Source organism: Ornithorhynchus anatinus, chromosome 20 (assembly GCF_004115215.2).
Source record: "Ornithorhynchus anatinus isolate Pmale09 chromosome 20, mOrnAna1.pri.v4, whole genome shotgun sequence".
Classification (NCBI taxonomy): domain Eukaryota; kingdom Metazoa; phylum Chordata; class Mammalia; order Monotremata; family Ornithorhynchidae; genus Ornithorhynchus; species Ornithorhynchus anatinus.
The window spans coordinates 305,382-548,068 of record NC_041747.1 but is presented as its reverse complement, the minus strand read 5'-3'; the positions used below and the strand labels follow the sequence as shown (position 1 = coordinate 548,068).

The following is a 242,687-nucleotide window of genomic DNA, read 5'->3' as shown; positions in this document are numbered from 1 at the left end:
CATGGAAAGTCTGAGGACCTGATCACTTCCCAGTGCTGGCTACCCAGTCCAAGGAACCAAGTCATCTACTTGTCTGTTCAGGAGTCAAGTCCCATGGAAGAGGTGACCATAGGGATTGTTCTGCTTGGGAAAGTTGTTGTTGTTAATGGTGTTTAAGTACTTACAATGGGTCAAGCACTGTTCTAAGTGCTGGAGTAGACAAAAGATAATCAGATTAGGCACAGTGTGCCTCACAGTTGGTTGGAATTTGGTACATCTGAAAGTACAGGCATGCTGGGTGCAGACACTTTGCCAAGTATACTGAACTTCCGTCTGTGTTGTCAGCACAGTGGAGCTGCTGAGCAAAGGAATAGCAGGCCCCCTTGGGCCTGCCCCACCAGTTGTAGGGGTGAGAAGGTAATGGACTATCCAGTGACACAATGGGGGCTCCAGAGCCACCATCCTTGTTCTGGAAACCACTTTTCCAGACCCATGAGAGGCAGCAGCGAAGGAAGAATAAAACGGTGGCTTCTTTACTTGATGGCTAAAGGGACCCGTAAGTCATTGGTGGAAGGTGAGAGGGTAGATGTGAACCTTCCCTATTTCTCCCACGGGAAGGCACACTACCCACTCTGCTGTTTCTTATTCCCCAAGTGGCCCACAGCAGCACAAAGGGCTCCTTGGACCCCCTCCTTTTCTCCTTCATTCAAGAAGTGGATCTCATCCCTCGGGTTTACGATGGATGGAGAGAGGTAGTTATGCAAGGCCACCGTGAAGCCGAGGGTGGAGTCAGTTGCCAACTCTGGGCTGAAGGGTTTGAAAACTGGACTTGACTGAAACATGATTTTTACATGGATTTTTAACAAGACCATTTCAAATAGAATGATTAAGAGCACTTTTATGTTCAGGACTTACAAAAAGGACATGGAAAAAGCATGGATCTTCTGCTTCTTAGTTCTCTTACCTAGGCAACCCAGACTTATCTAGAGTTACCCAAGTTTCAAAATGGAGGCATTACAATTTAGTTTTTAAAGGAGCTTCCATGCTTAATGAAAAGAAGCAGAGAGCTGATTTCACACAGGCTATTGTGGGATGGGGGGCAGTTGGGGGGACTCAGATGGAAAACAAGGGAAGGAAAAATATAAACAGTTTAATAAGGTCTCATGCGCCCCGACGGGGGCGGGGCACGATTGGGAGGCGTGATTGCTATGTCCAAGTAGTCGCCGATCTGGAACTTCTGTGACTGCAGTGTCATGGAATCATCCGTCCCCTTCCTGCCTGACATGGTGCTGCCGATCTCTTTCACTCTGCAGGGATGAGAAAGGCAAAGAGATCCTCGGCTTGATCTATAAAATAGTGAACAGGTTCAAGGGCCCCAGTCTAATCAGCAGTATTTGTTGAGAGCTTATCTCCAACCCTCTGGTGATATTAAGTGCTTCGCACAAAGTAAGCGCTTAATAAATATGACTGAGATGAGACAAGGGTAGGCAAGAATTCAGGGAAAGTCTCCTGGAGACATGATTTCAGAAAGGCCTCCAATCAAATCAGTCAATGGTATTTGAGTACTTAATGTGTGCAGAGCACTGTAATAAGCAATTGGGAGAGTGTAATACAACAGAGCTTTCAGGCTAGAAGGGAAAAGTGATGTGGGGCAAATATTAAATGCTTAAAAAGGGTACAGAGGCAGAGAGGAGTTGGCCTAGTTGGAGGAGACATGATTAAAGCTTTGAAGGGGGGGAGAGAGGTGGTCTGTGTAAAGGACCACCTCCCTGTGGGAGGTAGTTCCAGGACAGGGAGGACAGGGGCAAGGGGTCAGATAAATGGGATCAAGGGCCAGTAATAGGCTGGCTTTCGAGGAGTGAAGTGTGTGGGTGAAGTCAGTAAGGTAAGATAGGATGGGGTAAGCTGACCATGCTTTAAAGCCAATGGTAAGGAGTTTGAGCAACCATTGGAGGTTTTTGAGGAGTAGGGAGATAGGAGCTTATAAATTTTTCAGAAAAATGATCCAGACACTAGACTGAAGTACAGCTCTAGGTGGAGAGGATAAGGTACTCAAGAAGGTGTGGAAAGAGTGGAGAAGTTCACGTGTTACATTGTTGTAGGAAAATAATCTCACAGTGGAGTCAAGAAGTGGAGAGGGGACAGATTGGGGGCAAGAAGTTCTGGAAGAAGTTGAGGTAGTAACTGAGTCAAGGTTTCACAAGTGCCTGACTCGGGACAGTTGCAACTTGGAAGAAGAGGAGGAAAAGGGAAAACTAATAGGATGTAATGACAGACTGAATTTGAGGAGCCAAAGAGAAAGGAGTCAAGGATAATGCCACGGTTTCTGGCTTGAGAGACAAGGAGACAAGTGGTGGTGTCAACTGAAGATACAGGAAGCTGCCAAGCCTGGGAGGAAGCAGTCTTCTCTCCCTCAACTCCAGCTCTAATCCTGCAGGTCCTCTCAGGGGCCCCACCACACACACACGCGCGCGCGCACGCCTCCTCCACCTCCTCCCTGAGCATCCACTCACCCATCCACGCTGGGGTCATTTTTTGAACCCAAAACATATTTCCCATCAAATTTAAGTTACAGTACATATCTTGCCTCATCTCGTCATGCAGAACGATATCTGCAAAGACACCACAGGTCTGTGGTGCCCCCGCTGGGTGTCTTCACAGATTACTCACCGGTAGCCAGGTCTTTTGAGATCTGTAAAAACGATTGCAAAATTGAAGTGTGTGCCTTTCTTGCGTGCTTCTGGATAGACCTCTTTCACCAAACTGGTCAGTTCTTTAAGTGTTGCATCCATCCTGGTGGGGAAAAAGAGGGAAGAAACATCCATTCCACATAGAGTACAATACTAAAGGAGTCTGTCTTGCTTCTGGTGCACTCCCTCAAGCACAGAGTTCTACTCTGCCCAGGGTAGGAGATTAGCATATAGCACTGCCTGTTCATTCAATCATATATAGAACACAGTGTGCAAATAACAGTATTAAGTGCTTAATAATAATAATAATGTTGGCATTTGTTAAGTGCTTACTATGTGCAGAGCACTGTTCTAAGCACTGGGGTAGACACAGGGGAATCAGGTTGTCCCACGTGGGGCTCACAGTCTTAATCCCCATTTTACAGATGAGGTAACTGAGGCACCGAGAAGTTAAGTGACTTGCCCACAGTCACACAGCTGACAAGTGGCAGAGCTGGGATTCGAACCCATGACCTCTGACTCCAAAGCCCATGCTCTTTCCACTGACCCACGCTGCTTACTATGGGCCAAGCACCGATCTAAGTGCTGGAGTGGATGCAAGGCAATCAGGGTGGACCTAGTCCCTGTTCCACAAGACGCTCACACTCTCCATCCCCAGTTTACAGATGAGGTAACAGGCACAGAAAAGTTAAGCAACTTGCCTAAAGTCACACAGCAGACAAGGGGGGGAACAGAGATCAGAACCCATGACCACTGATTCCCAAGCCAGACCTCCTGCCATTAGCCCATGCTGCTTCCTGTACCATACTAAGCTCTTCGGAAAGTGCAGTATAACAAACCCAATCATGCCCATACAGTCAATTAGACTGTAATCCCATCATTGGGCAAGGATTGTCTCTATTTGTTGCCAAACTGTACATTCCAAGGGCTTAGTACAGTGCTCTGCACAGAGTAAGCACTCAATAAATACTATTGAATGAATGCCCACAACGAGCTCACAGTCTAAACGGGGAGACAAACAGTGTGGCTCAGAGGAAAGAGCCCGGGCTTGGTAGTCAGAGACCATAGGTTCGAATCCCAGCTCCGCCACTTGTCAGCTGTGTGACTGGGCAAGTCACTTCACTTCTCTGGGCCTCAGTTCCCTCATCTGTAAAATGGGGATGAAGATTGTGAGCCTCACGTGGGACAACCTGATTACCCTGTATCTCCCCCAGCGCTTAGAACAGTGCTCTGCACAGAGTAAGCACTTAACAAATACCAACATTATTATTAAAGTGGATACATTAGAGATCTCTACAAATGTGCGGTGGGGATGGGAGGCAGGTTGACTAAAGGAGCAAGTAGAAGGAGAGAGGGCTTGGTCAGGGAAGGCTTCTCGGAGGAGATGTTCGGCCCCGGGAAATAATAGTAATGTTGGTCTTTAAGCGCTTACTATGTGCAGAGCACTGTTCTAAGCGCTGGGGTAGCGAGAGAGTAACCAGGCTGTCCCACGTGGGGCTCACCAAATGAGGTCACAGGCACAGAGAAGTGAATAATAATGTTGACATTTGTTAAGCGCTTACTATGTGCAGAGCACTGTTCTAAGCGCTGGGGTAGAGAGAGTAACCAGGCTGTCCCACGTGGGGCTCACCAAATGAGGTCACAGGCACAGAGAAGTGAATAATAATGTTGGCATTTGTTAAGCGCTTACTATGTGCAGAGCACTGTTCTAAGCGCTGGGGTAGATACAGGGTGATCAGTTTGTCCCACGTGAGGCTCACGGTTAATCCCCATTTTAGAGATGAGGTCACTGAGGCCCAGAGAAGTGAAGTGACTTGCCCCCAGTCACACAGCTGACAAGTGGCGGAGCCGGGAATCGAACCCAAAAGAGCGAGCCGGGCAGGGGGGGGCGGGGGGGACGCTTACCAGGTGTAGATCTGCAGCTCGCTGGACGGCACGTTCCCGCGCGAAAACTCGTCCATCCGGTGGTGGCGGCCGTTGTTGGTGGTGAAAACCCGCAGCAGCAGCGGGCAGGTCTGCGGGCGGGAAAGGCGAGGCCGCTGAGGACGGACGGACGGACGGACGGGACCGGCCCCTCCCCCGCCTCCCTCCGGCCCCCCTCCCCCCCGTCGCACCTTCTCCCGATCGATGGGCTTCTCGGGCTCCTTCTTGATCTCCTCCTGGGTGACGCGCGACTCCACCGCCATCTTCCCCCTCCGGCCTCCGAGACGCTCACTGTGACCTCCGACCCCGGCGGCGGCGAGCATGAGCGCCGAGCTTCTCGCGAGGGCGAGCGCCGGGCCGGGGCGCCTGCGCGTTGAGCCGTCTGGGGGCGGGGGCGCGGACGGCCGGGAGAGAAAGCGGAGCGGGGGGGCGTGCGTGCGCGTCGGAGGCGGCGACGTCGTGGCGGCGCGCTCCCGTTGGCGGCCTGAGAGAGGTGGGCGTGTCCCCCGCGCTGGTAGAGTTCCCCTACCAGGCCCCTGAAAAGCGTTCGGCCGCTCCCTCGCCAAGTGTTTCCACTCCACCGTCCCGCCTTCCTCGTCAGGACCAACCCCTTCCCTCCGCCCTTTTCCCCCCGGAAGAAAGTTCCAATCTTGCGCCTCCCCGCCCTGTGACAGGCGCTGTGACAGTGAGCCGCCCGGGCCGGCTTTCCCCCTCACTCCCCGGCCGGCTTGGCCTCGGGCCCCGAGGGACCCACGGCAGTCGTGGGGAGATGAGGACCCTTTTAGAGGAGAGGTGGAGCAGGACCGGCCGTCGAAAGGCCCCGCTTGGAGCTCCGTCGGCCAATGGGTACAGAGGCGGCACAAGCCGAGACCTGCAAAATGAGGCAGCTCGGGAGAGGATGGTCATGGATTTGGGGAGATAACCGGGAGGCTGCCGGCGATGTCCCCACCCCGGGGCCCGATGTGGAAAGGCTTGGTCCAAGGTATCCGTCTTTAAGTACTACTTTTCCCCCCAATTCCATTCTTCAGAGAGAAGCCTTCTTCAGCCAGAGAAACAGCGTGGCTTAGTGGAAAGAGCACCGGCTTGGGAGTCAGAGTTCGTGGCTCAGTGGAAAGAGCCTGGGCTTCGGAGTCAGAAGTCATGGGTTCGACTCCCGGCTCTGCCACCTGTCAGCTGGGTGACTGTGGGCAAGTCACTTCACTTCTCTGGGCCTCAGTGACCTCATCTGGAAAATGGGGATGAAGACTGTGAGCCTCACATGGGACAACCTGATGACCCTGTATCTACCCCAGCGCTTAGAACAGTGCTCTGCACATAGTAAGCTCTTAACAAATACCAACATTATTATTATTATTAATCCCACTTTACAACTGTGTGACTCTGGGCAAGTCACTTCACTTCGCTATGCTTCAATTACCTCATCGTAAAAAACGAGGATTAAAAAATGTGAACCCCACGTGGGACAATCTGATTACCCTGTATCTACCCCAGCGCTTAGAACAGTGCTCTGCGCATAGTAAGCGCTTAACACATACCATAATTAGTATTATTATTATTCAAGGCACCTTCCCTCGGATGAATGCATCTAGCGGACCTCCAAAGAACCTCCAGGTGATCTGGATAATCGTTTTCACCCCAGCAATAATACATAATAATAATCGTGGTATTTATTAAGCGCTTACTATGGGCCGAGCACTGTTCTAAGCGCCGGGGTGGATACAGAGGTCATGGGTTCGAATCCCGGTTCTGTCACTTGTCAGCTGTGTGACTCTGGGCAAGTCACTTCACTTCTCTGTGCCTCATTTACCTCATCTGTAAAATGGGGATTAATTATGAGCCTCATGTGGGACAACCTGATTAACCCTGTACCTACCCCAGAGCTTAGAACAGTGCTCTGCACATAGTAAGCACTTAACAAATACCAACATTATTATTATTCATCCCCATTTTACAGATGAGGTCACTGAGGCACAGAGAATTTAAGCGACTTGCCCGAGGTCACACAACAGACAGGTGGCAGAGCCGGGATTAGAACCCATGTCCTCTGACTCCCAAACCCGGTCTCTTTCCACTAAGACACGCTGTTTCCCACTAAGTCTGCCTTTACCATTAGTCTTTCCCCAATTTTCTCCCAAGTTAATAGACTGTTAAAGCGGCCCTTTATTCCTTAAATCGAAGAGTTTTTGCCTCCTCCCCCTCCCCATTTGACTTTCATAACTGTGGCACTTGTTAAGCACTTAACATGTGCCAAGCACTATACTAAACGCACGATAATCAGATCAGATACATTCCCTGCTCCACGTGGGCCTCACAGTCTGTAAGGTATATAAGTGCGGGCAACCTGAACGTTACTTGTAACTGTGTTGTACTTTCCCAAGTGCTTCTTACAGCGGTTTTACACTCACTTAAATGCAGAATAGGTACCATGGCATACGTGGGAAATACAGCAAGTGATCCAGAGCCATACAGCAAGTGATCCAGAGCCATTAACTAAAGGATGAGTGGATGATTGCTCAGATAATGATATATATTAAGCTCCTCCTACTTTGTGCCAGGCACTGTACTAAGCGCCAGGGTAGATACAAACTAATCAGGTTGGGCAGAGTCAATGTCCCACCCAGAGCGCATGGTATCAATCCCCAGTTTACAGGTGAAGTAACAGCCACAGAGAAGTTATGTGACTTGCCCAAGGTCACACAGCAGACAAGTGGCAGAGCCAGGGTTAAAACCCAGGTCCTTCTGACTCCCAGGCCCATGCTCCATCCTCTAGACCCTGCTGCTTCTTGGTGCAGTGCACTCTATTAGACCCCTGGGAGGTAAAGAATCATCAGGTGTCACATTCCTGTCTGCTAGGAATTCACACACTAAAGTAAAAATATTTACAAACTAGAGTAGTAAAATTAAATAAATTGAGCAGGTAGTGCATACATGAGTGCTAAGGGGGCTGTAAATACATTCTTAAATGGTAGAGTTGGTGGAAAAGATGGTATGCCTCGAGGTCCTGGGAAATTAAGCAGGGAAAGCTTGTTTGAGGAGGTGGACTTTTAATAGGGATTTGACCGTGGGGAAAGCAGTTGTCTGTTCTTTGTGGGATGGTAAGAAATCCCCAAGATTGGGGAACAGTGAAGGGGTAGAGTCAGGAGAATCCAAAGTTAGGCTTAGGAGTGGGGCAGTGATTGTGCTGCGGAAAGCAGATAGGTGAGGTAGAGCTACTTAAAGTGAATTAGTCAAGGAGTCTCTAATTTGTTTTCAGTCACAGATCAAGAACACCAAAACAAAAGTGCCTAGATTCACCTCATTTCCAGGACAGGATTGACAACCTTTGGTTCCTCACTCACTTGTAAATCCGCTGTGCATTGATTTGCCATTTAGCTGTGAACACACTGTCCACCTTCCAGCCTCTCTAAAGACTGACTCATGCCTCTTAACCCTCCTAAAACAGTCTATACTGAAATGAAGGGCATTTTCTCACTTGTTCATTAAATTCAACAGTGTGTGAAAGTACTCGTTTTTGGGTGTTTTGCAGATTATCAAGGCATTTCAATTAGCCAATGAAACCTGTTTGCTGATCTTTCGACATTTCATTTTTAGAAATATCCATTGATGGATGAAACTGAGACTCAAGCACATGAGTTTTGAGGCAGAAAAAATTGTGAGTAGGTTGCAGAAGGTCAGGAAAAATGCTGAAATTCAGCAGTAATCCTTTGGATTGCTGAAATAGTAGTAAATGAATAGACCTTGAATTCCTTTCATCAGAAAATCTAAGCACTTATTTACAAGCTCTCAAGGTAAAGCTGAAAATGAAAATGGAGGCCTTACTGTGGCAAAAAGTTAATGAAAAAAAATGAATTTTCAAGAGAAAAAAAAATCTGACCCCAATTTTTTTTTTAACTTTGCTTTCTGACTCTCAGGCCTGTGCTCTATCAACTAGACCATGCTGGTCTTTTTTTCCAGGAGCCTGACAGTGCTTGATCCCAAAAACATAGTGAAAACCTGCAGTCGGGCAGAACTGACTGTATTATTACCAAACAGTCGCTAGCTGACAGAAAACTGCTGCAATGACCCCGGTTCAAAAGCTGTAAAGCTTTAAAAACTGACCCAGTGTAAATTGAGAATCTTAAGGGTGGGAAGGTTGCGATGAGAGGTGCCCGTATTCCCGAGCAAAGATGTTGAAATGTGCACCAATTACACCATCATTTAGCATCACTCCTATCCTTGCCTGAGTCGTTTCCTTTCTCTCCGGGTCCCGGACCCCTCTTGGTGAGGAGCCATGTGGGCATTTGGATATGTACCGTTGAAGCACCCGATATTCACCCCACCCTCAGTCCCACATCACCTTCTGACCAGAGCCGTAATTTATTGACGTTAATGTGTGCCTTCCCCTCTAGACTTTAAGCTACTGGTGGGCAGAGATCAGGTCTCCCAACTTTGTTGTACTGGACCCTCCCAAGTGCTTAATCCAGTGTTCTGCATCCCCGTGCGCTCCAAAAATAACACTGACTGAGCGAGGACCGGAGGGAGACAGGAGCGCTCACTCTTCCGGTCTGAGCTTGTTGAGCCGCCCGACTGAGTCGGAGAGCCACTGACTTCTGGTGAGATGCTCAGCTCTCCCGCCCACCTGCCTGGGCGTCAAGGAGTGGCTTGGGCTAGGGGAAGAACTGAGCCCTTGAAAACTGACATTCTAACTATGCGTTCAGATCACATGGCCAGGCCTACTATACATTCACTAGATTTTTTCCCAGTAGGCCAGTTGACTGGAAATTCCAGAAATGTAAAATAAAGGAAGAAATTCTGCCAGAACATGAACCTGGAATTCATTAGGGTGGGCTGTCATTTCTTTAAAAAATGCATCAGGGTGAGTGCTGCAGAAATTTTAGCAACTCCACAGACTAATAATGCTATTGTATAACGTGGATAATGCTTTATCAGTGGAACCATATTTTTTTTCATTCTTGGTATTGAATTACCTTGACCACATGATCATGATTTTATTTACCAAAGGAAAATCAAAAGTTCCTCATTTAGGGGGACGAATCTGTGACGCTAAGGAGAGAGTCACGATCTCCCAAGAAGTGGCCATTATTTATACCTCAGAGAACATGAAATTATTGACAGATGGAAACTGTTTTGCCCACTTCTGCTCAATTGCCAGAGCAAAGGCTTGGATGAAGGCTGTCCCCTCATAGAATATCTTTAGCAGTTGAGAGATCTCCCAGTTCTCTAGCAACATGGCAATTGTCCCCCCGATGTTGTAGGACTTTAGCTCTCTAACAGCCACCAACCTCACATTGGAGTTAGGCTAGGTGAGTGTTATCACTAAGGGTCTCCTACCCAAAATGTGTTGCTGCTGCTGGGTTGTTAAAATCAACTTGGGTCACCACTCCTTGGCCCAGATATCTCCAGGGAGTTGTATTCTTTGCCTTCTGCCCCACAGGAGGATCTTCAGCACTTAACACAGTACTTTTCACACAAGAGGAGTGCTGTAAATACAATTTCAGTTCAATTCAATAGTATTTATTGAGCGCTTACTATGTGCAGAGCACTGTACTAAGCGCTTGGAATGAACAAGTCGGCAACAGATAGAGACAGTCCCTGCCGTTTGACGGGCTTACAGTCTAATCGGGGGAGACAGACAGACAAGAACAATGGCAATAAATAGAGTCAAGGGGAAGAACATCTCGTAAAAACAGTGGCAACTAAATAGAATCAAGGCGATGTACATTTCATTAACAAAATAAATAGGGTAATGAAAATATATACAATTGATTGATTGACCCCATGAACTCCGAACAAGAAACTCAATTCTAATTGGATGTATGGCCTAGAGCCTCAGGAGTAAGGGAACCAGACTTCAATCAGTTTGATTCATCGACCCCAAACAAACCTGGTTGGGGGTCAGAAAGATGAGGTGAGCCCACCCGCTGTGAGGAGGCTATTGGCAGCTCTTCACCAGGATAGAAACTCTTCAGTGGCAAGGGAAGATGATTGCTGAATTTGGGTCCTTGCTTATGTGGTTTTTATTTTTGAGATTCATAGCACTTGGTGAATGTTCATCTTAGGCATGAGAACTGAAGATCATCACAAGTGTCTTGCAGTGTCAGCTCAGTGGTCCGCCCAGACCAGCGCCTCTGTTTTTGATGGTGATGAGAACAGATGGTGTGGGAGCACTGATCTCTCGACATCGGTCCGAGTGTCCCCCCCTCACTTTGCCTTCCAGGGTCCCGTCGCGGAACTGTCTTCCACGAATCTGCTCAATCTTCCTCAAGCCTTCAATCCCTTACATTTTCCTCACATAACCTTTGATGAACCCCTCATCTAGGGATTCATTTTTTATTTATTTATTTTTTTGCCTGCACAGCTGTGTGTGGCAATGAATTAATTCCACATTTGCCCCATTCGTGGGAGGACACACCTCCTTTTGTTGTCCGGAGCCCACCCCCTGAAAGCTTCAGTGCCTGCTCCCCTTGGGCACTTTCTCCACAGCCTTCCTGATCTCTAAACTTCAAGGAGTTTTTCTGCCTACCGGACAGCGTTCAGTCTTCTTTGTCCTCCTCCCTTTCCTCTTATTATTATGGTATTTGTTAAGAGCTTACAATACGTCAAGCACTATTCTAAGCACCGGGGTAGATGCACTCTTTGCAAACCTTTGTGCCACACACCCCTCCCTCTCCTGGTCACCTCACTTGCCCTCTGTGCCCCATCTCCAGCTCGTCCCAGTTCTCCCGGTGAGTAGGGGCCAGGAGTCCATGTGGAATGCCAGCGGTAGGTGTGTCGTGATGGGAGTATTGACCAAATGGTGCTTTTTGTTCGGTTTACTAACAACTCAAAAAGTGCCAATAATATTAAGAATATCCCTCCAAAAGCCTTCCCTGACTAAACTCTCATCTCTCCTCCCTATTGACTCCCCTAAGCACTCAGTCCCACCCACTAAGCACTTAGTTTCTCACCTCACCCCCACACTTATGTCCATATCCGTATCCTTTGTTATGCTTGGTTGTTTTCCTTGCTATAATTTATTTTAATGCCCGCTAGACTATAGACTCCTTGAGGGCAGGGGTTGTGTTTAGTATATTATACTGTATATTATACTCACCCAATGGGTTAATAGAATTCTCCACCCAAAGTCAGAGCTCAGTATATATTGACTGATTTGAGGAGTTTTAGAGCTGATTTGAGGAGTTTTAGTGGTTATGAAATTGACAGAACAATTGTTTGGGGTAGAAAGATTTGCCAGCTCAGAAAAAAACAGCCATGTTTTCTATGTTTTAAAGAAAGGGTTGGTGCGAATCATTGACATTCTTGGCAGTCAGGTCATATTCACAAGAATGTTTATTTCAATCATCAATTTACTTCAAAACACAAGCTAAAAAACGGGGAGGGGGGACGGGAGAGAGAGAGAGAGAGAAAACACACATATGAACAAACACCCAAACTTGGACAGGCATTTACTGTATGCAGAAGAAATTGCAAAATGGATAGCCAAGAAAGAAAACAATAACTTCAGTGTGCAAATTGTTTTTGCTTAAGGCAATTCTCTGACTTTCAGTTACAGAGCAAACAGGCCCGCTAAATTAAGAGACTACTGGAAAGTGAAAAACAAGGTGGTTACATGCCAGGTGAAAGCAACCACAATTGGCAGAAATTTGAACTGTTTTGTCAGGCACTATCACAGAGAAAAAAATGTTTTTCTTTATAGCGAAATAAAAAGGTTTGAAGTGAAAAGAAAAGCAACTATATCCATGAAAGGAACTCTGCTCCCCTTTTTGTAACTCATGATGCTTTTGAGGTCCCAAGGAAAGAAAGATCTTTTTTATAAGTAATGGCCCCAAGCGCCAACACCCCGGTATCTCTCCAAGGACATTTTGCCCTGCACACCGGTGAGATTCCCCGCATTTTGGTGGCTGAAGCTCTGTGACTTCAGGCTCCACTCTTCCCATGTCCTCTCCACCAGGCCTCTTGCCCACTCTGCCTGGAGCTGGCTTCCCAGCCTGGAGGCTCATGCCATCCCCCCCCCAGCCCTTCAGGGGATTTACCTGCTCTTTCTAGCTCTGAGGTAGCAACCTCTACTGTGGAAAAAGTGGGGAGGGGCAGGGAGGAGAGGGGGTCATCTGGGCAAGAGCAGAGGGGACCCTACAATTGCATTAGGGCCCGGGCTATAATCTGGCTCTGCCGGCTACCTTCCCCTTCTCCTTCCTTGCCCTCCTTGAGTGAGACGGAAGGCAGAAGTCCTGCGGGGCCTGAAACAAGAGCAGCAGCAGCACCACCTCTGGAGCTGCAGGCCTAATGCCCAGACCCAGATGGGGCAGACGGGACTTCCCCTGCTATTGGGCATGTTCTAGCTAGCTTCTTCGGTAGGAAGAAGCTGGAGGGGTTAACCTGGAAAGAGATAAATTGCGTGTAGGAGCGGCTGAGTCAGACCAAAGGCTGGCCGCCACTGGGCAGACTGGACCAGGGGGCCGCCTTCTGGGGTGAGGGTTGCCCATACCTAATGCTCTAAGAGTCATGACAGTGGATACGCCCTAAGGCATGTGATTGCCCCCTGCCCCTCCCCCCGCCTTAATTGACCTTTAAAATTCAGTTTTATCAGAAGGGATCTGACCACCAACCGGAATGCTCAGTACCCTTAGATTTCTTGAGCAGGCCTCAGTGCTGAAAAGAGGCATTCTGATCATCCTTTCCCCCCCACATACCCACTCACCTACCCTGTATTATCTTCTCCCACCCTTACGGGCCAGTGCCCAGAAAGTGAATTCTACAGCTGGTGACCCCACAGTGAAGAGCAACGGAAGGAGAACCTCTTCTGCCCCTGCCCACGATATCCAAATAAGGCACCCTGGCCCTGGCTACATGAAGCTGTATTTTGTGGCACACCCATGGAAGGCTGGAACCACCCCACTGTGCCATTCTGATACGCCTTTTTATAGGACATTACAAATGGCATAGGGGGCCCAGAGCACCCCAAGTTGCCCCCCCGGGGGCCCGGCCTGAGGCAGCCTGCTGGGGGATCAAAGCTGAGTGCATTGTTCTCAAAGCCAGTTCTTGGGTTTGACCCAGTACAGCCCACAGTGGTCTATGGTGTTTATAATGGAAAGCACAAATTCTCCTGCCACAAGAGTAGGCTGGTCTTCAGCTACGGGAGGGCTCCTGCTGGGTAGAAGAGAGCCAGGAGTCTAAAACAGGATGTAGAATAAATAACTTCTATTCTTCAGGAGGGCGGTCTTGGCAGGTCAGGGCCGAGGTCACCCTGGGAAGGGAAGCCGAGGGAACCCTCTGAAGCAGTTTCCAAGCTCTGTGATGAACGGATAATATCAGACTGCGTTCTCATGCCTTCTTCCTGAAGCTAGGAGGCGTGAGTGCGGTTTAGGAAAGGGTGGAGCTTCTGTGGTTTCTGTCCTCCAGGCTTCCTTTCTTCGATAGATTCCACCCTTTTCTCTGTCTTTTTCAGGAAACCTATAAAAATGGGCCTACTCTCTCCTGCTTCGCAGGCAGCAGAAAGCCGTGTGTGATCTTCAAGGAAACTGCCAGGGGATGGGGAAATAGTCTCCCATTTTTCAGGGGGAGCCTGCACCCCCGTGTTTCCAGGGGTATGCAGGACTGAAAGAGCTCGAGAGAAACCCTCTGTGCCTTGTCCCTGGTTCAGGGCCCAGAGCTCCTTTGGAAATAACCTCAGAGGCCGATGACATCAGCCAGAGATTGAGGGTCGGTGATTGGGGACCGGGCCAGTTAGATTCTCTAGGCCATCTTCGTCCCCTTCTTCCGCCTGCCAGGAAGAGGCATTGCTGGGCTGGCTTATTGACTCTTTCCTCTCCTGGTCCCTGCGGGACAGGACCGATCGCCAGTGTCACCCATCCCTCCTGCTGCTGTTTCTTGACGGTTCACTGGGCACTGGCCTCTCCATCAGAGTTCATCCCTCAGATCAAAACCCCAGGAACTCATAGCTCATCGCAGCCATACAGCTAGCCTCCGAGAGGATGGGCACAAGTGCCAATTGCTCTGTCTGGCTTTTGCCCGGAGGTGAGAGAAAATGATTTACAATCAGAGAAACCCATCCTACCTCCAGGCCCACCATCTCTAACCTAAGGAATATTTTCTCTGCCTTTGCTTAACCAAAGCAGCATTTCACCGGCAGCTAGGTTGTTGCTCACATTTAAAGCCTCTGTGGTGTCTAGCCCAGGCCTGTCTGTTTGTTCAGATGTCTTTTTGTCCCACACATCATTCAGGGTTTATCTGTGGCACTTGGAGCCTGGCAGGGGCTATTGCTTGTTTAGGCCGATGGCTAGGAGGAGTTCCTATTGTACCTTCTCTTCAGACTTCCTGTGCTGTTCCCTCACCACTGCCTCTCTCTGACACCTGCTGCTTCTAACAACTGCTGAGGGGAATAAATATCACCCATTGTCCCTAATCCTGTATGGAGAACTCCAAGAGAATTCAGCGCCTTAGGTGGCGGGAACACCAAAAAAAAAAATGGAAAAGAAGAAAAGCTAAATTTGGAAGTGATATTAGAAAGGAGCTAAGAATTGGGGAAAATTAGCCAGTGGGTACCAGTGAAAAGATTCAGGAGAAGCTGCTCCCAGGGCTGTGGCAAGAGCCTGGTGGGTGAAGGTGGGGATCCAGGGCTCCAGCCCAGGTGAAAAAGGCAAAATTTGAAGGCTGCTTGTGGTGGGGAGCCCCTCACTCTTTGAATGTTGGTTCATTTTACGTGTCATTCCAACAGGGTGTGGAAAGTATGGATTTTTTTCATCCCTTTGATAAAAGATAAGTGAGGATTGTGCTAATGACTTGCCCGAATCCTGAAGCATTTGCCTAAACTTTGACAAAAACAGTTTCCATTAACTTGGTAGTTTTTGTGTTCTTAATTCCCATATCTGGTGCTTGGCACATAGAAAGCAATTAACAAATGCCATTATTATTATTATTATTATTATACCTCCAAACCCTGTCTTATGAATAAGCCTGATAATGATGGTCTAGTGTCTCCCCTCGGAATGGTGGACGAGCCTTGGTCCTGAGACTAGGCCTGAGAATGTCTGCGGAGAATTGCCTCCAGTACTAGTGGCTTGCACAGAGGCCCCACTTGCACGCTCTCGTCCCTGCTGGGACACATGGTACTCAGAGCAAGAAGGCGGCAGGGGTGCAGTCCATTATAAAGGGCAGGAAATCTAACCAAAATGACTGCAGACACTGGGCCAGGCCATCTCTCTAGTTGGAGAGAGGCGAAGACACTCAAAAATACTAGGTATAGATTTAATGCTGTTGATTTCTTTGGGAAATTAATTCTATCTGGGAGCAGACAGAATTTTCATCTGTTAGGAGAGTTCCCAATGAATTTTTTTTACCTTTTATTTACCAGGGATGGACGAACTCTTCTGTGCACCTAGAAGGGACTGTTAGGATTTGTGGGAACCCTGGAGGCAAGTCTTCTTCCTAATTTAGAATAAAATGATCCCAGTCTTGTCAATGAGGTTATTGACATTCATTCATTCATTCAATCGATCGTATTTATTGAGCGCTTATTGTGTGCAGAGCACTGTACGAAGCACTTGGAATAGTACAATACAACAATAAACTGACACATTCCCTGCCCACAAGGAGCTTAACAGTCTAGATGGAAGGGATGTAGACATCAATACAAATAAATTAAATTGCAGATATGTGCTTAAGTGCTGTGGGGCTGGGAGGTGGGAAGAGCAAAGGGAATAAGTCAGGACGACATAGAAAGGAGTGGAAGATGAGGCTTAATCTGGGAGGGCCACGTGGAGGAGATGTGCCTTCAATAAATCTCTGAAAGTGGGGGCAGAGTAATTGTCAGATTTGAGGAGGGAGGGTATTCTAGGCCAGGGGCAGGATGTGGGCTAGCAGTCAGTGGTGAGATCGAGGTCACATTGAGAAGGTTAGCACGAGAAGAGCTAAGAGTGCTGGCTGGGTTGTAGAAGGAGAGAAGCAAGGTGCACTAAGGTGCACTAGAAGGGACAAGGTGGTGGAGAGCTTTAAAGTCAGTGGTGAGGGGCTTTGGTTTGATGCGGAGGACCTACGCTTTGCTTTTATCACAGAACTACCCGAAGCGGTCCATCGTTTTGAGGCAGGGGGGAAGGCGGTTTGTGTGTGTATGTGTATGTCTACACATGTGCATAGGTTTATAGGTTTATTTCTGAGGGTCCCGCACTCTGAGTTTGAGGTCTTGAGCAGCAGCCCTAAAGCCACTGCATTAAGCTGACCCTGTTTATTATTATGCCTGATGGCAATATTTCTCATTACCTAGCTGACTCTGTGAGTAGGATTAAGGCTCCCCAAGACAAACACATATTCCCAAAAGAGCTGGATTGAACAGCATCCCTTGGTTTTGCAGTTAGAGTCACTGAGAAAGGGAAGGGTTCGGCCAGACTTGTCCAGCCCCTGAATGGTGGCCAAAGGGAGAACAAGCCCCCATGGATTGAGTGGCATTGACCCAAGAACCGAGAACAGGCATCTGTCACAGTTCTTTCTTGTCATCACGTTTTCAGCATGCCAAAGTGGATCCCATCTGGGACTAGTATTCTGCAATACAGAACCTGGGCCTCTGATGTGAGATGGATGGATTTTGGGAGTGTGTTTCACCAATTATTGTAAACTCATTTTAGACAAAAGCCCCCCCAGTATTCATTGGTGGCCCTAAAAAAAATGAATTTAGGGGAAATGTCTTGCCTGTTTCTTACCAAAGAGATTCTTGGCTCATTTTACTCAGCCCAAGCTGTCCTCCGATTTGCTAGCAGTACGGTAAATTACTCCTTTCTTACAAGTGCAGCCAAATCTAAACAATGAACAGCCTAATCTGAAGAGAAGCAAAGTCTTTAAGCAAAAAGCACCACCAACAAAAGCCCATTATCTCCCCTGACCCCTTCCGAATCCTCAGAGAAGTTTGGGGGGTCTCCGGGGTCAGATTGGGTCTGGGGACAAATGGATGCTGGCTGGAATGGTTTTCCAAGCTCTGGAACCTTTTTCCTGCCACCCTCCCATCCCTGAGTTCACTGAGGGAGCCAGATTGCCTTCACCAACCTTCAGTGATTTTTGAATTCTGCCCTTGCTGGCTCAATTTGAAGCATTCCCAATGGCCCAAGCTGCGCTGAGGGCCTTCCATACGGGCTCTCCCCTGGAAATGACATCTCTCTCATTGAAGTGGAGAGAGGAAGTCACTTCATTGTTCCTTGCTGTGGGCTGTTCAGGTCTGAAGGTGACATCTGGGCTGTTTTCTCTCTCTTTATTTTCTTTCTCCCACGTAGTCATCTCCCTTAACAACTTCCTGCACCCTTCCTCTTGGTTTGCACTTGAGTGGGGCTACAAAATTGCATTTTGTCCCTCTTTGTTTTTCTTTTTCTGACCGAGTGTGGAAGCCGAATCCTGTTGGCCAACAGACCTGTATATCGAATATGGTTTCCTAGTGGAGTGGACAGAGTGAGCTGTCGAAGACTGGCTGGGGTAGCCAGAGGGGCTGGGGACCCCATCTCCCTGGAGATCTTTAAAGGCAGCATTCCAGCCCTGTCCTGGCATGAGGGGACATTATTCTCAGGGGATTTGGGTATAAGATTTTTTTTTCTCCCCAAGCATTCCAACAGCGCTTGGCATACTTGCCTTATCAAGTCATGTATCGTCCCTTTTTGCTGCACCCTGACCTCTTTCTCTGCACCAGGCCATTCTTGTGGCTCTCAGGACTGGACCATTGCTCTTGTGTATGGATGCTCCCCCTCATTTGCTAGCCCCTGTCCAGTTTTGGGTGGAGGATGATCAGACAGTAAAGGACAAGGCTGCCCACCTTGTTTGGTAAAAACGTGAAGAAGGCAGACGCTTCACCTTGTAAGCTCACTGAGTTCAAGTCCCCTGCTCTCCCTTCTCCCTCCCTCCCTTCCTCCTTCCCTCAGCCGGGAAGGAAACCAAGGGCAGATCATTTTTGCTTCAAGCCTCCCTCTCTGCATCTGGCCTGTGATCCCCACATCCATGGTCAGTGCTAGAGCTGCAGCCCTAAGAAGAGAACTGAAGCAGGGAGTAGCCGATAAGGACACTCCCATCCCAACATCCACCATCCACTCCCCAGTGCAAAACTCTACCCCAGAGTCAGAGACACACCCACCTTGGGGTGCTTGGCTTGTCCAGCTGCCTTGGTTGCTCTGTGGTTGAGGTGTGGAGTAAAGGGCAGAGGATGGTTCTCTGGGCACTGGGGTAAAGGTTTGGTTGCACCAGGGAGCGGTGCCAGGTGGGAGGTGGGTGAGGAAGGCAGATTAGAGCCCTATGTTTTGGGGTCGTTACTGCAAGTGTAAATCAGGCAGTAGAATCTCACCAATCCGTAGACCAAAAGGTATTTCTTCAGTTCCCTTTTGCTTTTCCCTACTTGTGATTCCCCTGATCTGTGCTAGTGCCCCCTGCTAGATTGTAAACTACTTGAGGCAGGGACCCTGTCTACTATCTCTAATGTGTTCTCCCAAGTAGCCAGGATAGTGCTCTGAATGGAGTAAATACTTGGTAAATACTACTGTTTGGTTGATTGATTCTGCTGGCTTCATGTGACAAAGTTTTGAGATTTCCTTGCTTGGTATCATGGATGGCAGAGAGAACAGCAGACACTTCCTTTCTTTTCTTCCTTCAAGCAAGGCCAGCTGCCTCTGGTCGTCTTTGCCAATAGTCCTCTAGAACAGGGCTCGATGAGAGGAAATTGACATCTCCCACTGAAAATCTCTAGCAGGAAAGGGAGTCTGTGTTAATAGCTCTGCAGAAGATGAGCCTGTGTTGAAATAGATAAAACTGCCTTGCCTCAGTACCTTAAACCCCTCTGCAGACCATAGCACAACGACTCCACTGATGTGAACGTTAAACAACTGCCAGGGGATTTTCAGGGTGGAGCCTCTTGCTGGCTCTGATTCTCTGTCCATCCATTCGCTATTTGAGATGATGCTTGTTAGACAGGAGAGCTGTTTCCTGGAAATGAAAGAACAAATTTTTCTGAGCCTTTCCCAGCTGGGGAGGAATCACCTGACCGTGGCTTCTCTCCCAGAGCCCTGGTGTCCAGCCAATCTCAGGGCCTCTCAGCAACAGGTCCCTTTGGGGGTGTGGACTGACCGAGCAGGAGGTGGGCTTCATCAGCTGAGTGACTGCAGGACAAAGACATCTCACCCAGTCCTTCCAGGCGGGCAGAGGGGGTGTTGCCAAGAGGGCCACTGGTGGATTCTTCTGGTGATGGGGAAAGCCCAACAAGCCCCGATTGGGCAGCGTTGAAAGTGGGAGGCCGCCCTGCTCATCCCAGTCGAATTCCACCACTGACCATCAGCTTCTGCACACTCAGCTCCTTGTGGGTCCATGTAACTCAGGCAGCCAGACCCCAGGACTGTCTGGAGACCAAACTCCCGCCCCCTCAGTGTGGCTCAGGGCCCCTCACCCAGATTCTGCTGAGCCTGATCATTTCTGGGCGAGATTTGCTTAAGTAGACCCGTGAGCACAGCTTCCCCAGCCAGGACCTATGTTCTAATTCCAGCTCTACCACTTGCCTGCTGTGTGCCTTTGGGGAAGTCATTTAACTTCTCTGGGCTTCAGTTCCCTCATCTGTAAAATGAGGATTCATTACCTGTTCTCCCTCCCCTTTAGCCTGGAAATCCTATGTGCATCAGGGGCTGTATCTGATCTGATTGCTTTGTATCCACCCTAGCATCAGGCCTGGCACATAGTAAGCACTTGACAAAGTAATATCCCAGTTATTATTATGGTCAGTCTTCCATATGGAGTACAGCTTCCAAAGCGGGGATCCATTATGCAGACTCTTGGACCCAGCGGCCCCCTGAGAAAAAACTCCACACAAAGTCCCAGTGTTCACATGGATGATTGCTCAAAGCAGGAAGGTGTAACTAGAACTCACTATCACCATAAAAAAAGTTACATTTCTGGATAAAAATAATTACCTACGAGGTGCTGGTCACAACTGATCTTTTTAACCAAGACTAGCCGTAAACCTATGTCTTTACAATAGTATAAAATATTAGGCAGTTAGTGGGTTTGCATTTGTAATGTTATGTCTTGGTTTAGATTCTCTTTGCATTGCTACCAAAGTGCTCACCTGTAAAGGCAGGCGAATGGAATTACTTCTGCCAATGCATATGCCTTTTCCAGGATTAACATGGATAATCTGATCCCTTTCCATATGTGCACAGACCTAAATAATTGTCTTTCAGCCAATCCCCAGAAATGACCGCAAAAAGGACTTGTTGCAGGCATTTCTTCTGGCTATTCTCCCTCCAACCCGCCCCCCTCTCCCCACCCCCCTCCATCAGCCACCAGCCCCATGGGCTGGACTTTGGGAGTGGGGACTTTTAACTGGCTGAAGACTGTCATATGTAGTATGAATGTAGTAGGATTTGGAGGGACTAATTCAATGTTTATTTTCTTTTCACCAGGAGACTTTTTCTGAGAAATTCCATTGCCCGATCACACTCAAGTGATTGTACTCATCGCATCAGGTATGTTATCTCATTTTACCTTTCCATGATTGTCATTCTTTTTTCTGCAGTGTCTAATTGGTGCTAATATCAATCAGTAGTATTGATTGCATGCCCATCCTGGGCTGTACACGATATTAAGCACATGTGAGAATGCTACAGAATTAGTAAATGTGATCTCTGTCCTCAACGATTTTATAATCTGGTAGTGCAAGCCGACACTAAAATAAGTTACAGATAGGAGGAAGAACCAAGGTACTTTAGAAATATACAAAAGTGATACAGAGTGGACAGGGGTGAGGGAGAGGCAGTGAGCTCTCAGTGGGACCAGGTGTTTCTGTGCAGGGCTCCCACTCCATAGGGCTAAGGGGGCCACCCCACCATTGAATTGGCCTCCTGGGCCATTAGCTTTCTGCTCCCCTCCTCCCAGCCATGGTGGGCAGGTGAGTGGCGTGCAGCTAGCCCACCCTATGGTTGGAGCCGAAACGTGGTTGGAAAAGGAGTCAAGTGGAGACTTGGCTCCACTTGGAGCCCCTTCCTATCAATCAGCGGTATTTATCAAACCCCACCCTCAGCCCCTCAACACTTATGTACATATCCATAATTTATTTATATTAATGTCTGTCTCCCCCTCTAGACTGTAAGCTCATTGTGGGCAGTGAACGTGTGTAACCAACTGTTGTATTGTACTCTCCCAAGCGCTAAGTAAAGTGTTCTTCACCCAGAAAGCTCTCATTGAATGACTGATTGATTGACCCATTTGCTGTCCAAGGTCAGAGAGACACAGAACTCTATCTTCATGGGTTACAGTGGGCAAGAGTGCGAGAGATTCTCAGTGTGCTGTTCACACCTGTGGATACACTCTCACCTCCCTTTCTCTCCTGGATACGTCTGGCCCCAAGGCTTGCCACCCAGGCCTCTGTAGCCCCCCAGGCCTCTGTAGCCCCCCAGGCAGGAGCCCCTGGAGGCCTGAGTCCAGGTCACCCTTCCGTCCAGCTCTTAGACCCTGGGCCCTCAGAGGCTCCATTTGAGTCCATAGCGTGGGAAGGGGGTGCGGGACTCAGGGAAAGGTATGGGGCCAGGGGATTGATGCGATGGGTCTCCCCTGAGGGAAACACCTGCCTGCAGGTCTCTATCTCCATGGCCCCATCTCTGTCCAACCCTTCACGTGGCAAAGGCTGTGCACCCTGAGAAGGCTATGCAAAGAAAGATGGTACAGCGGTCCATACACAGTGCCCGATTCCCACTGCCTCACTCCTGGTTCTCACGCGCTGTTCCGACTGCAACTTTCACCGGAGACCCACGTTCTGGCAAGTCAGTGGGAAGAGCCGGCATTTCCAGTGGCAGGGCGAGATCAGGAGGTAGAGTGGCACCAAGTGCCCTCCCCCATCCTGACTCGGGAACCGGCCAAGGGCACAATCCGCCCTGCCCCACACCTCCCCTGGACACCTCGCCTGACTCTCCAACCCCCTTGGCCTCCGCCTCTCAATGCCACCCAACCCTTACCCCGTGACCCCTACCCCCAAAGGCCGGTCCGTGGCGGCCCGTCCCCCTCCCCTGGCTGGCCTGCTCTGGGGGAAAGATCTGGAGGGTCAGAAAGACCCTGAAGAGGAGCCTGGGAGGGGCAGTAGTGGCCAGGGGCCCGGACAGCCAGGGTCTGGAGTGGAGGAGCCCAGGGGGGCCCAGGAGGGACTGTAGTGCCCAGAGGCCTGGACAGCCAGGGTCCAGAGTGAAGAAGCCCGGGAAAGCCCAGGAGGGGCAGGAGTGCCCAGGGCCTGGACATCCAGGATCTGGAGCCAAGGAGCCGGGGAGGGCCCAGGAGGGGCAGGAGTGCCCGGGGGCCCGGACAGCCAGGGGCTGGAGTGGAGGAGCCCGGGGGGTGCCCAGGAGGAGCAGCAGTGCCCGGGGGACCGAACATCCAGGGTCTGGAGCGGAGGAGCCCGGGAGGGCCAGGAGGGACTGTAGTGCCCGGGGGACCGGACAACCAGGGTCCAGAGCGAAGAAGCCCGGGAGTGCCAGGAGGGACTGAAGTGTCCAGTGGCCTGGACAGCCAGGGGCCAGAGTGAAGAAGCCCGGGAGGGCCCAGGAGGGGCAGGAGCGCCCAGGGGCCCGGACAGCCAGGGGCCGGAGAAGAGGAGAGTGGGAGGGCCCAAGAGGGGCAGTACTGCCCGGGGCCTGGACATCCAGGGTCTGGAGCAGAGGGGCCCGGGAGGGGCAGGAGTGCCCAGGGGCCGGACATCGAGGCTCTGGAGCGGAGGAGCCAGGGAGAGCCAGGAGGGACTGTAGTGGCCGGGGGCCCGGACGGCCAGGGCCGGGGGGGGGGGGGGGGGCGGGAGGGGGGCTGGGGGCGGGCGGTCCGGCCTGGAATGCGGACGGGAATGACGCGGGAGGCGGGGTCACGTGACGGCCTTGGAATGCCAACAATGTAGCCAATGTCCCACTCGGGGCTGCGCCTGAGGACGGCGGCCTGAGCGGCCGAGGGGATGGGGCCGCCGCCCCCGCCGCCCCCTGCCCTGCCCTGCCCTGCCCTGCCCTGCCCTGCCCTGCCCGGCCGGGCCCCCCGCCCCGGACGCCGACGCCCGACCAAACCCGCCCCACCCGGCCGAGAGGCGCCCCCCGACCCGAGACCCCGCCCTGGGAGGTGAGTGGGCGCCGCCGAGGGCCGCGGGGGCGGTGGGGACGGACACGGAGGGAAGGGAGGCGGAAAGGCTCTCCCCCTCCCCGGCCCCCCCATCGCGGGAGGAGGGTCCCGCCGGCCGGGACGAAGGGCCGAGGGCCGCGGGGGCAGGGGGCCTCTTTGTTGTCGGGGCGGCGGGGCCCGGGGCCGTGGGAAGGAAGGGGCTTTGGGACCCCGGCTCTGCCCTCCGGCCCGGCCCGTCTCCGGCTTCCGCGCGACTCCGGATAAGTTTGGGAAGCACTTTCCCAGCCGGAGGGCGGGGGCGTAACAGGCCTCCTCCTGGCCCGGCCTCGGCCCGCCCCGCTCCCTGCCAACCGGGGGGAGCGGGCGCCCCTCCCCGCCGACCCCCACCCCGAGCCCCCCCAAAGGCGTCGGGCACGAGAAGGGGCCGTTCCTCCGCGGGCCTCCGACACCTAGCCCCGGCAGGGCCCAACCAGTTAGTCGGGCGGATCCTGCCAAACTTGGAAGCCGGGCTTCTCCCAGTTGGGAACCCACGGCCCGGATTCGTCCCCGAGTCCGAAAGAAGGCGGGGCACGGTGGCACCGCGGGGTATTAGTGGCCGGGGCAGGGGACGCCCCCGGCTTGCCATGGGCCTGAGACCCTCACCACCCTCAACCCTGTCGGATGCCAAAGCGACCAGTCCACCTGCCAGGCCCGCCAGAGCCACCGGGCTCCGGGCACGCCGTTTGGGGGGGCAGGCCGGTTTTTTTTTGGAGGGGTGCGCTTTGAAATCCCCGATGAGGAGCGCCTTTGGAGCAAAAGCAGTTCGGAAAGACACGAGTACCGACCCGCAAAAGAATGCGTCCAGATACGTCGATCGAGCCCAAAAGGATTTAAATAGACGTGACAACAGCCTGAATGTTAGGGCAAGCTAGCACATTCTCTCTTCAGGCGAGGAAGTCAACACGGGGATTTGTTACCCAATGATTAAGAAAAAACAACTCTTTCTCCCTCCCACCCCACCCCGAGTCAGAGCGCCAGCAGCGCCCAAGGCAGTTTGAATGCAGATCAAAAGCCATCCAGCTTCCGCAGAGATGATTCTTCCTCCTGGGACTGTATTTGCTGTCTGAGCGCGAAGGGTGCTTTTTGTATTTAGCAAGGGGACAAAGCTAAGAACAGGTTGGTTTCCCCGGGACCGACGGTCTCCGAGATTCCAGCGGAGAAAAGGATTCCCGGCTGCACCTCTGGGAGTTAGCAAATTGGCGGATAATGGGAATCCGGGTTTGAACAAAGAAGATGAACCACTGCCCCCAAGAGCCTTATGTCAAGAGGATTCCGATCATCACTCTCTGTCACTGCTGGCAGGCCCTGCGAGCCCGGTCTCCCTGTGGATCGATGCCCCGGAGCTCTTCTTGCCTATCGAAACAAATGAGCTTCTTTGAACCCTCCCGGCTGCGTGTCCCATTAAAGGGCTGCGATTGGAACTTTGTTCGAGACGGTCCTTTCTCAGCTAAGCATAAATGAACGGCTCAGAAAGTGTGTTTTTAATTTCCAGTAATTAACATGATGCTGAGTTTCATTTGAAGAATCATTAAGTTTGGCCTCATTAAGCTGCATTTCTCCAAATAGGTCTGCTCAGTGGATACGGCAGAACGCCTTTGAAATGACATTTTAGGAGAATTCATTCGGGGGTTTGGGACCTGAAATAAATTTCAAATTATATCCAAGAGAATGTAGAGGCACAACTGTGAAGGTGAGTGTGTTCTGTCATAGGTTCTAAACCCGGCTCCGCCTCTTATCTGCTGTGTGACCTCGGGAAATTCAGTTCACTTCTCTGGACCTCAGTTTCCTCATCTGTAAAATGGGGATTGAGAGTGTGAGCTCCACATGGGACAAGGGACTGTGTCCAACTCGATTTGCTTGTATCCACCCCAGTGCTTAGAACAGTGCCTGGCACATGGTAAGCGCTTAACAAATACCATTATTATTATTATTATCGTCATCATTGAAATAGTTTGGCTATGACAAGTGTTAGAGTGGTATGAAGTTTTCACTTTCTTCCTCTGCCTACTGAGTGTCTATTGAAAACAGGATTGTGTAAGTGAAGAGAAGAACTTGAAGGCTGAAATGCCGCCTTCATTTGATGGCGTCGAATTCTCCCAAGCACCTTACAGTTTATCAGCCTCCAGCTCTTGGCTGGTGCGCTGGAGAAAGAAGGGATCCAATGGTAACCCATAAAGGGGTAGGGTGATTTTAGAACTCTTCGGCAGGCCAGACAGGTGCCATGTTTACCTTCAAGTTTATTTTAAGATATTGATGCACTGACAGATTAAATAGTACTTTCCGATTAACTTTTTCAGGAAAATATTGAGAAATTTCACTGGCTAAAATATGCCAAACCACAGGGCAGAAAAGAATTACGAGGACTTCAGCTTTTTTTTTTTTTTAAAGCCTTACATTACTCTGCAAGGAGCCCTCAGGACTGGCCAAAAAGATGGGTAGTCTAGTAATAATCTACTTGTATGGTGTTTTTAGTCAGATATTGCAGAGTTCTTTGTAAACGATACCTCTTCTTTCTCCCTCCTACTTCGACTACGATCCCCATGTGGGACAAGGACTATGTCCAACCTGATTAGCGTCTGTCTTCTCCAGCTCTTAGAATAGTGCTTGACAAATAGTAAACTTAGTAAGCACTTAACAAATACTAATTAAAAAAACTGATTCAAATGTAATTAGCACCGCAGTCTTCAAAGACTGTAAGCTTGTGGTGAACGGGGAATGTGTTTACCAACTCTGATGTATTATACTCTCTTAAGCACCTAGTTCAGTGCTCTGCGCAAAGTAAGCACTCAATGAATACCATTGATTGATTGATCAAGGCCAAGCGCTTAGTACAGTGCTCTGCACACAGTAAGCGCTCAATAAATAAGATTGAATGAATAAAGGCAGAAAGCAAGCAAAGTGGCAGTGTTTAAATATGAGAAAAGAATATACATTCTAGAACATTTTAACACTGTTGTTTAATAACGCTCTAAAGGGGACCATTAGGAGCCTATCAAGTTGATATGTGATTCTTTTTTTTTAAAGTTCATCGTTAAGTTTCATTGAAAGTCTCTGCCTCTTGTCTTAGTATTTGGAAAACCAAGTCCTCTCAAAACTTTGCACCTCTTCAGCAATTGCTGCTTCTCCAGGGTAGCTTGGTGGAAGGAACGGTACAGCACATTCTGATAGCATTTCTCAAGTGGAGGGAAAATTCATCCATCGTTGTTATTTACTGAGCACCTATGGTAAGCTGTGCACTTGGGAGAGTACTGTAAGTAGATCCCTGCCCTCAAGAAGCTTTTCGTCTAATGGGCATTGAAATAGCCAGTGTATTTACGTGGATGTATAGCCGCCTGAGTCTGAATGAGTTAGAGGCCATTAATTTTAATTAACGATGAGGGTGAGGCTCAGGCAGGCCCTCTTATCCCACGGGTAGGTCTTTAAATGTCAGCCTGAATCTGGTGAAAAAAAAAGAGAGAGACATCACTTGATGAAATCAGAGTGATGCATCAAGAAAATCTTTGGTTTTCCTTGTCTCTGGTGGGGAGGGAGCCAGGGTCTCCAGTATCCCGTCGGGGTGTGACAGTAGGCCAATTGATCAATTAGTCAATGATATCGAGCACTTACTGCATGCAGAGCATTTTACCAAGTCCCTGGGAGAGTACAGTACAGTAAAGTTGGTAGACACGATCTCTGTCCTCAAGGAGTTTACTATCTTAGAGAGAAAGCTATTTAAAATACAGATGGGGGAAGCGGCAGAGTATAAGGATCTGTCTATCAGTGCTGTGACATGGGGTTGGGGTAAATAACAAAGTACTTAAGGTGTACAGGGCCAGATGCAAAGGCGACCCAGAAGGGAAGGCAAATAGAGGAAGTGAGGGCTTAGTCGGGAAAGACCTGTTGGAGGAGATCTGATTTTAGTCAGGCGAGGAAGATGTGGAGAGTGGTGGTGTGCTGGATATGAAGGGCGAGGGAGTTGCAGGCCAGAGGGACTACGCAAGGGTTCGTCGTCTAGAGAGACGAGATCGAGGTATGGTGGGTCAGCGGGGAGAGCTGTGAGCGGACAGCCTCCCAGCAATCCTGGTTGACCTCCTGAAGCGCCCTCTGCACGAGGGATCCTGACGATCCTGAAGGGCCAACGTTCCCTTTTGTGAGCTGGGCTACGCAGCTGATCGCACCGGTGTGCCGAGAAAAAATCGGAAGCCAGCAGCTTTTCTTCAGGCCTGGTTTTGGTCCCCAGGCACAGGAGCCTGGAGAGGGCACTGTACTAAGCACTTGGGAGAGTACAGTACAACAGAGTTAGCATATTGTAAAAGCAGTGAGGATCCCTGCTTTTGAAGAACTGATGAGCATACATTAAGACTGAGCTGAGAGCCCTCCCAGGCCCCGTTTCCAAGTTCCCATGGAAATAGGGGACTTTTGGATTTCTTTGGAAGACTTACAGGGGTACTTCTGACCTTTGTGGGTGGATCGGGAAGGCTGGGTGGAGTGAATTTGAGGGGAAATTTTTGAAGGTCTGATAGGGAGATGGGGAAAGGATTTGGAAAAACTGAAGTTGAAGAGGATAATGAAAGACTGAAGTTGAAGAGGATAATGAAAGAATTTCAGTGTCATTAAATTCTCAGCCACCAAAGACAGAAACGTCATTTTAAAATAATAGTTGTGGTGTTGGTTGAGTGCTTACTATGTGTCAGACACTGTACTAAACGCTGGGGTGGTTACAGAATCAGGTTGGACACAGTCCCTGACAGGTTAGCAAGGAGCTAGGCATTGCCAGTGGAGCCCAGAGGTATGAGCTCTGAATGACTGTTGTAGTTTCCAAGCCAGAGAAATACCAACTTTTCTTTTGGTTGCTTTTTCAGCATACTCAAAACTTTGTGGTGGGGCAGCCAGAGAAATATCAACCTTGAGAATGATTCCATTTCTGGGCTGAGTGGTTCGGTGGAGTTCTTTGCTTCCGGCTTGTCCCTATACCTGCCCTTTCCTGTCTAGCTAAACTGCTACCACATTAATCCAAGCACTTATCCTATCCCGCCTTGCTTACTGCATTAGCCTCCTCACCAAACTCTGCCTCCTAGCTCTCCCCACTCCGGTCCACGTTTTCCCAATCCTCAAGATCCTTCACTGGTTGCCCATCCACCTCTGCACCAAACCATACCGTAGGCTTTAAAGCACTCAATCACCTTGCCCCCTCCTATCTTACCTCCCTGATTTCCCACTACGACCCAACCCGCACATTTCGCTCCTCAAATACAACCTATTCACTGTACCCTGATCTCACCTGTCTCGTCGCCCACCCCTCACCCACATCCTGCCTTTGGCCTGGAACGTCCTCCCTTTTTGTGTCCGACAGAGGATCACTCTCCCCACCTTAAAAGCCTTATTAAAAGCACATCTTCTCCAAGAGGCCTTCCCCGATTAAGCCTTCATTTTCTCTTCGTCCACTCCCTTCTGCGTTGCCCTTGCACTTGAATGTACAGTTATTATTATTCACCCCTCCCTCAGCCCTACAGCAGTTATGTACAGATCCATAATTTATTTATATTAAGGTGTGTCTCCCCCTCAAGACACGTTCATTGTGGGCAGGGAATGTGTATTATATTGTACTCTCTCAAGTGCTTAGGACAGTGCACTGCACACAGTAAACGCTCAATAAATGTCATTGATTAAGTGTACCCATCCTTAGTTTCGGAGATCTGGTACCACTTTCAGGGATCCCTTACTGTCAAATAAATGTTTGAGCCTTAGAAAATTAAGGAAGATCAGTCATTTAAGCAAAATGACTACAAGATTGGTTTGAGATTTTGGGCGGGGGGCGGGTGGGTTGGTATTTGTTAGGCACTTATTATATTTCAAACACAGTTCTAAGCGCTGAGGTAGATACAAGTTAATCAAGCCAGATACAGGCCTGTTCCACATAGGGTGCCCAGTTTAAGTAGGAAAGAGAACAGGTATTGAATCACCATTTTGCAGTTGAGGAAACTGAGGCACAGAGAAGTTGACTTTCCCAAAGTCACACAACAGGCAAGTAGTGGAGGGTTAGAACTCAGGGATTAGAATCCAGGTCCTCTGGCTCCCACGCCCATGCTTTATCCACTAAACCACACTGCTTCTCAATAGTTATTGTCATATTGCCAAGGTTTGCAACTTGGCCAAAGAACAGCTATCTCCAGGCTAAGTTTTGGCATGTCCAGTCTCCGCCTGAGAACGTGCCCTTTACTCTTGATGAAACCAAAGCTTTTTTGTCCTTTTTAAAGTGATTCAAATGTGAGTGCACTTTACTATTTTAAGACACCTATTTTTCACTTGGATGTGTTTTTGAAAAAAATCTAAGTTTGAAAGTAGGAGAAATGCTTGGGATATTTTTAGGAGCATTTCCCTCCAAGATTATGGGGCAAGGGACAAGTCAGGTCAGTTCGATATCCCTGCCCCCCTCCCCAGGGAGAGAGCTTTCTCCACAGGGCCAGTGCCGAGTGGTGTTTCGGAATGTGTTTAGAACATACACACTCAGCACTTCTCAGCGTGCTCACAAACCCAGGCCGGCCTGCCTGCCTGGGTGTTAAAAACTACCCTGCCACCGCTGGGGCAGGCAAGCAGCTCCTCAGGCCCCAGTTTCCGGTCATCATCTGGAAGAGTCCCCAGGGGTCTTCTGGTGGCCTGCGTGGGCCAGTGGTGAACTGAGCTCTTTGGCCATAGATCAGGTAGGGGTTGGCCTCTGATGAGGTCCCAACCCCAACGATCACTCCCTGCTATCTGGAGTACACTGTCCTTCTTCCAACTTGCCTTCCGGGTTTCTAGAGGCGATGGTTGGGGAACTGTGGTTCGTGAATTCCACTGGGGGACTGGACATCCTGTTTGGGACAGTTGGTCATCTCCCGCCGCTGGGAAAGGACACGAGGCTCCTGGTTTCTCGTGCGGCGGGGGCCGGAGTGTGGATAATGCCAAGAGGAAAATATCCACCATCAAAGTGCCGCCCGTCTGACCCACAGGCTGAGTTCGTGTGTGCACGGGGCGGCTGGGGTGTGGCAACCTCAGGTCCCACCTCCAGCCTGTTCCCGGTTTGCTGGCCGGTCAGTGAGGCAAGCGATCCCTAGGGCAGGAAGGAAGGGACGATGAGTAGGGAAGCTGAACCTCCTGTGCCGTGACCCTTTTTCTCTGGCTCTATGCTGGCTCAGAACAACGAGCCTTTGCCCTTCCTTCCCAGGTAGATTGGTCCCCCTGCATGTACAGTTCGTGTCCAAGACAACAGGGCAAGAGCACTGGGAAATCCCCCAGATAAACCTTCCTTCCCCCCCGCCCCCTCTCCTTTTTCTGTCTCACATCTAGCCAGATGAGCCGCAACCTAAAGACATGGGAATGTTTTGGTTCCCCAGCGGAGCTGTGCTGTCTGTGAAGTAAAGAACAGTTGAAAAGGAGATTGTTCCGAGAGAGCGTGTTTACCCCAAGCTGGTCCTGTTAACAATAGCTTCTTTAGAATAAAAGACTTTCAGAAGATTGTATTTATGCTGAAAGGAAACTGGCCTAACAATGAGGCCAAAGACTTTTCCTGCAACAACTTACTCTGGAAACAGCAGGCAAAGATTGCAGCACATCCGCGAAGGGTTGAAGCAGCCTCCCAAACCGGCCGGGCCTGGGGTCCCCGCCGGCTCCAGCAGTGACCCGTCCCTGGCCTCCAAAAGCTTGGGAGGGAAGGACGCTGCGAGGCAGCAGCAGCAGCAGCAGCAACAGCAGCAGCAGCAGCTGAGACCCACCGCCAAGTTTGGGCCTTACCAGAAAGCCCTGAGGGAGATCCGGTACTCCCTGCTGCCTTTCGCCAACGAATCGGGCTCGTCGGCTGCACCGGACGTGAACCGGCAGATGCTGCAGGAGCTGGTGAACGCCGGCTGCGATCAGGTGAGCGGTGGCCCGGGAGGGTGCAGGCATAAGCCTGTGGGGCGGGAGTGGGAGAGGCGACGTGCATAGTCCCGAATGGGCTTGGGGCCTGGGTTTAAAGGATTTAGCTGCAAAAAAAAGCAAGTTAGGATGGCAGGGATTAGAGTCATATCACCCCCACCTCCCCTTCACGAATCAGGTCACTCCTCTCTTGGACTGAGGCGATGTTCTGCCTGGTGTTGCAGCCCCAACATCGGCCAGAGCCCGGGCGCGGGGAGCAGACTAAGGGTGGGAGTGGGAGCCCAGGCTCTTCCTTTTGGAAAACTCTGTGACTCCTGGCCCTCAGTCAGTGCTTGGGGTGGAAGACCTGCTGGAGAAGCTCAGAGTCACATTACAGGAAGAAAAGCCAGGTAGCATCGCTGCCTCTCTCTGTCTCTGTATGCCTTCCTCCCTCCTTCCTCCCTCCCTCTCTTTGTCTGTCTCTGGGAGTCAGAGGACCTTGGTTCTAATCCTGGCTTCACCATGTACCTGCTGTGTCACTTTGGGCAAGTCACTTAACTTCTCCGTGCCTCACTTTGCTCATCTGCAAAATGGGGATTCAATACTTGTTCTCCCTCCTACTCAGAATGTGACCCCATGTCGGTCTTGATTATCTTGTATCCACTCCAATGCTTAATGCAGTGTTTGGCACATAGTATGGGTTTAACAAATGCCACAGTGATGATTATTATTATCATCACTTGCCTTCCTTAGTGTAGTTGTCATCTGCTTTAAATCCTGACATTGTTATGAGTCAGATTGGAGGAGGGCTGTGCGGTTTCACTTGGTTCCCTAGGTCTGGGCAGCAATGCCTTGTTTTGCGGACTATTTTACTGGAGCCAATAGGCAACTGTACCAGTCTTCGCTGTGGAGTGTTGTTCTGACTAAGCGCCATTCACTTTGGAGAGTTTATCTGCTTTGTAGGCCTGGATGAAATCTGTTTCTGCAATGAAGGATTGGGCAAACTGCACCGTCACAGCCATGGGAGTTTTAAATTGTGCACTTTGCCTTTTTCTTTAGTGGCCAGGGGACCCCAGCTAGTGCCGGGCTCTCACTAAAGAGAGGAAGTGTCCTTCAGGTGTTATTGGGACCATGTCTTCCAAAAACTGGAAATACTGGAAGCTCTCAGGTAACAGGAAATTGAGGGAACATTAAATTGGTCCTTTTGTGAAAGACACGTTATGAGCTTTTTAGAATGCCATTTCAACATCTTCCGACATTTGTTTGATGGCATTCTAGGACTCTCTAGAGATCTCTGCCAGTATCATTTCTTTCTTAAATTTAAGTGTCTTGCTTTTCTTTCTCTCTCTCTCTCTCTCCCCCTCTCTTCCCCCCCCCCCCCATCCTTTCCCCCTCACCCTCCTTGGCAAAAACTTTTGGGAATCTTTAATTTGAGATTGAGAAGTTGCTCGTGTCGCTCTGAAACTCGGTTATTCATATGGATTTGATTGCTGCCAATTCAGCACAAGTTGAGAGTTTTTGTCGGTCTGCAACCAGAGTGAAGTGCATGTTACAGTGACAGAAATTTAAAGGGATTTGTTGGTTGAAGAAAGACAGACTGCTTTATGTTTTCACTAAGTGGTAAAGGTTTGGAAAATGAAGGACTTAAACTCAGTGCACCCCCACTGGCCCTAAATACTGGCTCCAACTGCTGCCTTTGCATCTCATTTGTTGCAGTGACGGTGGACTGGGGTGGCCTCGAGGAATGACAGTGCCTTCCTAAATCCCTCGTTTAGCAAAGATTGTTTGGGATTGGTTGACTGGTGGTGGGAAAGAGGGGTGGGGGAGGAGTCTGGTATATTGAGCCCAGTCATCCTAGTGCGTCAGTCACCCTCCACCTCCCTTTTCTCTGTCTCATGTTCAACCGCCTCCAAGGGACTGTCCACACCCTCTTCCTCCATTTCCTCTGCCAGTTCCCTCCTCCACTGCCCCCACTAATATAAGTTTCCACGCCTTCACTCCAGTGAGACCGCCCTCATGAAAATCTCTGGAGATCTGATTCCAGCCAAACCCAATGCTGCTTTTCCATTCTAATTTTGCTCAGCCTCCCTGCTGCCTCTGATGGGGCTATCACTGCCTCTTGTCAGAACTCTCTCTGGGCCTGGGCCCGAGCCCAGTCGCTGAGAACCCAGTCTAATTGGAGTGGCTTCATAATCCCTGTAGCTCCCGGGTCCCAGCTCCCAGGAGGGGATCTGATTGCTTTCAGGTACTCAACCCTCAAAATGGAGAGCTTGAAAGAAGCAAAATAGGGCCTCCTCCAGCATGAAAGCTCACGGTTTGGAGAGGCCAGCCAGATCCCCTTATCAGACCTCAATATCCTCTTCCCCAGGAGTTTGGAAGACTCACCCCTACTTGACCAGATTTTCTCAAGATCCTCAGAGGGTCGTAGCTCCCACTGATTCTTTGTGACCGACCAGCTCAGCACAGAATTCCATTTTCAATCAACTCATCCGTCAGAAGGTTCTCAGGATGAGGACAGGCCTTCAGATTTACTATTGGCTGGACGATGCCTTAACCACGCAGATATGTTCTCAGAGGAGAGTGCCCTTTTGCTGGCTTCGTAAAGGACTGTCTATTCACCATGGAGAAGTGTCAATTAAAAGAGTTTGAAGAGAGGACAGAATGCAGGCAGTCCAACTGGATCCAACATGAATCTTTGGAAATGTCAGAATTCCTCAAGGAACTTAAAGAATGGGATCTTATTCCAAGCCCACACCTATCCTCACTACTAATAGTACTGAGAACTGTTGGGGCATCGAGGAAATATGCCCAGTTCTGCTAGAGCATAGGTTCTTGTTACCTGACTGGGTTAGACACGGTGGAAGAGATGGGAAATGTTTTTTCTGTAACAGGAATCTGTTCTGGTATGACACAACCCACATGTTGGCTCAGTAGATTTGGGTGGGAAGAACCGGTGATGGCCATCATGCGTAGTCTGCCAGCGTGCGTAGCCTGCATCGGTCGAGGCTGCTATGCTTCACCTGGAGTGCTCTGTAGCTGTTTGGGGATTTGTGCCTCTTTGTGGTTTTGCAACTTGACAGTATTTAATACAGTAAAGTAGCAAAGTCTGGCAAGGGTGTGAAGCATTCTGCTACTAGAGGACACATAACAGTAATAAAGGGACATATATTGAAAAATGTCAGTCTTTGAACCGTCTACCTCCGGAACCAACCGCTTCCACTGACATGGAGGTTACCAGAGTGTCATCTCCCCGGAACACGCGGTTCTTGGAGAGCACAGGCCCCCACGTGCAGGCAGAGTTCTCCATATATGGGGCAGGGGAGAAGCAGTCCAAGCATAAAGGTTAAGGCTGAGGACTCCTTTGGTGCGAGTGAGATGCCTTCTGTAAACCGGTCTGTTAAGGATATTTTGCCGAAATTAATAAGATCAGAGGAATGCGGGGGATACATGAGTCGCCTTTTTCCTCAATAAAGGGAAAGAGCTTCACTGTATTATTGCATTCTTACAAGTAGTGGGGTGAATTACTGGAGAGAGAGAAAATAAAGCTTCATGATGGGGCGTTTGGGAATGTCACTGACTTTCAGGAAGTTGCATCACAGTGCTGCTTGGGTGTAGCAGTTCCTGGCTTTTTCGCTCTCTTTTCTGGCACTTGGATAAAGTCCCCTTCCCCCAGCCCGTGCGCACGCAATCACACATACACACACACACCCTGTGTTGGCCGCACGGGCTGTTTGATGGGTGGAATGACTTGGCTGAAAGAAAGGCAAACCACATATCTCTGGGCAGGAAGAGAGGATGCTTGTCAAAACTGCCTTCCCCAGGGAAAGGGCCACAGTCTGGGCAGCCGCTGGTGACATTTGGGAATACAGGCATTGGGACACATATGATGTCTCGCATGTTATGCCAGGCATGCAGCACTATGTCATAACATCACATTAGCTATTTGGCTGGAGAATGCTAGTTTGCCCAAACCTAGAGTGGGTCTCCTGGGGGTGAGAAGGGGAACCCCCAGCCCTCCTCCCCTCCCCTGCACTTGCTCCAGGGCTGAAGCATCCCTTCCCAGGGCCCCTGTGTACACCGGTGCCGCTTCGGAGCCATGGATCTTGGCAGGGGGAGCTGAAGCAGAGGGAGGATGAGTGCTGAAAATAAAAATAGTGGACACAAAGATGGTAGGAATACGTCCCAGGACATGTCCTTCCCAGACAGAGGACCAACCAGCTGAAACCAGACTGCCTACACGGCATCCCCTAGCCACAGCGGGGCTGAAGGTCTTAGGTCTATAACAGGGAGTTGCACTAAAAAGGCAGGGATTAGAACATACCTTATTGGAAGCAATTGAGTATTCAAATTGGAGCTAATTTGGATAATTCTGTCCCCCTTCCCCTCCCCCACAAAAAAACGCACAAAACCCCAAATTCAGGTAATTGGGAGTTGGGGCGCTGGACCTGGAGGTGAGAATGAGTCCCTCACTCTACAGCTTTTCAGGGCTTGGAAAGTGAATTGGTGCCAACCTTGTTGAGTTGGGCAGTGCCTTAGACCCATGTGTGCTCCTTCTGCCTTCTGCCCTTCCCATGCACAATACACAATGTTAAGTGCTTAGTAGGTACCCAGCATGAGGAGGAGGAGGAGGGTGGGTGGGGAGAGTGGGCCCAACTAACATCTGTTTCAGAGATCAAAGTGGCAGTTTTTCCCAGAGGTGCCCATGCCCTACCAGTCCTCCCCCCCGCCCCCGCCCTCCGGCCCTGTGTCTCCCACACTCAGCACCCTCTCATCCACCCCCTGCTTCCGTGCTGTGGGAAGCCAGAGTCCTTGTTGTGGCCTGCCCCCAGGCTCTGCGCAGGATGCGGAGACCCTATGTGTGTGTGTATGTCTGTGTGTATGGGATGAGGACGCTGGGAGGCTGTGGGTCCGGGATGGCCTTGTTCCCTCTTGATAGATTTCAGCTCTGCTCCTCCTCCTTCAGAGAAGCTGCGTGCACACCCAGGCTAGGTGACCTTGGGTTGCCAGCTTTTCCTCACGGGCTTGATTTATCCTCAGGCCACATATGACATCGAGAACCTTTTCATTCGTGATTGAATTCTTGTTTGCTTTTTCCCCCAGGATAAAAGCAGTGAAACGGTCTACTTTGCGAACAGTAAGCACTCAATAAATACGATTGAATGAGTGAATGAATGTACATGATCTTGATCTTTGTCTTCTGCTCCCCTTCCTTTCCAGGAGATGGCGATGAGGGCGTTGAAGCAGACTGGCAGCAGGGGCATCGAGGCGGCTCTGGAGTTCATCAGCAAAATGGGTTACTTAGACCCAAGAAATGAACAGATCGTCAGAGTCATTAAGCAGACCTCCCCAGGTGAGCAAGGCTTTGTTTCACTTCCGCTGGAAAACGAGGGGCTCGGGAGCAAGTGAAGAGAGTGCCCAAGCCCCCGGGCTCGGGTCTTATTTTGCCACCCCCTCGCCACCGTGGGTGAGGGCGAGGAATGCAGGCACAGGCGGGAGGGGGGACACAATGAGGCCAGAGCAAGGCGAGCCATGCGGGTAAGGAGTTTGAAGCTTCGTTATCCAGAGTCTGAGCCTGGAAGGCTGGAACGTTCCATTGGAGCCAGGGGTCTTCATCTGGGAAATCATTCTGTGTCTCGCTGTCTCCCAGTTAGACTGTAAGGTCCTCGAGGATAAGAATCATGACTTTTCTCTCTTTGGCACTCTCCCAAGTGCCCTGTACAATGGCCTGCACCCAGTAGGAGCTCTGTAAGTACCAGTAAATGACCGTGTGATGGCCCAGAAGGTTAGTCCCACACCTCAGATAATGGGGGAAGGCCCAGAGGATTCTTGGTCTGGAAATCTGCTTGCTCTCTGAACCCTTCTGAGGGCAAGCTTTTTGCCCGGGATGCTGTCACTCAGCTCCCTGATGGCTTCAGCAGGAGCTTAGCCTATCACCGGGAGGGATTTGGACCAGAAGGAGGAAGCTGGGAAGCCTTGAGAAGGAGGCATCCGTGTGAGGTGTCAGAAGCCAGTGGGTGCAGAAAGCTGTGCTCGCCAGGAGGGCTGAGTGAGGCAGAGCAGTGGACTCCAGGAGCAGGTATGCTGAACTATAAGGTCCAGATCAGGGAGAGCATTCATTCAGTCATATTTATTGAGTGCTTGGAAAGTACAATTCAGCAATAGAGACAATCTGGGCTTAGAGTCTAGAAGCGGGGAGACAGACATCAAAACAATAAACAGGCATCAATAGAAATAGAATTGCAGATATATACATGTTAAAACAAGTAAGCAGGAATGAATATAAACTGAATTGTAGATATGTACATATATACACAAGTGCGCTGTTTAGTGCCATTGTTCTTGTCTGTCCGTCTCCCCCGATTAGACTGTAAGCCCGTCAAACGGCAGGGACTGTCTCTATCTGTTGCCGACTTGTTCATCCCAAGCGCTTAGTACAGTGCTCTGCACATAGTAAGCGCTCAATAAATACTATTGAATGAATGAATGAAAGTGCTGTGGGGAGGGTAGAGCAAAGGAAGCAAGTCAGCGTGACGCGGAGAGGAGGGGGAGCTGAGGAAAAGGAGGGTTTACACTGGGAAGGCGTCTTGGAGGAGGTGAGCCTTCAGTAGGACTTTGAAGGGGGTAAGTATGATTGGCAGATTTGAGGAGGGAGGTTGTTCCAGGCCAGAGGTAGGACGTGAGCCAGGAGTTGACGGTGGGACAGGTGAGATCGAGGTACAGTGAAAAGGTTAGCACCAGAGGAGTGGAATGTGTGGGCTGGGATGTAGAAGGAGAGAAGGGAAGTGAGGTAGGAGGGGGAAAGGTGATGGAGAGCTTTGAAGCCAATAGTGAGGAATTTGTGCTTGATATGGAGGTTGATAGGCAACCACTGGAGATTTTTGAGGAAGGGGAGTTGACATGCCCAGAACGTTTCTGTAGAAAGATAATCCGGGCAGCAGAGTGAAGTATTATTGAGCTCTGTACACCTGTCGTGGGCAGGGAATTTGTCTGTTTTTTGTTGTACTCTCCTAAGTGCTTACACAGTGCTCGACACACAGTAAGTGCTCAATAAATTTGATTGACTGACTGTGTGCAAAGCCCTCAACTAGGCATTTGAGAGAGAACAATACCGTAGAGTTGGTAGACAAGATTCCTGCCTTCCAGGAGCTTACAGTCTCAAAGGGGCTCTTTGTCACAGGGGATCATGGGTGTGTCCTTCCCACCCTCTGCCAGTGGCTCCTCAGGGTGCAGGACTGGTGGGTGACCTGAGCCCCAGATACTTCCTAGACCTTTAAGGGGACCTAAACAGGGCGTTATAGGGTGGCGGCCGCATCCTTGGGGTATTCAAGCGTGCAGCTTCAAGATTGCCAGGGGCCCTGGACCCTGGGCCCCTCTGGCACCGAGCTTCAAGTAGAAGTTCGGCTGTCCCAGACTGACGGAATGAGTGATGAAAGTGGGTGGACCTTGCGTTCTCAGGGGTCAGGTTGGAAAGGACTGGGGCCGCAGGGTTTCAGGCGGGTGGGAGATCTGGTCCCTCATCCATTCTGTCTGTCCTCTCCACAGGGAAAGGAGCCGTGCCAAATCCCGTAGCCCGCAGGCCGAGCTTCGAAGCGGCTAACGAATCTTTCCCTCCCTACCACCAACTTGGCAGTGCAGTCTACGATCGGGGTGGCTTCGGCGTGGACAGCGCGAGCCTGCTGGGCGACGGGCCCCGGCAGTACGTGGACTACCTGTTGGCGCCTCCCCAGCGGCTGCCCGGCGTCGGCCCCCACGGCGCGGCCGGCGGCCACCCGCACCAGCCCAAGGCCTACCCCGCCAGCCTGGAGCCCCCGCTGATCAACTACCCGGTGGGCGGCCACGGAGGCCAGCCCCTCCCGCTCCCGGCCCCTCACGGCTCTGGTAGCACTCACTACGGCAGGCCGCTACTAGTGGTGCCGGGAGAAACCCTGGGTTATGGCATCCAGCGCAGTCCATCCTTCCAAAGCAAGATGCCGCCCCCGCCACTGCAGGAGGGCGGCTACGGCAACCTCTCGGGCAAAGGCCCAGGGGCTCCAGGTGGACCCGGCCACGCCTTCCAGCAGGCAGCGGGCACAGGCCCGGGGGTGGGGGCAGGCGGCCTGTACGGCTCTCACCCTCACCACAAACAGACCAGCCCGTCGGCACACCCGGTGCACGTGATGGGCGGCCGGGGCCCAGCGTTCCCCAGCGACTTCGCTGAGAGCCCCCCGGCGAGCCTGCTTGCCCCATCGCGCAACAGCCTGAACCTAGATGGGTATGAGCTGGGGGGTGCGGGCGGGCCGCCGTGGCCTCCATCCACTCTGTCCCGGCGTGACTCCCTGCAAAGCCCGGGGCTGGAGGCCTCCCCGCGCCAGCATGTAGGCTTGCGGGCCGACGGCACCGGGCCCAGCAGGACCAACTCTTTCAACGGCCACCAGCCGGCATCTGTGTCCCTGCGGGCCGGGGCCCCGGGCAAGAACGACCCCACCCTCTCCTCCCCCAACACCATCACGGCCGTGACAGCGGCTCACATCCTCCACCCGGTCAAGAGCGTGAGGGTGCTGAGGCCAGAGCCACAGACGGCCGTCGGGCCCTCCCACCCCGCCTGGCTGCCGGCCCAGTCCCCCGGGGCCGAGGGGTTGGACGCGATGGAACCGCACGGCCCACCCCTGGGTGGCCCGGGCACCTACCCTATGGACGCTGACTTTGGTGCTCAGGAGCTGCGCTGGCCACCCCCTCCCTATCCCAAGCATCTGCGGCTCCCGAACAACGCCGAGCCTCTGGATGTGGACGGCCTCTGCGCTGGCGTGGAGCAGAGTCTGAGGGGGGTGCCCGGCCCGGCCGAGGACAGTTGCGACAGGGGCAGCAAGAGCGCCAAGGGGGAGAAGGCGGGGAAGGACAAGAAGCAGATCCAGACGTCACCGGTGCCCGTGCGGAAGAGCGGGCGGGACGAAGAAAAGAGGGAATCTCGGATCAAGACGTACTCGCCTTTCGCCTTCAAGTTCTACATGGAACAGCACGTCGAGAACGTCCTGAAAACCTACCAGCAGAAAGTCCATCGGAGACTGCAGCTGGAGCAAGAAATGGCCAAAGTAATTCACCGTGCCTCTGTCCGCTGGTTGTGGGTTTTCCGTGGGTGTTCCCCCTCTCCCCCCATTATCCAACCTCACTGGGATTGGGCGGCTCCTGAGGCTGTTGGGTCCCCCACAGAGCTGCCCTAATGTGGCTTATTTATATAGACCTGAATCCCCTGCTGCCCCGTTAGTATTGCTTCAGAGACCCGAGGAAAGGGTCACTTTTAATAACACCCCTTCTGGGCCCATCGCCCTCCCTCCGACCTCAGCTCTAGGAGGGATATCTGACTGGTTTCTTTCCCTGCCTCCCCGTTGCCCTGAACCACAGAGGGGAGACAGAGGGCCGCTGTTCACCCTGCCTAAACCTCTCAGGGCCATCCTGACAGACCCCCCGCAAGGATCCATTAGGTGAGGGAGCTGGCACCTAGCGAAGGCCACCTGAGGCTGAGCTGATGTCCAAAGTCTGTAGCCAGGGCCCAGGGACCAAGGGCCAGGAGGCAACTCCAGAAACTCTGGCTCTCACTGCCTGACTCAGACCCTCCCAAACCCATTGGCGCAGAGCGTTGGCCAGCCCAGTCGGCTCAGCTTGTCCAGAAACAGCTTTTGTTGATTTTTTATCAAGTCCCCTTAGAGACCAGGGTGACTTGACTCTAAAACCGGCGGTGAGGGAGGCTTCCCTGATACAGGATAGCCTGCATCTTGGTTACGGGGCTTCTGCTGGAGAGCAGCCTTGTTGAGGCCATCACTCAGTCACTCACCTCTTGGTCCTGTGACCCGCTGTTTCGCTTCAGGTAAAGTGAGCTGGGCTCCCGGGCTGGCCTCGTCCAGGAGCCGATGGCCGACAGGCGGTGTGTGGGGCAGGGCAGAGGGAGAGACGCGGGCAGTAGGGTGGACACATGTGGAGGATATGATGAGAGAGAGAGCACAGGAGAGAAAGCACGCAAATAAGCAAGCGCTGGCCTTGAGCAGTGGAGTCATTGACTTCAGGAGCACTGACCCAGAGCCTCTTGCCCTACTTCATACTCTGTGGATCCCAGGCTCACCCCAACTTGTGGGAAGTGGTCAGAGTGACACGTTTCTCGGGCAGTATCGGGGCCAAACAACCCTGGGTGTGCACACTTTAAAGGTGTCAAAAATAGGGTCTTGTGCCTCATACTGAAAGGAGAATTCTTGGCTCATAGATTGGGCACATCTATATCCATATGTGCATATAAAATAGGAAATCAGGTACATTGAGCCCTGGGGTGTTGGGCATCCTTACTGAGTATAGAACTGAAAATAATGGCTTAAATATAATACCTGTCAGCTGGTACCATTAGCAAGGACAGTGAAAATGTTCAGGAGAAAAGGAGTTTATTCAGAGGTTATGGAGTAGTTAGTCCAGGGGTTTAAAAGTAGGAAATTTAAAATACGTTTTTCTAGACTGGTGAGTGTCAGAGAACCAGTACTCTTTCCTTCTTATGTTTCCCTTTTCTCAGCTGTGGCTGGTTTTACTGTGTATTTGCAGCCTCAAGCGGTTCACACCCCTTTACCTGTGAGGCGGTGGTGGGGAGGGGAGGTGAAAGGGGAAGAGGGGTCTGTCAGAAGACTCCTCCTCCTTACGGTCCTTTAGATTTCTTGGGAAACCACAGGCCCAGCCCTCGACTCCAAGAGGGTTTTCCTTCAGAGGGTTTACCTTCTTTCTTATGTTCCTGGTCTTCAGGCCGGAGCTTCCCGGCCGAAAAGGTAGGCCTCACCTTCCTCTGCACCCTCCAGGGTTCGCGGGCATGGCCACTTGGCCCCAGTGGGGACCAGCTGACCCCGGCAGCGGCCTCCTACCCTAACCACTCCCCTGTCTGTCTCCCACCAAGGCCGGGCTCTGTGAAGCGGAACAGGAGCAGATGCGGAAGATCCTCTACCAGAAGGAGTCCAACTATAACCGGCTGAAGAGGGCTAAGATGGACAAGTCCATGTTTGTGAAGATCAAGACCCTGGGCATTGGGGCCTTCGGGGAGGTATGCCTGGCCTGCAAGGTGGACACGCACGCCCTGTACGCCATGAAGACCCTGCGCAAGAAGGACGTCCTGAACCGCAACCAGGTGGCCCATGTCAAGGCGGAGAGGGACATCCTGGCAGAGGCCGACAATGAGTGGGTCGTCAAGCTCTACTACTCCTTCCAGGACAAAGAGAGCCTGTACTTTGTGATGGATTACATCCCCGGCGGGGACATGATGAGCCTCTTGATCCGCCTGGAGGTGTTCCCCGAGCACCTGGCCCGCTTCTACATAGCCGAGCTGACCCTAGCCATCGAGAGCGTCCACAAGATGGGCTTCATCCACCGAGACATCAAGCCGGACAACATCCTGATTGATCTGGACGGGCACATCAAGCTCACCGACTTTGGACTCTGCACGGGCTTCCGGTGGACACACAACTCCAAATACTACCAGAAAGGTACCGTCCTCTCCCTGTCCATGGGGCTGGGCTGGAGCCCTATGCTGGCTGGTAACTGATTACCACCGCACCACTGTGGCCTGGCCAACAGGCCCCATCCAGGAGCCCCTGATGGAGGGGGGAGAGGCTGTGGGGGGTTTGGAAACTGTGAAACTCACTGGGCACAGGGTGCGGAGGTTTAGCCTACCCACCTCATGTCCTAGTGACGAAACCACTGGATCGGTGGAGCTCTTTCTCCATCTTCCTGAAAGTCTTCTCTGGCACTTTCCTTCCACTAAGGGATGGGAAAGGGACATGGGTCGTGATGTATTTAGAGAGTCAGAGATTTGGAGACCTCGGAGCCATCTAGGCCAGTCCCCTCCCGCTGGACAATATTGCATGCAGTCCAAAACCAAAAATGACCTCTTCCTGGGACAGGTATTCCTCACTCTTCCTGTTCTCAACCGGCAGCATGACTCGTAAATTCCACTATCATTATTATTTTGAATGTTATTAGTATTATAACTATTATTATTAATAATGATAATAATGCTAATACTAATAATAAAAACTCTGAAAGATCTCTTGCTCAGCCTAAATCTCATTTCCTTTATTTCCAACCCATTTCCTCTCCAAGACTAATTCTGTCCTTGGCCAGCCACTTTCCCATAATTACCCTTCTCCCCTTTCTTGTCAATGAACCGAGGGACGTCCCTGAAAAAGCTGAAGCCAGGGATCGGGTCGGCTTGGGATGTGAAGCCAAACCGGTGAAGGAGGCTGATCGCCGAGGCTGGTGGCCGGGCCGGGCCGGTCTGGGGCCTGACAGCGGTCTTTGTATGTTTCCCTCTGGCAGGGAGACATGCCCGGCAGGACAGCATGGAGCCCGGAGGGCTGTGGGACGACGTGTCAAATTGTAGGTGTGGAGACAGGCTGAAGACCCTGGAGCAGCGAGCCGAGAAGCAGCACCAACGGTGCCTGGCCCATTCCCTCGTGGGGACGCCCAATTACATCGCCCCCGAGGTCCTTCTGCGGAAAGGTATGGTGTGCCAATCTGGCCCTGCCTGCCCTGGGGCGGCAACATTCCAGATGGAATGGGCCCGTGTCCAGCGGCGGTGGAGTGGGAAGAGGTCAGGGAGGGAGGTTATTATTCACAGTTATTAATATGTTCTGAGCAGAATCCCGCAGTGGTCCCACTCCCTCCTAGGGCCCCCACCCCCCAACCCCAGTCTACCTGAAAGGACTTTGCGGGGAGAGGTGGGAAGCCTCTTTGTCCTATGGGTTCCTGGTATTTCTCTGCCTCCTTGGCCACCACTGGGGAGGAGGATGTTTTGGGGGAGAAGGGTTGTTTGGGGAGTGGAGGTGGATGCGGGGGCACCCATGTCGGGTGGAGGTCAGAACTCCCTAGGAGGGCAAGTGGGGCACACAGAGTCCTTCCCAACGCCAGGTGAGGTCCAGCCCACAAGTGAGTGTGTTCCGGTATTGTTTTTTGGTCTTGCACCATCTCGAACTGGCTTGCCTTCTAGGGTACACTCAGCTCTGTGACTGGTGGAGTGTTGGTGTGATTCTTTTCGAGATGTTGGTGGGGCAGCCACCCTTTCTGGCCCCCACCCCCACAGAAACCCAGCTGAAGGTGAGTGACTGCTCACCAGCGTTTCACGGGGAACAGTGGACTGGGGTGGGGTGAGGGTGGGAGGCAATGGTGGAGGGGGGAGGGGAAGAGTTATTGAGATCAGAACACTCTCCCACAGTATTTCTACTCCTTAAGCGTCCCTCTCCCTAGAAAGAAGCTGGATAATTGGGTCTAGAGTCCCCCTCCAGTCAAGCGTGGTCTAGGGAGGCTGCTTGACGAGTGGAGCCGTGAATCTGCCCCTGGGCTAGTGTTCATTTCAGCGTGCTTTTCTGAAAGGGAAAAGGCAGAGGGTAAAAAACAGGGCTAGGGCTCGTTATTTTCACAAATCAGATGGGGATAGCAGGGCCCGGGGGCCCGGTGGCTTCTGTGAGACTGACCCTTCCCTGGATTCTTGCTCAAATCATTGAGCTTCTGCTAGTGGAAGACTCCGGGCGTGTCCTGTCCGACAGGGAAGGCACTGTAGGTCTGGCCATGCCCGTGAGGGTGGGGAGTTCCCCTGACCCATCTCTGGGCCAATCCCAGAAGCAGAAATTACGATGATGGAAGTGGCAGTGCTGGCGTTTGCCTTGAGAATCGCCAACAGTGCGCCGTGTCCAGCTTGGCATGTAGTAAGTGCTCAATAGATACCCGTGGATCATCGCCTGATGGTCTGGCTCAAGGGTCGGGAATGAGGCACAGCAGGAAGATGAGCTTGGTGGGAATGGAAAGCATGAGTTGGGGTGGAGTGGGAAAGGAGTGAGGATAATGAGGGGGAAGAGAGCTGATCGAGTGCCTTAATGCCAACCGCCAGGAGTTTCTGCTGGATGCGGTGAGGAGTGAGCAACCATTGGAGGTTTTTGAGGAGTGGGGAAAGTTGCACAGAATGACGGTTTAGAGAAATGATCTGGCCAGCAGAATGAAGTACGAAATGGCCAGGGGAGAGGCTGAAGACAGAGGGACCGGCAAGGAGGCGGGGAAGGACAGGGGCACATTTGGGGAACAAACCAGTTGCCACTCCTGGATACCTCCCTTCCTGGCGAGTTGCAGCCTCACAGGAAGCAGGAGCCTCGGAGAAACTTGTTAGGAGCAGGCTCTAGTCCCGGGGAGCCCCCACCCTCCAGGGCCGCAGCTCCCCAAGTCCAAGCCCAGCCCGCCGGCCCTTGGCTGGAGACGGAGGCCTAGGCCGGCGGTCAGGGCGCCCCTGCGTATCTCACGTCCAGGTGATCAACTGGGAGAGCACCCTCCACATCCCGGCTCAGGTCCAGCTGAGCCCGGAGGCCAGCGATCTCATCGCCAAGCTGTGCTGTGCGGCGGAGGCGCGGCTGGGCGGCAACGGCGCCGACGACATCAAGGCTCACCCGTTCTTCGGCGCCATGGACTTCTCCGGGGACCTCCGCAGGCAGCCCGCGCCCTACATCCCCAAGGTGAGCCACCCGATGGACACCTCCAATTTCGACCCCGTGGATGAGGAAGGCCCCTGGGACGACGCCAGCGGCGACAGTACCCGGGCCTGGGACACGCTGGCCGCCGCCAACAGCAAGCACCCCGAGCACGCCTTCTACGAGTTCACTTTCCGGAGGTTCTTCGATGACAACGGGTACCCGTTCCGGTGCCCGAAGCCTTTGGGGGGTGAAGCTGCCCCATCTGAGGACTTGGATCCGAACCCCAGAGAAAACGCCAGAGCGGTGGGGGAACCGGCTGGGGGATGTCAGCCTGTCTATGTGTGATGGGAGAACGGTGGTGGAACCCCCGACCCCCACCCCCATCCTGGGGCCGGGGCGAGGTCATCCTGTCTGTGGGAACACGATCATGGAGCTCACGGCCCACCCCACTCTGTGGCCCTTTTAGACCCCTGAAGGCCCTGAGCCGAGCCCTCCCCAAGCTCCCTCAGGGCCCCAGTCCGTCTCGGCAAACGTGAGTCCATCGACGGAGACGCTTGAAATCCTGGCCTTCACCGAAAAACGGTCTTCCTGCCCAGCAGATTTCATTCCTCACTCCGGTCTGTGTATGAGCAGACCCCGCCCCCATCCCTCGAACACGCGACCGAAGGCCTCGCAGCCTATCATTAGACAGGTTTTTAGATAGAGTACCGTCTTGAAAGAGCACTTATATTTTGTTTCTATCAGTTTGTTTCCTACTAAATGATAGGGATTAACTCTGACAAATCATGCTGCTGTTCTCTTTCTCCATTTATATTTTATCCCAAGCACTTACTTCCCGTCTAGGAAAAGGCATGAAAACGGGAGAGCGTGTGATGGGAGGAGTCTCTGTGCAATAATGTAAAAAAGGAAGAGAGATCACCCTCTGCTCCTCGTGTTGCCAACGCCCGTGTGTTCACACTCGGGTGTGTGTATGAGACGTTTTGTTTTTTCCACTTTTCGAACTCCTGATATGACCGTAAAGCTGCTGTGGTTTTCTGTTTGCCAATTGGAGCGGAGGAGAGTGGGTGAGGAGGGGATGACGCGGGAGTGACGTGGCATCTCTGGTGTGGGAGGAATGTTATGTGAGCAGGGTTTTTCGATTTGAAATGACCATATCTTGCCCAACACAGGCTGGTCCTGTGAGTCTGTTGTGGCTGAGCGTCCATAGCTGCGGCGCTCTCCAGCGTCGCCCGGTAGGATCGTGCCGGCGACTTCCCTCTGAAGATTGTATCCCTTGTTGAGCTGTCCAACCCAACAATTGTGTGTGTATAACTGAGGACTGATTTGATGTCTCTTGATGTGATTGGATCATTTTTTGGGTCGGCTGTTTTACCACCTGCCATACTCTGAAATTGGGATGCTTCCAAGTGAGATATCGTCAGTGTGAACCAAGGAAATATTGGATCCCTTGCAATTCTGTATGGCCAGAGCAGGAGAGCAGTGGGTCTGGCCTTGCCTTACTGTCCCACACCTGCCTCTTTCCCCTCACCCCCGCCAACCTCCCCATCTCCACACACACCTAGCCTGAGGATTGGGGGGAATAGTACCCCTTTCTTCAAGGAGCCGCGTATATGACCGAGTCGGGTGTCCTGGACCGCGACTGCCTCGACCCCGGGTCACTGCCTCCGAGAGAACTCCAACGTCGACTCCAAGCTGGGTTTAAACTACGTCTTTCTTCCCACTGTAAAAGTGAGGACTATTCAAAGTGACATCCGAGCCCTAAAAATGATTAAGCCATAAATATTTGCATATAAATATAGGTGTATATATATTTAACAACATAAACACACCAAGTATTTCTTTATCCAGATTAGTGTAACTGTCCTGTTTAAAATGAGTTATAATATTTGAGTAAACTGTCCTTTGTTTTTTTTTGTTTGGGGGGGGGGTTTTGCTTTTTAAAAAAAAACCTGGCGCTTCAGGCATATTTTCCATTACGTTATTCCACGTATTATTCCTTAACGTTTGTAGCCTATCGTATCCATTGTGTGGAGCATTCGTGCCCGGCCACACCGGCAGGCTCCCCCGCCCCAGCCCAGCAGACGGTTCCTGCGAGCCTGTTTACATTTGTGTGGCGACGGCGGGAGCGAGGGCCTGAGGGTCCTCAGCCCGCTGCGGGTGAGCCGTGGCAGACAGCGGAAGGTTCAGTATTACTGCTTTTGTAGCCTGATACCATTTTTGTTATTTACATCTAGCCGACATTCTTTCATGTGGTAGGTTCTTTCTCAGGAACTCGATTTAACTGTTATTTATTGATGTATCATTGCCCCTGAAAGCTTCTACTGGCACAATTTATTATTAAAACTTTGGATCCCAAATCAGAGGCTGTAGTTTCTCTCCGCGATGCATAAATCCTCTCATCCCCTGCGGCCACCACCGGGCCCCAGCCTGGGCGGGCCGTCGTGGCCGAGTGCCGTGGGGGCACAGGTGTGGGCAGGAGAGTGGTCCACTGCCGTTCGGAAGGGTAAGATGGTCTTTCATGGATGCTCAAGGGTTCAAAGTGCACATTTCACTAAATCTTTCCCTTAATGAGGCCATTGCCATTCTCGGGATCTGCTCGAATGCTGCCAGATTCAATCAATCAAGTATATTTATTGAGCACTTATGTGCAGAGCAGTGTACTAAGCACTTGAGGAAGTACCAGAAGTTGCAAATTTCAAGGATTGCTGGCCTGGACTGGAGTTTAGGGACTGGGCCGGAGTCTGTATTCTTGATCCCCATCTCTCTCTCTTTTTGTTTTGTTTTTAAATGGCATTTCTAAAGCGCTTATTATGTGCCAGGCACTGTTCTAAGCCCTGGGGGTGGATACAAGGTAATGAGTCAGATACAGTCCCTGTCGCACATGGGATTTACAGTCTTAATCTCCATTTTATAGATGAGGCAACTGAGGTATAGAAAACTGAAGTGACTTGCCCAATGTCTCTCAGCAGACATGTGGGGGAGCTAGGATTAGAATACAGGTCCTTCTGACTTCCAGGCCCTTGCTCTATCCACTAGGCCACACTGCTTCCCCTGGCCCTTTGGGAACAGTGGAGTGAGTTGGTCGGGGATACATGTCTTTGTAGGGAGAGAGGCAGCGGGAGTCTGCTGGCCAGGTAGAGGGCTGAGTGGTGGGGTCACTACCTCCATCGCCATTGGAGGGGTTCCAGCAACAGGCCTATGGCCCCAACAGCTCCAACAACTTTCATTCATTCATTCAATAGTATTTATTGAGTGCTTACAATGTGCAGAGCACTGGATTAAGCGCTTGAAATGTACAATTTGGCAACAGATAGAGACAATCCCTGCCCATTGATGGTTTTACAGTCTAATCGGGGGAGATTACATTGTAATCAATTTGTAGCTGATGCCTCTGTCACCCTTTTCACAAAGATCAAAGCCATAAGACCTCAGCTCCCCACACCTCACGACATGACGGGACACCTCAGCCTCTCCACACAGGCCCACCCCACCCCACCAGACACACCAGTTGGGGTATAAGCAGACATTGCTCTGGCCCAACTGGTAAACCATTGTTGAGCATGATGCACAGAGTGGCTCAGTAAGGGCTGTAGTGGTGTGAGGTGGGTTGTGGTGATTTTTTTTTACTCTTTGGCAAAAAACAAGAGAAAAAGAAAAAAACAACCCACAAGAATAGCAGCAACAAAACATCTACTTGTTTCCCCGCAGCAGGAGGAGGAGTTAGGCAAATGAATAGGGAAATGGGTGTGGCCCAGTGGATAGACAGAGGGACCCGAGTTCTAGTTCCGCTCCACCACTTGTCTGCTTTGTGACCTTGGCCAAGTCGCTTCACTTCTCCGTGCCTCAATTACTCCATCTGTAAAAGGGGAATTAAGAGTGAGCCCCATGTGGGAGAGGGACTATGTCCAACCCGATTACTTTGTATCTATCCACTGCTTAAGACAACTCTTGGCGCATAGTAAGCGCTTCACCAATACCATTAAGAAGAGGGGGCTGAGGGGACATGTGAGGGGCTCTGGGGACCCGGAGATGAGCCCGAAGGGACAAGAAGCAGCGTGGCTTAGTGACAAGAGCGCAGGCTTGGGAGTCAGAGGTCGTGGGTTCTAATCCTCCTGCAGCTGTGTGACTTTGGGCAAGTCACTTCACTTCTCTGGGCCTCACTTCCCTCATCTGTAAAATGGGGATGAAGACTGTGAGCCTCACGTGGGACAACCTGCTTACCCTGTATCTACCCTAGCGCTTAGAACAGTACTTGGCACATAGTGAGCGCTTAACAAATACCACAATTATTATTATTATTACCTGGGGACGAGCCCGAGAAGAGGACATGTGAGGGGCTGAGGGGACCCGGGGATGAGCCTGCGGGGACAAGAAGCAGCGTGGCTTAGCGGCAAGAGCACGGGGTTGGGAGTCAGAGGTCGAGGGTTCTAATCCCACATCTGCCACTTGTCAGCTGTGTGACTTTGGGCAAGTCACGTCACTTCTCTGGGCCTCAGTTACCTCATCTGTAAAATGGAGATGAAGACTGTGAGCCCCACGTGGGACAACCTGATTACCGTGTATCTCCCCCAGTGCTTAGAACAGTGCTCGGCACATAGTAAGCGCTAAACAAATACCATAATTACTATTATTATTCGGGGACGAGCCCGAGAGGACATGTGAGGGGCTGAGGGGACCTGGGGATGATCCTGAGGGGACATGTGAGGGGCTGAGGGGACTCGGGGACGAGCCCAAGGGGACATGTGAGGGGCTGAGGGGACTCGGAGATGAGCTCAGGGGACAGGTGAGAGGCTGAGGGGACCGGAGGATGAGCCCGAGGGGACATAGTATGTAGTACATAGCACATAGTAAGCGCTCAATAAATACTATTGAATGAATGAATGACATGTGAAGGGCTGAGGGGACTCGGGGACGAGCTCGAGGGGACATGTGAGGGGCTGAGGGAACCGGAGGACAAGTCCGAGGGGATATGTGAGGGGCTGAGGGGACTCAGGGACGAGCCCGAGGGGACATGTGAGGGGGCTAGGGGACATGTGAGGGACTGAGGGGACTCGGAGACGAGCTTGAGGGGACAGGTGAGAGGGGCTGAAGGGACTCGGGGACGAGCCCGAAGGGACATGTGAGAGGGCTAGGGGACATGTGAGGGACTGAGGGGACTCGGGGACGAGCCCGAGGGGACAGGTGAGAGGGCTAGGGGACATGTGAGGGACTGAGGGGACTCGGAGACGAGCTCGAGGGGACATGTGAGAAGGCTGAGGGGACTCGGGGACGACTCCAGGGGACATGTGAGGGGCTGAGGGGACTCGGGGATGAGCTCGAGGGGACATGTGAGACGGCTGAGGGGACTCGGGGACGAGTCCGAGGGGATATAAGGGGGGCTGAGGGGACATGAGGGGGGCTGAGGGGACTCGGGGATGAGCTGGAGGGGCCATGTGAGGGGCTGGGGGGACTCGGGGATGAGCTGGAGGGGCTGAGGGGTCTCGGGGTTGAGCTCGAGGGGACATGAGAGGGGCTGAGGGGACTCGGGGATGAGCTGGAGGGGCCATGTGAGGGGCTGAGGGGAGCGTGTGAGGGGCGTCGGCGGCGTGACGTCCGCATGCGCGGGGCTCCGCTTCGGCTTCCTCCGGCCGAGGCAGGGGCCCCGGCGGAGGGGACGGGAGCGGAGGGGACGGGAGCGGAGGGGATCGGAGCGGAGGACAGGAGAGAGGAGAAGGGAGCCGCCCCGGCGGGGGACGGGCCGGCCGGGGCGGGGGCGACGACGACGGCGCGGGGGGGGGGGGGGGCCGGTCCGGGCGGCGATTGGGCGGCCGCGGCACCCGCTCCCACAATGCACCGCATGGCGCGTCATTGAAGAGAGACCATGATGGCGGCGGCGCTGGGGGCTCCCGAAGTCATCGCTCAGCTGGAGAACGCGGCCAAAGTTCTCATGGTGAGGACGCCGCCCCCGCCAACCCCCGCCGGCCCCGCCGCCGTCGGCCCCTCCCCGCCCCGCCGCCTCCGGGCCCTCCGCCCGACTCCGGCCTCCTCTCCGGGCCCGGGCCCGGCCTCCCTCCGCCCCCCCCCCAGGACAGCCCCGGCTCCCGACCAGGGCCCCGAGGGAGCGCGTCGGGCCGGGCCGGGCCGGGCCGGGCGGGGGTCGCCCCGTTTCCTCCCCCAAAGCCCGGCCTCGACCCGGGGTCCGGGGCTGCACCGGGTGCGGGGGGTCGCGGGGGGCAGGGCCACGTGGGCCCGGCGGCTGCGCCCCCTCCCTCATCCCCTCCCCGCCGAGCCTCTGCCCCCCGCTGCCCCCTTCCCCTCTGAAATGCGGCCACTCCCATGCATTCATTCAAACTAGTTATCGAGCGCTGACTACGTGCCGAGCGCTTGGAATGGACCCCTCGGCCACGGATGGAGACCCTCCCTGCCCCACCACGGGCTCACGGTCTAAACGGGGGAGACAGCAGAGCGGAACAGAACAAAACGACATCGTCCAGATAAATAGAATCATGGAGATGTACGGCTCATTAAGAAAATAAATAGGGTGGTAAATAATATGGACAAATATGCACAGGGCCGAGGGGAAGGGGGAAGAGCAGAGCGGGGGCTGGGGAGGAGGAGCAGAGGGAAAGGGGGCTCAGTCGGGGAAGGCCTCACTTCTGGGGGGTGGCCGCCGCCTGCAGCACGTGGGCAAGAATGGGGACCTCTTGGAGCAAGGTCATCGGAGTGGGACCTTTGTCCTACTCTGAGCATCCGGGAGCACCCCCCCCCCCCCGACGCCCCTTTATTCATTCATTATTACTATCGTGGTATTTGTTAAGCGCTCACTAGATGTCGAGCACCGTTCTGGGGTAGTAATAATAATGATGATGGCATTTGTTAAGCTCTTACTATGTGCAAAGCACTGTTCCAAACACTGGGGAGGATACAAGGTGATCAGATTGTCCACTTGGGGCTCACAGTCTTAATCCCCACTGTGCAGATGGGGTAACTGAGGCCCAGAGAAGTGAAGTGACTTGCCCAACATCACACAGCTGACAAGTGGCTGAGTTGGGATGTGAACCCATGGTATAATCAGTTTGTCCCACTTGGGGCTCGAAGTCTTAATCCCCATTTTATAGATGAGGTAACTGAGGCAGAGAGAAGTGAAGTGGTTTGCCCAAAGGCAAACAGCAGACAAGTTGAGGAGTGGGGATTAGAGCTAACGTCCTCTGACTCCCAAGCCCATGCTCTTTCCGCTAAGCCACGCTGATTCCCCTGCCAGGTGCTTGGACAGTACAGTTCAGCAATAAAGAGACACAATCCCTTAGTCTCTTAGTCCTTTAGAGACAGGCGCTTAGTGCTGTGTGCTGTGCACACAGTAAGCACTCAATAAATACGATTGAATGACTGAATCCCTGTCCACACCAGGCTTACAGTCTAGAAGGGGGGAGAGAGACATCAAAATAAGTAAACAGGCATCAATATAAATAAATAGAATTGTAGATATATATACACATCAAAAGAGATACATAAGCATTAATATAAATAAAAAGAATAATAGATATGTACATATATACACAAGTGCTGTGGGGCAGCGAGGGGGATAGAACAAAGGGGGAAGGAGTCAGGGTGACGGGGAGGGGAGGAGGAGCTGAGGAAAAGGGGGGCTTAGTCTTGAGGTCGAGAGTTGTTTCATTTCCCCAGTCCCATGGGTCCCTTGGACCCGCTGCTTCACCCAAGCCCAGCATGGGGCTGGTGTGAGGATTGCCCACTTCAGGAGGGAGGTGAAGAAGGGCCGGCTGGAAGGCGAAATCCATCCGGAAAGCTAGCCAGGAAAAGTGCTGTTGTTTAGTAAAAGTGGGCTTGGAGCTGCTGGTTTTGTAATTAGACTTTGGTCTGTAGAATTTGTGAAATTTCAGATGGGGCAAAGCATCCTGTAGCATGGAGAACTGATGCTGCAACTGTCTTGTTGCCTTATGTCTTTTTTTTCCATTTAGTTTATTTGGGTATCGATCAGAAGAGGACAATGGATAAAAAGTATTCAGTGGTAGTTATTGAGTGCTTACTGTGAGGAGAACACTGTACTAGGCGCTTGGGAGAATTCAGTATAAAAGTCGGTAGTCATGTCCCCTGCCCACAACAAGCTTACAGTCTAGGGAGGGTTAGAAGATAGCTCTGCTCAAATCATGAAAGGAGGATCAATAGATATCCCAGATTCCCATTAAATGATTAAATCCTTCAGGACCAGAATTGTAACTTCTGTGTTTTCCTAACCTCCCTGAGTTCCTTATATCGGCCTGTGCTCACAGGCATTCATTAAATACTTGTTGTTGTTCCAAGATACGCAAGCATCAACTCAAACTTCCTAAAACTATCTGAAATTGCATTAGAGCTTTCTGTTTCAGTGAGAAATTGGGATCTGAGCCTTCATGAGAAGGTACTGTTTGGAGAAATTGGTTCTGCTCCTCCAGTAGAGTGTCTCGTGAACTAATGACATACTGTGCCACGGTGATGTGCTGAGGGTAGAAACGTTAAAGTGCAGCTTCGCAGCAAATGACAATCTGTGTACCCAATGAGGCCAGGACTCTGGATACCACATTGGCCATTTCGGCCATAAACACTCAATAGCTTCACTTCACTATCCGTGGTGAATATACAGAGGACAGCTGTAGATATAGATACACATGCCCATTTCTGTAAGATCAGGGAGTGAGAAAAAGTGGTGTGTTATGAAACAAAACTCAGAGCAGCATTTTGGGAATCATTAGCTTCAACAGCATTTACTTGGGGGTGTATTAGACATACTAAAAACATCTGATTCAATCCCTGCTTATAGGAGTTTGCCATCTAAATGGGAATGATATCCGAGCACTTGGTGAACAAGAGCTATCTCCATTTTTCCCTTTTGGGAGTACCAAGAGAATGTCCTAAGCAGCCTTGCTGATAAGTTCAAAATGTTTACCAGCCCACTGCTCTCCTCTGGAGTGCACAGGCTGTAAAGTGTAGAAAGGTGGTAGCGTTCTTTTTCATCTACTTTGATAAACTAATACTTGCCTGGGTTTTTCCACCAAGGAGCTGTGGTAGAAATCTGGTTTGGATATTCTTCATTTCATGCCTTGTTGAAGGTTTGCTGAATTTCCTTCACCTTTGCAGCAGGCTTAGTTGGAAGATCATGAGACTAACTGCCAATAAAATAGTCAATTCATTTTAGGATTTCCAATTCCCACCCTATCCTACTCTACTATTTTCTCCTATCCCTAATAGATTTTAATGTCTGTTTTCTCCAGTAGATTGTAAGTTCCTTGTGGGCAGGTATCACGTTTACCCTTTCTCTTGTACTCTCCCAAGCTTAATACAGTGGTCCACACAGTAAGCGCTCAGTAAATACCATTGACTGATTGAGTATCCTAAATAGAGATAACCTCACTCATGGAAAAATGAGGTGGCCTCTCCCTTATTTCTCAGGCATAGAAATTGAACAGTAATTTAGACCAGGAGTGGGGTAAACAGATTCAACGAGGGGATCGTCAACATTTCTCCAGTAAATTCAATAGGGGTGAGGAGAGATTTGTTTGATCCTAGCATTTGATTCCTAGCATTTCCATTGTTTGGTGTAATTTCAGAAAAACTCACTTATTTTGTGAAAATGTGTGAAGTAAGCCTACTTTAAAATGTACTAATGACTAGCAGAAATTCTGTTGAAATCACGTAAGTGCCTATTTTATATTCCATTAGATGAGTGTGCATTTTCTCCAGTGGAAGGTCAACATTCGGTGTTCTGAAAGTTTTTGGCAACTGTACAGGAAGAAGGGATGGGTAAAAAAGGCAACATCAAACAGCACCAGTATAATAAGAGTTGCCTTTCACTTGCAGTTAATGTTCCAGAAGCTATTCCGAAGGAGCATCTCAGAGCATTTAAAGTGTGTCTGGTAGATAGTTGACTTACTTCCAAGTGCTTCTTTCAGTGATCTGCGCACAGGTATTGTTAACACTTGAATGGAATTACCAAGAATTCCATCATCTTTTTGGGGAATAGGATAAAATTGGCAAATAGTGAGCTGTTCATATATTTAAGTGATAGTTTCCAAACTTAACTCTTTCTAGTTCTGGATAGTGTGTTAGAAAAAGTTTCTATTCTTCTATGTCAGATATATATCCCGAATTCTCAGAATTTGAGATTTGGTAATTATTCTCGTGTCTGGTACTGACCACGGATGAACAGAGCTCTGTTTGGTGAGATGTGAGAACAGTAAGCATAACAGGATACCATGGCTATTCAGCTTGCTGGATATGAAACTAAAAGCAAGGAAGGCAAAAGAAGGGCACAGTCAAACAAAGCCTCAGACATTACTGCAATCCAGCTGAAAACTGGCAATAATAATAATTCTGGTACTTGGTAAGCACTGTACTAAGTGCTGGAGAAGATGCAAGATGATCAGGCCCCATGTGGGATTCACAGCTGAAGAAGGGAGAATAGATATTGAATCCTCATTTTACATTTGATGAAATGGAGATGCAAAGAAGTGAAGTGACTTGCTCTGGGTCACATAGCAGGTAAGTGGCAGAGCAAGGATTAGAACCCAGGTCCCCAGACTCCCAGGTCCGTGCTCTTTCCACTAGGTCACGCTGCTTCCCTACTGCCAAGGACAGACCCACAGGGTACACTGCCATCAAGAAGGGATTGGCTGTCTTTGAGACGAGGCGACAAAAGAGAAAAGAGCACCAGGTGCTACAAATAGAGTACAAGAACACCACAAGGAAAAATGATTTTGTGGGCCCAATGTGTCTGAGACTGGATTTGGCATCAGTCTTTTCAGTCCCACACACCTTCAGAGATGAACTTCACAGTCAGTGAGTTTTCTTTGAATACAAAGGACAAATGTTGGTATTGCCTAATGTTTCAGAATCTGGTGCTGGTTTGGTATTTTTTTTCCCCAATCAGTGTTGTTTATCGAGCACTGTATTAAGTGCTTGCCTTCTCCCTCCTTGTCTCTTTTTCTTTTCGGAGCTTTTGCTCAAGAGCAACTCCTTTCTTGATAGTGGTGTGCCACGCTTGTCTCTTCTCAGTGACCGACTCCCAGTTTTCAGCCGAAGTGCAGCGTTGTGTGAAGCTTCATATCAGTTTCTGCTGTCGCTCATTCTTCTTTACCTCTCCCATCCAGTGCAGCTGTGTTTAGGTGAGCAGAGCTTTAGTACTAGGAGACTCTCTGTAGGTTGAAGAACTTCACTGTTCGTGATCTTGTGTTGCCATTTGATAGTGAAAGTAGTGTGTAAAATGATGTTGATGGACCTGCTCGAGGAGCCAGATGTGCCTGTGTGGGATCTAGGCCGTAGAGCAGTAGGGAAGATCAGGCAGCACTAAAGCTCTGTCCACCTTTAGTTTGATCTGGAACCCGATACCATGCTGCCGCCACACTCTGACAGTCTCCCAAAGGAATTGCAAAATAGATCAGAAAGTGCAAATTAATGTAAAACAGAAGGTACATAAGTACTAGAGGTAGGTGTATAAATAGAAGAGGTAAAAGACTAGTTGCAAGATTGATACAACTGGAGGAGATTAATGAGGGAACACCTGGAGGAGATGAGACTGCAGGACTGCAGTTCTAATTCCCCAACATAAAGGAAAGTGATTCACAAGTGGCAAAATTGAAAAAATAAATAAGAGCACCAAAATAGTAGCCGAGAGGTGGTGGAGCCAGGTATTTTGGTATAACTTGAAATGCAAAAGTACTTCTTTTGTTTAGGTAGTAGAGTATCCCTAAGCTCTTGTGAGCATGCTGTACTAACTGGAATTTCTTTCTAGAGAAAATTAAATGATTTTTCTAACTGTCTTCAAGTGTATGAAGAATTATGATTCTTCAGTGATGATTCCCACTGTCCCAGATTGGCAGTGGGATCTGCACCACATTAATGACAGCAGTGAATAACAAGACTGTAACACGAGGATAACTTTGTTATTGAACAGTAGGATGTTCTAAAATGTGCTGAGGAAGGGAATCTTGAATTTGCTCTTGATGCCTATGAATGCACAGACATCATTCTGGGAGGAATTCAAGAATTCTCTCCCTTTGACATTTTTGGACAAATCTCTTCCTGGGAAGGGATCAAGAATGCTTTCCTTAAGGTGTGATTGTATGACAGACATATTTCTGGGCAAGGATCTGGAACTTGTGACATTAGACCTCTTTCTGGAAAGAGGTGGAGAAAGTATTGAATGGACAGGTTTCTTTCTGGGAAGAGTGCTAGAATGCTGACCTTGTGACTTTATTTAATGGGCAGGCAGTTTTCTGGGAAGAGCTTGTTTGCCTTCCCCAGGACATTAATGGTTGGCAGGTATTTTTCAGAGACGGGCTGGTGATGTTCTTCCTGGAACATTGAATGGGCAGTCATCTTTCTGGGGTGTTCTGAGTGTGTTGCTACCAGAGGCAGAGGATTGGATTAACTGATCTCTTGACTGTAAAGCCTCTAAATGATTTCACAGGCAGAGGAAGATGAGTTTGGATGCGTTGGAGAAAATGGAAGGGCTTTGTTTTTCAAGAATACTTTCCATTCATTCTTTCAATCATATTTATTGAGTGCTTACTGTGTGCAGAGGACTGTACTAGCACTCGGGAGAGTATAATATACTTCCTTTCCTAGAGTATCCAGTCCCAGTGGTAATTTAAAATTTATTAGGTCCATTCGAGGTTTTCCACACAAGTGAGGAACTGGGATGCAGTGATTGTAAACAAAAAAAAATCTCACTTCATTATTTCAGACACACACCTGCCCAGTTTTGCGCCAAAGCGGCAAAGTTGGTTTTCAGTCAATTATCCCAGTCCTCAGGGCATTGCAGCCTGACCTGACAGACTGGTGTCAAGGAGAAATAGCATTTCACTCTGGGGCCCACAACTTTCTTCCGTCACTGCTTCATCCCCTGGACAGATGAATGCCGTTGTGAGAACATTCCTCCTTCCCCCTGCAGCCTTCTAGACCAAATGCTTAATAATCATCGCTTAAAACATTGCTCGGCACATAGTAAGCGCTTAACAAATACCATCCTAATTATTATAGTTATTAGTAATTCTGGTATTTAAGTGCTTGCTATGTGCCGAGCACTGTTCTAAACGCTGGGGTAGATACATGGTAATCAGGTTATCCTTTGTGGGGCTCACGGTCTTAATCCCCATTTTACAGAAAAGGTAACTGAGCACAGAGAAGTGAAACGACTTGCCCACACAGGCAAGTGGCAGAGCCAGGATTAGAACCGCCATCCTCCAACTCCCAAGCCTGTGATCTTTCTACTGAACCACGTTGCCTCTAATGAAAACACCTGTGGAAGGAGAACCGACTAGAGAGGGAGGCATGCTAGAAAGAAGAGAAAGCCTCAATGGAGAAGCCCAGGAACAGTTTGCAAGTGAAATCACTGGGGGCCGTTTACAGAGTACATCACCCTGATTCTATTTATTGCTATTGTTTTAATGAGATGTTCATCCCCTTGATTCTGTTTATTGCTGTTGTTCTTGTCTGTCCTTCTCCCCCGATTAGACTGTAAACCCGTCAAAGGGCAGGCACTGAATCTATCTGTTACTGATTTGTATATTCCAAGCGCTTAGTACAGTGCTCTGCACATAGTAAGCGCTCAGTAAATACTATCGAATGAATGAATGAGTACAGTATACTTCGTGTACACGCATATACAGTATATGTGGGGGATTGTGATTTTTTCTGTTGTTGGCTGAACTTCTGGAGGCCCTTGGGCCCAGCCCCTGTGGAGAACTTGCAGCTTCGGACTGCAGAGGGCGCTGTGACACTGCCTTTAGTGGTCCCCGTCAATGTGGTTTAGTAGTAATTTGTCAAAAAAAGTTACCTGGAGTTATTCCAAAAGATCAAACTTTCCGAGTTGGTTTCCCGAGGACCTAGAGATTGACAGAAGAGTCCATGCTCCTTTTTGGGGAAGAAAATGTTGAGAACCGAATGTCTGAAGGGAAAGTCTAAGAATTCCCCAACAAAAGGTTTCAACACTTGTAGGGATTACTGTGTTCCACAGCTCCTCCCTCAGAAGCTTTGGTATTTTTTATCTCCAGGCTGCTTTGTGAACAAGTGTAAATGTCTGCCTTTCCCAGCTTTCATTGGGAAAGGGCAGGTGCCGATTTCCCGGAGACTGAGTTAGCTGCCGTTGGGATGGTCATTGGGCAGGGACTGTCTCTATCTGTTGCTGAATTGTACATTCCAAGCGCTTAGTACAGTGCTCTTCACGTAGTAAGCGCTCAGTAAATACTGTTGAATGAGTGAATAAATGATGGGGTGGGGGAAGCACCCAGGTGCTTTCCAGAGAAAAGCCCACCCTGGGGGTGAGTGTTCTATGGGAAATTTTCAGAGGAAATCTGACGCTTCAGATGTGAAGGGGTTTTCTCTTGCTGATGGTCAAAATAAATCAATCCTTTAATCAATAAAATACTGTAGATCGAAAGGGATTTTCTGCCCTTGTTGGTCCGAGCGAGCCATAAAAAATGAGCTCAGTAACTTGGATAGATTTGTGTGTGTGTGTGTGTGTGTGTGTGTGTGTGTGTGTGTCCTTGCTAAGGAAAATGTTGAGTCTCTTGTTTACTGGTTAAATCAATATGGGCCAGCTGTGGGGTACTGGATCCTATCAGCTCCACTCAAAAGGAATTAGAATGTTGATTTGTTTCTTTGATTTGAAGCTAAAGGATCTTGGGCTAGGAGCTCTTCCCAACAAGTTTTAGCATTCAGTGTTTTGTCAGAGTGCAATAATTCATGAAACATTGGAGTCGAAAGAGCTTGAAACTTAGTATTTGAGTGGTGGGAGATTTTTGTCAGAGCAATATATGCCCCAAGTGATGGTTATCATTAGGGCATTTATTGTGTATTTACTCTGCAAAACCCAGTTGGAAATGGGGTTAGAACCATGATAATTGGATGAGACACAGTCCCTGTGCGAGAGAACAGGGCCTTTGAACAAGGAGAGAGAATGATCAGCAACAGTAAGAACAGCTTAAGGAAGCCAGCAGGCCCAAAGAAGAACAGGAAAATCTTTGGAAGGGGCCAGTCCCTGGTCTTGCTGCACCCTGCACTGTTTGCAGCTGCCACAGCCTTAATAATAATAATAATGTTGGTATTTGTTAAGCGCTTACTATGTGCCGAGCACTGTTCTAAGCGCTGGGGTAGACATAGGGGAATCAGGTTGTCCCACGTGGGGCTCACAGTCTTAATCCCCATTTTACAGATGAGGGAACTGAGGCCCAGAGAAGTTAAGTGACTTGCCCACAGTCACACAGCCGACAAGTGGCAGAGCTGGGATTCGAACTCATGAGCCCTGACTCCAAAGCCCGTGCTCTTTCCACTGAGCCACGCTGCTTCTCATAATAATAATGATGGTATTTGTTAAGCGCTTACTATGTGCAGAGCACTGTTCTAAGCGCTGGGGTAGACACAGGGGAATCAGGTTGTCCCACGTGGGGCTCACAGACTTCATCCCCATTTTACAGATGAGGTAACTGAGGCACAGAGAAGTGAAGCGACTTGCCCACAGTCACCCAGCTGGCAAGTGGCAGAGCCGGGATTTGAACTCATGACCTCTGCCTCCAAAGCCCGGGCTCTTTCCACTGAGCCACGCTGGGTAGATAGCCACGCTGGCTAGCCTTCCCAGTAGGCTAGCAGTGGGCAAGTTGAGATTTGCTCTCTGGACGGTCAGCTGGGAGTAGGAGAAGAGTTGGGGGGAGGCCGGTCTGCTGGCAGGTGTGGTTAACTTTTCAGGCTTTTGACGCAAGGGTACTTGGGACTGCTTTTTTCTGAAGATTTTCTTTGAATCATGAAGCTAGCATAGTACTTCTGGGGCTTAGAAATTTAGAGGATGTACTTGGCCTGGGCAAAATAGAAAATGAGATGTCTTTGAGTGATGGGTCGACTAGCTTATCAATTGCTCATTAAATATACTTTTTTTTTTTTACCTTAAGGCACCACCTTCCATGGTCAATAATGAACAACGCCAGCATGCAGAGCACATATTCTTATCATTTAGGAAATCAAAATCGCCATTTGCAGTTTGCAAACACATTTTGGGTAAGCATCCATTTCTTGATTTTTTAATTTTATTTATTTTTTTTGGTGGTGGTGTTGAATTAGAAAACATTTTGCCCAGAAAACAGCAGTGCCTACTTGGGTATTCTGGTACTGTAAGTGCTATTCGAAAAAGGTCACCTGTTGAAAATATGTTTAGCTTTTAATTAAAAATACATAATCTGAAGTGGATTCATTCATTCAGTTGTATTTATTGAGCACTTACTGTAGGCAGAGCACTGTACTAAGCAGATTAAATATTTCCCTCAAAGGTAACAGACACCTAAACTGTTTTCCCATTCAGAGTCATGGTCTGCTTAGCTCTGTTTAGAAATATCTTTAGCTGGGGCCTTAAAACCAAGTCTCCAGTTTAGTTGCTCAATAAAACAGGGGATGAAAATTCCACTTTGTATACCCGCAAGCATCGAAGGGTCACCTAGCCGACACTTTCTGCATCATTTCCATGTAGCAGGTACAAGAAAAGCCCTGGGTACTTGGAGCCCAGCCTGATCTAATGATTCTCAAATGTCTTCAAATGAATGGATGAATTTTTGGCATGGGCCCAAAATTAATTGTAATGACTTTGGATCTGTGTTTTTAAAAGAGCAAGCTCAAAATTTCTGCAGGCATTTTTTGAGCATAACATAGAGCTCACTTTCCTTCTTGCTTCAAAGAAACCCAAGACACCAAAAATTGGAGCAGCCTCTCAGGTGTAATCTTTCTTGTCATGTCAGTGATTTTTCCCTATTATTTCTGTTTGTTGCTGGTCGTTGTTGTCTTCCATCATCCCCCTGTCTACCCTTGAGAAACACGTGTGGCCACCGCCTGGGGTTACTGGCCTACCCCGGTCGGCCTGTGTGCCCAAGGTTACTGCCCTGCCTCAGCTGGCTCTCTGTCCCCTGGGGGTACAGATCCTTGAAGGCAGCTACCATTGCTGGAGCTGGTTTAGTGCTAGGTTCCCTTTCACTGCCTTCATCTTTGCTTATCCCCGCCAGTTTGCTGGGCAGTCTAGAAAGAGGCAATGTTTTCTTGCGTCATTCAGCAAGGTTAGTTTGTAACAAGTATTTGACAGCAAAATTGCCGGCTCCCCCTCTTGGGCTCTAGTTCAGTCCCAACTACCACAAAACCATTCTGATTGCAGTGTCCAGAAGACAGTGTATTTATTATATCTAAAGATTGCATCTCTTTGTCCAGTCGTCCACCTCTGTGGCTGAAAGCCACTGCAGATGTCAGCTATGCTTTGGTCCTCCCTCATTATCCCTAACTGCCCCCCCCGCCCCCCTTCATATTTTCATGCCGGACTGCAGCTTTAGAAAAATTTAGAATCCAAAAAGAGGGGCGTTCCAGAAAATGGATGTGGATTTTTTTGCCCAGTGGTTAGAGTCTGGTGGTGTTTGCATGTTGATACCCCAATAAGGAGATTTTTTCCAGTGTAAACAACAGGACAAAGTGCCTGTCCCAGCTACCTATGTGGATTCTCTCTCCCTTCCTGACCTCCCCAACCTTTCCTAACCCCCTCCAATAAACCAAGTGAACTAAACAGTGTTGTCATCCCTCCGTCATCATCTCCCCCGCTCCCTCGACCTACCTCCTTCCCACCACCAAAACAAACAAACAAAAACCTTGTCCTCGGTGCTCTTTATGGCTTGTCAGCTAGGTGTAGATGAAGGTGAACTGTGGTCCTCAGTGTTCCCCGAGGCTGAGCAGGCTGGTTCCCCTGCCAGCCAGGAACCCTGCAGGAGGGTTGCACTTGCTCCTGTCAGTGGAGGATGCTGGTCCTCACATCTTCCCCCTGGAATATTCACTTAATTTTGTGGTGCTGACTTTGGTTAGTTTGGACTAATGCAGGGAGTGCATTTTTGTCAGCTCTTTTTGGGCGGGAAGTGGTGGGAGAGGGTGGTGGGGAGTGGAGGGGTATGCTACTAGATCCACCAGTAATTCTGCAGTTACTTTATTGGGAAATGAAATACAGAAAAAAATTTTTTAACTAAATGTGTTACGGCCTTAATCATTGATGGACTGAAAAGTCTTATGTTATATTAATGTTTACATCTGAACTGCACAGACAATCTTTTAATTCCTTATTCAGTTGCCACCAGCACAGAAGAGGTAATTCCTCTCAGAAGACTTCTCATACAGGTGGCAGTCAATCACAAATCAGTATTTTCACACTCTTGTTCAACAGTTTGATTTCACTGTATATGCATCGGGTACTGAAAATGTTCAGAAACTTAAGGGAAAGACCTTCTCTATGTCTTTACCCTCCTCTCCTCCTAAATTTCTTCTGTCCATTCTTAGGTTAAATATTGTCTGCTTCTTTTTCCTTTTTTCCTCATTTCTTTCACTTCCTGTTCTTTGGCTTTTGAATTTGTTTTCCATTTCTTTCAGTCCCTCCCCGCTCCTAGCTTTGTGTTGGTGTTTTGGCAGAAAACATGAAGGAGATTTTTATTTTTCTCTTGACCTCTACATCCCCAGGGTGCTTCACTGGTCTTGAGCAGAGTTGGGCTAGGTGGGTTCGGCTTGGCCTGTCTGTCGGGCAAATGTCATGCCAAAGAATTGCATTGATTTCTCCAGATGCTGACTTCGGAGCCCTCCCAGATCTCTGGTCTGAATCGTTTCTCTCTTTTCTCTTTCTTCCAACTTAGAAAATAGCTCCTCCTTCTTTGGAAACCTATTTCTCTAGGAGCGCTGTAAGAAATCAAAGAAAAGGACTCCCTGGAGGAAGGTTCCTCAAAGGTGAGAGTCCTCCAGTGGAGAAGTTTTCCACTGCACTTTATGGAAAAAATCTTAGGTTGGACAAATAGGCATCTCAAACCCAGGCGGTGAAGGCGGCATTCCTTTTGCAATGGAGGAAAATCATTTAAGGATCAGAGAGGTCTTGATTTCCCCACTCAGCAGCCTGTGTTGTGAATGTTAGCCTCTTTAGAGCTGATCTAACTCCTCCCTCCTTACTCATGAAGTGTGAAGAACCCATTATTGGGTTCTCCTTGTCCCCTCTTGCTTTCAAGGTGTAGTAGCTTACCGAAGTAGATACCATCCGCAAATCTAAGCTGTTGACACTTGGTTAGGGAACATGAGCACCTTGTCTCCCGAGAGGGGGATGGTCATCCCACAATCCCTAAATTGAACCGGAATTCCTGAGTTAATTGTCACCTCTGTGAAAGGGCCTGAATGTTGGGGCTGTTCTTGCCATGGGCTCCAGAGAGCCCGGCAGCCCAAGAGTAGCCATAACTTGTCTCCTCTTCTCCCCGGGGTGTTCTAGTGGCCGACACAGTTTCTCCCCACTACTGCCCCCCCCCCCCCCCACCTCAACACACACACACATACACTCACTTTAAGGGAAAACGTGACTCGAATGAAGAGCTGGCTGGCCAAGGAGTGCTTGGGAGGCTCTCTTACACATGCTGGGTTTTTTTCATTGCTCCTCTGCCCCCAAGACATCATTTCCTCCAAACCAGATGCTCGGAGGGCATTCATAGGGAGGAAGAGGGTTATAGTTAATCCACTTGATGTCCAAGTTTAAAAATCTTCTTTCACCTGCCTATCATTGTCCAAAAAATAATCAGGAAAGGAGGGTAGTTTTATCGCTGAAGTTTCAGGGCATGTCTTCATCCACCATACAGTTTAGGGTCCGTTTTGCCGTGGGGAGGGCCTTGAGAAAGGCTGTGCCCCTCCTTTCTCCTCCTCCTTCCACTGTCACCTCCAACGCCCATCCTCTCTCCTCTGATGCATGTGTTCTTGAGGGGTAAGGTGGGGCTTGCGGTCTCAGAGCCATCTTTTTTCAGAGTGGCCTCACACTTCCCCTTAGAGCCAGGGCAGGATTTCCTGACTGCTCACCTCTCAAGCCCCTTCTAGGAGTCACATCGCTTGTGCCTGATTTTCACAGGCTTCTCCCGCTTTGGAGAATCAACTCATGTTTTCTTTGAGAGTTATTTGGGGAGTTTGTGGCCTATGGTTAGAACCTCTCCCAAAACAACGTGCAGTAGCACAGAGCCCTTTGGAAACAAGTCAAAAGGGGCTCTAGCATGTGACCGGCAGGCTCTGTGGCCAGGTGCTCATCTGACCCTCTGGTGGCAGGCCTTAGGGGGAAAACCCCTCATCTGTCTCTTGTCAGGTTCATAGCTTGTCTTTGCTGGTGTGATTTTGGAAAGTTGGAGGGTTGGTTGAGATGTCCAGTTTTGAGCCAAAAAAATGTGCGCGTGGGTGGGTGTGTACGCGTGCGCGCATGTGGGTGTGCTCATGCACGCCTTCCCTCTCCCCCTTCTTCCCCCCCCCCGAAAGCACTCTGACCAGAGTCCAAGGAACTCTTGACTGGTTCTTGATACAGCCAGTCTTGTGCCTGGTGGGGTGGGGAGGTGTCATATTTAGAGATTCCCTCCAAATTCTCACTTGCAAAGATCTTGGGGACCATGTGGTGTCCGGCCACGGCCTTTCCAAGTTACCTCCTATTCAGGGTCAGAGAGAATTTCTATCCCTTTCTTGAGATTTCACTTCACTCTTTTCTCCCCTCTTTAGAAATTTGGACCTGCCATTTGGAAACTGCCTGGGTTATTGGCGCCTGGATCACAGAGAGGAATAACCGATGCCTGTTTCTCTTTCATTTTTCTGTGATTCAGTTCTCCTTGGTGAAATACTGTGACTTGGTAGTAAAAGTTAGGTTTCGCCAAGGGCAGGGTTGGAGTTGGAAGTAGTTTGATCAGTATAGCAATCAGAAAGTTCACAGGTACTTCTCACCATGCGTAAAGAGCAAATTGTGTTTGGGAGGAAGATAACCTTTAAAGATCCATGTTTGTATTTCTGAGCTTCCCAGCGGAGGCTGCCATCTTGCTGAAAAGTTCATCACTTTTGGACTCTTACCAGCACGGCTGTTTATTTCATGCCTTTCCAAATGCAATGGGCGATTTATGCTTGGTGAGAATATCTTGGAGAAACTACCGATTGCTTTATTTTTTTATTTTTTTTATTTTTTTAAAAGCTGTGTTATTTTTTAGTTCTTCATGCTTTGGAAGTAACAATTGAAGAGAGGTGAGGAAAGTTTGTGAAAATTGTGATCGGTCATTAACTGCCACCTGCCTGAGGTACCTTCTGAGAGGAACTAGCCTCTTTGTGCTGCTAGAGCAAGGTCACAGGAAAAAAAAACAGGTAACTATGATCTTCCTTGTCTGCAAAGTTCCTTTTCAAATTCACAAATGCAGAGTGTTGAAAGCCCTGTGAACTCTTGCCTGAAGAAAGTCTTTCATTCTCCTGACAGAAACCAGCAAGGTGGACTATGTCCTTTTTCAAGCTGCCACAGCGATAATGGAAGCGGTTGTGCGAGAGTGGATTCTCCTGGAAAAAAGTAGCATTGAGTCGCTCCGAACATTCCTCTTAACATATGTCTTACAGAGGCCCAAGTAAGTACACTGAGAGAATAGCCAACCCCTGTGTCCATTTCCCCACCAGTCGTACCCCAGATCTGTTCAGACCGAGAGGAACTGCTGTGAGTCTGTGGAGACTAGACCTTATTCTTTGTGGAGGATTTCCGTTCCTTACTTGAAATACTGGAATGGTTCATCAAGAACGGGGCAAAGCTTTTTTGGTGCTTTGTGTTCATGTGGCTGAAACTGTGGTGGATGTGTGCATATATTAGAACTCTTCCAAATGAAAACGAGGGAACTCATCGTGTAGCAATTAAGAGTATTTGGGTTTGGAGTGCGGGAGCTCGGTTAAGAGCTCTGGCCCCCATTGGCAACCCTGCACTTCAGGTGTACCAGTGGATCCCCTCATTCCGCATGAGGAAAGGCCCCACCCCGGCTTGTGCCCTGAAGGGAGGAGCGAAGGTAGGAATGCAAGGGTCTTGCCGGGCAAATGTGTATGTGTGTACGTCTGTGCAAGTGTGCACATGTGTGTGTCCCGGCAAGCTCACAGATTTGATTTTGAGTATAATCAAAATTTTGTGATCACCTTTGTAGTATCTAATAATACTAATAATTATGGTATTTATTAAAAGCTTAATATATGCCAAGCACTGTTCTAAGCACTGGGATAGATGCAAAGTAATCAGTTTATCCCACATGGGACTCACAGTCTTAATCCCCAGATGACAGATGAGGTAACTGAGGCCCAGAGAAGTAAAGTGGCCTGCCCCAAGACACACAGCAGACAAGTGGGTGAACCGGGATTAGAACCCACACCCTCTGACTCCCAAGCCCATGCCCTTTCCACTAAGCCACACTGCTTCTCTCTCTGTGATTCCAATCTGAGAAGCAGTGTTGCCAACTAGAGAGAATCAGCCTTCTGTAGTGGATGGAGCACGGGTCTGGGAGTCAGAAGGATTTAGATTCTAATCCTGGCTCTCCCACCTGTCTGCTGTTTGACCTTGGGCAAGCCACTTTTCTTATCTGTGCCTCAGTTACCTCATCTGTAAAATGGAGATTGACTGAGCCCCATGTGGGACATTTACTGTGTCTAACCGTATTACTTTGTATCTACCCCAGCGTTTAGAACAGTGCCTGGCAAATATTAAGTGCTTAATAAAGACCATTTAAAAGAAACTGTGAAGTGTAGAAAAGGATGCATTTATATTGTTCCTTATAAGATTTTATTTACCTTGAATTGCATTTCTGAATTTGTAGTATTTTTCTCCCCTTGCACCTCTTGAGGTTCACACTACTATTTAGAACTGTAGTTGCGATGAGAAAAATCCCCAGACGTGAGAGTCCTTGGAAAAACTGTCAAACGAGCTGCATTTAAAACCAGTTCTGCCACTTTCCTAGTTGTTTTAGGTGATTACTGAGTTCACTTTGTGTTGATCTTGCCAACTGCTATCTGAATTAATACTGGGGATATTATTAGAACAGTATAGGTAAATTTACCCTCCTATTTAAGCACTCGTTCATCCACAGGTCCATTGTTTCTTACCTTAATAATAATAATTATGGTATTTATTAAGCTCTTAGTCTGTGTCAACCATTGTTCTAAGCGGTGGGGTAGGTTCAAGTTCGGTTGGACACAACCTCTGTCCCACATAGGGCTCACACTTTTATTCTCCATTTTACAAATGAGGTAACCGAGGCCCAGAGAAATGAAGTGGCTTTTCAAGGTCACACGGCAGACAAGTGGCTGAGAAGCAGCGTGGCTTAGTGAATAGATCACAGGCCTGAGAGTCAGAAGGTCCTGGATTCTAGTCCCGGCTCCTCCAAGTGTCTGCTGTGTGACTTGGGGCAAATCACTTCACTTCACTTCTCTGGGCCTCAGTTACCTCCTCTGTAAAATGAGAATTTATAGTGTGAGCCCCATGAGGGACAGAGACTGTGTCCAACCCAATTTGCTTGAATCTACCCCAATGCTTCCCCAGCACAGAGTGAGGGCCTAACAAAAACCATAATTATTATTACGTGGCCACGCTGAGATGAGAACCCATGACCTGACTCCCAGACCTGTGCTCTATCCAGTCCTTTTAAGTGCCTTTCTCATCTACTAACTACCTCCTTGAGGGCAGGCATCATGTCTTTTAACTGCATGTTACTCTCCAAAGAGGTTAATACAGTGTTCTGCACACACTAGGCATTTAATAAGTACAAAGGATTAATTGATTGTTAAAACTGTCAGGATTAAATTGTGCCACAATCCTGTAAATATTCCTTTGTGTTTGGAATGAAGAGGATATCCTGGGGATCTAAGTCTACTGTAAATCTATTGTCCACAAAATTGTCTTTTCTGACAACACTGCGTTGTCTTGCAGCCTTCAGAAGTATGTTCGGGAGCAGATTCTGTTAGCAGTGGCGGTGATAGTAAAACGAGGATCGCTAGATAAATCCATCGACTGTAAGAGCATTTTCCATGAAGTCAGCCAGTTGATAAGCAGCGGCAACCCCACGGTGGTAAGTTCCCTGTCTTGACTGCATTGTGCTCTGGCCTCCCTGCTATCGAGGAGTATGAGAGTCGACAAACCCGCTGGCCTTGGCCCCCACTGGGGTCTGAGTGATGGCGGAGACGGTGTGCGGTGTGGGGGGCGCTGGCTGTCGAGGCACCCTCTCCCTGACCCACCTTTTAGAGCCCAGCCCTGGCCGAGATCGAGGGGCAGTCTCAAAAGCAGGGCTGGGCCCCAAACTCAGCAAACCATTGTGTAGCAAGCACCTCCCTTTACATGTGCCCAGGTTGGGAGGGAATGCCAGTCTCCCCTCCACCTTCCGAGACACCCAAGCATGCAGGGGTAGAATTCCACCGCCCATGCCAGCTTCGGGAACAAAATTCAGGCATAAGAGTGCACACCAGCAATAATATCTGCAGGGGGTTGTTTGATGCTTTAGCCATTGTGATGATTTATTTCAGACTTGGTGAAACCTGGTCTTCAGGTGGGGCCTGGGGAGAGGGAAAATCCTGGGGATGTTTTTTAAATTTTTCTTTTTAAAAGCAAGCAAACCACACCTTCCTTCCCTCAAAAAAAAAAAAAAGACCATTAATTTGGGGTCCTGTTTAAACTAGGTTTCAGGTTTCAGGGCTTCTTTCCTCTGAGTAAGATAAGCATCTGTTTAAGATCTCTTTTTTTAGTCAGCCCCTTTGAATTCCCATTGAAGTTTTTCTTTTTTGAGAGGGGGAGGAGGCAGAGGGAAACCCAATTGTCTACAGCAGTGCTATCCTTGGGTGTGATAGTCCAAGCTAATCTCTCTTATCACAAGCCTCCTTGATGTTTGGTTAGAGGAGCAGCTGAAAGCCTGCCTTATGTATGGCAACCTTTCATAAAGTTTATTCTTGGTAATAAAGCTCCGGGGCTAGAGCCAGGCTATTCTAAGAGACAATCCCCTCTCTGAACAAGAGGAGTATTTTATTTTGTCAGCTGGAGCTGGTGCTTGAGTGTGTTGTTCTTGTGACAGGACTAATGAAATTGTTGAAGAGTGAGGCAAGCAGTGTCTACTAGGTATTAAGTTAATGACTTTACTAGGAAATGGATCAGTGATATTCAATTTTTAGTATGATTGCCAAAATTGCTCCCGTTGACTAGCTAATGTGCATCTAAAAAATTAAATTAGGAATTTTACGATACTTCAAAAAGAAAACAGTGGCTCTTTGCCCTTTTTTTCTTCAGATAATGCCTTTATGGCAGTTTTCTATTTTGGATACATTGTTTTTCTCTTTAGCAAAGTAAGATTTGTGTGGAGATGGGTTTTCTACTCTAGTATTCATTTTATGATGGAAAAGCAGTCTGAAGTGGTTTCCCTTCCCCTTAAAGTTTAAAGCAGAAATGATGCCTGATTTTAGTATGCAAGTTTTGCTCCACTGGGGAAGTCTGCAGTGCCTGAGTAGGTACTTCTAAGCTGGAGAAGATGGGTTGGGAAAGTGTCCTTTCAAAATAGGGCAGATTTCAGAAGCTCTGTCTGCCGATTTTCACCGTCCACTCTTTTTGAAGATGGCACTGCTGTCGAGTGCGTGCTTATCAGGCCGAAAGCCCTCCAAGAGTTGGGGGTGGTTTCAGAGGATGGGGCCCCAGTGTGGGGTGAAGCAGCGTGGCTCAGTGGAAAGAGCCTGGGCTTCGGAGTCAGAGGTCATGGGTTCGACTCCCAGCTCTGTCACTTGTCAGCTGTGTGACTGTGGGCAAGTCAGTTCACTTCTCTGTGCGTCAGTTACCTCATCTGTAAAATGGGGATTAACTGTGAGCCTCACGTGGGACAACCTGATTACCCTATATCTACCCCAGCGCTTAGAACAGTGCTCTGCACATAGTAGGCACTTAACAAATACCAACATTATCATTATTATTATTACTCTCCTTGGAGTCCGTTTCACCTCTTCTCCCATATAGTATCCCAGGTTCTCACTTTTTCTTTCCACCCCTCCCTCTCCTAAGCACCACCCCCTCATGTTTGATTTCTTCGGTCCGTGACATCTTTTATCGCCCGTGTTTTCACTGGCTGTGCCTGCCTGCTTTATAAAATGAATTCAAAAGCATGGTCTCAAATGCAGCATCATAATGTGATGTTCCTGTACAGGAGTTCGGAAGGGGTCACATCCCATAGAATCCTCAAGAAATGGAAAAAAAAATTATAAGCAAAATTCTTCCGAAACTTTGCAGTGCACCTCTGTCCAGCAGCTAGTAGTGACATCACAAAGGGAGAATCTAAACCTTAGGTGGCGATAAGTCTAGACAGACTGGAAATTGCTGCTTACTGTAAAGTGGTTGCAGGGCATTTCCCTCTGAGTCCTCCATGTCACCAATTGCGCTTATTAGTGTGGGAATCTCCTTACGGACAGGGAACAAGTCTTGTGCATTTGTTGTTCCTTCCAAGAGCTTAGTCCAGAGCATTGCATCCTCTGGCCACTCAATCTTAGAGAAGCAGCGTGGCTCAGTGAAAAGAGCACGGGCTTTGGAGTCAGGGCTCATGAGTTCGAATCCCAGCTCTGCCACTTGTCGGCTGTGTGACTGTGGGCAAGTCACTTAACTTCTCTGTGCCTCAGTTCCCTCATCTGTAAAATGGGGATTAAGACTGTGAGCCCCACGTGGGACAACCTGATTTCCCTATGTCTACCCCAGCGCTTAGAACAGTGCTCGGCACATAGTAAGCGCTTAACAAATACCAACATTGTTATTATTATTATCAATCAGTAGCATTACCACTACCAGGGCCAAGCCTTGGAGCAAGGCTTGAGTTTTGCTTTTTGGCCCCAGGACCCCTCCAAAACCCGAGGCACGGGTAGAAGTGCGCAAAGGGTACTGGCGATTTGACCTCTCTCCCTGGTGGCTGCTTCCTGACCCTGAGATGACCAAAGATAATCTATTCAGTCTGTTCTTGGGGTTGCAGAGTTGGGCTTGGTTGGGAGGGAAAGGATGTTTAATGTTCGTTTTTGACCCGCTCCATCCGTCCCTTCTTCCAAACGCACCCCAGGCAGAGGAGGGAGGAGGAGATGATGCTCAAGCAAGGCAGTTTTCACGGCATGAGTGGGGATAGGGCGTGGATTTTGGATATGCAAACTGGTTCCAACCTATTCACAGGCACTCAAAAAGTTAGTGTTAATGTATATTTCTGTTCCCTTTTAAGGGGGTTCAATGGTTCTTCTCTATATACTTTCTAATAAAGGAACTATTTTGGTCCCCCTTTGTGAGTGCCCAAGAGCTAAGCATATTCATTTTCAGTTCTTCCCAAAGAGCCAGTACCTTCTGTGTTGCCTGGTACCCAGGCAAGTATCACCACATTTCCAGTGAATGGAAGCATCTTGTCAGTGATCGTCGCGATTGTCACCTCAGCGTTACCTAGAGCGTTTTGGGGTTGGGTGAATAAGGATAAGGCCTTCTGCTGGGTGGAACTTAAATGGGAGCTGCTGTTCTGAAGGCACTGTTTTTAAGCGAACTTTGACATTGGAAAAAAAAATGTGGATAGTTGTATCCTTCATTTGGCTGCAGTCTCTCCCGGCATTGGCTGGGATTTGGACAGATCATGAGCGCGGGGGAGAAGACGACCCAGTGGTCAGTATTAAGAGCCGTGGTGGGAGATTTGTCTAAGAGAATTGTGGGTACAAGCAGCTGAAGAATCGGACCCAGAGCTCATCATTTAGAGTACCGATGGGAGATATGTGCGAGAGAATTGTCGGTACAAGCAGCTGAAATAGAAATCAGACAATCTTAAAAATCATGACAAACCGATTTGAAAAATCAAAGCGTTCCGAAATGTACGTATTCTTCCACACAGGCTGTGACAGTTTGGGATTTATGGAACAATGAGGAATCTAACTGGATGAGTGTGCACTACGATAACTAGCGCCTGTAGGGTCAAGGTATTGACATCAGAGACATTTCTGAACAAAGATGTTGCAGTTGGTGGGTGGAGGGAACGGTTTTCAGCTGTCGTACACGCTAGCATAAATAGTATCATCTTAACTTTAATCTTTCGGGTGTTCAGAGGTAGTGTGCATATTTCCGCTTAACCCCTGGACAGTTGCCGGCATGCCTAGCCCTTGAACAATCCCTGCCTCTCTGTCCCCCCGTGGCACCTTGGCTCCAGATAGTCTGCTCCAAGAGCCGCTGAGCCTGAGATGACGTTGTGGCGCGGCTAGGTGCGGGCGGGGCAGGCGGGGGTTGCAGGGCCGGAGAAGAGTCCATTTTTTAACTGTAGCATCTCGAGGCTCGGAGAGTGAGTGCTGAAGGTTTCATCTGTCTGGGGTGCAGAGTAGTCTCTTCTTCCCCTCCCTCCATCTCCCCACCCCATCTCCTTGTGTGCATTCCTTCGGTAGGAGTAGAAGAATGTTCATTGGGCTTGAAATCAGAAAACGAGGCCTTTAGCCAGAGATACTGTTTGGGCAGGTGATCGTTCTTAACATTTTAGCTCAGGTTGGACCATGTGGCCAAAAATGCCCCAGGGCCAGCCTGGGGCGGACTGTCGCAAAGGGAGCCCTGTGCTTTCCCCAGCTAGGCTCCTGCATTTGATTCGGAGAGGAATGTTCTAACGAGTCATTCAAAACATTGGCTGAAACACTAGAACCGTACAAAGCATTTCTCATTTGTGCTTTTTGTCTCCTTGAATTCTTGCAGCAAACTCTGGCCTGTTCCATTCTCACCGCCCTGCTCAGCGAGTTCTCGAGCTCCAGTAAAACCAGCAACATCGGGCTGAGCATGGAGTTCCATGGCAACTGCAAGCGCGGCTTTCAGGTACTTAGGCCGTTTGCCACGTTGCGGGCATCACGTTCTTTTCGCTCCCAGAAGGGGTAAGGAGATGTTTTGTGTACAAGGGCAGTGGTATGCACACCTGGGAATCTTGAATTGCACAGTCCTAGGAAATAAAGCCATCAGGTTTGTACGCTGGCTGAGAGTTTCAGAAGTCTTTCTCTCGTTAAAAGCTGAGGGGTGGTTTCCCACTCTCTTTAATGCCACTCTTGTGGGAGTTTAGGGGTAGAGTAGGTTCGGGGGCGGGGGGGGTAGTCTCAATCCTAATTCCATTTATTGTCTCCCATTTTCAAGTGGGATTAATGCAATTTTTGCAACTCTGCCAATCTTAAAAATAGAGTTGGCCCAAAGCCAAGGAGGGCCATGACTTTAAATATGCTCTTGCGGACGGTGCGGGCTGCTCGTCTTAAATGTATTGTTCGGCCCCGGAGAAATGTTGTGTGAAGGCATCGCTTTACACTCTCGAGCTGTGGAGTAGAGCAACTGTCTGATTTATTTCTTCAACGTCGACGCCAAAGTTCTTCGGTGGTGGATCGTGTTATTTCCTTGTGGTGTTCTCTTTGAGGCAGGTTAAAGAGCCAAAGCAAATCTGGTCTGTTTAGTCACGTAGATCATCGGTCCTAGTAATGTGGTGGTCTTTGGGAGCCGAAAGTCTACTTTATAACATTTTGGGGTTTCTTTCAATTGTAGGAGGAGGATCTTCGGCAGATCTTCATGCTGACGGTTGAAGTCCTGCAGGAGTTCAGCAGGCGAGAAAACCTTAATGCTCAGATGTCGTCCGTGTTTCAGCGTTATCTTGCACTCGCCAACCAGGTCTTAAGTTGGAACTTCCTTCCTCCAAACCATATCCTTTTAGTAGCTCAGGTTTTTATTCAGGAGAGAAAGAGAAGCCCCTCTTTTAAATAGCCTGATTTTCAGGCAGCATTTCTGTGGACCGAGAGGCGGTGGGGATGGGGAGGGGGTGCGGGGGTTTTCCCTGGGTGGCATTACTGCTGTGCCTTCTACAGCACCGTCCTGCCAATGGCTCACAGCGGAGCAGGAAGGAAGGAAAGGAGCTCCGTCTGGGGGAAGGTCAGAGGGAAACCTTTGAAGGTGGTGAGCCAGTAGTCCAGATGGGGCTCGGTTCTGCTGCAAAGTCTCACAGGCCCGAAGTCCCTCAGTAGGGTGGAGGGGTGGAGGGGCGCAGGAATGGAACAGGCACATCTTTACCAAGGGGTCCTGCTCTGCTGCAGAGCCCGGGCTCTTCATCTCCAGCTACGTGTAAGTGGGGAAGGGGGGACTGTGAGGGGGTTATCTCCAGGGAAGCCGACACGATATATTTCTTTTTTCCTTAGGAGCTCCTCTTTCTGAGAAAATGAATCAAAATAAAGGGTATTTTATTGGGTCACAAATGGGTCTCCTCTACAACCCCTAGTATGTCACGCAGCGGTGTCATCTTTTCGCCCCAGTGTCAGAGAATTCACTATTAGCAGAATCAGCACTCGTTAACTCTTATTTCAGTGCGTCCTACCACTCCGGCAGTAAAATTTGCCTTTGGCTGCCTGTATGACAGAAAAGGCTAACGTGGTTTTACAGCCCTGGCCCCACTGCCCATATGGACTACCCCAGTCTAGTACCGTTGTCTTAATGGTTTGCAGGGCCCAGCACCATTATGCCTTTTCCTTGTCTTTTGATTCGAAGTTTCCACCTAACAGAGTGGCCTCTCTCCCATTTGGGAGAGGGTCTTTGCCCAACCTGATTAACCTGTACATAGTTATAGTGCGCAGAGCAGTACTTATCACACAGTAAGCATTTAACAAATATGCTGGAAAAGAAAGGTGGGGTTGGGCAGGCTGAGCAGGAGGAGGTGATCCCTCCAATAGCTCTTCCTGGATTGGCTCTGAGGTCTTTTTGGTCAAATATAGAGAAACAGAGCAGAGAGAGATCAGTCTGCCCTCTTTCCATGAACTCTTTTGGCCATCTGCTATTGTACTGCATATAGGTAGCACTGGGGGTACAGTTCTGGGAGTGTGGTGTGGTGTGGGGAGCAGGCCCAGTTTTCACAGCCATAGAGATGGTTCAATGCATTTGGATTGCCCTGAACCAAGATGCCTTGCTGGCAGCGTGCACCCCTGTCTTTCTGTTTCCCAGAGGGCAAACTGACCTCCTTAATTCTTTTTCCTAGCCCCTTGCCTGCCCTTGATTGTGGGTCCCCAGGAGACCCTCTGGGCAGGAGGCAGGGCCGGCCATCCACCAATGAACTAGCCAGTGGTGGTGGTGTGGGTAGGGAATGTGGCTGTTATATCGTTACTTTGTACTCTCCCAAGTGCTTACAACAGCGCTCTGCACACAGTGCTTAATAAGTGCAATTGACTGTTTAGCAGAGTGCAGTACTAAGTGCTTGGGAGAGTATAGTAGAATTAGGAGACACAATCTCTACCCGTACAAGTTTACAATCTAGTCGGGGAGATCAACACTAAAATAAAGTGCAGACAGGATGAATAACAATAATAATAATCATACTTCTTGTTAAGTGCTTACTATGTGCCGAGCTTAATGTACTAAGTGGTAGGGTGAATGGAAGAGTCTCTGGGCCGGTTTTGCTACCCTGAAGGTGGTGGCGGCCTCAGCCTCGGGTCAAGCTCCAGTGCGGCGCAACACTGGTGACTGCAGAAGTTAGTTCAGGGACCGTGCCCTCTTCCTCCCATGGTCTGTTGGCCAATGGGGCTGCAACACCCCCCAGCCTTCCTTCACCAGGTGTCAGCCGAGCCCTGGGGATTTGAGCGGTCCTAATCAGATAAAGGAAAATACATTCAATTCCTATTTTGTTTTAAGACAGTTTGCCAAACTGGCGTGGCATGTGGGTGCCTGTAGCGTTTCCTTTTTCAGTTCTGTTGCAGTGCATTTTATCAGCATTACGTTTCGGTGGGTCGGATTTGGGTTTGAATCATTTTTTCAGAGTTAATCTCCGGGGGAAAACCGATGCTATCAAAAGACCGGCCAGGGGACAGGGAGGGCTTTGACAGATTAGAGAGGCTCTTGGTCAATAAGTCCACCCTCGTCGATGGCCCAGCTGGAGAGGAAGGTGAATGAGGTCCAGCTGCCCTGGCTGCCCCAGCCATTTGTCTCCTTTATAGACTTCGCAGTGACCAGTGGGGCAGTTGGGCACCTGTCACCCTGAACCCGCCCTCACCTGAACCTGGAAACTGTCTTGTTGATTCACTAAGGAGGAAAGGCTGAAGTGGTAGCAGTTAGCCAGTGAGGAGTGGAGAGTGGTGAGAGGATTTCTCGCAAATTGGAAATGAGCTGGGAAGCAGGCAGAGTCCCCACTCTGGCACGGCGTCGTCGGCCAGGGCCAGAAAGAACGGTCAGTAGATAGCCGCCCCTCTTGCCCACTCTGGGCAGACAGCGTACCAGTCTGCAGCCCTGGATAGTGACATACCTGGCCGAAGAATAGAGGTGAGAAAGTGGGAGCCAGAGCAGACCGGACTCCCCAGGGACCTCTGCCCGTCCTGGAGGACTTTGTTCTGGCAGGAATTCTCCAAGGGAGTTTTGTCCCGTCCCAGATTTCTCTCTTCTATTTCTGTTCCCTTGGTCGAGCCTATGACCCATTTCCACGTTGCCCCTGTCCTACTTAGTGCAAGCCTCAGCCAGTAGTGTGGAAGTAGACAAAAGGGATCTGAAACGGGAGCGACGGAGTAGCTCAGAGAAGCCTTCGGGCCAGGCAGGGGTCACTTAATATGGTGTGTTCTTCACTCAGCGCTCAGTAAATACCCTCGATTGATCGACAGGCTGATACTTTGACAAGAGTTGTAGTTTTTCTTGTATCTTCCCCAACTCTGAGCACAGTGCTTGGCACATTGTGGCCAAACCACTTTTGGGCGGGACTCTGTTAGAAGCAGCCTGGGGATGCCCTGAGGCAGCAAAGGCTCTATGCCTGGGGCTCTGTGTTAGAGACTTTGAGGGGGCTCACCTCTCTGCCCCAGAGCACAGACCTGAGGAGGGGGAAGGTAACATTTACCATGGGTTTCAAGGTTCTCTGTCAGTTTTCTCCATCTTGTCCATCATCTCTATTCTCTTGCTCTTGCTCTATTCTCTTGAAGCAGCGTGGCTCAGTGGAAAGAGCACGGGTTTGGAGTCAGAGGTCATGAGTTCGAATCCCAGCTCTGCCACTTGTCTGCCGTGTGACCTTGGGCAAGTCACTTCACTTCTCTGTGCCTCAGTTACCTCATCTGTAAAATGGGGATGAAGACTGTGAGCCCTACGTGGGACTACCTGATTCCCCTGTGTCTACCCCAGTGCTTAGAACAGTGCTCTGCACATAGTAAGCGCTTAACAAATACCAACATTATTATTATTATTGCTACTTCCCAGCACTCTTAGCTCCTCCCCAACACACCATCTCTCTCGACCCCTCGCCTCTGGACCCCTCACCCTGTTCCACACACCCCAACCCCCGAAACCCGGTCTTCAGCGTCCTTCTCGGAAGACTCCCAGTTAATTCCTAGCATCCCTATTGCACCAGCCCAGTGCCCCACTCTCTGCCCATAGCACATACATATTTTATATCTCTCCTTAGGGCGTGCATTGTAGTTTTATATTTCATTTATACATTTGTTTTATTTAACTGTTATCCTATGTAGCTTTCTTTGTTATTCCTCTTTCCACTATTTTTAAATCATTTTGGTCTATCTCCCATTAGATTGTAAGCTCCTTAAGGGCAGGGAATGTATGTCCTGCTTACTTTTCTAAGTGTTTAGCACTCATTTGCTCAGTAGATACCACTGACTGATAATGTTCCAAGTCTCATCTGTAATGGTTAAAATGTATTCTGAAGCGTAAAATAGGAAACACAGGTCTGATACTTCAGAGCAGGGCAAGGGCAGCCTATATGCTAATACTGTGGCAGAGTATTTGCTACAGAGTACCAAGATTTATGAAGTTAATCCTTAGTTCAAGAGAACATTTTAAAAAATGTTAGAATATTTTGAATTTCAGGTATTGATGGAAATAGTGAAAAAGAATTAAGCAGCAATGAGGGTGATCAGCATTCCCTTCCTCCCACTGGAATAGATACTGGTCTGCATTTCTCATATTCGTCTGAGCTCCGTTTTCTTGTATTTTGAGGGCCTTTAAGTGCACCTCGGGGGAATTGAATGGAGCTAAGGAGCTGGGAACACATTCCACTAACCAAGATGCTATTGCTTATGAAACTTGTACACCTGCTGCCCCTCCCACCCCTTCTAGTTCTTTGTGCATAAATATACGTCCCTTTCAAAATATGGGAGCATCTGCCCCTACATGTATCTTTTTTATACCTTTTAGAAAAATTGGTTATGCTTTTAAAATGCACAATAGCACATCTTTTTTGGGGAAAAAAAATTTTAATTTTATAAAGTAGGTTGTTGTTAATAGTGTTTAAGTGCTTACTATGTGTCAGACACTGTACTCCCGACAGATGAGAGAATTTAGGCACAGAGAAATAAAGTGACTTGCCCAAGGTCACACAGCAGACAAGTGGTGGAACCGGGATTGGAACCCAGGTCCTTCTGACTTCCAGGCCGTGCCCTATCCACTAGGCCACGCTGCTTCTCTAAAGAGGCGCTGAAACTCCTTTCTATCTGTTTTTCAAAAACTTCTTGTAGAAACTTTAAAGCTGATTTCCTCTCTTACGCATTACCTGGTAATGGTGCTGATGCTGGAGTTTTTTTCCCCTTCTGCTCCTGCCATGTTTGGGTCCCCGGTGTGCAGTAGGGAATGAGTGCACTCCTAGGCCTGTCCCGCCGTGCCTCTCTCCTCATCCCTATCCTCAGCCATGGCCCGAGTCCACTCGTCGTCCAGACCCCATGCCTTTCACTGGGACGCCTGGGCCCAGCTCTAGCGGGCGTGTGTGCAGAGAGGCACTTTGAAGCTCTCCATCCCCTTCATGATTGGCGGGTCCTGTTGTTTCCCGGGCCTTGGGTTTTGGGGAACAAAGTAGGAATTGGTTGTTGACCTTGACAGCCGCTCACTGGGCAGACATTACATAGCGATGTTTGAAGCCTCCCAGAACGTGACACTGAAGCCGACAGAGTCCTGGAGAGAGACCCTTTTGGACAGCAGAGTGATGGAGCTTTTCTTCACAGTAAGTTTTATTCTTTGCCACTAGGCAGGGCTCCCCGTTGGCTCAAAGCTACTTGTGTACTATCTTTAAGGAACCCTGGGACAAGTGGACTGAATTTTTGTCAGATGTTCAAGCCTAATTCCAGTCAACATGTTCAGGAATGAGTGGAATTTTTTTTTTTTTCAAAAATGGAGACGTTGTTCTTCGTAATTTATGGATTTTGTGTAATAGGGGATTCTGGTATTTCCATGAGCAGTGTACATGGGCAGTGGATAGTTGTTTTATAGTCAAATGGAAATGAATATTGTTGAGCAGTCATAATTTACTTGAAAAATAGTAGTGTTAATTGCACTCCACAGAAATTGATCTTACATTATGTTTTTACATTTACAGTGTGAGAAGCAGCAAGCACTGTGCAGCAAGGCATAGTGGATAGAGTATGGGCCTGGGAGTCAGAAAGTCGTGGGTTCTAATCCTGGCTCTGCCACTTATCTGCTGTGTGACCTTGGGCAAGTCACTTAACTTCTCTGTGCCTCAGTTACCTCATCTGTAAAATGGAGATTGAGACTGTGAGCCCCACCTGGAACAGGGACTCTGTCCAACTTGATTTGCTTGTATCCATCTTAGCGCTTAGTATAAAGCCTTGCACATAGTAAGTGCTTAACAAATACCATAATAATAATAATTATTATTACTTAGAGAGATTTTTCTGCAGCCTATGATTTAAATCCTGAAAATACACTGTCTTTCCTAGCTAATTGGCACTTATAGTGAGGGTTGTTAACTGGGTTATTAACTAAGTGGCTGCTTCGTTCAGAGCTGCTGATCTTCTCCCATGGGCAAGCACTTTTGTGACATTGGAACTTTCCAAGAGGGGCAGGGAAATGATGTCCTTCCAGCATCTAGACTGGCTATTAATTCTGGCTGGAAAATGGCAAAATAGAAACAAAATTAATCTCTTTCAAAATCACTGAAATGTATCATTTTAATAAGCAAGCAAATTGGCCATCAGTTTGATTTTACAAAGAATACTAGCAAGTGCCCCCTTTGGCATTAGAGCAGGAAAACTTCCTGGTCAAGCAGCCACCTGGAGGCTGACATCCAGGTGCAGACAGAGATGCATCCATTCCTGAAGGAATTATCAGGGCAGTAATTTAATAGGAGTTCTCTTGCAAAATAGAACAGTAACACATGGAAAAGACTGTAGATTCAGTAGCTAAATATATATCCTCCTTAGCTGCTGTTCTTTGCCTTGGTGGATGAAATTATTTTGATGTGTTTGCGGGTTCGGTTTGTTCTGAAGGAAATTTACTCCTTTGACTGAAAGAATCCCTGGCTCTGGTAGTTTTTGAAAAGGTGAAAAACTTGGTGGCAGAACTGGGAACAGCCACCCCAAATCTGAACAGCTGTCTAGACAAGCTGGCAGCTGCTACTGTCAGCTGTGAAGTGCCTCATGCAAATAGCTTTGGAGTTTGAAGCTTAACCCTCTCCTGCTTAGCCACAGTAGCAGATCTGAGGAGTTTGCCTCTAGCTAGGATTTCCCCCTCGGAAAGTGGCTGAATATTTGGATTGCTAATGATTGAGCAAATGACTGTTGCTTAAGGGATCTGAAATTGTTGTTATCTAAAAATTCAAAATTGTTCCCCTGGGCCTGAAAAAAAGATTAGTCTTTCTAAGCTAGGGTGAACTTTATCGTGGAGCTACTCTTGATAGCTTCTGAATATAGTTGTTTTGCAACCACTCAGAAGTTGGAAAGTAATGGTCATTTTGCATGGTTGTGTAGCTGGAACTGAAATGATATAACTACTGCAGTGGAGAAGTACTTTTCCAAACATAGAGAACGTTAGAGGTTTGAGAGGCTGAATAAATCTGAACTATTCATATATGTATTTTTAGGTAAAATTTGATTTCCTAGTTGAAGTGCTTTGTTTCCTATCAGAAAATTTTATTTTGGGGGCAAGTGAAAGAAATAAAGTTGAGGTTGAATCACTCTCCGTTCACCCGAACCTTATGCTATCGAGTTTTTCCTCACTTCCTCAACACATTTCAGGGATTAAAGCTGGAGTGAGTGAAGAAATGATTAGAAAACGTTTCACTATTAACCCTCTAGCATCCTATTTTTTCCAGTTCATCTCTAGGATCCAATTTACTTTATGCAAACTGGAGGAAAACCCAGTACTGCTCAAAATACAGGATGCCAACGCCCACACATTTCATGGATATATTATAAATTGGGATTCAAGACTTGGTCCAGCCCAGATCTGCTAGGAGTTAATGGAGGGTAAAAAGCCACAGCCCATCTCGTCCTTTCCATTGCAGCAAAATAGATGACCCTTTCGGTCATCATTTCCACATGAAACCATCCAAGCTAAAATTGATTCCCCTTACCATGCTGTACTGTCCAGGTCGACAGCGGGAAGACGCCTGGGTGCTGTCCTCCCCAGAAGTTGTGGCAGTAGCCCTGGGCCTCTCGTAGCCGGCATTGTTCATCCAAAATACGACCCTCCACAGTAGCCCTTTTAATGGCATGTAAAATCTTTTAAAAAATTATGTTCTTTTTTGCCTTATATACAAAACTAGTCGTGGGGTAAAACAGATGAGAAAGAATAGAAATGATCCATCAACTCAATACTAATGCCGATAGCAGAATGTCTCTAGGGATTGAAGTGTGTCTGTTTTCCGGCCCTTCACTGTTTACTTCCACTAAAGTCGCATCCATGTACTACTGATTGAACTTGTCGACTAACTTTAGCAAGATGCTATAGCCTGGGCATAGTTCGCATGGTCCAGATGGCTGTCATTGTTGCTGTTTTTAGAAGGAGCAGCATGTCTGACTGGCTGGCATCTGTTCCTCTCTTTAAGACATAACACGCTGCAGACAGTTCCACTTTCAAAATGTAAGTAGCACCCAGGAAAAGTTCACTTTGGTGTGTGTTTGAAGTCATGGGTCGGGAAGCCAACAAATTGAGAGACAATCCTAAAATTTACTCAGACATGTTTGCTTCCGAAGTCTTTCAGCAGTAAGCAGAGTGAGCTGTTAGCCGTGTTCCTTTGGAGGGAAGGCGTGTGAGTCTGAGGAGGGAGAGTGCTTTATTTTATGGATTAGTTATTCTTCCCAACAGGTCCATCGAAAAATCAGAGAAGATTCAGATATGGCCCAAGACTCGCTCCAGTGTCTAGCCCAGCTGGCCTCTCTCCATGGACCCATCTTCCCCGATGAAGGCTCCCAAGTTGATTACCTGGCGCATTTCATTGAGGGGTTGCTGAGTACTGTCAATGGGTACGTATGCCATGCTGCTCTTTCGAATAGCGACATTTAATCTTTGCTGAAGGCTTGAAAGCAGAAAAAGAAAGGACAGACTGTCTGTTTTCCCTCTTTGTTTTCACAGCAGGCTCACATTATTTGTGCACTTACTGTTGGAACAGAAAAGCTCGGGGGAGGGAGAAAACTCTAGTTAGCCGTTTTTCTCCTCTCCCATTTAAGTAACATAGTCGTCATTTTGTCCATAGAATTGAAATAGAAGATTCTGAAGCGGTGGGGATCTCTAGCATCATCAGCAACCTGATAACTGTGTTCCCTCGCACTGCTTTAACTGCCGTCCCAAATGAACTCTTCTCTTCGTTTGTCAACTGCCTCACCCACCTCACGTGTTCTTTCGGGCGAAGCGCGGCATTGGAAGAAGTGGTGAGTAACCTGCTGCTGCTCCTTGGAGCTTGCCCAGGATGGCCTCTGTGCTAACCGGGCCCCTGTGGCACCCAAGAGCTGTTTGGGACGATCCAGCTGCTTGGTTGGGGGCCACCGATCTTTGCCGGCGGGCAAGCGCCTTAGTGCCATCGGAGCTTTCTGAGCGGGGGTGGGGAAATGATTGACTGAAATAGCAGATTATTCCAGTTGCAGCATCCGTTCAGAGCTCTGTCCGTTCATTCCGTGAATAAATTCACTAAAAACACTAAAATCCCTGTGTGAGGAGAATGCCAGGGGTCGTGTTGATCGATCTGGCGGTTTGTGTTGTAACCTAATATACAGAAGTCTCTAAAATGTAATGGATCCTGTTCAAGTCAGCTCAAGGCTCAGGACATTTCTATTTTTTCTGAAGATTTTCATGGGGAGGGTATTTCCCTGGGCATCGTCTTTCCACATTCGAATTGTTTGCTAAAGAGTGGGGAAAAAGCAGCTGTATTAAAACTGCATCTTAAATACTGTGGGTATTCCCGTAGACCGTGTGAGAGGAAAAAATGATTTTAGAAAGATTCTTTGGTGCCTACTTTGGTGGGAAAACTGGTTGTTGTTGTTTTGGTTTTTTAAAACAGTATTTTTTGTTATTAATAATAATAAAAACCATGATGATTGTATTTAAGTGCTCTCTTTATGCCAGTCACTATACTAAGCTCCAAGGTGGATACAAGATAATTAGTTTGGACACAGTCCCGTGCCACATGGGGCTCACAATCTTAATCCCCATTTTACAGATGAGGTAACTCAGGCACAGAGAAATTAAGTGACTTGCCCAGGGTCACACAGCGGACAAGTGGCGGAGCTAGGATTAGAACCCAGGTCCTTCTAACTCCCAGGCCTGTGCATTATCCACTAAGCCGTGCTCCTTTTCCTATTTACAGTTTATTGATCAGGAGCCTAATACAGGGAAGTGTAAAAGGGAGAGAGAAAGCTGTGCGCTGATATTTGTCCTAAAACAAATAGTCTAATTTGTTCTGTTTATCTGCATCATTAGAGCTGGGGGATCAGAGGGCTAAAAGTTGCCCGCTGGAATTTTGGAGCTTTTGGCCAGGCTGCGGGCATCGATGGGCTCACTGCCCTCTTAGGCCCAGAGAGTTGGGCAGGCCTGAGGCAGAAAGTTTTTGAATTGCCACTCCAGGGCCTCAACGGGTGGAGCCAAGCCCACGACTAGAACACCCAGCAGATAAGGGTCACAGGCAATACAAAGCTGAATGAAGAAATTTAAAATCGAGATCTGAATTAACAGCTATTTTCCAGAAAGGATTTTAAAATCCTGCTCATCCAAAGATGGTGGCATTTATCCAAATAATGGTGTGTTTTTTTTATCTTGATGGAATGGATTGGTAGAATGATGTGATTTTGCCCAGATTCTTGTATGCTCTTTCATTGATAGGTTGCCAAAAAAAAAGTTCCATTAAAAAAAGGATCATCAAAGCTGACTGTATATGAAAATCGTATTCAGTAAAGCAGTATTGTGTGGGCACTTGAGTGTCATATAGGGCTCAGGGACAAAACACACAAACTGAAAGTTTACCCAGTGGTGCACATCCCTGCTGAGGCATAGATCCCGAAAGAACTTCCGTTAAGTTTCAAGAATTGCCTTAACCTGAAGGGATAGTTTCAGGCCACATTTGTTAATTTAGCTCTGGGTCAGCTGTGATAATCACCTGTTGTCTGGAGAGCACTTTAAAGCAAACTTGCCCCCCACTTAAGAGAGAATTCTGCTGGCACACATCTATGGTATTTAAGCTTCCTAAAACCCTCCCTCTTGACTGAGAGATTATAACGGATTTGAGGTAAGCTGCTTTTTAGCCATAAGCATTGTGTACATTGTTGGCAGTGTTCTGCTGGAATCCCTTGCTTTCTGACTACGTGTCCCTGTGGCTCGTACTTCATTTTCACTCTTTTGGAGAGCGAATCGTCATCGTTTGCGCAAGGTGCCGATTGGCTCTCCCGGCAGCCTTCAGGTTTCTCCTTCTGACTCAAAAAAAAACTCCTGGAGGTAGGACAGAGACCCAAGAGCTCTACCTGCAGCTCCTCCATCCCAGCACGCAGAAGTACTATTTAACGTATCCTCCGAAGGCTGGGCTGCAGGCTCCATCTGTCAGTGCTTAGGGCTGTAGGGCACACTGTGGAATGCTGTCTGAACTTAAAAACATTTCCCTAAATGACCAGGATTAAGGGCAGCATGAAGAATTAACAATGTAAACCCGTGTAGTTTGAGTTTAAAGTGCCCTTACCCTTACAGTGGGCCGTGTTGAATGGTTACAGTAATTGTTTTGACAATGGCACATGTCTGTGTATTGTCAGTAGGAGGAGAGAGCGAGGTTTTTCGATCCAGCTCCGGTGATTGCTGAGTTGCAAGTGTATTGCCAAAAATCAGCACAGGATAAAGAGGGTGTCCAGGAAAGGTTAGAGCAACTGGGCATCTGCCTATCCCGCCCTGTTATATCAGGCAGTGCACAGCTGGTGGGGGTCGTCCAACCTTACAGCTACCCGGCAGCCAAGGCCCAGCTGGCAGGGAAGAGAGTGTGTGGGGCACCGTGCTGGCCGTTAGAAGTGTCAGCAATTCCTCCAAGTAGGTTCTCGGTCCTGGAGTCTCGGAGGATCCCATCATCATCATCATCATCATCACACTGAATGACAGTAAGTCCCCTCTAAAATGTTCTGAAAAGCTAGTAGCAGGGGCAGTGAGTAAAGAGTTTGTGGTTTGTTTCCAGACAGGTTTCCATCAGTGCTACATTCTGTATGACACACCTGTGCCCATCAGCTAAGGGGCTTCTCTTAGAATAAGAGAAGCAGCCTAGCCTAGTGGATAGGGAATGGGCCTGGGAGAAGGAGCTGAGTTCTAACCCTGGCTCCGCCACTTGTCTACTCTGTGACCATGGCCAAATCACTTGCCTGTGCCTCCATTACCTCATCTGCCAAATGGGGATAAAGACTGTAAGAACAAGTAGAACATGGACTGTGTCCAACCTGACTACTTTGAATCTACTTCAGAGATTCACATCTACTTCAGTGTCTGGCACATAGTGAGTACTTAACAAATACCATTGGAAAAAAATGTTTTCTTTTTCTGTGACACTCAGAAGAGCAAGTCTGCTGGTAATAACTGAACTCAGTGTTGTTTTTTCACCTGTCCCCTCAATTCATCCTTCTCGAGAGTAGGTAGAATTATCCTCATTGGACCTGCTAGGCCTTGCTATTAACCCAAAGTCATAGAGGAGTTGAGGGCAGAGTGACTCCCATCGATTGCCAAACTCTTGGAGTCACAGTTCCTTAGTGTGTCTCTGACACATCTGGTACCAGGCAAAGGAAAGGATATTGTCCCCGCAGAAAGCAGCACTTCCACAGAAGCCTAAAGAAGGGCTGGTGTGATTCTCGGAAGCCATGGGTGGTGCTACTGAAAGACAGCCGTGGATCTGGCCGGTCCAACTGGATACCTGATGGGCCCAAACCTTTGGACGAGTTCCTGGCCCAGCTTTCTTTCCCCTCACTGGCTAAAAGAGCCTCTCCTAGCTAGCCAGTACCAGATTTCCCAAGGCCATTGGACTGCTTGGACTAGAAAGTTAGCAATCCAATAGTCCCAATTTTCCGATGCATTGTGATGTCCACGGGACCCCTGGTGATATGCCCTGGGGTGGGCAATTCACTGGTTTCAGTCTAAATGCCTGCTGCAGCAGTGGCAATTCTAGCCCCCCTCTGAGAGTCAGTCCAACAGGTGGGGTCTCCTGAGCACTCACTGAGTGTAAGGCCATATGTGAGCACCTGAGATAGAACCCCAGAAGCTGGACCCACATCTCTTGCCCTCAGTGGTCACATCTGATGGATCGCTTACAAACAGAGAGGAGGAGGAGGATGATGATGAATGGAATCACCCGTCGGGAATGGCTGAGGAGCCTCAGTCCTTCAGGGCTGAGAATCCAGGCAACGGAGGCGATGACCGTGCCAGTGGTTTGTGTGGCGCCGTTCACATTCTCTCATCCTGGCCAGCCAGCTATGTTCGATGCCGGGACAGAGAATGGGAATTCCCAGTAGGATGAGAGGGGAAAAGTTTATTTGAACTAAGATCAGAAAAGGCCCTGGATGAACACAGAGACAAGATCCCGTGGCCAGTACAGACAGCTGAAGGAGGGCAGCTGAGCCTTGGCAGGGTGGTTCATCCGGTTCCCTCGATGCCCCAGACTCCAGGCTTCTGCCTCTCCATAGTGGCCCCAGTGCAGGCAGCTGGTGCCAGTTCTCCTGCTAGACCACTCTGTACAGGGTGCCAGGCAAGGGTGGTTGCCAGCACATTGGGATTCTGGGCCTCCACTCTGCCTTCTGACACCCACCTAAAATCCCTGACCTTTCCCTCGAAGAAAGTGCGGTTCCAGCTTAGTGGAAGGAGCACGGGCTTGGGAGTCAGAAGTCATAGGTTATAATATCACCCCCGCCACTTGTCACCTGTGTGACTTTGGGCAAGTCACTTCTCTGTGCTTCAGTTATCTGTAAAATAGGGATTAAAACTGGGGCCCCACAAGGGACTACCTGAGAACCTTGTATCTACCCCAGTGCTTAGAACAGTCCTTGGCACATAGTAAGCGCTTAACAAATACCATCATTATTATTATTATTATTATTATTATCCCTGTGGTGGCCCTCTAGTGACCCATTGTGGCCTGTGCAGCCACAAATCTATCCCAAACTCTTCTGAAGTGGTTGATGTCTTCTGCCAAGAGATCTGTGGTTCTAGTTACCCCGTGCATCCCCCCTGCTGTCTGACTCTTCTCGGACCTCCCATGGTCCTGGTGCTCTGGGATTTGGTTAGTAGTAGTTTAGTGTTGGGCCTGTCACTTGCCCTTCATAGTCTTGTGAGCTTCCAACCCATCCCTTCTCAGACTGAAACATCCTAACCCTCGTAATTTAACCTTGCTTGCAAGTGGCCCCATCCCTTTTGCATCGTCTTTGCTGTTTCCAGTTCCTTGGGGTAGCTGGCTAATGCTTTACCTGCCCTGGCTTGCTCCACGGAAATTAAGTCCCAACTGAGGGTCAGTCAAATCTCTATAATAGATGAAAATGGTCTTTTGCTTTAGGCCAGGGCCTCTTTCTTCAGTGGCTCTTCTACTCTTCAAGAAGGATCCCAGTGGGTGCATTTGAGAGGGAGAGAGGGAATGACAAGATAGCAAAAGTGAGACCAACTCAAGGCTAGAACCTGCGGTTAGCAGTTCCTAGGGTGGCTTGGAGGTCGCTCATGAGTAGTAGCGTCATCAGCACTAGGGAATGTTCAGCAAAGGCCAAGTTCATGTTTCCTGCCCCCAGGAAGCTTATGCTTAAATGGAGGATGGCCTTGGGCCCATCTTGGAGGTTTGGCTCAACGCCAGGACAGCCCCAGGAAGCCTTCAGCTGCCTCCAGCTCAGTTTCTGACCCAAAGAAACCCTGAGGTGCCATGGAGAAGTGGCAAGTGGGAGTGGAGGGGCTTGGAGTCGTGTGTGGAAGTGCCTTCCACACCTAGGTGGTTTGCATAATGGAGGAACTGGGCGAGACTGTGATGAGTACCAGGGTGCTTGGTCCAAACTGCTAAACTAGATGTAAACAAATTACTACGACCAGATGGCACCCGCCTGGGAATTCTCAAGGAGGTCGGCGGGCAAGTTGTGGAATTCTTGGCAAGGGGGTGTATAGTCTCGCTTCAGAAGGCCTCTCCAGCAGCAGGCGGGCAGTCTGCCAGCGTAGCTCCCAACCACAAGAAGAGCTGCTGGGGGGATCCTGGGAATTAGTCACCAGGAAGCCTCGCTGCCGAATTGCGTTTTTGGAGGTGGGACCGTATAAAAAGTTGGACTTAAGTAGCGAATGAGTAGCCGGCCAGATGCCAAGGGGAACCAGGAGGCAAAAAACCTACTTCTGTCTGGCATGTCAGAACACTGGAGATGGTGTGGTGAATTTGGGCAGAGGGTAGAGTAGGCCTGATGGTATTTCCAAGACTTAGTAGGTTCACTAGATGTTAGAAATGAGAAGGTTTTATACTGCCAACAATAGATATCTTTCTCCTCCATGATGCTGGGCTTCTCTGATTCCATAGGGTCACTCATTCAAGGGTCGGTTATTTTTATTAGACTACCCTGACTGCAGAAGGACTATCCTTTGTCTCCCTCCATGGTGGAATCTTTCTTGCGTTTGTCTTGAAATCCTTTTGAGACTCTTGCTTCACTGCACCCCTGACCACTGGCAGTGGATTCCCAAGGCTCACCTTGCAACTTGACTAATATCTCTGTGTTATAGTAGTCCACATTGGTCTTAGTTTCTTGAAATCAGAAACGCTGCTTCGGTTGTTAGGAGTGTTGCCCAGTCGGACAAGTATAACTGCCTTGCTGCTGCTACCCCTCCACTCACATTGGCCCCATGGTGAAAATCTCCCTTCCTGGTGTCTAGTTCATCATCTTTCTGTTCCCCAGGATCTGCCAGGGGCAGGGGCCCAAGATATCCATCCTCCCCTCGGCTGCCGCTGTCCTCCGGTCACATCCACAGCCTTTCTCTCCTGCTCTCCTCCCCACCGGAGTCTGCCCCGTGTGCTTTCTGCTGCTGCTACTCTTGGATTAGTGTCCATTTTTGGTCATAAAATTAGCTAGTTGAAGATCACAGCCTGGGAACAAAATGAAAAGTTTGAACCTCCTCACCTCCGCCAAACTGATTCTCTTTCCCTCTTCAAAACCTTACTTAAAAATCACCTCCTCCAAGAGGCCTTCCCAGACTGAGCTCCTCTTCCCCCTCTACTCCCTCTGCCATCCCCCCTTTACCTCTCCGCAGCTAAAGCCTCATTTTCCCCTTTTCCCTCTGCTCCTCCACCTCTCCCTTCCCATCCCCACAGCACCGTACTCGTCCACTCAACTGTATATATTTTCGTTACCCTATTTATTTTGTTAATGAATTGTACATCGCCTTGATTCTATTTAGTTGCCATCGGTTTTTACGAGATGTTCTTCCCCTTGACGCTGTTTAGTGCCATTGTTCTTGTCTGTCCGTCTCCCCCGATTAGACTGTAAGCCCGTCAAACGGCAGGGACTGTCTCTATCTGTTGCCGACTTGTTCATCCCAAGCGCTTAGTACAGTGCTCTGCACATAGTAAGCGCTCAATAAATACTATTGAATGAATGAATACTATTGAACTTTAAAATAGCACCTGTGTATTTCAAACATATTTGGTGTGAAATTTTGCCTTGCTGACATTGATGGACTACTCCAGAACAGCCTTAATAAATGCTACCTATACAGAGAGCTTCACTTCTGGGGGCATTTCTTATGGGCATGTCCCCCCTTCCTAACCGCCTCCCCATTTCTCTCCATCTCTCTCAGCTCGACAAGGATGACATGGTGTACATGGAAGCATATGACAAATTGCTGGAATCCTGGCTGACTTTGGTTCAAGATGACAAGCATTTCCATAAAGGCTTCTTTACCCAGCATGCGGTGCAGGTTTTCAATTCGTATATTCAGTGCCACCTAGCAGCCCCAGATGGGACTCGGAACCTGGTAAGTTCTTTAAGGTGGGAGGCTTCTGGGGCAGAGTGTTGGTGCTGTGTAGTGGACATGCGGAGTGCCGCAGAGGCCCTTGTGTCGAAATTGCTGCTAAAATGATAGCTGCTCTCACCTGGGAGTCTTGCTGTCACCATACCAGAGCAAGGCATGGAGACCGGAAGTGAAGAACGGCAGAGATCGGAAGCTTCTTGGGCGAGAAGTAGGGACGGTGAGGGTAGGGACATTCTGAGAAGTATCGCATGTAAATTTCCAAAGCGTGCAGTTTACTTGAGCTTTCACTGTTCTGGTTTATATGCAGTACTGCCTGCAGGGCCCATGTTTCTCAAGTAACACTCCCTCTTGGCGTTTGCAGTTGGCAGCGGTGGCTAAGTGATCCCCAACTTTGAGCCCACTGGCATGGCCAGCAGCACCGAGGCCTCCTGACTTCTCCAGGGTGCCGGGTGCCAGTCCCCATCTGGCATCCGACGGCCTTTCGATCTGGGTTTGGCGAGGAGGGCTGGGAGCTGGGACATCTTGATCTGGAGCAGCTTGTAGGACTGCTCCCCAGCTTGGGCCACCAGGTTCCAGAGCCATGTCGATCCTAACCATGTGGCACCCCCTGGTCTTCTTTAGTCCGGGCCAAGCCCCTTCCTTGGAGTGGCTCCCCGGGCAGCCCAGAGGGACTAAGCAGTTGTTCGTCTAAACGGGCCCCTCCATTGCCCCCAGCACACCGGATGAGGCAGCCTCAACTGTAACTCATAATTCTCCATTTGTTCCACCTGCCGATAGACTGCCAATGGTGTGGCCTCCCGCGAGGAAGAAGAAATAAGTGAGCTTCAGGAAGATGACCGAGACCAGTTTTCTGACCAACTAGCCAGTGTGGGCATGCTAGGAAGAATCGCTGCAGAACACTGTATACCTCTTCTTACAAGGTACACACAGTCCAGAACATCTCCAGGGAGCAAAGTCTCTCTGCTCCCAGGTCCCCGAAGAGTACTTCCGTGTCTCGGGGCCTAACCACCCCCGCCCCGTTTTCCAGCACCCTGGGACAAGTGGAGAGAAACATGCTCACATGTGCACACCCTGGCACACACACTTGGAGCCCAGGCACAGCAGGATAGATGGCAGAGGTGTTTTGGAAACCATGGTACGAGAATGGGATTGACCCATGTAATAAAATTACCCCTTGAAAACCTCCTCTCCAAAGCCCATCGTCAACTGCTCCCCGTGTGAAGACTTGGTGATTATAAATTGTGTGGGTGTGTGTCTAGCTTTATATTAAAATAGAGACATTGATTTAACCCCATTTGGAATCCCCGCTGTCATTCTGATCCATTACACACCCAACTACTGAAATCTGAATGTTTCCATCCCGACGGCGGAATCTCTCTCTCTCTCTCTCTCTGTCTCTCCTTCCCACTCTTCCAGCTTGTTGGAGGACAGAGTGACGAGGCTTCATGGCCAGTTGCAGAGACACCAGCAGCAGTTGCTTGCCTCCCCTGGCTCCGCCGCCGTAGACAACAAAGTGCTAGATGACCTGTACGAAGATATTCACTGGCTGATTTTAGTCACAGGTGAGTTGTGGGCACCTCTCCCATCGAGCCGTCCATTTCAGCCCCTCAGCGGTTTACGAATGGACATTCACCACCCAAGTCACTCGTGCTCCTATTTCTTTTCCGTTCACTCGGCTAATTAAACCCCCTTCAGAGCAGTGGAGTTTTAGACTTTCTATCATTGGCGAGCCAGGTATGCCAAAATCTTTGTATATTTTGCCTTATAAAGTAATGGAACCTAATTTGTTCTTCGATGCAGTTTTGCAGACGCACGTTTGGTGAGGAAATTAGTACTAGGGTATTTAATTTTCATTTTACTTGAGAAAGTTATGGTGGAACTTAAGTTCTTACTATGTGCCAAGTACTGTACTAACTGCTGGGGTATACAGTAGATACAAGATAATCAGCCTGGACCCAGTCCTTGTCCACGTCGACTCACAGGCTTAAGTAGGAGGTAGTAGGATTCAATCCCCATATTACAGAGGAAACTGAGGCACAGAGAAGCAAAGTGACTGGCCATGATCACACAGCAGACAGATGGCAAAGCCAGGTTTAGAACCTGGGTCCTCTGACTCCCAGACCTGTGTTCTTTCCACTAGGCCACGTTGCTTCTCTTGAAGCTTCTCAAGATATGAAAGAAGAATTTAATAGTGGTGGCAGCATTTATTTGAATGCCTGCTTGGATCAGAGCACTGATTGGGAAGTTCAGAATAAGAGAGGGATGCATTCTCTGTCCACATGCAGTTTGTACTCTAATGGGGGAAGACAGACACAAAAATATTTGCAGGCAGGGTGTTTAAAAGGGAGTGGGCATATACCCTTGAGGGCATTTATTCTGACAAGACTTTAGTCTCGACAGCCACATTTGAATTAAAATGGCCTCGGATCATCTATAATGCCCCTTGTTGGAGTGAGGTTTACTGTGATTTTCGTCATCAAAGAATTAATCCAGAATGTCTGCTGTCTTCCCTCTGTAATGTCACTGATGATTTCGGTTGTAAAAGGTAGGTGTGAATAGAAAACCGTGTTTCACTTTCTTTCCCTTCTGCTTTTGAAGGCTACCTCTTAGCTGACGATACTCAGGGAGAGACCCCGCTAATACCTCCGGAAATCATGGAATATTCCATTAAGCATTCAACCGAGGTGGATATCAACACAACCCTGCAAATACTGGGCTCTCCAGGGGAGAAGGCCTCCTCCATCCCTGGGTGCAACAGAACGGACTCTGTAATTAGGTAATGGTGCTGCGTTTCTGACTCGGTTAGATTATTACCATCAGCCTGAGTGGAGCCTACAGTCATTTCTTGAGGCAAGTAGCACTGTACTACAGAAAGCCTCCTTTTGTAAGGGCACACAAATGCTGTGTTCCTTTGTAAGGTCTCTACCTTCCTCCTCTTCTCCTTTCCCGTCTTTCTCTCTTTCCCTACCTCTTACCCTCTCCCTCCCTCTGCCTTCCCTTCTCCTTTCTCTTTCCCGCTCCCTCCCTTCCTCTGTTCTTCTCTTTCCCCATTATTTTCTTTACCTCTTCCTGCTTCCTTGTCAGGAATGTCTGACAGCATGTACACGTACATCCCGCTGAGAGGAATTTTTCTTCATTCACCAGCTATATCTTGAGAAAGTGAAAAAAACACAAGAACAATTTTGAAAACAGTAGGTCAGGAAGAATCCATGTAAAGGAATGATTAAACTTCTCTTTGCGCCTCCAGGTTATTATCTGCCATTCTAAGAGCTTCAGAAGTTGAATCTCGAGCAATAAGAGCAGATCTAACTCATCTACTAAGTCCACAAATGGGCAAAGATATCGTTTGGTTCCTGAAACGATGGGCAAAGACCTACCTTCTGGTGGACGAGAAGCTGTATGATCAGGTCAGATTACCTAATGGTGTAAACTGCTACGAGATTGTGGGGCTGTGGGCAGTTATTGTGGTGGAAGCCAGCTTTATTTGCCTCTTGAGCTCTTCTCATACTGAGGCCTTGAGGAGTTATTTTCATGTCAGCTCTTTTCACCCTGCTCTGCTTCTTGCTTCTCCGCTAAGGCTGTTTCCCTAGTGATAGGCTTGGCTTAGAGGTCGGCATTTTCTTGTGCAGTTTCATTCAAACAGAAATAACATAGCAGCCCTGAAAGAAATATAGTAAACTCTGCTTTTCCTTAGTTTCCTTTGAGAATGTGTGCTCAAAGATTGTATAGTATGAGGGTATTTGGCCAAGGATACCCTTGAGGAAGGACCATGGTAGGTGTCAATGGGGATAAGGAGGGTTGATGAAGAATCTTGTAAGGTGTTTATTTGTGCATACAAAATAGGTTGAATATGCTTAGTGCTTTTTTACTTTTTTCCACAGTGCTATCTCATAATGATTATAATTGCACTATTAGTTAAGCACTTACTTTGTGCTCTGCACGAAACTCTGGGGTAGATGGAAGATAATCCATTCCACTACAAGGGAAGCCTTCTCCCTCTGCCCTGCCAAGCCGTACGTCTTCCCGCCTAAGAAAATCTCATCAGACCTTTCCTGGCCAGTCCTTGACCTTCAATCAATCACTGGAATTTATTGAGTGCTTACTGTGTGCAGAGCACTGTACTGAGGGCTTGGGAGAGGAGAGAGTTGGTAGACATGTTTGTTCCCTGCCCACATGCTATCCCATCAGCCCCCTCTGAACATAAATCTAGCACCCAGCACAGCGCCCCACCCCCCAGCAATGAGGAAGTCTCTGGTTAGGCCAATGGGCCAACTTTGGCCCTGATACTTCAGGGCCGCCAACCAGCACCTAATCGATTCAGACAGGGTCACCCACACTCCTGTTCTTGCCAGGCAGGTACCCATGAGGCACAGAGTGCAGCGGGCAAATGGGAAACCAGGCGCACAGCATGATACAAAGGGTGCCATGGTGCCTGACCTGCTGGGCCCATTGGTGGGTCAAATGAACGCAGCCTGGTGCCAATGCTGGGCCTGCCTGCCCGCCCAGCCATCTCCTGGAGCCCCCTATAATAACAACAGCAGCAGAAGTAGCACTGCGATCTTTGGAGCGCTCAATGAGTGCAGGGCACCAAGGTGCTTGAGAAGTACAGCAGATACACCAAGACTTGTTGCTCACCTCCCAGAAGCTTACCCTCTGGTAGAGTGGTGAACTCTGGGAGGTTCTTGACCAGGAATCGCACAATCCCAGCACCTATTACTCTGCAAGCAGTGCTGTGCCTGGACACCAGCCTCCGATGCCAGAGCTGCACACTCTCCCCTGGACCCACAGTCCAGCTGTTGCAGGTAGTAGGCATGCCCCTTGCGTGCTCTGTGACCTTGGACAAGTCATCCAACTTTTCTCTGCCTCAGTTTCCTCACACCTTGGGGACAGGGACTGTTTCCGACCCGATTATCTTGTATTTGCCCCAGCGCTTAGTACCATGCTTGGCATATAGTAAGCTTTTAACAAATACCGCAATTGTTATTACTGTTAATATTAGGAAATGCGAATGTTGAACAAAGCAGTGATACAAGGGGTAGTCTCCGGTGACACCCCCCTCCCTCCAAAACAAACGAAAATAGAGCCACCCCCTATTGGCAGCTGCTAAAACCATATTGCAGCCTCATGAATCCAGCTTCTTGTGCCCGAAGCTTCAGTTTATCTGGTCACGAGCTTACCTGTGCTGTCGTCATGCCAGCAGGCTTCCGATCACTTCACACGCATTCGGAGTTGACGGGCTTTGTAAGATTGCTGGAAGTCCTCAGCCCTCATACGGATTCAACAGTTGCTCCTGCATTCCATTAGCTCAATGGGACTTTCACGTGTCTGGATTTCTGTTGTCCAGATCTCACCCATCCCCACTGTTCTGGAGAGAGTGGTAGATATGCCAAGACATTGTAAAACAAAGTGTTATGAGGTGCTCATTTCCTCTGTTAGAGCTGATGTTCTGGTGACACTCTTCAGCTGTATGTACTGACGATCTCTGTTTGGCTTTCCCCAAGATAAGTCTGCCGTTTAACACGGCTTTTGGCACCGACACGGAGGGCTCTCAGTGGGTTGTTGGCTATCTCTTGGAAAAGGTGATCAGCAACCTGGCCGTGTGGAGCAGTGAGCAGGATCTTGCCAATGACACTGTGCAGTTGCTGGTGACACTGGTGGAAAGGAGAGAAAGGTGAGTGCCGCCATAAAGACAGCACAGAAGGTCCTCACTAGGGTCTTCTGTCCCCCAAACACCGTGTTTCTGTAGTCAGGGGACTTCTGGATACCACGTACTTGGCTCCAAAGGCACCTATCCAGTTCATAGCTGCCAACATCTTTTTCGGGTACAGTTGTAAACTAAAGGCAAGTGAGAAGGGGAGACAAGGAAATAAAAGGAACAGGTGGTGGGCAGTTCCAGGGACGGGTTGGCAAGGGGTGGAGGAGAGGAGGGCGGAAGTGAATATTTCTCTGCTGCCTTGCCATCATCTCCTCTTCTCTGGCACCAGCAATGACCCAGGACAGATGCTGAACTGGACCTGTTGCCGCCTGAGGGGGCCTTGGTGGGCAGTGACTCCAGACTGGAAACATCACGGGGCTCTCCCAACAGCCACCATAGCTCCAAAACATTTCCCAAGCTGTCTGAGTGGACGGCTGGATGGGCTCATCCCGGCTCCTTTCCTGTTCTGGGGGATGGGATGGGGAGATTCCGGCTCCACGCCACAGGTCCAGGTGTGACCGGCTTGGGCCCCACCATCCTCCTCACACGAGGCTTATTTCTTCTTGGCCCACCCAGGCCTGGCTCTCTCGGGCCATGAAGATTCAGGGTATGTGTGAAGTGATGAAGGCAGCCCTTCAAATTTACCTGTCAGTTTTGTTTGATTCCTCCTTTCTGCTCCTGAGAGGAGATGGTTGTGATTTACTATAGAAGAGCCTGAGACTGAAGCACCCAATGCAAGATCAGCATGCTACCAACCCCAGTGGTATTTACCAATCAGCAGCCAAGTGCGGAGCACTGAGCTAAGTGCTAGGGCGAGGGTAACAGCAGTTTCTGGGGTTGCAAGTGGCCGTTTGTAGTGCGTGCGCTGGGATGTGTATGGTACGGGACATGTGCGTCGAAACATGCCGTGTCATTCTTTAGGGCGAACTTAGTCATCCAGTGTGAGAACTGGTGGAACCTGGCTAAGCAGTTTGCACGTCGAAGCCCCCCGCTCCATTTCCTGTCTAGCTCTGTGCAGAGAACGCTGATGAAGGCGCTGGTCTTGGGAGGCTTTGCACACATGGACACAGATACTAAGCAACAATACTGGACAGAGGTAACACTTCCTTCACTAATACCCCATCCTTCCCAGAAACGAGACTTCAGCTTAGACCTGCTTTAAAAATGACTGATCAGCCAGGGTTCGGGTGATGTGCCCAGCTTCCCCGTTCCCAGGCAGGCCCATCAAGCACTACGTTGGGTAGAACGAAGCGTCCTTCAGCTGCCCTGGTAACCTAGGGGAAAGAGGAGGAGCAGCAAGCAGAAAAGAGCCTCTGTCCCCAGAGGAGAAGTGTGGTTACACTTGCTGACAAACATGCCCCAAACTGAGTCTCTTCTGTTCACGGTGGAGGCCGTTTTGGTCTGGGATGCTGCTCTCCTGGAACAACAGTGCCAGGCACTGTACTAAGTACCAGGGTACAAGATAATCCAAGTCAAACACAATCTCTATCCTGTAGAGGACTCTCAGTCTTAAGAGGAACAATGGGTATTGAGTCCCCATTTTACAGCTGAGGAAATTGAGGCACAGAGAAGTGAAGTGACTTGCCCAGGGTCATATAGCAGGTAAATGGAGGAACCGTGATCAGGACCCAGGTCCTCTGACTCCCTGCACATGCTCTTTCCTCTCTCCTCTCCCCGCACCACGCGCCCACCTCAGTGAGACTTAAGGTGGGAGGGAGCCTGAAATGCCCCTGTTGTCCTCGCATTCCTGGGGGGCTTACTAAACCTAGCCTCGACTGAGCGGAGGATCGAGCTCAGTCCATTAACCAGTGTTCCAACCTGAGCTAATGGGCATGTTTCAGGAGTTGCCATGGGCTTGACGTACTAACTCGCAGAAGGGGTCCGGCGAGAGCCACGATTAGTTCCCAGCCTGATTTTTCCATTTCTAAAAACATCTGTTCGGAATGGACAGCCGATTGGGTTGGGCCACGAGAGGTGTGTGAAGGTGGGTGTGTGCTGGGAGGAGTTTTCCAGGATCTCATGCCTTTTCCGTAGGTTCTTCAGCCGCTTCAACAACGGTTCCTGAATGTAATAAACCAAGAAAACTTCCAGCAAATCTGCCAGCAGGAAGAGGTGAAGCAGGAAATCACGGCCACGCTGGAAGCCCTCTGTGGCATTGCTGAGGCCACACAGATCGACAATGTGGCCATTCTCTTCAACTTTTTGATGGATTTCCTGAACAACTGCATCGGGCTCATGGAGGTTTACAAAAACACCCCAGAGACTGTGAATCTCATCATAGAGGTGTTTGTGGAAGTTGCACATAAACAGATATGCTATCTTGGAGAGGTAAACCACCATCAGAAGCATTTACTGAGTTCCTACTGAACTATATACTTGGGAGAGGATAGTAGCAGTAGAGGACAAGAAGTCTCACATTGTTTGGGCCTCTGGATGGAAAATGCATTTTAGCAAATGAGTGTGATTCCCTCTCCCCAATTCTCAGTCCCGTCCCGTCCCCCCCGCACCCCAAAAAGTCGTGATAAAGTTCTAGGTTGCTGCCCCAAGATAGAAAACTATTTTGGGGCCCCTATCATCTATTTATCCACCCAAAATGGCCACAAAATAAAATTACTTAACAGGATCCCAGTACAGCAGAACCTGAAGAGTGAAGGCTCAAGTAGGAACCTTTCCTACATTTTTCTTTGGAAAACTCTCTAAGTGATTTTATGTATTGTCAGACACAGTCTGTGAACCTGGATGAGAAACTGTTTTGCACTCTCTTCGTAAAACGTAGAATGGATCTGCAGCTATAAATCACTGCATTTTGTTAGGTTACAGACTTCTGATATTACATTTCTTGGTTAGGGCTGAAGAACCTGTCCAAAAGTAACTGCTTTCTGATGTTAGTCCCAGGTGGTGACTGAACAGGCAGGATTGGTAGTGTTAGGATGGATCCTTCCTTTCCCTAACTAGTTCCCGTGTCTTCTGTGTACCTGATTTACAGTTTTTGCCATTTTGTGGTTGTGTTATCCACAGTTCTAATCTCTGCCCTGCCATGGGACTTTGGGCAAATCACTCAACCTCTCTGCATCTCCATTTCCTCATCTGTAAAATAGGCATAAAATACCTGCTTTCCACCCCTCTTAGGCTGCGAGCAGAGTGAGGGAATAGGACTGCATTTGATCTGATTTTGGTATATCTGCCCCAGTGCATAGCACACTGTTTTAGTGCATAGGAAGCACTTAATTCCATCCCTCATTGGATTCAGTAGTGGAAATCTTAATCATTTCATTTGGCCCTTATTAGTTGATCTGCTGAGCCTGTTGGCATAGGGAAATCGCTTTAAGGTCTTTGGGTGAATGCTAGTGATCACAGGTTCCTCTGAGGCCTCGGCTTTTTCCTCCATGGTGCGTGCCATTGGCTGGATTTTTAAAAAGCCTCCAAATCCCTTTCTAAGAAGACTTGGTTGAAACGAGAACTTGACAGTCTTAAACGTTCCTTGCATTCCAGCCAATGATCGTGATCTCTGGCTTACACCACCTAGGGTCCAGCACATTGCAGAACTCTTCTTGGGCAGTTTGGCCGCAGGTCTTCTCCGGCCCTGAGCTGGGATGCCGGCATCCTCCTCCCACATTCCCTCCCTCCAAAGAATGTCTTTAGAGCCCATCCCACTCCATGCAGGTTCCACCTAGGTTCTCAGCCTGATCCGGGGGTTCCTGTCATATCCCTTACCTTATCACTGAGCCTTCAGGGTCCAGCCCTGCATGAGCATCTCTTCCTAGGCAGGACCCAGGATGAACCGTCACATCTTGTCTGGCTCTTTACTCTCTCCCAGACCAAAGCGATGAACCTTTATGAGGCCTGCCTGACCCTACTCCAAGTCTACTCCAAGAATAGTGTCGGGCGGCAGCGGCTCGAAGTCACCGCCGAGGAGGAGCAGTACCAGGACCTGCTGCTCATCATGGAGCTTCTCACCAACCTCCTCTCCAAAGAGTTCATAGACTTCAGCGATACAGGTGCAGGTGCCGCCTGACCAGAGCCCGGGTTGGTCTGGGTGGCCCCGGGCAGGGGTTGAGCTGTGTATCTGCCCCAGCCGGACCCTCTGGGTGTGAAGATGACAGCCCGGTGCGTCACCTGTGAGCCGTTTCTAAACTGTGCACATGGAGGACGCTTGGCAGTCTCTTCTAAAAGACGAGGCAAAATAATGTTGATTCCAATATTGAGGAGTCCTCCCCAGGACTCTTGGGGAACGATGTGCTTGTAGCCAGGTTGATAATAGTGATAATAATTATGGTATTTGTTAAGCGCTTACTGTGTGCCAAGCACTGTACTAAGCGCTGGGGTAGATACAGGGTAATCAGGTTGTCCCTCGTGAGGCTCACAGTCTTAATCCCCATTTTACAGATGAGGTAACTGAGGCACAGAGAAGTTAAGTGGCTTGCCCAAGGTCACACAGCAGGCAGGTGGCGGAGCCGGGATTAGAACCCACGTCGAGATTTCTGGATAAAAAGGCAAATTGTATATCGAAATTTTGTTGGGGTAGAGAATGGATAGGGAAATGAATTACAGAAACCAATTTTGAGTGCTCTTGCTCTTTCATTCAGCCTTCCACATTTCAAGGCTAAGCCTTGAATTGGCAGTGAGCCTCCATTTTCCCCTGCCATCCCCTCCTTCTTCTGGCCTTCCCCTAGATCCCCTCACCAGCTCGGCCCTGCTCTCCAGCTTCCCCAGACAGAGAGAAACAGCTCAAGATGCTCTCCCGTGGTATTCCCCACCTCAACCCCCCTACCCCATCCTGGGCCCAGAAGAGCTGAAAATATTGGACTGGGTCAGGTGGGAGAGGCACAACCCCCTGTCTCATCTCATCTCCTGGGAAGATGAGGGTCCAAATTTGCTATCTTTGCTACTTTTCCAGATGAAGTTTTTCGAGGACACGAGCCAGGGCAAGCGGCCGACAGATCAGTATCGGCAGCTGATGTGGTTTTGTACGGTGTGAACCTGGTCCTTCCCTTGATGTCCCAAGATCTTCTGAAGGTAAGGGGAGGGACTCCCGGACCCTCTAGCCTGGCTTTTTCGTCAGCAAAGTAAAATGTTTAAAGATGAATGTCTCAATGGGGATCCATCCTGCGGTGTGTAAACGTGGAAGACATTAAATACTAGATGGGTAGTTGATTTTTCCTGCATGCATTTTTCTCAAATTCACCCTTAAAATCAACTTTTTTTTTTTTTTGGTGGCAGAAGCAATTTAAAATATATTGGGTCTGGCCTGGCACTGGGCATGCCTGTCGGGGGAATCCCCAGAAAGCAGATTGAATTTGCACAAAAGCCACTGCCATGCTCCAACCATTCAGGAGCAGGAGGTTGTGCCCAGGTAGGGTTGGTCTCTGCTCCTGATGGGGCATAGGTATCTGCTGGTCCAAACAGAGCTCTCTTGGCTCCTCCTTCCTTCACGGTGGAAATATGTAAGCAAGAAAATAAATCATCCCTAATTCTTCAGACTCAGAGGTTTGCTTAAACATTCAACACAGAAGTGAAAAATGTTAATGAAAGTAAAATAGAAAAATCTACATGACCTGAGGGGAAAACCTTTTGGCTAATGTCATTCTCAAGTCCTCACCCCTATTGCCCTGAGTGCAAATTCTGGCTTTCCATTTCTTCCCCAAAACGGAAACTCATTCAGCTGGTTTCATTCCAGCCATTCTCCAGACTGCATTTCCAGGTTGTTTAGAACTGTATCCATTCCATCAGATGTGCCATACAAGGCCAAGCAGATTTCCTTTTAATATTTCCTCATGACAGGACTCTGGGCCCTAGATATTTGCTCTGGAGCGTTTCAACTAGCCAGCATTGCCCTGGAAAGGGCAAATCCCAAACCAGTGCACCGTGGCGTAGTGGAAAGAGCATGGGTTTGGAAAGCAGAAGACTTGGGTTTTAATTCCAGCTGTGCTTGCTTCTTGCCTGTGGTCTGCCCTTGCCTCATCTCAGTATCTGTTATTCTTCCTACTTAGACTGTAAGCTCCATGGGGTACAGGGATTGTGTCCCACCTGATTATCCTGTATCTACTCTAATTCTTAGTTCAGTGCTTGGCATGTTAAGTAAGCCCTTACCAAATAACACAATCATTAATATTAAGTTGCGCATAGGGAGCGAAAAAGTAAGTGGTTTGTTGGCGGAATTAATCCCTTCTTTAAAGAAGCAAGTGGCTGCGTAGCGAGCAGCAATTATATAAGAACAAGGTCAGGTTGCCAGTGTTTCCTGAAAGATGTGCCAAGTGGGCAAGGCACTGGTGAACTGGCCTGGTGGGTTGCCCCCTTCTTGAGCCTTTTGAATGGCCCTGGGACCTCCTTTTGTACTGTTCTGCTACCCCCTCACTCAACTTGTCTTTTCTCACCCTGGGCTCTGGTTTGACATCCACTCGGCCCTGCGACCTGGCCTTTATTTTCTTCCCTCCCCTCCCGCCCATTTCCCATTAACCTTTACCTCCCCCCAACCTCGCCGTCCTCACTCCTGCCCGCACCTGCTCACCGAAGTACTTTGGCCCTCCTGCCAGTATGATACTCTCTACATCCAGTGACACTGCTGAATTGAAGGTGTTAGTGGCCACTTGCAGCCTTTCTTGTGTTCTATCAGGGTTCTCTGTAGTCACCATATTAGTAAATAATGTTATCCTTGCCGTTCCTTTATGTTCATAAAACCCTTACGCTTGTTTCCTGTTTTCATTGTAGTTGAGCAAAAATTATACCTACAAAAAGCCACGTAATCAATCAGTGGTATTTATTGAGGGCTTGTTGTGGGTAGAGCACTGTATTAAGTGCTGGGTAGTGTACATATATTTCAAACGTTTCAATCAATGGTATTTACTGAGTATCAACGGTATTGATTCTTTGTTGATTAATATGTATGATGTCCTTTGACAGTTTCCAACCCTGTGTAATCAGTACTACAAGTTAATCACATTTATCTGTGAGATCTTTCCTGAGAAAATTCCCCAGCTTCCTGAAGACTTATTTAAAAGCCTGATGTACTCCCTTGAGTTGGGAATGACGTCGTATCCTTTAAAATGAAGTCCTCCACAACACTATGTTTCTGTAAGGCCCTTTTCTGGCAAAATTTCTATTCTCATTCTCTATTTTCAGTATTTGTCCCCGAGAAGGGCTCTACTGCAGTGGTTTTTGTTTGCTTTGCTGGGAGTTAGTTAAGCTATTCCTGGTTCCAGGCTCAAAACACTGTGTCCTTGCCGTGGAGCTGGGACCGGGGATGTACCATTGTTCGTCCAAGGGCTCTCTCCTCCATTGTAGAGTGGGGTTCGAGGGGGGCGTGAGCAGGGAATTTCAATGAATCAGTGGTTTTTACCGAGCACCTACTGCGTGCAGAACACTAGAAGAGTACAATAGAGTTAGAAGTCAATAGAGTTAGAAGTGAGAGAAGCAGTGTGGCTTAGTGGAAAGAGCATGGGCTAGGAAGTCAGAGGACGCAGGTTCTAATCCCGGCTCTGCCACTTGTCTGCTGTGTGACCTTGGGCAAGCCACTTAACTTCTCTGTGCCTCAGTTACCTCATCTGTAAAATGGGGATTGAGACCGTGAGCCCCACGTGTGACAATCCGTTTACCTAGTATCCACCCTATGCTTAGAACAGTGCTTGGCACGTAGTAAACGCTTAACAAATACCATAATTATTATTGTCACAATACCTGCCCTCGGTGCTTACCATTTATCTGTTCTCCTTGCCCTCGAGTTTATTATAGAGCTGTCGGTGTCGTTCCCAGAGATTAACTCAATGTGGCTGGTGTTCTCTTACTGGACTCCAAACTATCCCATGACAAATCCAGTTCTCCCATTTAGAAGAGTCTGTGCCCCTAGGTCTGCCGGCATGCTGGGGTGGAGGCGTCCTGGATGGGAATGGGCAGGCGAATGGGTGGGTGTCCCTCCTTCATGCTTTTGCCCCAGAAGCCCCAATTGAGCCCTCAGAGCACCAGAGAATGGAGCTGATTGTCACCCTCAGTGTCGGATGCGTGGTTCACGTTCCTTTGCTGCCAGCCGTGGCCCCATCCCTGGAGTCCGTTCCTTGACGCTCGTGATCAGAATGAGCTCAGAGGTTTGCCAGCTCTGCCTGGAGGCCCTGACGCCACTGGCTGAACAGTGTGCCAAGGCACAAGAGACAGATTCGCCTCTCTTTTTGGCAACAAGGCACTTTCTGAAGGTAAGGGGTCCGGTTTGCGGGCTATGTAGTGTTCGAGCCACTCATGTGGCTTCCTCCTGCTGTGATCAGTCTGTTAAAGGTGCGTGGGCAAAGCCTTTTCATGAAGGAGAAAACGAGGCTTCTGTTAACTAGCTTGTTCCTTGGAGCCTCGGCCCCTCCTTCAGACCTCTTTTTTGCTGGGTCTTGGTTGGTATCATCATTGGGATTGATCCAGGCTGGGAATTGGACAAGCCCTTTGATTTTCTTCAGACACTGCTCATCCCCTCCCCAAAGAGTGAAGGCGAGCGTGGGGGCTGTGCGGGGAGCTAGGTTTAGACCTACTTAGGTTTGCTTTTCTCCAGTGGTCTCCAGGAACGAGTCCCCCTGCATTCTCCACCTCCAGGATGGCCAGCACAGTGCATCTGCTCCCTCCTATGGGGTGCCAGCTTGGAAAGAATTATTCTGGAACTTCTCCAAGTGTGAGCTTGGGGTGGGAGTGTTGGGGGTCAGTTGTTGACTTCCCTTTAATCCCATATGGTACCAGCCACCCAACTGACCATCTTAAATGAGGCCAGAAGTCGGCCGTCCCTCTGCTGTGACAGTGAGAGGGTCCCTTTGGCAATCACACCCTAAAAACTCACAGCCATTTTGTGTTTCCAGCTGGTTTTTGACATGCTGGTGTTGCAGAAGCACAATACAGAGATGACGACAGCAGCAGGCGAGGCCTTTTACACGCTAGTGTGCCTGCACCAGGTACTGTGATCTTAACCTTCACATGCCACTTGGCTCAGCGCGTGGTCTGTCGATTCCTGCATGTTCCCTCTAGGTGCCGAGCGGGCCGTCGCCGCCTGCCCTTGCTGCCTTGACGTTCCTCACGGCATCCCAGCTAAGGGGCAACAACTCCATTTCTCTTCCTCTTCCTCCTCTGCCACAGTTGGAAATGCAGTTCCACACACAAGTCCATCCTCTTGGGACCAAAGGCATCTGTAATATCCCAGGGTTTTCCTGTCGACAGTTCTGATCCCACATCCCTAGTCTCTCCCGTGGGCCCCTCGTGGAATTTTCTCTGTCCCTGCTGCTTCGCTCCTAGATCGGCTCGACCTGGCACATTTCTTTTAAAAAAAGTTAGTTTCCCTCATTTTGCTCAGCCGTTGACCCTAGAAACAAAACAATGCTAACTTGTGGGTTGACTCAAGAGAAGGAAAGCAACTCCGGATCCTGGCTGCTGTCTCCCGGCATGGTTCTACCAGAGTGGTGGTGCTCTCCTGGTTCTCCAGATTAGAGGCTGCAGGGCTTGGCTGGATCCAGGAGTTGTTCTCTTCTCTGACCGTCTCCCTAGACACATCAATCTCCTCAGATTCTCCTTTGGTCCTTGTACTGCAGGCAAGATGATGTTCTTGGTTAGTGAGAACTGCACTGGGGGCCCGCCCCACCAGGGGTTTGGGAGGGCATTGGCAGGTGGCGAATACAGAGTATATTTTGGAAACTCTTCCACCTGTCTCTCCGTCCACCTGTGCTGTACCGTTTCTTTGATAGGCGGAGTACTCCGAGTTGGTGGAAACGTTACTGTCAAGTCAGCAAGACCCAGTCATTTACCAGAGGCTAGCAGATGCCTTCAACAAGCTGACCGCCAGCAGCACTCCTCCCACGCTGGACCGGAAGCAGAAAATGGCCTTCCTGAAGAGTTTAGAGGAGTTTATGGCCAATGTTGGAGGTCTCCTGTGTGTAAAATAAGCGACAGAACTCTGCTCAGTTTAGACCCTTTCTGCAAAATGCACTGAAATGCTGAAAGCTGACTACGTCTTGTTCCTGTTCCTGGATTCTTGATAACCATTATTGGACTCGGAAGGACCTGGAAGATGATACAGTGAAACGGGAGAGGTCAACTTGGAATCAGCTTCTGCTACTATGTGTTAGCCACAATCGGTCATCTGTGTGCCTGTGTGTGTGTGTGTGTAGAGAATGAATGGCAATTTGAAATTTTCACAGAAATTCCATATATGTGCAAACAGATGTGGGCACCGCAAAAAGTCTTTTCAGTGCCTTTTCCCCTGTTCGGTTAAACACGTGGCCAGGCGAATTTTAGAATTTTTGTTACTGAAAACTTTATTAGATGGGAAGTCTGCTTTAGGTATACAGAGCTGTCCCCAGTTTTGCTGTTTTAAGCTTTATCTTTCCTCTCTGAAGACTGAGTTTGTGATCCAGTGGAAAGAAGCCCCCCCACAACACCAAATGACATTTTTTAACTTCTGTGTGTATTTTGTTTTATTTTTTCTACATCAACCAGGTTTATTGGTTGTTTTATGTCATGCATACGCTATTGATGCCTGAAGTTCAGGAGCAAAAAAAGTATAGGTTTTGGTCCCCTCAAAGGAATTTTAGGAACTGTAGCCATTTCATTGCCTTAACTTACGAGGGAAGCAAAATGGAAAAGGGGAAGGTACGTTTGGTAAGAAACCAAGTCTCGCTATGGGGCTCCAGACTCAGTTTTGGTTGTCTCTCGTCAGCTGCTGGGAACCTTACTGGGTCTCTCTCGGGCCCGGCAGCTCTGGGGCTTGGTGTGCCCACGCTGTAGACAACTGTAGCAAGGTCTACACTGAACTGTTGCTTGAGCAATAACAATCCAGAGGTGGCAGGTAAGCCACTGGCGTGTAGCTGCTGGGCTGTTAAGGAGAAAAATGAAATCGTAGTCTTTTGTTATTCGGTGTCAGGTTTGGTTTGAACAGCAGCCCCTCGCTTCTGAATTCAGGGGTGAGTGTTTAAAGGCGTTTTTAGAATCTGTAGCAAATCTCACGGGTTTTGGATTTTAAATCCTTCCATTCTTGTTTTTTCCATTCAGGAGCCCTGCCTGGGTGCCGCCTGTCCCATAGTGGGAGAGAGCGTCTGTTTGCCAGCTAATTGCCAGAGTCCCGCCTAATTGTAGTGAAGTGTGAGCGCAGACCCTGTCATGCCGCCCCAAACGTCCAGGGTGGGGCAGGGGCCGCGACTTCGTCTCACTGTTGGCCGACGCCCTTAGGCTGTGCCGGTGTCCGGTTTCCGGGTGGTCTTTACGTTTGTACAAAGTGTGTGCAGAGTGTGTGTGTGTGTGTGTGTGTGCGCGCACGCGCTCGTGGGTGCGCACACACGCGTCCCCCTTAACTTGGGTGTACAGAACCTCCCACTGCAGCTCTGTGTCCATCCCCAGACTACGAGAGACGGCCGATCTGTGGTGCCTCAACTGTTTGCCCACGTGGGGCTGAGGGGCCAGCACTTTCTGAGGATTTTCAGGGCACTGTCCTCTCAGTTTATCCACCACTGAGACACAGCGGGTTTGCAGCAGCCATTTTTCCGGCTACTGATCGGACCCTTCACCTCCCAAAGCTCCCTTTGAAGTAAAGCATGGCCCTGTCAGGATCTTTCAATACTGCAACTATTTCCGATAAAATATTGTTAGGTTTCTTCCCCAACTCCTATTTGCTCCCTGTGGGGTTTTAACCTGCAACAGCAGTCTTTCTCCCTCCACTTCACTTTTGTGCTCGTGCAGGTCGGGCCCGCATGTGCTGTCACATTGTTGGATGCCTTCTTCCTCCCCTGGACCGGCCGGGCCCCCGGGCCCCCGGGGCCTTCCCGGGTTCTGCACCGGTGACCTCCAGCCAGTCTGGCCCAGCGGACCCAAAAAATTGGAGCAGGGCAGGCCTGTCGGGGAGTTGAGCGGCAGCATCGGTGCCGATGGGCTTTGTTTTCACCGGCCAAGGGGCAGCCTGCCCAGGGAGCCGTCCGATCTGCTCCCGGTCATGGCCGGCCTCGACCCGAAGATGCTTTCGGTTCATCGGCCCTCCCCACACCGACTCCGTCACCAAAGTGGTGTCTCTGGTGGGAAATCGTGGAAGGAAACGCAGGATGAAAACGAGAATGCCAGTGTACATCCCGAGAGGATTCGGGGTTCGGAGAACATAGCCCATGGTCGTTGTGGTTTCGTTTGTGTTTCTGTGTGGGTTAGTGTTTTTAAAGGATTCTGGCCCAGAGCGTCAAGAGCATAATCTTGTTCCATTATGTTGATTTCCCAGAATTACTGGCTATCAATTGTCAGCAAAGATTAAACAGCATTTTTAACACTCACATATATGTGATATATGTTAGGGACTCGTACTGTCAAGGACTTCAGGTTTAGAAGTTGCAGGGGTTGGGGGAGGGCGGTGGGGAGGGCGGGGTGTTAATTTCTGCTTTTATATCATCATTTAAAACCTGGAGATCCCTTTCTTTTATTTGTTGTCCCTGTTGGCTGCTGACCCATTCCCCTCCCTTGAAGCAGCTTCCGAAAGCCCAGCCTCCTGAGTGAGTGCCTGTCGTTTCCTTCCTTGCATCTGTGACCACAGATGCAAGGGCTTGTTTGGTAACTGTGCTCCTTCCCCTGCCAGCACAGTGTGCTCTTAGCAGACCCCCTCTCATGTGGCCCCGCGGGCATCGCGTCACCTGGACCGGTGGGATAGCGGCTCGTCCTCACGTCTAGCCTGGGTTTCCTCCTCACTTCCACTCTAGGGGTTGAGGGGCTGCCAAACCATGAGCCATGCATCAGAGTTCTTTATCCTGAGGAGATTTTTGTTGCCAAAATAGAGATTTTCCACATTTTTTATTTTCAGCAGAGTGGGGTGTGAATGGGATTTCTCCCACTGTCACTTTAGACTTCATCTCCCACCAATCCAGGGTGTCTGGGGGGATTTCCATCTCCCCTGAGTCATTGCCCCACTTTGTGGTTCCCTGGGCCTCCAAACGCCGAACAGCCACGAAGTCCGAGCATTACAGAGGAGCAGAGAATATGGCAAATGTGAAAACTCTACTTGTCCGCCTGCCCACCAACATCCCACTTCTGCAGTCTAGTCACAGAGCCCTCCCACTGATTTCCAGTTTCTCCGTTTCTCTGCGAAGGCAGCTCAGCTCAACTGATGAATTCAAGCTGAATATCCCCTTGAAGGGCCTCACCAGGTTGGAAGATTTAACCAAAGGATGGCCCCCTTTGCTCCGTGAATTCTGGCCTTTGTGAGGAAGCTGGCCCTAATGAATTAGCCTGGGCAATCTTTGCGGTTTGATTGTACATGGAATGTCTCTTCCTTCTTTGTCTCTGGATTTTTAGTCAGAGTGTGTGTGGAAAAATTTGGATCGGCATCTCATGCAGGCTGGTTCCTAGCAGAGTCTTGGGAACTGCCGAACTGACTGAGGACAGAATAATGTTTATGGCTAAGATTTAAGTGGCTGTTTTGTAAATCGGTTCTCTCAAAGCCCAGGGGTTAAATGTGACTGTTGGAAATGAGAAATGGAGACACTCTGCTGAAAGTACATTTTGGTTCAGATCTGGGGACTGTGAAAGGTGCCTCGTTGGAATGGGTGCCCGTGGCTTCTTTAGCCATTGTAAGTGTGCATGCACCCGGGGGGTGTGGATCACCAGCCCCTGCCAGGGAGTGATCCAATCCTGCTCAGAGCCACAGCACCCTGGATCGCTTTGTTCCTGGCCTCTCTGTAGATGGCACCATCTGGCGATTTGGCTTGGGGAATGGAAGCTTCAAAGAACCGAGAGTGTGCTATGTCTTTTAGCCTCTCACGTCTGTCGCCATGTCTCCATTCGGCTTTCGTATAGTGACGCTTGCTTTGCTACAAGAGATGGCCTGGCTTGCTGAGCATCCCCTCCCTTGGTCTCCTCTTCCCTTCCTCATCTCCCTCCATCCCCCTCCCCTTCCTCATCTCCCTCCACCCCCCTCCCCTTCCTCATCTCCTTCCATTCCCCTCCCCTTCCTCATCTCCCTCTATCCCCCCTCCCCTTCCTGCCCTCCCACCCTCAGAGGAGTGGTACTTCTGTTCTCTCTGTTTCCATGGGGCTACATGCTTTTGGAGCTGCTAGTTGTGTACTCATAGCTAACCTTCCTCGCCTGAAGATAAACAAGGCATCTCCACCGTGCACCGGATGGACGTCTCGCGAGGCCGCTCGGCCAGGCCTCCTGGTAGTGCCTACCTGCTGGGCTATAGCTTCAAATCACGTGGGAATTCTAGAAATCATGCCTTTCCAGCCGGTGCCCTGGGCAGTGAGAGGTGGTGACGCCACCATTCAGGACGCATAAACTCAAAAAAACAAAACAAAACATTTTTAAACCCACACGTATGAGATGATTTTGGTTTTTTAAGGACCCAGGCACCAGTAATATGCTCTTGTTTTTACCTCAAATGAATGAAACTGCTGAAGGTATGAAGTTGCATGTAATGTTTCAAAGGATACTGCAGTGAGAGTTTAAGGAAGCGAGTCAAGGCTGTGCAGTTGAGCCTGTTACAAGCTGGATATCAAGTGAAAAAATTTCAACTGATGAAATTTCAAAATTCTGTTTGTATTTTTTTAATCCATAAATGGGGGTTTAAATGTGTCTTTTCACTAAATATTTTATTACATTTTTGTTTTGGCCTTGTGTGATTTGTTGGTGTTCCTGGGTCTTGCTCTGGATACCTTCTGGGACTTTGTTACCAGCGTGTTAATTATGTGAGCCTTGAACAAGCAGTTCAGTGTGTGGAGAGCATTGCCCCTCCCTGCTTCTCCCGGTACCTGCCCCCTCAGAAAAACAAAATATATGAAACCATAAAGTAGAGAAATGGTCTGGACTTTTCCATGAAAAACAGCCTATGCCTTTTAAAATCCATTATAAAAATCATTTGATAAAAAGTACGTGTACAGTTCCTTTTCTATCTGGCCTTTTGACGAGAAGCCCGGCGAAGTGTCCATCCATCCAATCCAGTAAGCCGCTTTGCTGTCCCGTGTCGGACTTGTCCGTCACCACCCGGTTTCCAGGTGCTCCCAATTCAGTCCCCTCCTGGAGAGAGGGAGATGCTCCCAGCGTCAACCATGGCCTCGGGCCAGTTGTGCAGAGGACGCTGCCACATGGGTGACCTGACTTGGCTCCCGGGTCATGTTGTGTCACCACTGACAGTAACTCAAACCTGGGGCAAGGCCTCATTCGGCTTGCTCTTGCAGAGGTCCATTTGACAGATCTGCCCTGCTCATATTTGGTGTAAATGAACTAACGCAAGGATGGAGAATTTCTGGTGAGGTCTTGAATATCTTTCCACAGCTGTTAATGTTTGAAGATGATGACTCTCTCTAACGGGTTGTGCCCTCAGCCAGTAGCCCAAACGGGCTATTTTTCCACAGTGACAAAATGGCCTTTTGGTGGCTTTGTCCAAGCTAAATGGCCAAAAAACCATCTTAAGTGGAAATTGCAGTAGTTGAAATGTGCAACACCCAGCCTTTGCTAAGCAGGTAAATGAATATCCAGGTTTATAGTTCTAGTGCAGATAGTATCTTTCAACATAGTCCAATGACCTGTCAAATTGGCAACCAGTCTGTGACCAGTTGGTAGAGAGTGCTGTCTCCCTTGGCAACCCCCTCATTGGAATGAGCACTACTTTACAGCCTAAGGTACTGCTCAGCCCAGGGTCCAAGACAGACATCGTTGGCTGGGGACAACTCGGGCTTTAGGTTTGTTTTATTATATCCCAGACATCTTTTCTAAAGCGCTCAACTTTCAATTTTCTAGGCATCCTTTCCCCGGTTGGCTACCGAGACCCCTCCCTCCACAGTGCAGTGAGCAGGTTTGTTCCCTGGCTGCCCTGCGGTCAATCCCTTTGCTTAATATAGAGAGCAGAACCCCGTGCCCTTGGGCCTGTTGAGATATATTTTCAGATCGATCAGTTAATGGCACTTATGAAGCATATGGGCAGAACACTGTGCACTAGTGTTGGTAGACATGTTCCCTACCTACAAGGAGCTTGCAGTTGAGAGAGGCCATCAGATGAGACGATCTCTTCCTTTCTTGGTTTTCCACACTTGGTTTTCATATTCAGGTGTGGGTCAGCAGTCTGCTGCAGTATAGTGCCCCCACCCACAGGTACATAGCTGCTTTGGTAATAATAATTATGGGATTTTTCTAAGCACCTACTATGTCTCAAGCCCTGTACTACATGCTGGGATAGATGCAAGATAATCAGGACCCAAAAGGGGCTCCTAATGGAACGAAGAGGCATAATAAGCATTCAATCCCCATCTTGCGGATGAAGGAACTGAGGCATTAAACTGAGGGATTAAATGACTTGCCCAAGGTCACACAGCAGGCAAGTGGTGGAGCAGGAATTAGAACCCAGGACTGCTGACTCTCAATCCTGTGCTCTTTCCACTAAGCCACTCTGCTTCCCAGGGATGAGCAGCTCTCACCCTGGGGGTGGGGGACCATTTCCAGCAGGTGGGCTCAAGTCCCAGATGGAGGTGGCCGTCAATCTGGGCATATGACACCATGACACCCCAGTTTTCAGCTTTCATGAGGATCCGAATAATAATAATAGTGATGGCATTTAAGCGCTTACTATGTGCCAAGCACTGTTCTAAATGCTGGGAAGGAACAAGGTAATCAGGTTGTCCCACGTGGGTCTCACAGTCTTAATGCCCATTTGACAGATGAGGTAACTGAGGCCCAAAGTCATGAAGCAGCATGGCTCAGTGGAAAGAGCACAGGCTTTGGAGTCAGAGGTCATGAGTTTGAATCCCAGCTCTGCCACTTGTCAGCTGTGTGACCTGTGGGCAAGTCACTTAACTTCTCTGTGCCTCAGTTCCCTCACCTGTAAAAGGGGGATGAAGACTGTGAGCCCCACGTGGGACAACCTGATTCCCCTGTGTCTACCCCAGCGCTTAGAACAGTGCTAGGCACATAGTAAGCGCTTAACAAAAACCAACATTATTATTGACACTTCCTCTCCTCGGACTGTGAGCCTGTCGTTGGGCAGGGATGGTCTCTATCTGTTGCCGAATTGTAATAATAATAATAATGGCATTTGTTAAGCGCTTACTATGTGCGAAGCACCGTTCTAAAGGCTGGGGGCGGGGTGGGAAATTGAGAAGCAGCATGACCCAGTGGAAAGAGCCTGGGCTTGGGAGTCGGAGGTCATGGGTTTGAATTTCCGCCCCGCCACTTGTCAGCTGTGTGACTGTGGGCAAGTCACTTCACTTCTCGGTGCCTCAGTTCCCTCATCTGTAAAATGGGGATGAAGACTGTGAGCCTCACGTGGGACAACCTGATCATCCTATATCCCCCCCACCGCGCTTAGAACTGTGCTCTGCACCTAGTAAGTGCTTAACAAATACCAACATCATTATTATTATTGATCAGGTTGTCCCACGTGACCGTCTTCAGAGAAATAGCGTGGCTCAGTGGAAAGAGCACAGGCTTGGGGGTCAGAGGTCATGGGTTCGACTCCCGGCTCTGCCACCTGTCAGCTGTGTGACTGTGGGCCAGTCACTTCACTTCTCTGCGCCTGTTACCTCATCTGTAAAATGGGGATGAAGACTGTGCGCCTCACGAGGGACAACCCGATGACCCTGTATCTACTCCAGCGCTTAGAACAGGGCTCTGCGCCTAAGTAAGCGCTTAACAAATACCGACCTGACTATCCCCATTTTCCAGATGAGGTCACTGAGGCCCAGGGAAGTGACTGGCCCAAAGTCACCCAGCGGACAAGCACCGGAGCGCTTAGCAGAGTGCTCTGCACACAGCGAGACCTCAACAGATACGACTGAATGAGTGAAGGAAGGAGCCTCCAACGGGCCCGACCGCCCTTCCTTGCTTGACTGCGCAGGCGTGGAGGGGGGGGGAGGGGGAGGGAGAGGGGGAGACGACAGACTCGGGCACGCGCCCGGCGCGCGCGGGTCGCTTCCGGGGCCCGGGGGCGCGCACGTCGAGCGGCGTGCGCGCTCCCCGAGGCTCGCTGAAGGGGGAGGCGCGTGGCCGCTGAGGGAAGATGGCGGCCGCGGAGCGAGGCCTAGGCCCTGCCTGAGGCGGCGGAGGCGGTGGCGGCCGAAGCGTGGCGGCCCGGGGGTAAGTCTGGGGTCGGCCCCGCTCCCCGACGCCCCGCCGAGCCGCCGACCCCTGGGCCACGTCCTCCCTCGGTCTTGGAACGCCCTCCCTCCTCACCTCCGCCAAACTCATTCTCTTCCCCTCTTCAAAGCCCTACTTAAAACTCACCTCCTCCAAGAGGCCTTCCCAGACTGAGCTCCCCTTCTCCCTCTACCGCCCCCCCCTTCACCTCTCCGCAGCTTAACCCTCTTTTCCCCCCATTTCCCTCTGCTCCTCCCCCTCTCCCTTCCCCTCAGCACTGTACTCGTCTGCTCAACTGTATATATTTCCATTACCCTGTTTATTTTGTTAATGAAATGTACATCGCCCTGATTCTGTTTAGTTGCCATTGTTTTTACGAGATGTTCTTCCCCTTGACTCTATTTATTGCCATTGTTCTTGTCTGTCCGTCTCCCCCGATTAGACTGTAAGCCCGTCAAACGGCAGGGACTGTCTCTATCTGTGGCCGACTTGTTCATTCCAAGCGCTTAGTACTGTGCTCTGCACATAGTAAGCGCTCAATAAATACTATTGAATGAGTGAATGAATGAGTGGGTGGACGGGGGCGACGGGCAGGCGAGACGTCGACGATTCCCGCCCTTGGACCCTGGCTATTAATAATGTTGGTATTTGTTAAGCGCTTACTATGTGCAGAGCACTGTTCTAAGCGCTGGGGTAAACACAGGGGAATCAGGTTGTCCCACGTGGGGCTCACAGTCTTAATCCCCATTTTACAGATGAGGGAACTGAGGCACAGAGAAGTTAAGTGACTTGCCCACAGTCACACAGCTGACAAGTGGCAGAGCTGGGATTCGAACTCATGAGCCCTGACTCCAAAGCCCGTGCTCTTTCCACTGCGCCACGTACCTCTAGTGAGGACCTGGTCTCCTCGCTTTTATTAAGAAGCCTTGAATCCTAAGGAAATGGCAGTAACCGCATCGTTGGATAAGCAGTGTGCCGTGGTCCCCAACCCAAGTTGAGGCCCCAGAGGAGAACCCCGGTATTTGTCAGCTGTGTGACTGTGGGCAAGTCACTTCACTTCTCTGTGCCTCAGTTCCCTCATCTGAAAAATGGGATTAACTGTGAGCCTCAAGTGGGCCGACCTGATGACCCTGTATCTTCCCCAGCGCTTAGAACAGTGCTCTGCACATAATAAGCACCTAACAAATACCAACATTATTATTCTCTGTGCCTCAGTTTCCTCATCTGTAAAATGGGGATCAAGACTGGGAGCCTCACGTGGGACAACCTCATTCCCCTGTATCTCCCCCAGCGCTTAGAACAGTGCTCTGCACGTAATAAGCGCCTAACAAATGCCAACATTATTATTCTCTGTGCCTCAGTTCCCTCATCTGTAAAATGGGGATCAAGACTGGGAGCCTCACGTGGGACAACCTCATTCCCCTGTATCTCCCCCAGCCCTTAGAACAGTGCTCTGCACGTAGTAAGCGCTTAAATACCAACATTATTATTCTCTGTGCCTCAGTTCCCTCATCTGTAAAATGGGGATGAAGACTGGGAGCCTCATGTGGGACAACCTCATTCCCCTGTATCTCCCCCAGCGCTTAGAACAGTGCTCTGCACGTAGTAAGCGCTTAACACGTACCACCATTATTATTATTATTGTTGACTTTCCTAGGAGAGGATGGGGATGGCAGCCTGCTGGCTCCTTGGGAAACTTTGTCCTGTCTTGTAGGTCCAAGTTTAGTGGTCCACTCTGGTCTTATCATCTGTTATTTGCTCTCCCAGGAGAGGTTCTGGAGTGTAGCATTCATTCATTCAATAGTATTTATTGAGCGCTTACCATGTGTAGAGCACTGTACTAAGCGCTTGGAATGTACAAATCGGTAACAGAGACAGTCCCTGCCCTTTGACGGGCTTACAGTCTAATCGGGGGAGATGGACAGACAAGCACAATAGCAATAAATAGAATCAAGGGGATGAGCATCTCATTAAAACAGTAGCAGATTAATAGAATCGAGCAAATAAATAGAATCAAGAGCAAATAAATAGAATCAAGAGCTAATTGGGGCAGGAGGATGGCGGGGCGTTTTCATGCTCCTCACTGTTTCAGCAAAATCTGGATCTTCCACATAAGCATAGGTGACTCTGGAGGACTAAGTTGTTCGTGATCACAGAGTCCAGAAGTGCCAGATTTTTCAGAACCAGAATTATCTATCATTGGTGTTTCTCGAGCACTTACTTTGTGCAGAGCACTGTACTATGTGCCTGAGGGAGAACTTTACAGTAGAGTTGGCAGACATGATTCCTATCTTGCAGAAGCATACAGGGTGGTGGAATTGAACAGAAATCAGTTTAAACTTGTTTGAGCCATTTATTTTCAAGTACATCTTGTGATAAGTAGGTGAGTGTGTGTGTATGTGACTTATTTTGATAGTAGTATTAAGTGCTTAGTAAGTGCTGAGTGCTGTACTAAACGGTGGGAAAGAATACACAGGGAGGAATTAATAATAATAATGATGTTGGTATTTGTTAAATGCTTACTATGTGCAGAGCACTGTTCTAAGCGCTGGGGTAGATACAGGGTAATCAGGTTGTCCCACGTGAGGCTCAGTCTTAATCCCCATTTTGCTGATGAGGTAACTGAGGCATAGAAAAGTTAAGTAACTTGCCCACAGTCACACAGCTGACAAGTGGCAGAGCCGGGATTCGAACCCATGACCTCGACTCCCAAACCCGTGCGCTTTCCGCTGAGCCACGCTGCTTCCCTAATTAGACACAGTCTCTGTCTTTCAAGGAACTCATAACCTAAAAGTGTAAATGGGGAGAAGAGTCTAGAATCAGATACATCAGGAGTGATGAACCAGTAGAAGAGCATCCAAGACAAGGAAAAGCAAACAAATTAGTAGGATAATAATAATTGTAGTATTTGTTAAGTGCCTACTGTGTGCCAGGCAGTGTACTAAGTGCTGGGACAGATACAGTATAGTCTGGTTGGAAACAGTTCCTGTCCCACATGGGGCTCAGTCTTAATCCCCATTTTACAGATGAGGAAACTGAGGCACAGAGAAGTTAAGTGACATGCCCAAGGTCACACAGAAGATGTGGCGGAGTGGAATTAGACCTCAGGTCCACTGACTCCGAGGCCTATGCTCTTTCCGCTAGGTCATGCTGATTAGATCAACCGATCAAGTGTATTTATTGGGCCCTTACTCCTCAGGGTACTGTATCAAGTGCTTGGGAGCGTACAGCATTACAGTCTTGATAAACGTGGTTCCTACCCACCAGGAGCTTACAATCACAGTCACGGCTGACCCTCGGTGACCCTGACTTTCCTTCTCCTTGTCTATAGCTTTTCCTTCCAGACTCGCCTGTAAGAGCAGGTAGGGGCAGAGGCTGGGAAGAGGAGGGAATCAACAGTCGCGGGACCAAGTCCCTCCAGCCTCAGGCCGGAGACATGCCATGGCTTGTCCAAGCCCTCACCATCGGCCCCAGCTCTTGCTCCTGGGCCCAGACTTGGGCACCAGGCTGGCAGCAGATTGAATCCTGTTGCTTCCCTCTCCCAGTCCCCCACCCATCACTGAGCAGCCCATCCTCTGGGGCCAGCAGCATCCAGCCCTCTCCCATGCTTGTACCTCCCCCCTCCCCCAGGCAGAGCCCCCAAATTTCAGGTTCCCTGCAGCTCAGAGTCCGAGGCCCAACTGTAGCCCCAGCGACCGCTATGGCAGCCCCCAGACTTCTTGAAGTTAAATACTCTTGGCATTTGATAGGGACACCCACTGGGCGTTTTTCACTCATTTCTATGCAGATTGTTTCGTCCAGGAAATGACTGATTCTGAAGATGATGACGTTCCTCAGCTCTCCGCCTACGCCCTGGCGGCCCTGCAGGAATTTTACACCGAGCGGCAACGGCAGCAGCAGCCTGGCCCGGATGAAGATAAGAAATTCACCGTTGGAGTGATAGAGGAGGACTGGGTAAGGAAGTGTCCATGGCACAATACAGGCTTGGCTGGCAGTGGGGAAGGGGCCTGCAGGCTCTTGAGGGAATGGGCAGTGGCACCATTGACTGAGAGGCTCTGGGAACCCTCTCTGCCATTAAAATCGGAGGAGGAATTCTTCCAAACGGGCTGTGGTGCTTTCTGTTTACCATTCTACGCAGCTAATCTCGAGACATTCTTGGCTAGGGGAGGGGATAAATTTAAGAACACCTATGTTTTCCCCACCTGGTAAATAGAAGTAGGGACTGCAGATGGGAAAGATGTGCCTTTTATATTGTTATATTGTTGTATTGCACTCTCCCAAGCGCTTAATACAGTGTCTTGCATACAGTAAATGTTCAGTGAATATAACTGATTTTTTTTTAAATGGTATTTGTCAAGCACTTGGATATGCCAGGCATTGTTCTAAGCACTGGGGTAGATACAAGATAATTAGGTTGGGCACAGTTCCTGTCCCATATGGGGCTCACAATCTTCATCCCCATTTTACAGATGAGAGAAGTCAGGCAAAGGGAAATGAAGTGACTTGTTCAGGGTCACATAGCAGACCAGTGGCAGAGCTGGGATTAGAACCCAAGTCCTCCTGACTTCCAGGCCCATGCTCTGTTCATTAGGCCACCCTGCTTCTCTCATTGATTGACTGTTGTTCAAGAAGATTGAGAGCATGGAGTTGTTGACACTTCTGAACTTTAAAGTTTTTGGGAAAAGAAAAGGTGAATATATTCTGTTCTCTGTGAATTCTTACTGGCATTATTCCCTGAAGATCAGTCCTTTTCCACTGTTTTTTTAGAACTGAAGATATGAGTTCTAAGAAAATGGTAGTTACTGGAAATCTTTCGCCGGGCTCCGATGGCATTTCACAGTTATATGCAAAAGTTATTTGTAAAGTCCATTGGTCAGGGTGTGAGAATACACAGTGCCTTCTCAGACATGTGTGTATGGTAAGCCTGACTCCAGATGTTTACCCAGCATGTATGAAGGAGGCCTTCTCTCTTTCTTGTTTTCTAAGCTTTAGGTGAACAAGTAATCCTCAGTTAACTGAATAAGGACATTGGTTATTATGCAAACCAACCAGTACTTGCAGAAAAGAGGTTTCAAGTCAAGACTGGCCTATGGGCAACATTAGGAAGGTGTCCCTGCTCTTTCCCCATTCAGAAGTGACTGCTGGAATTTTTTATTCTTTCCAGTCATTGGCCTGATTTTCCACTCTCAGAGCATTGCCATTGGCCCTTAGGTATTCGTACAGTCCCGGGTTCAGTCATCTTAGTGTCACGTTACCCTTTCCTTGCTCAGCATTGGTGTGGTTAGTTCCACTTGTAAAGATCAGTCAGCTTGCTTGGATTCCTTTGTTTAGTAGTATCTGTCAAGCACCTAGTGGGTGCAGAGCACTGTACTGGACTCTTGGGAGCGGAAAATGGAAGTTAAAAGACAGGGTCTACCCCCTCAAGGAGAGGTCAGCCTTTCTCTGCCCCGAGGGCAGCCACTCTTTCTGGACTACCATTTGCCCAAAGAGGCCTTAGCGTGGGGCTAGGTGCTCTCGGGGGCCCTGTGAGGAGAAAGCTGACTGGCTGGGGAGAATGATCCTGGCCAGAGCTTCTAGTAATAGTAGTAGTAGTATTTATTAAGCATTTTATTGTATGCAGAGCACTGTACTAAGCGCTGGGAGAGAATACACAGGTGAGCATTAAACATGGGCCCTCTCCCTTGTGAAGCTTGTATTCTGAACATTCAAATGGGGACAAGGGATTGGCAATAAACCAATTAGGAGTGATGAAAGATCAAAGCACAAACAAATAGTTAAAACTTCTGCTCTTTAAACTCCCACCTCTGCCTCCCCCCAGGGGAACAGTTTGCTAAGCTGGGTGAAAGACGCCACTTCCCCGCAGTTCACCCAACTGGGTGCCGTTCCCTCAGAAAGAATCTGTGCCCCCTCGCCATCTTGCCGCTCAGCGGAGCCTGTCAAGGGATTGGCGAAGAGCTTCCATCTGAGTCTTGAGGACCCCAGACTGGCTTTGGGGAGTTGATTCAGGCACTGGCTGGTGGCTTGAATGGCGCCACTCACACCCTTCTATCTCTGCAGCCTCCAGTGCAGCGAGCAAGAAGGCAGGGCAGGCCAGGGGCAGCACATGGGGATGGGCAGAGAGTGGCTTTGTATGCGCCAAACCCACTGACGGCAAAGGGCCCAAAGCCCCGTGCCAGTGCTGTGCCAGTGGGCCTCTGCCAGCCAACCCAGCGTGCTCTTTCCAAACAGGAGTATGTTTTTAGTGGAATCTTCTGAGACAAGTGAGGCCTGTTGACGGTTGCCATTTGAGCAAGGCCAAAAGCAAAGGTCTTAACTTTAATTCATCCCCTGCCTTCTCCCTGAGAAACGTAGGCCAGTGGAGGGGAAGAAGTCTGCGAAGCAGTCGATTTTGATTTCTGAAGTGGGCCCTGTTGCTGGGGTTGGTTTGGAACGAGGCCAGGGACAATGTGTCCAGAAAATAATATTCCTGTTTGTTACTGGCCTTTTCCATCTTGCTTCCACAGCAGCTGAGTCAGTTCTGGTACAGCGATGAGACGGCGTCACGACTGGCCGCTGAAGCCATCTCCGCTGCCGGGAAAGGCGGCAGGTGAGTAGTCTGGGCGATACAACACCCTCACGCTTCTTAGCAGAGAAGGATTTCAGAAACCAGCATTCAGTTGTAACAACTTGCATTTCTTTTTTTCAAATGGTCTTTAAGAGTGCTTACTATGTGCCAAATACTGAGAAACAGCGTGGTCTATTGGATAGAGTTCAGGTCTAGGAGTCAGAAGGTCATGGGTTCTAATCCTGGATCTGCCACTTATCTGCTATGTGACCTGGGGCAAGTCACTTTACTTCTCTGGGCCTCAGTTCCCTCATCCGTAAAATGGAGATTGAGACCGTGAGCCCTAAATGGGACAGGGACTGTGTCCAATCCAATTTGCTTGTATCCACCCCAGTGCTTTATAAGTGCCTTGCACAAAGTAAGTGCTTAACAAATAGTATTAATATTATTACTAGGAGTTGGGGTATGTACATGATAAACAGTTCAGATATAGACCCTGTCCCATTTGAGGCTCACAGTCTAAGTAGGAGAAAATAGGATTTAATTCCCATTTTACAGGTGAGGAAACTGAGGCACCGAGAAGTTGTGATTTGCCCACGGTCTCACTCTTAGCAAGTGGCAGACCTGGGATGAGAACCCAGGTCCTCTGACTCCCAAGTGTGTGCTCTTTCCATTAGGCCATGCTGCTGCTATGGCATGGGGCATTTCAGGTTTCTCCAGCTTGGAATGTGCCCTTCAAATCCACCAGTCTGTGTCCTTTCCCATTTAATAATCGTGGTATTTGTTAAGTGCTTACTGTGTGCCAAACACAGTTCTAAGCGCTAGGATAGATACAAGGAAATGAGGCTGGGCATAGTTCCTGTCCCACATGGGGCTCACAGCCTTACTCCCTGATTTACAGATGAGGGAACTGAGGCACAGAGTAGTTAAGTGATTTCCAAAAAGAGTTGCTTTTGACTCTTAGGGTTTGTTCTCAGGCCTCTAGTACAGTGCTTCGCACACAGAGACCTTCAGTCAATTGAGGGTGGGGGTGGTGACATTGAAGGTAAGCTGCAGATTTGTCAGGCCATGAGGGATGCCCCCAGAGGTATGAACTCCAGGCCCAACTAGTAAGAACTGCAGGGGCATTCTCGCCTGGATGGAACCCGACTGCCGCAGAAGGTATTCAGGACGGCTTGGAACCACAACACCAATTCTTTGGGTGATGGTGATTCAGCCCATGGTTTGAGGTGCCCACTCCCACAGTGTCTCCCCCATTAACCCCTGCTGCTGCAGTTGGCATCGATGGCTGGCAGTGAGGTGTGACGTGGGCTCTGGCCTACAGAGCACTCCCTGGAGTGGCAGTTGCCGGCACCCCAAGGAGGACAAGAAAAAGCCCACGGGGCCCAGTGCAAACCCCCCAGCTTCCTGCTCTTTTCAGAAGTTGGCTTCCCCTTCTTCCCTCTCCACTTCTCCACTGCCGCTGTGGTCCTGGCTTCCTTATCCCCCAGCCCTTCTGCTAACGTCTTCTCTGATGATCATATGTCATCTTCCCTGTATAATGGGCTGTTCTGTCCATCAGGCAGTGGTAGTGACTGAGGGCCCAGGGTCTGCGAAGCGCTGTACTAAGCACTTGGGAGAGTAAAGTAGAGTTAGTAGCCCCATCCCTGTCCTCCAAGTGGAAGGCAGGCCCAAAAGGAAATTTCAGATAGGAGAGGAGGAGGTAATAGAATATATGAGATGAGGTGGTGGGGAGTGCCTAAGTGCTGATGTGGCAGTTGGATATAAGGTGGGGGATGAGGGGAAATGGCTGCCTGGCTGGCACTTTAGGAGTTTTGAAAACAAATTTTCTGCAGAAATAATTGTTGGCTACCTATATGAAATGTAGATTTGTTTCTTCTCTGTATTTATATCTTAGAGGTGGGTTTGTGCTTTTCCTGGAAAATATTAATGTATTTTTAAACCAGCAATTAGTGGTTTTGAGTTGCTGCTAGAACTCATTACTAGACCAAATTTTTTTCTCATCTGCAATGTTAAATACCAATTTCACAGTGTGGTGTTTAGCAACAGCTGACTCTCAATTTTTTTTTTTTAATCAGTAGCTTGAAATTAGCAAAACCAGCTTCAAATTTTAATTGCTGCTGGTAGATCAGAGTAATCTTTTCATGTTTACTTTCTGTATTTCTGGAAGAAGATTTCTGGTTATAAATCTAACTTGAATATGCAATCAGTCTTTTCAGTCCCAGCTCCTTCAATGTTGGTCAAATATTTTTGTTTTTTCACCATTTCCCTTTAGGTTTCTGAGTAAAAATGTGAATAGCAGGGAGCTTTGTTGAACTGTCCTTTGCGGACGTTCTCCAAGCTTTCCAGTGTTCCCCCACCAGGAGGCCTGGTGAGGAAGGATGGCAGGGAAACTAGTGGGATAGCGTCAGCGTTGAGCTTGGGGAGGGAGAGCTGGAACCGAATCACACTGCAGATAATACAGATCTCCTGGAAACTGGGGAGACCTTTCACAGCTTTGTCATTTTCTGCTTCCAGGATCGCCTGTGTCAGTGCCCCCAGCGTCTACCAGAAGCTCAGGGAGTTGAGTGGGGAAAACTTTTCCGCATACCTCTTGGAATACGACAGAAGGTTTGCAATATATGGAGAGGAGTTTGTTTTCTACGATTACAACAATCCTTTAAATTTGCCCGAGACCGTGACCGCACACAGTTTTGACGTTGTAATAGCCGATCCTCCGTACCTCTCGGACGAGTGTCTCAGGAAAACAGCAGAGACTGTCAAGTACCTGACGCGAGGGAAGATTCTGCTGTGCACAGGTAGGTGGGGAGAGGGTGGGGCCTGCCAGCATAGTTGTGTAGGGGTTGACACTTTGGTGTCCCTGGAGAGAGGGGGTTGGGGGGCCTGCCTGCCATCCCACCCCCAGGAGGAGAGCTGGGGGCGGGAGGTGTGCAGGAACAACCAGCTGTCAGTCAGGCTGGGGGCGGGCCTGGTGAAAAGAGCCTATGATGGGCAGAGCACAGGAGCAACTTGGGCACACAGACATGAGGTTGAGATGCTACCCCCACCTCTGAGTGCTCAAGGAGAGCTAGTCATGATAGTCCCAAGTGAGGGCTCAGCACTGGAATAGATACAGGATCATCAGATTAGACCCAGTCCCTGTCCCACATTAAGTTTACAATTCCATGTCTCCCCCCGCACACCCTCCCATCATCTTGGGCAGCTGCCCTAGACCTGCTTAGTTTCAGAAAAAAAGGACTGGAGCAGGAGGGTGAGAAAATTTTCACTAAGAGCTTTTACTTCCCTTTGAGCTCAGTCTTCATGTCCGGGGCTGGTTCTTGAATAGGAGCCCGCTGAGTCCATGTAAATCTCTAGGACAAACCAGCCCAATACAGCACCCTCACAGAAGCACCAGGAATTCCCTATTTGTGGTAGTGTCGGTCCTGCTAACTTTAGCTCTCCTACCGTTGCAAAATGGGCTTGCAGCCTTCCAGGGTCTCACTACAGGAGCACCTTTAAGGTCAAAAATTCCAGCTCTGAAATGGAGAAGCAGCAGCACAGAGTTCCATAAAGGTGGTGAAATGGTGGGGGAGAGTGGGGATTGTGAGCATCAACCCATGGCCCCCCCCCATTCTCTCTCTCTCCCTCCCTCCCTCTCCCCAGGTGCTGTCATGGAGGAAGCAGCAGCCAAGCACCTTGGTGTCAAGATGTGCCACTTTGTCCCCAGACACACTCGAAATTTGGCAAATGAGTTTCGCTGTTATGCCAACTATGCCTCTGGGCTAGAGTGCGACTAGGCAGAATCTGGCCCCTCGATCTGAGCCATGAGGTGGTTGGAAGATGTAAATGGGACTGGGCCCTACCCATCTGACCGTCACCAGGAGGCTTTCCCCCAACCAGCAGTGTGGGACCAGGTACCATTGCCTTCAGTGTGACACAAAGAGAGCTGCAGTAGTTCTGTTTCCTCAACATCCTTTTCCTTGGCTATAGCAACCAAGTGGATTGTGCTCACTGCCCGATAGTGACACACCCCTTCAGGAACAGGCTTGGTTGGTGACCTCAGTCCCTCCTCTGGGGGAGCTGGGCAGGGAGGAGGAGGAGGAAAGACGTTGGAAGCTGCTTCGGGTCATTCTGGGCACAGTGGTGGGGGTTGGGGAGGGCAACCACTTGCCACATGGACTTGGGAGCAGGGGTAGAGAGAGCTGCACAGCTCCCTCTGGGTGGGGGGCGGGGAGTACATTTTTGGACCCGTTGGACTTTTCTCCCCACCTAAAATAATTAACTTTGAACTCTTCATGCGTTTATCATTTTTAAAAAAACACCTTTTAAATTGATCTGTTGAAAAAGTCAACTGGGCTTGCAACAAGGCTTTATTAACTAATAGACCAGTGCTGACTTGGAATGTGTAAATTAGGAATTGAGGGTGTTGGGATTTTAAAGAGCCCATTTTTGCTTGGAAGGCCAGGAACATTACTGTACCAGAGGTACCGTAAACCTGACGCTTTACAGAAAAAACGTAATTCTTATTTCCCCATTATGGGGAGTTGACTCACCATTTACCACCAGCAGTAAACAGGCATGTAACTGCCATATTTATTTTCCTGCTCGGTGTTCTGAGCCGCTGACACTGCAGGTTCTTGCTCTGCCTGAGGAAGGAGCAGAGGAATCAAGTGTTGTAGTTGCTGGTATGAGAACAAGGAGGATGGAGCTCACCATTAGGTGCATCGTGGGAAATGCCAAAAGTTGCTCACCCCAGGCCCAGCTGTCAGGAACAGAGATGATGGGGAATCTGTTTTCTGACCTCTCAGTTCTCACTCGAGAAAGTCATTTAAAACTGAACCCACTAGTTAGGACTTTCTAGTTTGAGTAAGGGAAACAATTTTTATATTATACAAACCAGATCCTTGATGGGGTTTTTTCCCCTCTCTTTGGAATTAAGAAGCGGAAATGAATTGCCCAGCGTCCATTTCAACAAGGCAGCTCGGTTTGGGGGCAAGAATAGCCAAAAGCCCCTCGTAGGTTAGAGTGGTGGTTTCTTTTTGAGCTTCTCCCCAGCAGCTTTGCGGGCAGTGCTGGCTTTCATTTTCCTGCTGGGGCCTGGGAGGAGCTGCACTAGGCTGCCATCTAGCCCACAAGCAGGCCCAAGGGAAGAAGGAGGGAACTGGATCAAGGACTAAAGGGGTTTTCCAAATGCACACAATACACCTGCCCAGACTGTAACATTGTCTCCACAGTGGGGTGGGGAACCTACAGCCACCACCTCATACCACAGTAGGGGTGGGGGTCAGGAAAAAGGGAAGCAGTGTGTCACAATTTTGTGCAACAGAGTTAGGACAAGCACCAGAGGTCCCATCCGTTTCCCCCCGACCTCCCGCCTTGAGCTGAATAAAACACTCACTGTTATTTGCTCTTGCCTTACTTGTCCCTGAGCAATCCCAATGTGGTGATGGGATTTCTTCTCTCACTGCCTGTGGCCATAGCTCAAACCAGTGGTGGAGGGAGGGGAAGATGGTCCAGCTACCACAAAGCCTGTTGCTGCACCTGCCCACAGGAACAATATTCGCATGGTATGAAGTTTTGGACCAGGCCATGGGGAGTGAATACAGCTCGGGCTGGGACTGAAGCAGAGTCCAGTCATATTGGCTCAGCCTGCAGCCAGCCCTGAGGGTGGGTGGGGGTCAGTCTGGGCTTGGACCCCCCGGGCGGGGCCTCCCTCTGCTCTCTCTCACCTACAGTAGCTGCAAAGTAAATCTGCTGCTCAGCTAAGACAAAAGAATTTGGGGCCACCATCACCAAGGAAAAAGATGCCCTGGTCCCAAGATAAGGTGAGCCCTCCCCTGCAGCCAGTGGGTTTCTCCTATGGTGTGTGAACTAGTGGAGTGGGATTTGGGTCCCAGAAGCCTTTCTCTCTTATCTTTGGTCAGGGTCACCTCCCACGCTAACAGAGGGCACACTGGGATGGCGGTGGTTCCGGCCCAAGACCGTCACCACCACTCCTGTCAGACTCCCATGGCATGTGCTTAAAAGAGAAAACCTTTTAAGAACCTGGCCACCTATCCCTGTGTGAAGAGAGTTTCTGATTGTTCCAAGGTTGGGACAGACCACCTCAAGAAAAGGCTAACTGAAATACAAACAATTCTCTTGGAACTCTTCCTACCTCTCTGCAAATGTGGGCTGCAGTGGAAGGCTTTCACCTCCCAACCCTCCTGCCCTCGGTACCCTCAGGGTCCTCCTTTAGCAGTCCTCTCCGGGAGCTCACACCTATGAGACAAGTGTGAGCACATTCCACTTACCTGTACTTCATTCATGCAGCTGCTCCCACCGGATTGCAGAATCGGTTACTCTTCCCTATCATAGCATCTTAGACCCTGCATTTTAGCTTCCCGAGGGATAGCGTGGTTTCCCACTTGGCTGGAATGCAGAGACTTGGTTAGAAACTGAATGTTTTTGCTATATGGGCAGCGACAGCATGGCTACTTGCTCCTGCCTCCGGGTCATTTCTGGAGGGCTTTGGATGGAAGCACAGAGAGGAGGGAAGCTCAGTCACTTTTATTTCACTATTTGCAGGAAGTGCTGGGTGGGTGCCAGGGTCAGCTGTGGCTCCCCCCCCACCCCACCCCACCTCCACCCTCCTGGCATTGGGATGTCCAGTTCAGGCAACCAGGCGGGCAGCTAACGCTGCCCAGACTTGGGCCCCAATATGCCACACACAAAGCTGGTGAGGCAGGGCCGACTGGCACGGCTGATGGGGTGGGGCCACCCTGCTCCACTGTTTGGAGAAGTAAACTTTCCCCTGTGAATCCAAGGGTGGTTCAATCCTGCTCAGCCCTGCCTGCCCCAGGGCGAGGGGGGGATCACCCCGTTGTCTCCTTGGGTGCTGCCTTTCAGCCCTTGGACGTGTTTACACAGAAGGCCAGAGGAAGACAGAACCACCGCTGCATCTGGGTTCCTTCTCCCCCGTCAGACCCCTTCCCTTGCCCCATTGTGACCTTCCCCTGTGGCTGGGGGCCCTTCGGCTGCTCCCCCGAGTCAGGTGGTGGTAAGCTGGTCCCTCTGGCTCCCTAGCTGCTTCAGCGCTGGCTGGTTTGGGCTGGAGTCGAGGCTGCCGGGTTCCTTGGCCGGCTGTGGGACGCAGGTGCAGCCCACGGGGACGGTGACGTAGTCCTCGACGTATACGGCGCGGCCCCCCGCGCAGGCCGTCGTGCGCCGCAGCACGACCGTGGGCACGTACACGGGGGTGCTGCGGAAGCGCAGGTCCTCCTCCCCGGACAGCCCCGTCAGGCAGCCGCGGCACAGGCAGTAGGCTTCGGGCAGGTACCGGGGGTAGCGGCTGGGCTCATGGGAGATCCTGGGGGAACAGGGAACACGCTCACCCGGAGCAAACGCCACATGGATAGAGGCCGGAGGGTCCGCCGGGCCGCTGGACTCATATTTTCAGTAGTCTTTGTGAATGCCAAATTCACACAGCAGGGAAACACACACACATTAGCAACTTTGAAGAAACACTGAGATTGCACATAAAACTGTGGGAAGTGATTTCAACATAATTGGGTCACAAATGGCTTGGGCTCTTTTAAACGAACTTGAATAACCTTAAGGTTTTCCACAAAAGAGAGGTACGGGGTTTCTAAAAAGTCCAGTTTGATACTAAAGCCTCAACTGGCATGGGCAAGTTAGGTGTAAAGTAGAACCTCATTTTTATAGGAAGCAGAAGGGGAAACACACCCCTAACCCAATACTCCCAGGTCTCCCCTTTCAAAAAAAACAACCCACCTCCCTTGACCCCATGGCTCTCCCAAATTTTCTCCCTATCTCCGACCATTTCTCTCCAAGTTCCTTGAGCGAGTTGTCTACGCTCACTGCCTTCACTTCCTCTCCTCCAACTCTCTCCTTGACCTCCCGCTGTAGCCTGCACAGAAATGGCCCTCTCTAAGGTCTTCGATGACCTCCTTGCCAAATCCAATGGCCTCTACTCCATCCTAATCCCCCTATAGTTCTCTCCTACCTTGGACATTGTGGACCAGCCCCTTCTACTGGAAACATTAACCAACCTTGGCTTCACTAACTTCTGCTTCTCTCCTGCTTCTCATTCACTCCCAAAGCTAACTACCATCTCTATGCAAATTATTCCCAAATCAAGCTCTCTCCTCCTCTATGCTCTGGGATTTCCTCTTGCCTTGCCTTAGGGGCATCTCTCCCTGGATGTCCTCCTGAAGCTTCAAACTTAACATTCAAAACAGAACTCATCTTAAGCACTCAATAGATGCCATTGATTGGTTAATCGACTGACCTAGTGGCCCAATAGGGCGACACTCCTGGCTCTCAGGGACAGCCCACTTAGCCACCGATGCCTGTGACCCAGAGCTCAAGAAGGTCGGAGGGACCTCCTTTTGGACTGTGGCTCTGTTTATGCCATGACTTGATAAAAGTTGCAAGATGGGGTTAGCCAGCAGAGGAAAGAGTGGCTGCAGAAACGCCAGGTTCTAACGTGGATTATTTGCAAAAATACTTTTCTGCAGTTTCAGTAATAGTTTCCCAGCCTGTGCAGGCTGTACATTTTGCTCCAGAGTTTTTGCAAATGCCGTGTTGGAGGAGAGAGTGTGTTTTTCCCCCTCTGCGGATATATCCATCTGTTGGAAGGAATACCTCTGAGCCAGATCCTAGCTCCATATCCCATGAATCTAAGTCTCTTTACATCCTTTATTGGTTTTAAAATTCTTTTCTGCCTCCTTTGGATGGGAGCTGAGTCAGGGGAGGCATATTTCTACTTTCTCTCATAAAAACTCCTCCATCACCCCTCCTCAACACCATAAACGACCTAGCCTGCCCAGAAAGGAGCCATGAAAGCCCCTTCTCTCACCCTGCAATACCATAAATCGACCAGCTCGCCAAGAGAGGGGCCAAGAAAACCTCCTCCTCTCACCCACGATACCATAAACAGACCCGTCTCCCAGAGAGGGACCGAGAAACCCCTTCCTCTCACCCCACAATACTATAAACCGACCAGCACACCCAGAGGAAGACAAATAAAACTCAGTGCACTCAGGCACAGAAAGTGTGCAAGGGAAAGAAATTTCAGCCAATCGTTCATCTCCCATGATGCTAGTGCTATTCAAGGCCTAGAAATCTCCCCAATTCCATCTTTGGGGAAATCAATCAACCTTCCTCTTATTTAGACTGTGAGCCCCCCATGCTGGAAAGGTACTGTGCTTGACCTAATTAACTTTAACCTACCCCTGACCTTAGAACAGTGTTTGACACAAATTGTTTAACAAATACCATTAAAAAAAAAGGGAACGCACACAACACATTCCGGGCCATCGGCTGATGGAAGCTCCAGCTCAGCTTGTGCACCTATGAGATTCATTCAATCATATTTATTGGGTGCTTACTGTGTGCATATTACCGTACTGTGCCCTAGGGCCCGGATTTGTGCCCCTTGTTCTTCCCCCCTCTCAGCCCTGAGGGCACTTAAGTCCATATTTGTAATTTATTTATATTAATGTCTGTTTCTACCCCCTAGGCTCTAAGCTTGTGGGCAGGGAATGAGACCGCTTATTTTTATCGTATACTCTCCCAACCACTTAGTACAGTACGCTGCACACAGTAAGTGCGCAATAAAACAGGATTGAAGAGTAAAATAAAACAATGGGGGGGTGTGTATGTATATACAGATAGATAATATATAAAACAATTGCTGTAGGCCCCAGTCCCCTTAAGACTGACACCCGTTCTTTCTGACCAAGCCAGTGACCGCCTGCCACTGCCCATCGAGTGACCACTGGCTGCAAAGCCTCAGTGTCCCCTGGCCCGTCCCACAGGTGTGCATGTATGTGTGTGTGTGTTGGGGGGGTTGGCTTTTATCTTGGAGAAGCAACGTGGTTCAGTGGAAAGAGCAGGGGCCGGGAGTCAGAGGTCATGAGTTCCAATCCCGACCCTGCTGCTTGTCTGCTGTGTGACTTTGGGCAAGTCACTTCATTTCTCTGTACCTCAGTTCCCTCATCTGTAAAATGGGGATCGAGACTGTGAGCCCCACATGGGACAACCTGATCACCTTGTATCCCCCCTCCGGCGTTTAGAACAGTGCTTTGCATATAGTAAGCGCTTAATAACTGTCAGTATTATGATTATTCCTCGTCCCCCAGGGCGGGGCGGGGTTCTCACCTGTAGGCCCAGGGGGAGATGCTGCGCAGGTTGAGCGGGAGGCGGTGTCCGGGGCCGTTGGGGCCGTTGGGTCCGGCGGGTGCGGGGCAGGTGGCGTTGCGGGGCTGGGTCCCGGGCGGCAGCTGGAGGGTGTGGTGGAAGGCTGCGAGGAGGCCTGCGGCCAGCCGCCCGTACAGCTGCTCCAGCTGCTCCTCCGCCCGGTCGGGGCAGGCCCGGGCCCGCGCCGGACGCCGGGGGCCGGAGCCGGGGGCGCCCGGGACCGGCCTCAGCCACAGCGCCAGCGCCAGCGCCAGCAGCCACACCTGCAAGCCGGGGACCAACACAGCAGGGAGCAGGGAGGAGGAGCAGGGCCGGAGGGGGAAAAGTGAGGTGGGAGTTAGAGGAGGAGGCCCGAGGATCGCAGCGTCGGCCGGCTGCGCCCCCCGCGCGTCCCCACCATCTCAGTGTCGGCAGGAGGGCCCCGAGCCCCGAGCCCCTCGGACGGTGCATGGCGAGCCGTCCGAGGGCCGGGGGCGGCGGGGTCCCGGGAGGAGCTTACCTCGACCCCGTGCATCGCCGAGCTGGACGCCTCCGCCGCTGCAGACGCCTTTCCGGGCCCCCGTCGGGGCCGCCCCGCCTCAGCCGAGGAGAAAGGGCTGGACCCGCGCCGCCGCATCCCGCTGCCGCTCCCAGACCGACGCCCCCGGGACCATTTTGGACACACGGACACACACGGACAGGCAGAACTTTTCAGAGCTGCAGGAAAGCCCGCAGGTTTGGGGGCGTGTGTGTGTGTGTCAGGGAGGGAGGGAGGCAGGGGCCAGGGCAGTGAGTGTGCCCGGGAGGGAGGAAAGGACAGGACAGGGTATCTGTCCGTCAACCTGCCTGTCCGAGGCAGGAGGCTGGTCCTGGGGCCCCGTGTGTCCGCGCCGGACTGCACGCCCCAAGCCGCTGCCCGTCGGGGCCGGGGGGCGGGGGGCCGGCCCGGGGGAGGGTCACAGGAGGGGGAGGTTCAGGGGAGGGCAAGGAGCGCGAGGGAAAGGAGACTTGCCGCTGCCATGCACTGAGCTCCGTCCGTCTAATAATAATTATGGTTGAAGCCATGATCATGTCACACGGTGACTCGTTCCACCGTTTTCTTTTCCTTTCCTCCACTCGAAGTGGTTTCCCCTCCCTTCCTCCCTCCTTTGGCTGCCAAGGGGAAGGAGGGAAAGGCTCATCTATTCCCCTTCCCACAATTTGCATGTGGTCAGACGTTGAAACCCCGAGCCCCTAGGGAACAATAACTGAACATTTCGTTCCTGCTCCAGCTCCGGTGCTTTGGAGCCTAGAGCAGGAAGGCACCAAACTCCCCTAAATTCTGAGAAAACAGGAACTGCAACAGATCCAGTCCTATGCAACGGAGCCCAGGTCGAGAGTATGTAGTATTTTTTTTTTTTAATGTGACAATCCAAACAGATGCTAGAGACTCAATGTCCAAACCACAACGATCTTAGATGCCCGTCGAGGGGAGTAGGCCCATCTTTCATAGCATGGAGGTAGAGGAGAGGTTGGGCCAGCCCCGGGGTTAGGGAGAACCTTCTGTCCTCCCAGACGCACCCTCCCCTCGCATCGCTCCCTCCTGAGCGCTACCACAAGGGGAGAGAACATACCGGAGAGGTAAAAGTTTGGGGACGATTACAAACATTTTAAGCTCTTGTGCCAGGTTCTGCAGGGGTAAGCTACTCCTGGAACCTAGAAGCCTCTCTAATTCCTCAGAGTGTCACCCAAGCACTGCCCACCTCAGTGGAGGGAATTTCCTGCAATACCACAATGTGAAAAACTGGCTTAGTACAGTGCTCTGCACACAGTAAGTGCTCAATACATACCACTGATTGATTGGTCTGGCAAATGACTACACCCATGGTGTAACCCAAAAACACTAAATGAGGAGCGTGGAGACCCTGCCTCAAGCAGTGTGGTTCAGTGGAAAGAGCATGGTCTGGGGAGTCATTGATCATGGGTTCAGATCCCGGCTCAGCCACTTGTCAGCTGTGTGACTCTGGGCAAGTCACTTAACTTCTCTGTGCCTCAGTTACTTCATCTGCAAAATGGGGATTAAGACTGTGAGCCCCACGTGGGGCAACCTGATCACTTTGTATCCTCCCCAGCACTTAGAACAGTGCTTTGCACATAGTAGGCCCTTAACAAATACCATCATTATTATTATTATTATTACTACTAAAGGAGAGACGCTTCCTCTGCAGCAGGGGCATCCTGGAAGGTAGGCAAGAAACCTACTCTGTCTAGGTACTTCAACAAGTCCCCTCAAAACAGTAAGTGGAGAAATCTCAATTTCACTTAAACTTAAGTTCAGACCAAATTACCAAAATCAGGTGTGCCATGTGATAGGATATGTCAAAAGGGAAGAGAGATGGGCTCCTGGAAGTGGCAGAGATGGGCATTTCTCCACTTCCCACCTGTGCAGCATCGCCGGTAGATGCGTTTATACTTCCTTAGGGCTGGGATTTCTAGCCCACACCCACCAGCAGTGAAACCCCAGCCTCCCAGGAGCCTTCCTCTCAGGACCGGCCCCGAGTGAGCCGCTGGGGCAGCCGGTGGTGACCGATGGCCTACTGGCCCGGTGTGGACATACACGGACTGTTCCAACAAGTTTTACTGAAGGGGAAATTTGCTTTCTCCAAATTCATTAACATACAAAAATCAATTTCAAACTCCAGAGGCCGGAGGGAATCTGCCTGCCAAAATAACCTGAAAACACGCATCACTCTGGAAGCAAGTCATCTCCCAGCTCTTCATCAGCAAAATCATCCTCTTCGATTTTCTTCTTTGCTGCCGTCTTGGGTCTTTCTGTTTGGGGGCCCAGTGGATCCACGTATGAGACATCTAGGTTACACACAGATGTTTCAAATTCTTGAATTCATAATCAAATCAGACATCGTCCCCCCTCACAAACTATCATTTACTGCCCAGCCAGAGGCAGAAGTACTACCCAATATAAAATTTACAATTAACAGAAAAGCTCCACCAACCCATTCTCAGTCCTCTCCCTTCCAGTACACTTGTCTACAAGTGTAAATACTTCACACTGGGGTTTCATGGCGTGCTCTCAGCACCTCTTCTGTGCTGTGCTGTGATGGGTGGATGCTAGAGGGGAGGGGAGGTGCACCGGATGCTTGACTTGCCTATTTCTTTGTTGCTGCTGCTTTCATACGGTTCATTGGCGCCAGGCAAGGATCTCAGTTTGGCACTAAGTCGCTCTCCTCTACTACTGGCCCCAGAGCTCTGGCCACTATCTGCAGACATAAAGACACAACTCGTCCACTTGTGAAGATTGTATATCATCTGAAATTCCATCCGTTTGCCATAGAAAGGGTAGTTCACCTCACTCAGAAGTCACTGAAATCCCAATGGGCTGTCAGTGGGTGAGGGGTCACGTTAAAACCTGGGTCTTCCGATCCGCTCCTATCAGCCTGGCCAGAATCACAATCTGATTCTACAGTCATGCTGCCATTTCAGCCCTGTCAGATGCTCAGTTGTCAAGGCCAGCTGTTTGCCAGTTTACCGTTGAGCTCACAGTCCTGCTACCTGGGGGTCAAGTCTCGCCCACCAGGGTGGAGGAGGGGAGATAAGCGCACCATCAGGGTCACAGGAAGAGGGTGGAAGGAGGCTGCAGTTTCAGAGCCCCATCAGGACGAGCTGAGAGTGTTTTGCAAGGGCACTGCCTCTTGGGGCTGGCCAGTTGCCGGGGCCAGGGTATCCACCATGGGCCTGGGGGAATGCAAGACAAATGGGACAGGAAGGAAGCCGGCCAGCTTTCGTCAAGTTCCATTCCCTGCCTGGGCCATCGGCCAGCCAGTCGGGGCTCGTGGTGGCCCCCAGATATTCAGTGATCTAGAGGAGGGCATAGATGATCCAATCTCCACGACTACAGGAAGACCATGCCCCTTCAGGAGGAGAAACATCACTCTGATTGAGAAGGACCCAAAGGGTGGAAGAAAGGACTGAGACAGTGCTGGCGGGAGTCCGCCAGTGTGAGCACGAGACACCGGAGCATCAAGGGAAGGGTAATCCAATGCATAGGTCATTGCACCGAATCGCTGGTCTTTTGGCGGCGGCCAAAATGGCCAACAGAATCTGGGGACTACTGGGGAGGATATCAAAAACAATACAAAAAGAATAGTTTTGCCACTAGAAAAAAAAATCAACTTACATCTGGAATACTGTGGTGACTAGAATTATACTCATCGGAGGAAAGGTTTAGCAGGGCAAAGAAGGCTGACCAAGATCAAAGGACAGAGCAGCACAGTTTGAGAACAGACCAAAAAGCTGAAATCTTCATGTGGGAAAGTTGAGGCTGACAGGTGAAAGATGGCAGATTACAGAATCATGTCAGGTGTGGACAGGGAGAATACAGTGTGGATTGAGATCCCTCCAATTCCGCCCCATCCCACTCCTCTGGCCACTGAAGCCTCCATTAAGGCTTGGCAATATTTAGTCCAAGGCATACCAAAGAAAATACCACTTTACTTGGCACTCGAAGTTGTGTCTAGTGGGACGTGTATAGGCAGAAAACAGCAATAGGTTCGCAAAGAGATTGGAGAAATTCACGGATGAGAGGTCCATATTGAGAACTAGGGACGTTAGACGTTAGTACCTCTCTGCCCACGAAGATGGATGGCAAGAAAGGAAACCATCACTGGTCTCCCCGACTCCCTCTTCCTCCTGTGTCCACCTCTGTCCTTGGATCTGTACTTCTAGGCATTTGATATTCACCCCATCCTAATCCCATGACACATTCAGATCTGTAATTTATTTCTATTAATGTCTGTCCCCTCCCTCTAGTCTGCAAGTTCCTTGAGGGCAGGGCACACATCTCCCCACTCTGTTGTAGTGTACTCTTCCAAGCACTTAGTCTAGAACTCTGTACTCAGTAAGCTACTGCTGATTGATTGACCAAGAGGCAGAAGCTTGCCCCAAAGACTGAATTACCCCAGCTCCCCCATCTCCCAGCCTCAGCTCCAATTTTCCCTGCCTCCAGGCCTCACCCTGAGCTAAACCAGGAGTCAGGCGCCACCCAGAGAGGGCGGGGAGGGGCTGGGGGAGCAGCCCCCCACCATAAAACAAAGCCCTTTCTCAGGTCCTGGTTAAATGGTTAATTGGCAGAATGGTTTATAGAAGGTTCTCCCTTGAGAATGGCTAGAGCTATTGGCCCCATGCGGCTGGCTGAACAGTTCATAATTTCTCTGAAAATGTTTTTATACTTCTGCTTTGGCAGTTAGTTACTTGTACCACATCAATCAAGCTTCCTGCTGCATAGCTGCTTCACCTAAACAAACCTACCCTGGCCCAGGTTAGTGACTTACTTAGAGCACAAGGTGTTCAGCATGTCTAAAATCAGAGGCTCACTTCTAATTTGTTGTGTAATGCCTAGGGGGCATTGTCCAAGGCATTTCATTTTACTGACCAGCGCCATCATTTTCTTTAAATTGTATTAATAATTTGTGGGTAAAGAGAGCTTCCTTGGCTGCAGAGAAAACTTAAAGTCCTGGATTGCTGTGAGTTCTTTTTCCAACTCTATTAAAAAAACCAATCAGTAGCATTTGGGCACCAGTTGTGTGCAGAGCACTCAAGTAGTAAGCGCCTGGGAGAGTACAACAGAGGAAGAGGACAGGATACTAGCTCGCAAAGAGCTTAAAACCTAACCGGGGAGGCAGACAAAATCATTTACGAAGAGGAAGAAATAGTGCTTTAGTATTGGAAGAGTAGGCAGATTAATAGGTACAAAAGTGCTACAGGAGGTTCTGAGTGCCTCAGGGCCAAGGTGGAAATTTGGAAGCTGGACCTTGCAGAGAAGAAAAATGAGTTGAGAAAAGTCTCTTGGAAGAGGTGGGATTGCATAAGGATTTGAAGATGCACAGAGCTGGGATCTGGCAGATTCAGAAAAGGACGGATGGTGTGAGCCAGGGGTCGGAGGCAGGAGAGCGAGAAAGACGCTCAGCGAGAAGGTGAATGTAGAACGGAGAGTGCCAGCTGGACTGAATGGGAAAGGAAAGTGGATAAGTAAGAGGGAACGAGAGCTGATGGAATACATTAAAGCCAGTGGTCAGGAATTTCTCTCTGAGGAAAAGAGAACAGGAGATCCGTTGGAGATTTTGGAAGAGTGGAGAGATGTATGTGTCCAGGGTGAGGTTTTAGGGAGAAAGCCCAGGCAATAGAGTGAAGTAGCCAGGCAGTGAGCTTTTCACAAAGAGTGTGGTTAAGACTGGATAAAGATGTTCACAGGGCACAGATTCAAATACTGAGAGCTAAATTATTGGAAGGCTACTTGGAAATTTCTGTGTAAGTGTTTCACCAAAGGTTGCTTCTTCCCCAAGGATCCATGGTGGGATTCCAGCACGCGCAGCTCTTGGAAGGGATTATTAGCACTCACCACTACCAGCCCTTGGAGGGATTTGATAGCACTCACCACTGCCAGGCTTTTGGGTGCGGGGGGGCACGGGGGAGATTGAAAGCACTCACCGTGGGCCGGCTTGGCGGGGGAAGAAAGGGGGGTTGGAAGCACTCACCACTGCCAGCACTGCCCTCTCTCTTGCTGCGACCACTGCTGTCTCTGCCAGATTTCACCCGCTGGAGTGACAGGGAGACAAGTTTGAAGAAGTGAGCCCTATTTTCAGAAACCCACTTGACCACTCAAAACTGAAGGTTTGTCAATACACTGGGAGGACAGATGTCTAGTGCAGCCATATTGGGGAATTTACTGCTCTTCTACAAAAGTTACATTCAAATCTACCATTTATCAAACATTCTCTATGTGAGTAAAAGTCAGAGATGAAAGCACATCTTTGATCAATTTTTAGAAAACAAAATTCTGTAAAGCTCTTTATATAAAATTTGGAGAGTATTCAGACTAATTCAGTTTGAGCTCTTAAACTTCACCTGTTACAACTTGTTCATTTAAATAATGTTTTCTTTCACAGGAAAAATAATTAATTTTGAGTTCTACCTCCTATAATAAAAGCAATGTTAAAGTTTACCAGCAAGTCTACTTTCTTGGAACAAAACAACCATTCTAAACATCTACCATCTGGGCTATTTTTTAACTTTAGAGCTAATGCCCTGTTTGTCTATTTTTCAGAAGTGTTAGGATGGTGCATGAGCACTTTAATGTTTAATTACATATCCTTATTTTCATAGCACCCCACTCTGATTATACAAACATGAGTGGTTGGGGCCAAAAATACGTTTGGTAAATTGCTATTTTGCAGCTGAAAATAAGCACCTGAACAAGCTTGGGGGGGTCAAATCATCATCATCATCATCATAATGATAAAAAATTGTGGTCTTTATTAAGCAGTTATTCTGCGCCAAACAATGTACTAACCATTGGGTATATATGATACAGACAGACACAAAAATTAATTTTACACTAATTTCAAGATATAACTTGCACTTCAAAAAAGGGGAAAAGTTAGCTCCTTGGATCAAATAACTGAGATGTCAAGAAAATGTCCTGCCACAGTCCAGAAAGCTCCTTTCCTCTCAACGTCCTTGTCACCCCCAGCTGTGCAGCAATGACATACTACCACGGGAAGATTATTATGGAGAAGGACCAAATGAGGACTTGAACCCCGATTCTAATTTCCATTTGATTTTACTTTGCTAATGCAGTCTTATATGCTAATGAAGAAGGGCCAAAGTATTTGCTCTTCAGCATTCTGGAAATGACCCCATTCCAAGATGCTAGACAAGAATCAAACAAGACATACCACTTATGAACTTTAACATACCCATCCTCAGGACCATTTTATATCTGTTTATTCAACTGTACTATTATTTACTTTGACTCCTCTATTGTAAATATTTTTATGTCTGTCTCCCCATTAGAGTTGAAGCTCCTGTGAGCAGGGAGCTTACCACTTCTCTGTTTTGGTCCTGCAGGTGCTTTGCCCCAAGTGGGCTCTCGATACCATTATTACTACTACTACTATTACTCCTATTCATTCAATAGTACTTATTGAGCGCTTACTATGTGCAGAGCACCATACTATTACTGTAAACTGGTGCCGTACTAGACCGCAGCCTCCTGCAGTGTCTAAACAGTCCGGCCACCAGGGCCAAACTGCTCCCCGCCTCCCCACACCCCTCTCCGGGCTCATCTTAATCTGCTCTCCTTCACTCGCCAGGCCCCAACTAATGGCCTGCGCCTCCTAGTTCCCTGGCCCAGCCTGGCCTGTCCTCCCTGCCCTCCCCACCCCGCAACACCAGTACTGTCTCTAGGCCAGCGCACCTGCTTCTCTTCTCGGCAACAGGGAACCGAAGATGGCCTACTGCTGCGGGCTCAGCCACCTACAGACCCACCCTGTGTTCTCCCCTGAGAGACCCAAGCGGCAACCGATGGGCTTGGCCATGAATCTGTTGTCTTCTCCTTGCTGGCAGAATCATCCCCTCCATTTCCTCTCCCACTCCCATGAGGTTGGCTTCCCAGAGATGGCCCCCACAGAGGGGCAGGAGGCCGCCCTCCCCTCAGCATATTCTATGGAAGTAGTGGTGACGGTGCAGCAACAGCCGGAATTGGCTTAATCTCAGTTGTCCCAGTGAAGTGGTCGAGCCTCCACTGCCACTGAACACCTGGCAGGGCCTGACTCCACCACTCAGACAGGGCAGATGGGGCCGGAGTGTTGGCCACCAGCGGCCCAGTTGCGGCAAAGTCGTGTGCCTTTTTCCCTAACTTGATTCGAGGGTTAAGACATAGGTTTTGATCAGTCTCATGTAAGGGCCACGTTGTGCTGCGAGGTGTTGATGAAGTATTTGTCTGCTGCACAACTATTTGCACACCACAACTGTGGTCTTCAGAGATGACCAGCCAGGAGGCATAGGCTCTGTCAGTCAGGATCAACCATCTGACGTCTAGTGTGTGCCTCATCTGCTTTGTTTCTGCTGCACACCTTGGGGTTGGCGAGTTTTCTTTTTGCATAAACCCAGTTTGGAGGATGTTTCCCCTTTTGGAATTTTAAACTAAAAGAGGCTCTTCATGTAGGCCACAGTCTATTGACCAATTCCTCAGAGGCATTTACTAAGCATCTACTAGATGTAGAGCAATGTGGTAGTGTTTGGGAGAGTACACCAGAAACAAAATCACATGTTCCCTGTCCTCAAGGAGTTTACAGTCTAGTGGGGTAGACAAAAATTATTGACAGAGAGTGGGAGCAAGCAGAAGAACGAGTATATAACAGGTGATAGCTGATTAAATTACTGAATCAATCAATAATATTAATCATATTGACCAGCCTCTTGAATGTATATATGAAATATATATATATATATATATATACACCCATATATACATCTTCCAATGACACACTGCATTCAGTAATTCTTTATATATTCAGCTATACGTGCATCACACATTTTAAACTTTTACAAGCAAAAAGACCCATTGTGTTTGAAAGTGACAAGCCATGTTAGAAGCTGTGGTAGAAGCTTGGCAGCGGATGGAATGGAGTCCTGGAATGTGTTTGCTGCTTTCTTTGAGTGGAAAGGAAAGCAAATACTTGGATAGCAGTGCTATAAACATTTTCTGAAATAAAAAAGCATTTTGAATTTAGTAAATGGAACTGAGTTCTATAAGACTAATTTAAGGGCCAGAAGCCTATTTGACTCAAGTGCCAGAGACAAACTCTATTTCTGAAATACCGATTAACTCTATAAATGCATTTTTTTAATTTCCTTTTGTCTATCAATCATATTGACTTGCCCTTTCCTCTTCTGTTCTCACCTTCAAATACTGCCTGTCACCATGCTCTGCTCTCCCTCCTCCTCATCCCCTGCACCCAGACTGTTCAGCTCACACTCACTCCTTTACTACAGGATTCCTTACATATAGGAGAAGGGATCTGTGGACCTGAGACATTCTCCAGTCGGAAAAGAAATGCATTGATATTCTTTCTGGGACAGCCAGGAGGGATTTGGATGAAGACAGTCTCTTCCAAAGCTAATCAGTACTCAAAATGCATAATGCTACAAGTTTTGAGCAAAGGGGGAAAATGAATGGTATTATTACTTAGTACAGTTAGGTTATAGAAAGGTCTTAGGCAGTGTGGCCTAATGGATAGAACATGGGCCACTCTCAGAAAGTGCTCAGAGCACATTTGCTTACATGGAAAGTAGAGAACAGCATTTTCACATGAAGCCCAAATTTTAGATTGGGTCTTTCCCATTTATTATTGATGCTTTATAAAAGTTGAGGGAATTAGTATTTTTTAATTCTTTACAAGATATAGTACCAACAGCCATGTTAAGAGCAGAGGCACTCCCATTAAAAGGATCAAAACATTATAAAAATATAAAGAGCTCCTTGTTTGTACTAGTCACAGTTTATGCTGCATAGTGAAATGTGTGCTACTGCTGGAACTGGTAACGGCTCCCTACTCCACTAAGGAACCTACATCTTAAGAGTTTCAATTTTTTATCAATTGATGGTCTGACCTCTTGAATAGAACCTGTGATTTATTTCACGTTGGAGAGAATCACACACATTTGTCTACGGCAAAACCACCCTCTGTGGTGGCTGAACCTCTTTGACTCATTTCTCGCAGCAATCTTTTGGGGTGGAATTGAGCTTTTTCCGCCCAAGGCTTGGGAGTCAGAGGACGTAGGTTCTAATCCCACCTCTGCCACTTGTCTGCTGTGTGACCTTGGGCAAGTCACTTAACTTCTCTGTGCCTCAGTTACCTCATCTGTACAATGGGGATTAAGACTTTGAGCCCCATGTAGGACAGGGCCAGTGTCCAACCTGATTACCTTGTATCTACTCCAGTGTTTAGAACAGTGCTCGGCACATAGTAAGCATTTAACAAATACCATAATAATTATTATTATTATTACAGGTGAAAAATCAGTTTGGTTTTCCTCCAGACGTGCCATCAATGACTCCTACGAGCTTTGACTTGAGAGAGTTATTGAAACAATTTCCAGACATTACTTATCGTCCTATACAAGATACCTGTTCCCTCATTTCTTTCATTTTTTCCACTCTCTTGAGTTTGGTTGCATACTCTTGAACTTCTTTCAGTCCGATATCTGTGCAGAGCCGAACTAAGAACCGTAGACCTAAATTATGTGGGAAAACACAGTGAGGAAAAACACACCCGCAGTGCTGCCTGAATGCAAAAAGAAAGTAAGGCTTGGCTGCTGCTCTTCCCCCAGACTCTTGGAGCCTCCCCTTCCCCAGTACCAAAGGGAAGGAGCCTTGTGAGCCTGCCCCCTTCAACCTTCCCATCCCCTCCTTCCCCTGCACCCCCTGCCTTCTTCACCCAGCTGTTAGGAAGCAACCTGGTGGAGCTGTCTATGTGGCCCCAAATCTGGGGCATGAGGGGCAAGTCCCGGGCGGCAGATTATTTGATTTGGGCCTCCAGAGCTTCAGGGAGGCATTGCGGAGTGGGGTGGGGGCCGACTGGCCACATGCGCTTGGAGAACCAGTGTGGCCTAGTGGAAAGAGCATGTGCATGTGAGTCAGACGACCTGAATCCTAATCCCAGCTCCGCCACTTGTCTGCTGTATGACCTTGGACAAGTCACTTAACTTTGCCAGCCCTCAGTTACCTCATCTGTAAAATGGGGATTAAGACTGTGAGCCCAATGTGGGACAGGGACTGTGTCTGATCCGTTTATCTTGTACCTACTCCACGCTTAGTACAGTGCCTGGCCCCTATTAAGTGCTTAACAAATACCACAGTTATCATTGTTATTAGATCTGAATGCTTCTCTACAAGAAATGTCACTTACATTCAACATTTTCTGGAAATTTTTTATGGATCTCCTTATAGGTATCCAGAGCTTTTTGGTAGTTACCTACAAACGAGGGACAATACACATAAGCATTCCACAAAAATAGATTCTAGAAATCACCAGAGCTCAGAATAATCTGAATTTCAACTCTGTTTATTACAATACTTAAACATTTTACTATGGAAATCTGGCCTCATATTTGCCACGTTTAAATCTGCACCAGTTTTACACTGATCTGGCAAGGGGAATTTGAAAAGAAAATCTATTTGAACAGGATCGAATGGGAGAGATGTTAAGAGAAGTAGTTATTAATAGTTTTTGCTTATAAAAACACTCAATAGCCTGATTCTGGGCTTTAAACTGAAAACTAAAGTAGACGTGATCATTCTCTCAAGTCACCTATAAATATATTTTAAAATTATTTCTATGACAATTAGACTCTAAGTGGAGCCATAATTTTAGTTATTTGGGAAGGAAATGGGAAGCAAACAGTCCAACAGTCAATAAAATGGCCTGTACTCTGCATTTTAGAGGTTCACTTCCAAATCCCCTTAAAAACTCACTCTTCCATAAAGGCCAGGAGGATTCAGAGCCCATGCCTAGACTCCCCAGGTGCTTAAGGTGCAGCAGCGGCATCCCTAACAGACTTGACCCAGCCCCTATCCTCAACATGACAATTAACAGAGACAAGATAGACAAGGATGTCCACAATGTGGCTTCAACTAGGTGCTGATTTTTTTTTTCTATGCAGGCCAAGGCTCAGCTCTCCTATATCTCCTTCAGGGGAAGCTCCTGAAGAGGGTGGACTCCGAGCTGTAAATGAGAGACTTTGGCTGGTGAGTAGAGCTGGGTGTGGAGATAGAGTGAGTATAACAATATCTTAAGTTGAATTTTTTAAACTTGCACTTCCTCTGCTTGGTTGTCTGACTTTCTCATGAAATGTTTTCATTCGCTGGAGAAAAGCAATGCTGGTGGCCCCAAGAGGCTAAAATTTGAAACCAGGCAGGAGCAGTCACTTGACTTCAATTGGCTGTCCCCAGGCCCCAAGTACAGTGCTCTTTTGGCCAAGGCAGAGGCGAGGATTTCTATATTTAATATTGGCGAACAGAAATATTTCTGAAGAATTAGGATTCTGTGGGAAGGAGAGCAGCTGGCTTTCAGGCATGACTTGTGCCATTTTCATCTGTTTACAAAAATAAGTTCTAGGTATTTATGTAAAGCATAACATTACTGGAAACCTTTTATTCACATATCTATGTCACTAGCTTTTTTAAGGCATGTACAAAACACATGGGTAAAACAAACATGAGGAAAGAGTTTTAAAAAAAGGGCCTCACCACTTCTTCTGTAGCAACTAGCCACCATCAGCTGCCATTTCACTTGGGTGGGACTGTAAAAAATGGAAAAATAAGAGAAAATAACTTTGTGCCCTACATTAATCTTAAAAAACTAAATGCAGATCTTAATCTGGAGTCGCTCTAGATATAATAGTCTACAAGGGACAGTCACGTTCAGGCACACAGACACAAATTTCACCACATAAAAGGCCAACTCTGGCCAGAAGAGCAGTTCACTCCTCCACTTGTCATCATGTTTGTACAGATGACAATATAGATTCAAAATAATGAAATATGAAGATAGTAAGAATGAATTGATGCTCCTAAATGGTTACTAACTTTGTCATAAAACACTGTTGTAAAGTATAATCCAGTTTTATGGCAAGGTGCTGTTTTCCTCTCTTGCATTTCCATTATCTTTCAAAGTATTCTTACTGCAGTGGCTATTACCCAGAACTCAGAGATTGCCGGGTACACAATTTGAACACCACAAAGAAAAGAATGGTGTCCGTATATCTGGAATTATCCACATCCCCTTGAGGATTTTTTTTAATGAAATATTTAACACATTAATAAAGCTCCTATTTTACAAGTTGCATAAAAATGAGTTTCCAAGGGCTAATAATGCTATTGATGACTAAAACAATTTTGGTACAAATCCAAAGCATTAAAATAAATGTCAATGAAGTCTGTGTAGAAGAGGAAAAATTTCACGTACTTTTTAAAAATCAATTAGGCAAGCATTCTTACCTAAATTAAAGTACTTAATTATTTTGAAGTAGCTCTCATCAGGCCTCATGGCTGCTCATGGCTGCTAAATACAACCAACAGATGGCTCTTTTCCAAACTGACATGTTGCAATTCTCCTGGGCTCTCCCTCCCCTCCACCACCTACCTCCTATCCTGGGCTGGCTGGCACATGGAGTTATCTTACCCCACAGCCCCCACCCAGTATCAAAGTACAGGTGGCCACTGGGGTGATCCAGCAGGGTTGGAGGAAATTAATCTGGGTATGCCTCCTTGAAGAGGTGAAGATGGGGAAGCTGAAGTCAGGTGGATTTGAAGGGGGAAGGAATTTCAGGCAGAAGGAAAGACCTCAGCAAGGGGTTGGTGATGGGAGAAGCAAGCTTGGCCTACTGGATAGAGCCCGGGACTGGGATTCAGAAGGACCTGGGTTCTAATCCCAGCCCTACCACTTGTCTGCTTTGTGGCCCCAGGCAAGTCACTTAACTTCTTTGTGCCTCAATTACCTCTTCTGTAAAATGTGGATTAAGTCTGTGATCCCAATGTGGGAACTAGACTGAATCCAACCTGATTACCTTGTATCTACCTCAGCGCTTAGTACAGTGGTTAGCACGAAGTAAGCACTCCACAAATATCCCTGCCCAGCCCCACTCCCAGGAAAAAAAAAGCAAGATCAAGGCAGGTTTTACTTTGACCTAAGTGCAGAAACATTACGAATCTGGGAGGCCCAGAAATTCAGTTGATGTAAAATGCCTGTAATTCCCTTCTGGAGCAAAAGATCCTCTCTCTACAAGGAAATACTGTATCCTTTATTATCTCCAATTTAGAGGAAAGGAGGAAAAATATACACAAGGTGAGAACCAGTAAAGCCGTGGCTCAAACTCCCGGTGCAGGAGGCAGTGTGCTACTCTGAATACACTTTCATGTTTTTGAGAGAGTCTCTGCCCGGGAAATGATCTCATATTTTGACTAAACATGAACTAACCAAGTTTAGCCAAGTTTGATTAAACATGAACTAACAACAATCATCACTTACCGAATAAGAGCAGCTCTTTCAAAGTACTGAATGGCTTTTTCACAAAACTGGGTGTCAATGTAGTAAGCTCCAAGCCATTCAATGACTTCAATGTTAGAAGGTAAGTACCGATAGGACTGGGAAAATATAAAAGGTAAAGGAACACAATTTTAGCAATAGATAACATGCTTATTTTACTCTGAGAATTCCTTCACACTCATTTAAGTTGCTAATCCTTCAGATGCCAAAAATCTGAAACATATAAATGAAAGCAATGTATCTTTATACTTATTGACTAATAGGTCCTTTCCCAACATTTATTAAAATTCACAAGAGTTTTTTGTGAGCTACCTGAGATGAGTTTGTCACATTTTTCTCTTCTCTGGACAGTACATATTCTTTTAGAAGCAGTAACTCCATTTTAAGATATGGACTCAACACTTCACCCGAAAACCCCCAAAATTAAGTTAATATATTTCTTCTGTTACTCCCGGGTGTAGATGAATTCTATGTTTTGAACAAATTGGGCTGTGAGTTCCTTAGTTCATGAATTTTTACTCTCAGCTAATGAAGAATATCACCACATAATGGCATTCTTTGGGATGCTCTAATTCAAGCTCTCCAAACAAATCATTTTCTAGTACAAATGAAACGATTAGGGATAATCCCTTCCTAATAAAAAATTTTAAGGAAGTTAAAAGTTCTGACAGTTTGTCACTGAGGAGGTGAAAATAATCTCTTAAAGCAAAGGCAAAATTGCTAGAGACTAGGACCAATGTCCATAGACTCAGGCTACCTGGGGACTGTGTTGTCAGAACAAATGCACCAATAAGATCTGCTCCATTAACCCTTCCAACACCACCGACGGACAGTTCCACATTGAGCAGCTTGAGCTGAGCGCAGAAACGCTTTATGGATGGCTCTTGACCCATGTCTCTTTTAACTGACCTTGATCAATCACACGGCAAGCTGGATCATTAATAGGTCTAAAAAGATCCCAATAAAATTATTTTTAAAAATTTTAATTCACCTGAGAAAATGCTAATTTTGTTTTGAAAGGAAAATGAGTGGGCCCTATGAATTTTTTTTCCTTCCCCAAAAATCAAACAACAAATGCTATCTTTCCAAATTGTTACTGCACTCTTAAATCAGTAATCCTTATGTCCTAGAAAGCATCAAGTCATCTTGTGCATTACACATGCTCCCAAAAGTTTATAATCGTTCAATTTATTTTGGAAAACACTATGTGTCTACCAAATCTGTTTCACTGAACTCTCCCAAGTGCTTAGTACAGTGCTCTCTGCACACAGTAAGTGTTCAGTAAATACCACTGAATGACTGAATGATTGGTTTAATGTGAAGCATTAATGTGAATGATAATATAAACACAGTATTTTAGTGACGTACAGTCTTATCTCAAGCAGTTCAGGATTTATCTGACATAATGCAAATTCATATTCACCTTGTCTGCTTAAATCATTTTTCTCATTTCTCATCCTAATTATTACACTATTTCTATCAGAAAATGCATTTTTCTTCCATAAAGTTTTAATCTACTTAAAAATACAAATGTCTAATTATTTCTTGAGCACCCTTCAAGCATTTTTCTAGTTTCACAAGTAAAAAACCTTCAAAGTCATCTTTTTTACTTTATTTCCAATCAACCAATCAATCAGTAGTGTTTATTGAGTGCTTAGTATGTGCAGAGCACTGTACTATGCACTTGGGAGAGGAACAACACAATAGAATTTCCACAAATACTACTAGATATTTGGAATTCCAGTAGAGCTGCATGGCTACCTCATAGTAGTACTGAAATGCCTGGGATTTGTCCCCTTCGTTGTCATATAGTTCTCCTAGTTTGGCTAAGGCACGAGCATCTGTTGGGACAACACTGATCAGCTGCATCAGCCACTCTATGGCCTGGTTGGGATCTTCCATTATTTCATATCTGGGGCATCTCCGGTTAAGGGAAATACATTTCAGTTAGTAAAATCACAAAAGCCACACAAAAATGGAAGTTTTGTATTCACCCAAGGTACCTTCTGGTGAGTAATTACCAGAATTGAGTTACAATGTTAAAGTAAATTGTTTGCTGCCAAGCTAGTACTGTGAATAGCAATTCTGAGGGACTTGCCAGGGAATGCTTTCCTTTTAAGTACAGGAAACTTTTCACTCTACAACCACCCCTGAAACGCTCCCACAAATCCCACTTCACCTTTCCTCCTAGACATTTGGGTCTATCACAGAAAACCTGTGAAAGAGGAAAGAGAGTTCCAGGGAACCCCCGAGGCGGGGTTGGATCGCCCTGATGACAAAGCCTGCAGGTTGAAGTTCATAGTTTGCTTCAAACAGCTATTCCGGACTCCGTGTTCCAAGCTCCCCTGCAGAACATCTTCACAACTCTCCTGAGTGCCTTGACTATATCATCCCAGGAGATAATTAACTCTGCTCGAGTTCAAGCTCTTTCTGGGGAGGGAAGATATCGCTTCTTATTCTGTAGTTTCCGAGTGTACATAGTGGGTGTTCGATAAATGTAACTGCTACAAATACTAATGAACTTGGTTGAACAGATTACATTTAAAATAAAATTAGGTAATGTTAACCAATAACTACAAGAGCATGAGATACTGGATAAATTATTAACTAATTACTAATAGCAATACTAATTAGTAATGAGTCACACTCTTCCACTATTTAATTTGGTAAACTAAAGAGCCCAGAACCCTTGCGGCATGAAAGAGTTAATAAAGCTTCTGTAAACTGAGTCAGTGGTGACCTAAGCAGCAGCATGCTTAGTGGATAGAAGACGGACCTGGGAGTCAGAAGGACCTGGGTTCTAATCCTAGCTCCGCCATTTGTCTGCTGGGAGACCTTGAGGAAGTCATTTCACTTCTCTGGGCCTCAGTACCCTCATCTGGAAAATTGGGATTGAGAGTGTGAGCCTCACGAGGGATGGGGACTGTGTCCGACCTGATTAACTTGTATCTACCCTCACCCTTAAAACAGTACTTGGCACATAGCAAGTGCTTATCAAGTACCGTAATTATTATTTATTATTGGAATGCGGTTTCCCCATGAGGTTTTTGGGCAACAGTCCCTGTTTTCTAGCAGAAGCGAGTGGACTGGACCTGTGTCGGAGCAGGATTTTGGGGTGGCTTCAGCGACAAGAAGCTGAGGACTGGAGTTTACCCTACTCTGGTGCTGGCACCACATCACAACATGCCACCATAACACTGCCACTCCAGGCTCCACTCCAGCTCAACTCCGGCCCCATAAACAAAATGAAATTTGCTCCATAACTACATTTGCTACTCTTCAAACTAACACACGATAGTTTTAATAAGATACAGGTTTGCTATTTGGTAAAGGACTTGAGCACTGTTTCGTAAAATCGCATGAAGTTTCAGGAAACAATCCAAAGCCTCGTCTAGTCTGTTTAACTTCTTATATGTTAAACCTACAAGAGAAAAAAAAAAGGAAATGACTGACAATTAGTTCTCTCATAGTAACACAGGTTCAATTCTCTCTCCCTTTCGAACTGTGAGCCTCATGTGGGACAAGGGCTGTGCCTGATCTGACTGTTTCACATCTACCCCCAGCACGTGGCACATAGTGAATGCTTAATTAATGCCATTATTATTAATATTGTTCTTCAATTCCAGATTACTTGGGCCTGATGACTAAGTTAATGGATCAGGAAGCCCCCTGCCTCTTCTTTTTTGTCTACCATCCATCCTGTGGCCATTTCACTACACACTCTCAGACAGCGGGCAGAGAAAGAGAAAGGAACTAAGTGATTTTGTTTCTAAGAGGGGCGGCCACACCAGAAGAAGGTACATCGAGCAGTGGGCTCCGTGAGTTGTCCTTCACTGGCAGTTGTTTCATACAGTGCTGACATGGGAAATATTAAAGATGGTGTATATGAGGAGGAAATGGATACTTGCTCAGTACTTCTGAAAACACAATGATCAATTCCTGCTACTAACAGAGGAAAAGGGAGAATACTATTGCTTTAGTGGCTTCATAATTTCCTTGAGGAAGATAAAAGAGGAGTTTGGATTGTTTTACAATGTCACTTTCTGATGGCATAGTTTTCTAGTTAATTTTGGGGGTTGGGATTCCTGTGGGGGAGAGTGTGACACTAAAGATAGTGGACTGAGTCCTGTGAGAGGGACACAGACACCAAAACTCAAAGGGCAGACGACTGACATAGATTATTTCTTAGAGCAAGAGTTAGTTCGTACATTCATTCAGTCAGTCATATTTATTGAGCACTTACTGTGTGTGCAGAGCACTGTACTAAGTGCTTGGTAGAGTACAAGACAACAATAAACAGATACATCCCCTGCCCACAACGAGTTTACAGTCTAGAGTACTTCCAACAGATCATTTCTGATTATCAGGATCTCATTATTTTACTTCCAATCTTCCAGCAAATTAAAATGCTCACAGATAAACATTTGAGATAACATGCTAAATGAATAGCTTGTGAACGTAATCACAAATTTTTAAACCTCACACTTTGCTTACCAATATTGTAAAGTGCTTCAGTGCAGGAAGAATCATTTCTCAGAGCTTCCTTATAAAACTCAGCTGCTTTCTCATAATCTCCACTAGCAAAAATGGTATTTCCTTTATTAGTGAGTGCTGACGGGTTGTATCGATCAGAACTCACAGCCAAGTCTGCATAGTTGTTGGCTTGCGTAAACTCATTCTCCTATGTGGACAGAGCACAAAAATGCGTAAACGGGTGGTTCTTCATTCCGTATCTCCTCACTATAGGGGGCAGAAACCGATGCCCAGAGCAGCAGCACACGCCCCCTCCCCTCCAGGAATCGGGCTTTTGGGCACCTAGCAGAAGGCCTGCTCCCTAGCCTACATTTTGACAGTTGGGGAAAGGCCTGTTCCCAGGAGTCAGCCTCCAATCTCCAGGGAGTCTGGCTGGGAGAATTCATTCGAATTGTAATGGGAGCTCCCACCCCTGCTCTCTTACACAGCTTCCCTTACACAGCTTCTCTTACACAGCTGGAGAAGCAGCGTGGCTCAGTGGAAAGAGCACGGGCTTTGGAGTCAGGGCTCATGAGTTCGAATCCCAGCTCTGCCACTTGTCGGCTGTGTGACTGTGGGCAAGTCACTTAACTTCTCTGTGCCTCAGTTCCCTCATCTGTAAAATGGGGATTAAGACTGTGAGCCCCACGTGGGACAACCTGATTCCCCTATGTCTACCCCAGCGCTTAGAACAGTGCTCGGCACATAGTAAGCGCTTAACAAATACCAACATTATTCCCCTGGCACAGCCTCCCGTTCTAGGTCAGTTCCCTTCAGCTCTCTTGCTGGCCATCTATCTTCCTTAACTTCTCTGTGCCTCAGTTACCTCATCTGAAAAATGGGGATTAAGACGGTGAGCCCCACGTGGGACAACCTGATTACCTTGTGTCTACCCCAGTGCTTAGAACAGTGCTTAGCCCATAGTAATCGCTTAACAAATACCATAATTATTTATTTTTTATTTCCTGTAGGCTGCACAGCAGGTGGGCAGGGAGAGAGGCAAGAGGGGAGTGTATATGAGGAGGGAGGGAAGTGTCAGAAAGAAAATGAAACAGCATGACTAACAAAATTACCAAATGATCACCCCAGGTGGTGCTTAATTTGTAGGAGTATAAATGTAAAACTTACCAAATAGTAAAGAAATGAAAGATTTGTTGCAGCTGCACTCTTTACTCTACTGTCCTTCTTTTCAAACATTTTTAAAGTTTCTACAGCCTAGAAATGAATAAGCAGGTTACTTAAACTGTGAGAAAGCTACGCTCAAATTAACCTTTTAAGATCACAGAAGTGTATATTATTTGCATTATGTAAAGAGTAAATCAGACTCTGCCATTACTGTTAGATCCGAGTAGCTTTTAAATGGTAATCCACCTGAGGAAAACCCCCCAACTCTATTTTATATTCCTTTAGCAAAAAAGACAGCAGTCAGTCCAACGCTGATCTTTCCCTCTTGGAAAAATTAGCCACATCTGCAGAGTTTACAATCAATTACAATTAGTACCTCTGGTTAGGGGGAGAAGTGAGTTAAAAATACAAAAGGTGCTCCTTAGGCAACAGCTACAGAGGAAAAATCAGGAGAGAAAGAGTGATGAGAGGAGTCAATCAATCAATGATATTTACTGAGTGCTTTCAGTGTGCAGAGCCGTGGGCTAAGTGGTTGGGAAAGTACACTAGAGTTGGTAGTCGCGATCCCTGCCTTCGAGGAGCTTACAGTCTAGTGAGAGAGACAGACATTAAAACAGATTAAAATAAATTGAACTAAGGAGGATTTGTACGTAAGTGTTGTGGGGTGGGATGAGTACCTTAGTACCCAAAGACCCAAGTGTAAGGGCAAATGCAAGGCCCAGGATTTTAAAGAACCACCCAATCCAGCCCTCGCCACTCCCATCAAACAACTTTTTTGAATTCTAACCCATCTTTGAGACCCACATCGCTACACCAATGGTGAACCCTCACCACCCCCTCTAGGCTCCCTGCCAGCCTTCGTCTTCAGTGTGATATCTTTTTGGAGCTATTGATTTAAATAAGACTGTTAGGGTTGGCAGTCTTCTGAAAGCCTTGTGTATATGACTCCTTGCATTTATCCGTGCCTGGGGAAGGCAGGAGAGGTTGTTCGACTTGCCCAGAACGCCCTTCCTCTCTTCCTAACTTTGGGACTGTGACGAGTCCTCTCGGGATTTCCAGGAGACTGACTGCCCCGACCTCCTTCCTCCTTTCCCCTACTCTCTCTGCTTCTGCTCCTCAGCGGCAGCCACTTCTCTTTGTCTCTCCACAGAATCCCCCTTCTATGCAGGCTCCGTTACATCGAAAGGATGAGAATCCTGGCCTTCCTGCATCTCTTGCCACTACGGGTTTCTGAATCTAAGGCTGTAAGTTACCTCTCAACTGAAGGTTGCTTGAGGTCAAGGATTATGCCTACCTACTCTTTTGTATTATACTTTCCCATGCACTTACTACAGTGCTCTGCATTTGTACAAGGTTCTGCAGACAATATGTGCTCAATAGACACCATAACTAACTAAGATGAAATTGATCACTTCTCCGGCTCAAATAATTTACCTTTACACACTTGTGCTATATTCATATGCACAAACCCATTTAAACTATACTCTCAGGAGCTGAAGAGGGAATTTTATGATGTCATAAAAAGAGAACATTAAACCTAAATGTAAAAGAATATAGCATTCAGTATTCATCATTCTGCAAATACCAGCAGTTACTGCTACATTCCAGTAAGTTTGGAAAACACAACAGGCGGCCATCAGTCATTGACACCTAGTAATTTAACTTATTTATTTTGGTGTGAGCCATAACATATTTTAGGGTTGGAATTCATACTAACGATGCATACGGTTTCCACTACCAAAATGGTTATTATGAATCCCAAAAGTCAGTACAATCAAGAGCTGTTAAAGAAAACCAAAAGCAGTTTTTCAAAACAAATGTGATTTTATACTGACGAAAGCAGAGCTGATGGAATGCTTTTATTTCCTAACATTCTTGAATCCTAATAGAGATAAACTTTTCTACCTAAACCTAAAACTATTACACCACAAAACTCGCTAGAAGACCAAAACCAATGGAAGAAACATTCATTGGTTCAAATGTTGATTTTCTGAAGTTTAAGTTATAACACCTCTTACTAATGAGCTGTTTGGGTGGCCAAGTGAGCTCCTGAACAATGTTCCTCTTCACTATTTATAAATAAAATGCTACAAAGACTAATGTCTTTGAAAGAGAAAATAAAATTAAATAGAAACTGATAAAAATCCAAGTCAATAAGGCATTTTCATTCATTGCTCAAGCTGAGTGACTTAATCTAATGAATAATAAAAACCAATCCAATTTCAAATGACGATTTTTCCAGGGACACACTTTGCAGAACTTTCTGCTCATCTTCATCCTGCGTAGCTGAGTGGGGCTGTCTGTGTAGTGCACCACAGGCAATGGGTCTACACCCGGAGCCGTTTGTCTGATTAAATTACTGAAAAAAGAGGCAAGCCTTCTCTCGGACCTAGCATCTACTTGGGTTATTAAAATATCAGTGTACCCTGAGATCTAGTTTCTACTACTTATACCTACCTCTTCATACTTACAGCACGTAAACAAAAAGCAGGAGACAAAGCAAAAGTGGCAATGTTGAAAAGGAAGCAAAAATAACATTTTAAAAACACCATTAACCTAGTTGTATAATCAGACACTGAAAATGCAAATGAAACAAAGATTCTTGGATGGGAATGGCTAGGAAAACACATACCCATGCACATATGAGATCTTTGCTTAAATGAATCTCAGGCTAAAGAAATTAGAAAAGATAGCCTGCCCACCTACCAGAGAAGTTTGTCACTGTGTCAGTTGGTAATGCGATTTTTTTTTAAATAACTGGGGAAAAGGAGGGATTGCTTTTCCACCAATTTCTATTTCTGTTTTTTCACAAATTTAATACAAAACCAAATTCCAATTAAAGCCATTATTCAGGATTTTTTTTTATTTTGGAGAGATGCACAGTTATGGAATATTGTCCATCTACTTTATGAGATGAAATCCTAAAAGACAGCTTTTCTTTTTGCCATGGTGTAGCCAGTTTTTGAATGATTACAATTAATGTCCTTTTGGGAAAGCATTTTTTAATTTCACTATTTTGAAAAATAACTCTGAAGGTAGTCATGAAAAAAAATTCACGAAGAAAGCTTACTTGGTTAAAGTCCTTTTGCCTCAAGAAGGTAATTGCTTTGTTTATTTCCAAGTCGTTAGCTAGTTCTACATACTGAGAAGCCTTTACTACTTCAACACACCTACAACAGAACAGAAATAGCACAATTACCATGTACCATTATTTTGCATTAGCACTCTGGTCTTCATATTTCCACTAACATTTGATTCCTTCATCCAACCAACACTAATTCTGTTTCTTGTAAAAATTTTCAAACACAATTCCATCTGTCCCCCAAGTGAATTCTATATTCCAACTTCATTTTTTCCCTAAGCAAAAATGTGGTGTGAGATATCAGCTGTTCCTAAATGGCGTTGCTGCTTCTACTAGAGACAAGAATTACCATATAATTGTTGATTCCTTCCTCAATTCCTATTTGCAGTTACACACAATCCTTTTACTTTAATGCCTTTCCTTTTTTTAAGCAATCTGGTGGTGGCAGAACAATACAAAACTCAGTAAGCATCCAAAGTATTCTGCTGACGTGGACAAAGTTGCTATTGTTCGAGATGATGTGCAAAACATAGCTTGGAAAATGAAATCACAGGAATATCTTTTAAAGATTCACTTGAGACACTACCACAGACCAGCTGGCTTGAAGCCGGTGAGGCTCCAGCACAGAGTCGAACAATGAATTACGTCCCCTCTAAAACATGATAAAAAACCTACACGATAACTGAAAGGAAATCTAGGGGCCCAGAGGCTGCAAGTGCCCCAGGCACAAATACTGTAAATCTACCCAGGAAAGCAGCTCAAGAAGCATTTCAATGGAATGAATATACTTCCATTAAAGACTCTCAAAGTATTCTATGAGGTTTCTTTTCCTCTTTACAAAAACCTGGCCCGTTTCAAAAAACTTTTAAAAATATTAAACTAGATAAAATTATTTAAAATAGTATAAAAAACGTCGTCTCACAGCCAGTCTGAATGGGTCAAAAGACAAAGGATGCTATTTCTAAAGGGAGAAACTAGGGCCAACTGTGAATGAGTCGGCCTCAAACCACCTAAATGAAGGAATCATCAGGCTTTGTGGCCAGGTCAATGAATAGCCCTCATTAAACCTTTCCTTATTTCTGAACTTGCTAAATTGGATGCTGAATGAAGTATTTAATTATACTGAATTCTTCTAAAACGTGGGGGTTAAGATCCTGATGATTTAGGAAAACCTGTCCTATAGTAAACACAGCTTGATCAGGGCTATGCATAATAATAATTATAAATAAAAAACTCCAGTTGTTTGCTGAGAGTGAAAAAAGCCAAGGCTGTGCTGCAGTTCTAGTTCCAACCTTAATTTAGCTATACAGTCTGCCTTTGCTTTAACTTCTCCCGGGAAAATGGTGGATTACATTCACTCTATCTTGATGGGGTGCCCTGAGGATATATGAAGCTTTAAATGCTTCAGACACTAACCAAATCTAAACTACATCAAAAATAGTATAGTAATCCTGAGTCCATCCAGCCTAGTTTTTGTTCTGCAAAAATGGCAGCAGACCCTTGGAGGAACGGAGTGGTGGTTGTCAATCCTCCCTGACACCTAACCTCCTTTGCCTACTAACATGCTTCCCTTTTCCTTCCACCTCTCTAAAGTTCCCTTCAGGTGTCCACTTTGGACATCTCAACCATTAATTGGTCCAAAGCCTTCTTGAATCTATTGTACTACTGAACCCATAGGCCTCATTTTATGTGAATACCGCTGGATATTTCCTTAATTTTTAAACTTTTGACTCCTCTTCAATAGTTGATTTGAAAGTATCTGGAATTTTGGGTTATATAAGTAGGAAATTGTGCAACCCAAATAATTCCCTTTCTGCTTCATTTCAGTAGAGAAAATGAATCTGACTAAATACACGTTTAGTTCTTCAGCACACCATGCCCTCAGTGTATCTTAAAGCCATATTTTAGGTCAACTAAGGTTGCTCAGCAGAGCAACACATTTTTAGTCAGGCTTAATCATCCAGTCCCAAAGAGGTTAAGGTCACTTACTTGGCTTTCACTAGGTAAACACATTTTCATCCTTTGAACTTTTTCAAAAGCTTCTTAAATTGACTTTCATTCCAACTAGTCACCACTTCTCCTTGTTCACTGTATAAGCGGGAGCCACCAGGCTGGTGGTGAATGGCTCTCTGTAACCCACAGGTCAGGGGAAGAACTCAAGCGCAGCAGCCCCCTGCTATTTGGCATGAATGATTTGCTGGGCACAGAACTGAGCAGGCTATCAGGCCCTACCCGGGAAGACTTTCCCTCCCAAGGTTTTTCTAGGATTCGCTCTGCAACCAACCCATTTCAGAAACAGATCCACAAATCGAAGACTGCCTCAGGCTGACCCTGGTTGCTTCCCAGTTCGGAATCTGGCCTCCTGGCCAGAAAATCTTTCTGCCGACAACTCTTTGGAAATGCTCCTAGAGGTAGAAACTAGAGCGAGAACACGGAACAAAACACGATCCAAACCCTATAAACCTGTCTGGAGATCCACACAAAGCTGCTATGAATTGAGGGTCATTATTGTGACTCTGAGAGGGCACAGCAAAACAACACAGAGTCTGTAGAAGCAGAAACCATGCTGGATGTGCTCAGAATATGTCACACTTCCCAACTAAATGGAAGAGGACGAGAAGCTCACAGAGATGTGGGCTCAAAGTCCGCTGAGCTCAAGAAGACCCAACTGATTCAAGAATAACCCAGCTAAGGCAGGGTTCCACCCTTGACTTCACCATCCCACTTTCCTATGGGGAGAAAAGTTACAAATGATGAAGGACAGAGATGAGACTAAAAAGTCGCTCCCTAGAAATTCCACAAAGGAGAACCTACACTGTAGTGGGCAAGTTTGGGGTTCTTTCCACATATCTAAGTGCAAGTATTAATGAGCCATTTGCTCAATGAACTCTTCTCAGCTGCCCTTCTCAGGCTTAACCCAAGAGCGCTCTCCAAGATCCTAGAGCCAAAACTAAACTAAAACTTGGGAGCAGGGCAAATCTGGGCCTAAAGGCAGCAGAGGGAGGGGCCTGATGGGCAGGGTTATTATTATTATTATTATACTTGTCAAGTGCTTACTATGTGCCAAGAACTGTTCTTAATAATAATATACTTTTTTTTTTTTTAGTGCTAGAGTGGATAATGATGTTTTCAGCATCCAGTACTACTGGAGGTTGGGATATTTTGGTGCTAACTGAATGGCTGAATTAAATCTTTTCTCGGGGATGTTTCATTTTACCTCTTCAATACATATCTTGATACACATCTTGAAATCCATTTTACCATCCTTTCAGAGGCGATATGAATTTTAGGATAAACACAAATAATTCTGGAATTATTAGGGTTTTTTTTTTAAATTCAGGATAAAAGGCTTAATTTTTCTATTCAAAGCATTTAAATATTTTTGAATTTTACGTTAGTTAAAAAAAAACACCAGTTCGCTGACCTCCCTAGAGAAGACGCTGATAGGGACAGAGTGGTGGTGTCTGGGAGCCCTCTCTCACATCCAGACATTCAGGAGGTGAGAGTGGAAGGGAAAGAGTGGGAGAAAGGAAGCTTTGCACTCCTCAGCAGCAGAAGTGTTTTTCTCTTCATGTCACTTCCCAGCCCTACAGAGAAGAATCTCAACTCAGTAACATCCATGTCACTTCTTTTCATTTGAAGCAATCCTAAAGTCATTTACTTAATAGTCTAGTACTATACCAGATCTTGAGTCAGTTTCTTCCCACACTCAAGATGACCAGTTAATATATTAGGGTCTTGGGGAGGAGACTATATTAGAGTGTAAGCTCATTGTGGGCAGGGAACATGTCTTCCCACTCTTTGTTACACTGAATTCTCCCAAGTGCTTAGTCCAGTGCTCTTCAAACAGAAAGCACTCAAGAGACTGATTGAGGAGGAATCCAAAACACATGGAGGATAGGGTGCCAGTTTAGTGCCCTGCCCTTTTCGTCATATGTACTGGAAAAGCTAGACTCCCACTGGCTTCTTAAGCATGGTTCAACAGGGAGAAAGCACTTATTTCAGTGATTTGCACACAGTATGTGCTCAGTAAATACAATTGAATGAATGAGTATGGGAGAATCGGCTCACTATTTTGTATTAGATCAATTCTGCCCTGTTTCTTTAGGATTCCTGTACCTGCAATCATGTCAACTATTCATTCAGGTTATTATTTGTGCTTCATATGCTCTCTAAGTGAAATAACATTTCTACAATTTTGGGTACTGATTTTGTCACCAAAAAAATGAGAGTTGGCTCTAGAAACACATTTCATGATAGCAGAAAAAGACTTTATTAGTCTCAGAAATGCAGAGAATTTCTTACCAGTCATAGCCTACAGCAAATGACGTTTCAATTGCGGGAGCAATGAGTTTGGCGGCCGTCATGATGTATTTCTCTGCTAGGGCTTTTCTAGAGAAAGAAAAATGCATTGGATTTAGAAAAAGACCTGGTGACTTTACATGCTGAGTGCCCTCAGTTCTTCCACAATGCATTTTTTCCCTACACATGTTGGCTAGACCTATGTTAGGGATTTAAGGGAAAGGTCTTCCTAAACTGCAGGGAGAACACAACCCAACACCAGAAGAATCAGTTTGTGCACATGTACATGACATTGGTCCAAATGTGAATACTAGAGGACCGTTTTTCCTTAATGTGGGGTTCACAAAGAGCAGGAACCTCTTATTTCAGGAGACCTAAGTGTAATCATTTTCTTCATTAAATTATTATGAAACTATTAAGTTTAAAGAGTATCTATCCAGGAAAATACAGCAAAATGCAACTGATGCTGCTTCTGCTAAATCACACACAGGTCTGAAGCAGAGTTGTGATGCTTCTATTCTTCCCAAGAGCCTCTTGGGACAAAGCTTGGGGACATCCAGCAACAAAATGTGCTGCCACTGTTCCATCTTGGGCATCCCGGTTCCCAACCCCAGTGGGCCTGGAAGTCTTCTTCCTGGTCCCTTTGGGCAAACTTTGGAGTCAAAACTGCAGCTGGGAACCCACTGAGACCACCAGCCAGAAGTCAAAAGCAGAGAGAAGGGAGGGAGAGACTGGGAACCTGTCTTGTCTAGCCTTAGAGGTATCGTCAATGCAGAACTTGTGGGTGCTGCATGGGTGCAAGGGAGTCCCTACCCACCACAACATCCTCTGAGCTCATGAGCTGGGTTCCTGAGAGCCCGCAGCAATGCGAGATAAGCTACCCTCAATCTCTCCCCCCAGGGATGAATTAACAGACCCACAACGGCCATCTCCAACCCCCTGCACACAGGCTTTGGCAAGATATCACTGTAACAAAGTTGAAAACAGAATTTCGAGAACTTAAAGTATCAAGTCCCCACAAAGTGTTACCTTTCATGCTCCATTTGTCTTAGGTTATCATTTTTAATGGCTTCAATCAACAGATTAGTGTGTGAGTCATCCTGAAAAGTAAAATTGGAAGAAAGACAGTCTTCACTAACACTTTATCTGAGTAAACTGAAGTATAAAGAACCATGGATCAAGAATCACCGGGGGTGAGGGTTACACTCCAGCTCCAGTGGGAAGAGGTTGGGACAGAGAGACAGAAGACTCATGTTCTAATCTCCGCTCGGCTAGTGACTTACTGGATGACAGTGGACAGGTCACTTAACCAATCTGGGCCTCCATCTCCTCAACTTTCAACTGGGGAGAAGATAACTACTCTCTCTCTCTCTCAGGTGCTGAGCCCCATGTGGAACAGGGAGTGTGGCTGATCTGATTTGCCTTCTATATACCCAAGGAGTTAGCACAGCAGTTGACACACAGTGCTTAACAAATACCTTAATTATTATTGTTGCCAGTAATTATTTCTACAATCATGGACAAGCCACTTAATCTCTATGATTCAATTTTTTCATCTATAAAGTGAAAATTAAAATGTCTGCCCTTCACTTCTTCCTCTCTATCTCTTACTCATTTCAAAGGGATGCTGGAAGGAAATCTGTCACTGGACTTGGGAGAAAGGTATTTATAAAGCTTTAAGATATTGCATTATTATTTTTAAGAAACAGAAACTCAGTTATCTAAAACTGCTGAAAAGTGGAGAGAAAATAGGATCACTTCAGACAACTGATGGTTGGAACAAATGGTAGAATTTCTTAATACTGCGCAAACACACTGCCATGCCCATGAGAGACCTCTAATGACTGACCTATCCTGGACTTAGAACAGGTAAATATTATCAATTATTTACTTATATTAATATCTGCCTTGTTATTGCCAAATGACTGTAAGCTCATTATGGGCCGGGGATGTATCTGCTAATTCTGCTATATTGTACTCTCCCAAGAACTTGGTACAGTGCTCTGCATTCAATAAGTGCTCAATAAATACTACTGATTGATTGAAGAAGACAGGGGTATTAACTTGCTCCAGCAGAATGTAAATGTTTAAATGGTGGACTGTCAAAGCTGCTGATTTAGACCCCTACTGAGTGTGTGCTGAGGGCCTCCATAGGCCTGGAGCCCAAACCTCACAAACAAGAAGGGCGGACTCTTGCCTTCCGGTGCCGTTCTGGGCCCCATTCCAGATGCTGCCCCTTCGTCACTTTGAGATGGCAAGGAAAGTAGATGGTGGGCGCAAACCTCGCCATCAGTGTAGGCTCCTGCTTTTGAACTGTGCATTGTACTATGTGTTCTGCACATAGTAAGCGCTCAATAAATACTATTGAATTGAATTACTGGGCTGTGGTAGCAGCAGCAAGAGAGACTATTCTCCGGGCAACGAAGCAGCCCAACATGGCTCAACGCTGAATATACACTAAATTCAAGTTATTCAGTGAAAACCAACCAGCCACTAGTTTTCTTCCACTGGAGTCAAAGTTCATTGCATGCAGATTATTTAAAAACCTTTTTTCTTAGGTTCTAGAGAGGATACATCCAATCATCAGGATGGGCAGGTGATCAAATATTTCACTCTTGGAAGCAAAGGACTCAGCTCCTGGAAGGAATTTTCATTTTGGAGATGAAAGTGAGTATATTAGGAAGGCGGACAGCCCTCAAACGACACGAGCCTTTTCATTCTAAAAATGAAGAGGCACATTTCACCACTTTACATTGCCCAAGAACTGGGCTCTACAGGTGGAACGTTGAATCTTTCTTACACTTGGTGAAATGAATTTGTCATCCTCATCAATTTCCAATGGAACAGCAATCAATTTCTGGAAAGCCTTCTTCATTCTTTCTCGGTCCCCAACTGCAAAGTAGCTCAGTATCAAGTTGAAGCCTGCTTTCAGATTTGGGGCCATACCCATTATGTGCTCAAAAGAATTAATAGCATCTGAATATTGGCCAGTTTTAACGAAGGTCACACCAATATTTTGCAAGATTTTAATCCTAAAGAAAGAAAGAGAATTAGTATTTAGACTTTAATCCCACAAAGAACATGCCAAGGAGTGTCAGGCGATGCATGACACTGGCTGGACTTTTCGACTGGCCCCCAGGGCCAAGGCCATAGGGGCCCCCTGTCAAGAGCCAAGAAAAATCTCCAAGTGTCCACAGTTTAGCAAATATATTTCCATTCCCCAAGGTACAGCACACTGTGAGGAAATTTTTATTTCTTGCTTCACCCTGCCTATTCAGTGAGAGGGTCTCATTTCCTGGCCCTAAACCTTGGAGACCTGGTCAACTTCAAAGTGGTAGGGAGGTGGAACATGTCCTACTGCTCCCCCAGATTGAAGCTTTGCTCTGCCCTTCTTCCTTCCCACTGCAGAACTCATTGGGGCTCTAAACAGCATGGGCTAGAACCAAGGGTCCTGCTCAGTCCTGTTGCATCATTGATTCCATTAACAACAGAGCAACAGTGGGGGTGAAATAGGATTTCTTATAATCCTGAGGGGTTTGGAAGGGCAGGGACAAGAGCTGGGATGTGGGATTATTCAGGCTCACTGGACCAAAGGGGTAGGTCTCTGTAGCACAGGGTGGCCTGGTCACACCTGTGGGGCCTACGGCCACTAGACTACCATCTTCACCTGGTCTCTGAACAAATAAGGCTTGATCACAGTTCCCATAATAGTTACTCACCTCATTTCTTTATGAACACTTGGGATCTGGTCCAGAGCCATCCGATAGAACTTTATTGCTTTGGAATAATTTCTTTGTTTAAAATAGATATTTCCCATATTCACTTTCAGTCTCCCTGAGGGGAAAAAAATGAATAAATGATATTCTTTTCCCACCCTCCTAACAAAGGTTCTTGCATTGCCTTCACAGATCCCTTTAAATCCTCACTGCCAACCTCCTTTGTGAGCAGCCCTGAAGAATGTAGTTCTAGGGAATCTTGGGCATTTTTAGCTGGGTGAGGAAGAAACGGGTCTCCCCACAGAGCACAGACCATGGACAATGTTCCATCCCCACCTTCACCCCAAGGATATCGGCCACGGGGCCAGAGCCAGGGCTCCTGTTATTTCTGCCCCTGCCCAACTCTCCTCCAAACTCTCACCCCAGTTTAAAGAGCTGGGTGGGGAAGGAGCAGAGAGGCAGCAGCACAGACTACTGGACAATGATGGTTTCTCTATTTCCAACAGATATTTTTCCTGCTTTGGGCAGGAAAAGTTACGCTAATGGTTACTGATTTATTAATACAGCCTAAACTCTTTTATTGCTCAAAGACTTTTCTTTGAAAGACTTTTCAATAGAACCTAAGTATATTTAACAGGGAAAGAAATTCTGCTTTAATCATAAATTTTCTTCCATTAGAAAGCAAAACCCAAAAAGCACATCTAGAGAGTTGTTAAGGCTAGGGAAATCCACCCAGCGATTCTAGAAAATGAGCGTTACACTGTGGAGAAACCTGGCATTAAAAAAAACTTGCTCTGTCACAGTCACCCATCCTGACACGATGCACACATGTACGAGCAGTTTCCCTGAGAACGTAGTGCACCGAGCCCAGGATGCCTAGCAAAGCCAGAGATATGTTCCCTGATTCCTTGTGTGTTATCCCAAAAGCGTATTGAAAACACACATTAAGGACAAAACTGCATGTACGTTCTTCATTGTGTTAAGAATAAGTAGCTTCAAACTGGTTATAATTGAATACAAAATATTTATTATTAGAAAGCTATTCCATATGTAACTCACCTGCATTACTAAACATCTTATTTTTCACAATAACTTGGTATGTGTTTAGCGCTTCAGTGTACATTTCATTAGCTGAGTACTGACTGGCCAAGTTAAAAAGAACCTAGAAAAGAATGCAGATGAAAAATGTGACAAGACCATCATTTTTCTACACTAAAGAGAAGCAGTATAGCCTGGTGGAAAGAGCAGGACCTTGGGAGTCAAAAGGACCTGGGTTCTAAGTCCAGCTCCCCCACTTGTCAGCCATGTGACCTTGGACAAGTCACTTAACTTCCCTGGGCCTCAATTACCTTATCTGTAAAATGGGGATGAAAACTGTGAGCCCCATGTGGGACATGGACTGGGTCCAAACGGCTTAGCTTGTAACTACCCTAGCGCTTAGCTCAGTGCTTGGCACATGGTAAGCACTTAAATACCATTAAAAAAAGAAAATAAAGCTATTTCAGAATTTGAAAGCAGTGCAATTTTTAAGAATAACACACTAAAACGTTTTTGAAAATAAAAATCGGGTCTCTCTTGAAGCAATTAGGAAACATGGAAGGCAGAGCGTAAGGAATCTTTGCAATTCAACTGACTTAGCATATAATGATACTGGGAGAAGACCATGTTGCTGCCCTATAAAATCACTTTGTATTTTCTGGGCTTTTAATCCCAATGTCTAGAACCCTCTTACATCAAAGACATTTCAACAAATGTGCAATGTATATGTTAAAATTCTGGGCCAGATCCTGATAAATGAGCAAGTTACTCCCTAAGCATAAATCCAGCCATGTGAGAATGTGATTGTGTTTACTGGCTGCTGGGGAGGAGAATGACTGTGTACCAAAGGATTAATTCACCCACACATTCACAAGGAAGCTTAACTCACAGAACAGACATTATAGCTTAAGGTTGGGAAAGGGCCATGACCTGCTCAGAGAAAAAAAAATGGAGGATTATAGATATAACCATGAGAATACTATTTTGGGTACCTTTTCTTTTGATTTAAAAATTTTGAGCTCCCCTTCCTTTTTTTGCTTTATTTAGATTTTGAAAACTATGCCCAGTGGCCACTATTTTTTTTTTTACAAACAACCATATCGACATGTAGAAAAGTCCCTTTAGAAATAGAGAAAAAGTATCATAGAAACCCTAATTAATAATTAACATTTCAACCTATTGTAGTAGTACATCCCAAATTCTTTAGGCACCAGAATTATAGAAAAATCACTGCTAGTTATTTTATGGGCCCTAAGCTGAAAAACAATTGTAAATGTAAACGTGGTTGCTCCCTCTTCCCTTGTAAAGACATCATAGGAATAAAAGGAGATGATTGATAGTATTTAGAAACAAAACATCATTTTCAATTCAAGGTATGAGTGCACTAGAATGGTATAGACAATCTTTAAAAACCACTGGAATCTAGGGATAGAATAATTAATATCTTTGAGCCAGCATACATTTTAGCACTTACTGAGTAAGTTAAGTCTAAATTGATGTTTTCTGGTGTTGTCACTTGTTCTCGCTGTCTCACCAGGACTCTCTCCTTCCTTCCTGCATCTTTTGCCTTTTCCAGTGCCTGAAATCAGATCTAGAGTTTAGAATGCCCTTGGATGCATCAAAAAATAACCCCAGAACTTTGCATAGCAGAAAATAGAGGTCTCCGCTTTTCTGAACTTTGTAGACTCACCCTCCAAGTTTGTTTGGCAGCACAACAAGCCCATTCCCTTTGGCCGACCAGGGTCTCCAAGGCTTTAGCACCATAGAAAGGACCCTGGGAGCTCTACTAATTGGGATTTCTCCAGGTAAAACTATTCTACATAGTGTAGAGTTCATAGAGTCAGAAGGACCTGGGTTCTAATTCTGGTTCCACCACTTGTCTGCTGGATGACCTTGAGCAAATCATTTAATTTCTCTGGGCCTCAGGTCCCTCATCTGTACAATGGAGATTAAGACCGTGAGCTCTATGTGATATAGGGGCTGTGTTCAAACCGATTATCTTGATTACCCCAGCGCTTAGAACATTGCCTGACATATAGTAAGCAGTTAACAAATACCACTATCGTTATTATTATTAGTGTAGATTACGATGCTGGCTCAATTCATTTTGTAAGTTTTTAGAGGCTGAAACAACATTTGGCTTTCATCACAATGTTCTGGACACTCAACTTTTTTTGATGATCACAAAATATAAAACAAAACTCAACCCAAAGTCCAGGGGCCTGTGAAGCCAGGTTGGCCTCTCATCCAAACCCTGGATTCTGTCTCTGACCTTCTTCTAACTGAGCCCACCCATCAAAAGTACCAATCCTTCCAAGGAGGAGAAAAGCTCCATTCATTCATTCATTCATTCATTCATTCATTAAATCGTACTTATTGACTGCTTCCTGTGTGCAGAGTACCGTACTAGCACTTGGAAAGTATAATTTGGCAACAGATAGAGACAATCTCTACCCAACAACGGGCTCACAGTCTAGAAGGGGGAGTCTAGAATCTCTTCTCAAGGTCCCTTGGAGTCCTGGGATCTATGAACTTACCAATTTTAGGTCTCCACAGCTGTTGGCGATACAGCTTTCTTCTACCAATTCATTCACCTTTTTTTCCAACTGTCGAATTTTTTCTTCTGGACTAAAATGCAAAATATACAATTCAAAGCTTTTAGTCACAAAATAAAATGTATGAAAATTTGATATACTTTTAGAATAGATTATTAAAGCTCTTTTAGGTCTCAAGAAACATAATTGTCACAATTTTTGACATATTTAGAGCTTAAATCCTTTAAAGAAGAGGTTCAATCAATCAAGCAATGCTGGGGAAAACCTGATATACAAAAAAAATTAAGAAAAAATCGAAATTCCCTGACCACACTGCCAGATATACTAACCCCAAAGCACAGATTATTATTATTATTATTTTTAAAAAGCAAAGGAAAAATTACAAAATAAAACTGCATACCTATCCTCATTTTTGGTTTCCAAAGGAGGAGCAGGGCCTCTCGACTGACCAAGGGGGTCAAATGCAGAACCTGAGTTAAAATATAAAGAGCTGGTCTTACATTGACAACAAAGTGGTCAAAATACTGAGTTGGGCCTCAGCTCTGGTACCGCCTCCCAACCTAATGCTCCTGCACATTTGTCATCATTTACTGGGCACAACATTAGACACATGTCAGAAGGGATAAGGGTACTAATAAATAAGGGGATTTGAGCACTTTAAATGAAAGGAACTCTTTAAACAAAAGATGTGTTTGTTTTGAGTGAAAAATAAATCCCAATATTTGCCAGAGTTAATAGAATCGAAGGCAATAAAGATTTTAATTCAGTACCTCTATGTGAATGGGAGCATTTACATTATATAGAGGTACACAGAAGAAGAGACAGGTTTGGTTGGATAGCAGAAATCTGGGATTTGTTTATCAGAAAATATCACCATGTGACTGCATGTGTGTGCACATGTGTGACCATATATTAAATAATGTATTGGACGAGATGGTAAACTAACCTCTCGCTGCTTTAGTGAAACCAGCTGCTCTCACTGCTGTCATAGGTCGAGCAACCCCATCCTTAAATAAATAACATCATAGGAAGATTCTTAAAGGTGATTCCAAAAATATCCCAAAATATACCCTATGGTTTTGTCATGGTAAGTACAGTTTAAAATTTTCTAGAAATTAACAGTTGGACATTTTAAGGTTCAAACACTATATAGGACTACACTGTAAACTCACTGTTGGTAGGGAATGTGTCTGTCATAGTCTTATATTGTATTCTTCCAAGAGCTTAGTACAGTGCTCTGCACCCCGTAAGCATTTAATAAATAAGACTGATTGATAAATACAACTGATTGATAACTACCAGTTACACTTTAGGTAGACCTATGAGAAATTGATAGCTTAACTTCAAATCTACGTGACCTCATCTATCACCAGCTTCAAGATCTTCCTGAAATTTTGCCTCTTCCAGGAAAGTTTCCCCAATTAGTTTTTCTTCTCCCCAAGTCCCATCATCCTAATTACCATCCCTGCCACTATGCCAACCCAACCATCCCAACCACCTGTACTGTTTCTGAATATATCAATTTACATACTATACTATTTAAGCACTTATTTATTCACTGATCCCTCTTTCCTATTGATCACTTTTATTCCGTCTCCCTTCTTAGATTGTAAACTCCCTGAGGGCAGGGACTGTAACCTTTAGTTCTGTCACACTCTCCCAAGCATTTATAACAATACAACTGATTAGTATTTACTTTAAACACAACCATGAACTCAACATTCTGAACATGACAAAGAGATCCACAGAGTGAGCTCCCTCAATGAATGCTGTTGACAATGATGATGGGCCAATGCACGTGGAATTACCTGGACAGCCCCTGTCATTGGCCTCCCCATTGATGATGACAGTGTTGTTGTCTTGGACTAATAAACAGAAAAATTCAATTATTTACAATTTTGATTCTTGACAAGCATTTGTTCTTAAATGTGTTCACAAAGAGTTCTGAGGCTGGAAATGACAGTAAAGGGTTATCAGACTCCATCCAGACTTCCATCATGCTAGCTGAGCATAATTCCTAACATCTTTCTTCATTTCTCTGCCAAAGACACTAGCTCCAAAAGAGAAAGTTATGCCAATTCTGAGAGCTCTGAGGGTGGGCCAGCGAATTCGAGATACATCAGAACATACATCATCAGATCCAGGACTGGAGCCAGTGGCCACTCACTCCTTCATGGTGAATGCTAGTGACTTTCTCCCATCTCCTTGGTTCCTGGAAACCACTTTTCTCATTCTAGTAAAATGCTGACCTGAAGACTTCAAGGTTCTGGTGTAGCTCTTACGTTCTCCCTTGTACATAGACAGAGACTATGAGGGACAGAGACTGTCTTTGATCTGATTATCTTGTATCTACTCCAGCACTTAGTACAGTATTTGGCACTCTAAGTTAAATATGCCCAAATCAGGTACTCTCCCAACCACATAATACAGTGCTCTATACACAGTAAGTGCTCAATAAATATGACTGATTGACTGTAACGCATGTTACAATTATTTTTTATCAGGATTAAATTGGCAACTACAGACTACATAGTATGAATTGAAAAGAAACCAGAGGCTTACATAAAATGAAAAAATTGAGGTAAAGGAGAGGTGAAAAGGAAGGTGTAGGAAAATGGGTCACAGGAATACAGCTTTGTTGTATCATTTTCTAATGTAACAGAAGACAGAGACAATTTAATTTTCCCAGGGAGATAGAAGTGGGAAGCTAGGACTGGGTCTAAATACGATCTTATTTTGGAAAGAACCTTGTTAAAGTGAACCGAAACTTACCGCAAACCCGGTAACTAGAGGTCGAGTTACTGCGGTGATGGGAATTTTGGCTGTGACCTTTAAAAAGAGCCACAAAATTAATATGGTTCCTTTAAGTTATATTTTAAAATATTCATCAATTTAAAACAGAAATGACCCTTTGTAAACAATGTGTTTTGATTCATATAGCTAAATTGTAAACTTGTTGTGGACAGGGACCATGTCTACCAACTCTGTTGTACTGTAGTCTACCAAGTGCTTAGTACAATGTTCTGCACACAATAACTCAGATACCATGGATTGATACAGCTCTTCCATTACCAAAGCTTAGCTAATATCTCAGGGTTTTAGTTATTAAAAGATGCTATACATTCTTTAACATACATTATGCTATTTGTAAATACAAATACTTTGTCTGTCTCTCCTCGTAGGAGTGAAAGCTTCTTGTTGCCATGTAATTTGCTTCAAAAGTCTATTGTACTTTCCCAAGCCTCTAGTACATCGTATACACTCAGGGGACATTTAATAAACACCACTGTGACTAGTTCTCTGAAATGTAATCAATCAGCCACTGATTTCCATATACTACTTCCTTAGTAAAAAAGAGGACCTAATATACAAATTTACAAGAGTAATGATTCAAATTCATTATAATAGCTTGATCCTATCAATTACTGACATTGAAAATAACCATTTTCTGGTATTTTTATACAGGACAATGTCACAAGTAGCCAGAGTTTCCCAAAATGCACATTCTCAAATAGGAAGTTCGATGCGGGCCATGGGGCAGTTATCTTTCTGGCTATAATTTTCTAAAGGAACTAATGCATTTCCACAGGTACATATCTTATTCCCTAAAAGTACATTTATGCATTAGAAAGAACTAACTAATCAGGAAAATTGAAAAATAAGTGCATCATTAATCTGGATGTATGTTTTCAGTAGTCTATGACTACATTGCAAATGTCTACAATTGCAATTTGTGCAACAAAATCTTCCAGTTCATTTAAAATTTCACTTACTGGAGGTCTTCTGCCATGGCTAGTCTTCACAGCCTGTTGAAAAGCTGCATCATTCTCCAAGTCCTAAAATGAAAACTATGGATATAAACATAGCCGCCAGCTCCACAATACTTATGTGCATATCCAACTGTAATTTATTTTAATGTCTTTTGCTCTAGTCCTTAAGATCCTTGTGGGCAGGGATCGTATCTACCTAATCTATTGCATTATACTCTCCCAGTGCTTAGTAAAAGTGCTCTGCACCCAGTAAACACCAAATAACTATCACTGATTGATTGAGTCAATATCCCTACATAATAAAGAAAATATGGCCTTTTAGTACCCTATTCATCTATCTTTATTTACTGTCAAAATTATCAGTGGTATTTATATTAAATTACATGTTAAAAATTATTTATTTGTATTAATGCCTGTCTCCCTCTCTAGACTGACTGTAATTTCACTGTGGGCAGGGAACGTCTGCTAACTCTGTTGTCCTGAACTCTCCCAAGCACTTAGTACAGTGGTATACACATGGCAAATGCTCAATATCATTGATAGATCTGTATTTTTTTCCCTCTTCCCACTAATTGGAAATAATCTGTGCCTATCCATTTCCTCCATTAGATTGTAAATATACTTCCATTATATTTTCCAAAATGCCTAATACAGTGCTCTGCACAGAGTAGGCACTCAATAAATATTATTGATGAATTAGAGAAGATAGGATCATTGACTGCTCCCATGGACAGTTTTTAAACTGTTGTTGTTTAGGAAATGTTCACTTTTGGGGCTTTTAATCTAGAAAATTATTTGGTTATCTTCTCTTAATTTTAATTACCTTAACCTTGTTAACTTATCAAATTTACTAGATAAAGCTACCAACCAGATACAAGACATGTGGGACCATCTATCTTTTGGCTATATTCCTCTGTTGTTTGTTTATTCTGCATGGACCAATATTCATTTGGCAAATTTTGAATTTAAATATGCATATGAATATGCACACCTTTCATGTGTATTTGAAGACATGTGGAGAGTGAAGTTCAGCTATGAGTGGATAGGTCTAAAAAGGCCAATGCAGAACCCACCGTTCCAACCACACGGTGGTGGACCCTCTCACATCTGGAAAACTTTACAAATGCTATTATCTATTACAAATAGTACTGGAGAAGCAGCGTGGTTCAGTGGAAAGAGCACGGGCTAGGGAGTCAGAGGTCATGGGTTCTAATCCCGATTCCGCCACTTGTCAGCTGGGTGACTTTGGGCAAGTCACTTAACTTCTCAGTGCCTCAGTTTCCTCATCTGTAAAATGGGGATTACGACTGTGAGCCCCACGTGGGACACCCTGATCACCTTGTATCCCTCCAGCGCTTAGAGCAGTACTTTGCACATAGTAAGCGCTTAACAAATACCATCATCATCATCATCTAACTCATGAGAATAAATTAATAGTTGCAACAGGGAGTCAGAAATACATTCTCTATATTCACAGAAGCAGCAACAGTTCATAAAATTTCTGTGCTTAAAACGTTGGTGTTTTGTAACTTCCAAATCCCTCAGGCTGATTATCTTAATAAAACAGCCACCCTCAAACTACCTGAATGAAGGCAAACATATTTACTAACGGCACGGTTTCTGCCCAGGGGCAGAAGAGGTGGATATGGGATCAGACGGCTCCCAGACAAAGCTCCTGATTGCCTCCCCAGGGGGCTTCATCCTGTCAGTAGTGGGCAAGGAGTGGTAGGGCAGCCAGCTACATAAAATCCATGTAAAGTCAGCATGCGAAACACTGGACAGATAGCCCAGGGGCATCCGGGATGGGGTAAAAATGGGAGGCGCAGTGTGGAGCAACCCAGAGTCAGCAGAGGTTTTGACAAAATAATTATCATACTTAGCAGCTATCCAAGGCCTTTTTCTTCTACCGGAAACAAATTCTGACCCGTTTGGGTTTATTTCCAACTCCACCTCTGGCTTTTAAACCCGGCATGTGACAAAAAAACTGACATCTGAGTAACCTCAGCGAACCTAAACTTGACTACTGTTTTCAAAAGATAATTTTAGGGCAGTCGAGAATACTAAATTAATGTTGGTAGACTGTAACGAGCTGGACTGTAAGCTCGTTGTGGGCATGGAATGTGTCTATTGTTACACTATACTTTCCCAAGCACTTAGTACAGTGCTCTGCACACAGTACGCGCTTAATACAATTGACTGGCTGACTAAGCTTCGCTTAATACAATTGACTGGCTGACTATGCTTCATGAGAGAAAATATTTTCTCACCCAATCTTTTAATAGAAATATTATAGGAACTTCGAGAAACAAAAACGCTAATATCAGGGCACAGTTACAGGTTTCTGCACCAATTGTATAGTCCTAAACCTCTGTACCGTACAGCTACAGTACGGTACGTGTGTGTACATGCACATGCTGAACACAGTGCCTGGCACCTAGTTAGCACTTAACATATACCATAATTATAGCCCGTTGTGGGCAGGGATTGTCTCTATTTGTTGCTGAATTGTACTTTCCATGCGCTTAGTACAGTGCTCTGCATACAGTAAGCGTCCAATAAATACGATTGAATGAATGAATGAATGTAACTTGTATCTATGCCCAGTGCTTAGAACAGTGCTCGGCACTTAGCACCGTACCGGTACATAGGTGGTCAAGTGACCTAGACTAAGCCCCCTCCCCCTTCACCTTGCCCCGACTCGTTCCCTTTCCTCTACCCCCATCCCACCCCACAGCACGTGTGTAGATATGCGTATATCTATAATTCTATTTATTTATTTTAATGCCTGTTTTACTTGTTCTGATGTGTGTGTATATCTCCAATTCTGTTTATTTTTATTGATGCTATTGATGCCTGCTGACTTGTTTTGATGTCTGTCTCCCCCTTTCTAGACCGAGAGCCTGTTGTGGGCAGGGACTGTCTCTCTTTGTTGCTGAACTGTGCTTTCAAAGCGCTCAGCACAGTGCTCTGCCCACAGCTAGCGCTCAACCAATACGACTGAATGAACTAAGTGAAGAAGGTTTTTTTTTACCTCTGTATCGTAAGTTGGGTTATAGTCATTATAGCCAGAATAAAGATCATCTTCATCTGTTTCTGGGGCGAGGTGCACATTTTGCATCATTTTGGACCTAAGGCAGATCGGAGGACAAATTACGCTTCGGCACCCGACGAGGCGTCGACGAGGCGGAAAAGGTGGAGAAGCAGCGTGGTTTAGCAGAAAGAGCCCGGACTTGGGAGTCAGAGGATGTGGGTTTTAATCCCGCCTCCGCCTATTAATAATAATAATGATGGCATGTGTTAAGCGTTTATTACGTGCAAAGCACCGTGACAAGCACTTGTCAGCTGTGGGGCTTGGGACAAGTCGCTTAACAATAATGTTAATTATTGTTGGTATGTGTTACGCGCTTACTATGTGCAGAGCACTGTTCTAAGCGCTGGGGTAGATACAAGGTTATCTTCATCCACGTGGGGCTCACTGTCTTCATCCCCACTGTACAGATGAGGTAACTGAGGCACCGAGAAGTGAAGTGACTTGTCCAAAGTGACATAGCTGACAAGTGGCAGAGCCAGGATTAGAACCCCTGACCTCTGAGTCCTAAACCCGGGCTCTTTCCACCGAGCCGCACTGCTTTCTAGCTTCTCTGGGCCTCAGTTCCCTCGTCTGTGAAACGGGGTTTAAGACTGTGAGCGTGGGACAAGATGATGACCTTGTATCTACCCCAGTGCTTAGAAGAGTGCTTGGCACATTGTAAGCGCTTAACAAATACCATCATTATAATTACAATGGGGGGGGAGGCGCGAGGTGGAAGCGTGGAAAGATCCCGGGATGGGGAGCCAGAGGACATGGGTTCGAATCTCAGCCCAGCCGCTTTCATTCAACAGTATTTATTGAGCGCTTACTATGTGAAGAGCACTGTATTACCCTATTTATTTTGTTAATAAGGTGTACATCCCCTCGATTCTATTTCTCATGATTATGTTGTCTTGTTTTTGTCCGTCTGTCTCCCCCGATTAGACTGTGAGCCCGTCATTGAGCAGGGATTGTCTCTATCTGTGGCCGAATTGTCCATTCCAAGCGCTTAGTGCAGGCTCTGCACATAGTAAGCGCTCAATAAATACTACTGAATGAATGAATGACTCTAAACCCGTCACTGGGCAGGGATGGTCTCTATCTATGGCCGAATTGTCCATTCCAAGCGCTTAGTGCAGTGCTCTGCACACAGTAAGCGCTCAATAAATACTATTGAATGAATGAATGTACTAAGCGCTTGGAATGTACATCCCTGCCCAATGACGGGCTCCCAGTCTAACCGGGGGAGACGGGCGGCAGAGCAAAACAGAAGGAAAGAAAAGCAAGACGCCATAACAAAAACGAGACACCATAACAAAAAGGAGACACCGTAACAAAAACAAGACACCATAACAAAAAGAAGACACCGTAACAAACACAAGACACCGTAACAAAAAGAAGACACCGCAACAAACACAAGACACCGTAACAAAAAGAAGCCACCGTAACAAAAACAAGACAACGTAACAAAAAGAAGACACCGTAACAAAACCAAGACACCATAACAGAAAGAAGACATCGTAACAAAAACAAGACAACACGAGCTGCTGGTCAGCTGGGTGACTTGGGGTACCCAGTGATCTCAGTGCCTCAGTGATCTCCTGTGGGAAATGGGGATGAAGACGGCCAGCCCCAGGTGGGACCACCCGATCCCCTGGTGTCCCTTCCAGGGTTTAGGACAGCGCTTGGCACAGAGTCGGCGCTTGGCACCCGCCGTCATTACTCTCGGGCCTCGCCCCCTCCCCTTCTGGGGCAAAGCCGGTCCTTTCCCTGAGTCGGGCCCTCCCCCCGGGGCCCCCAAACATCCGTCCCGCCCGCGGGCTCTCCGCCCCCCGGCCCCTCCGGCCGCCGCCGACCCTACCGAGAGCCACGGGGGAGGGCAGGGCAGGGCAGGGCAGGGCAGGGCAAGGCAGGGAGCGGCGGGCGAGGCGATCCCAGGCCAAGGACCGGTCACCCCGCTCTTGCCAACGGGAGGCTCCGAGGCAGCCGTTCCCACAATGCCCCGCGCCACAGGGGCCCGCGGGGGGACCAGAGGGGGGGGGGGGGGCCATGGCGGCCCAGGCCGGCTGGCAAAGGACCAGCACCTTTCCCTAAGCGCTGTAAAATACCACCTCCCGAAGGCGTGCGTTCCTTCATTCACTCACCCAACGATATTTATCCAGCGCTTGCTACGTGCGGAGCCCTGGACTAAACCCAGAGGGAGCCAGTCGCCGCCCACAGTCGCGGCCTAGAGGGGAGGAAATAATAGCAGTAATGTTGGTATTTGTGAAGCGCTTACTATGTGTAGAGCACTATTCTAAGCGCCGGGGGAGAGAGAGGGTTATCAGGTGGTCCCTCGGGAGGCGCCACAGTGTTAAGCCCCATTTGACAGGTGAGGTGACTGAGGCACGGAGAAGTGAAGTGACTTGCCCACAGTCACACAGCTGACAAGGGGCAGAGGCGGGTTTCGAACCCGGACCTCTGACTCCCAAGCCCGGGCTCTTTCCGCCGAGCCACGCTGCTGCTCTGGAAACTGACCTCAATACACATAAACGGGCACCCACTGGAAATAAATGGGATTCTCCATAATAAACAGGCATCAATGGAAATAAACAGAATGACAATTATGGATATATCATGATGGCATTTGTTAAGCGCTTACTGTGTGCCAAGCACTTTTCTAAACTCCGGGGGGGATACAAGGTGATCAGGTTGTCCCACATGAGGCTCACAGTTTTAATCCCCATTTTACAGATGAGGTCACTGAGGCCCAGAGAAGTGAAGTGACTTGCCCAAAGACACACAGCTGACAAATGGCAGAATCGGGATTAAAACTCATGACCTCTGACTCCTAATATACGTTATATATAACATAAGAGCTGGGGGGGATAGTAAGGGGGGTGGGAAGAGCAAAGTCGTGGTGAAGGGGGCGGAGCTGAGGACCAGAGGTGCTGAGTCTGGGAGCCTAGAGGAGCCTCATTGTCCAGAGGAGCAGCGTGGCTTCGTGGCTAGAGCCCGGGACTCAGAACGACCTGGGTTCTCATCCTGACTGTGTGACTTGTGGCCAAGTCGCTTCGCTCCTCCGGGCCTCAGCGACCTCATCTGCAAAATGGGGATCAAGAGTGTGAGCCCTCTGTGGGACAAGGGACCGTCCACAACCAGATAAATTTGTATCTATCCCAGTGCTTGGCACATAGTAAGCGCTTAACGAATACCATCATCATCTTCAACAAGTACTGTAGTTATTATTTTTCCTTTCCAGCAGGTCCTTTGTCCTGGTTTAGTTAGATAATTACCCAAACTTGGGCATTCATTTTGGCAAAAAAGACATCTGTAAGTGGGCAAGGTTCGTGGCTACCAACCCTGTTGTATTGGACTCTCCCAAGCGCTTCGTAAAGTGTTCTTTGAACACAGTAAGTGCTCAGTAAATATCGGTGATTGATTGTTTTATTGGCAATCTTGTTGATATACGTTTCCCTTCCTCCTGGAATCCCAGGGAATGTGAGATTTGAAAGACAAATTAGTGGAGAGAAACAGATTCCAGCCACGATCAGAGCCATCCACCAATCCAACTGAGCAACAATAATAATAATAAATTTGTTAAGTCCTTACTATGTGCCAGGCACTGTACTAAGCACTGGGGTGGATACATCCACATCGGGTTGGACACAGTCCCTGCAACCTAGAAGTAGGGGTGTGAACAGGGAGTGGAGAGAGAGGGAGTGCTAAACACTGATGTGGTGGGTGTCCTGCTGCTGCCTGCCCCTGCGGGACTGCAAACTCGTTGTGGGCAAGGAACTTGTCTACCAACTCTCCTATACTCTATTCTTCCGAGCGGTTAGTACAGCGTTCTGCACAGAGTAAGCACTCAATAAATATGATTGATCGCTTGGTACTGCTGCTATCCCAGAAACAGGGAGATAATAGAAGGAACAGGAGTTATCACAGGCCCTGCTTTGAGTATGTGGACTCATACTTCTGACAGTAAATGATTCCTCTTGAGTTAAGCAAAGCACTGTCTTCACTAAATAAGTAATTCAAGGGTCACAATGAGTATCCTTCTCTATGGCTACCCAGATTGTTCTATTCTGGATATGAAAAGGGAAAAATAAACAAGTTAAAAGAAAACACCATCAGATGCAGGGTGGTGAATGTCTGTTAAATGTTTAAAAAAGACCATGGCACTTTTTAACCTTGCAGTTTAAATCGTTTCCAAAAACAAATTGTTCTGAGGATATTTCAATGAAGAAGTAATTGTACATAGATAAATTTTAATTGCTTAGCTTTCTTAGTTATCTTGAGAAGAAAGTCCTTTGCTCCAAGTTAATTAGTGACATTCCTTAAGACTCTTACGTAATAGCAGTGCATTTTATAAGGGAGGATGAAGGATAATATTAAAAAAAGGTAAATTCCAGGAGCCTAGTGAAGTGCTTTTATGGAAGAGAGTGAAGAGATTTCAGACTGACTCTGGTTTCTTCTCTTCAGTTTGGTAGCAAGTATCACATGTTTACGACTGCCTTGCATATCTAATCTCCTTCCCTGAAACGCCCAAGTTTACACTCTTCGGCCCCCTTTTGGCCAGACCACAAGCAAAGGCCCTAACTGTGTCTGGCTCTTGCCTCTCTCACCTCTGACCACCATTCTTGACTCACAAGCCCACAACCTTGGTATTTTCCTTGACTCCCCTCTCTCCTTCAGCGCACATATTCAATCACATCTCCAGAATCTGCTCCCTGGTCTCCATCCAGACTGCTAACACACTGGTTCGAACACTTGTCACATCACTCCAGTCCCTAACTTCATTCTGCTGCCCGGATCACTTTTCTAAAAAATTGTTCTGTACACACCTCCCCCTTCCTTAAGTGACAACACAGTCCTCTCCAGCTACAACCCCGCTCACACACTCCGGTCCTATCTCTCACTTTCACCTCACCCACTGTCAGTCCCTTGCTCACTCCTTCCCTCCTACCTGGCACTCCTACTGAAATTGAGCTCCTCCTGGAAGCCTTCCTGGACTAAGGTATTGCCCCCCACCCACCCACCCTATTTTGCCTCCCTTCTGCCTCTCCTGTGCACTTAGTCCCACCCCCAAACACTGAGGTGCACCCCTGCATCCCCTCAGCACGTAGGTACAAATCCTTGTACTCAGTTGCTTCCCCTACCTGTAATTTATTTTATCGTCTGCCTCCGCCATTAAGTAGTAAGCTCCTTTAGGGCAGGGATATCATGCCTACTGACTGTACTGCACTCTCCCAAGCACTTAATAAGCACAAGCTTAAGGTTAGCACTAAGTGCAAGCACTTAGCACAAAGTAAGTGCTTAATTAATAAATGCCACTTTTTGACGGATTGCCGTTCATGTTTTTCCCCTATCAGGAATGTCATACTCATTTCCCCAAACCAGTTCCCTTCCCTCCTTCAGAATTCCTTTAAAAAGCCACCTGCTCCAAAGAGGATTCCCTGCTTCTCTCCTGCCACCTCGTACCCCTAGGCATTCACACCATTTACAGAACATCAGTAGCTCTCTCAAACAATTATCTTTTTTGTTGTCATTGGGTACTTACCCACATTAATCATTTACTACTCAGCCTTTAACTTTTATTTCATCAATTTATCTTGTTTTATCTTCTCCATTAGTGTGTAAATGTCCTGTGAGCAAGTATGGCTTCTGATACTTGGCATTTTCTCCAAGCAACTGTTACAGTGCTGTATAGGTGATCAATAAATACATTTTATTTTGTTGGTGATGGTGACTATGACCCTTGTATGTATGACGCTTGTGCTAATTTGCAGGGCTGATTTAAGTACAAGAGAAAGAACCGCTGTTATTAGTAAAGTAAGTTTCCTCCGAAAAATCACTTTTAGAATATTTTTATAAAATTTGACAAATGCAGGTTTTGACCACCTTACACAGATTCCTTCTTCTCTCTATGGCATACCATTCCTATTTTGAGCTAATAAAGAGCAGTATTCAAAAATGAAAAGAAATTAGTGATCTGAGTGAGGCTGGGACTGAGATGAAAACTAGAAAGAAGAGAAAATTGGAAAAATACACTAACGAATAAAAGTATGTAATCCTTTACTCTGGGAAAAGGAAAAGTTTGCATTATAGTAAGTGTTTAAATCTTGTTTCATTTAATCATGTTTCTGCTTTGAGCTAACCTGTGAACTTATGAAAGAGCCTCTTCAGGTGGTGGCACACTATAACTCTTCCATTGATGCTGCACCCACACTGTGCCACTGTTAGAACCATTTAATTCTATGCCAAAGTCTAATACATTAAAAAAAAAAGAACATACTGTATATGTACAACACAAACTCCAGTCATTTCTGGTTTTCCCCTGGCTTTAGACAATTTGGGTAAAAACTTTTCCTTTATTTACTTGAGGTTAGATGTATATCACAGTCAGCAGACCTCCATTCCAGAAGCACTGGAAGTGAGGAAGTGGCCTGAAATCAAACAGTCAATTAGTAGTATTTATTAAGGACCCTCTCTGTGCAGAACACAGTACTGAGAGCTTTGGAGTGAACACTAGAGTTAGTCGACGTAATCTCTGCCCTCAAAGTGCTTATAATCTAGTAGGAGAGGCAGACACAAAAATCCTTTACGGAGAAGGAAAAGGGGGAGAAAAAACAAGTTTTTAAGAAGCACCATTATGAATCAGCATTTTCAGTGGTAGAAATGCCAAGAAAAGCAACTGACAGCCCAGTCTTTCTTTAGCAAGTCCACCTTGGGCTAGTGTCGCCTGGAGCAAAGGTTCTGCTTTGGAAAGGGGTTCTGGTTTTTTTGGGTCACGCTTGTAGGAGCTGGGCAGGGTCTGCTTTGGTCCCCACTTGTGGCTTGGCTCTAGGGTTGGCCTGGCTGCCAGGGCTAATTTAGTTTTTGTGAGTTGGATTTTGAATCGTAGAGAATCAGCCAAGCCAAGAGCCTCAGGCCCACGCCAAGATCAAGTGCCTCTTGGGTGGGAAGAGCCAGGAGCTGCTTGAATGGGAACCAAGATTGATTGAGTTCCTCTCTGTGAGCCACATTCTGGTCAGGGTGAAGGTCCCAAGCCGAGAACAAGAGTACCACAGACCCGTATGGACTTAGCTGGGAAGTTCGTGTCATTCGCTAGCGAGGCCTTCTGATGAGAGATGGGGCCGCATGGGTTGGGCTTGCCCCTGGTGGAATGGTCACAAATTCTTGGGTTCTGCCCTGACACCCAAAAAGAGCTCCAGACTTTTGGCAGGATGATGAAGGGGAATTGATAAAATGAAAGATAGGGAGTTGGGTAGGAAGCTGTGGTGTCTAATAGTAATTGCAGTATTTGCTAGGTGCTTACTTTGTGTCAAGCATGGTGCTAGGTGCTGGGGTCAATACAGTATAGTGGGTTTAGAGGCTAAGGGCGAGGGAGATGACCTTTTAATATCCATTTTACAGGAGAAGAAGAAACAAGTCCAGAGAAGTTAAGTGACTTGCTCAAGGTCACACAAAAGGTAAGTGTTGGAGCTGGAATCAGAATCCAGGTCTCCCGACTCCCAGTCATTCAATAATAATTCAATCGTAATTATTGTGCCCCTTCCTCTAAGCCACGCTACTTCACTGGTCATCAGTCCATCAATGGTATTTATTGAGCAGTTACTGCATGCTGAGCACCATACTCAGCATTTGGGAAAATACAATACAGTAGAGTTGGTAAATACAATCCCTGACCAGAGGAGCTTCCAGTCTAGAGGGGGAAACAGATATTAAAATAAATTACAGGTAGGATATTCTCCCAGGCATCGATATCTGTTCTTCTTCCCAAATCAGCTTTCATTCATTCATTCAATTGTATTTATTCAGCACTTACTGTGTGCAGAGCACTGTACTAAGTGCTTGGAAAGTACAATTCAGCAAGAGACAATCTCTGCCCACAGTGGGCTCACAGTCTAGAAAGGGGGAGACAGACATCAAAACAAGTAAACAGACATCAGTAGCATCAATATAAATAAGTAGGATTATAGATATATACATAGCATTCATAAAATAAATAGAACAAGGTATCTGACAACACAGTGCTACTTGAAAGATTAGAAAATGAATGTCTAAAGCACTTCCTAACTGAAAAGCTGAAAGAAATTACTTCATAGAATATAATAATAATAATGATGTTGGTATTTGTTAAGCGCTTACTATGTGCCGAGCACTGTTCTAAGCGCTGGGGTAGACATAGGGGAATCAGGTTGTCCCACATGGGGCTCACAGTCTTAATCCCCATTTTACAGATGAGGGAACTGAGGCCCAGAGAAGTTAAGTGACTTGCCCACAGTCACACAGTCGACAAGTGGCAGAGCTGGGATTCAAACTCATGAGCCCTGACTCCAAAGCCCATGCTCTTTCCACTGAGCCACGCTGCTTCTCATGAATATGTATCTTACTCTAATCTCTTGCTTGTTTTTCTACCAGGTTCGGGCTGCACTGGGAACCATCGCTAGGTCTTGAACTCGCTAAAGACTAGAATCGAACTTGCTAAAGACTAGAATTTCATTCCCTTTTCTTGACATTTCTGCCTCTAGAGCTTCACTGTGGAAGCACAGGCATCAGGCCCTTAGACCATCATTCCCCTTTCTTTTTAACAAATTATTTTGAGTTAGTATTGATTATGCATTTCACTATAGCAAAACACGGTGCCAAGCACTGGGATAGCTTTTAGTACAGTGCTCCGCACACAGTAAGGGGTCAGTTAATATGATTGAAGGAATGAATGATAGATACTTAGTCATATTAGAAATAGTTCATGCCCCACAGCTTACAGTCTAAGATGGTGAGAGAACAAGTGTTTGATCCCCATTTTACAGATGAGGGAACTGGGCACAGAGAAGTGAAGTGACTTGTCCAAGGTCACACAGCTGATAAGTGGCAGAAGCGGGATTAAAACCCACGACCTCTGACTCCCAATCCAGGCTCTTTCCTCTGAGCCTCAGCTTTTTCTCCTAGTCATTGGGTCTTTCTCCTGTTTCTCACCGTTGGCTTTTCATCCCCAATGCCCCCCAACAATCTCTGTTGAGCCACTGATGAGAAAAAGGTGAGTGGGCTGAGAAGTAGCATGGCCTGGGAATCCTCATCATCGAAATGTTAAGTGCTTACTATGTGCCAGGCACTGTACTAAGTGTTGGGGTCGGAGCAAAACGTGTTGGACACGGTCCCACTTAAGGCTCACAGTCCCAAATCCCCATTTTACAGATGGAGGGAACCGAGGCTTAGAGAAGTGACGTGATTTGCCGGGAGGACCCGAATTCTAATCCTGACTCTGCCGCTTGTCTGCTGTGTGCCTCAGTTCCCTCATCTGTAAAATGGGCATTAAGCCTGTGAGCTCCATGTGGCATTTGAGCTGGGTCCAGCCTGGTTAGCATTATTATTATTATTAATAATTGTTATTAATAATAATAAAATGTATGGATGCGGTTGGGTGGGCGGCGGAGGGGAGGGGTGCTTCTCTCCCTCGCGGCTCCGCGTCCACGCGGCCCCCAGCTCCGCGGGGAGAAGCAGTCTGGCTCATTGGAAAGAGCCCGGGCTTGGGAGCCAGAGGTCATGGGTGCGAATCCCGCCTCAGACACCTGTCAGCTGTGTGACTGTGGGTAAGTCACTTCACTTCTCTGGGCCTCCGTTCCCTCATCTGTAAAATGGGGATGAAGACTGGGAGCCTCCCGTGGCACAACCTGATGGGCCCTGTATCTCCCCCAGCGCTTAGAACAGTGCCGTGCACCTAGTAAGCGCTTAACAAATACCAACATTATTATTTCTCGGGCGGCCCACGTTCCTGGGCGCGGATTGGCCAGCCCGCCCGCTCCGGCCCAAGATCATTGGAGGGCGATCACGCTTCCCAGAGAGAAGACCGGCTCTTCCAGCCTATCACGGGGCTCCTTTCGGATGGTTGAATGACGTCAGGGGGGGAAAGGAAGGCCTGGAAGGGGAGGGAGCCAATGGGAGCGTGGCCTGCAGCGTCCCGCCGAGTCGTTGGGGAGAAGAGCGGTGTGCGAGGGACCGCCCGGCCCCTTTAAGAGTCCCTTCCCCCAGGCGGACTCCTTTTCGGGTCTCCCTGTCTTCCGGGCTCCCCTGCTGACGGCGGCGGCGGCGGCGGCGGCGGCGGCGGCGGAGAAAATGACTTCGACAGAGGATGGCAGTGTTGTGGTTTTTGGCAGGTAAAATCCCGGCCCCGGCCTCCCCCCGTCCTGCCGGGTTTTCGCAGTGGAGGAGCCCGGGCTGCAGCTCTGGACGGTGCCTGCGGGTGGATCAGACTGTAAGCCCGTCCATGACCAGGGATCGTCTCTCTCTCTGTTGCCGAATTGTCCATTCCAAGCGCTTAGTACAGTGCCCTGCACATAGTAAGCGCTCAATAAATCCTATCGAATGAATGAACCTCCAGCTTTTCTGTGCAGGCGTCTAAGGCAAGCATGCACGACCCACGCCCACACTCTTGGGCAAGAGTGTGCAAGTGGGCAAGTCCCTTAACTTCTCTGTGCCTCAGTTACCTCATTTGTAAAATGGGGATTAAGACTGTGAGCCCCACGTGGGACAACTTGATTCCCCTGTGTCTACCCCAGCGCTTAGAACAGTGCTCTGCACATAGTAAGCGCTTAACCAATACCAACATTATTATTATTACTCTTCTGGGGAGAAACGCCAGCAGCCGCAGTTACGAGTACTATTTATTGCGTGCCCGTTCAGTGCAGTGCACTGTAATAATAATGATATTTGCTAAGCGCTTGCTGTATACCAGACGCTGTACTAAGCGCTGGAATGGGGTTGGACACAGTCCCTGTTCCACGTAAGGTTTCCAGTCGCAATCCCCATTGTACAGATGAGGTAACGGAGCCACAGTAAAGTGAAGTCACTTGCCCCTGGTCACACAGCAGACAAGTGGCGCAGCAGGGATTGGCTTAGACCGAATGAAGAAGTGACACATGTGTCATTTAATAATAATGTTGGTATTTGTTAAGCGCTTACAATGTGCAGAGCACTGTTCTAAGAGCTGGGGTAGATACAGGGTAATCAGGTTGTCCCGTGTGAGGCTCACAGTTAATCCCCATTTTACAGATGAGGTAACAGGCACAGAGAAGTTAAGTGACTTGCCCACAGTCACACAGCTGACAAGTGGCAGAGTCGGGATTCGAACCCATGACCTCTGACTCCCAAGCCCGGGCTCTTTCCACCAAGTCATGATGTAGATTCCCGACCCCGAAACCCTTGTGCGCATCTTTCGAAAACTAGCTGTTGTGGGGGTTTGTTTTTTTTCCCCAATTAATAAACTGGGAAGGGAGTCTCATAAACTGGGAAGGGAGTCTCATCGTGCTTCCCAATTAAGCGTCTGCTGAGTTAGTGTTTGTGCCCGGGGCCAGCTTTGAGTTTAGCGGGTCCCCAGCGAGGGGGAAGGTGTTGGGGATCTTCGGTCTCCCGGGAAAGGGTTGCCCCCTGGGGTCGGTTGTCTCAATACGAACTGCCATTTTAGCTGGCAAGGGGAGGATAAAAGTCCTCAGAATAGTTCAGGGGGAGCATATTCGTGTTAGGTGTCTATTTATGTTTTGTACCTGCGACCTCTTAGTTTGTCAGAACTTTGAGCCCTCAGGGAGATTGTTGACCTATCGTTCAAAGTGTAATCCGTTTATAAGATAAGCTTCCATCTATTCAAGATTAAACTTTGTAAAGGCAGGCTCCTCAATTCTGACTCAGTTTTTTAAATTAAAGCCCCTCATAGTGTATTTTAAAAGTGGGAAAGGTGTTGACAGCCCACCACAAATTCAGCCGAAGCCCAACAGGTTTCATTGCTGCCTGACTTCTTGTGGCTTCCATTGCCTCCAACTGCATGCAGTGGCTTCCCCAGAGGCAGTCGAGTTGCACAGTTACAGCTTAGTCGAGGTGACAGTATAATGGTGCCTGCCAGCTGTTGGAGAGAGGACAGGAGGCAGCCTGAGGTCACATCTGTTTTGCCTGGGAACTCTACAGAAGATCCTATTGAACCACCCCGGGTGTGCACGTGGAATGATGAAGGATGCCACAACTGGTTTTGGTGCTTCGTCCAGCTTTTGGCATCCTCAAACCCCTCGGGATGCTGGTCTGGTGCCAGCACCACCCAGACATTTACTGAGACCACACAGGGCCGGAGGGCAGAGCCGCGCCTGCCTCTTGCCAGGAGCAGGCCATCAAAGGTGACCATCTGCGTGTTCTCTGTAATAGCAGGTACTGGGCTGGGCAAGGAGAAAAGTGACTGATTTAGGGCTCTGACTCTGAAGCCGCAGGCTGGGCTCTCTGTAGCTCCTGAGCCCTAAGGGAAAGACAACTGTCCACCAATGACCAAGCTTGGCTTTTGGGGACTCCCCCGTCTCCTGAAAGCTGTGAGAATCATTGGTGCTGATTCACTCACCACTAGTCAGTCACCAGAAGCTGGGTAGTTTTGCACATTGCACTCTCCACCAACCCTGACTTTATAACTTTAGCCGGTAGGAAGGTTATTGAAGACACCCCCTTTGCCTCCCCAAGCCACTCCCCTCCATTGGTCTGTGACCTCTCTACTGTCATCTACTCATGATAATAATAATAATTATGGCATTTGTTCAGTGCCTGACACATAGCAAGCACTTTACTAAGCACTAGAAAAATAAAGTCGATAGGAGAATGCGGACAATGATCCCGCCACCTCTAGCATGCAGAGGCCTTCCACTTGAGTTCATCCACAGGTCGGTGATACTCCAGCCCCCAAAAGGCTGTTGGAGTGGGTGATGAACTAGAAGTGCAGTATTGGTCTAGTAGGCTGGTCGCATCGGAGGGGAACACCTGCCCTGGCTGGCGCTGGCTCTGGAAGAGGCGGCTTTCAACTGGCAGCTCCCTAGATATGCTCCGGGCAAAGGAGGCCCCAGTTCTCCTTCCCAACCCCTGCCCTTGTGGCTCCTTCCCTTCATGATAATAATAATAATAATAATAATAATATTATAATAATTGTGGTATTTATTGAATGCTTACTATGTGCCAGTGGGGTAGGTACAGGATCAGGTTGGACACAAGTTCCTGTCCCACATGAGGCTTACAGTTTAAGTAGGAGGGAGAACAAGTATTTAATCTCCATTTTACAGATGAGGAAACAAGTTCACAAGGTTACACAGCAGGCAAAACGACAGAGCTGGGATTAGAATCCAGGTCATTTGACTCATAGGCCGATGCTCTTTCCACTTGGCCACGCCATTTCTCATGTTGAATGGATGGGAGAGGAGTTCATTTTCCATGCCCAGGGTGGAAATAATGTGGTATCAGTCCCTGACCCCAAGTCATCCTGAGAGCACCAGGGAACAGAGTCTTTCTCCATTTCAGGAAAGAGAGAAGGAAGAAAAGAATCAGCTTTAGCTGTTTAAAATGCAAAATAGCACACATTTCCATCAATCAGCACATTTAATACTTAGTACAATGAGTATAGCAGAGTAGGTAGACATGTTTCTGCCCACAAGGAACTTACAGTCTAGAGGGAGAGGCAGACATGAAAATAAATGGTGGATATGTACATAAATGGTATAAGGCTGAGAGTGTGGTGTATAAAGGGTACAAATCTAAATTCAAGAGTAACCCAAAAGGGAGAGGGAGTAGGACAATGGGGGCTTAGTCAGGGAAGGCCTCTTGGAAGAGATGTGATTTTTAATAAGGATTTGAAGTTGGAAGAATCTTGGTTTGTTGGATATGAAGAGGGAAGGAGTTGCATGATGTGGGCGAGGGGTTGGCAGTGAGATAGACAACATCGAAGTACAGTGAGTAGGTTGGCATTAGAGGAGCCAAGTGTGCAAACTGGGTTGTAATAGTAAAGCAGCAAAGTAAGGTAGGGGGCAAGGTGATTGACTGCTTTAAAAAGATGGTAAGGAGTTTCTCTTTGATGTGGAGGTGGATGGGCAACCACTGGAGATTCTAGAGGAGTGGGGAAACATGGACTGAATAGTTCTGTAGAAACATGGTCCAGGCAGCAGAGTGAAGTGTGAACTGGAGTGGGGAGAAAGGAGGCAGGGAGACCAGCAAGGAGGCTGATGTAGTTAAGGCGGAATAGCCTGAGTGCTTTCAGCAGACCCTCCTTCATCATGTAAATAACCCAGCTAGAAATGGTGGTGCTCTATGGCAGCCATTTATCTACCAACCTAGTGCTTGAATTGAAAACTAAGGAGAAAAAGCTGCCTTACCAAAAAGTCACTTTTCATCAGATGGGGGTATTAAAAGTAGTGTTTCAATGTTTGATTATGTAAGGGGCCTCATGAGGAAGAAAGAACGTCGTGTTCATTTTTTTAAAAATGAAACCATCAATTCAGTGGAACTGTTTAAAGGCATGGTTACAGTGATCAGTTTATTTTAAATAATATAGTAAATGCTTATTCTTTCAAATGTTTGTTTTTAAAATATCCTTGCAGACTGCAGGGTGCAGTAACTTCCTCTGGCAGCCAAAATCCAAAAGGAGACCCCTCCCTTCTAAAGTGCAGCAGGGTTTGCTTGTTGTCCTTTCTGATCCTGCTGAGTTGACAGAGATCCAGCAAGTTTTGGAAAAGGTTTTTTTTGTAAGTTCAACTTTAGAACAAGAGATAAGAAGCCTTGCTGAGAGCGGAATGGAAAGAGAGCCACCTACCTCTTGGTGGAAAGAGGGGAGGAATTTGGGGGCATTGCTGCTTATGGAAATAGACCGACCTTCTCGAGACCTGAAAAAATGGCACTTTCCAGTTTGGGTCTCTCCGGGCTTCCAGTTATGCCAGAATTGGAATTAAGCAGGACCTGAGGGAGAAGCTGATTGTGTTCAGCCTGGGAGAAGTTGCTCATGTTCAGCTTGTTCCCTTCCTGAGGGTTTTAGGAGCCAGAGAGCAGTCTGGGGCAGGGTTGGGGGTGTCCTCTCTCCTGGTTGGAATTCACAGGCTTTTGGAATATGGTTTGTGTTAAATAGAATGGGATCAGCCCTTGTAGTGCAGGAAAAGGAGAGAAAGCTTTTTTACAAAGACAGAAATCAGCATTTCTTTAAATTCTCATTTCCTTTTCCCTCAGAAGCTGGCAGTACTTCTCCCTCTCTCTTGGCTTTCTAGAAGCTAGAGAGGAAGCCACTCACTTCTGAGCTCAACTTCTTGGGCTCCCAACTATAAGAAGCAGGGTGGGTGGGCTCTGTCAAGTATGCAGTAAACTTTGGTGCTAGGCGTGAACCCCATGCTCCTGGTCTGTTGAAAAGGCAAGAGTGCCCTGAAACCCTCCCAAACATCTTTGAAGTGTACAGCTGGGGAGCTAGAGAAAGAAGGATTCTGAGCAAGTGACCACCTCTCTGTGCCCCCCCCTCCTTCCCCCATGTACATGGGTGAACAATGTAGTGATTCCCCTCTTTGACTTTGATGATTTATTGTCCTGTCACACACGAATGACTGATGAACTTCAGTTAAGTCCCAAAGGCTCCAGGGCAGAGAGCGGCATGAGGAATTGACTCTAGTGCCAATGGCTTGGGCAGTGCCACTCACCCTCCTGTTCCTGCTGTCATGTCCCCACTGGGGCCCGGAGTGCTGTAGGCAAGTAGGCAGGAAGGGTACGGCGCACTAGAAACTGCAAACGGAGGGGTTTTATATGTAGGAAGTGTGTGCTGTGGCAAAGTGTGCCGTGACCTAGCAGGCGGTTGAAGGGTAGCCTCCACAGCCAAACAAAGGGCCAATCAATGGTACTTATTGAGAGCTTGCTATATGCAGAGCCCTGTGCTCAGTACAATACAACAGAGTTAGAAGACATGTTCCCTGCCCACAATGAGTTTACAGTCTACCAAATAAATACCAATGAAGCCACCCAAACTGTCTTTTTTGAGGTGTTAAATTCAGTAAAACAGAGGGGATAAAGCTACCCAAAGTGTTTTTCTAGGTCTCTCAAATTCAAGATGTCAGTAAGTATTTTTCTCTTTCTTTCTTTTAGTGGACTCATCGGGCGCAGCTGGGCCATGCTGTTTGCCAGTGGAGGCTTCAAGGTGAAACTTTACGATATTGGACAACAGCAGATAACCACTGCCCTGGAGAATATTGGGTATGTCAGCTGACTTTCCCCAAGTAGAAAATGGAAACTGCCCTTGCTATGATAAAGCAAGTCTCAAGTACTTAAATCTGTGTCTTGTCTCTGGACTTGCCATTTTGGAGAACAGTGCCTAGGGAACAGAGAAGGGAACTAAAAGCAATAACCCGCCAGTTGTTGGGTACTGGGAAGCTCTGAGGGCTCATGGGAGGTCTAGGGAGTGCTCCAATCACCCAGAGAGGCAGCAGGTGCAATACAGTCTTCCTCCCAAGCAAGCGAGTTCACAGTTCCGGCTTGCCGCAGGGATTTCCACTTGCTCCAGGAAAAACTCCATTTGCTGATACGGTGTCTGAGCCCAGTCCTCACTACTGCCTCTATCCCCTCTAGTGCCCCCTCCCCCTGTGGGAGGAGGACAGGGCAGGACTCTGGAAACACCAAATTCTGACTCTCAGCCTGGCCTGACGCTAGCAGTTGTCCCTAATAGAATTGAGACTGAATTTGAGTTGCTCTGAGATTGGTTCTCTGACAGTTCCAGAACCTACATCTTGGGTTGCCGAAGGGCACAAATTGAGTTCAGGATCAGATGGGACATGTCAGACTGGAAGGCTTACTGGTTGAAAGTCACTGCTTTTCATACTATTTCTCCTCCCTGCTCCAGGGAATTAATTAATTCATTCAATTCAGTTGTATTTATTGAGCACTTATTGTGTGCAGACCACTGTCCTAAGCGCTTAATTAAACCACCGGCCTACAGGTTACCTCCTACCAATACTGAGACACCATCAAGAATTCATTCCTGGGTGATGGTAACTTTTCTATTTTGGATCTAGAAAGGGCCCCCTGTGCCTCTGCCTCTGTCCGGGAGTGTTTTATGACAGTAAATGGCATTCATGTACACAAATCCAACTAGAAAAAGAGAACAACTCTTTCCGGACAGAAGAGACTCTGTTTTCATGACCCATCTATATTTCAGCAGAATTTAAAAGCTTCCAGATGTAGAGCTGCTTGTGCCTTTTTGGGAGAAAGAAAATACAGCTTTGTTATGAAGTCTTCTGACTGACCACCTGCTCCCTGCAGCGTGAAATTCCTCCCATGCCGGCAAGCTGCCTAGCAAAACACCTTCAGGGTGTATTGACTGGCCTCTTCTCCCCCTCACACTAGGCAAGGGTCCCACCCCACCCCAGGGCTTCTCTTCTCTATCGATGCACCTACTTTCCTGTGGGAAAACAAGGGTCCGGAGCTGCCCTTGGTGGGTGTCACCCTTTCCTGGGGACGTTGAGCATTCTAAATGGGTGGGGGCTTATTCCCCTGCTCCCAGTCAGGATCCATGAGCTGTGTGGACAAAATCACACAATAGGTGTCTCTCGTGCAGAAGGGCTGCTCCTCTAGACTGTCAGTTCGTTATGGGCAGGGAAGGTGTCCACTAATTCTATTGTACTCTGCCAAGCACTTAGTACAGTGCCCTGCACATAGTAAATGCTCAATAAATACTGCTGATTGATGTAACCCACAAACATGAAGCCTGAGGTCAGCTGTGCGCACTGATGGGTGGGGGTCTCAAGAGCCCTACGCTTGTGGTGTCCTTGCATATATTTGTTCTTCTTTCTATAACCCTTGAAATAAATACCAAGAGAAGGAAGCAGTAAGAAAGAAGGTAGGTTTAGTTGCTTTATAAGTCCCTGGATTCACAGCGAGGATTCGGTTTCACGATAGTTGGTGTGGGTATCAGATCTCTACCAGTTTCTGGGGTTCGTCCTTGAGATCTTTGTACCAGAAAACCAGCATGAATTTCCAAAGGTATTCTCATCAGAGACTAATCCCTCTTCTTGCCCAGATTAAGAGTTTTTTGCATTCAAGATGCTTGTTCACTTCCCTCTGATTTTTTTTCCCTTCCAAAAGTCAGGTTGGAACCCAAGCCAGTGATGCAAAAGCTAATACGAGCTCAGGGTTTTTTTGTTTGTTTTTTATGGTATTTCTAAAGTGCTTACTGTGTGTCAGGTACTGTACTAAGAGTGTGACCCTTTCCCCCAGGAACTCTCTTGTCAGGAAGCAAAAGGCAATGCCAGATTTGGATCCAGGGTCTGGCATTGTTTTGTTCTGATGGACAATGCCTGGCAAAGATGGGGGCGGAGAGGTCACCTTCAGGACCCCACCCTTTTGGTAAGGGACTTCCAGCTGCTAGCCAGCCCAGTGTACCTTGAGCCCTAGATTGCAGACAAACATGGCAGAGCTGCCACATACCCCTAGAGGGGCACCATTTTGGATGTCTCTTGCCTGCTCCCTTTGACAGCCCAGGAGGTCTGGGAATCTTCCCTTTGTTGAGTTGGCAGTGTGTGGGACGGTTGGAAGAACAACACTACCGGTAGAGGCAGTTGTTCCATCCCTAAATACCAATAATAATAATGATAATAATTATGGTACTTTTAAGTGCTTACTATATGTGCCAAGCACTGAACTAAGAGCTGGGGTAGATACAAGATTATCAGGTTGGACATACCCCATCCCACATGGGGCTGTCAGTATAAACAGGAGGAAGGAGCATTTACTCCCCATTTACAGATGAGGAAACTGAGGTGCAGAGAAGTGAAGTGACTTGCCAAGGTCACACAGCAGAGAGTCCCAGAGCTGGGGTGAGAACCCAGGTCCTCTAACTACCAAGCCTCTGCTCTTTGCACTAGGCCACACTTCTGTATATGACTCCCCTCTGAGTTCCAGGGCTCATTTAGCCCCTATTTGAGGTGAGGGGAAGGGGAAGGGAGTGAAGAGGGGAAAGGATGAGGCCTGTCAAGTGATAGCTCCATGGCCTGGTGTTGAAAATTCTCCCTAGAGAACAGAGATGGACAAGCTGTCCGGGAAAGATGCTTAGAAAGTACTCTCTTGGGGCAAGGGAAGACTTGTCTTTACTGAGAGGAAGTGCCTGTTTGGTTTGGCCACTTCCTGGTTCTCCCCATGCACTCTTTGCCCACATGGCTGCCCTCCCATGTGCCATCTGAGTCTTCAGCTCATGCTTGAGGTGAGCCGACGAGATGAACATTTCTCCTGCAGCCCTGAGTCTTGGATCCCCGCAGAAGTGTGGCAGGCAGTGTGGCCTAGTGGCTAGAGCATGGGCCTGGGAGTCAGAAAGAAGGACCTGGGATCTAGTTCCAGCTTCACCACTTGTCTACTCTGTGACCTTGGACAAGTCACTAAACTTCTCAGGGCCACAGTTACCTCGACTATAAAATAGGGATTAAGACTGTGAGGCCCACGTGTGGCACGGACTGTGTCCAGTTGGTTGCTTTTGTTCACCCCAGTGCTTAGTAAGGTGTCTGGCACACAGTAAGGGTTTAACAAATACTGACTAGGCCAAGTTCCCTGAGAAACCTCCCGAAATGACCATGTGGCTTTGCCGAGCCTGCTCCAGGGCACCGTATCTTAAAGAAAAGTGGATCTTGGGGGCTGGGATTGTGGTGCTACTTTGTGTGAACTCCCCTTGTTGGTTTTTTCCCCAGGAAACAGATGCAGGAGCTGGAACGCAGTGGCATGCTGAAGGGAAGTCTGAGTGCCCAGAAGCAGCTGTCGCTCATCAGTGGTTGTTCTGATATAGAAGCAGCAGTAGAGGGCGCCATCCACATACAGGTGAGCTGAAAAACCTGCTCCTCCTCAGAGGCAGACAAAGAGAGAAAAAGAGAAAACAAGAACTAACATGAACTCGAACCAACATCCTGCCAGGGAGGTCCTCTGAGGTGCTGGTTTCTGAGGGCGGGGGAGTGGTGGGGCATTTTGGGGTGCGTGAAAGGTGGCAGAGAAGGAATCCATGCGTGATCTTTAATTGAGGACCCATTTTTTTAAATGGTATTGGATAAGCGCCTACTATGTGCTTGGAACTGTTCTAAGCACTGGAGCAGGTAAATGCTAATCAGGTTGGACACAGTCCATGTCCCACATGGGGCTCACAGTCTTAATCCCCATATTATAAATAAGTTAAGTGAGGCACAGAGGAGATAAGTGACTTGCCCACAGTCACAAAACATACAAGTCGCAGAACTAGGATTAGAACCCAGATCCTTCTGACTTGCAGGCCCATGCTCTACCCACCGGGCCGCACTGCTTCCCATTTTCATCTAGCAGCTGTGCTCATGCTTCTCCGAGAGCTGAATAGTGTGAGAAATAAGATTTTGCTCCTCTGAAGTGTCCATGTTCCTTAAAGAACATTCTTTAAGAGAAGCAGGGGGCTTAGTGGAAAGAACACAGGCTTGGGAGTCAGAGAACATGGATTCTAATCTCAGCTCTGCCACCTGTCTGCTGCTGTCTGCTTTCCTTGGGCAAACACTTAATTCTTTTATGCCTCAGTTACCTCATCTGTAAAATGGGGATCAAGACTGTGAGCCCCGCATTGGGACAACCTGATTACCTTGTATCTACCCCAGCACTTAGAAAAGTGCTTGGCACATAGTAAATACTTATCAAATACCATTATTATTATTATTATTATTATTACTTGCAGTAATGCAGTGCTGGGGGGTGTCTTGATTTAATTTTTTTATGATGGTCTGAGATGACTGTGATCTAACTTTCCTGGAAACTGGTTTTGGACCGGCTTTGGTCCACACCTAGTACAGACATAGAGAAGATGGAAACACAGCCCCGAGCACAAAAATAATTGGAGCAGTCTGGCTTGAAGAACCCCAAGTTTCAGAATGTTCTAAAGAAAATACTGCAACCCAATATATAGTGTAACTTCTCAAGAATGTAAAAGCTTTAATTATTTGATTATGTAGAATAATCCAGTAAAGATCACTTTTGTGCCTCACTTTTGCCAAGCAAGCATTCCCAAGATTTCACACTTGTATTTTTTTTCCCCAAAAAGGAGAAAATGAATTGTCATTTTATGAGATGAGTGACTTCTAATGGTCAGCAGGCCTGACTTCTATTGTTTTGTTTTGTTTTTTCATGGAAAAATTTCTTTAAGAAGTCAGGGCCCAGATAGTTTTTGCCCCAAATATTTTGCACTAGTAATTCTTTCCCTGCATTCGGATATTTTCTAGGTTCACATAACTTTCTTTGGTAGTACCAAAATGTCTTTCTATTATTGTCTGACTCTGAAAGATCTTGTCAGTCTTGTCTCACTAAAGGCCAACCTATCCCTTCCACTACATGCCATTTTTGTTTTTGTTCCCTATAAACTCATTGCAAATGTTGGTCCCACTCCTCGGGGCCGATGGTCTCCACAGCTTTGAGAGCTGGATTCCCGGCAGCCGCACTAACTCCAGCTCTCTGACAAGACCTGAGTGGTTCCAGTTGTGGTTGAAAGACCCAAAATGGCACATCTCTGCCTGGTCCCTCTTGAAGCTTGTCCCCACCTCCTCTCAATCTCTGCCCCATTCTCCCCCAGCATGCACAGTGAAACTCTTTGGGATTCGATCCATTTTATGTGGTCCAGAGAAAGCCGATGTCCTTGTTGGAACCTGGTATGTTTGCTGTCATAGGTGAATGGACTCAAACCAAATCCCCACGCGCCCATTTACACATCAGCGAACACTCACCTATTGCCAAGCACTCGGGCCGAGCCTTTGGGAGCAAACCCAAAATTCTGGGCGTGATGTTATGTTTCTTGCATAATTGACACAGTTGAGTGTTCAGCTTTGAATCAACTACTTACTAAGTTTAGAATGATGTCTTATTTAATCCATTCTAATTTCTTAATGCTATATAATAGATATTTTTTTCCTGACCTAAGATAGAAAGAAAGTGTAGGGGGCACACACCTCTTCCCTGGCAAAATGCTCTCCCTACACAAACAAAGCTGAGACTGTGACCCCTTCCACCTTCCTTATGAAGCCTTCCCACATTCCCTCCCACACCCCTGGACCTGCGGGGCTCTCCAGTGGCTCATGGTAATAGACTTACTAATGGTATCTCTGCACTGTACAAGGACTGTCCAAGCATCAGTGTCTTCCCTGGTCGGAGGAATTGAAGACAGCTGTGCCATACCGGCCATCCCAGACTTGTTCATAAGCAGCTGTGTGTCCCCTGGGGCCTGGGTTGGCTTCCTGTTGCCTTGTGGGAAATGTTGGGCGGCACCTTGTGCAGTGTCTTCTCTGCCGTGCAGTTGACTCACTGGGGAGTCCACTGGGTAGGACGCTGCTAGGAGCCCCGGGAATGGTCGAGGAAGTTCAAGGCCCGGTGCGACCTCACAGAAAACAGACTGGCTTTCCTAAATGGTGAATATGCCATAACTAAAGTTTGGGGGGCACAGATCAAATAACAAGGGTAACTGGGTGAATGAACAAATAACAGATGAAAGCCAAAGAGGAGACAGGAGTGCAGAAGCGGCTGAGGGTGCGGCCTGGAAGAGGTATTGACGAGATCAGCCAGTGGAGGCCCCGGGGAATTTTTAGAAGAGTTTGAAGGAGGGAGAGATGGGATTTGGAGCTGCTAAGGAGTGAGATCGTGCCAGACAAGGAACATGGCTTGAAACGTGGGATGGAGATGGGAGAACTGAGTCCGTTTAAGAGGAAGCCATTTAAGAGACGCAGAGAGCTAAAGGCCAAAAGTAGTTGGAGAAGAGACAAGGGAGAGTCTGCTGGTGGTCAGCTGCAAGATCCCTTCTCCCCATCACCCCTCACAGGACACCTCCTCCATGATGCTTCCCATGGTATTTAAATACCCCCACCGACCCGCTTCCTGTCTTTACCTCTGGGGTTGTATTGAATCATATTTATCCACATGCTTAGTGTGGAGCATTTGGTGAGTTCTCAGTAAAGACTTGTTGACTGATTGACAGACCCATTCTACCTAGACCATGGGCTCTGTTCGCTGGCTCCTTGACTGCTTTCCTTCCCCTTTCCCAGGCCACCTGGAGCCCTGCCGGGAGGAATTGCTTCACCCACTTTCCACTGCTGTCTCTCCCTTGCTGCCCCTTCCAAGTTGGACTTTCCTCCTCTTTGTCACAGCTCTCCTACTGCAGTTCTTGCTCTCTTTCTTTGCTCCAATCAACCATACCTTCTTTTGATTCCTGTTTTCTGCTTTGGTCCTTAAACCTTCATTTTCCCTAATGAAATTTTCCACTTATCAGGCAAACCTCATTCTTCTCTCAAGGCTCCTGCCCAGGGCCATGAACTGATCCCCAAAGATGACCTGTTTAGATACTGTGTGACCCAGGCCCCCTCCCTTGGACCTTGGACTCTGAGCATGCTCTTCCACCTCTGCCTGCATTTACATCTGCGGACCCTGAGTCAAAATAGTGCTCCAGTGGGAATCCCACCACCTCCCACGAGCTTTCCCCCGTTTTTTCCCAGCACTCTACAACCAGCTCTAGCCCATAGGAACTTATTTACACCCTTCTTAGCTCTCATGTACACTTATTTTTCTATTGAGACTCCCATTAAAATGTAAGATACTGAGGACAGGAAACCTGTTACTACTTTATATTTCCCCAGATGCCCTGCCCCAAGTGGGTACTCAGTAAATGCTGCTATTACTCCTGCTACCGAATTGGCAAGTAGTGTGAGGTAGGCCTCCTCCTCTTCCCTCTCCTCTTCCCTCCTTGTCCTGTTGCTGACAAAGGAGGAAGGAGCTCGGAATAGTCCTGTATATTTAGAGATAGAAGAGTCCTGGGAAGTCCCATTAGGTGTGCTGATTGCTTTCTCCCATGAGTAGTAATGCCTTGGTTTTGGGGGGAGTTTTGGGGAGATGGGGTTTTTTTAAAAGATATTTATTAAGTGGATACTATGTGCCAGACACTGTTCTAAGCACTTGGGTAGATGCAAGCTAATCAAGTTGGATACAGTCCAGGTCCCTCATGGGGCTCACAGTCTTAATCCCCATTTTACAGATGAGTTAACTGAGGCACAAAGGAGTTAAGTGACTTGCCCAAGGTCACACAGCAGACACATGGTGGAGCTGGGGTTAGAACGCAGGTGACTGTGGCTTCCAGGCCCGTGCTTTATCCACTAGATCACACTACTTCTCCTTCTTTGGGGACAAGGGGAGATGGGATGGCTTCTTTGATTTTGAATCAATCAATGGAATTTATTGTGTGTAGAGCAGTGTACTAAGTGCTTGAGAAATATTTTACGGGGTCTCTAGCTACAGCATCTGTGGAGACTTGGCCTGTGTTTACACTGGGGTCTGCGTTTGGTCTGGCCAGGGTGGTTGGGTTTCTGACTGCAGTGATGAGGAAAAGTGGTAACATGTTGGTAACCTGCCTGAGGGCCATGGGAACTGTTCTAATGAGGGTGGCTACAGGGCACCTGCCTGGTTCCAGGTACTGGCAGAGGCAAGAGTAGGTCTTGGCAGATGTCAGTTGTCATCCTTGGAGGGACTCTCCCCCTTCCTGCTCCATTGATGTTGGTTGGGGGGCCATGGGACATGTTCGTGTTGGGGTGAGGCAGTAGCAGTCATATTGGTCCCTGCCTCTTCAGTTTCTGTCTCCTATTCTCAGAGGGTCACTGTTCAGCTGGGCACCAGGAGACAAAAAGGAAGCTGGCACATGGAGAGAGAGTGTGCTTGAGTGTATGCACTCACGTGCCACCCTCCAGCATCAATCCCCTTCCCCCCGATTCTGTACCGAGGGAAGAACAAAATGCCTGAGAGGAAGAAAGGGAGAGGCATAGGGGGAGTGAGAGATGCAGTCTGAGCTGGGCTCTTGAGCCTAAAATGTCAGGCCCAGTTGTGGGCCCAGGAGAAAGAGTAGTCAAACTATGTATCTGGGAATCTTAGCCCTCCCTTAGGGCCACAGTTGAAGCACTGCTCTGGACTTCCATGGTGGCGAGATTGTGTTTCTGACTCTCCATCCATTTCTGGGGTCCATTCACTGGTTCCTGGAACCCTAAAGCTCCAGTGCTCTTCTCTTGTCCTTTGATCATTTCAGCTACCTGGATTAGGAAATTCCCAGAAAGGGAAAAGGCACCATTGCTGTTCCTTGAGGTTCTGCAAGGAATCAGCCCAAAGTGGGAGCCAGAGTCCTCTGGACAAGTTTTTGAGATCAAGATCCCAGAATGATGGTGTCTACTGAGGGTGCGGAGCAGATGGGAGATCATGGTGGGGAGCAACCCGGGGAGTCTGGGGCAAGGGACCCACACAAAGCTCATGGGTGGGGCAGGGGTCGGGGCAGAGACGCAGGCAGGGCCAGGGTCAAAACGTTTCTTAATGCTTTGCTGAAATGGAGGTGTATGCAGGAGGGAAACCTGAATTTCCAGAACTCACTACCGTTTTGCAAACTAAATCTCGTCTGGCAAGAAAACACTCCTCGGTACTTATCCCAAACACAAGCCGATTCTGGAATGCTCCCCTAAAGCTTGGATTTTTCAGAGTAACAAGGAATGCAAAGACCCTATCAAATCCCTAGAACTTTAGATCCCAGTAGATTGATTGAAAATTGTGGCTGTGAATTTGAAATCCAGGGCAACAGCCAGTACACTTTGAAAAGCTGTGGGTTTTTTTTGAAAAGCCATTTGGTAGCTCTGTTGCTAAAGTTTAATTTTTTTTGCTTTTAGATAATGCTTCATTTTTAGTTCTTTGTACCAGATGTGACAGCCCTGATGATGAAATTTACCACTGGGGGCCTGTGTGGGATCCATGGTCCTGGCCATTGTCCCTCCACAAAGGACCAAGGGTGGGTCTTCATGCAAATGAAAAGACTCCCAGAGTTATGTTGAAAACGCAGTGGATTTCTCAAGGAGAGTATTATTTGTGTACTTGAGAAATCTCTTGCAACTTGACTCCGGCAGCCTTTCCATTTGCATGAAGACTCATCCTCCATTCTCCAAATCCACCGGCCGTTTTGAAACAAAGAAGTTCCTTCCTGAGTCTCAGGTCCCGGGTTCCCTGGGCAGCAGGACCCTTTCTCTCTCCTTTACCCGGTGCTGCCTTGCTGACACGTAGGTGTGGGGAGCAGCACAAGCTGAAACTTGAACTGTAGAGTCTTCCTGCTGCCCGGCTGTGCGGGAAGAGCTCAGCGAGTGGGAATTCTGGGTCAAACCTAGAGAAAGGAAGTTAAGAACCAGCCCATTCAGGGACTGGGCAAACTACTCATGCCCAGGCAGTAACATTTGTTATTGTACTTAATGGGGTTGGGATTTAGTAGCTGTGCATGGTATTTTACTTGGGCATTTCCGTGGAATATAAAATAAAGCTTCTTAAACTGATGTCAGTCATAAAACTGAGGCAACTCAAACTTCAAAGTGGGGGCTGGTATGTGTTTCTTCCAGTCTCTTCTCCATCCTCAGGGGCAGGATTTTTGGAGTACCTACTGGGTGTAGGATGCTGCACTGGACATTAGGGAAACACAATAAAAGAGATGATCCCTGTCCTCAGGGAGCTGGCAGTCTAATGGGGGAGACAGGCAGCCAGAAATTGCAAATATGGCCTGGGTAAGAGTGAGAGTAGAAAGTGAAATAATGAAAACAAAAGGTGGTTGTACCCTTGAGCATTAAGGATGGCTAAGGAGACCACATGGCTGGAGATAGGGGGCTCTCACACAGTCAAGTGATGACGGGGCCTCGGACCTAGGAGGTGGTTCTAAGGGTGGAGCAGGTGGGGTGGATCCAGGAAATGTTTGAGAAAAAGGCTGGTAGGATTTAGTGGCTGACTGAATGTGAGGGGTGAAAGACAGGGAGGAATCAAGGATGACACCAAGTTCGTGAGTCTCTGGGTCGGGGAGGACAGTGGTGGTGTTGACGGCGATGGGAAAGTTTGGCGATGGAAAGCATCATGGCCTAGTGGAAAGGGCACGGGCCTGATGGTCAGAGGATCTGGGTTCTAATCCCGGCTCCCCCACTTACCTGCTCTGTGACCTAGAGCAAGTCACTTCACTTCTCTGTGCCTTTTAGTTTCTTCATCTGCTAAATGGGCATTCAATACCTGTTCTCCTTCCTACACAGACCATGAGCCCCACGTGGGGCCTGAGCATTGTGTATGTATCCCAGCGCTTAGTACAGTGCTTGACACATAGTAGGCGTTTAACAAATCCCATAATTATTAGTATTGTCATCATTATTATTATTACATTATTTAGCAGGAAAGCTGAAGAGTTCAGTTTTAGAAGGTTGAATCTGAGGTGCCCAGTGGGGCAAGCAATTGGAGATATCCAGAGGCAGGAGAAAGTCTGAGATGGTAAAGCATGTGAGAGCTTAGGGCTAGTAAGGTAGATTTGGGAGTCATCTCTAGAGAGGTGGTGGCTGAAGCCATGTGTGCCAAGGAGATCCCCAAAAGACAGTAGAGCAAAAAGAATAGGGGACCCAAAACAGGAGGTTTAGGATGGAGTAGAGCCTGTTGGACTTGGCTAAGGGGAGGTCATTGCTGACTTTGGAGAAAGTCTCAGGAGAGTAAAAGGAACAGAAACTAGATTGCAGTAGGTCAAGGACACAGGTGGTGGAGAGAAAGTGAAGGTAGTAGTAGGAGGCCTCGTCAAGGAGTTTGGACAGGGAACTACAAAGATCTGGCCAGAGAACATCTTAAGCCCTGGGTAGTCACACTCGTTCTTGATATTATTCATTTATTCATTCAATCACATTTATTGAGTGCTTTCTGCAGAGCACTGTACTAAGCGCTTGGATTGTACAATTTGGCAACAGATAGAGACAATCCCTGCCCAACAACGGGCTCACAGTCTTAAAAGGGGAGATAGACAACAAAACAAGTAGTCAGACATCAGTACCATCAAGATAAATAGAATCATAGATATATGCACATCACTAATAAAATAGAATAATAAATATATACAAATATGCACAAATGCTGTGCGGAGGGGAAAGGGGTAGAGCAGAGGGAGGGAGTAGGGGGAATGGGGAGGGGAGGAGGGGCAGAGGGAACGGGAGGGCTCAGTCTGGGAAGGCCTCCTGGGGAGATGAGCCCTCAGTAGGGCTTTGAAGAGGGGAAGAGCGTTAGTTTGGCAGATGAGAGGAGGGAGGGCATTCTAGGCCAGTGATAGGACATGGGCCAAGGGTCGATGGCGTGATAAGCGAGAATGAGGCACCGTGAGGAAGTTAGCAGCAGAGGAGTGGCGTGTACGGGGTGGGCTGTAGGAGAGAAGGGAGGTGAGGTAGGAGGGGGTCAGGTGATGGAGAGCTTTGAAGCCAAGAGTGAGGAGTTTTTGTTTCATGCAAAGGTTGATAGGCAACCACTGGAGGTTTTTGAGGAGGGAAGTGATATGCCCAGAGCGTTACTGTAGAAAAATAATCCAGGCAGCAGAATGAAGTATAGACTAGAGTGGAGAGAGACAGGAGGATGGGAGATCAGAGAGGAGGCTGATGCAATAATTCAGTCAGGATATTATGAGAGCTTGTACCAGCAAGGTAGCAGTTTGGAGAGGAAAGGGTGGATCTTGGCGATGTTGTGAAGGTGAGACTGGCAGGTTTTAGTGATGGATTGCATGTGTGGGGTGAATGAGAGCGCAGAATCAAGGATGACACCAAGGTTGTGGGCCAGTGAGACGGGAAGGACGGTAGTGCCGTCCACAGTGACGGGGAAGTCAGGGAGAGGACACGGCTTATGTGGCTTTATGTTACGTACAGAGAGTTCACTAGAGACAAAAGGCACAGTTCTTAACCTCAGGGGCTTACAGTCTAAAGGGGAGAGACGTGGACATGAATGATGTACAAACAGAAGAAGTTGGAGAAAGAGCAAGGATTCAATAGGTAATAACCTCTCTCCCTCTCCACAAGTAAATAAATTTAGTAAATTAACTCAGCTGACCTGCCACAGATTCTTATTAATACCAGACACACACATTTAACTGCAGAGTTGTAATAAATGTGTCATTGAGGAAATATACAGAAGTGCTGAAGATGGATATAAATGAGTTCCTAAGCGCTAGAGATGGCTAATAGGTTTTTTCAACCTAGGGCTTTGAGAATTAATCGGGAAAGGCTTATTGGAGGAGGTGGGATTTTACGAGGGTTTTGAATATGGAGAGAGCTGTGGTCTGTTGGATTTTAGGAGGGAGGGAGTTCCAGGCCATGGGCACTTGTGAGTGAGGGGATGGAGGTGGGAAAGGCAAGAGTGAAGTATAGTTAAAGGTGAGCTTGGCAACAGTGAAGAGAGCAAGTTGGGCAACAGTGGGTGAAGAGCAGCCACATAAGGTGGGATGAGTTGAAGGACAGCCTGGAAGCCAATTGTGTGAGGGGCTTTGGCATGATGCGGAGGAGGAACCCGGAGAGCTGGTGGAGGATTGTGAGCAGTGCAGAGTTGGGGTCGAGCAATGCTTCAGGAAGAGGGTCTTCTGCCCCCTCCCACCTGGATACTCCAGGTCCAATTTCATAAAGATCAGGGAATAAACCAGCACTGACCCTAGAGAAACAGCAACTCTGGGTATCAAGTATTAGGAGCCCTGGGGAAAAAGGAAAAACATTGTGAAGCCAGAAAGGTCTTAGGGAAACAAGTAAGTACAACAGTTTCAGCTGGGGTGTTTTTGTTTTAATTAGAAATTGGATAGTCAAGGAATTGGTGCCATTACACTGTTTGAGACCCCCAGAACCAAAATCATCCAAAATCACTTGGAGTGTCTGACCTTGCTTTTCCAGAGACAAGCTGTGAGGCCTGTGGGCAGAGCTGAGCTGTGGAAATCACTCTGGCTCTTGGGCACCTGGCCAGCACCGAGTCCCTCTTGGGAGTTGGAAGGAACCAATGCATTCTAGACCCTCCAGGAGTTGTTTCCTTCCCTTGGCTCTGGATGCGGCTCCCGGGCTTTACTCCACCTGCTCTTTTATGGCAAGGGAAGATAGGAGAGGAAGAGGGAAGGGAGGAGAAGGGAGAGCCCCAACCTGACAGAAGGGGCTGGGGGGGAGGAATTTAGTCTTAATTAACAGCCCACCTCCAAGAACCTGAACCCACAGCACAGAGTTGAAGCTGTCAGACTAACTTGGTCTGTCAATGTCTGCTTTTTGGCAGGCTCTGTTTTTGGTGAATCTTCCTCCAATCGGGGCTTGGCTTGAAGGATTGAGAACTATTTTTAGTATCAAGTGGGAACTTTTAAGGAAAAGTGAAACAAGAATTCTTGGTTTCTCCCACCGTAACTAAATTCAGAAAGGTAAACCCCCACTCTCCCCTTTTCCAGTTAAGTAAGTTTATCAGAAATGTATTTGCTCTTGTCAATGGTTTTCACATATTTTCTTCCTGTTCTGCCCTGCCCCACCTCACATCTTCATCAACTCTCCCTAAAAGTGAGTGGAAGAGGGCGGGGGCCTGTGCTAACATCACCACATGTTGTGCATTAAGTGGGCCATCACGGATCCTTGATCCTGCAGTGCAGTCCACTGAGACCACCATGCCCAAGAGAAGGAGACTGGACTGCCTTGCCACCCCATCTCCCCTACTGCCTCCCCAGCACCTGCCAAGGTGGAAGAAACATCTAGGCTTCACACCGTCATCTGGCTGCTTGAGATGACTCTGTCCCAGAATTGAAGTGTTGTGGGTGCTTTGGTGTACAGAATGTGCAAAACCGGCCCAGAATTCTCAGGCCGAGCCATTCCAGCTCAACGACCAGGCGGCCTGAATCTGCCAGGGTTGGTTCAGCCAAAGCTTCTCTTGGGGGAGAAGACGGTGTGAGGATGAGGGGCTCCCGAGTTAGCCAGCAGCTTGATGGCGGGGAGGGAAAGTGGGCGGGCCCTGCCTCCCTCTGACCCTTCTCTGGAGGGGAGCTCTGCTCTCAGATCCCAGCCCAGCAGAGCTGGTTGTGCCCCATGTTAGTCATTTCCTGCACCCCCGCCCACCACCCACTGCCCGCCGCCCTGCCGCTGACTAACTCCAGCTGCACAAAATATGCAAATCAGCCATCCCGAGCAATGGGAAACCATCCCCCCCAACCTTTCCGACAGATCCCTCTCTGCATGGGCAAAACCCTACTCTGCCTGTGCGCTGGCCTCTTGCCTGGGTCTCTTGGCACATTGCCAGTTGCAGAAGGGGAAGCTGCCTGCTTTCACCTTCTAGGGGGCTGTGCTCCGTGGGCTAAACATGACCTGACCTGCCACAGGGGGCCCTCGTCGCCTTCGCTGTCTCTCAGTAGATCATACTCTGCCACCCTTCTGCCCCCCACCCCCTCCTTACGATGGGTACATATGTCTCTTTCCTGGATGGGAAATATGGCTGGGTGTTGGCTTGCATTAGAATAGTTAGGGAAATAGCCTCAGGTCTTCCCTTCCCACAACACTTCCCCCCTGCAGCTGATGTTCTCCTGAAGACTCTGCTGGGCTGTGAGCTCATCTTCTAAGCAATAAGCTCATCCTCGAGTCTCTAAGCTCATTGTGGGCAAGGAACGTGTCTCCCAATTCTGTTATATTGTACTCCTCCAAGTGCTTAATACAGTGCTCTGCACACAGTAAGCACTCAGTGAATACAATCGATTGAAGACCCTCACAGCCAAGGGGAAGTCCATGTATTTTTTTTGTTTCTGTTTTTAATGGTATTTGTTAAGTGCTTACTCTTTGCCAGGCAGTGTACTAAGTGCTGGATTAGGTACAAGGAAGTCAGGTTGGACATAGTCCCTGTCCCACATGGGGCTCACAGTCCTAAGCCCCATTTTACAGATGAGGTAGCGGAGAGAGAAGTTAAGTGACCTTGCCATGTGTTGGGAAAGCCTACCACAAGTTCTCCCATGTCAGGCCTTCAAGAGCATGCAAGAGGTTCCTACCAAAAGCAGTCTAAACACATCTTGCTTGATCTAAAGGTGGCTGTGTCATACCCAGTGGGTCCACAGCAATAGTTGGACCAAGAAAGATGGGCTGTCCGTCCTGGATTTGGAGGCCCAGGGCCCACTTGGGGGCACCTGGAGCAGTGCCTAGGCAAAATGGAGGATTTCAGCAGGAAGAGTGGAACTAGGCTCTGGCTACTGCTTTCTCCAATCATTAGTTAAGAATGGGTTCCTGGAGAGAAAGGTTCAGAGGAGAACCAGGTACATACAGTGGGAGCCTAGAGTAGCACCGAGGGCTGTCATGGTTCTCTGAGGCCATCACTGAGGGGAACCTAGCTTTTTCAGCGGTAGTCCCCTCCAAGTCCAGACCAGAGACGAGAGGGAAAGGAGTGTAGAAGGCAGGGGCTGAGCGTCTGGGCGGGAACCCAGGGAGGCTTGGAGGGGATGTGCCCCCCAGCATTGCTGCTCCTCTTTCTTTTGAGGGTAAGGAGTTGGCTGAAACAGTGTTTGGTGTGGAATAACATGCCCAGTACCAGAGCACAGGGGCTGCACTCACACAGAATGTGCACTAAGGAAAACTCACACTCTGAGACTCTCCATATCCACCACTGCAAGCTCACACACAACTGTTTCTTCATCCCCATGGAGCACGTACCCAGGCGGGTGAATGTTGGCAGAAGAACATTCCTAATTCTGCCACTGCACCCTAGATGGAAAGCACTGTGAAGACCCAGGCTCCAGCCCAAAATTGACTGTATAAACAGTCTGATGCCCTCAACGGGCTGCTGTCACTGACCAAGGGCACCCTCAGTTAGAAGCCTGTCACTCCTGGGGCTGAGTGATTTGTCCAAGGTCTCACAGCAGACAAGTTGCAGGATTGGAAGTAGAACCCAGGTCCTCTGATTCTCCAGCCTGTGCTCTTTCCACCCTGGTCATCCTCCATTCATCCCTGTTGTTTCCCCTTTGTCCTGCCTCCCTCTCCCCATGACCTCCAACTCACATGGCCAGTTCATCAGGCCTCACCCTAAGAGGCTGCTACGACTCAAAAAGGGCCCTAGGCTTTCCGCCCCCAAGCCCGCTCCTCTTCTTTCTCAAATCCCTGCAGGTGCCAAAGTGTCTCCTGGGCTGACTCTTTATCGGTACCGCCCCAGTCACCGAGATAATGCACGCCCCCGTTTAAAGATAGACAAGAAGAATAGCTAGGCAAAGCTTGGCAACTCTAACCTTGCCCCCCAGTTTAGCATATTTGGACTCTGTTGAGCGAGTTAATAGTTGGCATCTGGTCATGGTTTGTCTCTTTTGCAGGCACTGCCATATTGAATGGTTGGCATTGTTTAATGCTCTGTAAGATAAGTATGTTCATGTAAGCTCTCCGCATGTTCTTTCTCACCGCCATATTGAATGATTGGCATTGTTTAATGCACTTGTAAGATAAGTATGTTCATGCAGGCTCTCTCTCCGCATGTTCTTTCTCGCCCTAGACAGTCATTCCTGCTGTAATGCAACCTCTTAGCACGCAAGTTGGTTAGAGCCCGATGGAAGAAGAAGGGAGACAGGGTCATAACAGGGCAGTGACTTCAGACTTAGCCAATGCATTGTGTTTCTAAATTAGAAAACTCTATATCAGTTCTTTAACACTGTATGGAGGACTTGACTGATTGTCAGTATTTAAAGTTACCATGGGTCCAATGGAAACAGTAAACTTTAAACAATAAAAGATTAGTTCTTTTAAAATGATAATGAATTGCTGTTGTGTTTCTGATTCAGAAACAATGCAGGCGTCTTAAGTAAGCTTGAGCAGCAGAAGCCGCCAATTGCTAACCAATTGTGTGTACCGTGTCAGTTGTGTTTACATGTGAACATCTTTCTCATGTTTACCACTTAAATAGCGGTTGACACAACATGACCTTTTTTAAGGTAAGGACTTTCAGGAACACAACTATCACTTGTAGCAGGAATGACTGTGGGTGGGGGGTGTGTGTGTGTGTGTGTGTGTGTAATAATAGTTGTGTGTGTACCTGTATGGATTTAGATAGGATCTTTCAGTGGCACTATCTTCAAAAATAATGAAAGTGTAGCTCTTTCTCCTGTCCTTTGTTTTCAAGGATGCCGATACTGTCTGTGAAATACATATTCACTGTGTGTATACATACGCATGTATTCGTTCTTCCGTAAGGTGTGCTTTTACTTTGCATTGGGGATTGTCCATTGTTAGGGAATTGGGGAACCCTCTTTCAACAATGTGGGTCTCTCTGGCTAGAACATGTTTGTGATGTTGGAAGAAAAGGTTGTGCACTTATGCACAGCACCAATCAAGGCCCGTGTACTGTAGCACAAGTTACCCTAAATGTAGGTTTCTTCAGGAATACAACCCGCGTGCTATAGGAGAACTGAGCATGAGTGAGTGTGTGTGTGTGTGTGTGTGTGTGTGTGTCTCCACACCTCTTTCTCTTTTTCTATAAGGATGATGAGTGTGAAGGAAATAGGCAAACCTGGGTAACCTGACGTTCACCAGAAAGACTTCCGCAACAATAAAATTATGCTATCTAAGCAGTTCCATGCCCAGTGATGCCTCAAAAGACAAAAATAGTAGAAAAGCAACTCAAGGAGGCCACCATGTTTGTTATGAAAAGTTCCTACCTATCATGGTAACACCATGGCATTAAGCTTTGAAACTGAAGGTCCACTTAGCTGTAGTGCTAATCAGTCTTTTAGATCACTGAGGGACCTAGACCCCCACAATGTGTCACTGCAGCCCCTTGAGCTGTTCCATAAGCATCGCTTATATGCTGTCTTTAATATCAAATAAGAAGACAAAATCACAGTGAGATTCCGGAACCAAGTTCAGTTGCCACACCAAAGCCATATTCATTTCAGAATAGCTTTTCTGGGTGGACTGTAGCCTGGAGCGGTCATTTTTGAAGAAAATGTTGCTACAACTGCCTATGTGGGCCCCTTCTGACCCTTCCTTTTAAAATAATGACTAGTAGAGAAGAACCAGCCAAAGCATGTCAGTACAACTAAGCACTCTACACCACATAGGAAAATCATTAATCCTCAATTCTCTCCCAAGGCTTCTGTACTCCTGAGGCCGTCAGGCCAGTTGTCCAGTGGTTTGTGGGTAGGTTGGCAACTGGCTTAAGCACTCAGGACAGTGCTCTGCACACAGTAGATGCTCAGTAAGTAACATTGATTGATTGATTGATTTCCCTTCTCTAGTGGTTTGGGGTGAGCTGTGGTGCCAGCTAGTAAAGATCCTTTCCTTCCTCCTTTTGCCCCACCCTCTGAATTTAGGCGGCCCTCGCAGACTTGACCCCTGGCACCACTTGAATTTTCGTCCCACTCCCTGGAGTTCTCCCTGGGTCAGCATCTTGAGAACTGGACCACTTGGCTACCCTGTACTGCCTCTCATGTGTTGTGTGGGACTTTCATTGGTGCATGGAGCAGACATGGATTTTGTAATTTCTCAGTGCTCCCCATTTCACCTAGCTCTCCTTAAGATTTTACCCAAAAAGACCATTTCTGGATGACTGACCAGCACCTCTGAGCAGTGTCTGAGCACAGCTTGGGATCCATGATTATGGCCTGGGGGTGAGCACGGGCAGGAGGGGTTTTGGACTCTGGAGTTTAGCCACCAAGTTGGACAATATTCCCCGAGGACTCTTCAGAGAGGAGATCGTCGTGTTCAGGCAGCAGCCGGGGTCTGAATCCAATCCAGGCAGTGAAACTTGTCTGCTCGCCCTGAAAATGCAGTCCATGTCCAAGTGTGAAATAATTGCTTAATTATTTTCAGTGGAGGCCATTAACATGCCTGGCTGGTATGTAATGGGCACTGTGCACCCAAGCTGAAGGATGTGGCCAAGAAAAGATTCCCACAGGTGAATTAATTAGAGTCTCAATCCCCCTTAGGAACACTTGGCCAGCACCTGGCCCCTGGAGCAGTGCTGGAGCCCATCGGGATTGACGGGAAGTATTTGGCGAGCTGGGTCTCGGAGCACTGGTTTATTTGGTCATTAATTCCAACCACACAGCTACTTGAGTGCTGAAATGATGCTCCTAACATCCACCTCCCTGTAGGCAAGCTTCCTGCAGCCTGCTAGAGGTGCCCGGGCCTGTGCTGTCTATCTCTGGGAAGGAATGGTATCTGGGGCCTCCAGCATTGGCAGTTGACCAGAATCGGAACCTCGAAAGCCCTTCCAGCTTTCACCTTGTAGGTCGGCCCGGTGCTTTCCCCCGTTGTCTGAAGAGCTCGAAGCATGGTGGCAGTGGCTGCTACTGCTGCTGCCTCTGTTTTTCGGAGCGGTCCAAGGTCACTGGGCAGAGGGAGGGAGGGACAGAATTCTTCAAGACAGAATCTACTTGTAATGGAAGAGCCTTGGGAGGAGAGAGCAGGAGGAAGGTTTGAGGGGAGGCTAGAAAGGTGCGGCAGAGGGAGGAGCCTGGAGAGTTCTAGCAGGCTTGTGACAAGTTGGAAGGGCTGTTGGGCTTTTTACATCTCCCTGCAAGCCTGCTGTATGAAAACATTGCATCACTGGACACTCACTTTCACCAACCTACGTTTATAAAGGCAGGGCGAGCCTCCACTGGCGACTACGCCAAAATTCTCTTTCTACAGGACCGATATGATGGTTCAACCTAGCCTTTTGGAAAATGGAAAACACAATATTCTAGGTTATGGAAGTGAAATCCATCGAGGGTTACCTTGTCACTGCCCTGAGAAATATTCTTTTCTAAGAGAAAAGCTCTCAAACACCCAACTTGGTTTAGCGTTATCTCACACTTCAGGGTTGACAGTGGCTTAAAGCTCTGCAGGAGGTGCAGTTCTTCCTGGCTCCTGGTTGAGCCGTTGGCATTTTTATCCTTTTACTTTTGCTGTCTGAACCAGGTGTGTCAACGAGATGCAGATTTCCAACATGTCCACTGGCCCTGGCTTCTTGAATCCTCAACCTCTCGTGATTACCTATCTTAGCTTCTCACCCCAAGGGTCTTCCTCACATCTGACCAAAACCCTTCTTGCTTTAATCGAGCCCATGCCCTGTCATAAGGTTTGCTGTGGTCTTGGAAAAGTACTGACCGGCACAATCATTGCTCTGCTCCACACGCGGCCACGCTGCCCAGGCCAGCATCTTCACAACCAGTTTAGAGACAGTACTTGCAGTACCAACCAAGAGCCAAGAAGCAGTGTGGCTTAGTGATAGAGCAAGGGGGGTCTGGGAGTCAGAAGGATCTGAGTTCTAATCCCAGCTCCACTACTTGTCTGCTGTGTGACCTTTGGCAAGTCATTTAACTTCTGGGCCTCAGTTACCTCATCTGTAAAATGGGAATTAAGACTTTGAGCCCCATGGGGGACATGGATTGGGTCTAACCTGATTAGCTCATGTCTGCCCCCACGCTTACTACATTGCCTGGCACATAAGGAAGTGCTTAATAAATACCATTAAAAAAAAAAGCCCTTGTGCCAGCTCATCCAGGTGAGGAACCCGTTGGGTATCTTCCTGTGGGGCTATGGAGAGGGCTATGCCGATGGCCAGAACCCATCCTGTTCCCAGAGTCATCCTCTAACATTGTTTGGTGCACTGGTGACTGTTGCAACATGCAACAGTGAATTTCACCTTGTTGTTACACCTTCCAGACAAAGCAGATTGTGTGTATGTGTGTGTGCACACAAACTTTTAACTGGCTAGACCGCAAACTAGTTTTGCTAGGCTGCCTGACCTGTATCTCTTTGCTGGTGACTACCCAGTAGCCTGGGTTAGACTGGGCTATCCCTGGGCACGAAGGACCTGTCAGACAGTGAGCTTGCCTCTGCTGCTCCTGGAAAGGGCCCCACAGTACGGTCCCACAGCCACGCTGTGGCTGGAGACATCCAAGCAGCCGGACCTTCCAAAAGGCACTTCGTCACCTGCCATCACCTATCCAGGCCGAGCAAGGAGGGACATGGCCAACCGCATCCCGTGCTCTGCTTACATCCCTGCCAGCCTGCTGTCCTCCCCTCCACTACACACCACAGGCCCAAGATGGTTCCTTGGGGCTGGGGGCTGGGTCATTGTCCTCATGGTCTGAGCCTTCCTGGGGATCCTGAAATTTTTGAACTACAGGGTGTCATTTTGGGGATTTTTTCCAGCCAGACTGTGGTTTGAGAGGAATAGCTCCTAAAAAGAGCTTTCCAAAAAGCCATGGGAACCCAAAAAGCCATGGGAACCCTCTTCTCACCCCATGGTTCACTGAGTTCTGGTTAACTGATTGACAGGGATCTCACCACTGTGACCCTCTGGTCTCTCTTGGGGCTGACCAGCCCCATTGCTTGTTCACTGTCTAACCTTTCATGGAGGTTGGATCATTCTGGCATCTGTTAAATCCCCCGAGCCCCTGTGGCCGGCAGCCCCCAGCTCTGGGCTACAAACCGTTCCCACCGCTGGCCACAGGAGCCCATGGAGGCTTGCTCATCTTACTCATGACTGTGAATTACTTTAATGCCTGCTTTCGCCAGTTAGATAGTAAGCTCCTGTGAAAAGGGATCATGCCTTCTAACTCCACAACACTCCCCCCGGCACACAATAGTTGCTCAGCCAATACCGTTGATTGAGCAATTGACTTGAACCCCTTGTTCAAAGCCTTATTCCCACAGTCAAAGCCTTATTGAAGGCACATCTCCTCCAAGAAGCCTTCCCCGACTAAGCCTTCATTTCCTCTTCACCTACTCCCTTCTGTGTCACCCTTGCACTTGGTTTTGCTCCTTTATTCACCCTTCCCTCAGTCCCACAGAACTTATGTACATGGCCATAATTTATTTCTGTTAATGTCTGTGTACCCCTCCACACTGGAAGCTCATGGGCAGGGAAGTAGTGGAAAGAGCACAGGCTTGGGAGTCAAAGGTCGTAGGTTCTAATCCTGGCTCTGCCACTTGTCAGCTGTGTGACCTTGGGCAAGTCACTTAACTTCTCTGTGCCTCTGTAGCCTCATCTGTAAAATGGGGTTGAAGACTGTGAGTCCCACCAGGGACAACCTGATTATCTGGTATCTACCCCAGTGCTTAGAACAGTGCTTGGCACATAGTAAGCACTTAACAAATACCTTAATTGTTATTATTATTACCAACTCTGTTATATCATACTCTCCTAAGCGCATATAATAAGCGCTCAATAAATACAACTGATTGATGATTGGTTGAATGAACCCAGGGGAATCTTTCCTCCCTGGGGTCTGGGTGGATATGCCCACAGCCATTTGCTTTCTTCATGGAGAGGGCGAAAACCAACATGTCTGACTCAGGCTTCCAAGGCTTTGGCCAAGGGAGGCCTCTTGCTCTGTAAATCTGGAGGTTTTGACAAAACACATTCCCAAGCCTGAAAGGGTGCATGCATGCTCGGCTCCAGTGCTAGACTCCAGCATCGGCTAATTCTCCCAGAAAGCCTCCCAGGGGGAGAGAAAGCTTTTGTTCTTCTTTCTTTAATTTAGGAAAACTAATCCCTAAATGCCAGAGCCGTGTCAAAATCATTAGGGAAGGGGTGAGAGCCGCGCCATAGGGGAGGAGATTCTGCCGGGGGAATGATTTGGGAGGGAGCAAGAGGCTCAGCAGGAATGGTTCAGGGTGGGGAGGGCAGAGGAGGGGTAGTGGGGCAGCTGCCCCAGGCCCTCCGTGGGTGGGGCCCCTTGAGCTTCCAGACCTGACCTGCCTCCACCCACTCCCTCATGGGTGACTCCAGCCCAGGCCACAGTTTCCACCTCCCCTGTCTGCACGCTGCTGCAGGCTGGAGGGGCACCCCCAACAGGACCCAGGCCAGAGGCCAAGTTGGGGCCAATCACCCTTCTCTGGAACGTGGGAGACAGACTCCTGTTTGTCCGGCTTTCACCGAGCCCCAACCTGCTCTGGAAGACCAGAATCACTGGCGGAGGAGGCAGGGAGAGAAAGGCAGACAGGTAGGCTTGGTAGCAGTGTGAATGTGAGCGAGAAGGATTCTACTGGGCAGTTCAGAAGCAAAGAAAGTAGTAGTTGGCATCCTCTGCATTAAAAGTGCCAGACCCCAGAAGAGCAACTGTAATCAGCACAGGAGAATGAAAGACTCTGTCTCTGGACAATTTTCTTCCATCCCCCAAAGGTCTCTGGCAGTTCAGCCAACAAGATCCGGTTTCATTTGGAAGTCCACGGTTCTCCTTGGTACCCACTATGGGAATCGGTGGCAAATAGCCGTGATGGGGTGGTCCCTCAGCTGCCCCTAACTGCCTATCTTTTCCCTGCTCCATCCCGTTGGCTTGGGGTCTAAACTCCCTGGGCTGAGCCTGGGGCTAATCAGGGGCTCTGCACCTTGCTTAACATGAGCTTAATGATTGCCTTCCTGTTTGTTTGCCCCATATATAAACAGATGTTAAGTACAGGACTGCAAGGAGAGGAAGCAGTGAAATGGCTTTCCCGTAATAATAATAATAATGTTGGTATTTGTTAAGCCTTACTATGTGCTGAACACTGTTCTAAGCGCTGGAGTAGATACAAGGTAATCAGGTTGTCCCATGTGAGGCTCACAGTCTTAATCCCCATTTTACAGATGAGGTAACTGAGGCACCAAGAAGTCAAGTGACTTGCCCAAAGTCACACAGCTGACAGGTGGCGGAGCCAGGATTAGAACCCATGACCTTGGACTCCTTAGCCCATGCTCTTTCCACTGAGCCACGCTGCTTCTCAGCGTGGTTGGTTCTCACCGTAGTTGGTTTAGTCCCAGAATGTGCTCTGTCTTCCAACTGAGGGTCGGGGCCCAATTCTCATGGAATAATTGGCTGGAAAATCTGCAGTAAATGGCTGGAGCCTTGATCAGGCAGGATGAGATATGGGCACCCAAACTTCCCACTCTCCCTGTCCCGGCTCAGGCCACCCCTCCTTGGCCTGTTTGTGACTCTGGAGAAAAAGCGGTTGCTTTTTGTTCAGCAAAAAAGAGTCTTCCTCCTCTCCTCTGCATATCCCTCTTTGGAATCCCTGGCTGATGGTTGGGTCTGGCAGACCCTCTGGGTTTGGTTTCCTAGATTTCCTTGGTGACGATTTTCCTGGTCGGCTACAGTTTCTGGTCGTGGGGGGAAATGGGGTCCTGGTTGAGGACAAGGTGCAGTTCCTGCTTGGTTCCCAGGCACAACTCATTGATCCAATGACTTCTAAAGGTTAATTTTGTGATCTTTCAGAATAGAGTAATGTCTTATATTAAGGAACCTCAGGAAACAACAGAATTAACTTCTTAGTTCAAAAACTGGTCTTACAGTCAACTTCCTAAATCTGGTCCTCAAAAATCTGAAACTCTCACATGTCTGAATCGTCTTTATTGTACCATCTCCATCTTATGCAATGCTGGGTAGATACAGCTACCATTTTCATTGAAAGTACTTTCCACTTGAAACAAGCATAGTATTGTTCCTGGTGTATAGAGACACTGAGATACAAGCTGCAATGTGTGCAATGTTGTTCAGGGAGGGGCAGGGCTGGCACTTTCCTTGGGTTCCAGAAAGGCAGGCATTTTCCAATGCCCGGCAGGTGTCTGGGCCCAAGAAGACTGGATTTATAAGGTTTCTTTAGATTGTGCCAAAACTGTTTCAGTATCACATTCAAAATGGCCCTAAAACGTTCTTGAACCTGAGAAGTTTGCTTAGAGAAGAGTGGGCTGTGGGTGAGTTTTTGTGGGTTTTTTTGAGGTGGGGTGCCAAGCTTGCTTCTTCCCTTTGGATCGCTGCAGCGGTAGTTGTGTGCAACCAGGACATCTCTGGGGAGCGGGCAGGCTTAACCCTGACAGGCTCCTTCTAGAGCAGTTGATTATTTGGGCAGTCAGCTGCTGCTTGAGTTCAGCTGCTGATCGATACCCTGAAATCTCCCTGAGGATTCATTTCAGGTTTATGGAGCTGAAGCTGGATGTGTCCTCTATGTGCAGCCTGAGTCCCATCCTGTACCCCATCCAGCAGTCTCATCTTCCGACAACGATCCCATCCAAGTTTGGGAATGGAAATATGGCCAAGATACTATGGGCTCAGTCCTAGACAACCCTGGTGTGGTCTGTATCTGGCGGTGGGTGGTGGGGATTGGACCGCAGCAAGGGCTTTTCAAAGGAGTTTGTGTGGATTAAACATGCCTCCCCAGGAGAATCATAATTAGGGTATTTGTTAAGTGCTTACTATGTGCCAGGCAGTGTTCTAAGTGGTGGGATAGATGCAAGATAATCGCGTTGGACACCGTGCCTCTCCCACATAGAGCTCACAGTCTTATCCCCATTTTACAGACAAGGGAACTGAGGCCCAAAGAAGTTAAGCGACTTGCCCAAGGTCACCCAGCAGACAAGTGGCGGAGCTGGGATTAGACCCTTTGACCTTCTGACTCCCAGGTCTCTGCTCTATCCATTAGGCCATGCTGCCATGCAGGTGAAGCCTGCAAGGGAGGCTGCCCAGGCTCCAGATAGCTCTTTCTTTGCTTTGTTCACACTTCACTCAGCAAGCAGAGACCTCGGCAGTGATGATGCTCCAGCCCTGCCTGCCCCAGCACTACTGACAAATCAACACTCCATTCTGGACTTCTGGCTGTTCCCCTACAGCAGGGAGAGGCATGAGCTGGTTTAATCAAGTTGGGAGTTGGGCCTTGCCCACCTTGGAGGGGTCGGAAGGGGGACTGCGGTGGGGAGGGGAGGGGGAGGAAGGGTGAGCCACCGAGGGGGCTGCGGTGGGGAGGTGGTGTGGGCACTGTAGCAGAGGCCATTGATCTGCAGCAGAAAATAACCCGGGAGTACAAAGGGTCGTCTAAAGCTGCTTTCAGAGCGTTACTGACCCTGTTGAGGAGCTCAGCTACTGTTCTCACCCTGAGCCTATCTGGGAGACAGGTCCATCACTGTCTCTGATCCCCAGGGCCTACCGACAGGCTTCAGAACTTAGGAATCATCCATGAGTGATGGGTTTTTCACCAAGTTGTGTTAGGGACTTAGCTTCCACCTTGCTCCCAGGGAGTCAGGAACATCTCTGGCTTTTCAGAAAAAGTAACTCTGCAGTGGCAGTGGTGGCAACGAGGGACAGAGGCCTCAATGCGGCCGCTCCAACGAGGAATACAATCAGACCCCTCTAAAAGGAACCTCAGCAAATGTGCCATTGACAATCCTGCTTAATCATAAGGGGCTTGGGTTTCCCTCGGCTTGAAGTGCTCTTCCCGCTTTGCTATCCCATGATCTGGAGAAGGGTGTATGATTTCAGGGGAGACTCTGCACACACCCAACAATAAGGCCATTCATGCCTCCTCTTTTATTAGCTTGAACAGAATCGACCTCTTTCCTAGTCTCTGGCCTCACTAAAAGGATCTATTTAAACTTCACCCAACTTGCAAGTTTAACGGATCCAGGAATTGCTCAATGCAACTAGCAGGGTATTGTAGCCTTTTTGATAAGGGGACTTGGTACAATGGGCTTTACAGTTCTTAAATAACTCAATTTTTTTTTCTGTCTTTGAAATCTAGTTCTTTAATGACCTTTCGTTCTTAATAAAATTCCTTGTAGCCTGATGTTTTCAGAAAAGGTGCTCACTCAGTCCCCACCGCGTGGGGGAGAAGTGGAGTTGGGGCTTGGGCTTGATGGGGTTTACGCAGCAAGGTTTCCAATTTGACCATGTCATTCGATGTTCACACGCTTACTTGAAACCTCATTTGCCCTTAGCGGGGGGCCTTTTGGAAGGAATGAAGAGTTTTCCCCTATGATGAAGCCAGGCTACTTACTGTCGTGCTGTTCGTAGGATAAAGGAGCAATTTATAATCGTTCTTTGTATGGGTGGGAATCTGGATTTTGGCCCCTTTTCCCTGCCAGCGTAGATGAGAAGAAGAGAAGCAAATTTTCTAGCTCCTCTCTATATGACAGCACCTCCAAGAGCTCTTTGGTGATGCCAAGGGGTGGGGGGCGGTGGAGAGCGTTTGGGGCCTTTAGGGGTTGCACATTATGTCAATTGTGCATTTGGTTTCAACTGGTGCAATTGATCAATTGGTTTCTGGCCTCATTTCTTCCCAGGAATGCATTCCGGAAAACCTAGACTTGAAAAAGAAAGTGTTTGCTCAGTTAGATCTGGTTGTGGATGATAACATCATCATAAGCAGCTCGAGTTCCTGCCTTTTGCCTTCAAAGATGTTCACCGGACTGAAACATGTGAAGCAGTGTATTGTGGCCCATCCTGTGAGTATCCCAGCATTCATTTCCCTTGGCCATTTGTTCTCATGGTCCATTACCACCAGAGACCAGGTTTTCCAAGTCCCCATATAGCCTCTGAAAGGAGAGGGTCCCCTGAGCCGCAGCCCTGCCTAGGGTGTGTGCCACCGCTGCTACCACCATTTGCCACCCTGGGAAGACCAGCTTTCAGGAAGGGCCCTCATGGTTCCCTAGCCGAGGAACTTGCTTGTCACCCTCTGTATCCTTTCTGGTGCCTCTCCCTCCCAGAGCCTATGGCAATCAACTGGATCCATGGGATTCATTATGCCATTGACGTGTTCCGCTCTGGGGCTGCTGCAGGGGAGTGGCAGTGTTGGGCAAACTCTGACACTTCCCTGTGATAGGTGGAGTCGCCACCAGAGAGAGAGAGATCTGGAACAACCCGTGCTTCATCCCTGTCACCGGTCGGATCTAAGTCCTCTTCTCTTCTGGGCAGGACCCTGGACTCCGAACTAGGGAAACATTGATACAATCAAGGATTTGAACACTTCACTGAAGATTTATTAAGGGCCTTCTTGCGAGAAACGTGGTGACTGGTAATCTAGATCAGGCATTACCAACACAGGCCAATACGTGCTCGAAGAAGATGAGTAATGTTTGGTCAGCCTCCTCTTCTCCATCAGAGAGTGGAGCAGATCAGTTTTCGTGGCAATAACATCTGGGTTCCAGTGGCTCCCTGAGGCCCTTGTCCAAATCCCTTTGGCTGGTTCCAGCCTAAACTCTTTCCACCCTCTCCTTAGGGACATGTCTTTGTCTTAGCTCTACACTTTTTTGGGGTAGTTTCAGAGGAGAGAGATGGGGATCTGCCCGATCCCTGAGGCCTGTGGTGCTCCTCAGTTACCGAGTAGTCCCTGTGGCCGGAACAGCCGCCCTCCACTCTCTTCTAGGCCCCCTGACTTGGCCAGCCAAACTACGCCCTCCCCTTCCCTTTTCCAGGCTCTTACCTGCATGAGAGTGTCCCCGATACTCCAGAACTGTCTTCCCCACAGACTCTTATTGCTTGGCATCGGGATATAGTGGATAGAGCATGGGCCTGGAATTCAGAAGGACCTGGGTTCTAATCCTTTCTCCACCACATGTCTTTTGTTTGACCTTGGACATGTTATTTAACTTCTCTGGGCCTCAGTTACCTCATCTGAAAAGTGGGGATTAATTTGTGAACCCCATTTGTGAACCCCATTTGGGACAGGGATTGTGTCCAACCTGAATGACTTGTATCTACTCCAGTGCTTGGCACATGGTAAGCGCTTAACAAATGCCATTATTATTAATTATTATTGGTTCCCACCAGGGATTTATTTTCCCTAATCTATTTGCTATTTCAAGGTTGGCTACCAATCAGTAGGATTTATGGAGGTGTTTTTTTAATGGTGTTTGTTAAGCACTTACTATGTGCCAGGCACTATATTAAGCACTGGGATAGATACAAGTTAATCAGGTTGGACACAGTCCCTGTCCCACACAGGGCTCACGGTCTTAATCCCCATTTTACTGATGAGGTAACTGAGGCCCAGAAGAATGAAGTGACTTGCCCACAGTCACACAGCAGACAAGTGGAGGTGCCAGGATTAGAATCCAGGTCCTTCTGACTCCCAGGCTCGTGCTGTATACACCAGGCCATGCTGCTTCTCTATGCTAAGCACTTGGGAGAGTATACTAGAATCAGTAGCCATAATACCTGCCCCAAAGGAACTAACAATCTACTAGGGGAGACAGACATTGAAATCATCTTTCCCATAGACTGTAAACTCCTTGAGGGCAGAGGTTCATATTCTTATCCATTCCCTGAGCACCTAGAACAGAACTTTGCCTATTCTAGGGGCTCAGTACTCTTCTGCCCTCGCCACGGCTGCTGCTGCAGAATGGGGTGGAACAGCCCTTCGAAACAGAGACGTCGGACTCTTCAGGACTTGGGCTCCCCTTTGAGCAAACTACCCTTCTGAAGTCCTAGCTAACAGTGCAGGACGGGGCCTTGAGTGCAGGAAATGAATGCAGGACTGGGACTACTCCATGTCCCGTTCTCCCCCCACCCCACGCACATACACAGTGCACTGCTGTCTCCCCCCACCACACTGCTGCGGACCCCTCACCCCATTCACACTGCACCGTTCTTTCCTGCAGCTCATACTGCACCACTGTTCTTCCCCTCTTCCCCCACAGCTGCCCTTGCTTGGTTGGACCTCACCATTCCCAGCCAGGCCCAAGGCAGCTGATTCTAGGATGCAACGCTCCACTGAGGTTAGCTTGGGGCCAGGACTTGTGGAGTGGCCAGTTGAACATGGCCAATTCCCCCCAAACCCTTCCACTGAGAAGAGGAATGGAACATTAGCTTTGAGCTCATTGAGTTCTGGGAGGGAGCAGCCTCTTCCTCTGGCCCAGGGCACTTTCCTTCCATGAGAGCAGGGCACACTTTCATTTACACTCCCCTTTACCGGGAAACATTTTTATTGAAGTAGGCAAAATATGCCTCCAGCTGCAGTGACGTCCCCCCTGCTGTCTGGCTGAGCGGAAACGATCGGCGTCAGTAAGGTCAGTGGCGGACCCGCGGGCCCGATGCCTGCGTGCTGGCCGACACCTCCTTGCAGAACGGTTGTGCAAGAGATGCCGTACTGCCTTAGCAGCTGTTGACTGGCCCGCCTCTCCCGCTTCCCCGCAGCCCCGCCCACCTGCGGAGGCCCCCGCCACCCGCCCATACTGCCAGGTCTGCCTTGCCAGGAGGGGTCACATTAAGTAGACTGACTCATTTCACCCTAAAGGCCTGCTCCTTCCTGAGCTAGCCGGGCCTGGGGTCAGCCCACCACTGGGGTCAGCCATCCTGGCGCTCTCTGCCACCTCCCCTCAGTCAGAGCCTAGGGAGAGGGAAATCAGAACAGGGAAAATAGGAGTGGGGGATGGGGTTGGGGGTTAGGGATTTGGATGAGTGAGGTCACACCTGGGAGGAGCAGAGGGAGAGAAGGAGAAATCATACTTTGGCTGTTCTGGCAGAGCTACCAAGTGGACACCGATTCCATGTCAGGGAGGAGTCACTGCCCAAGAGGGCCATCCTTTACTTAGGAAAGAGGGGGGAGAATGGCCAAGCATATGCAAACTGAAATCTCTGCTCTCCACAACTGGAAAAGGTTTTATCATGAAAACATCCCACAATTAAACTGCTCTTAGTCACATTTGGGATCTAATGTCTCCCATCACCCCTAACCTTATAAACCTGGAGAGGAAGGGGCCCCTGGCCTCCCCACCCTTGCCTGGGGGAGGCTTCCAAGGACAAGGAAAGGGTGGTGGAGGGGTCCTCTGGGTTCATGATTCCCCATTTCTGCCTGCTCTTGTTCCCGGCCCAGTTTGGGAATTCCTAAGCCCATTGGCCAGTCACGGGGAAGGGTCGGAATTGGAGTTCAGCAACTCCAGAGTTTGAGATTTTGTTGGGGACGGATGGTGGCCATTAAAACAGACCGGCTGATCTCCGGGTCTTTCTCGTGTTTGCCCACTTGCCGTCCGTCATCCTGGCCGTGCGAGCAAAGCCTAGATTGACCCCAGGCCCAGCTAGTTGGCCCATAGACTGTAAGCTTTTTGTGGGTAGTCTACCAACTTTACTGTATTGTGCTTTGCCAAGCACTTAATACAGTGCTGGGCACACAGTAAGTACTCAATAAATAGCATTGATTGGTTGATGCATGAACTAAGCCTAAAAATGGTAAGGTGCAATCTATAGGTCTCTTTGTGTAAACCCAGATTTCAAGCCTGTGTGGCTCTACATTCTTTGCAGGGAGGGGAAGAGCAGAGGTTCACGCTGCTGGGGTTTCCTTCATCTTCATCACAGCTAGTGCTGCAAAGCGAGGCCACCAGAAACAGGTCCATCCCAAACCTGGTGTGGTGACCTCCTGGCCTCTTGTTCCAAAAAGCCACCCCAACCCATCCTCGGGGTTAGGTCACCTCTGAGACCTCCTGCTCTCTCCCTGGTCTAGGTCAACCCACCGTATCACATCCCGCTGGTCGAATTGGTTCCCCACCCGGAGACGGCCCCCTCCACAGTGGAGAGGACACACGCCCTGATGAGGAGGATCGGACAGTCACCGGTGAGGATTGCCAGGGAAATCGATGGATTCGTCTTGAACCGGCTCCAGTACGCCATCATCGGGGAAGCATGGAGGCTCGTGGATGTAGGTGAACCTTCCTTTTGAAGATAGCAGTCTCAACTGCCCCCTGAGGGATCTTGTGAGAGAAATGTTGTGCCCAGCTGGGGTCCCTCCTCAAGGCTTGAGTGGGAGGGGAGCCCAAAAGCCCACTATGTCAACCGAGGGAGGCAGAATGGCCCTCCTGTAGTTCCTCCACCAGCAGCTCTCAGATCAGGAGGCTTCTAGGTGCAGTGAGGGGAGGCAGGCGGGCGGGAGGGAAGGCGGAAGGACACAGGGAGGGAAGGCAGAAGAGAGAGTAGGTGGATGGGAGGAAGGAGGGTGGACGGGAGGGAAAGTGGGTGAGTGGCAGGCAGGCTAGAGGCCTCTCCAGTACTTGCAGAATCTTGACTGTGCCTGAGGGAAATATGGGGCCGACTGCTTGGGCGCGGGGGTGGAGGGAGCGACTTCCACCTCTCCCCCAACTCCCATGGCAGCCAAGAGGAGAGGGGGGAGGAAGGAGGAGAAGGTGGGCAGGCTCAACCCATGACCTGAACTTGGTATGGGTAATTATGGTAATTATTTCCAACCACTGTCCTGAACCAGGCATGGGTAATTATGGTAATTATGATCATTGCCTTGCTGAGCTCTGGGCCGGAGATCAGTGAGGGATGTTTTAACCGTCCAGGAGCTGTAGAATTGTCCCAACAGCTTTCTTACTTCACAAAAGTCCCTTTCCCCAATGTGGACTGTGGAGTTGGTGGTTGTTTAGACAGATCCCACAGTTATCACCCCTTTCAAAGAGCCACAGTGCTGCCTCACAGAATCCCGTGGGTTTGTTCACACGAGGTAAAAGTCTGTCCGTCATGCTCTGGCAGACACCGTGAGACCTTCTCCATTTCCAGGGACCACGTCTTCAGGTGTGAGTGTGCGCCCAAGTGTGACTTCAGTGCTAGTGGCGTTGGGGTAGAATGAGGCAATGTTGGTAGGAATTAGCAACTAGAATGTTTCCCAGGCTCTGAGCGCCACCATTGATCTGACCCAGGGACAACATTTCTTATGGCAGGAAAGCCACCGATCTTACCTTCATAGAAATCTTTCAGAACTCGCGTCTCGCCAGAGGCCAGTATAAGCATATCGGTTTTTATACCTGCACATTAAGGTATTAACATACATTAGAGTATTAGCTTTCAATTCCCTCAATAGAGAAACTGTTTTGCACCTGGCTGGGAGTGCTTGTGTTTGTAGTGCTGGTGTGTGTAGTGAAGCTCTTCACAGTGAAATGGTGATGGACGGTGATAGTGTGAGTGATTCACAGCTAATTTCCGACCGTCAGCACATTTCCTTGTGTCCGCAGGCCTTGGTGAGGAGGAGCTAGTAACCTAGTGCATTTTGCTTTTTCTAGAGTTGCCCAACTTCAGGAGAGGCGCATTTGGGTATAGGTCCTGGCAACCCAGCTCCTGACGACATGGAGTGTCTGGCCCAGGGTTTGTCTGGGATCATGCCTTGGGTGGGCCCCGGGCTCTTTTTGGAGTACTGACCAGACCCCCCGCCAAGGGCTTGTGTCTTCATTGGGGCCGCCTGGTTGTCCGAGAGGTCTGGTTGGTAAACCCTGGACCATGGAACTTAGCAGCTGTCAGGATAGCTCACTGTGGGCAGGGAATGTATCTACCCACTCTGTTATATTACAGTCTCCCAAGCACTTAGTACTGTACTGTATATACAGTAAGCACGCAAATGCAATTGATTGATTGATTGACCCCCATCAGAAGAACACGCATCAGCAGCGCCCTCAACCATTGGTATGATCAGGCACCTAGCTGGGCACTGAATTGGACACCTAATGGGCGTCTCTTCCTCCTGAGGTCCCAGGTCGGCCTCGGCCCTGAACGCCCTGGACCTTCACCCTGTCCTAGCTAAGAGGCCACAGTCCCGGATCCCTCTAAGCCCAGACCGGATGGTCAGTTTGAGGCTCCTCAGGTTACATGCATGACTCTTGGTGGGGACCCTTATCAGTGTCCTGTAGCTGCTCATGGAGGGAGACCATTCTCACTTTTACCTCCTTTAAAAGTTCAGGTGATGGTCTCCTCTTCCTCCTCTTCCTCCTCTTCCCATCCCTCCACTCACTGCACAGACTAACAATCACCTTCCTGTTGATTTGGACTTCCAGAGCAGGAAGGCCAGATATACCAGGATTTCCCCGGCTTCGACAATAGAGCACATGCTTAGAGGGAAGTCTAGGGAGAAGGGCCTAGGCTGTACCTGAGTGGAAACACGAACTTCCTCCTATAGTTCACCTGCAAAATGATGGCGTTCATGAATTGGATTGAAATGGGAGTGGGGTGAATGGAGGCTGGGGTGTGTGTGTATGGGGGTGGTTGTCGGCAGAGGAGGTCTGGGAAGTAAAGGGGTTTATGTGGGTGAAAGCATTTGGAGAGAAGTCTGTGGGTAGGAGGCAGTGTGGGGAGGGTGTCCTGCCAGGCCAATGTTTTCTAGGTCAGACCTGCCCATGTTGTTTATTTTATGACAGACTAGCATCTTGGTGAGAACAGTGGGGTAGATGGGCTGCCGCTCTGGTAGGGTCAGGAGACCTTACCCAGTGGATAGGGTAGGGGAAGAATCCCTATGGAAATCAGTGCCGGCTTGTCTCCAGAGTGTGTGCGATAGCCATGAGAGGGACTGAGGGGAAGCCCTCTTTTGGAGACCTCTGGGTCCCGGGGGCAGAGAGACATAAGCATGAGACAGCATGTTCAGAGCAGCCTGCCCAGATAGGAGGAAAGTGAATTTTCTCCAAAGTTTCTTCTTTAATGGAGAGTGGTTGAAATCACTCCGGGCTGCCTCAGGCCACCGCAGATCTGGACTGTATCCAGCAGCAAGGAGCTGAGTATGGGGAGAGACACAGGGTGTGGCTGGGGGCGTCTGTTCCCAGGCCAGGCACACACTTCATGAAGCGGTGAGAGAACCACTCTCCTCAGGAGCTGCGGGGCCCCGGCCCCTTTCCGATGGGTGGGACCAGGCCAGCCCTTTCCCCCACGGGCAGGTCGGAAGGCGACAGCGGGTCGGCCATCTTGTCTGTGTTCCTGCATGGGACGGAGGGAGACCTTGGGCTAGGGATGTCTGGGCCAGTTCTGGCCATTCCTGCTCTCTGCAGAGATCTCCAGGCCACCAGGATATCTTCCGTTCCCAGGAACCCCGCCAAGACCCGTGGCAGGTTCTGCCTTTTCTGAGACGCGTGGACTCATTACTGCAAGAGGCCTTGGCAAGCCAGAACAACACATGCTGACCTGGATTTTCCCATTACTCCTCCGGCTCCCTCCCCAGCTCAGGGGACCTGCCCAGGGGTCAGGTCAAGGTCTCCTGCTTCTCGGCTATCGCACTCTATTTATGAAAGCTTTCAGCCATCTTTGGCTCTCGGCATTTCTGCTCCCAGACCATAGGCTCTCTGGTCTCTTTGAACCTTTCTCCCCTCGGGCCCCAGGTCTCTTGGAATCTCTCCAAAACTTGCCCTTCTTCTCTGTCCCATCATCTCCAGCTCCTTCTGGATGAGGCAGGCATGCCATGTGTCCTCTCCCCCTTCCCTAACTCCTCCACACTGGGGGATACCATGGTCTTCCTACACCCCCAGATGAGAGCTCTGGGGGTAACTGTCATGCTCTCTTGCTACCACCACCAAGTGATTGTCAAATCTGGTTTCTGTCACCCGTCTTTTCCCATTTAGGCTAGAGGATGCTCTGTGCTTTTCCATGCTGGAAACACCTTACCTGGAGCTTTCACAGCACACACTGCTTTTTGTAAAGTTGGTAACCTACTCGCTCCCCAATTGGAGTTCAGTGCCGATGGGTGAGAACATGTAGGTCGCAGAACTGGAAGTGAATGGAAGTGAGCCTTTACCTCGATTTTCCTAAGGGTTATTATAATAATAATGATAGTATTTGTTAAGCGCTTACTATGCGCCAAGCACTGTTCTAAGCACTTATGAAATTTAATAAAGTTCCCTGCTTCCATGAGCAGGACAGTCAATCACTTGCATTTATTCTGTCAATCACTCGTATTTACTGAGCACTTACTGTGTACAGTAAAAACTCCTCACTGTTGGCTTCGAAGCTCTCCATCACCTTGCCTGCTCCTACCTCACCTCCCTTCTCTCTCTCTATATCCCAGCCCACACACTCCACTCCTCTGATGCTAACCTCCTCACTGTGCCTCGTTCCCGCCTGTCCCGCCGTCGACCCCTGGTCCGCCGTGAACCCCTGGCCCACATCCTACCTCTGGCCTGGAATGCCCTCCCTCCTCAAATCCACTAAACAATCTCACTTCCTCCCTTCACAGCTCTACTGTGAAGGAGAAGGCTCACCTCCTCCAAGAGGCCTTCACAGACTAAGCCCCCCTTTTCCTCAGCTCCCCCCACCTCCCCATCACCCTGACTCGCTCCCTTTGCTATACCCCCTGACCCTACAGCACTTGTGTATAGGTGTACATATTTATTTATATTAATGCCTGTTTACTTATTTTGATGTCCCTCTCCCCTCTTCTAAATTGTAAGCCCATTGGGAGCAGGGATTGTCTCTATTGCTGAATTGTACTTTCATAGCGCTTAGTACAGTGCTCTGCACACAGAAAGCGCTCAATAAATGCGACTGAATGAATGAATGCAGAGCACTGTACTCAATGCTTGGGAGAGTACAGTATAACAGAGTTGGTTGACACATTCCCTGCCCACAAGGTGCTTAAATTCTACAGGGGGAGGCAGATATTAAAATAAATTACAGATATGTACATAAATGCTGTGGAGCTGAGAGTGGGGTTGAATTAAGGGTACAAATCCAAGTTCATGGGTGACGCAGAAGGGAGAGGGAGAAGGGGAATGAAGGCTTCGTTGGGGAAGGCCTCTTGGAGGAGGTGAAATTTTAATGAGACTTGAGGTCTGTTGGATATGAAGGGGAGGGCGTTCCAGGCCAGAAGCAGGATGTGGGCAAGGAGTCCGCCAGTTAGAGAGATAAGACCAAAGTACAGTGTGTAGGTTGGCATTAGAGGAGTGAAGTGAACGTGCTGGGTTGTAGTAGGAAATCAGAGAGGTAAGATTGGAGGGGTTAAGGTGACTGAGTCAAGCAACAAAATGTTTTAGTGCTCCTTTCCCCTCGCCTCCCCCAGCTGTCCTTCATTTTTCCGTAGTTGGCACGGATCAGCAATAGGTGGAAGACTTTTCCCAACGTAATCATTTTCCAGGAATGATTCAGTACCTCGTTGCATCAGCTCAGAGTTATAGCCAGTGACTTCTTTTACTGGTGAGCAAAATGCCCATGACCAAGCATGCAGGAATGTTAGAGTCCTGCCCCCTTGGAGATGTGTAGGTTCTGGCAACAGACAAAACAATTTTAAACCAAACCACAATTGTCTGAGTAATAATCTGTCCAGGCAGAGGGAGAAGCCTCCATTGTTGCAATGTGGCAAGAGCCACATTGCTCCGTAGGGGAGAGGCCATGAGCCCAAGTGGGTTTGGAAACAGTATGATGGGGTGGCGGGGGGAGAGAGAGAGAGACATAGCATTTCCACGGAAATGGCCATGGCCAAGCCTGGCCCTCTGCACATGAGGACCATCCTACCTTGGGTCTGCAGGCCTTTTTGACCAGCGGGACGTGTTGCCTGGGGGAGGGCCAACTCCTGTTGCTTGAGCAAAAATAGTAAGCTCCTGCTCCCAAATGACCTTCCAATTTGCAGTTTTAAATCCCCGCTCAGTCTCCCGCTGTTCTCTCAAGCCCGAGATACATAGGGACTGCACTTCCAAGGCTTTGCCCAGCTATAAACAGGCTAGCTCTAAAAAATAAAATGTCATGTGTGATCCCTTTCTCCCGAAACTTTCTAAAAATGAGGAACAGTGTGGCCTACTGGAAAGAGTGTGGGCCTGGGAGTCAGACATCCTGGGTTTTAATCCTGGCTCTGCTACTTCTCTGCTCTTTGAGTCACTTGGGCAAGTCACTTAACTTCTCTGGGCTTTAGTTATCTTATTTGTAAAATGGGGATTAAATCCTCCTCCCTCCAATTTAGACTGTGAGCCCTGTGTGAAACAGGGTCTGTGTCCATCCTGATTATTTAATATCTACCCTAGTGCTTAGAACAATGCTTGACACATCATAAGTATTTAACAAATACCCTGAAAAATTTGTGGAAAAAAAACCCAACCTCCTTGAAAAATCTAGGAACCACCATTTCTGGTCAGGTGGGCAATCCACCCATCCTGGGATCTGATTCCCATGCCACCCAGATGCTGGGAGAACTGGGTAAGGGTTGCCCTATGGACCCCTTCCCTCAAAGAAGGCTCAAACTATCTCAGAATGCCAGAGTTCATTCATTTCTCCAAACCTCTCTGGGCCTGCTGGTATTTTTAAGCCACACAACTTCCTGTAGGAATGAATTCCATATCCTGTGCTCACCACCCATAGAGTGAAGAAGGGTTTCCTTTTGTGGTGTTTTTTTGAAGCTACCAACTTCCAGCTTCTGTGGGTGGCCCCTCATCCTGGTGCTGCGGGTTGGCGGAATGGTTCCAGTTTGTCCATCCACCCACTCCGTGATCTTGTAACTTCAATTTTGCCCCCTAAATCCGTGTCTTCCCAGACCCAAGAGTCCTATCCTAATTTTTTTCACCTGGAAGATGAGAAACACATTCTGACACTTCCAGAATGATATTGATCAGACATTTGTGCGCCTGGTCTCATTCTAGTAACTCCACAGAATTCAATTGAGAAAAACCGAGGCTGGGGTTGAGCCAAGTGTACAGGCCTAGTGAGGATAACCAATCAGTCAATCAGTGGTATTTATTGAACACTTATTGTATACAGAGCACTGTACTAAACAATTGGGAAAGTAAAATACAACAAAGTTGATAGATGAAGTCTGTCCTGCCCACAAGGAATTTGCAGTCTATAGGCAGAGAAAGACATTAGAAGAGTTTAGGGTTAGGGAAAATAGTAGCTTGTAAGAGAATAAGAATCTCCCTGTGAAATAGAAAATGAGTGTATATTTGTAGTGGGCAAAACCTTCTGTGACTTAGGATGAAGTGGATTGAGTTTTAAGCCCTACTGACATCTAGATGATTTGGACTTCCTTTTTGTTGTAGTTGGTGGTTATTGAAAGAATCTGGGCTCCCAGAAACCTCAACCAGAGCTGGGTGGGGAGAGGGCAGTGAGGGAACTGAGGCAGCTGAAAGGCATCAGAGGGGGAGGGTTTCCTCGATCCACTTCTTGGATGTGGGCAAAGGATCCGTTTCTGGTTTACAAGGAAGCGGAAGTAGGTGCTTTCAGCTGTGATGCCTCCAGTACTGCCTCCTGGGAATGTGGTTCTGGTGTTCCGGCTCTCTGATTGGAGGGCAGCATTATTAGCTCCCAGCAGTCAGGATGATCATAGCAGTAGTATTTATTAATTGCCCACTGTGCGATGCCATGTGATGATGGCTGCCAACCCAGCCATCAGCCGGCCTCCCGCGGGCAAGTTAGGACGTGCAGAAATGGCGCTGGATGCAGGCATGATACTCACTTTGCTTTAAAAAAACATTTGCCCCTGTGGTAGTTTCCTAACCACCAACCCGGTGCAGTTAAAAAAAGTGGAAAAGTTTGCCACCTTTTAAAACCTTCTAGAAATCTGGCCTCCAAACCTTTCAGGAATTAGAATTTGGATGGGAGGTGGGGAGTTGAATATTTTCCCTTCCAGATTTTAAGGCACCTGTGCCGGAGCAGTTGGTGGTCGGGCTGGGTCCCCACTTATGCTGCTTCAGGCCTTGCGTCGCTGACTTAGGGTGTCACGGCAGAGGTCCGGGTGACGCTCCAGGAGTCTACGGTGTCATCTTGGCAAGGTGCCAAGACCAGGCGGGCTAGTTCAGGCTGTGCCTGGGAGGGGCTGGACAGTGAGGACGGGAAAGGGCAGGGTATGAGGCTTTCCAGAATCAAGGGGCTGCGTGGGACCCTGCTCTTGTGGTTAGGTTGTTTTCCCCGAGCACGCAGATAACCGTAAAGATGTCCTCACTGCTGGGGAAAGGCTGACTTACCGCTGCCCCTTCTGGTTTTAAATGCTCATAGTTATTTGTGCTTGGCCCGCCAGCCTGAGAACCAAGCATGAGTGAAGCAACTGGGAGAACCCCTCCCCCGCAACCCAGAGTCCCCCTCCATCTTGGTTCCCAGACTGCCCCCCAAGCCCTCAGCTGGGGTCCTGGGCACAGCACCCCACATGGCCCACGGTAGCCTCCTGGGTTCTCCAGGAACTCACCTTGGTTGGGTACATGTTCCTGGGCCAAGTGGAGAGAAGGGGCAGGTAAGACCCCTGACAGTGGAATCGGCCTGAGGCTTCTCCTGGCCTCAAGTTCGCTTTACCCTGGGTCTCTACCTGCTCCCCACCTCGTCCCCCCACATCAGCCAGCTGTGTTTTGGGATTCCTGCCTGACCAACTTGCAGAACCTCCCTCCTCAGTGTTTCTTGGATTAGAAACCTTCACCACTGACAGCCCGGCCCCAGCAGGCACACTGGCCTCCCTATTTATGACCATTGATACCCCTCCTCCCTACTGCAGGGAGGTGTGCTGGGCATTGGTGGGCAATGGTGGCCAGGGGAAGGGAGGAAGGGTGCCGTCCCAGTGGGTGGCATGGAGGGGGAGACGAGGTCATTGTTGAAGCTGGAATTTTGGGGTGGTTTCTGAACTTGCGTCTGCCCCTGTTCCAGTACCATGAGCAGTCAGCTGAGCTTGGTGTGAGGGAGCAGGAGCAGCCCCTTTCCTGGCAACCATTCTCCCCTCCTCCTTCTCCTCCTCTTCCTCATCCTCCTCCATGACCCTAGAGGAACCTAGACACTGTTTTGGAGGACAGTTCTGCAAGCCCAAGGAAGGAGGGAAAATTCCTCTTTCAACCTACACCAACAAGAGTATGGAAACTCTCTACCCCAATTTTCTTCAACTTTCCATCTTCCGGGAGCTGGGGACAGGCAGGCCTTTTTCCGACAATCCCCGATTACCTTTAGCCTCGAGCTTGACACTCTGCTGTCAGTCATTACCTCAACTATAACAACAGTATTAAGGATAATAATATCTCCGTACCTCTTAGATTGTGAGCCTTGTGGAACAGGGACGTGTCTAGTCCAGTTATCTGCTCAGCATAGAGCTGGGCACCTAGTAAGTGCTTAAAAAATACCATCACTGTTATTATTCATAATAGTAAGGACAATAATCCTGAAGGGGAAAGCGAAGGGTGCAGCCTGGCAAAGTGGATAAAGGACGGGCCTGGGAGTCTGAAGATCATGGGTTCTAATCCTGGCTCCATCATTTGTCTGCCGAGTGACCTTGGGCAAGTCACTTCACTTCTCTGTGCCGCAGTTACCTCATCTGCAAAATGGGGATTAAGACTGTGAGCCCCACATGGAACAGGGACTGTGTCCAACACGATTTGCTTGAATCCACCCTAGCACTTAGTATAATGCTTGGCACATAGTAAGCGCTTAACAAGTACTATTATTTTTATTCTTATTATTACCATTAATAATAATCCTCACTGTATATATTTGTTCCCAGGACTTGGTTCAGTGCAGCGCACAGGGCTGGTTCTCAGTGAATGCCATTTACAACTACTCCCCTGGGCTCCTGAGGGATTGAGCAATGTTGGCAGGAGCAGAGACGGCAGAGGGAGCTCTGACCTTCCTTCTCTCTGGTACTCCCAGAGAGCCTGCAGACTCACCCCCTCCCCAGCGGGCGGGCAGGCGGGCGAGGAGGAGTCGCCCGAGGCCCGCGGCATGGGCAGGGAGGAGCACTGGCCACCCACCGCAGTGGGCTGTGGCTCTCCTGCAGGGTTGGGGCTGGAAGGAGGGCGCTGAGTGGCCGTGGCTGGGAATCTCTCCCCACCCTGTTAAGGTACAATCAACAGTCCTTTCAGGGAAAGCCTATAGGATTTGTCCTGGAACCTGCAGTAGAGCAGGTTGGGGCCCGCTGGCGGGGTGTGGGCTGTGCGGGCTGGAAATGTGCCCTGGGTGGGCGTGCCCCTGCGGGCTCGGCTCTCCTCCGAGAGGCTTTCTGTGTCGGTCGACAGCGGTTAAGTCCCCTGCCAGCCACTGAGCTGGTGAACTGGGGTACGTCGTCTCTGTGTTGGTGGCACTGAGCGGAGCGACAGGGAGAGGCCCCAGCTGGGGCGAGGCGGGGCCTGTCCCCCAGAGGAGCGAAGGTTCTCACAGGGTCCTGTCCGGGCTGGTCCAGGGGCAGGCGGCTCCCATTCCCGAGGAATGGCTGTTTGGATTGGGATCCACTATCCTGGAGATTAGAGGGGAGGAAACGAACAGGGATTTAAGGTTCACTCTGGCTTGGTGGCAAATAGATAAATCCAACTTCACCAACCGCTGCTCTGATGAAAGTTGAAATGTCAAAGGTGGGTGTCAGTGCCGCCTGCCCACGAGGTGTGCCGGGTCACTCCGGGGCCACGCGGCCCAGCTCGTTCCAAACTGGAGCAGTCGGCTTCCTGTGGCGGATCATCCAGTTACACCTTATTGGTAAATGAGACTTGTAGTGTGAAGCTCGGCTTGATCAGAAAATGCCAAATTTCGGGCTGAGGTGGAGAGAACTGTGGCAAATTTATATTTTTCAATTCAATTATTCAAATTCACTAATTCACACCAGGGTGCGGGACAAACCCAGAGCAGTGTGGACTCTGCTGTGCTGCCTGGCCAACCCATCGCCTGCCCATCTCACTGTGCACCCAAATTACCCAACCAGTATCCGCCCATCTGCCCGTCTCGCCATCCCACACCCACCTACCGCCTCCCCCCCGTTCCCACCACTGAGGGCCAAAGGCTGTGATTGGTTTTCTCTTCAGTCAGAAACTAGACACAAAATGTCAAAATAAGCTTCCAAGCATTCACCTCCCTCCTTTCCCTTTCTCTGTGCAGGAAGGAATAGTGTCACCATCCGACCTCGACACCGTGATGTCTCATGGCCTGGGGATGCGCTACGCGTTCCTAGGGCCCCTGGAAACCATGCACCTCAACTCACAAGGTACTGTCTTCCCCTGGTGAATACTCGCAGGGCAACTGCTCAGGGCTTGATGTGGTCAGTCCTCCCGGGACTCGGATTTCTCCAACCCACCTTGGCCAAAACATGGTCCAGAACTAGCGAGCGTTAGTCTGATCTCATGAGCCCATTGGGAGGCCACATGCCACGGTATCCAAAGAAACAGTCGGGCTCCCGGAGGTGGACAGGGCGAGTACCACAGCATAGGTTTCCCTTAGCACAGGTCCTCGAAGAACAGAGCCCCCACGCTGCGTAGTTAGTGCAGTTTCTTAACTCCCCTCTCCAGTCCTACAGGGAGCAAAATGTAAAAGTTGACCATTCCTCTCTGGAAGGTTGGAGAACGGACAAATGGGATCCTGGGCCAGGGCTGGCTTCAAGCTCAGGAGTTACTTAGTGTGCGGAACCCGTCTGTTTCCCCTCGTGGCCTGTCCCTGCAAAGCTTCATCTGAAACCTGATATGGTGCTCTGAGATCCAAAGCGGCAGGAATTGAGCTGCTATGTTCTGCTTTGTTCTCCCAGTGAGCTAAGGAGGCTGTTTGAAATCAGGGTTATTAGTAGCCGAGGAGCAGACAGGTCCTGTCGTGGTCCTGTTCACAAACTGTCTGGTCCGCTGACAGAGCTGGGGGGTGAACTTCAGCTGAGAACAGCCGTATGTTTGGAAGAGAAAATCTAGCTTTCTGCTGTTGGCTGGAACAGTAGCCTTCTGTTCTCTCTAGAGTCAATTTTCAAAGGGAAATAACCAACTCAGTGTTAGCCTCAGTCTAACCATTTGGTAATATAAAGGAAACTTCCCAGCATCATTTCACCATTTTAAATGTTCATTTTCCCTGGGCAAATATAGCCATCTGCTATGTCCCTAGGAATTGTTTAGGGAAGAGAATTGAATGCAATGTAATTTCTGAACTAATTCTGCTAGAGTCAATCATTTGTAGTTATTGACTTCCAAGCTCACCCTGTTCCAAACTCCTAAGGCAAGAACCCTGGAAACCTGAGGACTGAGTGTTGTGGAGCAGACAGGAAAGAGACGTGTACTGGGTTAAATCCCCCGAAGTGTGATTAATGTAATTTTTTAAGGATATTTGTTAGGCCCTTACTCTGTGCCAGACACTGTACTAAGTGCTGGGGTGGATACAAGCTAATCAAGTTAGACACAGTATTTGACTTGATACCGTAATGATGACTGTATGTGAATCACAACTTCAGTTAGTAAAGGTCGTGGTTTCTAATCCCGGCTCTGCCACTTGTCTGCTGTTTGACCTTGGGCAAGTCACTTAACTTCTCTGTGCCTCAGTTACCTCATCTGTAAAAATGGGGATTTAAAAAAAAAAGGCGAGCCCCACGTGGGACAATCTGATTACCCTGTATCTACCCCAGTGCTTAGAATGGTATTCAGCGCATAGTAAGCGCTTAACAAATGCCATAATTATTATTATTATTCTGAAAACCCAGAGTGGCGTGTTGATGAACTGCTTTTTGCGAAAGTGGCATTTATCAAGACTGAAGTGTGGGGTTTTCTCCTGTCTTACCACATTCTCTTCCTGAAGACTGGTCTCCCATTCGTGTAGCTCTTGGGATTGGAGACTGAGCTTTATTGAACAGGTTGCTTTCCTCAGGAAAATGACTGAATAAGAGCTCTGAGCAGAGCCATGATGTTTCTTTCCTTTTTAAAATGATGATTTCAATCACACAGGCAATTTATTGATATACAGATAAATTCTCTAGGTATAGCCACTGACTTTTCTGGCCACTTTTTCATTTTATTCTAATTTTTTTTAGGTTACCTACATTATGGGGAAGTAGCAATGAATTTATGAGGCTTAATCAACAAAGTTTATTCAGCACCTAATGTGTGTGAAGCTTACAGTGTGGATTAAAAAGGAGCCACAGTCAATGAGAAGTGTTCTGGAAGTCACCTGAGAATCTGGGTGCAGAATGTCACATCTGTGCCTGACAATCAGTGGAATCAGCAATTAAGTTTAGGAGCAGGTTGCACGTGGGAAAGTACAACTTGTTGAGGGAAGAAAGTGGTTTTATTCTGAGGGACTTGAGCCTCACTAATCTGCCAGAGTACTTTGAAGGCATCCTCGTGTGTGTGTAGAGAGGGTAACCAGGAGGCAGAGTAAATTTAGGTTGTCAAAGGGCCTGAGACACAACAGGGACTCAGTAGAAGGAGCCTGGGATGAAGAGCCAGGAGACCTAGATTCTATTCCCAAGTCTGCTACTGCCTGCTGTGTGAGCTTGGCAAGTCCCTTTCCTCATATTTCTTACTACTGTCTTAATTTCTTGAGAGTACTCCATTTTTTAGACTATGAGCCCCATGTGGGGCTGTGTGTGATCAGATTGTCTTGTGTCTGCACCAGTGGTTAGCACAATGCTCAGAACATAGTAAGCCCTGGTAAATTTCGTAACCGACAAATGTGAGAACTGACTACCCACAAAACTCACTGCTGATGGGAACTTATGTTGTTTTGTGATATTTGTGTCACTGATTGAGGGAATCCTCTGTGTCTCTTTAATCATTTTAGGAATGTTGAGCTATTGTGAGCAGTATAGTGAAGGCATGAAGCGTGTCCTGAAAACATTTGGACCTGTTCCAGAGTTTTCAGGAGAAACTGTACAGAAAATTCATCAGGTTTGTGAAAAAAAGTGGATATCTGAGATGTCCTAAAGACTCCCCTCTTCTCATCAATTAATCAATGGTAGAGTGGTATTTATTGAGCACTTACTTTGTACAGAGCACTGTACTAAGTGCTTGGGGGAGAGTACAGTGAAACAGAACTGTAGACATGTTCCCCACATACAAGGAGCTTACAGTCTAAAGGGGGACCATACTCTTAGCACCCCTTGTCTAGATTCCTGTCAGCCCCTGCCTTTCTCCTCAATAGGGCCCCAGGGTAGCAGGTGGCCCAGGGATCTCAGATGTGGCCGGCGTAGAGGCCTGTGAGCCCAATGGCCAGGGATGAACGATCACACACTTGTTGGGAAAGTGTCAGGGAAGAGCTTTTGATTCCCTTGGAAACTCATGCTGATGTTTCTCGGGAAGGTTCCCATCTGGATCCCCCCACCACCTTGGGACACTTGGGGCATTCACACTCCCCTTGTTTACACCCACAGCAAGGCTAGGAGGCCCACAGGAGGCGGGGGTGGGTGAAGGTCAGTTCTTCCAGCGTCACTCACCTCCCTACTTTTTCCTCTTTCATTGCAGGCCCTGTGCGAAAACACCCCTGCAGACCCCGAGCACCTGGACGCCAGGCGGCAATGGAGAGATGAGTGCCTGATGGAGCTGGCCAAGCTGAAAGCCAAGAGACAGACCCAATGAAGGGCCGGGGACATGGCCCGGATCCCTGGAGCCCCTGTCTCTCTGTCTGCAAACCGTGCCCGATTCCATAGTTTAACACTCAGCCATCATGATCATCTGTCAACTCAGCTCTCTGGGAGCGTGTCCCCGGAGACCCTTGGAAAGGAAAAGCCGCACTGTAGTGATGAGGCCTCGTGCCCAGCCGGGTCTCCAACACCGTGCTGCCCTCTGTTCTCAGATGCGTGTTGCCAAAAGAACATCCTCTGATTCTTTAAAAGCATCCAATCCAAACCATGGAGGGAAAATCTACATCCAGGCCAAGCTGAGTGTGTGTGGCAGCGTGGGATGGGCCTTCCAGGCTCTCAGAACAGGAAGCAGGAGGTCTGAGCCATCCTGACTTTCCAAGGCCTGGGGTTGGGGGGAGGAGGCACCTGTTTTTTGGGCTAGGGGAGGGGGTGGTATGGGGATAGGGTCGGGGGGGAAGGAGGGACTCCTGTGCCTTGGATTTGCAGGGGAATATGGATCCAGGGAGCCCAGGGCCCTGGGACTCCTGGCAACAAAGCCCATTTCCAGATACCTTTGATCCATTTTGAAAACTGCCATTGTATATTGTAACATAGCAGACCTAATTATATCTTAGTTTGATTGAAATCTTATTTAATACATCAGATGGTTTATTTCTTCATAATGGGCTTGGTTTTCTCATACCAGAAAGGCACGAGTTCACCTTTGTGAGGTGTTCTTATTGCATGGACCCAGAGAAGGGAGGCTTTCTCCTCCCAGCCCACAGTCCCTCAGCTCACCTCACCCAGCTTCCCACATGCTAGGCTCAGGGAGACTGGCTGGGCTGTTCTGAAGCCTTTTCTAATAAAGATTAATTTCTGTGAAGAATCTTTGCTTTTCCATGATCATTGCCAGAATGGATTGAGCGGGGCAATGTTTGACGATACAAAGATTCGTGGAGTGAGAGAACCCAGATTTCTCCACCTATGGGCATTCAATCATCCTCACCTTCTGCTTTCCGGACATCTCTACCTGGAGGTCCCATTGACACCTCAAACTAAACATGTCCAAAACAGACCTCCTCATCTTCCCATCCAAACCCTGTCCTCCCCCTGACTTTTCTATCACCGTAGACAGTACCTCCATCCTCCCTGTCTCAACAAGCCTGTAACCTCAGCACTATCCTAAGCTCATTTTTTTATTTAATCCTCGCATTCAATCTCATGAAATTCTGTTGGTTTTACCTTTACAACATGGCTGGAATCCATCTTATCCTTTCCAAACTGCTACCAGATTGATCCAAGCACTTATTTCCCACCTTGACTACTGTATCAGCCTCCTTCCTGCCCTCCCTGCTTCCCGTCTCTCCCCTCTCCCAGTCCATATTTCATTCTGCTGGCTGGATCATTTTTCTGAAGAACCATTCAATTCATATTTCTCCACTCCTCAAAAACGTCTAGGGGTTTCTCATTCATTCAATTCATTCAATCGTCTTTAATGAGTGCTTACTGTGTGCAGAGCACTTTACTAAGTGCTTGAAAAGTACAATTCGGCAACAGAGACAATCCCTAACCAACAACGGGCTCACCTCCGCATCAAACAGAAACTCCCTATCATTGGCTTAAAGCACTCAGCTAGCTCCCTCCTACCTTACCTCATGGATTTACCATTACAACTCAGTCCACACATTCCACACTTCTAATTCCTGCCTATTCTCTGTACCTCAATCTCCTCTATCCTGCCAGCAATCCCTTGAGTGTGTCCTCCTTTGGGTCTAGAGCTCCCTCCTCCTTCATTTCTGACCATCCATCACTCTTCCCACCTTCTAAACCCTCCTAAAATCACTCTCCTCCAAGAGGCCTTTCTTGACTAAGCCCGTATTACCCCTATCCATTCTTTCCTCTGAGTCACCTATGTACTTGGCTGGGTACCCCTTAAAGCATTTTGGTGCCCCAGACTAAGAGAGACATAATTTATTTTAATGCCTGTTTCCCCCTGTAGATTGTAAACTCCTTGTGGGCAGGGATCATGTCTACCAATTCTATGGTTCTTTCCTAAATGCTTAGTACAGTGCTTTGCACACAATAAGCATTCAATAAATAAGATGGATTGATTGATTTACCTATTCCAGCCTGGCTGAGCCTGATTCACTCATTCATTCAATTGATGCAATTGTGTTTAAGTGCTTATTGTGTGCAGAGTACTGTACTAAGCACTTGGGAAAGAACAATACAACATTAAGCATTGACAATCCCTGCCCACAAAGAGCTGACTGTCTCGGGGGTGAGGGGGAGGGAGACAGACATCAATACAAATAAATAAAATAACAGATATATACAGAAGGTCTGATTCTGTATGACCCCTTCCCTTCCCCATGCAGGGGAGAATGGGCCAGGTGAGAGCCTGAGATGGGGGAAGAGAAAGAACACAACCACCAGGCATAGGGGAACGAACTCCTGGCACCTGCCCCCCAGGAGGTCTCCACTGCACTGCTCTGCCTGAAGTTATTCTATGCTGCTCTGCTCTACTCTGCTCTGTTGTGCTTTACACTACTACTCTGTGCTGCTCTCTTCTGCTGCTCTAAGGTGTTTAAGAGCAGGGATCATGTCTACTGATTCCATTGCACAGGGTAGACACTCAGTAAATACCATTGATTGATTGAATGATGCCCTCCTGTGGTGGTGTCCAATTAGGTGCCTGGCAGGGGCAGAGCAGGAAGAGAACCCCTTAGCATCAAGTCTCCTCTCAACAGCAATTTGCCTCCAGGAGGGAAAGGAAGGCAGGGCTTATTGCAGTCCCTCCTCCTCCTCCTCCCCACTCCCCACTCCCCCCCACCCCCCACCCCCACCTCCCTACGCTCCAAGCCACATGTAGCCCCCTTGGTTCCCTGGGCAAACAGAGCACTGGGCTTCAGGAGCCTGAGGCCACAAGGTGTGGGTGGGCAGGCTGTCCTGAGGTGTGTGGCTGCCCAAGGAACACCTGACTGATGGGGTACAGGAGGTGGGCACAAGCTGGACTATTTTGGCCCGGCCCCCGGAGCCCAGAGCCAGTTCTTCCTTCCATCCCCAGCTCCCAGAGCCAGTTCTTCCTTCCACCCCACCTCCAGATTAGTCCAATGGAAACCCTGCTCCAACCACTTCACCTCACTCTTTTCTCTCCCCTTAACATTGGCCCCAGTGAGGGAATGGCTGTCCTCCCAGCTTGCTTTGACCAGGTCAGAGCTGTAGTATCCAGTAGGAGATGGAAAGATACACTTTAATCTCCAAAATACAAGAAGGAAGATTCAGGAGGTCAAAGGTCATTGATTTAGGGTCCACTCTAGAGCCCTGGGGCCAGCAGCAGGATGCAAAGATCGGAACAACACGCTGAGGGCAAAGCATGTCTAGTCATGTGAAGTTAATTTCACAAAGTAAGCCACCAAATGCTTAAAGAGTAGCCCTGAAAACTAACCCTCAGCTCACAGAGAAGCTATTGCAAATACATGGATTCTCAAGGCTATCTGGCCCGGGGACCCAGGGACTCAATGGCCTGGTGTCTTGGAGTCAGAGCTGCCATTCAGTTTTGCTCTTTTTTATGGCTATGGGTGTTCTGAGTCATTTGGAAAATGAGTATCTTCAACACAACTAACAGCGGAGATATGGCAAGAATAAGGGAAAATGTCAGCAATTGCTCTATAAGCTTACTAATCACTAATCACTGGAGCAGAGATAGTGTACATCAGATGCAGTTCCCATTCTACCCAGGCTCCTGGTCTGAGTTGGGGAGACCTGGGGTCTGATGCGCAGCTTCAGAGAACTGAGTTGGGAGTGTTCTAGTAGCTGTTTGTGCCTGTTGCAAATAACAGGGGTCTCTCACTCGAGGCCCAGCTGCCCGGAGACTAGTGTACAGATGGATTTTCAGGCTCTCCTGTTGGTGCACTTTTTTCTCTCTCCATTTTCCTGTTCAAACTAGCCACATCTCTGTTTTCCCTCCTAACTGTAAATAATTTTGTGCCTGCCTGATTCCATTAGATAAAGGCAGGGACAATGCCTTACATCTTTTGTACTCTCCCAAGCACTTAGTACAGCATTCTGCATACAATAGGTGCCCAACTCAGCACTCTGGACCCAGTAGGTACTCAGTAAATGATAACTGATTGAGAAGTAAGAGGTTTGTTTTCTGTCTGTGTTCTCTAACCTCCTCTCCTCTTTCTGTGTCTTTCTCTACTTTCATCTTTCTCCTATATGGGCTTCTGTCTCCTCTTAAGTTTCTCGGCCCCTCTGTTCTTTTATTCTCTTCTCCTTCCTTCCCTCTCCTGTGCTTTCTTTCCTTGGAGCTCTGTTTTCATGCTCCTCTTCAGGTCTCAGCCTCTAACTCAGTCTCTGGGTGGGACTCTTGGTTGTGCCTCCAGGGCTCTCTCACTGCGGTCCCTGGCTACGGTCTCTACCTGCGGTCTCTGGGTGGGTCTCTGGGTGTGCCCCAGGGCTCTCCGTCTGTGGTCTCTGGCTAGGCCTCTCCCTTCTCTGCCTCACCTCCCCCGGAAGGCCTGCCCGCTGTTTGCCCCGTGCTGAAACATTGGCACCTGTGTTAAAAGACTGCACCTCTCCTCTCTCTCTTGCTCCTCTCCTCCTCTCCCCGTTTTCTCCTCATCCCTTCACCGCACTTGTCTCATCCTCTCCCTCTCTCCCTCATTCCATATCCCTTTTCCTACTTGTCACCTCCCTGTTCCACATCCCCAGTCTGCTTGTCTCTCTCCTACTGCCTTTCTCTCTCCTCTCCTGCAGGAAATTTGGGAAGACCTGCAAGAGGTGGAAGCAGTGTGGCCTAGTGGAAACAGCCCAGGCCTGGGAGTCAGAGGATCTGTGTTCTAATTGCAACTCTGCCACATGTCTGCTGTGTGGCCTTGGGCAAGTCACTTCACTTCTCTGTACCTCAGTTACCTCGTCTGTAAAATGGGGACTTACTCCTTCCAATTTGTGAGCTCCAGGTGGAACAGGGAGTGTGTCCAGTGTGATTAACTTGTATCTACCCCTGAACTTAGAACAGTGCTTAGCAATTAGTAAGCGCTTAACTAGTACCATAATTATTTCAGAAAGACTTTGAATAGGGGGACAGCTGAGGTCTGGTGGGTTGGGTCAGGAAGGGAGCTCCAGGCAGGGAGAAGGCTAAGAGTGAGGGTTTGGAGGTGAGAGAGTCAACAGGGAGGTACAGTGAGGTTAGCTTTGAAGGAGCAAAGAGTCTAAGCTAGGAAGTCATGGGTGAGGAGAGAGAGACCAGGGACGCTGCTAATGCAGCAGTCAAACTGGGATTTGGCGAGTGCCTGGATCGGCGTAGGGGCCGTTTGCATGTGGAGGAACAGGCAGATCCTGGAAATGTTGCCAGGGAAGAACTGATGGGATCTGGCAGCAGATCGAATATGAAGGTTGAAAGAAAGGAAGGAGATGGTCAATGCCAAAGTTGTGGGTTTGAGAGACGGGGAGTGAGGGTGGTTCACCAACTGAGGTGGGAATGTGAGGTGGAGGAAGGGGTTTGGGAGGGAAGGTGAGGAGTTCAGTTTTGGACATGTTGAATTTGAGATGGCAAAGTTTTCCTAGCAGTAGCCCATCTATGAAGCCAGATGGGTAGTGAGCAACCTGGGCCTACAGGGAACCTGGAGAGGTTTCCAGATGAAAATATTCTGGCCCCCAAGGGAGGAATGGAATCCACAGGAAACCCCAGCCAGATCCAGGCCAGGAAGGGTTGGTGGATGCAGGGACTGTTCATTCTGGTCAAGGATCAGCCCTGGTCTGGCAGGCCCCAACATGATCCAGCTGCTGATTGATGGGCTCAACCAGAGAGCTGGATTCATGCAGTGGTTTAATGGCTGCAGCCCAGGGTCTAAGGCAAAGGGGTTGGGTGGTTGGTGGAGGGGAACTCTCTTCAAAAATAAAGCCAAAATTACATTCATGAACAAAATTACATGTATAAGTAAGGAAAATGTATGA

At 48.2% G+C, this 242,687-nt stretch overlaps 7 protein-coding genes and 1 long non-coding RNA gene across 16 annotated transcripts; 5 read left to right on the top strand and 3 right to left on the bottom strand.

Moving 5' to 3' along the window:
• Positions 1–857: 857 nt before the first annotated feature.
• Positions 858–4,940, bottom strand: SAP18 (Sin3A associated protein 18). The gene is made up of 4 exons (XM_007664092.3): positions 4,784–4,940; positions 4,575–4,684; positions 2,650–2,772; positions 858–1,286 (listed from the first exon to the last, which is right to left on the bottom strand). The coding sequence occupies exons 1-4, from the start codon at positions 4,913–4,915 to the stop codon at positions 1,130–1,132; spliced, it is 522 nt and encodes a 173-aa protein (XP_007662282.1). The 5' UTR covers positions 4,916–4,940; the 3' UTR covers positions 858–1,129.
• A 200-nt stretch (positions 4,941–5,140) lies between these two features.
• LATS2 (large tumor suppressor kinase 2) lies at positions 5,141–48,384 on the top strand. 3 transcript variants are annotated; one of them, XM_029047982.2, is made up of 9 exons: positions 5,141–5,574; positions 21,002–21,064; positions 31,029–31,595; positions 36,792–36,924; positions 39,117–40,642; positions 42,475–43,057; positions 43,890–44,072; positions 44,560–44,666; positions 45,866–48,384. In XM_029047982.2, exons 3-9 carry the CDS (start codon positions 31,230–31,232, stop codon positions 46,370–46,372), a joined length of 3,405 nt encoding a protein of 1,134 aa, XP_028903815.1. In that variant the 5' UTR covers positions 5,141–5,574; positions 21,002–21,064; positions 31,029–31,229; the 3' UTR covers positions 46,373–48,384. The 3 variants fall into 3 exon arrangements, with proteins under 3 accessions (XP_028903815.1, XP_028903816.1, XP_028903814.1); XM_029047981.2 differs by lacking the exons at positions 5,141–5,574; positions 21,002–21,064 and adding exons at positions 23,652–23,684; positions 25,290–25,413; XM_029047983.2 differs by lacking the exons at positions 5,141–5,574; positions 21,002–21,064 and adding an exon at positions 23,637–23,684.
• A 3,463-nt stretch (positions 48,385–51,847) lies between these two features.
• XPO4 (exportin 4) lies at positions 51,848–109,955 on the top strand. Of its 3 annotated transcripts, none has more exons than XM_029048028.2 (23): positions 51,848–51,956; positions 61,942–62,047; positions 67,296–67,437; positions 69,768–69,906; positions 74,547–74,663; positions 75,369–75,522; positions 80,669–80,781; positions 83,883–84,040; positions 84,271–84,445; positions 91,827–92,003; positions 92,778–92,920; positions 93,417–93,562; positions 94,599–94,776; positions 95,248–95,407; positions 97,502–97,671; positions 98,617–98,791; positions 99,730–100,023; positions 101,513–101,693; positions 102,593–102,711; positions 104,596–104,726; positions 105,761–105,878; positions 106,518–106,610; positions 107,394–109,955. In XM_029048028.2, the coding sequence occupies exons 1-23, from the start codon at positions 51,888–51,890 to the stop codon at positions 107,589–107,591; spliced, it is 3,456 nt and encodes a 1,151-aa protein (XP_028903861.1). In that variant the 5' UTR covers positions 51,848–51,887; the 3' UTR covers positions 107,592–109,955. The 3 variants fall into 3 exon arrangements, with proteins under 3 accessions (XP_028903861.1, XP_028903863.1, XP_039770826.1); XM_029048030.1 differs by lacking the exon at positions 51,848–51,956 and adding an exon at positions 67,036–67,186 and having other exon boundaries at positions 61,958–62,047; XM_039914892.1 differs by lacking the exons at positions 51,848–51,956; positions 61,942–62,047 and adding exons at positions 64,715–64,780; positions 67,036–67,186.
• A 5,666-nt stretch (positions 109,956–115,621) lies between these two features.
• On the top strand, positions 115,622–127,661 carry EEF1AKMT1 (EEF1A lysine methyltransferase 1). Its single transcript, XM_001516388.4, has 5 exons — positions 115,622–115,735; positions 119,523–119,689; positions 122,239–122,321; positions 124,797–125,077; positions 125,922–127,661. Exons 2-5 carry the CDS (start codon positions 119,540–119,542, stop codon positions 126,053–126,055), a joined length of 648 nt encoding a protein of 215 aa, XP_001516438.1. The 5' UTR covers positions 115,622–115,735; positions 119,523–119,539; the 3' UTR covers positions 126,056–127,661.
• A 1,126-nt stretch (positions 127,662–128,787) lies between these two features.
• Positions 128,788–133,369, bottom strand: IL17D (interleukin 17D). Its single transcript, XM_007664090.3, has 3 exons — positions 132,961–133,369; positions 132,423–132,724; positions 128,788–129,606 (listed from the first exon to the last, which is right to left on the bottom strand). The coding sequence occupies exons 1-3, from the start codon at positions 133,075–133,077 to the stop codon at positions 129,288–129,290; spliced, it is 738 nt and encodes a 245-aa protein (XP_007662280.2). The 5' UTR covers positions 133,078–133,369; the 3' UTR covers positions 128,788–129,287.
• On the top strand, positions 133,087–165,123 carry LOC114805846. The gene is made up of 7 exons (XR_003753895.2): positions 133,087–133,175; positions 144,942–145,026; positions 150,952–151,122; positions 154,113–154,206; positions 161,969–162,008; positions 162,905–163,013; positions 164,255–165,123. It is a non-coding gene; the product is annotated as an uncharacterized LOC114805846 (long non-coding RNA).
• IFT88 (intraflagellar transport 88) lies at positions 135,040–176,476 on the bottom strand. Of its 5 annotated transcripts, XM_029048020.2 has the most exons (27): positions 176,357–176,475; positions 174,457–174,553; positions 171,429–171,491; positions 170,428–170,484; positions 169,464–169,520; positions 168,602–168,662; positions 168,056–168,125; positions 167,638–167,728; positions 166,575–166,679; positions 165,122–165,224; positions 164,066–164,180; positions 163,147–163,378; positions 161,376–161,446; positions 160,350–160,436; positions 156,033–156,132; positions 155,420–155,428; positions 152,966–153,052; positions 151,820–152,006; positions 150,638–150,746; positions 149,087–149,237; positions 147,308–147,423; positions 145,528–145,580; positions 144,188–144,253; positions 143,407–143,513; positions 138,971–139,031; positions 135,587–135,697; positions 135,040–135,287 (listed from the first exon to the last, which is right to left on the bottom strand). In XM_029048020.2, exons 2-27 carry the CDS (start codon positions 174,544–174,546, stop codon positions 135,166–135,168), a joined length of 2,481 nt encoding a protein of 826 aa, XP_028903853.1. In that variant the 5' UTR covers positions 174,547–174,553; positions 176,357–176,475; the 3' UTR covers positions 135,040–135,165. The 5 variants fall into 5 exon arrangements, with proteins under 5 accessions (XP_028903853.1, XP_028903855.1, XP_007662277.1 ...); XM_029048022.2 differs by lacking the exon at positions 135,587–135,697 and having other exon boundaries at positions 176,357–176,476; XM_007664087.3 differs by lacking the exon at positions 176,357–176,475 and having other exon boundaries at positions 174,457–174,623.
• An 8,053-nt stretch (positions 176,477–184,529) lies between these two features.
• Positions 184,530–237,612, top strand: CRYL1 (crystallin lambda 1). The gene is made up of 8 exons (XM_007664086.2): positions 184,530–184,637; positions 190,387–190,494; positions 193,971–194,097; positions 218,095–218,256; positions 222,249–222,443; positions 233,303–233,408; positions 235,949–236,055; positions 236,629–237,612. Exons 1-8 carry the CDS (start codon positions 184,597–184,599, stop codon positions 236,740–236,742), a joined length of 960 nt encoding a protein of 319 aa, XP_007662276.2. The 5' UTR covers positions 184,530–184,596; the 3' UTR covers positions 236,743–237,612.
• The last annotated feature ends 5,075 nt before the right edge of the window (positions 237,613–242,687 follow it).

Coding starts and splice junctions, on each gene's coding strand:
- SAP18 (XM_007664092.3), bottom strand. CDS start 4,915: ATGCTCGCCGCCGCCGGGGTCGGAGGTCACAGTGAGCGTCTCGGAGGC. Junction 4,685..4,783: donor AGCCCATCGATCGGGAGAAG/GTGCGACGGGGG, acceptor TCCCGCCCGCAG/ACCTGCCCGCTGCTGCTGCG. Junction 2,773..4,574: donor GAGCTGCAGATCTACACCTG/GTAAGCGTCCCC, acceptor TTTCCCCACCAG/GATGGATGCAACACTTAAAG.
- LATS2 (XM_029047982.2), top strand. CDS start 31,230: ATGAGGCCAAAGACTTTTCCTGCAACAACTTACTCTGGAAACAGCAGG. Junction 36,925..39,116: donor CATTAAGCAGACCTCCCCAG/GTGAGCAAGGCT, acceptor TCCTCTCCACAG/GGAAAGGAGCCGTGCCAAAT. Junction 44,073..44,559: donor CGAGGTCCTTCTGCGGAAAG/GTATGGTGTGCC, acceptor CTTGCCTTCTAG/GGTACACTCAGCTCTGTGAC.
- XPO4 (XM_029048028.2), top strand. CDS start 51,888: ATGATGGCGGCGGCGCTGGGGGCTCCCGAAGTCATCGCTCAGCTGGAG. Junction 84,446..91,826: donor GCGCGGCATTGGAAGAAGTG/GTGAGTAACCTG, acceptor CATCTCTCTCAG/CTCGACAAGGATGACATGGT. Junction 105,879..106,517: donor CAACAAGGCACTTTCTGAAG/GTAAGGGGTCCG, acceptor TTGTGTTTCCAG/CTGGTTTTTGACATGCTGGT.
- EEF1AKMT1 (XM_001516388.4), top strand. CDS start 119,540: ATGACTGATTCTGAAGATGATGACGTTCCTCAGCTCTCCGCCTACGCC. Junction 119,690..122,238: donor GAGTGATAGAGGAGGACTGG/GTAAGGAAGTGT, acceptor TTGCTTCCACAG/CAGCTGAGTCAGTTCTGGTA. Junction 122,322..124,796: donor GCTGCCGGGAAAGGCGGCAG/GTGAGTAGTCTG, acceptor TTCTGCTTCCAG/GATCGCCTGTGTCAGTGCCC.
- IL17D (XM_007664090.3), bottom strand. CDS start 133,077: ATGCGGCGGCGCGGGTCCAGCCCTTTCTCCTCGGCTGAGGCGGGGCGG. Junction 132,725..132,960: donor CGGCGATGCACGGGGTCGAG/GTAAGCTCCTCC, acceptor CCCGGCTTGCAG/GTGTGGCTGCTGGCGCTGGC. Junction 129,607..132,422: donor ATCTCCCCCTGGGCCTACAG/GTGAGAACCCCG, acceptor CTGTTCCCCCAG/GATCTCCCATGAGCCCAGCC.
- IFT88 (XM_029048020.2), bottom strand. CDS start 174,546: ATGATGCAAAATGTGCACCTCGCCCCAGAAACAGATGAAGATGATCTT. Junction 168,663..169,463: donor CAATGACAGGGGCTGTCCAG/GTAATTCCACGT, acceptor TATTTATTTAAG/GATGGGGTTGCTCGACCTAT. Junction 168,126..168,601: donor TTTCACTAAAGCAGCGAGAG/GTTAGTTTACCA, acceptor ATTTTAACTCAG/GTTCTGCATTTGACCCCCTT.
- CRYL1 (XM_007664086.2), top strand. CDS start 184,597: ATGACTTCGACAGAGGATGGCAGTGTTGTGGTTTTTGGCAG. Junction 184,638..190,386: donor AGTGTTGTGGTTTTTGGCAG/GTAAAATCCCGG, acceptor TCTTTCTTTTAG/TGGACTCATCGGGCGCAGCT. Junction 194,098..218,094: donor AGGGCGCCATCCACATACAG/GTGAGCTGAAAA, acceptor ATTTCTTCCCAG/GAATGCATTCCGGAAAACCT.